At 42.7% G+C, this 232,929-nt stretch overlaps 2 protein-coding genes across 2 annotated transcripts; both read right to left on the bottom strand.

Moving 5' to 3' along the window:
- Positions 1 to 29,876: 29,876 nt before the first annotated feature.
- Positions 29,877 to 141,456, bottom strand: SNX1 (sorting nexin 1). The gene is made up of 15 exons (XM_073618966.1): positions 141,271 to 141,456; positions 100,385 to 100,487; positions 100,189 to 100,310; positions 98,644 to 98,710; positions 97,824 to 97,867; positions 96,993 to 97,134; positions 86,185 to 86,263; positions 85,984 to 86,059; positions 85,766 to 85,879; positions 75,380 to 75,473; positions 68,407 to 68,612; positions 68,157 to 68,300; positions 57,257 to 57,337; positions 52,416 to 52,487; positions 29,877 to 30,571 (listed from the first exon to the last, which is right to left on the bottom strand). Exons 1-15 carry the CDS (start codon positions 141,379 to 141,381, stop codon positions 30,521 to 30,523), a joined length of 1,506 nt encoding a protein of 501 aa, XP_073475067.1. The 5' UTR covers positions 141,382 to 141,456; the 3' UTR covers positions 29,877 to 30,520.
- A 6,057-nt stretch (positions 141,457 to 147,513) lies between these two features.
- On the bottom strand, positions 147,514 to 229,213 carry LOC141131560 (uncharacterized). Its single transcript, XM_073618965.1, has 23 exons — positions 229,140 to 229,213; positions 228,448 to 228,599; positions 212,522 to 212,599; positions 212,179 to 212,307; positions 211,706 to 211,792; positions 208,858 to 208,970; positions 200,071 to 200,088; positions 194,573 to 194,658; positions 189,170 to 189,270; positions 187,287 to 187,430; positions 186,521 to 186,625; positions 177,157 to 178,339; positions 175,077 to 175,135; positions 174,615 to 174,759; positions 174,400 to 174,498; positions 172,569 to 172,683; positions 166,247 to 166,301; positions 163,443 to 163,589; positions 163,196 to 163,375; positions 159,212 to 159,354; positions 156,009 to 156,090; positions 150,935 to 151,080; positions 147,514 to 150,089 (listed from the first exon to the last, which is right to left on the bottom strand). The coding sequence occupies exons 2-23, from the start codon at positions 228,586 to 228,588 to the stop codon at positions 149,987 to 149,989; spliced, it is 3,459 nt and encodes a 1,152-aa protein (XP_073475066.1). The 5' UTR covers positions 228,589 to 228,599; positions 229,140 to 229,213; the 3' UTR covers positions 147,514 to 149,986.
- Between the last annotated feature and the right edge of the window lie 3,716 nt (positions 229,214 to 232,929).

The following is a 232,929-nucleotide window of genomic DNA, read 5'->3' as shown; positions in this document are numbered from 1 at the left end:
CCTTGTGGACAGCCTTCCCAGAAGAGTTAAAGCTGTTATAGCTGCAAAGGGTGGGCCAACTCAATATTGAACCCTATGGACTAAGACTGGGATGCCATTAAAGGTCATGTGTGTGTGAAGGCAGGCGTCCCAATACTTTTGGTAATATAATGTACACGTAAAAACAGATCTAGGTAAAGCACTTTTCTGCCAGGGGTTCTTCCTAAATCTAATTCCCTGAAATGAATGGATGGACTGGGGTGATATATCTGTTTTAATATTAGACGGATGTGCATGTGAGGACAAAGTGTAAAGATCCTCCTAGGACACCAGTTTGATATTAACCTAGGAAATGGGTTCAACTTGTACCATAATATTATCATACCAGACTGCAGGAATTTTGTGTGGGAGTATATTAATCAGAAAGGACATTCTGATCAGTGTTTCACTGAATTTCATTCTTTGTGCTGCTCCATATACGAAGGTTAGACAGTATCTATCTGTCTAAAAGAATTTTTGGTCTGCTGAGCAGTAGCTGCATTTACAAGACACATACAGGGTGTATGACAGAATGTCACAATGATGTTTACCTTCCAAATATAACTAATAAATGAGTATGTGAACACTGGCATGACACAATGATTGCTGATTCTTGCTAAATGAAGATCAACAAGTTTTATTTACTTCAATCATAAATTAAGTCTATTCTGTTTATTTCGTTTTTTTTTAGACATCAGTTACGAATGATATACAATGAATTTCTGTTGTGTATCTTAAGCATCTACTGTATATATGCTCTTTTGTCTTTGTTTAAGCTAATGTAAAAAAAAAAATTAAACTGAGATAGTTTTTTTTTTTTTTTAACCAAATTGCAGCCCAGTTTCACTGTATATATACAGTACATCTATTTATGCAGTGTTGGGTGATCTTACCTCCACTGCCCAGTCCAACATGGGACGTGATTATTATTTTTATTTTTAATTGGACAAGACATGCCAGCTCACCAATGCCCTGTGATGCCAATACTATGACACAAGTTCATCTGCTATGTTTATCCCCATTGGCTATTTTGGGATTGTTGCATAATTTCTGTGAAATAAATTGTGTCATGAAAAAACATCATTCATTGTATAGCTTCCTTCAACACTAGGATTTTCAGTTGATGACCCTGTGTAATCTTTAACAGTTTATTCCAGGAAGAGGGGAGCACAATTGTTATTTATTTATTTATACACAGAGTAAATACATGTATGGGAGCCTCTGTTTTCAGATCCATGCACCCATTTCTGCCCATATGTTAAACCTTTGACATGTGATTGTGTCTGTGCAGCTGCTGCATGTGCATCCACTTCTATGGGCTGCCTGAACGCAGCTCCAAGGCGAATGCACACGCATCTGACAGCAGCCCTGCACAGAGAATGGGCTTAATCGCCCATCTGAATGAGCCCTTCATGTCAAGGGTTAAGGTTGAACTGGATGGACTTGTGTCTTTTTTCAACCTAACTATGTAACTATGTATATGTCAACCACAGACAGTATGCTGCACCTGAGCTGCCTGGACAGAGGAAATACACCAATCAACAAAGGGCATACTTACAGGGGTCACAATTGCAACCCGGCCCCACATGGCCCCCCTGTACACCTAGATAGGAGGATTGACCAGGGGGCAGGCTGCATATAGAGGAACCAATCTCTCCATTTTCCTCCTGCAGCCACTGAATGCCCTTCGGGAGGAAGAGCAGAAGCAGGCTTTTTGCTGCTCCTCCTATCCAGCTTCTTTCTGCTGCCCCCCATGTGCTCTCCAGCCCCCCTGTGCTCTTTCCCGGCCCCCATGCCCTCTCCTGGCTCCTCCCTCATCCCCCGCAGCTCTGCGGGTTCCCCCCTCCACTCTCCCGCCAGCTGCGGGGGATATGTCAGGATAGAAAGCGAGGAAGGGGCCGGTAAATGTGTCATTTACCGGCCCCTTCCTTTTCTGAACCAGGAGTCACTGACTGTGTCCATTCATAACTGGACCATAGTAAACTGTGTTTACTATGCTTCAGTTTATGAATGAATGTAAAACTATTTACAGAGCTATTCCTGTTCATCCATTCAGTGCAGCTGAGGCTGCAGAGAAGGAGACTGAAGGCTGTGTCTTCAATCCCCTTTCTCTGTCTCAAAAGTGAAACATCAGAGATCTATTTATACCCCTGACATCTCACCTAAGGCTCTTAAATTAAAAATAAATAAATAAATATCGTAAAAAAAAAAAAAAAACAATATTAAAAGAATATATAAATAAATAAATAAATAAATAAATAAAAATGAAAAACGATTGACACCAGTGACAGAACTACCAGGGTCACACTTGCGACTGGGTCCTAGTGTTCTACCACTGGGCTCAGAGGAAAGGGCCCTGGCTGGGGGCCAGGGAAGCCCTTCATGGTTTCTTGCGCTGGGGCCCTGAAGGTTCTAGTTATACCACTGCAATCAACCATAGTTTTATGATCACTCACCTAATATTGAGTAGGTCCCCCTTTTGCTGCCAAAGCAGCCCTGATCTGTTGGATGCCACTAGACCTCTGAAGGTATGCTGTGATATCTGGCACCAAGCCTTAAAGCTCTGTAAGTTGCAAGGTGGGGCCTCCATGGATTAGACTTGTTTTTCCAGTACATCCCACAGATGATCCATTCGATTGAGATTTGGAGGCCAAGTCAACATCTCAAACTTGTATTCCTCAAACCATTCTTGAACCATTTTTGCAGTGTGGCAGGGCACATTATCCTGCTGTAAGGGGCCACTGCCATCAGGGAATACCGTTTCCATGAAGGGGTGTAGTTGGTTAGCAACAATGTTTCGGTAGGTGGTATGTGTCAAGTAATATGCACATGAATGGCAGGACCAAAGGTTTTCCAGCAGGGCATTGTCCAAAGCATCACACTGCTTCCACCGGCTTGTCTTCTTCCCACAGTGCGTCCTGGTACCATCTTTTCCCCAGGTAAGAGACACACACGCTCCCGGCCATCCACATGATTAAAGAAAGCGTGATTCATCAGACCAGGTCACCTTCTTCCATTGGTCCATGATCAAGTTCTGATGCTCACGTGCCCAATGTAAGTGCTTTTGGCTGTGAACATGGGTCAGCATGGGCACCCTGGCCGGTCTGCAGCTACACAACACCATACACAACAAACTGTGATGCCAATTTTTTTCTCTTTTCAACACAGCAACTTCAGGGACAACATGTTTACTTGCTGCCCAATATATCCCACTGACTTTCAGACGCCATTGTAAGAGATAACAAATGTTATTCACCTAAACCGTCAGTGGTCATAATCTTATGGCTGATCGGTGTACACCAGCAGGTATGCTGAACAGGCTCAGCCAGCCCATAAGCAAGAGCCCTAAGGCTACATTCACACAAGCAGCCAGAGGCACATAGTTTGCTGCATTCAGAGGCAGCAAAATGCCACTTCTAGACACAGCAAAACTCTGTGCTATTACTACCTCCAAACTGACCAATCAGCTGCAGCCAGTTTGTGTGCAGCTAGAACTCTGCAGAAACGCTGACTCTGGATGCAGCAGAGGAGTGGTTACATGCAGACAGCAGCGGCGGCGTTGGACCTTATATGTACAGAGTGCTGCTGTTCACACACAGTATGTGTAGGCAGCGTTTACAACCACTGCCAAGAATCTACTGATTCTTGCTGGTGGCTGCACCTGTGCGGCCATGTGAATATAGCCTAATACTATTATTATCAAAGTGATATATATATATATATATATATATATACCATGAAGCCACCAATATTGAAAGTTAAAGTGGCTGTAAACCTCAGACATGAAATATAAACAAAGCATATCCTTGTATAGTGTGTACTTATCTGAATTAAGAGCACTAAGTGTAATTTCTGCTGCTTCAGCTGATTGACAGACTCAGCTTGGCATCCCTTCCCTCCAATCAGCTATCAGAGCTCCCCTCACTGAGCTCTGCAGAGTGTAATTTCAGCTCTCCACCCCCTTTTTTGTGACATCTCAGACAAGCTTTATAAATGCTGGACTGTGAACGGATGTACAGAAGAGAAGACTGCAGATAAGCAGGTACAACTTATATAGGAGCATTTGTTTAATGTCTGTGTATCACCTGAGGCCAGTCACTTCAATGGGTATATGTAGAGGTTTACAACCATTTAAAACATAGATACAACATATGATTTGATCTTTTCATAAATATGTACCACAGCCAATGTAATGATGAAGGGAAATTCACAAGATTTAGAGCTGTGAACTTGTAGGGGGTTTCCTGAAAAGTATACAAGTTGTTGCTCTCTGTTGTACTTGTAATTGGGAGGGTACCTCCTGCCCATACACCCCCTCCCCACCTGAAATGTTTTCTATGGGTGGTTTGCCTAAGCTAGTTTTTGCATCTAACATAGGTGGAAACAGGAAGGAGGAGAGCTGCATATAGCTAATAAACCTACATTCACGTTCTTAGAAATTACATTGAAGAAGCTAGGCATACTGTGCATCCATGAACAGCTACATACATGGCTTTCTAACCTTGCCAAATAAAAATTCAGTATTGTATGGAAGAACTATATGCATTATAAGACAGTAGTAAAGCAGGCAGTTTTCTAAGATGCCCATCCATGTCTGTGCCAGAGCTGGTAATTGGGGGTGAGCCACACATACACTATCCTCTCTGTGTGTGAGCTGAGTGTAACGCCAAGGAATAAGGCGCTTACTGTTTACTTATGTCCGGCAGTAGAGTGGGTCAGGAAGGGAATTGCTGTTACTGGCAAAGAAACACTGGACACTTGTCTGCAGGTGTGTGTCCATGTGCACAACTGAATGCTGTCTAGCACATTTCATAGGTCCAGATTTCTAGTGCAGATTTCTGTATAGAGAAAGAAAACTATATTTTCCACAATCTGTGAAAAATAGGAAAACCAGCATTAGCTAGTAGTTTTCTTTAACGGTTTTTAACATATGTCAACAAATTAGGAAATTAAAGTAGGAGAAATGGAGAAGTGGACGTGTTTCATACTGTTCGTGTATAATAAAGTTCTTGTACTTTAGCTCTCTGTATACTTTATTAGCACAGGGGTCAGGTGTATGGTTACTGCTGGCATATCCAGAGATTTTCAGGCAAATTTTAAATAGCATTTGATCGCAAAAACATCTGATTGATCATGGATTTATGCAACCCAACAATAATTGTTTAGATTCTTTCAGTAGAAACATCAGTGGAAGGTTGCCTTAAAGAAGAATCACCAGAAGTTGAAAACCTCTGTTGAATCCCCCAGGGGACCCAGGACACATAGCACTTGGTCTTGTTCTGAACTTTGTACCAGACCTTCCCACCAGTTGCCTGCTGGTTTAGAGGAGAGAGACTACAGTAGTAACTACTTGTGGTGTTGTGAATGAGCATACTGGAGAGGAGTGCCATCATTCTCAAAAACACAAACACACAACATATGCCAGCTTAATATACATTAGTCTCTCTGGGACAACTGAGCCCATACCTACTCGCCTGCTATTCTGGGGAGAGGGTCTAGTGTAGTTAGCTTATGTTTGTCATTTTGGAAGGGTATTTTTGTGAATGACGGCGCTGCTCTCTACAAGATTATTTATAATAACACAAGCCAACAGTTTCTACATTAGTCTCCCTCCTCTGAAAAGCTGGCTCTGCGCTCAGTCTTTTATATCAATATATGGAAGTCTTTTAGTCTCTTATATCAATAAAATCATTTTTTTTCTGTACAAGGAATATGGCAGATGAGGCCAAGGGCTGCATGTTTAGATGGGAGCCACAGAATGAATAGAAGGAGATGGCTTCAGTGCTGGCTGTATCTCTCCTATTGGAACATCCATCATTTAGATTTCAGCCTGGTGGTGGCGCTCCAGCCAGCACAGACCTTTTAAAATCCCTTCTCGTCCCTCCCACAGACTTCGGCAGATCTCAGCTGGGTTTAGTATGTGAATTGATTAGCTCCTAGACATGTGATCCATCTATAGCGTTCTCAGTAAAGTGACTGAAATTTGGTCAGTTCAGCAGGGACCGACTAGGTGTTGAATAGTGTGTGTTTTTTCCTGTTCGTCAGAAGTCGATCGTTAGATTATTGGCACTTCCTATGCTGAGCTCCAACAAAAATCTTTATGTAGAGCAGAGCTGGATAAGCTAATAAGGATTAGTAATACAGTGAGGGGAAAAAAGTATTTGATCCCCTGCTGATTTTGTACGTTTGCCCACTGGCAAAGAAATGATCAGTCTATAAGTTAGGTTTATTTTAACAGTGAGAGACAGAACAACAACAAAGATATCCAGAAAAACGCATTTCAAAAAAGTTATAAATTGATTCGCATTTTAATGAGTAAAATAAGTATTTAATCTCCTATCAATCAGCAAGATTTCTGGCTCCCAGGTATCTTCTATACAGGTAACAAGCTGAGATTAGGAGCACTCCCTTTGTCCACAGAAGCAATTAATCAGATTCCAATCTCTCCACCATGGTCAAGAAGACCAAACTCGTGGAGTTTCAATGATCATGAGAACAGTGAGGAATCAGCCCAGAACTACACGGGAGGATCTTGTCAATGATCTCAAGGCAGCTGGGACCATAGTCACCAAGAAAACAATTGGTAACACACTACACCGTGAAGCACTGAAATCCTGCAGCACCCGCAAGGTCCCTTTGCTCAAGAAAACACATATATAGGCCAGTATGAAGTTTGCTAATGAACATCTAAATGATTCAAAGGAGAACCGTGTGAAAGTGTTGTGGTCAGATGAGACCACAATCAAGCTCTTTGGCATCAACTCAACTTGCCGTGTTGAGGAGGAGAAGGAGGAATGCTGCCTATGACCCCAAGAACACCACCCCCCACCGTCAAACATGGAGAACACCATCCCCCACCATCAAACATGGAGGTGGAAACATTATGCTTTGGGGGTGTCTTTCTGCTAAGGGGACAGGACAACTTCACTGCATCAAATGGACAATGGACGGGGCCATATACCATCAAATCTTGGGTGAGAACCTCCTTCCCTCAGCCAGGGCATTGAAAATGGGTCACAGATGGGTATTCCAGCATGACAATGACCTAAGGCCAAGGCAACAAGAGTGGCTCAAGAAGAAGCGCATTAAGGTCCTGGAGTGGCCTAGTCAGTCTCCAGACCCTAATCCCATAGAAAATTTGTGGAGGGAGCTGAAGGTTCGAGTGGCCAAACGTCAGCCTCGAAACCTTAATGACAAAGAGGAGTGGGACAAAATCCCTCCTGAGATATGTGCAAACCCGGGGGCCAAGTTCCCTCAGCCAAGGCATTGAAAATGGGTCGTGGATGGGTATTTCAGTATAACAATGACCCAAAACACATGGCCAAGGCAACAAATGAGTGGCTCAAAAAAAAAGCACATTAAGGTCCTGGAGTGGCCTAGCCAGTCTCCAGACCTTAATCCCATAGAAAATATGTGGAGGGAGCTGAAGGTTCGAGTAACTAAAAGTGAGCCTCGAAAACCTTAATGACTTGGAGATGATCTGCAAAGAGGAGTGGGACAAAATCTCTCCTGAGATGTGTGCAAACCTGGTGACCAACTACAAGAAACGTCTGACCTCTGTGATTGCCAACCAGGGTTTTGTCAGCAAGTACTAAGTCATGTTTTGTGAAGGGATCAAATACTTATTTCACTCATTAAAATGCAAATCAATTCATAACTTTTTTGAAAAGCGTTTTTCTGGATTTTTTGGTTATTCTCTCACTGTTAAAATAAACCTACCATTAACATTATAGACTGATCATTTCTTTGTCAGTGGACAAACATACAAAATCAGCAGGGGCTCAAATACTTTTTTTTCCCTCAATGTAGGCCATTATTATTTATGATTTTTGATGCAGAAATGCATGACCAGATCCAGACCCCCACCCCATGAAGAAAAAAGGGCCATATAACAGTTGCGATTTTGTACCAGTGATTATTCGCAACTACTGCAAATTGCTAATGCCAGTGATTACACGCAATTTGTAGCTTGCTATCCAATTGCTATAGTTGCTGGTGATCAATCACTGCTACATGTAGAATTGTTTCCCCTATATAAATGACTTCTACACATGCATATAACTCTTAGTGTAAGTTTTTTTTTCTTTTTTTTGTAGATGAATTAGGTTAACTAATTATCTGTATAGCAATATGCAGACACGTACCTTCTTGTTTGTAGGTGCATATATGTGTGTCTAGTCTGACTTGCACAACTGGCCAGTGAAATGTCCAGCAAATGCCTATGACTCAGATTTCTGTGCAGTCACAGGGTTGGTTGCTTCAGAGCTCCTGACTCAGCAAGACACAATCACCATAAGCTCTTTTTGCTGCATCAGCACATATTCATAGTAAAAAACATCACAGGGTGACAGCGCCAGACCAGTTCTAAGTGGTGTCATTTAAAGGGTCAAATCTTGGGGCCAATCAGTGAGGCATTAAGGAATGTGTAAAGTGCAGTAATCCACAGCAACTAATCCACATCTATCTTTTTTACTGACTGTTCTAAACCGATGAATCCTAAATCTGTTTGACTCTTTGCTACTGCACTTTATTCATCATCACTGCTGGTTGCATTGCCTCCTCAAACAAGCATACTTTTTTTTATCTTTGGTGTGGTGTCTATACACATACTTTAATTTTTACAACCTTATGCAAAAAATATATATACATTTCAAAATTCTTTGTAAAAATTGTTGAGTACTTACTGGTTCTTTATTGTATTTTCAATTCAAAACCACAGATACGTACAATGTAACTGTTGTGAACTGCAAAAACCAGCTTGCTTTTGTGAAGATCAACTGTTATTTATTCTAAAGAAAAACAGTGTGAATGAGGAAAATACAGCATTATGGCTGTTAGAGCTGAGGAGCATACTTATTTCCAATGATCCTCAGTGCCATCTAGTGGCCATAATGCAGTATTTTCTCATTTCACACTGATTTTTTTTCCCACTGAATGACATTCAATCGGCAAAGAATATAGCCCAAGAACATTAGATTCTGCAGAATGAATTTACACGCAATTTCAATCAACCAACATCTATGCAAATTTTCTTAAAATACACCCAAATATTTTATCACATACATCTTCCCTTTCCCCAGCAGTCATTATGTTCTGGCTGTGCATAAGTAATACTAATAAATACTGCTCTACGGTAAGGGTTTGTAACCCATGTAAGCTTTGTTGTGTGGGCAGCCATACAAGCATGCTGAAAAAAATTGTTTGCCGAGTTATGTTTACGTAATTGTTTGACAGCTTAGTAATGTCAATATAGGGCTCTTATTGATTGAGGATCCAGGAACACTACATGAGAGATTGTCAGGCCAGCTCAGCACTGAGTAAAGTGTACAGTGTATGATATATTCAAAAACCTGTAAAATTAATCCATTGCACAGATTTTCTTTTGCCACCTTTATAGAACGACACAAAAATGAGACCTTCCAAGAGGAAATGCTCTATTCTCTAAGAGGGAACAGAAAGTAGCTGTTTCCTGTCATTGCCTCCTTCTCCTCCTCTTCACATTAGTCCCCTCAGATGTAATAAAAATATATGTGCTGACCATGGATAAATCTAATTATAGGAGGAAAAATATGAATCATAAAAACATAAATCTATATAAGAGAGTGAGAAAGAGAGGTTCAAAATATAGTCAATTCATAACTAATGTTGCAAATGACTATTTATAATTTATTACTTGCATCTGACTGCAAAGCCCGGTTTCAGTAAACTATTCTCCAGCATCCTGATGGTAAAATCTCTTAAGTCTGAACTCCAGGCAAAACAGTTAAACACACAGCTATAACACATGTAGCACTAGGATCATTGATTCGAATCCCAACCATGACACTACCTGCATAGAGTTTACATGTTCTCCTTGTGCTTGCGTAGGTACCCTCTGGGTTACCCAGTTCCCTCCCATACTCTAAAGACAGGCTGGTAGCAGTGGCGGCTGTTTTTTTTTTTTGGGGGGGGGGGGGTCGGTCCGGCACTTACCCCATCGTGGCAGGTGGCAGGCAGCGCAGCGGCTCGGAATCCTCTCCTCCATGGTTGCTTCCAGCTCCTCCCCTCCTCCTCCTCCTAGGCGTCCAATAGGATTGCCTGTCCTTTTAGCCAATTGGGTGACTGGTGTCAAAACCCGCTTCCTGATTGGCCAGGAGGAGGATCAGTGTTACAACAGCAAATATACATTTACTGTTGTAACACACCGGGGTGGACAGAGTGCATTCTCTGCGACCTGAGCCCACCCTATATTGAAGCCCTGTTAGAGCCTCTGGCATGGACTGATGTGAATGTACAATACATATGCAAAGTGCTTTGAAAATTGACGGCGCTATAGAAGTATCTGAAACAAATAGATAAAAATAAATACAGTGGCTTGCGAAAGTATTCGGCCCCCTTGAACTTTTCAACCTTTTGCCACATTTCAGGCTTCAAACATAAAGATATAAAATTTTTATTTTTTGTGAAGAATCACCAACAAGTGGGACACAATTGTGAAGTGGAACGAAATATTTTGGATTTTTGAAACTTTAACTAATAAAAAAATAAAAAGTGGGGTGTGCAAAATTATTCGGCCCCCTTGCGTTAATACTTTGTAGAGCCACCTTTTGCTGCGATTACAGCTGCAAGTCGCTTGGGGTATGTCTCTATCAGTTTTGCACATCGAGAGACTGAAATTCTTGCCCATTCTTCCTTGCAAAACAGCTCGAGCTCAGTGAGGTTGGATGGAGAGTGTTTGTGAACAGCAGTTTTCAGCTCTTTCCACAGATTCTCGATTGGATTCAGGTCTGGACTTTGACTTGGCCATTCTAACACCTGGATACGTTTATTTGTGAACCATTCCTTTGTAGATTTTGCTGTATGTTTGGGATCATTGTCTTGCTGGAAGATAAATCTCCGTCCCAGTTTCAGGTCTTTTGCAGACTCCAACAGGTTTTCATCCAGAATGGTCCTGTATTTGGCTGCATCCATCTTCCCCTCAATTTTAACCATCTTCCCTGTCCCTGCTGAAGAAAAGCAGGCCCAAACCATGATGCTGCCACCACCATGTTTGACAGTGGGGATGGTGTGTTGAGTGTGATGATGAGCTGTGTTGCTTTTACGCCAAACATATCGTTTTGCATTGTGGCCAAAAAGTTCGATTTTGGTTTCATCGGACCAGAGCACCTTCTTCCACATGTTTGGTGTGTCTCCCAGGTGGCTTGTGGCAAACTTTAGACGAGACTTCTTATGGATATCTTTGAGAAATGGCTTTCTTCTTGCCACTCTTCCATAAAGGCCAGATTTGTGCAGTGTACGACTGATTGTTGTCCTATGGACAGACTCTCCCACCTCAGCTGTAGTTCTCTGCAGTTCATCCAGAGTGATCATGGGCCTCTTGGCTGCATCTCTGATCAGTCTTCTCCTTGTCTGAGCAGAAAGTTTAGAGGGACAGCCAGGTCTTTGTAGATTTGCAGTGGTCTGATACTCCTTCCATTTCAAAATGATCGCTTGCACAGTGCTCCTTGGGATGTTTAAAGCTTGGGAAATCTTTTTGTATCCAAATCCGACTTTAAACTTCTCCACAACAGTATTACGGGCCTGTCTGGTGTGTTCCTTGGTCTTCATGATGCTCTCTGCGCTTTCAACAGAACCCTGAGACTATCACAGAGCAGGTGCATTTATACAGAGACTTGATTACACACAGGTGGATTCTATTTATCACCATCAGTCATTTAGGACAACATTGGATCATTCAGAGATCCTCGCTGAACTTTTGGAGTGAGTTTTCGGCACTGAAAGTAAAGGGGCCGAATAATTTTGCACGCACCACTTTTCAGTTTTTTATTTGCTAAAAAAGTTTAAAATATCCAATAGATTTCGTTCCACTTCACAATTGTGCCCCACTTGTTGGTGATTCTTCACAAAAAATTAAAATTTTATATCTTTATGTTTGAAGCCTGAAATGTGGCAAAAGGTTGAAAAGTTCAAGGGGGCCAAATACTTTTGCAAGGCACTGTATAAGTGTCCGGAACATATCACAAAAATTTACTGATTACAAGATCCCCAATGACCCAAAATTTTTTCTGCTTCATGCCTCTAAAATCCCTGCTAAAGTGTATAAGAAATCTATCTCCACCTTCTCAACGCCGCTAAATCCTGCATCCCCCTTAACAGGAAACAAACAGCCTCCGACGAGTGGGTTGTGGCATAGGAAGGTGGAGGAGTTAAACAAGATGGAGGATTTGGTGTTGACGGCGTAGCAAAAATGAGATGTACATAAAAAAACATGGTCTAAATGGAATATGTTTATATAAAAATTTTTAATATATAGATGAGTGCGCTGATAATTAACTTCCTATTAAGACGATGATGGATCCGTGAAGGTGTAAATTATTAATAATCCTAATTAATACCAAAATTAAAACATATATATGTGCAAACAATGAAGACAATAGATTGGATATCGTCATACATCCAAAATCTCTAAAAATACAGGTATACAGATATGTACCAGCGACTGCAACTCAGTCCTTAAACAAAAATAGAAATGTTCACTTTATATTCAGCTAGATTGGAACCAATTTTCTTCAATTCATCAGCAGTACACATCCAGCCTGCAGCTCTGAGGCTGATTGGTGGTTGAATAAAAGTCCTCCCAGTCCGTAATTTATATTGCAGACATAGATAAAAAAAGGAAATATATAATTGCGCAATGTAAGATAACTTCATGGGATAATCTGCATCGATAATAAAATTCACTCACATTGTGTAGGAAAAAAACACACAGACAGCGCTTGAGAAGCAATCAGAAAGCAGTGGCGTGTTATCTTCCTCTCACCGCTAACACTGTGTGTCAGGTGACTTCACTGGCTCCTCCCGACGCGATGCGTCACATGTCACGTGGCTTTATCAACCCTTGATACCCGCACAATTGCACAATTTCATACCCGCATGTCAGCCCGTCTTCGAGGGCGATTTCAGAGATATCTGTGCGGGTTCCTGCACAGATGTCTATTGAAATTGCCACCCGAAGTCGCCAAAAGTAGTACAAAAACTACTTTTGGGAATCGGTGAGGCGCCACAAAGTCAGCGTCGCACCAATTCGGACAGTGCTATTGCAGGCAATAGCTGCTGATTTGGCATGCAATTTTACATGTAAAATCGCAAGCCAAATCACACCAATGTGAACCTGGGCTTCAAGGAAGAACTGTGGACAAAAAGCCATAACTCAGACAAGGACTGAAGGCTAAGCGAATGAACTATGCACAAAAACATAGGTGCAAAAAAGTGGGAGCAGATGCTCTGGACTGATAAGCCAACATTTGAAATATTTGGCTGCAGCAAGAGGCATTTTATTTGTCGAAGAGCTGGAGAGTTGTACAATAACGAGTGTCTGCAGGCAACAATGAAGCACGGTGGAGGTTATTTGCAAGTTTGGGTCTACATTTCTACACATGGAACTGGAGATTTGATCAGGATCAATGGTGTCCTCAATGCTGAGAAATACAGGCAGATACTGATCCATCGTACCATCCGAGAAGAGCGTGATTGGCCCCAAAATTATTCTGCAGCAGGACAACAACGCCAAACATACAGCCAATGTAATTGCATACTATTATCAGTGTAAAGAAGAACAAGGACTCCTGGAAGTGATGGTTTAGCCCCCACAGAGCCCTGATCACAACATCATCCAATCTGTCTGGGATTACATGAAGAGACAGAAGTATTTGAGGCAGCCAACATCCACAGAAGATCTGCAGTTAGTTCTCCAAGATGTTTGGAACAACCTACTTGCCGAGTTCCTTGAAAAAGTGTAACTAGAAGAGTTGATGCTGTTTTGAAAGTAAAAGGATGGTCACACCAAATATGGATTTGATTTGGATTTTTCTTCAGTTCATTTACTTTCCATTTTGTTAATTAATGAAAAATGAAACTATTAACACTTTTATGTTAAAATAATATTTTTTTTTTTACGGCAATTTTTTCACAAACTTGCACAGTAGTGTACAATTTTAAAATTATGTGCAGGGACCTTTTTCTTATGGAATTTACTTATGCTAAGTACAGAAAAATAACTGTTGATATGGCAGAAATATAGTGTGAAATTTCCTTCCTCTTTGACATGACAACATAATATAATTTGCTCTGAATTCCAAAGCATGTGGTGTCCAGTCCTTCCTATTTCATGGCTGATCCATTAGAAAGAGTACAGACCCCTCCTCTTATCCATAACCTCCCATTGTGCGCATTCAGTATAACAGGAAGTTATAGGCTCACAATATTTTTCTCAGGATCAACAGATTTTTTTTTTGTTTTTTTTTTAAATATTGTTTTTATTAAACTTCCAAAAGGGGGCAAAACCCAATCATTACAGCAATGACAGAGAGGTCATTGAAAATGCAATCAAAGGACATAGCCTGTGTGTAACATTTATATAAAGGACATATATACAGTAAACGTAAGTAAATATCGGCCAATAAGATTGCATAGTGACATACTTATGACAATTGGTACAGTAGTGACTAATGTATAATCACTGAAATATAGAGAAGAAAAGATATGGCTGCCCGGTCTCAATTTCCATTTTCCTTAAGTATTAGCAGAGAGGAAAAGAGATAGAAGATAGAATAGAGAAAGCAGAATAGAAGGGGGGAGGTGGGGGGAACCGGGGAGTTACAGGGTAAGGTGACGATGTCTCAGGGTAAGAGGTAGATAGCTACTCACTACTGTCTTTGAGATATTTATGTTCCAAAGAGGGCTCTCCCCTCACCAGATAAAACAAATAGATTTCAAAGACCCCCAAGTTTTAGTATATTTCTCGCGTTTGTGTTGCGCCGTAAGGATTATGTCTTCCATTCTTCTATTTATATCCCCCACTTTCCGCAGCTAATTTGCGGTAGTCGGTGTGTGATAAGTTGATTTTCAGGTTCGAAAGTGTCCCATATAGGTCAAATTCTCAAAAGAGGTTTCGTAGCGATATCTCATGATTCGGTAAGGAGAAGAATAGGTTGTCTGCTTAGGCTGATATCTTATGTTGGACACCACCAACCATCAACCCCTGAATGTCCGGATTCAATCGGATCGTACAGAGAAACGGCTCTAATGAGAGAGAAAAGAGGAGAGGGGGTGAATGGCATCCTTGCCGTGTGCCATTGCGTATGGGAAAGGGATCAGAAAGGATTCCATTGGCCTTCACCTGGGCCGTGGGATTAGAGTAAATCTTGGCTATCCAGTTGAGCATTGTCTCACCCAGGCTGATATGACGGCGCACCGAGAACAAGTTCCAGTTCACTCAGTCAAATGTCTTCTTGGCATCGTTGCTTAAGAAGACACATGGGGTGCGGGTTTAGTTCGTAACATGAAGAAGGTTAATAACTGGAAATGTCAGCTGGGTAGCCAAGATTTTGGTAAAGTTTAATTTTTTTTTTTTTCGAATCATGATGTGATTCGAGCGAGGACTAGAATGAACTGGAAAGGTGAATTAAGTACCCCAAAAGAACTGAAGTAGCAAAAAAAAAAAAGATTTTGGTAAAGAGTTAAAGGTCAAAGTTTAAGAGAGAGATGGGCCTGTAGCTACCACAAGATGTGGGGTCTTTACCTTCTTTATGGATTACAGAAACATGGGCCTTCAGGGTGTCCCTAGGAAAGATTGTATCCGACCCTACTGCATTGAAAAGTTTTACCATGTAAGGACGGAGGATCGGGAGGAGGGTCTTATAGTATTGTAGTGTATAGCCGTCTGGGCCAGGGGCCTTACCCGGTTTCATAGTGCCTACTGCTAGTTGGAGTTCTTCTAAAGTAATAGGAGAAATAAATTCTTCTCGAGTCTCGTGGGGAGGGAAGGGAGTTGAGTGGACACTATATAGTCCTCCATAGTGGCTTGAGGGGGTGCGTTGCCTGGCAATTTATAAAGAGAGGAATAGAAGTCTCTAAATTCCTGTGTAATTTGTTTGGAGAGAGTAGCTTTACGGCCTGTAGTTGTTATGATTTGGGGTATACATGTGGATAGCCCATGTTCCCTAACCATCTTAGCCAATAGTTTCCCACATTTGTTGCCCAATTCGTAGGTAGTTTTAGGGCAGAATTGTAAAGCCGCTTTGGCCTTGTGATGTAGCAAATCAATAATTTGTTTACGTAGCAGCCCAAGTTCTATATCCAAATCCAGGAAGGATACATGCTTGTGTCGGGATTCAGCAGTATATAATTTGTCAAGGAGCAATTGGAGTTGTTTACCACATTCCCGTTTAATTTGTGAACCATGCTTTATAAGTATACCTCTGAGGACCATTTTGTGAGCCTCCCACAGAATTCCCGGATCACAGTCAGATTGGTCATTTGTTTGAAAATAGAGATTCGGCTCCTTGGTCACGTCTGCTAAGACTTCAGGATCCTGTAGGAGGCTTTCATTCAAGCGCCAGTAGCGAGGTCTGAGGGAAGACGCATCAGAGAGTGCATTCACCAGGGAGATGGGGGCGTGATCAGACCACGTTATGTTACCAATCCTGAAATCACACACCGCATGGAGTTGACCATGAGGGACTAAAAAAGTCAATTCTGGTATACACTTTATGCGGGGAGGAGTAAAATGTATAGTCCCATTCCCCTGGATGCTGCAATCTCCAAATTTCAACCAGTTGAGACTATGTGTAGCTTGTGCTATACGCTTTCGGGAGCCAGGAGAAACAGATCAGTGTTCAGTCGAGGTGTCTATCAAGGGAAGCGGGGGGGCATTGAAATGTCCGCCTAGAATCAATTGGCCTTTGGTAAATTCCATAAGTGTTTCTAGTGTATAGCGAATAAAAACATCTTGATGATCATTGGGAGCGTAAATAGTCACCATAGTCTCTTGAACTTTACCTAACAGCCCCTTGGTATAGATAGCGGCCGTCCGGGTGTCTAACTGTGGCTTGGTAGTTACACACAGTTATACAGCTACACAGTAGGTGAGGTTGAAAAAAAGACACAAGTCCAACCCATGTGTGAGATTGTATGCCAGTATTACCTTGTATATCTCTGTATGTTGTGGTCGTTCAGGTGCTTATCTAAAAGATTTTTGAAACTATCGATGCCCCCCACTGAGACCACCGCCTGTGGAAGGGAATTCCACATCCTTGCCGCTCTTACAGTAAAGAGCCCTCTACGTAGTAATGAGTGGCCACGAGTCTTGTTAAACTCCCTTCCTCAACGTTTTATCCCTATTGTGGGGTCACCAGTTCCAGGGAACTTTACTGGAAAACAATATAGAAACACCTTTGGATATGGCTGCAGGGTTAGTGGAGTGATACAGTCAGGTCCATAAATATTGGGACATTGACACAATTTTATTTTTTTGGGCTCTATACACCACCACAATGGATTTGAAATGAAACAAACAAGATGTGCTTTAACTGCAGACTTCCAGCTTTAATTTGAGGGTATTTACATCCAAATCAGGTGAACGGTGTAGGAATTACAACAGTTTGTATATGTGCCTCCCACTTTTTAAGGGACCAAAAGTAATGGGACAGAATAACAATCATCCATCAAACTTTCACTTTTCAATACTTGGTTGCAAATCCTTTGCAGTCAGTTACAGCCTGAAGTCTGGAACTCATAGACATCACCAGACTCTGGGTTTCAACACTGGTGATGCTCTGCCAGGCCTCTACTGCAACTGTCATCAGTTCCTGCTTGTTCTTGGGGCATTTTCCCTTCAGTTTTGTCTTCAGCAAGTGAAATGCATGCTCAATCGTATTCAGGTCAGGTGATTGACTTGGCCATTGCATAACATTCCACTTCTTTCCCTTAAAAAAACTCTTTGGTTGCTTTCGCAGTGTGCTTCGGGTCATTGTCCATCTGCACTGTGAAGCACCATCCAATGAGTTCTGAAACATTTTGCTGAATATGAGCAGATAATATTGCCTGAAACACTTCAGAATTCATCCTGCTGCTTTTGTCAGCAGTCACATCATCAATAAATACAAGAGACCCAGTTCCCATTGGTAGCCATACATGCCATAGCCATAGCCATACGCCATGACACTACCACCACCATGCTTCACTGATGAGGTGGTATGCTTTAGATCATGAGCAGTTTCTTTCCTTCTCCATACTCTTCTCTTCCCATCACTCTGGTACAAGTTGATCTTGGTCTCATCTGTCCATAGGATGTTGTTCCAGAACTGTGAAGGCTTTTTTAGATGTTGTTTGGCAAACTCTAATCTGGCCTTCCTGTTTTTGAGGCTCACATCTTGTGGTGAACCCTCTGTATTCACTCTGGTGAAGTCTTCTCCTGATTGTTGACTTTGGCACACATACACCTACCTCCTGGAGAGTGTTCTTGATCTGGCCAACTGTTGTGAACAGTGTTTTCTTCACCAAGGAAAGAATTCTTCGGTCTTCCACCGTGGTCTTCCGGGTCTTTTGGTGTTGCTGAGCTCACCAGTGCGTTCTTTCTTTTTAAGGATGTTCCAAACAGTTGATTTGGCCACACCTAATGTTTTTGCTATCTCTCTGATGGGTTTGTTTTGTTTTTTAGGCCTAATGATGGCTTGCTTCACTGATAGTGACAGCTCTTTGGATCTCATATTGAGAGTTGACAGCAACAGATTCCAAATGCAAATAGCACACTTGAAATGAACTCTGGACCTTTTATCTGCTCCTTGTAAATGGGATAATGAGGGACTAACACACACCTGGCCATGGAACAGCTGAGCAGCCAATTGTCCCACTACTTTTGGTCCCTTAAAAAGTGAGAGGCACATATACAAACTGTTGTAATTCCCACACCATTCACCTGATTTGAATGTAAATACCCTCAAATTAAAGCTGAAAGTCTGCAGTTAAAGCACATCTTGTTTGTTTCATTTCAAATCCATTTTGGTGGTGTATAGAGCCAAAAAGATTAGAATTGAGTTGATGTCCCAATATTTATGGACCTGACTGTATGTCAGGGGAAAAAAACTATTTTTGAGAATTGGAAGTTTGTGGTTTCTAAAATGGGTTGCTTGAATAAAGGCCAAATCGGCATGAGAGTGTTTTAAGTCATTCAAAAGCATATGTCTCTTCTCTGGTAGATTAGTCCCTTCGCATTTAACTAAATCACCTTAATGTTGTCCATCATCACATCAGAGCAGGGGGGGAGGGGTTTGTAATAGGAAGAGAAGGGAGAGGGGGAGAGGGGAGAAAAGTTAGAGGGGGCAGAAAAAAAGGTGAAAAATATGTAACCCAGATAAGGGTATAAAACCCTATTCTATCTAAATTAGTAACTAATAACACTTTGTAATATAGCACACATCTCCCGAACTGTAGGGGACGTGTGCTAGCCTACGCAGGAGAGAGGTTGGTCAAGGCCCAATAAAACAGGACCCAGCCCTTCCCATCCACCCCAGCAATTATAAAATACATGTAACAGTATCAACAAGAAACGAAAAATGTACCTAGTAACACGAGTCATATATCTTCACCCATAAACGTACAGTGTTCCGCAGGGACTACCGCCCTCCATCGTAAAGCAACATTCCTGTCAGGGGAGAGGATCAAGGGCATCAACAGTGGCGCCTTGACACTGAGAAGCAGGTCACTCGGGACCCACAACACTCCAGGAGGTCACACGCCAGTACACACCAACCTGCCACCTCACCGGGTGCACTAGGTCAGAAATACCCACCACCCACAGTGAACAGCTCCTATAAGAGGGGATATTAATTCAGTAGCATAATAAGATATCTATGGTCTGGTGCAATTCCCCACTATGTACCCATATATGGCGTTCCTGCCTACACTGAGCCACTATGCCCACGTCAATGGAGGGTTGCCAGATGGATGGTTCAGTGGCGGCTCAGGGAAGCTATACTGTCACCCATGTCTCCATTTGGGGGGGGGGGGGGGACGACATCCCACAGAAAGGCTGCGATCACCTTAGACCTAAATGTGTCCCCACCTCCCACAAAACCCGGGGGAGGGAGAGGGCAGGGGATACCCCTGCCTGCTATCTAATTACACGTCAATCCCAACAGATATCATGAGCAATGCATGCAGATTGATCACACTATAAGGCAGACAGCATATAAAGGCATGCATCAAGACATTGATCCAAAAAAAATAAAATGACTATGGTAATGGCGTTATATATCATGGCGCTTAGCAGGACACTTGGGAGCCATCAGCAAAACATTAAGGCACAAGGACCTTAGGTCCGTTTAGTTAGGCAGGAGATGGGAAGTGTTCAATCACAAAGTGAATCAATTGATATCAGTTCCTCCAAAAAGTAATTCAGACCAGAGTCACTTAGGCAGGCTGTCCAGCAGGGGTAGGTACATTCTGGATGAGCCAGTGTATCAGAGTCACAACGGAGCTAAGTATGGTATGTAGCAGAAAAAATATGCCAAGAGAAATGTAAGGACTCAGGTAATGTTCAGGGATGGTAGCCCCGATTATGACTCACGTGTTCCCTTAGGGGATGACACCTGGGAACGTCATCGGGTTCTCTGTGGTCTGGGTTGGTAGCCTCTTCCGGATGCCGGGGGAACCATGCAGCTAGATGGCCTTTGATGAAGGATAGCCAATTGGGGTCCGTTATCGGGTCAGATTCCAGGAAGGCAAAGAGAACTGGAAGTGCCTCCGGCGAGCGGAGGGTAAAGTACTGTTGGCTCTTGCGGAACGTGACCGAGAAGGGGAAACCCCATCTGTAGGTGACATCCAGCCTCTTGGCCAGGTCCAGGAGCGGGCGGAGCATGGCTCTATGCTGCAGCGTTGCTCGGGATAGGTTCGGGAGATCTTAATGTGGGCGCCATCGAAGTCCAGGTCACCCGCTTTCCAAGCCCTCCGGAGGGTGGCTTCCTTATGGATGTAATGGTGGATCCGGCAGATCACGTCCGAAGGTCTGGGGGGATCATTCGACCGAGGGCCCAGGGCCCTGTGGATCCGGTCCAGTTCGATCTGCTCCGGGAGATCGCCCGCCCGCTATGGTACGGAAGATAGCAGTTGCTGTGTCAGACAGATCCGCTGCACCTGTGGCCTCCAGACGCAGATTGTTACGGCGGCTCTGGTCCTCTATATCCTCTAGATGCAGTTGTAGGGTTACTGCAGCGTCTGTGTGGGAACTTTGGAGGGATTCCAAGGCAGTCACCCTTTGGTCTAACGCGGCCACGAGGATTCCTCCGCAGTGAGTCTGGGGGAACAGATATTTTTTACACTTGGGCTGGCTATACACAAAATTTTCTTGTTCAGTCTGCAGGAACAATGTGGATGGCGGAATCTACATTGGTAGCTATTGTATTCAGACCGCTGCAGCACCCTTGGCCACCTGAATACCCAGTGACTGCATCTGACTGGATGCAAAGATAAAACATAGCACAGGGAAGGACTCCACATGTAGTATTAAAAATAGTAGGATTTACTAAATAAGAACACTCAAAGTTGATGCACTCACAAGTATGGTCTTGCACTGTTGTATGTAACAGTGTAGCTGGATCAAGCTGTGGAGCTTATACAAGTTCACATTTGTGAGTGCACTAGCTTTGAGTGTTCTTAATAAATCCTGCTGATTTTAATACTACACTTGGAGTCCTTCCAGTGCTGTTTTATCTTTACATGTACCTGGAGTTCCCTGCTCTGCACTCCATGCTGCAAAGGACTGTTTATAGTAGCCATGCATCTAGTGTCTGTTTAGTATTACTTTAGTGGGGCATTAAGCCCAAACACACACAGACACACACACACACACACACACTTTAACCACTTCATTCCCGGAAGGATTTTACCCCCTTCCTAACCAGAGCATTTTTTGCAATACGGCACTGTGTCGCTGTGTGACGTTGTACCCAAACAAAATTGACGTCCTTTTTTTCCCCCACAAATAGACATTTCTTTTGGTGGTATTTGAACATCTCTGCAGTTTTATTTTTTGCTCTATAAACAAAAAAGACTGACAATTTTGAGAAAAAGGCAATTTTTTTTTACTTTTTGCTATAATAAATATCCCCCAAAATATATATAAAAAAAACAAATTTCTTCCACAGTTTAGGCCGATATGTATTCTTCTAAATATTTTTGGTTAAAAAAAAAATAAAAAAAATCGCAATAAGTGTATATTGATTGGTTTGCGCAAAAGAGTTATAGCATCTACAAAATAAATTGGCATTTTTATTATTTTTTTTTTTTTTTTCACTAGTAATGGCGGCGATCTGTGATTTTTATCGGGACTGCAACATTATGGCGGATAGATCGGACACTTTTGACACTATTTTGGGACTACTGACATTTATACAGCGACCAGAGATACAAATAGCCACTGATTACTGTATAAATGACACTGGCAGGGAAGGGGTTAAACACTAGGGGCGATCAAGGGATTAAGTGTGTTCCCTGGATGTGTTCTAACTGTATTAGGGATGGGCTCAATACAACATGACGGGGAGCAGTATATCCCTGTCATGTTGCTAGGCAAAACAGGGAAATGCCTTGTTTACATAGGCATCTCCCCGTTTTGCTTCTCCTCGCCGCAATCGCGGGCCACCGGCGAACATCAAGTTCGTGGGACCTGCAGGCACACTCCCACGGCGCACCCGCTAGGTGGAAAATTTAAAGGGATGAACAAGTACGGCCTTTTGCCTGCCTGTGCCATTCTGTCGGCGTGTGGCGGTCAGCAAGTGGTTAACTGCTTCAGCTTAACCCCCTTCACGACCAGGCCATTTTTTGGGATATGGCACTGCGTTACTTTAACGGACAATTGCGCAGTCGTGTGACACTGTACACAAATAAAATTGATGTCCTTTTTCCCACAAATAGACCTTTTTTTTGTGGTATTTGACCACCTCTGCGTTTTTTTTTTTTGTTGCACTATAAACAAAAAAGGACCGACAATTTTGAAAAAAAAAAATCTATATTTTTTACTTTCTGCTATAAAGCACATCCAATAAAAAAAAAAAAAAAGTAAAAAAAAAAATCAAATTTCTTCATCAATTTAGGTAAATATTTATTCTGCTACATATTTTTGGGGAAAAAAATTCCAATAAGTGTGTATTGATTGGTTTATGCAAAAGTTATAGCGTCTACAAAAAAGGGATATTTTTATGGAATTTGTATTTATTTATTTTTTTTTACTAGTAATGGCGGCGATCAGCAATTTATAGTGGGACTGTGACATTGCGGCATACAAATCGGACACTAAGTGACACTTTTTTGGGGACCAGTGACACCAATATAGTGATCAGTGCTAAAAAAAAATACGCATGGTCACTGTACTGACACTGGCAGGGAAGGGGTTAACATCAGGGGCGATCAAAAGGGCATGTGTTCCTAGGCAGTGCTTTACTACTGTGTGGGAGGTGCTTGTACTGTGGGAAGACAGAGATCCGTGTTCCTGCTTAGCAGAATCACAGAATCTCGGTCTTTCCTACTAACAGAACGGCGATCTGCCTTGTTTACATAGACCGCAGTTCTGTCTCTGTCGGGAATGATCGGTGGGTCCTTCGGACCCACTGATTAACTCCCGCTGTGTCCATCACATTTAAAGCAGGTTGCCGGCAGTGTGCATGCGAAGTACAAAATCACGTACCCTAATTTTGCGCAGGGGAGCCGCTGCTGCCGCCGCCCCGCAGTGCATGGGGCAGTTGGCAAGAGGTTAATTTACATTGTCTCTTCTATTTCTGTATGTGGATGATGGCACAGCAATTTAATAAAAGAAACATCTAAGTGCCTTTTTCCTAATCGATATACAGCTGTCACATGACCCACATCTTTCCCAGCCTGTCAGTAGGGAAACATAAGCAGGAGGAGTTTAGTCCTCTGCTGCTTGTTACATGTTCAAAATAAAAAAAACAGCCTTTGGAATACAGAGTAAATATAAATAATATCAATAAACTTTTTAAAATATATATTTGAAATCTAATCTTTATTTTTTGGCAATAACATGGCTGTGTCACACCCCTCCAGTCTGTCTTTTGGAATAAGAGGGAGATCAAGCCTCCATTAATCTACATGTAATATCCCACCCTCATTTTTAGCTGGTTAGTGGGCATGGAGGGAGGGAGTGGGCTGCCATTGTGTATACACCCACATATGGGACTCTATAGTCACATGCACTGCTCAGATGTGATAGGGAGAAAATGCTCAGCATAGACACTCACTGAAAACTGAGCATGTGCAGAGATGCCACTACAGCAGCAAAATCCCTAGCTGAATTGGGGACATGGACAGAAAGGGGATAGAGAACAGCAGGAACAACCATGTTTTTTTTTTTTTGCAGAATACAGGTAACGAATCTCAGTGACAGAGTATGAACAGCATGTAATACACCATTTATTGATAGTTTTTTATGATGTGGGTTTAGTGACACTTTAATTTCCATCGATTCATGTTTGTAATTGACAGGATCAATCTCTGTTCAATTGTTTTTTTTCACTGCTGAGTGGTCACTGACAGTTTCTAGATCTATAGGTGGTATTTTGAATACATGGTATTTATTCACGTGTGATAACTGTTTATTACCGGTTTATAGTGGAGCGCACGTGTTTTGGTGTATTTTTATCACATTGGATGCAGCCACTGTTCGTCTGCCGATTTTCCAATCTACTCCTTCGATTTTGAAAGTTTTGTTGAGCCAGGTGGTGCCAATAGGGCCACCTAAAGCTAAAATTTTTAGCCAATTCAGCACTTCAAAAACACTTGAATGCTATGTTTTGCAGACCTAAAGGGGTCGTATAGTAGAAGTTCCTTGTTAGGGGTTTCAGTACACTGAATCCCTATTTTCAGCTTCAGTATGTTGAGTGACAAATAATTATGCAGATTAGTAGATTTCACTTCACTTGTTGCAATTTTGATCTAGGTAGTGACTAAGAATTTATTGCAGTGACAGCCAGTATTGCATTTTTAAAAGTAGGTAAGCGCCAGATGATCTGCTGATCCCAGTGCATGGGGCTCCGTATTAAGCTGTAAGTGAAGGCCACAGGTCCAGCCCAGCTGCCGGCCACCCGCTTGTGAAGGTTGAGAGGTTGACAGCAGCTGTGGCTGGGCTGGACTGTGTCCTTAGCAGTACAAATGTTTAGGGCAGTCTGCACCCAGGGATGAATGACTGTAACCTATACATTGCAGAAATTGTCAGCCTCTCATAAGTGTTTAATAGGCTGCCAGTAACAGGGCTGGATGGGGCACCTGTGCCCTCCACCTGCAACTAAATGCCAGAGACCCATGGACTATGGCTAAATGCCCAGTGTGCATGGGGCCCTGAAATTTACTGTTAACTGTTGATTTTCATTTACTACAGATGTTTCATCGTTGGAGCATCACACAATTCAGGAAAGTACAACCTAAATCCTCTGAAGACTGGACAAACTTGCATGTATGTATCCAGGTAAATCTTTGCATGTCCAATTTGGTAATTTCCAGATCAGCTAATCAGTGCTTTACAACCTATATTTATATGTTATAGTAACCAATCAGCCTCCAGGTTTTATTGTCAAAGGTTTATTGTCACCCAAGATTTACACACCTTTCACTAAAGACTTATCCACTTTTCTAATGGAATCTGGTGAGATTTGTATGATTCGTACAAATAATAATGGAACCGAAGAGCTCCTTTACACCACAATCCCCAAAATCCTTGTGCAATTACCAATGCCCTTCTGTATGAATTTGTAATGCATTTTGGGTGCGTCAGCAGTGCTTTTTAGGTCTTATTTTTTCCAAGTTGCACTTACATCATGCATAGTTACATAGTTGGTAAGTTGAATAAAGACAACAGTCCATCCAGTTCAACGTGTGTGTGTAAAAAATCATTTCCCATATCCCCGTATCTTGTTTTTGCTAAGATGCATGTCCAAGAGTCTTTTAAAACTATCAGTACTTCCTGCTGACACCACCCTGACAGTGAAAATCTCCCTACGCAACTTATGGTTAAACCGCTTCTCTTCCAGTCCCATCGTGTGGCCCCCTGTCCTCTTACACTCCCTGGGACTGAAAAGTTTTACTTACGCTGGGATCACTATTTTGATATTGCTATATCTCCTCTCAAGTGAGAATTTAGCGCTGTTCCTCATAATTGAGGTCCGCCAGTCCCCATATTAATTTAGTGCATTCTGGTACATTTACGTGTGGGGGAAAATGCAGTATGCTGTAGTTTCTCTTTTTAAATGCATATGAACATACTGCAATGGTGTAAACTATGATCATTGAAATACATTCATTTTTATTACATATGCGTTTGTACATTTGAAAAACAGTCTACTACATCTGATGTAAATGAGCCCTAAGTTTTAGTTCCACACTCTTTGTGATGCAATACCCAAAAAGGGAAGATTTGTACCAATAAAAGGTTTCATTTCAGAAAGTTAAATTTTTTAAGTAATTATCTAACAATCATTCTACTGAAGCATGAGTATAGTCTTGGAAGGTTAATCCATAATTCTTTATCTTTGACTCTATATAGCTATATCATACCTATTGTGAATATGGTCATTTAACCATTTTTCTTCTGTTTTTCTTTCTTCTCTGAATTTTCTTGCAATTTTACAAATTTTATATTTCATTCTGTACTAATCTACAAATGGAATTTACTAAAAACACTCAACATAAAAAGTGAAGGCTGCCTTGTTTTTCCTGACCAATAATAGTGCACTACAAAACATTCCCTGTTCACAGACACAGCTGTATGCAGCATGAGATCTTCTAAGACATATCCCACCCTCGTCTGGCTCTGATGACTGCTATTCTCATGAGACTTGGAGTGAAATTTGACGATCTCACTACTGTTCAGCTTTTGGTTTTTCTGAGGGTCTGAAAAAGGAGGAAGCTATACCTGAGTGATGTCACAATGTCCACCTTGTCCAATCCGAGAACACTTTTCATTTATTGAGAACAGTGCAAGGCATTCTCTGAATGTCAGCTGTGCAGAGCAAATGACCCCTGGAAGCTACTATACAGAAGGGCAGCTGCTCAGCACGTTAAGTGGAAAACTGCTGCTATCAATGTAAGTATGCAAAATATATCCCTGGAGTTCAGCTTTAACAAAATAACACAAGTACAGAAAAGCAAGCTTGTAAAAAAATGTGAAAGGCACATCAAAGAGGTCATTTTGACCTACCGGTAAACTCCATATCTTGAAGCAGCGTGTCCCTTGCAAGGTCCAAAAAAGAGGACAAAGAGGGAATGTGTCCATTTGATTGTAGCAGTAGCCTTGAGGTATACTCTAACGCAGGCATCCTCAAACTATGGCCCTCCAGCTGTTGCAGAACTACACATCCCATGAGGCATTGTAAAACTCTGACATTCACAGACATGACTAGGCATGATGGGAATTGTAGCTCCTGAACAACTGGAGGGCCGTAGTTTGAAGACCCATGGTCTAATGGCTCTAAATACATCCAGGCAACGTAGAGAGATTTTGACAATGTCCTCATTCAGGTGGAATGCAATTTTGGGAAGAAAGGATGGCCTTGGATGTAAGACAAACTTGTCAATATGAAGAATGAAGAAAGATTTTTACAGGAATGGGCTACCAATTCAGGAAAACATCTGACAGATGTCACAGTGACCATAAAGGCTACTTTGCTTAAGAGAACAGGGCCAGTTTGGTGCAATTAGACTTTACCTCTCTTACTCTATTTCTTGAGCAGACGAGGTAGAATTTGTACTGGAGGGAAAGCGTAAATTAGCTTAAATTGAGACCAGGGATTATCAAACAAATAATATTAAGGATTATCAAACAATAACTTTCGCGACCGGAAGTCTCCTTTGTTTATTCGTTTCTTCAATTGTAAGTTGATATTATTATTAAAATTATTTGCTAAATACTACACCATGGAGTCCTCCTCTTGCCTTTGCATGTTATTGAGCACTGCCAATCTGAGAGCCTGACTGTTCCTGATCGACTGGGGAATCAGAAATCGATCGGCCAGTGTGGAATACCCAAGCTTGATTTATTTCTATGAGGTGAGAGGCTGGGGGAAACGGCATCACTCACATCGGATGGAGTACCCTAACTAGAGTGTGGCACATGCACTTTATATTTATAAATGGATGCACTGTATATCGGATGAACTGTCCTGTTGATTGGGATCCAGCAATGTTTTTGGACTTACTACACTTATAAAGACTTCGATGTCACAAATTAATATTATTTGCATAAGAATTTAGTTGCACTTTTTGGAAGTTTTTTACTGTCACTTTGCAATTTTGATATTATTGCACATTCACTGCATTACTGGTATTTGATATTTATACCAGCTTGTTCATTTTTTGCACTTTAATATTTAGCTGCTATTGTTGCACTATTTTGCACAGATTTATATTTGAATGTTTTTATTTTTAGTGATCACTTAGTTACTGTCATTGATTTAGGATTTGCTTTAGTAAGCGCCACATTTCTTTACGTTTCAATTCTATTTAGTGTGTGAACACTGTTTCTTGTTGGCAGCTACTATTTTAATTACATTTAATTTATTTTTGATTAATTTATTCGCCTTGTGTGGTTTGCGCATTAGTACATTTTCTACACAACTAAAGGAATAACCCACTTCCTTTGTGAACTCTTCTTCCATTGGATAGAGTTCAGTAAAGATTTTGGAGAGGTATGAAAATTCTTTCAGGGGTGACCCAGTTGTCATAGACTGCACATTCTATCTAGTCATGAACAGGGAGTTTTGCAGGGTTTTGTAGGTCTCTTTATACCCAAAGGGATATGGTGAGACGGAGAAGAGTCAATTTGCATAATTTCAAGGCTTTTGCGGACAGTGGCAATGAGCTTTTTTTAATGCTGGCAAGTATCTTGCTGAAGCTCCCTCTTCAATAAAGTAACAATTTGGGAGAGAAGGGAAAATCTTCCATAGCTTTCTCAATATCCTTTTCATTTCCTTCTGTGTCTGCATCCTCTAGGACTGGCATATCAGGTTCCGGCTCAGAAACGGGAGTAGGAGAAGAGGCATGGCGTTTTTGAGCCCTGGACGAAAATGGCTGTAATCAAAGGAAATATGACAGATGCACAGAATTCTGATTTAGTAAAATAGACTGCTTGTTGTGTTATTGAAATAGAGGTAGAATCAGATGCCGAGACTGCTCTGGTGCAAGACATACATCTTAATAGAGTATCTTGCAGCAGAGCAAATGCTTGCCTGCGATTTTGTATTAGCTCCCTTTCCCCAGGTCTCTGGCATAGCTACAAGTGAGGGTATTCCCCTGTGGGGTACTCATGGAATAGGGTGCGGGGTATAGGGAAAGTGTGTCCGAAAGGAGTACATGGTATCCCAGGTTTAGACCATCCTGTAACAAATCCTTGTGGTGAAAAGGCAGGAGTACCTTATAAAGGCATCTAGGTGGATCTGGCAGTGACTAGTCTATTGATAATAAATGGCTTCAGCCAAACACTATCCATGAGTGAAAGAAATGTTTTTGTGTTATTCATATTCTCTGAAAAACGGCCAAGAAATCTCTAAATTTTGCCAGGGTATGTAAACTTATGAGCATAACTGTACATGTATACTAGACAGCCCCGGTGCCAAACAGTACAATTTGTAAGCTATTCCATCACTGCAAGACACCATGTAATGTGGGTACTCAATAAAGTGTCATGAATTCCATTGTCCGATGTGCCGGACCACAAAAATACATAGTCAAACCAGAAGTCAGTGACAATATGGTTAACTGAATGTCATGGTAGAGACAGAGCTTTGGGGATTGGAGGATGCTTATTAAGACAGACAGCACAGGAAACCAACAGGATGATCAAGTCCTGACCCACACCTCTCTTACTCGTTGGAGTTGCTCTCTCAACATACCAGCAAATAGTGAAGAGAGCAACCAATGCATCTATCCTATTGCAGTGTCAACTTTGTTCTACTTCCTAGGAACAGGAAGGAGTGTCTGCATAATCCATACACACAAAAAAGTAAACATACACCACAAACATATTAAATACATCAGAGGGCTTTTCAAAGTTTTATTGAATAACTGTGTACTTCTTGCAGAATAGAAAGGCTCCATTCTCTGTGTCTGTGTCACAGCCAAAAAATATACATTATATATTTATATTAATAAACCCACCCCAAGAAACTCCCATCCATTTCATTTGTTGTAGTTTTCTCGCAGAAAGCCCCAAAAGCCCTAATTATCACTTTATAGAGTTAATAAGAAAATATATGTGGAAGTTAAATGAAAAATATACACAAGAAATGTTAACAGAAAAAGATGTGTCTAAGTGCTGGGACAGAACTGTCCTTTTTTTTTTTTAAAGTTAACTCTTGCCTGTCAAACCAGTCTGCCATTGTAGTAAAATGTTTGTAGGCTGATCTGGCAGTGAGAGAGGAAATGTGGAAGGGGGTCCAGAAACAGGAAACCGTCAATAATCCTGATTAATCAGCTCTGAGATAAAGATCCAAAAAATGCGCTGCACAGCAATGCGCAACAGACTTCATTCAGCACTGAAGGAGTAAAAAGAGTCGGACAACATCAGGCAGATGTAGAAGCAGAAGAGTGTGACTCTATAGTCTCTAAAAGGCAAGAGGTATAATATTCATATATTTAAAAAAAAAAAAAAAAAAAAAACAACTGTAACTGTGCCCCTTGGCAGTTAGGATATAACTTTTGCTTCTGGTAAAAATGCTTCCCAATACTTAGCCAGCTGAAACAATAAAAAAAAATTAAAGTCAGTATCTGAAAGAAAAGGTTAACAGTTTATTAGTTAATACTTCTACACAACTTATATGTGCTAATGTCCGCCAAATAAAAAGCGTGTATTTACAGCCAAAGCTTTTTGTTTCGTTTTGGACAGAGCACAGAATGGTTAGATTTCCTGTAAGGAAGGTTTTTAATTTACCTGTGCCCAGATAATGAACATTAACGTATTTATAGATTCCTGACAAGCAGTAAAAGAACTTTAAAAAAGCCACCCAGACTTCTATAACTGCTTGTAATTTTAAGTAATTCATTCTCAAACGTTCACAACAAAAGACAGTAAATTTGGGTTTTTAGTTTGACAGCTTAGAAACATTTGCTGTGTAGTTACATATAAAGGGCTGGCAGGTTGCCATAATAGATAAGATTTCAGTGCCTCTGTTTTTTTTGAACTTTTGAAGACAAATTTCTCACAATGCCTACACATACACTATAGTGTCAAAAGTATTGGGACACCTGCCTTTACACACAAACTTTAATGGCATTCCAGTCTTAGTCCATCCTTTGCAGCTATAGCCGCTTCAACTCTTCTGGGAAGGCGGTCCACAAGGTTTAGGAGTGTGTCTATGGGAATGCCATTTTTCCAGAAGCGCATTTGTGAGGTCAGGCACTGATGTTGGACGAGAAGGCCTGGCTCGCAGTCTCCGCTCTAATTCATCCCCAAGGTGTTCTATATAGTGTCGAGGTCAGGACTCCTCCACCCCAAACTCGCTCATCCATGTCTTTATGGACCTGGCTTTGTGCACTGGTGCGCAGTCACGTTGGAACCGGAATGGGCCATCCCCAAACTGTTCCCACAAAGTTGGGAGTATGAAAATTGTCCAAAATGTTTTGGTGGTGTCTTGGTATGCTGATGCCTTAAGAGTTCCCTTCACTAGAACTAAGGGGCCAAGCCCAACCCCTTAAAAACAACCCCACAGCAGAATCCCCCCTCCACCAAATGATTTGGATGAGTGCACAAAGCAAGGTCCATAAAGACATAGATGAGCGAGTTTGGGGTGGAGGAACTTGAGTGGCCTGCACAGAGTCCTGACCTCAACCCGATAGAACACCTTTGGGATGAATTAGGGCGGAGACTGTGAGCCAGGCCTTCTAGTCCAACATCAGTGCCTGACCTCACAAATGCTCTTCTGGAATAATGGTCAAACATTCCCATAGACACACTCCTAAACCTTGTGGACAGCCTTCTCAGAAGAGATGAAGCTGTTATAGCTGCAAAGGGTGGGCCAACTCGATATTGAACCCTACAGACTAAGACGCCAATTAAAGTTCATGTGTGTAAAGGCAGGCATACCAATGCTTTTGACAATATAGTTTATTTATATGTAGAAGTGAATGAAGACTTGTTTTAACGTGTCTATTCAAAATATGTGAATATGTACATAGTCTGAACACATGTTCACTTTAAAAGTACAGCCATCAGAAAAGAATATGCCTGCCACTGCCAACCTCCTCCTGAAAATGACCGCTGCCTAGCTGTGCCTGAATTCCATACTTATGAGTCACAGACCTGGAATAAAAATCAGAATTCTGCATTACACTATATATCAGAGGTAGGCAACCTTAGCCCTCCAGCTGTGGTGAAAGTCCCATGACAATCACAGGCATGAATCCTAGAGGCAGAGGCATGATGGGATTTGTAGTTTCACCACAGCTGGAGGGCCGAGGTACCCTACCCCTGCTATACATGTTACTGGCCAGTGACTCAACACATTAAAGCAAAATATCAGCACAAGAGCTAGAAGTTCTAGAGGATGAGTGAGGCCAGCAATACCCGTCCATATAATTCTCTCATTAAATATTTATTTTAGAAATATGGGCTTATTTCATCACCTTTGGTAGGATAAAAATACAGTTAAAAGTTTTTTGTTTTATATGTTTGATTCTGCCAAAAATACAGTGAGCTCTTCACTACAAATGCTGCCCTAAATCTCAAGCAGCATTATCAACCCTGTATAATTCACTTCTGTGGACTACAGAACACCTCCTGCTTTCCTCTTCTCCATAAGAGTGGTGTTCTGTAGTGCACACAAATTGGGCAAGGCTGGTAACACACCAACATTTTTTCTGCAGCAGAGAAAGTGTCAGAAGCAAACAGATGCTCCTTCATAGCTATTGTACAGTAATCATACGTTGTTACCTTAGAAGGGAAGTATGTTACAGGTAGCAATTAAAAAAAAAAAAAAAACACACACACACACACACACACACATACAAAAAAAACAAAATGCAGCCACCTTGTCTATGGACTAGTAAGCTGCAATAATAGGATTTTTGACTTATTATAAAAGGATTTATATAGCGCCAAATGTTTGCGAAGCGCTTAACAAAATGAAGGAAGACATTACAGTTACATTACAATTTGGTACAAGAGGAATCAGAGGGCCAGTTGATACAAAAGGTAATAGCTGTGGGGGATGAGCTGATGGAGAAAGTAAAACAGTATTAGTTAGAAACAGGATAAGCTTCTTTAAAGAGAAGGGTTTTCAGGGCTTGTCTAAAGATGGATAGATTAGGGGACAGTCGGACCGATTGGGGTAGGGAGTTCCAAAGGATGGGAGAAGCTCTGGAGAAATCCTGGAGGCAAGCATGGGAGGAGGTGACAAGGGAGCTAGAGAGCAGGAGGTCTTGGGAGGACCGAAGAGAGCGGCTTGGTTGGTATTTTGAGACTAGGTTAGTGATAGGGCTGTCCCAATACCGATACTAGTATCGGTTTCGGCACCGATACCGAGCATTTGCCCAAGTACTTGTACTTGGGCAAATGCTCCCGATGCTTCCCCCGATACCTAGAGGACAGCTGTGATCGGCGCGTGGGGGAGTTACAAGATTCTCCCCCAGCGGCTTTCAGCAGCTTTAGTGACATACAGCGGTGATCGGTTACCGCTGTATGTCACTGCATCCTTCTCCATGCCCCCTCCGTTCCTCTGTCCCCCTCTGTTTCTCTCTCCTTCCCTGTGCCTCTCCGCTGTCCCCTCCGTTCCTCTCTCCTTCCCTGTGCCTCTCCGCTGTCCCCTCCGTTCCCCTCTCCTTCTCTGTCCCCTCAGTTCTGCTGTCTCTCTCCGCTGTGTGAATGGACAGAGTCAGCTGACTCTGTCCATTCACATAACTGAAACATTGTAATCGCTTGTGATTACGATGTGTCAGTTTATGAATGGAGAGGAGCCGCTGTCTTCTCTCCATTCATTCTCAGTGCAGCTGAGGCTGCAGAGAAAGGTACTGGGGAATCTCTATCCTCTGTCTCTTTCTCTGTCTAAAGGGGGAGATATCAGAGGTCTGTTAAGACCCCTGATATCTCACCAAAGCCCCCCCAACAGGGCTGATTAAAAAAAAAAAAAAAAAAAAAAAAAAACACCATATAAAGAATAAAAAAAATATTATTGTAAAAAATAAAAATTGTAAAAAAAACCAAAAAAAAAAAAAACAACAACAACACACATACACCGTTCCCCCCCCCAAAAAAAAATAAAGAAAACACTGTTAAAAAAAACAAAAAAAAACAAAAAAACACTGTCACGTGACATTAAAAAAAAAAGTGTCGGTAATCGGTATCGGCGAGTACTTGAAAAAAAGTATCGGTAATTGTACTCGGTCCTAAAAAAGTGGTATCGGGACAACCCTAGTTAGTGATGTAGCTGGGGGCAGAGTTGTGGATGGCTTTGTAAATTATTGTTAGTACTTTAAATTTTAATCGTTGGGTGAGTGGAAGCCAGTGCAGGGATTGGCAGAGAGGGGTGGAGGACACTGAACGGTTTGTAAGGTGGATGAGTCTTGTAGCATCATTCATTATGGACTGAAGGGGGGATAGTGTATGGAAAGGTAGCCCAATGAGGAGTGAGTTGCAGTAGTCAAGGCGAGAGATGACCAGGGAGTGAATTAGAAGCTTGGTGGTGTCATTGGTTAAAAAGGAGCGTATTCTAGAGATGTTGCGGAGGCTAAAGCGGCATGACTTGGACAGGGATAGGATATGGGCCTGAAAGGACAGTTGAGTGTAGGGTTACCCCTAGCACCCTGGCATATGGGGACAGACTGATAGTTGTGCCATTGATCTTGACAGAGAAGTCAGGGGAAGGGGCACATGGGGGATTAAATATTATGATCTCGGTTTTAGATAGATTCAGTTTAAGGAACTGGTGTGACATCCAGGCTGATATGTCTGTTAGCAAATCAGTGATGTGTGAGGAGACTGATGGGGTGAGCTGAGGGGTAGAGAGATAGATTTGGGTGTCATTGACATATAAATGGTAGTGGAAGCCATGGGAGGCTATCAGCTGACCCAGCAAGGATGTGTAGATTGAGAATCGAGTGAGGTCCAAGGACAGAACCTTGGGGGACCTCAACGGTAAGAGGTGTTGGAGAGGAGGAAGTAGAGTTGTAAGTGACACTGAAGGCGCGATGAGATAGGTAAGATTCGAACCAACGGAGAGCACATCCATGGATACTAAGCAAATTGAGTTTGAAGAGGAGGGGGTGATCGCCTATACCAAAGGCAGTGGAGAGATCCAAGAGTAAGAGTACTGAATAATGACCGTTGGTTTTAGCTGTTAGTAAGTCATTTGTGAGTTTTAGGAGAGCAGTTTCTGTGGAGTGCTGTGGACGAAATCCAGACTGAAGGAGATTCAAGAAGGTTATTCTCAATGAGATGGTTCCTCAGTCGGTTGAAGACTAAACATTCAAGGAGTTTGGAGGCAAAAGGGAGTAAAGAGATGGGTCTTAGGTTGTTAAGATTGGTGGGGTCCAGTGAGGCCTTTTTTGGTATGGGAGTGACTAGTGCATGTTTCAGAGGGTTGGGGAAGATGCCAGTAGAGAGGGAGAGGTTTAAGATGCGAGTTAAAGAGTGTAGGACAGAGACAGAGGGTGACCGTAGTATTTGAGAAGGACCGGGGTCCAGCAGGCAGGTTAGGTGGGCATTAGAAAAAAAAGTTGAACTTCCTCTGTAGTAGTTGGGTTAACCACTTGTCGAGCACCACACATACATATCCTTTTAACAGAATCGCACAGGCAGGCAAAATTTCAAAATTGTCACTCTTTTTTTGTTTATAGCGCAAAAAAACAGCAGAGGTGATCAAACACCACCAAAAGAAAGCTCTATTTGTGGGGGGGACGTAAGTTTGTTTGGGTACAACGTCGCACGACCGAGTAATTGTCAGCTAAAGCGACGCAGTGCAGAATCGCAAAAAATGCTCTGGTCAGGAAGGGGGTAAATCCTTCTGGGGCTGAAGTGGTTAAACAAGAGTTTTGATTGTACAGGAGGACAGAGTGAACAGTGAGTGAGATCTGTAGAGTGGAGGAGATCGAGACAAATTGTCTCAATCTTATTTTTGAAGTGATTAGCAATCTCCTGGGCATTGAGTTAGTGAGTGAAGGTAATGGCGGACGAAGTTAATGGTAGAAAAGATAATATTCCTGAAAGACCGCGCTTAGGACAAGTCTATATGGCAAAGAAAAAACACAGGTTGCTGCCTCCCTTATACAAAGACACTCACTAGGAGTGTCCTGCCATGCATATATATTATAAAAATTTAGGGATAGAACGGCACTACCTGAAAAACCTGTTGGCTAAGCCTATACAGGAAACATTAGCATAACGTTTTTTTTATCTCATATATACAAGATTCTAAACCCTCAAAGATGTATGAGAGGGAATATTTAATATTAAAAATGGGTAGGAGACATATGTATAAATCATACCATTGTTGCATGCAGCCTACATTAACCCTTTCATGACTAAGCCTATTTTTGAAATTTGGTGTTTACAAGTTAAAATCCGTATTTTTTGCTAGAAAATTACTTAGAACCCCCAAACATTATATATATTTTTTTAGAAGAGAGTCTAAAGAATAAAATGGCGATTGTTGCAATATTTTTTATCACACGGTATTTGTGCAGCGGTGTTTTAAACGCAAATTTTTGGAAAAGTGACACTTTCATGAATTTTAAAAAATCCAAACAGTAAAGTTACCCCAATTTTTTTGTATAATGTGAAAGATGATGTTACGCCGAGTAAATAGATACCAAACATGTCACCCTTCATAATTGCACGCACTCGTGGAATGGCGACGAACTACGGTACCTATGAATTTCCATAGGCGACGCTTTAAAAATTTTTTACGGTTACCAGGTTTGAGCTACAGAGGAGGTCTAGGGCTAGAATTATTGCTCTCGCTCTGACGATCGCGGCGATACCTCACATGTGTGGTTTGAACACCGTTTACATATGCGGGCGCGACTTCCGTATGCGTTTTCTTCGCTGCGCGAGCTCGCGGAGACGGGGTCGCTTTAAAAAATTTTTTTTTTTTTTATTTATTTATTTTATTTATTTTTGTACTTTTATAAATTGTGTTTAAACATTTTTTTTTTTTTTTTTACTTTTATTGCTGTCACAAGCAATGTAAACATCCCTTGTGACAGTAATATGTGGTGACAGGTACTCTTTATGGAGGGATCGGGGGTCTAAAAGACCCCCGATCCCTCCTTTACACTTCAAAGTATTCAGATCGCCGAAAACGGCGATTCTGAATACTGTGTACTTTTTTAAATTCGGCGCCATTGGCAGCCGAGTAAACGGGAAGTGACGTCATGACGTCGCTTCCGCGTTTACAATCAGAAGGCTGGAACGAAGCCGCTCACAGCTTTGTTCCAGCCCGCCCCCAGCCGCCGGAGATTCCCGAATGGACACCAGGCCTCCCGATCGCACGGGAGGCCCGGTAACAGCGGCAGGAGGCGGCGGGAGGGGGGGGGTGTCCCCTCCCGCTCCTCCGGTATAACAGCCGAGCGGCTTTTAGCCGCATCGGTTGTTATATTCGGGTAGCCGATCGCCCGCTGAAAACAACGGTACCGGGATGATGCCTGCAGCTGCGGGCATCATCCCGGTATAACCCCGGAAAGCCGAGGACGCATATGTGCGTTCGGTCGACGGGAAGGGGTTAAGAATGGTGTGTAAAACATATAAGAAAAAAAAAACACCTTATATAAACCCTATATGTTACTGATAAATCAATAGCCAATCTTTAAATCAGTAACCATATCCAGCACTGTTGCGAAACTGGAAACATACTATGTGTAGCAAGAGGCATATAATAGTGAAGTTATACTAATTCCTGTGAAGAACGGTTGCATCCACCATATGCGTATATATAACAGTGTTTACACAGTTCATGTTATGACGATTGGAGCACTGTATATTAGTCCCATGCACTTTACACGACAGCAAGGCAAGATATTTCCCAGGGTGACTTTCATGTGAACAGGGTTGACTGGTGACTTCTGTGCTCCCCCCTCAAATTGCCCACTCACCAACTGTCGGAACCCCTGCAGGGGTATCAGGCCTGTAGTGCTTTAAATGGGCTTTGCTGCTCACTGCTGCTGGTCCTTAGATGTCTCCAGTGATATCCAGGTGGGTCATAATGCGGCAATAACCTCATGCATCAGAAAAATATAAAGAAGGGCTTCCATAGTGTGATAAAGTACCAAAAAATGTTTTTATTTAAAAAACCACACTTAAAACCAAAAGTGCAGGGCAAAGGTAAATTAAAATTAAAATTAAAAAATCCAAGAGGTAAATTAGGTCCACCCGCTCAGTGACCACTGGGGTGGGATGGCACTCAGATGCCGGCTTGGATGACAGGCAGAGTCACTGTACCCAATGCAGGTATCGAGATGGGGGAAGTGACGATCAGATGGATATGCCTGTGTTCCACCCACTCGTCTGCCGGGAAGTGACGTAATGAGCGTAGTTCCGTCGACGTCACTTCCCGGCAGACGAGTGGGTGGAACACAGGCATATCCATCTGATCGTCACTTCCCCCATCTCGATACCTGCATTGGGTACAGTGACTCTGCCTGTCATCCAAGCCGGCATCTGAGTGCCATCCCACCCCAGTGGTCACTGGGCGGGTGGACCTAATTTACCTCTTGGATTTTGTAATTTTAATTTACCTTTACCTTGCGCTTTTGGTTTTAAGTGTGGTTTTTTAAATAAAAACATTTTTTGGTACTTTATCACACTATGGAAGCCCTTCTTTATATTTTTCTGATGTATGAGGTTATTGCCGCATTATGACCCACCTGGATATCACTGGAGACATCTAAGGACCAGCAGCAGTGAGCAGCAAAGCCCATTTAAAGCACTACAGGCCTGATACCCCTGCAGGGGTTCCGACAGTTGGTGAGTGGGCAATTTGAGGGGGGAGCACAGAAGTCACCAGTCAACCCTGTTCACATGAAAGTCACCCTGGGAAATATCTTGCCTTGCTGTCGTGTAAAGTGCATGGGACTAATATACAGTGCTCCAATTGTCATAACATATGAACTGTGTAAACACTTATATATACGCATATGGTGGATGCAACCTTTCTTCACAGGAATTAGCATAATTTCACTATTATATGCCTCTTGCTACACATAGTATGTTTCCAGTTGTTTCGCAACAGTGCTGGATATGGTTACTGATTTAAAGATTGGCTATTGATTTATCAGTAACATATAGGGTTTATATAAGGTTTTTTTTCTTATATGTTTTACACACCATTCTTAACGTAGGCTGCATGCAACAATGGTATGATTTATACATATGTCTCCTACCCATTTTTAATATTATTAAATATTCCCTCTCATACATCTTTGAGGGTTTAGAATCTTGTATATATGAGATAAAAAAAACGTTATGCTAATGTTTCCTGTATAGGCTTAGCCAACAGGTTTTTCAGGTAGCGCCATTCTATCCCTAAATTTTTATAATATACAGGTAAAAGCCAGTAAATTAGAATATTTTGAAAAACTTGATTTATTTCAGTAATTGCATTCAAAAGGTGTAACTTGTACATTATATTTATTCATTGCACACAGACTGATGCATTCAAATGTTTATTTCATTTAATTTTGATGATTTGAAGTGGCAACAAATGAAAATCCAAAATTCCGTGTGTCACAAAATTCGAATATTGTGTAAGGGTTAAATTTTGAAGACACCTGGTGCCACAAACTAATCAGCTGATTAACTCAAAACACCTGCAAAGGGCTTTAAATGGTCTCTCAGTCCAGTTCTGAAGCCTACACAAACATGGGGAAGACTTCAGATTTGACAGCTGTCCAAAAGGCGACCATCGACACATTGCACAAGGAGGGAAAGACACAAAAGGTTATTGCTGAAGAGGCTGGCTGTTCTCAGAGCTCTGTGTCCAAACACATTAATAGAGAGGCAAAGGGAAGGAAAAACTGTGGTCAGAAAAAGTGTACAAGCGATAGGGATCACCGCGCCCTAGTCAAGATTGTGAAAAAAAACCCATTCAAAAATGTGGGGGAGATTCACAAGGAGTGGACAGCTGCTGGAGTCAGTGCTTCAAGATCCACCACCAAGAGACGCTTGAAAGACATGGGTTTCAACTGCCGCATACCTCGTGTCAAGCCACTGTTGACCAAGAAACAGCGCGAAAAGCGTCTCACCTGGGCTAAGGAAAAAAAGAGTTGGACTGCTGCTGAGTGGTCCAAAGTCATGTTTTCTGACGAAAGCAAATTTTGCATTTCCTTTGGAAATCGAGGTCCCAGAGTCTGGAGGAAGACAGGAGAGGCACAGGATCCACGTTGCCTGAAGTCTAGTGTAAAGTTTCCACCATCAGTGATGGTTTGGGGTGCCATGTCATCTGCTGGTGTCGGTCCACTCTGTTTCCTGAGATCCAGGGTCAACGCAGCCGTCTACCAGCAAGTTTTAGAGCACTTCATGCTTCCTGCTGCTGACCTGCTCTATGGAGATGGAGATTTGAGGTTCCAACAGGACTTGGCGCCTGCACACAGCGCAAAATCTACCCGTGCCTGGTTTACGGACCATGGTATTTCTGTTCTAAATTGGCCAGCCAACTCCCCTGACCTTAGCCCCATAGAAAATCTGTGGGGTATTGTGAAAAGGAAGATGCAGAATGCCAGACCCAACAACGCAGAAGAGTTGAAGGCCACTATCAGAGCAACCTGGGCTCTCATAACACCTGAGCAGTGCCAGAAACTCATCGACTCCATGCCACGCCGCATTAATGCAGTAATTGAGGCAAAAGGAGCTCCAACCAAGTATTGAGTATTGTACATGCTCATATTTTTCATTTTCATACTTTTCAGTTGGCCAACATTTCTAAAAAATCCCTTTTTTGTATTAGCCTTAAGTAATATTCGAATTTTGTGACACACGGAATTTTGGATTTTCATTTGTTGCCACTTCAAATCATCAAAATTAAATGAAATAAACATTTGAATGCATCAGTCTGTGTGCAATGAATAAATATAATGTACAAGTTACACCTTTTGAATGCAATTACTGAAATAAATCAAGTTTTTCAAAATATTCTAATTTACTGGCTTTTACCTGTATATGAATGGTAGAAAAGAGTTGACAGGGACTTACCAATAAACTCTTTTTTCTGGAATACAGTACAGGACACAGGCTTCTTTAAATCATTATGACTATAGGCTACTTAAAAGTGACTGAATACTGGCAAAAAAAGAAATCTGCAGGGACATCAATCCTTTTATATAACTCCTCCTGCTCCCAGCTAGCCTTGGAGGGGAGGATCCTATGTCCTGTAATGTACTCCAGGAAATGAAAAATATATTTTCTTGATCGTACAGTACAAGACACAGGATTCTTTAAATCATCACGAATGGGATGTCCAAAAGTAGCCCAACTAAGGTACCGGCAACACAGCAAACAATGCCAGCAAGCCACTATAACCGACAGGTCAAGAAGGACTCAACAGACTCCGATAGCAGCTTCACCTGTTACAACTTAAACATGTGAACAGAAGCTAGACAGCTGCATTGGAAGTCTGATAAACAGAAGCCTGATGGGGAAGGGAGGAACCATATCCTTCAGACTATAGGCTCTAATTATAACTCGTTTGATCCATCTAGCAAAGGTGGCACGAGAGGCAGGAAGACCCTTACCAGAACCTTTAGGGAGCAACAGGTAATCAGATTTCCTTAGAGCAGAAATAGCTGAAATGTAAAAACTCTCACAGTACACACCATGTCCAGATAGTAGAGAAACTTCCCTAGGGTTTTTTTGAGGCAACCATAAGGAAGGACAGACATCCTTATTAAAGTAGAAGACCAAAGTGAGACCCGAAGGAGACACCAGGTAACGAACAGGAGGAGAAATCCGAGCGAAGGCCAAAGGTCTCAAACAAAACGGCCAAGGCTGAGATTTGTCTAGGGTGAATGTTCCACGATTCGCACCAAGTAAATTTGACCTTCTCGGTGCGATGGTAGACTTTGCAAGAAGTAAACTTCCTAGCCTTCAAAAGATTAGAGAGGTGATGGAATCTGAAAGTGCCCTGTCCCTTAGGACAGTGGCTTAAACAACCATGCCATTAAAGCCAGTGACTGAAGAGCAGGAAGGAGGTTGTAAACCTCAGACATGAAATATGAACAAGCATATCCCTCTATAGTGTGTACTTGTCTCAATTAAAGCGGAGGTCAACCGACCGGTCGTTCCTGTTTTTTTTTTTTTTTCAACCATGCACACAAATAATCGCAATGTTACACGCACTGTTCTGGTGATTTATCTCCCCCGATGTCCAGTTTCCATTAAAAAACGAAGTTATAAAAAAAGGGTACGGCCGGTTTCATCTTGCTTGTGGGCATGTGAAGCCCACAAGCATTAACTTCTTGGTTCCAGTGAATGCTGAGCTACCAGCATTTACTGCTCGTTCCCGCGCATGCTCAGTTGTAACGGAGCGGGGCGCCGTAAACTGAGCAGTTTGCCAACACAATGGGCGGCGTTGGCGGAACTTCCCGCCCCGTTGAGATGGCAACCAAAAATATACACGACAAAACACAGATGAAGCAAAGGTCAGTACGGGGGGAGAGAGCAGACGATCTTGCGAGATTTCGCCGGGGAAAAGGAATGGACACGCCTACTCCCACGGGAGTAACAGACAGGAAATGCCACAATAAAGACAAATTAAAAAGGTAAATACAGCACTTAAATTTTTTTTTTTGTCATTTGCACATCTATGCAATGCACGGAAGGGGATAGCATTAAGTCAGTAATTTGTGTGGACCTCCGCTTTAAGAGCACCAGGTGTAAATTCTGTCTCCTGCTTAGTTCCTGTGCTATCAACATTAATCACTTCTGAAAAGTTTTCCTGACACCACGAGAAAAAAAAAAAAAAAAAAAAAGGAGACCGGGGAGGCACCCCCAGCAAATTGAGAGCCTCAGCTCCGTTCCTGTGTGCAGGGGGTGTGTCCCTTCCCTTCAATCAGCTCACAGAGCTCCCCTCACTGAGCTCTGCAGTGTATAATTGCAGCTCCCCACCATCTTTTTTCTGAACTCTCAGAAAAGCTTTGTAAATTCAGCACTTTGAGCAGATGTAGCGACGAGAAGACTGCAGATAGACACAGATAAGTTGTACCTATGTAGGAGGATTTGTTTTACCTCTGTATCACCTGAGGCCAGTCACTTCACTAGATAAATGTAAGGGTTTACAATCACTTTAAAGATAGGAGGTCCGGACAATCCGGAGGAACCCACAGTGTGTCTTCCAGGAACTATCGGTATGTCTTGAGTACCATGCCCTCCTGGGCCAATCTGGCACGATGAGAATCACTGGAAAGTCCTCCTTTTGGATCTTGCAAGGTAGGGGAAGGAGAATGCGGAGGGGCGGAAAGGCGCAAATCAAGTTGAACTGATCCCATGGCGTCAGAGCATCTACTCTAAGGATGCCAAGGATCCCTGGACAAGGCAACATACAAAACAGTCTAGTTTTTTCATTGAATCTGGACACCAGCAGGTCCACATCTGGTGTCCTGCACTTGTGGCAAAAAGCTCTAAATGGAGAGCCAATTCCCACGGATTCAGAAACCCTGCCAATTTTCCACGCCTGGAATGTGGACTGTGGAACATGAAGGTCTGCCTAAGAGAGGATGAAGTCTGCTTCCCTTATTGCACTGTGTCTTCGGATGCCTTACTGATAATTGATGTAGGTTATGAAGTAGTCCGACTAGATTCTAGTTTTGTGAATGACAAATATAAATTTTCACAAGGTCTGCTGCTTCAGTGTTTTAAAATCTTTTTGTCAGATATTATGATATACTGAAGTATAATTACAAGCATTTTATAAGTGTCAAAAGCTTTTATTGACAATCACATTAAGTTTAGCAGAGTCAATATTTGCAGTGTTGATCCTTCTTTTTCAAGGCTTCGGCAATTTGCCCTGGCATGCTGTCAATCAACTTCTGGGCCACATCCTGACTGATGGCTGTCCATTCTTGCATATTCAATGTTTAAGTTTGTCAGAATTTGTGGGTTTTTGTTTTTTTTTTGTTCTTCCGCCTCTTGAGGATTGATCACAAGTTCCCAATGGGAATAAGGTCTGGGGAGTTTCCTGGCCATGAACCCAAAATTTTGAGGTTTTGTTCCCCAAGTCACTTAGTTATCACTTTTTTTATCACTTTACCTGGCAAGGTGCTCCATCATGCTGGAAAAGGCATTGTTCATTACCAAACTGTTCTTGGATAGTTGGGAGAAGTTGCTCTCTGAGGATGTTTTTGTACCATTCTTTATTCATGTTAGGCACAATTGTGAGAGTGAGCCCACTCCCTTGGCTGAGAAGCAACCCCACACACATGAATGGTCTCAGGATGCTTTACTGTTGGCATGACACAGGACTGATGATAGTTGCTCACCATTTCTTCTCCAGACAAGGTTTTTTCCGCATGCCCCAAACAATCGCAAAGGGGATTTCACCGGAGAAAATGACTTTACCCCAGTCCTCAGCAGTCCATCCCTGTACCTTATGCAGAATATCAGTCTGTCCCTGATGTTTTTCCTGGAGAAGTGGCTTCTTTGCTGCCCTTCTTGACACCAGGCCATCTTCCAAAAGTCTTTGCCTCACTGTGCGTGCAGATGCACTCACACCTGACTGCTGCATTTCCTGAGCAAGCTCTGCATTGGAGGTGCCCCGATCCCGCAGCTGAATCAACTGTATGGAGATGGTCCTGGCGCTTGCTGGACTTTCTTGGATGCCCTGATGCTTTCTTCACAACAATTGAACCTCTCTCCTTGAAGTTCTTGATGATCCGATAAATGGTTGATTTAGGTGCAATCTTAGTAGCAGCAATAGCCTTCCTTTTTTGTGCAAAGCAATGATGACTGTACGTGTTTCCTTGCAGGTAACCATGAAAGAACAATGATTTCAGGCACCACCCTCCTTTTAACCACTAGCCGACCTGCTTACATAGATAATCTGCGGCAGGTTGGCTCTCCTGCGCAAATCGCCGTACCTGTACGGTGGCTTTGGCGGGTGGACTGTAAGTCCGCCGGCAGCCCGCAATTGCCTATTACTGAGGCAGAACGGAGAACTGCCTTTTTAAACAAGGCAATTCCCCGTTCTGACAAGGGACATGTCAGAGATCCATTGTTCACAGTGATCGGAAACAGTGATCCCTTTCATGTCCCTGGCAGCCTACCCCCCTACAGTTAGAACACACCTAGGGAACACAGTTAACCCCTTGATCGCTCCCTAGTGTTAACCCCTTCCCTGCCAGTAACATTTATACAGTTAATCAGTGGCTATTAGCTCTGATCACTGTATAAATGTCACGGATCCCAAAAAAAGAAAAAAAATTCAAAAGTGCCGCTCTGTCCGCCGCAGTCCTGCTAAAAATAGCAGATCGCTGCCATTACTAGTAAAAAAAAGAAAAATAATAAAAATGCCATAAATCCATCCCTTATTTTGTAGACGCTAAAACTTTTGCACAAACCAATCAATATAAGCCTATTGCGATTTTTTTTTTTTTTTTTTACTAAAAATATGTAGAAGATTATACATCGGCCTAAGCTGATGAATAAATGTGTTTTTTTAATATATATTTTTTGGATATGTATTATAGCAACAAGTAAAAAAATGGGTTCTTTTTTTCAAAATTGTGGCTCTGTTTATAGAGCAAAAAATAAAACTGCAGAGGTGATCAAATACCACCAAAAGAAAGCTTTATTTGTGGGGAAAAAAAGGACATCAATTTTGTTTGCATACAACGTCGTACGACCGCGCAATCGTCATTTAAAGCGATGCAGTGCTATATCGCAAAAAATGGCCTGGTCATTAAGGGGCAAATCCTTCCAGGGCTGAAGTGGTTAAAGCTTCCAGTGTGTTATTCCAACTCAATCAGCATTAGAGTGATTTCCAGCCTTGTCCTAATCAACACTGATACCTGTGTTAATGAGAGAATCACTGACATGTCGTCAGCTGGTCCTTTTGTGGCAGGGCTGAAATGCAGTGGAAATTTTTTTTTGGGGGGGGGGGGATTAAGTTAATTTTCATGGCAAATTGGAACTTTGCAATAAATTGCTTTATACTCTTCATAACATTCTGGAGTATATGCAAATTGCCATAATTAAAACTGAGGCAGCAGACTGTGAAAATTAATGTGAGTCATTCTCAAAACTTTTTGCCAGAGTTGCATACCACTGAAGGGACAACCGAGGTGCCCCTGTTAATGGAAAGGTGAACTTCCCTTGGCAGCCAAGTCCCCTGGTACAGGGATGTGCACGACTGCTCTCCAGAGCAATAGGCTGACATCTGGCATGAGAATCTTCCAATACTGTAGATGAAAGGGCTTCCCTAACTCCAGTGTGGTCCAAGGGCCAAGTCTTTTTTGTACCATGAGGCCAAAATGTTGCGTTGCAGTGATCTAGAGTGAAACTGGGCGTACAGGACAACAAGTTTTTCCTGTGCCAGAATGACCCTGGATAGAACATGCCCAGTGTTGGACACCCATATACTCCAATCTTTGAGGTCCAGCGATGACTTCTCATAGTTGACGATCCAACTGAAGCTCTACAGAGCCTGTACATTCTATTGAGCAAGGAGCAGAGCCAAAACCAGAGGAAGCACCTTGGTGAAAATCTGGGGGACCATAGACAGGGCAAAAAATGAAGGGTGGTCAATTAGTAAATGGAGGAAAATTTCAAGGAAACCAGGAGCCAGCAGCTTTTTATTAGGACTACATTTAGGCTTTAAGCCAGAGAATCCTGCTCATGTGTACAAAGAGACAGGCACATCCTGGAAATTTGGTGAAGTGCATCTGTCAAGCTACTCAAGCAGTAGTACAAAGCTGTGGACAAACGGTCCAACTGACAATGGACAGAGGGATCCATAACAATAAAGCTGGCATTCTGAGCAATGCATTTAGTCCAGACAGCCATGGTCTGACAGACAGCCATGGTCTGACAGACAGCCATGGTCTGACAGACAGCCATGGTCTGACAGACAGCCATGGTCTGACAGACAGCCATGGTCTGACAGACAGCCATGGTCTGACAGACAGCCATGGTCTGACAGACAGCCATGGTCTGACAGACAGCCATGGTCTGACAGACAGCCATGGTCTGACAGACAGCCATGGCCATAGAAACAACTGCAGGTTACATGACATGGGTCGCAAAGATGCCATTAAGGAGGGCCCCTAACTTATCTACTGGGTCCTCGACTACAGGACTATCCTCCATGGAGGCTTAGAGATCTTGTTAAAGTAAGAAATGGGTGGATCCACCACAGGAAGCACCCATTTCCTAAGGAAATTCTCCTCAAATAGGATTGGGCAAAATGTTAAGGAAGAGAAAGTCTTCTCTGGCTGAGGCTAGACTCCATACAGGAGAGGCTCAACTAGCACATGAATCAAGAAGGCCTTAGCTGGTTTGGGGAATTTTAGAGACACCATACTGGATACCTTTGGGTGAGCAGACTCTAGCTGCCATAATACTAAACAATAGTATACAGCTTCAATAAGTGTGGCAATAATCTGCTTTAGCCTAATGTCTCCTCGGCTGACCTCTAGTACCCAGACCAATTCAGGAGGGGTAGTCGAAGGGGCATGGCTGTGACCCCTGCTGTCTATGGCCTCAATAAGGACAGAAACTCTACCCATGAATGCTTAATATTGTGGCAGAAAATTTGTCCCTAAAAAAAGGAAGGAGGCTGGCATGGCCAATGGCCCGGTTGAATGACCAGAAAAAAAAAAACAAAAAAAAAAAAACGGGCCACTCACAGGAAGCGCACACAGGCTATTTAGCACCCCACCAGGGGCGTTCCACAATCAAAAATGGTGCCAAGTTCAAATTTTTTAAACCTGGCCTTTCCTGGTTCCTATCTCACAACCAGAAATCAACAAGACCGGCCAGCCCTAGGTCTTGCAACAGGATCTTGCTAAGGAGTTAGCTGATGCAGAAGCTGCCAGAAGTTGGTTGGCAGCCTGGTTCGTGGTTCATCCGACAGAATATTATTATTATTATACAGGATTTATATAGCGCCGACAGTTTATGCAGCACTTTAAAACATTAGGGCAGACAGTACAATTACAATACAATTCAATACAGGGGGGAATCAGAGGGTCCTGCTCTTTAGAGCTTACAATCTAGGAGGGAGGGTCAAGTTATACAAAAGGATAAAAGCTGTGGGGGATGGAGAAAATAGTGCAGTTGTTAGATGGAGGCAGGATAGGCTTTCTCTGAAGAGGAAAGTTTTCAGGGATCGCCTAAAAGTGGTTAAATTTGGAGACAGTCTGACAGATTGGGCTAGCGAATTTCAGAGGATGGGCGAGGCTCGGGAGAAGGGAGGAGGTGATGGAGCTAGAGAGCAGAAGGTCTTGGGAAGAACGAAGAGGGCGATTAGGTTGGTATTTTGAGACTAGGCTAGTGATGTAGCTGGGGGCAGAGTTGTGGATGGCTTTGTAACTTAATGTTAGTATTTTGAATTTAATTCGTTGGTCAAGTGGCAGCCAATAGAGGGATTGGCAGAGAGGGGTAGCAGACACTGTGCAGTTTGTAAGAAGGTAAGAATATAAGAGAGACAGGGAGAGACCTCCATAGGAGAAGGTAGGCTTCTATCGGTGGGAAGAAGAGACCAACAACCAAAGGCCAACAGCAAAAAAAGGAAGTTAGCAAGGAGTGGGAGGGGTTGGATGTCCCTGCAGCCTCTTTTTTCTCATACCTACACAGTCCCCTGTACAGCATAGGTACAGATGGCAATTAACGCCTTGTTTTCCAGGGGGGCATTTGTTTTAGGTTTCATAAATACTGACCATCATTTTAAACATTTGCCTCCCAAACCTATTCTGACACTTTTCTCATACACATGTAAAAATCTGCTTCTTTTTTTTTTTTTTAACTAGATAATTACTTAGAACCCCCCAAACATTATATAGCCCTGCCTGGGGGGAAAAAAAAAAAAAAAAGTTGGTTGTTGCAATTTTTTTTTAATGTCACACGTCATTTGTACAGAGGTTTTTCAAACACAATTTTTTTGGAAAACTCTTTAATTTTAGTGCACATAAACCAAATTGAATTCCCTATTGTTTTGTAAAATAGAAGAGAGTATATTTCTCCAAATAGACACTCAACATGTCACGCTTTAAAATTGTGTGCAGCCTTGGAATTGCGACAAACCACAGAACTTAAAAATCTCCATAGGCAACGCTCTAAAAGCCTTTAAAGGTTACCAGTTCAGAGTTACACAGGAGGTCCCATGCTAGAATTATTGCTCTTATTCTGATGTTCATGGTGATACCTCACATATGTGGTGTGATCCCAGTTTACATGTGTGCAGGACATACGCATTTGTGTGAAAGCATGGAGGGGTGGGGCGCTTTATTTTTTATAATCATCCCTTGTGATAGCAATATGCATGACAGGTACTGTTTTTGGGCGATCTATTAGAGGTCTGTTAGGCCTCAAACCGAGATTGGTTTAATCAGATGCCAAACATCAAACTGAAAGTGACACAATTCTCGCGGCTTATGGTTTCATAGACAATAGAGATGATCGGGGTACTGTTCCTCCCTCATCTCTATGGTAAGCTGGCGGAAACGCAGACTTCAGTCCCGGGCTCCCTGGTGGAACAGGAGAGCCCAAGAAAGGGGGGTACCTTTACATTTAAAAGCGATCCAGCTGCTATTTAGCTGTTCCGATCACTTTTACAATATTCAGCATTGCCTGAGGACTGCAGCCATGACCCTGGTAGAACACTTTAACCCTTTCGCCGCCAGGTCCGTACATCGTACGGACTTAACAGCGGGGGATTATACACACAATCCGGTGGCTGCCGCCATCGGGGTTGTGTGTGAAATTGACAGGCAGACTCCTAAAAACATCACATAGGGGTAATTTTAGAGCTGCACAATTAATTGTTAAAAAAACGTGATCTCGATTCAACCCCCTGAAGATCTCTATTGCAGAGTTTGCCAATTCTTTCATATAACAAGTGGAAAGACTTATCTGCTCACTCAGATGTCAAAAGAAAACATCTGGGCAGTCTGTCAAGTTTTTAACATGAAACATTGTAACTCTTCCTTCTTAGATCACAGGGATAAATTTGTGTGTAAGGCTCGGTTCACACTGGGGCGACTTGGGATCCGACTTGTACGCCCCCAAGTCGCCCCAAGTCGCTTTGCATTTAGATTACAATTGTAGTGAATTGAACCGTCTTAACTGACACTACTGAAGTCGCTCCGACTTCAAAAAAGGTTCCTGTACTACTTCTATCCGACTTGTAGGCGACTTGTACCCATTCAACTCAATGTAAGTCGCCTGCAAGTCGGATCTCTCAAGCGACTTTTCAGAGAAAACCCCTCCCTCCCCCCTCCCTCCCAGAGAGGTGATTGGCCACAGGCGAAGTCGCCTGTCATGGAGGCGACTTCAAGTCGCCTCGTAATTTGCCGAAGTCGCGCTGAAGTCGCGCTGAAGTCGCGCTGAAGCCGCGTTGAAGTCGTGTTGCCCATGTGTGAACCGACCCTAAAGAAACAATCCAGGCAGTCTGCCAAGTTTTTAACAACCTGTAAATGCAGGAAGTTTTAACCACTTAAAGTCTAAATTTTTTTCTGACACCTGTTTAAGTTAAAATCAATATTTTTTGCTAGAAAGTTACTTGGAACCCCCAAACATTATATATATTTTAGCAGAGACCCTAGGGAATAAAATGTCAATCGCTGCAATATTTTATGTCGTACTGTATTTGCCCAGCGGTCTTTCAAACGCAATTTTTTGGGAAAAAATACACTTCAATGAATCTAATAAGCAAAAAAATTGTGATTCTCATTTTAGCCAGAATCGTGCAGCTCTAGGTCATTTTGTCCTCCATGTGACGAAAAAATTAAAAAAAAGTTAAGAAAAAAAATTTTTTTTTCTTTTGCAAAAAAATAAAGTTACACCAAAGCACATAAAATCCCCCCCCCCCCAAAAAAACACAAATTTTAAGGCCCCCCCATGAACATAAACGCATGCGTCGGGGTAAGCGTGATACACATGTTACAGATAGTCATGCACGCTGGAGTGAGAGCATTAATTCTAACACAAAACTTCCTCCGTAACACTAAACAAATACCTATAGGGGGCTTTTAAAGCAACGCCTATAGAAAATTCAGGGTACTAAAGTTTGACGCCATTTTATGGGCGCACAAAAATGTAAGGTTTGGCATGTTGGGTATTCATTTACTCGGTGCAACCTCGTCTTTTATATTTAATCAAAAATGTGGGTAATTGATTGCGTTTATTTGCCCTAAAATTCACATTAGTGTGTTTTTACTGAAATTTTGCGTTTCCTAGACCTTTAATATCGTGTGACACAAAAAACTGGAACTACCACTATTTTATTCTCTTGGGTGTCTGCTTTCAGAAAATTTATATTTGTGGGTTTTGTGTAAATTTCAGTCCTAAAATGATTTTTTATACGTGTGCAAAAAACGCAAACATGGCTCTGGCGAAAGAGTTAAACCAGATGACGTACGGGTACATCCATATGGGGCAAGTGTTTAAAACATAACTACCACTAACAGATGCAATAAAGTGTAACATTTAAAAAGGTAGAGCTCCACACAAACAGCTTAAGAAATAACTGAAGTACATATTTATTTACCGATTTACCTGCATTCAGCCAGTCTTGATTTACACAGCTTTACCATACTGCAAAGCCAGGAAGACCACTGTTCCTTTCTGCCTCAGCTCTAGTGCCTTTTGAGTTTGCTTCCCTGATTGAACAGAGCCGATTATGCTGATTTACTATTCAAGGAGCAGGCTAGTGAAGGAGAGCTAAGAAGCAGAACCAGGGAACAGGGGTGGGACTTGCAGGTAAATCACAAGACTGGCTGAGCAAAATGACAAATCAGTTATAATGGTAAACATGAATGTATTTCGACTATGCATTTAGCCATTTCATTGGAGCACCACTTTAAAATATTCAGTACTATGGTCACTTGATATTACACAGACCCCCAATAAATTATTCTGAATATAATTAAAGTATGTGAATGAAATGAAGACATTTTCATTTTGTTCTTACCACCACAACTATGAATCATTCACAGGTTCCTTTTCCCTGGAGACTCAATTGAAAAAAAAAAAAAAAAATCTTAACCTTGCCACCACAATGCACCATTACAATGCCAAGCAAGGGAGTCCCAATACCTCTTGATGCATTCTCAATCCAATGAGAAATGCAAGACCCCTTACACTAGCGAGAGTTTGTAGGCAGAGCTCAGGAATTGCTGACAGATAAAGAAGCCAGTGAGTCCTTCATTTGTTAGCATCCAACCAAATTGAAATAGGAGTTTTAAAGTAACGGAGTTGAAGAATATCCCAAAATGGCATTATACTACACATTCACAGGTTGGATTTCGTTATCTTCACCAGCTGCAGAATTACAATGACACACAAGATGGAGTTTTTGTGGTGCTCTTCAACTTTTCCAGTGCACACTTAACTACTTTCAAGTATAGTTAATAACTACGAGACTACAGGTCACAAGTCAGGGTCTTACTTTGTGCTGTGAATTCAAGAGTGTTTCTAGGTATTTCACAATATGACTTTTAAAGTCCTTCGATTTTTCTTTCTGTAAGATGAATATAAAAAAAACGGTAAGTCCGTTAGTAAAAATACCACCTCCTAATATCCTAATTAAACAGTTCTTAAATCTAAACATTTTACACAATAAAAGAAAGACCTCAGGTAAGCAAGTGTTTAAAAGAGCTGTTTATGTTTCCCCCATAGTAGCCATTTTCCAACCAATACTGTAACAATGAAAGGAAGATATTAGGCAGCACAGACATAAGGTCCATTAGTCATTAGAACTAATTATTCTAAATCAGTCACAAATTGGAAAGTACCAACTAAGAGCAATCAACTGCACTGACATGCTAGCATGGTTTACAGCGTGCCCACTACCGATGTTTAACCACCTTTTGCAAAAAAGTGTCAAAAAGCCAATCCGCCAGCACAAATGTGCCGAGAGTGTGGGCGGTGTACAGAGATCTCGGAGAGTGAAGGAAACAGTCATGGAACAGATAGTACTCAAGTGAGCTCAGCCCCACCTGCCAGCTATACTGGCGAGAGAAGCTTGTGTTGTGAATTATACTGCTCATCCCTATCTTATGCATTTTGTGCCCAGAAGGGATTCAAAAAGGATTTTCAAGTTCTGGTGATACGTCCTTAAGTATGCTACTGAAGCCCATCTAAAGCAGCTTCCTGGGATTGTGGCAATAATGCTGCACTACTCCTGAATTCAGAGCAGAGTTGCCACTCTCAAGTAAGCTTTGCTTGCTTGAAGTACAGTGGCTATCAGCATCGTCACTGCTAATTCACAAGCACGCAGCTTATCAATCAGCAACTGGTCACATCTAGTCCTGCCCACTGCTTTCTGGATTGGCAGCACTGCCTCTGTTGCTGAAATCACTGTGAGCTGCCTTTATTACAGGCTTGTTCCTCGCAGTAACTGGATTTTGTGCTTGTTTAAACGGTCAAACATAGTTGTATTTTAAGCATTACAAAAAAAATTTTCATTCAAGTTGTTTTAACATGCTAAAAGAGCAAACAATGAAAATCACTGATATTGCTCGTCTTGGTGAAGGTATGGACTCCACATCTCATTAAGTGAAAACAGCTAAGAGCAAAAAGAGTCCAGGATGGCCGTACACCGATACAACACCTTTAACATATACACATACTGCAGCCCCCTCAAAGGACCTTCCACCTGAGGCATTCGTATGTATGGAATAATCAAATTATCATAACAAAACAGATTATATGCGTAGATAAAATCATGGACCAATTTCATGTCACATTGCATTAAGTAAAATCCAACTATTAATTAGATACATTTCAAAAGTAGTTAATATGCAAGTCTTGAACTGGTTAATGTATAAATCATGAACCGTAAATAGAAAGAAAAATCATGATTTAAAATAATTGTTTTGGAAAAATGTATTTATTCCAATACCACATCCATATTAAATGTAACAGTCACTATATCTGTGTAAGCATACACTATGTTAAACATATAAATACATACATATATATATCCCTGCATTAAATGCAGGGGACTAAAAAGTAAAAGAAAGAAAAGTGACTACCGATCAGTTAATGTATGGAAGTGAGGCGGACCTTTACTAGATGTCGGAAGATACAAGAACAAGAGAAACATTAATCTAAGAACAGTGAAAACAGCATGAGGGGTAAAAATACATATCATGTATAGAGACTACTCCATCAATGTATTAATAAAGATATAAAATTAAAAAATTAAAAGTGAAAACAGCTAACATTTTTCAGTAGCAAATAGGTACATGATTAACATAAGCTAAACATTCACAAACTGGGTATGACAAATGCCTAAGGCTGGCCAAACACCAAGGGTTGCAGGAAAGAAAGCTGCACGATTCCCCAATCAACACAGTGTTGACAGGGGAATCAGCAATTGTCTTCTCCCGGCAGGGAGATGGAGGTGGGCGAGCGAATCTGGGAGAAGACACTGATTATTGCAAGCGGCTACAGCAGCCACTAGCAATGATCGTAAGAGAATCTGGCAGGCTGGTTGTACCCAAGATGATCGATCAACACAATTGCTACAACTTTTAATGATGCATAGAACACTTTAAAATGTTGCTAAATTTAGCTGTAGATATTTTATCATGCTTTGAAGTGTTTGCTACCAATTCAGAATAGAAGTTACATACATCATACAGAAAATAGCACAGGTACATCTCTTCTGGGATAGACATGTTGACGTGGTTGACTGCAATCATTCAGAAGCTGCACTTTTCAACATGCATGCAAACATGCAGATATTTTTACAATACTAGCAGCAATTCAACCATGATAAAAGCAGCTTAAATTGTTATGCAGTTCCCAGAAGTGGTTTAAACACAGTTATTACTGACTGTCCCTTAGGAAATGACTAGGTTTATCTTGATTACTGCTCGGGATTCAGCTTGTTCCACCAATTCATTTAGAAATGCCGAGCTCTATATAGAATAAAACATCCTATATGATCACATTGGTTTTATTGTCCTTAGAGAGGATTAAACATCTTTCCAAAAAAATATGGAGCAGCTTTTAAGCTGTGCAGCCAGTTTGTGTCTGAGAACATAGTACTTAAAAGAGCAGATTTGGTAGGTGCCCAATAAGAACTCTTCAACTTATAAAAGGTCATAAAGTGTATGTGTCAAGCCAAAACCTTTTTTTTCTAGTTTTGACAGTGTGGGGAAGGACTGCTGTTTTTCTTCGTTGTTTTTTTCTGCAATCCAGAAGAGATTTACCTTCTCTTACTGTCCTGAAGACAATGATATCACCAGGTAGAAGCGAGTGAACATTTGCAACTGGGACACAGACAGAAATAAAAAGCTCACAGGGGTTCTAGCCTTCCTCTACTCTACTAAAGAAAGCAATTTCATTTCCATCTGTGCTGCTGTTCCCCTCAGTTCCTCTTTGGTAAAATGTCAGCTAAGCAAGAAGTGTGAATAAAAATCTTGGGGTACCAAAAAAAAAATGAACAGAATTCTAATCCTTTTACACATTGTACAAAGCTAAGAAAAAAAGTTTTGGCAGCACCCACACTCCAACATGACAGTTGAGCATACAGTGCATCCGGAAAGTATTCACAGCGCTTCACTTTTTTCCACATTTTGTTATGTTACAGCCTTATTCCAAAATGGATTAAATTCATTATTTTCCTGTAAATTCTACAAAAAATACCCCATAATGACAATGTGAAAGAAGTTTGTTTGAAATCTTTGCAATTTTATTTAAAATAAAAAAACGAAAAAAAAAAAATCACATGTACATAAGTATTCACAGCCTTTTTTTTTTTAAGCACCTTTGGCACCAATTACAGCCTCAAGTGTTTTTGAGTATGATGCTACAAGCTTGGCACACCTATTTTTGGACAGTTTCTCCGATTCTCCTTCGCAGGACCTCTCAATCTCCATCAGGTTGGATGGGGAGCATCAGCGCACAGCCATTTTCATATCTCTCCAGAAATGTTCAATCGGGTTCAAGTCTGGACCCTGGCTGGGCCACTCAAGGACATTCACAGAGTTGTCCCGTAACCACTCCTTTGTTATCTTGGCTGTGTGCTTAGGGTCGTTGTCCTGTTGGAAGATGAAACTTCTTCCCGGTCTGAGGTCTAGAGCACTCTGGATCAGGTTTTCATCAAGGATGTCTGTACATTACTACATTCATTTTTCCCATCGATCCCGACTAGTCTTCCAGTTCTACTGAAAAACATCCCCACAGCATGATGCTGCCAACACCATGCTTCACTGTAGGGATGGTATTGGCCAGGTGACGAGCGGTGCCTGGCTTCCTCCAGACATGACGCTTGTCATTCAGGCCAAAGAGTTCAATTTTTGTTTCATCAGACCAGAGAATTTTGTTTTTCAAGGACAGAGTCCTTCAGGTACCTTTTGCCAAACGCCAGGCGGGCGGTTATGTGCTTTTTACTGAGGAGTGGCTTCTGTCTGGCCACTCTACTATACAGGTCTGATTGGTGGAGTGCTGTAGAGATGGTTCTCCTCTCTCCACAGGGAAACGCTGGAGCTCTGTCAGAGTGATCATTGGGTTCTTGGTCACCTCCCTGACTAAAGCGCTTCTCCCCTGATTGCTCTGTTTGGCCGGGCAGCCCACTCTAGGAAGAGTCCTGGTGACTCCAAACGTCTTCCAATCACGGATGATCAAGGCCATTGTGCTCACTGGGACCTTCAATGCTGCAGAAATTTTTCTGTACCCTTTCCCAGATCTGTGGCTCAATACAATCCAGTGTCTCGGACGTCTACAGACAATTCCTTGGACTTCATGGTTTGGTTTGTGCTCTGACATGCACTGTTAACGGTGGGACCTTATATAGACAGGTGTGTGCCTTTCCAAATCATGTCCAATCAACTATTACCACAGGTGGACTCCAAATTGTAGAAATATCTCAAGGATGATCAGTGGAAACATGATGAACCTGAGCTCAATTGTGTCATGGCAAAGGCTGTGAATATTTATGTACAAGGGATTTTTTTCATTTTTTAATTTTTAATAAATTTGCAAAGATTTTTCAAAGAAACTTCTTTCACGTTGTCATTATGGGGTATTGTTTGTAGAATTTTGAGGAAAATAATTAAATTTAATCCATTTGGGAAAAAGGCAGTAACATAAAATGTGGAAAAAGTGCAGCACTGAATACTTTCCAGATGAACTGTATTTAGATATAGCATATCATGCAAATCGTAAAAAGAGCAGGTTATTCACTTTACGCTGAATTCTTATGGCAAACTGTAAAATGTAGGCAATTGTGGTTATTCATGATCAATATCAAAATGTTCAGCAATAAAGTGACCTTACCTCAAACCTTGTGACCTCTTTACGAACAGTAATAGAAATTCTTTCAAAATCCCTCTCATACTGGGTGACTCTGGACTCCCACTAACAAAACACATGACCAAGGTTTAGAATGTAAATCTAATGTAAGCAGCAACATAGAGCTAAATTACACAGTTTCGGAGTTTACTTATGAAAAGTTTGCCCAATTAAAAAAAAAAAAAAAAATTTGTATTTTTCCATGGCAGTCGGAATCCTTGTTTTATTTTCAATTGCACATCATACAATGAAGGTTGGAAGATGCATGGTTGCTATGGGCAACAAGAATTGTTTTGCTTGACTGTAAACTACACACATATGGTGAGTGGCTTGTAGATCAAAACACTGGAGGATTATACGGATGTCTATTTGAGCAATGTTAGACAGATAAGCAGACTATGGGGTTGATTTACTAAAGGCAAATTCACTGTGCACTACAAGTGCACTTGGAAGTGCAGTAGCTGTAGATTTGAGGGGTAGATCTGAAGTGAGGGAAAGCTCTGCTGATCTCTATTATCCAATCATGCGCAAGCAAAAACGCAGTTTTTTTGGTCCTTGCATGTCCCCTTCAGATCTACAGCGACTGAACTTCCAAGTGCACGGTGGATTTGCCTTCTGTAAATAACCCCCTACGCATGTAGGTGGCAAATGCATTACCTTCTTTTTGGTGGGGCTGTGCCTGCTACTTGCCAAGTGTTGGTCACCATATTCATAAATCTATATTCTGATCATAGCCTGTAGCATACAATGGCTAGGGCACATAAACTAAACTAAATAGTTTCCAAACAGGCAGAACATTCACACAGCAACCAGTTTGTGTACACTTGGTTGCTATCTGGATGCACTTCAGTAGTATCCCATTCTATGTTAAAATCAGTTTAAAACACATCTAAACCAAAACCAAAAATATATTTGCAGCTTACAAGGCCTTACATATGGTGGCTGCATCATTTTTCCCCTTCATTTTTACCAGGTGATTCTGACACACTTCCTGTCGTAGGGAGATGATGCTTACTCACTGTACAGTGTCCATGAAGCAGCAGCATTTTCAACCCCCCCCCCCCCCCCCCCCCCCATTATCTCTAAAATTGGAGGAAGGCGTTCCATAGTTCAAGCAGCAACTCCCTGAATGGCCACTTGATCAGGGAGCTACGTCTCGCTCTGGCCAAACTAACCCCACCATAGCCCAGCATCGCTGCACCTGCCCGCAACTCCGGAGAGCCTAGGGACTTTTACTATGCCCGTAGGGAAAGTGAGAAGGGACCTTTCCCGGCAATTGGAGCACGCATATCCGACTATCCAGGCCTCCAAGATGGCGGCCGCAACACAGCATGACGAGGCAGCTGAGGGAGAGGACGACATTGGGGACGTGGATTCCGCAACCTCTGGACAGGTCAGTCCCATCTAGCCCTCTTATGGGCACCTTTGCCCCTGCCTTCCTCTCACCAGCTTCCACCGAATCCTTGCTGGAGAGAACTTTCATGTTATACGTCTTTAGAATTGGTTATGAGAAAAGCCGCTCTCTGAGGGCTTTTATGTAATAGCGGGTTCAAGGCCAGAGCGGTTTACATGCTCCTCCGTCCACCTCTGCAAGACACACAGCTCCTCTTGCCGGGGCGGACTATTGTCCCCAGTATTGGCAGACATTCTTTTGGATTGTATGGTAGAGAGGAATGGGCTGGTTCCTTCCCCTCTATCTGGGTTTGGGGGTTTACCAATGTTGTGGTGTTTATCTATATTGACCTTTTCCCATCTTCATTTCCCCTGGTCTTCCTTCCCACTCCTCCTTTTCCTTCTCTCTCCCTGCAGTCACCCCAACGGTCGCATCTGGCAGAAGATCCCAGTTTCCAGCTCCTGTTCTACTCCAAGTCGGACATGGCTGAAGCAAGTTCCCTTATTCTCCAGCGTTCACCTCACCCTCTGGTCTATGTCTCCAATCCAGATTCCTTCCCGCTACGGATAGCCTCCCACAATGTTCAAGGTCTGAACTCTCCGGTTAAGTGACACAGGTTATTTAAACTTTATCACTCCCAAAAAATTGATGCGAGTCTTCAAGAAACACACTTCCTTGCACGACATAGTCCTTCCTTTATCCACCACAAATACCCACAATTCTATCTAGCAAATGCAGACGACAAAACAAGAGTGGTAGCCATCTTTTTCTCCAAACGTTTGAATTTCTCCCCATCCGCAAAGTTAGGGACCCTAATGGGAGATACTGCTAACTGGTTTGATAGACAGCAAAATGTACACTTTTCTCTCCTACTATGCCCCCTAATCACGGACAGGCAGCCTTCTTCTCCTCCCTAGTCATCTTGTCGCACGCGGAAGGTATAGTGGTCCTTGGAGTTGACCACTATAGCCCTAGACCACTGCCTCGACAAATTTGGGGGGGGGGGGGGGGGATCCCAGCTGAAACAGCCCGCAAAATTAAGTCTGCAGATTGCTAAGCCTAGTAGGTATTTGGAGTGAACTCAACCCTAAATCCAAAGACTATACTCATTACTCAACTCCCCATCAAACCTACGCTGGGACAGATCACATTTATGTCGCTGCATCAGTCATCCCACTCTCCGCTAAATCCCTCATCAGAGACACGGCCCTTTCGGATCACGCTATAGTCCTCCTTATGCTCACACGGCCACTGGGCGTCAAATACTCCTTCCAGGGGCAATTCCATACTTAGCGACCCTGTCCAATGCACAGAGAGGGAACTTAAGGAATATTTTCACTCAAATGACTCTAGAGAAATTTCTCTAGCAACCCTGTGGGTTGCCCACAAGGCTGTGATCAGGGATAAAATTATCCAGATTTCTTCTAAACTCGAGAGGGAGAGGTGGTCTGAAATAGACAAACTGGAGAAGGATTTCCCAATACTGAGCAAATCACATAAGCAAATCCCCACAAATACCTCCCTGGCCCAATAAGACGCGGCGCGTCTTGCTCTAATCTGGCCCTGACCGCGGAAGCTGAAAAAGTCTCAGGTGGTCTGGCGCCCGATTCTACTCCTAAAAAGACAGAATTGGTCCCAAATTAGCTTCCAAACTGAGCCCCAGACAACGCTCCTTCGCCTTCCCTAAAATTTGCACCACCTCAGGAGTCCTATCTCAGAATCCCAGAATATCATGCAATCTTTCCAGGACTACTACTCAAAACTTTATAAAGGCAGACAGCTCTGCCGCTTCTGATCGCCCAAAGAACTTTCTCCCGGACCTCTTCTGAAATTGACTTCTCAATATTGCTCTAACCTAGAGAAACCAATTTCGGAGCTAGAAGTATTGAAGGTGATCAAATTTCTTAAAAGGGGTTCCGTCCCAAACCCCGATGGATTTTTAGTCAGTTATTATAAATCCTTTGTCTCAACCCCAGCCCCATATCTGACCAGATGCTTTAACTCTCTCCGTGATGGCCACCCTAACAATATAGCCTTGAGTCTAGCCTACATGACAGTCATCCCTAAACCAGGGAAAGACTTCAGTGATGTTAGCAATTATAGGCCGATCTCGCTGATTAATAACAATTTAAAAATTTTAAAACTAAAATTCTTTCCAACAGACTTTTGGCCTTTATAGATAAATATGTTCAAGGATCAAGTAAGCTTCATCCCGGGGAGACAGTGCCCTGACCAGATACGGAGAGCAATTGATGTCATTTCTTTACTCCACTCACAATGGGATGAAAGACCTCCGCAAGAAGGCTTCCTGTTATTAATTGATCTACAGAAAGCGTTTGATACGGTGGCATGGCCATACCTCTTTGAAGTCCTGGAGAGATGGGGCTTCCGCCCGCGCTTTCTAGGAACACTCCAAGCTCTGTACTCTAATCCTAGTGCACAAGTGCGCCTCCTAGGACACTACTCCAATCTCTTTAACATAGCGAAAGGCACACATCAAGGTTGCCCCTCTCACCGCTCATCTTTGCTATAGCAATCAATCAAGATACTGGCATCCAGGGAGTATTTTGCGGCCCTACAGAACATAAATGCGCACTATTCGCTGATGACCTTCGCCTGTGTCTCCTCATCCCTTATCTCAGTCCCCAACATTTTTAAACTGCTTAAGGACTTCGGTTCAGCCTCCGTACTCCAAATAAATAAATATGTCTAAGTCCAGAGCACTGAACATTTCGTAAGAACCCTCTATAGGTCGACCAAATACGGACTCATTTCACTGACTCCATCCTATACTTGGTGTACACCTGACCCTCAACATCGATCAGTTGTATAGGGTAAATTATCCTCCCCTCTACAATAAAACACGGAGAGGACCTCGATTCCTGGACCAGACACGATTTATCCTGGATAGGTAGGATTAATTATATTAAAAATGACCCTCCTCCCTCGTCTCCTCTACTTATTCAGCCAACTACCCATTCAAATGAAAAGATAGCATCTAAAGAGCTTCCAGGCTAAAATTATACGATTCGTTTGGGGGAAGAATAGTTTCTGGTGCCATACTTCCAGGCAGCTCAACTAGCGCAAATTTCTATGGTCTACTCACGGGGTACTAAACCAGATTGGATTTATATGGAACAGCAGGCAGTCCCCCACCATACGCTGGATTATAGTACTTGGTGCCCTCCCAAGCTTAGGCCCCCAATTCTTGTGCCCACGCTGTCGCATTTGCTCGCCTTATGTGACCAGGTACATAAATCCCCCACAATAGCCTCGGGAACTCTGGCAGTTAGCACACATATTCCACAACCCACAACTATTTCGTACAGGACACTTCTTCAATTCCATGGGGCCATTGTCCGTGAGCTACTGCATCAGTAAACTCGAAATGCCCAGTACTGAAAAATTCAGGCACTCACAAATTTCGCCCTTTTTACACTCCATCTGGAATAATAAACCTGACCCTCCCAGGATAACCTCTTATGAGCGTTGGTGTTCTGAAATATGGGACCAGAGGGGAGGTATTTCCATCTACTCCTCACCAGTCGACGTTGGGGATAAACCTGCATATACCTGGAGCTGGGAACTGGATCTAGAGGAAGAGTGGGAATTGGACACCTGGCACCAGTGCTTCCAACGCTCTTTCAAGGGAGTCATTAACGTCTCCTTGATTGAGGCTATGTGAAAATTATCTCACACTGGTACTTTGTGCCCACGTCTTTCTAAAATGTTTCCAGACACCTCCCTCCTTTGTTTCCGAGGTTGCGGCCACTTAGGTACCATTTTTCATACCTGGTGGTCATGTCCTTCGTATCCGAGGTTTCTGGAACAAGAAGTCTTTAAAATGTCTCATTCCCGAAACAGCCGAGAACACACTCCTTAACACATTTAATCCACTTCTTTCTATATTCTTCTAGGAGCTAAAATTACGATAGCCTGGGCTTGGAAACAGCCCTGAGTTTTCTTTAGGACAGCCAAACGGAAGATCTCTTGGATCATGGTGCAGGAAAAACTAGTTCGTATTCTCCAAGACAAGGTTGGGAAATTTGAACTTATCTGGGAACCCTGGCAGACTACATCCATATCCCCTTTTTGAATACCACATATAACGCCATACCGCGATCTTCCCTGACTGTACATCCCCCCCTTTTCTCTTTCCCCCCCCTTCCTCTCCACACAACCTTCTCTTCTTCCTTTTTTTTTTTTTTTTTTTTTTAATTTTCCCCCTTTTATTTTGGTTGGTTTCAATATAGTTAGGCTCGGACATGAACTACTCAAAGCGAGATCCCTTCCACTAACTCCATACAAGCGGGAAAGAAAACCTAATAGGACCTCTCCAATCAGGTCCTACCTTTTTCTAGGAATCTTAGGACTATTGCGGTACCAGAGGGATATAGACCAATTTATATAAAAACTTTCAGTTTATTAAAGAATAAGACATTAAAATAATCCGTACAAGGATACAATGGTAAATAAACACAAACAAAAAATGTTTACAGCAATGTTGACTCAGACTTAATAATAGTGCCTATACAGGTGAATAAAGGCGAGCTGTTTAGTACTTTCTGGACATGACCTCTACAGTTTCGCGGTCAAGCCGCTTCTTCGGGAGGCGTCTAGTACATTTTCTATAAGATAACAAAGGGTCGATCAACACCAATATAATGAGTAGACTATATAGTCTACTCATTATATTGGTGTTGATCGACCCTTTGTTATCTTATAGAAAATGTACTAGACGCCTCCCGAAGAAGCGGCTTGACCGCGAAACTGTAGAGGTCACGTCCAGAAAGTACTAAACAACTCGCCTTTATTCACCTGTATAGGCACTATTATTAAGTCTGAGTCAACATTGCTGTAAACATTTTTTGTTTGTGTTTATTTACCATTGTATCCTTGTACGGATTATTTTAATGTCTTATTCTTTAATAAACTGAAAGTTTTTATATAAATTGGTCTATATCCCTCTGGTACCGCAATAGTCCTAAGATTCCTAGAAAAAGGTAGGACCTGATTGGAGAGGTCCTATTAGGTTTTCTTTCCCCTTTTTCAACCACATTGTTCTATATTAATTAAGGATGATGGTACCTATTAATTATTGATTATTTTGACAATCTTATAGGGTGGCATACTCTAGATAATTATATCCATACAAGCGGGCCCAGGAGGGTTCTGTGAACTCTTATCTCAGCCCCTCTTGTCCTTGCTGGAAACTAGATCACATCAATGTCTCATGCTATAACTCGATCCCCGTGCGCCTTAGAATAGCAACTTAAAATACCTAGGGGTGCCCTGGCACACCCTCATCCTGGGATCTATAGTTTCCTGCTGGGGAGGACACCTGAGAACTGTATGTTTCACAACCATTGCCGGGTCCACGGCTCTCAGGATTTCTCACCCTACACATCACGTTTCCCAGGAGGTGAATAAGGGCACTGGGATCTACCGTCATTTATTTCTTACAGTGATTATTTTCTCCATCCCATGTTCCTCTGAAGTTCTGAATATATTCTTCTCACATCGCTGTACTTCATGCCAATTCATGCTTACTGTTTATAATGTTAATTACACTTTTGAGAATATAAAAAAAAAAAAATGATTGAAAATATATATAGTATATACACACACACGGCACTGTGCTAAAGTTTTAAACAGGTGTGAAAAAATGCTTTCATAAATAGAAGTTTTAATAGATTATTTTAACCACTGGACTTCCGGAAGATTTACACCCCTTCATGACCAGGCAATTTTTTTTCGTGATACGGCACTGCGTTACTTTAACTGGCCCACGTAGATATACTGCTGCAGAATGGCTCTCCTGGGCGAAACCCTATACAGGTACGGCTTTCCCTTTAAGAGATGCCAGAGGGCGCCCACTGCACGGCGGGGGACCCGATGTGCTTGGCCGATTGCCGCCAACCATGCGGGATCGCGTGCATAAGAGCTAGCATGGGGATTTGTGTATGTAAACGCACAAATCCCTGTTCTGTCAGGGGAGAGGAGACATATAGTTTGTTCCAGCTTAGTAGGAACAATGATATGTCTCCTCCCCCAGTCAGTCCTATCCCCATACAGTTAGAACACATCTAGGGAACACACATTTAACCCCTTGATCGCCCCCTAGTGTTAACCCCTTCCCTTCCAGTGTCATTTACACAGTAATCAGTGCATATTTATAGCACTGATCGCTGTTTAAATGTCAATGTCCCAAAAATGTGTCCAATCTGTCTGTCGCAATACCGCTAAAAATCGCAGATGACCGCCATCACTAAAAAAAAAAAAAAAAAAAAAAAAGCCATAAAAATTCCATAAAAAACTTTCCTATAGTTTGTAGACGCTATAACTTTTGCGCAAACCAATCAATAAATGCTTAATGCTAATTTTTTTACCAATAATATGTAGAAGAATATATATTGGCCTAAACTGATGAAGAAATTTGTTTAAAAATTTTTTGGGGATATTCTAGCAAAAAGTAAAAACACTGTTTTTTTTTCAAAATTTTCGGTCTTTTAAAAAATAAAAAAATCGCAGAGGTTATCAAATACCAAAAAAAAGCTCTAATTATGGAAAAAAAAGGAGGCAAATTTTGTTTGGGTACAGCATTGCATGACTGCGCAGTTGTCAGTTAAAGCGACGCAGTGCCAAATTGTAAAAAGTGCTCTGGTCAGGAAGAGGGTAAAATCTTCCGGGGCTGACAATTGCATGGTCATGCGACACTGTACCCAAATACAATTTTACCCCACAAACAGAGCATTCTTTTGGTGGTATCTGATCACCGCTGTGGTTTTTATTTTTTTGTGCTATAAACAAAATATATATATACACTTTACTTACTGCTATAAAACATATCCAATAAAAAAATAAATAAATAAATAAAAAAACAAAAAACAAAAATGACATTTCTTCTTCAGTGTACGCCAAAATGTATTCTGCTACATATTTTTGGTGATGGTAATGGCTACAATCAGAGACTTATAGCAGGACTGCGATATTGCGGCGGACAGTCGGGACACTGACACTTTTTGGGGACCAGTGATCAGTACTAAATAATATGCACCGTCAATGTACTGACACGGGCAGGGATGGGGTTGACAGGGGCAAAGGGTTAAATGTGTGCCTGACCAGTGCTTTATTGTGTGGGAGGTGCTTGTACTAGGAGAAGGCATGGATCAGTGCCCCTGCTTAGCAGAGACACAGGATCCATGTATTCTGTACTGACAGGCAGATCATTGTTCTGCCTGGGTACCGAAGCATCGGCAGGTGCTGGTGGAAGTGCTGGATCACATACTAGGTACGTGATCCAGTGCAAGAGAACATTCTTGCCGTTGAATATTTACAGTATACAGTCGGCAAGTGGTTAATGTACAACTCAGTGTCTTGACTAAGGTTTGGGGTCACCCCACACAAACGACGCACTTTATACTGTTTGTGAAGCTTTTTGGAATATGCCTTTTCTATCCTTATTTTACAATTTTTGGATTAATACGTATTTTGCATAGTGGGGGATCGGCATCTATTGTCATAACCTTTGTATTCTTTTGTGAAATTCTTCAATAAAAACATTGAAACCAAAGAAAATCTAATTTCATCATAAATTTAGGCCAAAATGTTTTCTGCTACATATTTTTGTTAACAAAAATCCCAATAATATCGATTGTAGAGGCTAAAACTTTTGCGCAAACCAAACCATGGGAATTTTTTTTTTCTTACTAGTAATGGCGGCGATCAGCGACTTACAGCGGGACTGTGATATTGAGGTGGATAGTCTGACACTTTTTGGGAACCAGTGACACCAAGAAAAGTATGCACTGTCACTGTACTAATGACACTGGCTTGGAAGGGGTTAACATCAGGGGAGATCAAAGGGTTAACTGTGTGCCTAGCCAGTTTTTTACTATACTGTGTGAGGTGCTTTTACTAGGGAAAGAGAAACTACTGATGGGCTTCCGCTGTGTTTAATGGCAGTGGAAACAAGCCGCCGGCGTAGCAGTAAAATGCAATAGGGCAAATGGGAAGTGGTTAACCAATTAACAAAATAGAAAGTAAATAAGCAGGAGAGACATCAAAATCAAATCAATTTTTGGTGTGACCTCCTTTTGCCTTCAAAGCAGCATCAACTCTTCTATGTACACTTTCACAGTGTTTTTGAAGGAACTTGGAAGGTAGGTTGTTCCAAAAATCTTGGAGAACTAACCAAAGATTTTCTGTGGATGCAAGCTGCCTCAAATCCTTCTCTCTTCATGTAATGCAGACAGACTGGATGATGTTGAGATTAGGGCTCTGTGGGAGTCAAACCATCACATCCAGGGCTCCTTGTTCTTTACGCTGAAGATAGTTCTTAATGACATTGGCTGAATGTTTGGGATCATTTTCCTGCTGAAGAATACATTTTGGGCCCAATCACACGCTTCCCTGATAATATGGCATGATGGATAAGTATCTGCCTGTATTTCTCAGCACTGATATGGACCAAATCTCCAACTCCATTTGCAGAAATGCAGCCCCAAACTTGCAAGGAACCTCCACCATGCTTCACTGTAGCCTGCAGACACTCTCTGTACCGCTCTCCAGCCCTTCAATGAATAAACTGCCTCCTCCTACAGCGAAATATTTTGCCCAACATTTTGCCTCATCAGTCCAGAGCACCTGCTGCCATTTTTCTGCACCCCAGTTCCTAGGTTTTCGTTAATTGCTTAGCCTTGTTTCCACATCAGAGGTATGGCTTTTTGGCTGCTATTCTTCCAAGACCACCACTTCTGGCCAGACATATCTAGACAGTAGCTGGGTGTTCCTGGACAACTGGTTTCCACCAGTTGTGCTGATGGCACTGCTGGACATCTCCTGATGACGAAGGCAAGCATAATGCATCTTTCATCTGCTGCATTAAATTTCCTTGGCCAACCACTGCTTCTATGGTCCACAACGTTGCCCGATCAATGGTGCTCCTCAATGTCATTAGGAACCATTATCGGCATAAAGAAAAGCAAGGAGTCTTAGAAGTGATGGTTTGGCCCCACAGAACCCTGATCTCAACATCGAGTCTGATTACATGGAGAGGCAGAAGGATTTGAGGCAGCCTAAATCCGCATAAGATTATGTATAGTTCTCTGAGACGTTTGGAACAACCTACCTGCCGAGTTCCTTCAAAAACTGTGTGCAAGTGTACCTAGAAGAATTGATGCTGGTTTGAGACCAAAGGGTAGTCACACCAAATATCGATTTGATTCAGATTTTTCTTCTGTTCGCTCGCTTTGCTTTTTGTAAGTTGATCAAAATAAACAATTAAAATATAATTTTTGAAAGCATTCTTATTTTACAGGATTTCTTCACACCTGCCTAAAAACGTTTGCACAGTACTGTATACCTCAAATTACAGTTTGTTAGCTTGTTTATGATTAAAGACAGATTGTTGGAAAAGGTTCTTCTTCAAATAAGTAAAGCTCACTTTTGTAAAACAGTCTTTTGTATGCACCATTCTTTTTCATTTCTTACCTCAGAGATTTCATCCTTGGCTTGCTGTAATTTATCTGGTTTGTTGGCCCACAACAGCCTGGCCTCATTCTCCCTTTTTTTTTGTAATGTTGACTGGGCATCCTGCCAGCGCTGCCAGGCCTTCATTCGCTGGTCAAAAGCACCCTTCAGTACGTAAAATACAGCAGTTAATCACTACATTAAAAGTTGAAATCGCAAGCTATATGAAAACTAGGAAGGTCAGAAAGAAGAGTAAAGCCAAGCCACTCACCCGCACTGCCGACAGTAAGCGGATGTAATCTGCTAGAAGCTCAGCTAGCAGGTAGAAGTCACTATTGGCTTGTTCCTGATGTAGCTGCTCGATCTTCTCTTCCACCTCTGCTAACTGGGATAGAGCTCTGGAGAGAGCCGTATTATCCTCTGAGCTCCCCAGCATGGCCAAGCTTTTGGCAAACTGAGCAGTATTTACAGCCAGCTCTGTAATAAGAAACAGTACATTTAAGGTGTAGCTCAAGTGCATATTTCTTTTACAGTTGGATAAAGTTGTGATGGGTTAGAACCTGTAGAGCTTTTTTGCCCCCCACTCCACCCACAGCCAACCGAAAGACTCCTCCTCCCATCTGATGAAGAACTATAGGCAAAACCTTTTCTTTTCATTTTGGATAGAGTAAGGGAGGGTTATAACCCATCAGATTTTTTTTTTTTTCGCCATCTGTGTATTGTTGGAGATTTCCCTTCACTTCCTTTCCCATAGCCAAACAAGAAGAGAGCGTAAACCCCTGTAAAATTAAGGGAATTCCTTGGGGACCACCCAGGTCACCAGAACTAGTGTGCCCATTGGAATATACCCCCCCCCCGCTCCCCAATGACTTTTCCAGGGACAACACAAAATTTTGGAATTTTTTACTTTCACTTACAGTAATAATGATAAACAGGACGAATAGAGACGGTAAATCTCCCTAAAAGGGGCACAAACAGCGACAAAAACTGACAGGCATTCTAACCCACTCCACCCAAAACTAAAAAAGTTTGGCCTTTAGTTATACTTTAAAATCCCCACTGTCACCTCCTCTGGTTTTCCTTTTCCTGTCAGGATAGAAAGTGAGATTATTATCGTTGTCCATGATTTTTAATTCTATTTCTGGGCTCCTTGGGGAGTCACAGGGTTTTTGTTTGAAAGATTTTAGAGCTTACCTAGCCAGCAAGCTCTTCCGATGAAGACAAACCTTACAGTCTTCACTCAGGGCTATTACCAAGTATAAGCTTGGCTGTTGGGGCCCCTGAAAAGTATCCTTCTGTCTGATCTCAAAACGAAGAAAGGATGAGGTAGGTATCAGAAAACGCTCAGACACGTTCAGACACACACACACACACACACACACACACACACACACTAGTGAAAATAAGTCTTCCACTTTTGATGCTAATTTTAGCAGGAATAAAATTCACAAGCTTTTAACATGGTCAGGCTTACAGAATCTGAGTTTCAACAGCCTTACCACCTGTCAAAGCCAGCAACCAAGGAGCAGGGTGAAAGATCAGTCCTTAAGAGAACCAATCTGGCCAATCTGACAGAGACCATGGAATGTCAACAGATGAACGTGGTCAAGTACCAAAACTCTTCAAACCCAGTCCAGAATTATGAGAATGACTGCAATGCTCTCTTGATCCTTCAAAGACTACAAGATAAAAGTTCCAGTGAGAGAACAGTTCAGGGCATACCCTGCATTCACTGTCGGATCTCATGTTCTGGAGACAAATCAGTTTCCATCTTCTAAATGAACCAAGAATCTAGAAAATCAACAATTGTTCCGCAATGTAGACATGATTTGGAACACCCCAGACAAGACCCAGAGAACATTCCCCTAGGTCCAGATGTCTGTTAAAATAAAAATCTGCCTGTCAGTTCTACACCATGTGAATGTGCACCACAGCTATCGCAAGAACAACCTCCATTTCCGCTGTAACACTCCTGGTGTCCCCATGATGACTAATGTAGGCCACAGCTGTGGCAATTCTGATTGACCCAGATGGCTTGTAAGGGAAGGGTTCCAACAGACTGCTTGTAACTCCAGGACGAGTTGGAAAAAAAAAAAAAAAAAAAAAGATTCTTCCGGAAACTAGCAACCCTGAGCAGACAGGATCTAGAACTTTACCCCAAGAACAATGGTGCCCATCATGACAATCTTCCAATGTAAGGGGAGAAAAAAAATCCAGCCTCTGATAAATGCCTGGGAGAGAAGCCACTATGGCAGACACATTTGATTTGAGGGTGTAAAGTATCATATTGTCAAGAGAAAGAATGTATTCGTGCCACAGTGGAAAAATTCTGTAGTGGAATTGAGCAAATGGGACTGCTTCAAAGGTGGATACCAGCAATCACATGCAGCTTCACAAGAAAGATCAATGTCTTGAAGTAGCACTTGACAACATCTCCCTAGGTAAGAAGGCCTTGAACCGAAAAGGAATCCTGGAGAGGGCTCAAGCACTCCAAGTGAAGTGACAGAATCAAAGTTGACTATTTGATGTTCTGATGCTACGTAAGCTTTCCAAATCTCTGCAAAAGTCAGACACACTACCTTAGATGGAGTTGAGACCTTTCTATAGAGGCGGATTTATCCACAAGTTCTGATCCTTTGATTTGCCAAAAATGTTTAGAAACTCCACCCCCCCCCCCCCCCCCCCCCCCCCAAGCCAGAGGGGATAGAAGAGAACTGAAACCTAACGTCAAAGAACAAAATAAATGTTTTGATGCAGGATAGGATTGATCCTTATTTTTGCATGCCTGGGATAACAGAGTACTGTTAAACTTAATTTTTTTTTTTTTTTTTTTTTTTACGATTTCCTCCAGCGAAGAGCCGAAAAGAAGCCCGACTCCCAAGAAGGATAGTTGTAACAAAGCCTTACTACACCACAAAAATATATATATATACACACACACACACACACACACACACACAGTGGGTAAAATAAGTATTGAACATGCCTCTATTTTTCTAGGTAAATAGATTTCTAAAGGTGCTATTGACATGAAATTTTCACTACATGTTGGTAACAACCCATGCGATCCATACAAAGAAACCAAAACAAAGGAGTTCAGAAATTAAGTTATGTGTAACAAAATGGAATGACACAGGGAAAAATTATTGAACACGCTACCTGAAATTTATTTAGTACTCTCTACAAAATCCTTTGTTGGTAATGACAGCTTCAAGATGCCTCCTGTATGGAAAAACTAGTCACATGCATTGTTCAGGTGCGATTTTGGCCCATTCTTCCAGTGTCTTCAAATCTTGAAGGTTTTGTGAGCCTCTATTAACTCTGATCTTTAGTTCCTTCCATAGATTTTCTATTTGATTCAAGTCAGGTGATTGGCTGGGCCATTCTAGCAGCTTAATTTTCTTTGAAACCAACTGACAGTTTTCCTGGCTTTGTGTTTGGAATCATTATCTTGCTGAAATGTCGACCCTTGTTTTGAACATTCAGAAGTTCAGAAATCCTTCTGTAACCAATGCCATCAGTATGTTTTGCAACATTAAGGTTGCAAATGTCTTGCTTTTACCCATCAGGAGAGGTTTCTTGTGTGACACCTTGGAAAATGAGACCTTTTTTACATGCCATCAGACTGAACCAGCTGATATTAATTTGCACCGACAAGGGGCAGGATTGCTTTCTAATTACTAATAGATTTCAGCTGGTGTCTTGGCTTTCCATGCCTTTTTGCACCTCCCTTTCTTCATGTGAATTTCAAAACCAATTTTTGAAATGTGTAGAAAAAAACATTAATAAATATGTTCACACTGATAATGAATCTGTGCATAAAAAAAAAAAAAAAGAAAAAAAACATGGAGTTCTCAAATAGAGGGAACCCAATGGGAAATTTTGATTTGAGAACTCCATGTTTTTCTTGTTTTTTATGCACAGATTCATTATCAATGTGAATATATTTTTTAATGGTTTTTCTACTTATTTCAAAAATTGGTTTTGAAATTCACATGAACACTTATGGTCTCAGTTTATTCAGAGATGTGTTTTTAGAGCTGCACTTTTATTCACTTTACATTTTATTACACATAATTTCATTTCTGAACTTATTTGTTTTGGTTTCTTTGTATGTATGGATTGCATGAGTTGTTACCGACATGTGGTGAAAATTTTATGTCAATAGCACCTTTTAGAAATATATTTACCTAGAAAAATGGGGACGTGTTCAGTACTTATTTTGATCGATAGATAGGAGCAGGCAGAATCTTTATTGCCAAAGAGACAGTTGCCTTTTGGTGAATCAACTGCTGGCTGAAATTCAGCTGGTGGGGTCTCTAAGGAAGGGAGAGACTCAACATCTGGAGTTCTCTGGACAATCCTTAACAGGAATAGAAATGTTAGGGATCACTATGTCAGATTCCACTGAAGAAGGTGGTGGAGAGAATTTAAAGCCCTTGTGGTTAGAGGAAGCAACACATTGTACTGAGTCATAACAAAAGAAGATACTTCCACTGAGGCAGGAAGCAGAATAAGCATCAGGTGATGAAAGAGGAAACTTGAAAATGGTCACTGATGCAGGTAAATCCAGTTTGGTCTGTAGGAGGCACAGAAAACCAAAAACTTTTCCTGTACCCGAGTACAAATTAGGTCCTGTTAGGTAGATCACCAGCAGCTGCAGAGCAGCCATCCTTACCCCAAGTACAAGACATGCCAAAATAGAAGTAGCTGCAGTACCAGAAATAAAAAGATTCCAACTCCTCAAGCGTGTTCATGGACCAAACTGAGCGAGAGTCCGGAGAGGTACACAGATGAGTATGGCTTTTCAGTTTGCATTTCTTCCTCTATGAATGGATTTGGGGCCCCTCCTATACCGCAGTAGACTAGACAGAATAATCCTATTAAAATAATATTGCCCCATAAAGGCTTAGTACATCAATCACAGCAGATATCTGTTCTCAGGAGAGGGTACTTTTTCAGGTTCCCATGAGGCATCTGCATAGTCAGACCCTGGAGCTAAAGGTGGGGAATTTGGGAGATTATATATCTTACAGAAGTTAGGCTTTAATTTAGAAATGCTTCCACCGTACCACATTATAGCCTTAAAGTGGTATTAAACCCAAAAGCAAACATTTATTATGTTGCAGCATACCAATTCTTTCTTCTATTTCAACCTGGTGATCCAGCCAGTAAGTCCGTCGTTATTAAAAAGAAATTGCTCTCCAGCAGAATATATCAGTTACAGAGATGAGACAAACCATTTACCACTAACAGGAGTCCTTACAAAGATCTGCTTCTATTTATGTAAAACCTTTATCCCAAAAGGGAACAAAAACAGTTTGCGGTAACAGCTTATAGTGTGAGCTAGAGTCAGGGGCTGACAATGCTGCTTTCCAAAGGTGCTCTCTGTGCTCATTCATTCAGAACGGGGCACTGTAATACATGAGGTGTGTTACTAACCAGATCACCAGGTGAAAACAAGAGGGAAAAAGCCAAAGAGAAAAAAAAAAACTCACGCAGCCACCACATCTAATGACTGGTAAGCTGCAATATATTACATTTTTGGTTTTGGGTTTAAAACAGTTTCAACATCCCTATGTTCAGCTAATTTGAGCATCGTCAGGGTAGCAAAACTTTTCTGCTGTTTATCCCCAGAAAGTATTCAGTTTACCTTAAGTTGCTGTCATCTTGCTGCATGTTATACGGGTAAAGTCAGGTTGCCAATGATAGCCTACACACTTTAGGCACCTTTTGTCCTTCAGTTCATAGTCATTTTGCTGCTCTATTTACTGGATGTCAGCAGCCAGCGAAACGGCAATAAGGACTTAAGGAATAAGTAAGGATAAGGATTTGGGTTTGTATAGCTGTTACAAGGCTTTTCAGTCTGTTTGTGCAGCTTGATTGGCAAATAATGTTGTTATTTCAGGTGATGTCCAATTAAAGAAAGAATTTGAATGGTTAAAACTTAAGATAAATTGGTTATATTTTCATTTTCACAGTCTCCCCCCGGCCGACTCCCACTGTGTTTGGACACAGCGGGATTTTGTCAACAGGTTTCAGTTAATGATTCATGGCTGACACCTGTTGATTGACAAAAACACACAGGGCTCTGTACAGAGGAAACTATACGTTTGTTTCTTCTCCCTGCAAGGCAGAGAGAAGGAACAAACAGATATTTAGGAAAAAGCAGCACATAATACACACATTAACACTTGTTAGGCACAATACCTCCCCAGCCAGTGTCATTAGTACAGTGACAGTGTATGGTATTATCACTGATCACTGTATTAGTGTCACTGGTGATGTCAGTGTAAGTTAATCTGTCTCCCAGCCAGCGTCAGTTAGTGTTAAATTTTCCGCCGCACTATCACAGTCCCAATAAATAGCTAAATAAACAAACTAGCAAAAAATGCTCTGGTCATGAAAGAGGTAAAACCTTCTGGTGGTCAAGTGGTTAAAAATGTTCATGATGGCATTTTTTAGTAAACATATCAGCTAAAGAAATTATAATCCCTCTGTATAAACCACATATTAAGATTCTGGAGGACATGGTAAAATTTAAATTTCTGCCATCTTGTTAAACCTGGTGGCTTCAAAATGTCATAAGATTGAGAAATATAAAATCCTTTTTACTTTGGTCAGAACCCTGCTAGTGTGCTGCAGGAAAAAGTTCACATCCTATTTGTTCAAGCGGGAGTCCCGCGAAAATTTTTTTTTTTTAAAGTCAGCATCTGCAAATACTGCAGCTGCTGACTTTTAAATTAAGGACACTCACCTGTCCCAGGGTCCAGCGAGGTCGGCACCCGAGACCGAACCGTCCCTCGGGTGCTGCCGCTGCCATTCTCAGTGAGGGAATCAGGAAGTGAAGCGTTGCAGCTTCACTTCCCGGTTCCCTACTGTGCATGCACGAGTCGTGCTGCGCGTTAATGGTCCCCGCTATCTCCTGGGACCTGTGTGTTTTCCAGGAGACAGCTGTGGAGTGCGGGAGGGGCGTGACTCCCGTGGGAGCCTATTCCCGGAAGTGGGTGCAGATACCTGTATTATACAGGTATCTTCACCCCCCTCCCCCCTGAAAGGTGCCAACTGTGGCACCGGAAGGGGGGGGGGGGAATCCGATGAGCGGGTGGAACCCCGCTTTCAGTTTGAATTTCCTTAGAGATCAAAGACTTCAAAAACTCCTTTATAAATCAACAACATTCCCCTTTCTAATGCTTGTTTGTTGAATGTTCAATGGAAAACACTACTTTTAAATATAAAATTACCTTTTCTGTGATTTACCAGAGTCTCCACCACTGCATGTAGTTTCCGCAGATGCTGCTCCTCACATTCTACCTCTTGCAATTTGTCCTCAAACCACTAAAGAAAAAAACATTAATTTTTTAGTAAATGTTTTAAAGAATAGTCAGAAGTAAAAAAAACTCACTACTATGAACATATTATACAGCATCCTGGGTGTTACAAACCCGAGCCTCTACAAGATCTCCATGTTTAGCACCTGGGAAATGGAATAGGTACCGTAAATACACAAATTAGTATTTATATCCACAGTAAGTGCGTCACAGTGCCTTAACCACTTCAATACTGAGCACTTTCACCCCTTGCTGCGCTTTCAGCGCTGTCACACTTTGCCAATTGCGCGGTCATGCAACACTTTACCCAAATTAATTTTTTATAATTTTCTTCACACAAATAGAGCTTTCTTTTGGTGGTATTTATTCACTGCTGGTTTTTTTTTTTTTTTAAAAAAGACAAGATTCTGGGGAAAAAAAGAAAAGAAAAAAAAAGTTTTAGTTTCTGCGGGTAAATTTTGTAAATAAGTAATTTTTCTCCTTCATGGATGTGTGCTGATGAGGCTGCACTGACTGGTATCACTGGGGGGGCATTACTGTAATAAGGGCGCTGATGATCAGTGCCCTAATTACCTGTCCGGGTGTCCCCTGCGAGGAGATGCAGCTGATCGGCTTTCCTTGCCACACTCTGTCAGTGTGAGGCGATGAGAGACGATTACCTTCACTTCCGCATTTACATGTGACCAGCTGTGACTTGACACAGCCAAGCACCTATGGGTGTGCGCGAGAGCGGCCGTTCTGGGGTGACGTCATATGACAAGTGGTTAACGTATATGTAAAGGCAAAACTACTTTATTTTTATTAATTTTTTTAAGCCCTCAGATTATTTATAGATACATTTTGAAATTGATGGCAGCAACACACCTCAAAAAAGTTGGAGCAGGGTCATGTTTAGTATCCCCTCTTCTTTTAACACTATGTAAAGGTTTTTTTATCTTAATGCTATCTTTTCAGCACCCCCCAATATTTAACTGAGCACCATCTCTGTCCACGAGAGTCTCAGCCATCTGAGACTCTCTCCCCCGATTGGCTAAGACACAGAAGCGGCTCCCGCTGCTGTCAAAGTCAGTCAGCCAATAAGGAGAGGTGGCGGGGCCGGAGCTGTGTGTCTGAATGGACACAGGGAGCTGTGACTCGGTGCCCCAATAGCAAGCTGCTTGCTGTGGGGGCACTCGACAGGGAGGGGGGGCAAGGAGCACAGAAGAGGGACCTGAGAAGAGGAGGATCCGGGCTGCTCTGTGCAAATCCACTGCATAGAGGAGGTAAGTATAACGTTTTTTTTTTTCCAATAAAAGTAAACAACAAACACGAGACTTTACTGGATTCTATCCAGATGGCTTCTTTGCGCGATAGAGCTTTTTGGAAGTATTCCTGAGCCCATGCAGTGATGTCCATCACAAAATCATGCCCGTTTTTAATGCAGTGCTGTTTGAGGGCCTAAAAATCACAAGCATCTAATACTGTATTTCAACTTTATTACCTTGTGCGCAAATTTCTTCAGGTTCTCTGAATCTTTTGATATTATGTACTGTAGATGATGATATACTTACAGTCTTTGCAATCTTACATAGAGGAACATTATTCAGAACAATGTTCTTTCACCTCTTCCTTGTTAGTACCACTTACTTTGCCAGCTTTTTGTTCCCCATGTCCCAACTTGTTTGAGACGTATTGCTGCCATCAATTTCAAAATTACCCTCAGTTTATACATTTTTTATGTTTTCTATTTTCCATTGTGAATAAAATATGGGTTTAGGAGATTTACAAATCATAGTATTCTGTTTTTAATTAGATTTTACACACCATCCCAATTTTTTTGGAATTAGGGTTGTAGGTGAGGCGATAGAGAGCTGAAAGATTGAAAGGGGCATGTATTCCAAGATAGGTAGTGAAAACATTTTTAATCCTAAAAAAGGGGAATATATTCAAGATCTATAACTTGCAGGGATTAATCTTAAAGGGGTTGTAAAGGTTCACGTTTTTTTCCACCTTAATGCATCCTATGCATTAAGGTGAAAAAACATCCAACAATACCGCCCCCCCCCCCCCCGTTTTACTTACCTGAGCCCATTCACCTGCTGCACTCGCCCCCGATGTCCTCTTCGCCGCTCAGCCTGGCCGTTGATTGGCTAGAGTTGATGGATTGAAAGCAGTGCAGCCATTGGCTCGTGCTGCTGTCAATCACATCCAATGACAGTGCAGAAACAGGAGGAGGTTTTTTAGCAAAAAGAGCCAACTTATGGGGCTCTTCGCTGACCTGGATACCTTTAATGGGAGTTATTGCTCTAAGGGCTACTGCCAGGTGTTCCACGACATGAACATATAACAGAGGGGAAAGAGGGCAGCCCTGATGGGTTCCATTCTGAATATTTAGTGTGGGTTTCGATAAAACACAATTCAATTGAATTCCGGCTGACGGACTGTGATATTGGGCCATAATCCTCTGGACCCGAGTATTTCCCAAACTAATTTGACACAGGGATTCATCCCTTTGTTTGTCCTGGTGACAACTGTGACCAAGGCAGAAAGTGAAGTGAAGGCCAACAGCACAGTTTTTAAGTTCTCACCAGAGCAAGAAGGTTAAAGCTTCAAAATGATGAAAAAAATTCTGGTGACAACTGTCTAAGTTGGAACTCACTTAGGGAAAAATCTCCTAATTACCTGCTGTGCATCAAAAACAGGAAGAGTAGAAAAAAATGGCCTGAAAGGTTTTAACCCTTCCCCTTTCTATTCAAAATAATAAATAAAACACTTTTTGGCTACATCTTAATATATGCCTCAAAAACAAAACCATTCTCTACTAATCCACTCAGTGACTAAATATAAAACGTTCTATCAGTCACTGAGCATATATTCCCTCTGGCAGTTATCAATGTTTTTATGGCACACAACCATCAAAGGCAGCATGCCACTATGACCAAGTTACATTCACAGTAAACATTGTGCCAAGGACCCCTAATCATTTATATCTGCCCCCCAGGGTCTCCATGTTGCCACACTGCAAAAATCCACTCAATCGCAATAGAAACCTGTGTCCTCTACCTCTATCCTGCAAATGAAAAGTGCATTTTTACTTTTAAGGATATTCAGAAAATGTATTTTGTTTGATGTGACTGAACATATATGCAATTATATGCATCATTCATCGTATTAGTCAATGTTGCAAATATGGCATTCATTACTGCTGCAATATGCAGACCTCATTTAAAATGCTCATACTCTCCTTAACCAAACTAAGAGCCATAATGCCAAGGCATAATTTCCTACAATACCCTTTTAAAACAACACATGATGGAAAAAAATAAAATAAAAAGCAGCAGTAAAATGTTATAGAAAACCATATATCAAAATCATCAGTACATCCAGCGATATAGGAGATGGAATTTTATGCAAAGTCAAAATTGTCACCATCCCATGTCTTTTATAATTGCTCCTTAATATAACGAGTGGCCACCCTGGGTGGACAGCAAGAAGACCTAGGGCAAATGGCTAAGTTTTACATCCATGGGAGCCCCATGGGCACCGTCTCCTACGCATGCTTACATTTAGGCATGTGGGAGGAAACAGTTGCCTATAAAACTATCATCCTTTGCCAAGTCAGTTGCCTTCTGGGTACGTTATATTGATGACATTCTGGTGATCTGGAGGGGCCAGGAAGAGGAATTGCACAAATTTATGGAGGAATTGAATTTGAATGACCAAAATATTAGACTAACGTATAGTTTTGATCGAGTTGCAATTCCCTTCTTGGACCTCCAGATCACTAAAAAAAAAAACCAAAAAAAAAAACAGTGTAGTGACCTCAACGTACCGAAAGCCAACGACCGCAAACAAGTTATTGCGGGCAGACAGCTTCCACCCAATGGCCCTAATTGAGGGGATTCCAATGGGTCAATTTTTTCCGATTCAAAGAAATTGCACTAAACAAATGGATTTAAAAAAAAAAAAAAAAAAAAAAAAGGAGGCTGTGGAAATGTATGTTAGATTTAAGGAAAGAGGTTACCCCCACAAGATCTTAAAAAAGGGCAAAAGGAAAGCCTTAAGAAGAGACACAGTGTCCCTGCTGGGTGATGAGCCTTCATGTTCGACTACTCAGGATAAACATGAACCAATACGATTTATTACACAGTATGGTGCTCAATGGTGTAAATTAAGGGAGATCTTGAATCAACATTAGGGAGGTTTCCCTGTGGTTATTGTCAAATATGTACACGTCGAACTCACGGGGACGTTCACTAATGCAGATGGCTCAACTGTCTACTCCATCAAAAGTTTGATTAATTGTACCACTACACGTGTGATCTATAGCATAGAGTGCCCATGTGATAAAATTTACACAGGCAAGACGAAACCAACAGTTATGCATCCGCATTGGTGAACACCTCAGGGATATTAAGAAGGAACCAGAGAGCCCCCTGGCACAGCATTTTCTTCAATATCATCAAGTGCCAGGGGCCTTAAAGTGAAAGGCATCTATGCCCTCAAATTTAGCAATAGACGTGGGGACTTTGATTAGATCCTCCTTAAGGAGGAAAAGTTTTGGGTCTATAAATTAAATACTCTTGTGCCCTTGGGCTTAAATAAAGAGCTTAAAGTGGAACTTCGTTCATTTTTTCATCTTTACATCTATTAAATCCTCTACCCTTGTTGTTTTAACTTTGGATAGTAAAACATTTTTTTTCTGTCAGTAAATACCTTATACAGCCCACTTCCCGTTTCTTGTCTGGTAAAAAGCCTAGGCTTATGACATTATGCACAGCCCTCTCTCTCTCCTCTGAAAGTTTGCCAGGAAGGGAGGTGGAGGATGAGTCATAAGAGGGCTAATGAGAGCTGCAGAGCTGGAGGTGTGTGTTTGTGTAAATCCAGGAAGTGAACAGGCAGCAGCTTCAGCTGCCCACAGTTATAATAGATGCAGCCAGACACCGTGGAGGGATATATCTGCAGCATATTTGGCAAGTACAGAATCACAGTATATATAAAATAATATGCAAAGTGGTTGGAGGGAAGCTTCAGAATGGCAAAGATGTTTTTATTACAAATTATGTGAGTAGACTGCAGTTCCTCTTTATCTACAAGTCTTTCTTGAATAAATGATGCTTATGGGTCTAAGATGTTGATCTACTTGTAAGCCCACAATCTGCATTTTCTTCTTCTTTCTTTGTGTGCCCTTCTCTGTATTCGTTCTGTTTAGCTTTTATGTTATTTTGCAGTCATTACTCTAATTAGGTCAGGGTACGCGATTTTTCTTTATATTTAATCTCTATTTAATTAGTATGCGTTAATGGTGCTTATGTACTTTAAAAGAGTTAAGAGTTACCCCTTAAGTTTGTTTAGGGGCTGGGCTAGGTGTATTTTAGTACGTCCCAGATAAGGGGCGCTACGTCCTGAAGAAGCTGGGGTTTCCAGTGAAACGCGTTGAGGTCATGCAGATTACACTGTATGATGAACTTATCTGGCCATTGCACCTTGTATCTTGCAACATTGAGCGTAGAGGCGGGACTTAGTCCGTGCATGGACAGGCTGCCACGTGAGCCATTCACCCAGCTGATTTCCTCCGCTCTTAGTGCTACTGGTGCAGCTTGTGCTGCATTCTACACTGCATTTACTGCTCATCTTTTGCTGCTTTTGTCCTGCTTGTTATACAGCTCCATGTGCTCATCGCCCGATATTCATTTACTGACCTACGATCCCATTGTCATGTACAGTCCAGTCCATCACACTGGAGTTACTGCTCTGTTCCTTGGAGTTAAGCGCTGATATATTGGCTCATTGGACTATTATTTACCCAGCAGCACAGTTTGTTAACCTAGTTCTGTACAGTTAGGTGATTTTTCACCTCAGTGATTTAGGCAATCACCAGGCTTTTTTTCTGCACCCGGATACTCATGACATGGGCGTAGCGGTAGCCATAAATGATTTGTTGACCCTATAGTGACCTGTCATTGTGTCCTTGATTTTCTTATTTTCCATTTTGCTGCTCCATCATGTCACGGAGTAATTTTTCCAGGGGGCCCACTTATTACATAGTTCCCCCAAGTTCATTGCCATTTGTATAGCTCTATTGGGTATGAGCTGTGTATATGTGAATGTGGCGTCAGGCGCATCATTTTTGTTTATATTAGACAATGTTGTTTTTTTACTGGTGATGGTGGGTGGTTTCCATTTAATAATTTTTATTTTTTTTGTTATATATTGAAAATTGTATCAAATTTTATTGTATTTGTGGAATCTCTGACTGTGTAACCAGACTCCAGTGGCTCATAGTTATGGCCCTTAGGCAACTGTTTGCCTTTTCTTTATATGCAAATGGCTACGTTTTACGGTTACTGGAAAAGTCAACGTTTGCAAATAAATACATGAATCTATAACTAAACATTAATTTATTATCAGAGAAGGTAATTTCTGCATTTGCATTTCTTCAGCATATGCTCAGTTTGTGTAGGTTTGTGGTGGGTTAATATTAAGGCAAAACTTCCACCCAAAGCTATCACTTTTGAACATACATAAATAATTTCAACTACTTAGGAAAATTGTGCAGATCATTTTTTTGTTTGATTGGCGGAGGACGAGGCGATCATTGTGCTGGTTCCCAAGCCTAGCAAGGACCCTCAGGAGGGTGCCTCCTACAGGCCTATCTCAACCATAAAACATAGATGCAAAGGTTCTTGCTAAGATCCTGGTCAATCGTCTGTCCTCCATTATATCTGACCAAATTCAAGTAGATCAAACTGGTTTCATGCTGTGTGAGGGCACGGACATAAATAATAGATGCCTCCTTCTGAATCTTTCTCTAATGCATGACAATACTGGATCCTGTGTGATCGCTTCCCTAGATTCCGAGAAGGCTTTTGATTCTGTAGAATGGATTTATTAAAAGGGAGGTCTTGCATTTATTTGGCCTTCATTTCCTGCGTTGAATTCAGATGCTTTATCAAGTGCCTAGGACGAGGGTCTGCACAAATTACTGGATTTATGACCCTTTCTCACTATATAGAGGCACCTGTCAGGGTTGTCCCTCGTCTCCTGGTCTCTTTGCCCTGGCTCCCTTGGCAATTTTAGTCAGGGAATCTCCGCAGATCAGGGGGTTGCGAATTGGGAGGCTCGAAGAAAAATTGGCGCTATATGCCGACAATGCCCTGCAATATATCTGAACGATACGGGACCCTCGTTCCAGGCTGCCCTCAAATTATTTAAGACTTTTGGTGACTTCCCAGCAATTTGCATCAATTGGCTCTAAATCAGTTCTCTTCCCCTTAGATGATCAAGCACCTGCCTTTGCTAGTCCATCACCTTTGCGGTGGGTGACAGAGTTTTGCTATTTGGGGATACAGGTGACTAGGGATGTGTCCCAATATTACTCACATAATCACTTCCCCTGCTCTTCCTCCTTAAGGACAAGAGGGCAGCGTGGTCTAGACTCCCGTTAAATCTTTTAGGGCGTATAAAATGATGCTCCTACCCAAGTTCAATACCTCTTTCAAAATAGCCCGTTGTGGATTCCGATCGCTTTTTTCCCGTAATGTGGACCGTAGTTCTTGGGTTCTTTTATATGAAATGGTGCCCTTCCTCGACTAGTTTAATCAACATTGCACCTCCCTGTGCAACTCGGGGGGACTGGCCCTACCCAATTTCCAAGTGTACTACTGGGCTGCGGTGTACTGGTGGTTTGAGGGCTCGCACTCTAATGCTGTGGTTTTTGTTGAGGGTGCCTATATGGGCTCCTTATCAGACCTACAAAACCTAATATATAGAGAAGCAAGGGTATACAATAATGTGCCAGGCATGACTAGGACAACAATGCGAGGTTGGGAGGCTGCTCGGCATAGATTCCTGTGTGAGGAACGATGGTCACCTGTACAACCTCTATGAGGTAACCCTAGGCTAGAGCACTTCTGATCAGTTCCAGACCCTCAAGTCTGGGCAATATAAGAACACTACAGGACATTATGGCGAAGGACAAGCTACTGACTTATAGTAGGAGCTGCACAATTCTGGCCAAAATGAGAATCATGATTTTTTTGCTTAGAATAAAGATCATGATTCTCTCACGATTCTCGCGGTGTAACATCTTTCACATTTATACAAAAAAAAAAAAAATCAACTTTACTGTTTTTAGTTTTTTTTTTTTTTTTTAATTCATTAAAAAGTGTATTTTTTTCCAAAAAAATTGCATTTGAAAGACTGTTGCGCAAATACAGTGTGACATAAAATATTGCAACAACCGCCATCTTATTCTCTAGGGTCTCTGCTATAAAAAAAATATATATAATGTTTGGGGTTCTAAGTAATTTTTCAAATTTTTTGATCTAAAGGACAAAATCGTTACAATGTTTATACTTAGTTCCCAGGCTGAAGAATGTTGTGGTACTTGGCAGACTGCCCAGTTTCTATTTTTTTTATTTATTTTTTTGACGGCTGTCGGCTTCAGCAGAGCAGAGAACTCTCTGCATAGAAAGAAATCTGGAAAATACTTTGTCAAGATTGCAAGGGGGAAAAAAAAAAAAAGAAATCGCAATAACGCTTCTTAATGATTAATCATGCAGCTCTAACTTATACCCAGCTGGCTCGGGTATTCCCCCTTCCAGGTTGGATGTTTTTTCATTCTGCCCAGTTTAGACATGCTGCCAGGGCCCAATTGCCCGCTCAGTCTCTCCTACAGTTTGAATCGGTCGAAGAGCTCTTATTCCTGAGGGATTTAGAGAAGCCGCCCTCTGCATTATAGGGGACCTTACTTGTTACCAATTCTCATAAAATGGAGAGACTATGCGATAAAATGGAAACAGGATATCCCTAGCTTAGACAGGCAAGACTGGGATTGTCTTGAAAATGGTCCTAGGTTGGTGATATCCTCTAGAGATAAACTGATCCAAACAAAATTTGCACCTGTATATTTTACTCCAGTACGATTACAAAGGCTACACCAGGATAAGGACCCCCTCTGTCCCCGCTGTCGGACACAGCTGGGTACTTTCTTCCATATGTTCTGTGAGTGCCCTAAGATCACCATTATTATTATACAGGATTTATATAGCGCCAACAGTTTACGCAGCGCTTTAAAACATTAGGGAGGACAGTACAAGTACAATACAATTTAATACAGGAGGAATCGGAGGGCCCTGCTCGTTAGAGCTTACAATCTAGTTCTTTGGTCTGATATTTTTGAGCTTTTTAATAATCGACTCCAGGTAGAGATCCCTGTGTCCCCAGAACAGGCACTGCTGGGCATTACTGATGATACTCAAAGATCTCACCACAGCAAACTGTTGACCTCCTACTTATTTTTCTATGCCAAAAAACTGATCCTTTGTAACTGGACCACTCACACATTGTAGTCATGGGAAGCCATGATTGATGCTGCGCTCCCTTTTTACAAACTAACGTACATTAGTCGTGGCTGTCCTTGGAAGTATGACAAGATGTGGCTGCCATGGACCGCCAAATGAGTGCACCCTGACGGGTGGTTGGTTGTGTCCAACTGACTGTCTTTAGCTACCCCCTTTCCCTCCTGCCCTCCCCCCCATCCCTCTACAATGTCCTTCTTTCCCCCTCTAGAGTGTAGCGATATTACTTTACTCTGAGGGCACTGCGCAGTAGGATTTTCCTGTTTCTATGTTGTTTACACCTCTTTGGAATGCAACTAGATGTTGATGTTTTATGATATAGCTTAATGTATATATCTCCCTAATGCTAGGATACCATGTCACCTGGTTATTGTTTGTTCTGATCATTGTAATTGGTTTTCTTTTTGTATTTTGATACTCTGACTACAATAAAGCAATCCTGATTGTGAAAATAAATAAAGTACAGCCTAAGGCCCCTTTCACACGATCAATTGGATCCGAGTGGGCCACCCATCGACTCCTATGGGCAGACGGATGTCAGCTGAGAAGTGTACGCTGACACCTGTCTGCCATCCGATAAAAACACACTTATGGCGATACGTTCAGCCATCCGTCTGGCGGATCGGATGAAAAACAGGCATGCTGTCCATTTTCATCCGATCTCCCCATACAAAATCAGCTGGGCTCCAACAGGTCCCGCCCTGCTCAGTGAGCAGAGACGGACCTGTCATCCGCCTGCTCAGCAAAGATCAACAAAGCGATCTCCTGCTGATCTGGCGGACTCAGCTGAGCGGATCTGCCACCTGTGAAAGGGGCCTTATAGCAAGAGTGAAGGTAAGACATGGTAGGGAGAACTGTGCTTAGCTTTTGTTTCAACTTCCACAAAGGATAAACCTCTTTTAGACTTTACTGCTAAGCGGTCAGGAAAAATGTCTAAAGGGACCAATTTGGTACTTACAATGTCAGATTCATTCATCTTGATGGTCATTTTGTTGACAGCATCAGTAGCTCTATTGAACATCTTGAGGAGTCCAGCTCCACTCAGAGCCTGAGTGCTGACAGCACGAGGAAGCTAAAAAGAAAGAGAAAACCGGCACTTGTTTTTACCTCTTGCAAAATATTCTTCACTCTAAGAACTCCTAACCTAATAAAAACAAAAAAACAAAAAAAAATTACCTCATCCTTTTCTAAAAATTCACGAACATCCGGGTCTTGTAATAGTGTTGGGTGGCTGACAATCCTCTGCAGGTACCTGTGGGAGAACATGTGAGGGTTTATATATAATCCATCAATGTGACAACCTCGAATATAAAGTTGTCTTCTTCAGTGACAAAGAAATAGATGTCACTATACTATTATTATTATTAGGTTCCTTACCTCTCCAGAGCAGCTCGTCTTCGCTCCAAAAAATCAATAGAAGAGGAATCCTCTTTCCCAACTTTCACTTTAGTCATACCTGAATAAAGCATAATACACTATAATGGAGGAGGTTCAGGTATGTGAATCAGACAAATTGATAAATCTCTGTATACCGTGTATAGCACATGTCAAACACAATGCCGTGGGCCAAATCCAGCTTGCCAGGCCATTTCATGTGGCCAGGATAAATAGATAGATGGAGCCGGCAACACTAATCCGTGTAGCATGTTTATTGAATACATAAAAGTGACAATTAAACAAAAAACTGATGCGTTTCGGCGCTAGCCTTAGTAGATTTAAAACTGTAAAAGGTAAAAAAAAAAACACTTATATCCGTACAAACTCCACCCAAGAACAAATTAGCACAATAAATTGGTACATTTATCTAATAAGGTGGTTAGTACAATGATACCAAAAGCAGGCACTTGAGTGTATTCTACATATACTCTAGTTCAGTTGTTCTTACCCAGTGGGCCATGGATTCAACAAACAACTCCCTACAACACAGCACTGCTTCCCTGCACATAAGAGTGCCTGACCAACTGTGAGTGACTTAGATAGATGTCTTGCGAGCTACCAGAGTGTCCAAAGAATGTTTTAAAGTAAATGTAAGAGAACCAATCCACAGCCGCTAAGCATATTCATACTCCCATAATCTGTGTATAAAATATTAAAAATACTTCCCCCTGAGAAAGACACTAGATCGTCCTGTGTCGTCACGTCAGGCGAGGGGTCAGGAAGGTGGAGGAGAGTTACTTGTTCTCTGAGCTAGCTGCCGATTCACACAAGCCTGCAAACCATTTGGGGAGGATTTTAACATTGTATGTCTTCTATAGCCTGGTGCGCTGCAAGCACACAAAGTGTGAGTACCCTGATGGTACTCAAAAAGGCAACAGCCCTGTGTGCGCAGCGCTAGTGTGAGATACATGACAGGTCAGAGCAGAGAGGGCTGCCTGTCAGAGGTGCCAGAACTGCGTTCCGCCAAGTTGCAGCAGAAAAAAAGCCCTGCATATTTCATATTACACTATGGGCAACATTCTTTTTTATATCTTTGAGTGATAAAGATCCAGCTGATTAGGATATCCGTTCAGGTTTCTGGGAGACCCAATTCCCTGGGCTTGGTGAGACCGCCATTGCGGTCATCCCTGTGGGTAAGGAGACTACATGCTCACTTTGGGTGGACAACCTATTTGGATGAAGGCTCTCCACTATCCTTTTCACGATGATCAGCTGTTTTCACTTTCATGAACATTCTTCAACATTTTCTGTTTTCTCTTTGGGACTTTATTTATTGTAACTTTTGTTTATTATTACTCTTGGAGGTTTTTTTTTGCATATTTTATGATTACTCTTCTTCTTTTGGAATTCCTTTTGATGTTTTGTCATTTTACAATCTGCATCAATGTGCCTTTAAAGTTGCGACTCACATCATTGTCATTTACAGGATTTTTAATTCCTATATTTTTTATTTTTTTGTCTATTACTTTTTATCACCACTGCATGATCATTCAATTGATTGCTTGTGTTAATGTTTCTCAATCTTTTTTCTATTTTGATTTATAGGGACACTGCTTTAGTTTTCCACTTTTCACTCTTCACCACTACTGAATGTTAATTCATTTAGTTCTTATAACTAAATTTTTTGATCTATACTTTTGATGTGTAGGGACATTTTTTAGTTTTCCACTTACACTTTTCACCACTACTGAATGTTAATTTGGTTTTTATATAAATTTTTTCTGATCAACATTTTTAGCGCTGCACCCACCCCACATTTTACACTGAGTTTAGTTTTTGTATTGAAGACTTTTTGGTGCTGGCAGCTTTATTTATAATCTAAATTGTTTCATACAATTTTTTATATAATTTTTTATATAATTTTTTTACTTTCAAGGGCAGCGTTAACCTTCTGTTTTTTTTACCCTGATGTTTACCTACAATAAATTTCAAAATTTAAACGATAATGCACTCTGCATCTGGCCTCTTTTGTATTTTAAATTGAGAGTACCATCTTTGGATTATACCTGGGGGAGCCTGTAAATCCTGATATTTCTTTCACTGTTCACTTGCTTGACAACAAGTATTTCATTTATATATTTTTTTACCATTTATAGTCTTTGCTTGGGAATTCAAGTTGTTCCAACATTCACTCGCACATTGCCCACAACAATTATATTATAATATATATATATTTTTTTCCAACTGTGACTACTTCATACAGCACACATCCTACCCATCTCATTCACTCACCTTCCAACCAATAGCATTCAGCCATGAAACCTCTCCAGGGGTAGTGTGTGAAGACGGTAATCATGTCTAGAAGGCAGAGAGTGAGCTGTGTAGGTAAGCACAAGTGCAACTAGAAGTGGGACTGGTTTTCTGCTCCTTTTAGTCCCATCATATACTATGCAATACCAGCTTCTTAGAAAAAGAATACTGTAAAACATAAAATACATTATGTGAACTGTGTCAGAGCACCCTTTAAAGCCTAGGTTTAGGAAGGAAAGCAGGAAGGAAAGAAGGAAAGAAAGAAAGAAAGCACAAGAGACAGTACTTGCCCAGGCCAGGGGGGTCTGGGACACAAAAAAAAAAAAAAAAAAAAAAAAAACAAAAAAAAAAGGAGGGCATATGATGAAGAGCAGAGGGCAGCCAGTGCATCAGTGGGAGGAAGCTGGGCCTTTACGACTGGACAAGAAGAGAAGAGACCCAGAGTGAGACAGGAGGAAGAGCGTGCGTTGTGTGTGTGGTCCGTATGATCACATGACTCTAAATGCACCACCACTCACACTGCTGTTTACTGCACTCACTGCTCACTCAGTACATGTTAAACATTTTACTTCCACAATGCTTAAAGGATAAGTTCACCTTTTGTAACATGTTACATCCATATTCAGGGTGCAACATGTATCAATCCACCAGCACCCACACCTTCCTGATGTCACAGGTTGTGGGGGATTTTCTCCGCCCACCCACCAGCGTCACTCATTCACAGAGTTCTGTGAATTGAAAACTACAAGATCCAGCAGCCTTTGCGGCTGTCGGCTTGTAGTTCTCAATGAATTACCTTGGTGCTGTTGAGTGCTGTGGTAGTTCATTGATGCTTCCTGTAAGAGCCCTGCATAGCACCCACGATCTGCTGATCATGGGTGCAATGCTTTCCAGGCTCCCAATAAAACATAAATAATAAATGCAAATTTTTTTTTTTCTGTAAAAAGCTGAGCATTTATTTTTTTTTTTTGAAAAGGTAAACTTATCCTTCAAAAAAAGGGTAGACTATATTGTTCACATAGTAATTGTGTCATTTCTAAACCTTTGATAACCTCCATTTTACATATAAATAATCATTTACATTAACTAGTACCGGACCGCCCATGTACTGCGGCAGGGCAGCATGGCTGCGCGAACCAACGTACCTGTAAGTCGCCCACGGGTAGGGGGCGCACGCCCTCGCGGCAATCAGATTCGCTACAGAATGGATCTATCAACAGGTCCAGGCCAAGGATTTCTGGCCTGGACCTGCTGATCGGTTCTGCGGAATGAAAAGCCTCCTCTACCAGTGTTTGCATTACAGTGATGTCATCTCCCCTTGTGGAGCCCTTTTCGGTTCCACCGAGAGAGGAGAAGACATCCACAGCGGAGTATACCAAGCACTACACTGACACCAGGACACACAAGCACACTTTTAACCCCCCGATCACCCCCCCAGTTAACCTTTTCACTGTCAGTGTCAGAAAGTGCAGTTTTCAGATTTTTCACTGATCACTGCATTGGTGTCACACACTAAACAGCGTAAGGGTAGTTACTGACAGTTAGTGGTATGCCCAGGTAGGTTTAGGGTACCTCCCATATATTTCCCAATAAAGGCTTAACCCCCTGATCACCCCCCAGTTAACCCTTTCAACCCATCACAGGGTCTAGTATAGTGTACAGATCTCTTTTCTGATCACTGTATTAGTGTCACGGGTGACGCTAGTTAGCCTTGTATAGTGTTAAGGTAAGGGAATTCCACATCCTTGCCGCTCTTACAGTAAAGAACCCTCTACGTAGTTTAAGGTTAAACCTCTTCTTTTCTTCTAATTTTATTGAGCGGCCACATGTCTTGTTAAACTCCCTTGCGCGAAAAAGTTTTATCCCTATTGTGGGGTCAGCAGTACGGTATTTGTAAATTTAAATCATATCCCCTCTCAAGCGTCTCTTCTCCAGAGAGAATAAGTTCAGTGCTTGCAACCTTTCCTCATAACCAACATCCTCCAGACCCTTTATTAGCTTTGTGTACAGATCTCTTTTCTGATCACTGTATTAGTGTCACGGGTGACATCAGTTGGGTGTTAGTGTCAGTTAGTGGTAGCATCAATCCCAGAAAGCGCCAGATTTTAACCCTTTAATTGCCAGTAGCACTAACACACAAGCACACACCTCCATTACTAGTATAGTGTCTGAAGGGATCAATAGCTTTGATCTGATCAGATCTATACTAGCGTACCCAGTAGTATAGAGTTCCCTAAAATGCAGCGTTAGCAGGATCAGCCCAGACACCTGCAAGCACCTGCGTTTAGCCGCCCAGCCCTGTCCACCCAAAGTGCAGGATCAATAGATCACGGTCACTCACACCACACAAAACTGCAGTGTTAGAATAACGCCTGATCCCTGCTAGCACCAACGGTTAATTTTTTTTGTAGCGATTCAAGCAATCCGACAACCAGGTGCTTTTTTACCTGCGAGTCACACTAGCTGTACCTGTAAATTTAGTGGCCAAAATGTCAAACGAAAGGTACACTAGTGAAGAGGCCTACAGGATACGGAGCAAGACAGATGAGCGTGCAGGGGAAGCCTCACTGTCAGAATCACAATCGGATTCAGGCTCACTATACGATATGTATATATATATATCTGTAGAGAGTAGCGGCACCCTGACAGATAGCACTGATGACGGAGTAGAGGTCACTGCTAAGGTCAGGCGTACCCGACCCCGTTCTTCTGTTGCTGTGGTGCAACGTATGCAGCAGAGAGCAAGTACTAGTGCCGCTCAACCCTCTGGTGAACTGGCAAGCATCAGTGACCTAGTACATCCTGGTCATAGACAAACCAGCTCTGCAGTAACACTTGGTGACATGGAGAGTCCCATAAGTGCAGTTCAAGCTGGAGCAGTGGCTAGCACAAGTAGTGTCCTGCAGCCACCAAGAATTCAAAAGACAGGCCAGTAGAGCCCATAGTGCCCTTTTCTGGCAGCCCACCACTTCTGCAGCGCCGTACTTCCCCCCATTCACTGGCCAACCCAATTCAGGTGGACACAACCGATTTACTTCCCTTGAATTTTATTCGCTGTTTTTCACAGAAGATCTGTACAGATCTATTGTGGACAAAAGCAATTTATACACTAGTCAATTTCTCACCGCAAATCCAAATTTGATCCTTGCCAGAGAATTTGGCTGGAAACCTATAACGGTTCCAGAATTTAAGCCCTTTCTGGCCTATCCCGCCTCATGGGCATTACTAAAAAGGAGTAAGTTACGGTCATATTAGTCCACTGACCCAATTCACCATATGCCCGTGTTCTCTGCTGCCATGGCCAGGACTGGATGCGAGCAAATCTTGTGGTTCATGCATTTCAAATGATAATGAACTCTGTTGTCCTCGGGGTGACTCTGAATATAATAGGCCCACCAAAATTCGGCCTCTCATAAACCACTTCAACCAACAATTTGCAACCTTGTTTATTCCTGATCAAGATGTCTGCATTGACAAGTCCTCGATTAAATATTCTGGCCGCCTTGTGTTCAAACAGTTTCTCCCAGCAAGCGTGCCAGATATGGGGTCAAGATGTATAAGCTCTGTGACAGGGCAACAGGCTATATAGTTTTCTGGTTTATGAGAGAAAAGATAGGAGCGTGGAGCACCCCAACTGCCCAAAAAAGGGCTGTAAGGCCAGACGCGAGTATAAAAAAGCGTCTGTATACTTATTCCAATTGGCTCTGTTATGTACTATACAAAGCGTCTGGACCCTTTCTAAAATTCCTGGAAGAGATGACAGTCCTTCTGTGGCCCAAATTCCCAATCCAAATGCAGTGAGCCAGCTGCACGAGAGGCATTTTAAGGATGTCCTCCCTGGTACCCCTACCAAAAGAGCACCCCAAAGAAGATGTCGTGTCTGTAGAAAACACGAACATAGGCATGACACCCGCTATTATTGTCCCCTCCTGTCCTGACCAACCGGGTCTTTGCATCGGGGACGCTTTTCGTCGCTACCATACACTAGTGGGGTATTAGCATAGGGTACAGCAAGGCACAGTCCTAGGGCACACTGTCACACAGGGTCTCGAAAGATGAGATGGCCATCACATTTTGAGAGACCCTAAGCAAGAACATTCAAAGTTATAATAAAAGTGAAAAAATAAATAAATAAAAAGCCAAAAATAGTGGTGTTATTATTGCGCTCTTTTGTTCTGCTCCGTGTTACTGTATTTTTTGCTCTACTATAAAGTTTGTTACCGTCTTTTATCGGGTTTGCTTTGCAGGCATGTCATTCTACTGTTTTACTGTACTGTTAACCATTGTTTGCTTTGCAGGTACGCCATTCAGCTGCAGCAGGGATTTATTTATTTTGACAGCAACAGGGTTTGCTCTCACGATACATAAATCCGTGACTCCAGTGCTGGAGGAGGCGATTTCCCCACCACAGATAAAAAAAAAAAAAAAAGAGCATATATGCCGAAGCAGAAGGGTAGGGGTGGACATAGGGGCGGATCGCCCCTATGCTTCGGCATAAATTTTTATATTTATTGCATGCCCATCATTAGAAGTGGGTGGATGTAGGGCGATATTTTAATAGTGGGCATACCACCGATCTATATCAATTGATAAATATATAGATTTGTCATTTTCCCAAAACTTGTGGCAAAATATATAATATTGCATGGACTCAACATGCCTCTCAGCAAATAGCTTGGGGTGTCTACTTTCCAAAATGGGGTCATTTGGGGGGGGTGCTATCTTGGCATTTCATGGCCTCTGAAACTGAGATAGGTAGTGAGGCATGAAATCAAAAATTTACGCCCTTAGAAATCCTGAAGGTGGTGATTGGTTTTCGGTGTCCTGTAGGCGGCTAGGTTCCCAAAGTCTCACACATGTGGTATCCTCGTTTTTTATTTTTTTTGTCAATTTTCAATCACTTGTGACAAAAAAAATAAAATATTCAATGGGCTCAACATGCCTCTAAGCAAATTCCTTGGGGTGTCTACTTTTCAAAAAGGGGTAATTTGGGGGTGTTTTTTACTGCCCTGCCATTTTAGCACCTCAAGAAATGAGATGGACAGTCAAACTAAAAGCTGCGTAAATTCCAGAAAATTTACCATAGTTTGTAGGCACTAACTTTTGCACAAACCAATAAATATACACTTGACATTTTTTTAGCCAAGACATGTGGCTGAATACATTTTGACATGTAAATAAAGTCCAAGTAAATGTGCTGAATGTTCTGATCCACAATGGGAAAAAACTTTTGAAGTACAATGGACCACAGACGCTCCAGGACTTTTCAGGTGCAGAAACGCCACCCCCACATGTGTCCCCACTCACCAAATGGCGATGACCCCCAGCTTTGCAGTCTGGGGGTCACTTCAGGCTTATGTGATGATATCCAGAGAAGCTCAGGAGTGGTGTTGTGCACATCAGATCAAAGGATCTCTTGTTGGAATTTCTCAGCAGAATCACCAGGCACCGAAAAAGGAAAAAAATGGAACTAATAGTGGAAAGTACCGTTTGAAAAGGGATTTATTCCATATACAAATGGGTACTTACAAAATAGTTGATAAAAACAGGCATGTAAAGGGATTAGAGATGGATCCGGACGCTGCTCATGGTGTGCGTTCCAGAAACCAGGAAGTGGGTTCCAAGGAGCAGGGAATGACGTCAGTGCCACCGGAAATACGTCGACATGTTTCGCCAACCTACAGGGCAATATCAAAGACAGGTCAGGTCTTTGATAACGCCCTGTAGGTTGGCGAATCACATAAGCCTGAAGTGACCCCCACACTGCAAAGATGGGGGTCATCGCCATTTGGTGAGTGGGGACACATGTGGGGGTGGCATCTCTGCACCTGAAAAGTCCTGGAGCGTCTGTGGTCCATTGCACTTCAAAAGTTTTTTCCCATTGCGGATCAGAACATGCAGTACATTTATTTGGACTTTATTTACATGTTTTTTGCTTTGTATATTCACATCTGCACTCATCTACACTTGGTCACACATGTCTAACAATATTTGCGAGCGCCAAATTTCCATAATTTTACATTTCTAGTGAGTAGCACTTTGTGTGTGGAAGCTGCTTTAGTTTTCTTTTTCACTGTTTTTTCACCATTCAGCGCGAGTTTAAATTTTATATTATTCACTGAATACATTTTGGCCTAAATGTATGACTAAAATTGAGTTTATTAATTTTTTCTATAACAAAAAGTAGAATTACACGGCCTTTTTTCGTTTATATCGCAAAAAATTAAAATTCCAGAGGTGATCAAATACCACCAAAAGAAAGCTCTATTTGTGGGGAAAAAAGATTTGTTTGTGTACTGCCTCGCGCAATTACCAGTTAAAGTAGCGCAGTGTCACATTACAAAAAGTGCTCTGGTCATGAAGGGGGTAAAACCTTCCAGGGCTGAAGTGGTTATTACATCTCTCTATACACACACACACCTCATGTAATAAACACACAGATTTCATAGCACGTCTACTCACTGCTTCTTACTACACATGATACAAGATCACGTTGCTTATACTATACATGTAACACAGAAACTGCTTTAATAAACAGGTACACACTGCAACATACTACATGAGCAGTACATTCATTATTCATGTAATAAATCTATGCACCAGAAAATATGAAGGGGGGGATGGGGGGAGGGCAGAAAGGGCAGCTGTGAGTGATGTTTTCACTTATTTTAACATGATTTAAATTTTCTTGTCTTGAAAAGACACATAAATCGGGGAGAGGGGAGCAACTTCACCCAGGGCACTGGATGACCTTGTTTCTGCCATGTCATGTATCTACAGTGGAAGATCTTAGGCAGTGCTGCCTCTTCCTACTAGTCTAATGAGCCTTAGGTTAGATTTAGTGATGTCTACTCTGATGCTCACTGTTCTATCATGAAGAAACAAAGTCCTGCCTCTACCATGGTAGCCGCCTCCATATAGACAGGCAAAACAAGTGATTGGCAAATCAATAATGAGGAAAGATCAGTTTTGAGACCTTAAGCAATACTGGCGACAGGCCCTTTGCTTGGCTTTTACCGGTACTGTTTAAAGAGGGACTGCAGTCTCTCTTTAAACTGCTAGAGAGAAATTATCCTCACTGGGAGGTATGTCACATTCTAGCTTTACATATACTTGCAAATTTTTTCCCTTGACTGGCAAACAGAATTGAAAATTCCATTTTTCTCTGCTAGTTATAAATTCAGTGGGTGGTTGCTACTTTATGATTTTACCTTAGTCACACATTTCTCACTGAAGACAATTTCTAGTGTGAAGCTTCACTAAGGAAGATTCCCACAAAATATCAGGAGGTAAGTGTAAAATGTTAAAATACACTTACCTTTGTGTCGTCCATTTTCTAAAAACTCAGACTGGAGCACAAACAGTACCTGTTACTCAATGTTTCTGTTCACTGTCACCATTTCCTGTCCCTGCTAATTCTATCAATATAATAAGTATCCCTACAAACAATGGTCCCATAGGCTTACAACACAGGAACTACATAAAACAGAAGGAACAGGAAATGAAAAGTGCGCTATTCCAGTTTCAGAGAACTATACCAGATAAAAGGAAAGCATTGACGCAAGTGTAAAAAAAAAGGTAAAAGCAGTTAAAGCTTATCTCTTTATATAAAATCCACAAATTAATGCTACTCTGGCGTCATTATGTACAAAGAAGGACCAGCAGTCCTGTATTGTACAGGAGGGCAGCAAGGGTCTGACCACAATTTGAAGAGGTCGGACAGTAATGGAGAGTACAACCTGCTGGAGGAGTGAGGAATAAGACAAATATTTTTATTTAATCTTTCCCCTACCTAGCCAGATGAGCTCCAAGTACAAAGCCAATCAGTTGTACTGCAGTGCAAGGAGCATAATAATAGGAAGAGAGAACAGAATGATTAGATTATCGATTTGTTTCCTTTCAATGTCCAATCAAAGGCTGGGGTGCAAAGGGGACCAAAAGTGTTACTGAACATCTTCACAGAAAAATCAGGACTCCTGCCTGACCAGACAGAGCTGTACTGTGTGGCAGAGCTGTGTAGATCACAGGTCTAAATAAACAAAAATGAAAATCCCTAAGTGGGTAAAGCAGCTCCCTTATGTGTGTTCTATTTGTGTAGTCAAAGGATGATTTTTACTAACAGAAAGGGAATCGACACAAGGGACACATCCGACTGACTGTATGTCCCTTGTTCTGATATTTCTGTTTGTGATTTTGGGTGTACTTAAGCTTTAAAACTATAGCATGGCCTTTGCTGAACTAGAACACGTACCCAGAGATAGTCGGGCTTTGTCTGGCCATGCAGAAAATGACTTTCTCCTTTTGGAGGCAGATGTCTGCACACATTTCACTGCACTCTTTGAAGTCTCTCTACTAGTACTTTGTATTCTAGAGCTACTGACTACAAAAACACTACTATGACAGATTGGGATCATTACATTGCAAACAAAATTTTTATGTATTTTTTTATCTAAAAAATATTATTGGAAACACAATGTTCTCCAGTGTCCACTACCCACCTATGAGGCTTTTCTCAGGAGGTGGAGCGACAATAAACCCACTCTGGGAATGCTTCTCTGACAGCTTCTCATACAGGCCCAGGAAGTCACTGAACCTTCTCTTCACAGTGAAATTTTTGCTCCGGAACATTGGTAAATTGGTCTGGTACAGTAAAAAAAAAAAACAACAAAAAAAAAAAAAAAACATAATTAAGCGGAAAGCCAAATACACATCTGTGATTAATAATGTTACAAACTGCTCAACTGTCCATTTTACAATTGAAGTTTCAGGCTGCTTTCACATTGATCAGTTTTTCTTCCGTTTGTGTTTATATAAAAAAAAAAAAAAAAATCGGAAGAAAAATGCATGGCCATTAAATCCTATGGCGCTGTTCACACTGGTCAGTTGCGGGTCTGTTGCGTTATTCAAAGCCCTGCTTGCTGCATTTTTGGTGCAGGTTTTGAGTCACGTTCTTTTTCACAGGTGCAAAATGCACTGGAAATAGGGTACAAACATGGCAAAATTGCATATGTGTTTTTACAATGGAGCAGTGTAAAAGTAGCCTTACAGTAACTGAGGATCACAGCCTACCAGTGCGAGAAAACAGTAAAAGTGCAAGGTATGTTCACATAGTATGAAAAGGTACAAAATTATACATTATTAAAATAATTTGAACAAATGGTGATTAAATTTAAAAAAAATAAATAAAAAAAATAAAAGTGGGTAAAAAAAAAAAAAATAGAGCATAGGTCATATGCTCAATTTGAGAAAAACCATAAAGAATTGTGTTATTTAAAATAAAATTACACTTTTGCACAGAGAAGATTGAACCAGATCTTTCTGCTGCTTACCCGGGTTGAAACTTGATAAGCTACATATGCATTCATTCCATCACCTGAGGATAAAATTTGCAGTCATTACTCTAGCACAGTAATCTTTTCAAGTATCGAAAATTGATTAAAATAAAATATCACTAGAGCTGTTTATTAGCTGTGCCTTGTTGACCATTATGCTGTAAAATATTGTATTCTCAAATTATATGTCTTTATTTATATTTTTCAGAACAATTACATGCAGAACGATTGAAGCAAAATAAAATGTAATGCCGCGTACACACGAAGGGACTTTACGGCAGACTTTGCCCCGCGGACTGGATTTCGTCAGACAATTCGATCGTGTGTAGGCCCCAGCGGACTTTGTTTTCTCAAAAGTTGGACGGACTTAGATTTGAAACATGTTTTAAATTAATCCATCGAAATCGTGTCCGGTCGAAAAGTCCGATCGTCTGTATGCTAGTTCGGCGGACAAAAAGCCACACTAGGGCAGCTACTGGCTATGAACTTCCTTGTTTTAGTCCGGTCGTACGTCATCACGTACGAATTCGACAGACTTTGGTGGATTGTGTGTAGGCAAGTCCGTTCATTCAGAAAGTCCGTCGTAAAGTACGTAGAAAAGTCCTCCGAGCAAAGTCTGCCGTAAAGTCCGCTCGTGTGTACGCGATATTAGGCTGCAGACACAAAATGTCAACACATTGAAAGACAGAGGCTGAACAGTTCTGTTTACCAAGTGCTGCTGGATGAGTCAAATTAGGTTGCCTGACATCTCAGGAGGATACAAGAGATAACCACATGTTACACAGAACATAATTAGTCATTCTGAAAGAACGCTCACCAATCTTCTCAGGGTCTGTGATATTGATGTTAAGCTCAAACTGGTCCTCTTGTTCTTCCTCTTCTAACTGAGAACAACCACAAACAAATCAATTATTTAATTTACATGCACTTACGATCAACTTACAGAGACACTGTCATAAATTTTTTTTAAAAAAAGAATATAAAATTGTGGACACCTAGAAGTATTGAATATATCTTCATCAGCATCTAATAACCTACTTTTATGGCCTAATACTGGGCTTTTCTGACAGGCAAATTGTCAGCCTACCTCCTTCTCCCACACATTGATTATGATGGACTGGCCTCAGTGGGCAAAATGACTGTGCAGGAAACAGAAAGGGGCAAGTAAGCTTTGGTTCTATTGGAAGTGTTGCAGCTTTGCCTGTCATTATGGCCTGGTGTTCATTTATGTAAAAGCATATTCGAGAAACCTCTAGGTGCCTGCACTTTATACCTGCAGGTTTTCTTTTAACCACTTGCTGACCGCCTCATAGCACTTTCACTGCTACAGGGCAGCAGCTGTGTGCCGAGTCACGTATATAGGCACGCAATAACACACTCCCACCTGCAGGGGGCGCGCAGCTTCTGCAGTGATTATTCACAGGAGAAGCCGATCTGCGGGTGCCAGGCACTCGATGTCCATCGGAACCCGTCGATCGCAAAGCCAGCATATAGTATACAAACTATATATCCCATAGTTTGGTTTATGCAAACTTTATAGCGTCTACATAAACCAATCAAGAAACACATGTAGCAGAATAGATATTTGCCTAAATTAACAAAGAAATTAGATTTTTTTCAATTCTTTTATTGGATATGTTTTATAGCAGAAAGTAAAACATTTTTTTAAATGGTTGGTCTTTTCTTGTTTATAGTGCAAACAAATAAATTTAAAAAAAACAAAAAACGCAGAGGTGATCAAATACTGGATCAAATACCACCAAAGGAAAGCTCTATCTGTGTGAAAAAAAAAAATATTTGGGTACAGCGTTGCACAACCGTCAGTTAAAGTAATGCAGTGCTGTATTGCAAAAGGTGACCTGGTCATGGGGGGGGGGGGGGGGGGTAAATCTTTTGGAGGTCAAGTGGTTAATGACAGATTGACAGAAAGAAAAAACTGCCTAAAGGACCATGTCCGTGAGCCTCCCGGAGACTCACAGACATGGTCCTTTAGGCAGTTTTTTCTTTCTGCCATTTTCTCCATATGCAATTCTTTTTTGACCATAGAGCCCCATTTTATTTAGTGAGTGGGTGGGTAACCAGAGGTTTCTCCTTTTTGATACCTCTTAATTTGGAGGTTCCCCATTCTTTTGTTTAATTACGGATTCTCTTGCACGAGGACATTAGTTATAGTCCCAAGATTAGTTACAGATTTTCCAGCATGTTTGATTATTGGTTCATTTTCATAGAAACAAACAACACAGTGTTCCTTGATGGCTTGAAAGAGGGTGGAACGAACACAGTTATCCTCTTTCAGAATCCTTTTTCAGTTATAAAAGTTTTATAAAAATGACAGGTTTTGTTGTTTCTCCACCTAAATTACCTCTTCAAATGACTCCTGCTTTGGGGGTGCAGAGGCCGCTGCAATGAGCATAGGGGTTGTGAGTTGAGGCTCCTCCATCTGAGTACTGTGAGAACTGTCCACTGACAGCTTGACGGAAGAGTCTGCAGGATAGGAAAGACTGTTAACACGGTGACCACAAAATGCAGAAGAGATGCAATAAAACACAACGGTGTACCTGCAAAAATATCCTGGTCATCATCATCCAGGAAGAGGCCATTTTCTCTTGAGGTTTCTTGTGGAGTCTCTTTCTTGGGCTCTGGAGCGATTACTTGTTTACTCTGAAATAGAAGTGAGCAGGGAGTAGTGAGATTAGGAGCTTAAGCCAAATGAGGACAGGGGTCATGGATACAAGTAGAAGTCTGATGATAAAGTTACAGACAGGATCTCAGTAGCAGTTTTCCACTAATCAACCTGGAAGCAAGCCAGCATGAGATGTCCATTACACTGAGCCACATGTTACATCTACCTATAGGTGCAGTTATTTTATCTGCTCTAGAAGATATAAACTTTACAAGCATTTCGGGCATCACTCTCAAATTGTGGCTGAGCAAAGAATATATTGTGTTCCACAGCGACCAAAAATTCTTCCACTTTATATTTTCACAGGATTGGCAATGAATGACAGGTTTGGTTAAAATAGAAAATAAAAAAATAAAAAAAAAGGCCTTCCTTCTAAAGGCTGCTAAACACAAAGGAGGAAATTACCAAGAATGGAGCAGATGTGCATGCCAACCAATCAGCTTCTAGCTTTTATTTTTAAAGCTTAGGTAAAGCTAGAAGCCAATTAGTCACTATGCACAACCGCTCCAGTTTTGGTAAATTCCCTCCAATATCTTGTACACCACAAATCAATAGCGCTTTCGACTGCCATCATGTTTCTATCATAGACTGTCACTTGAGTGCTACATAGTCTATGAAGACAGTGATATTTCTGGGAACCTAAAGGTCAGTTAGCCAGAAAACGAAAGTGGAACTTTAGTCGGAAAATGAAGTCCTGCTAGATCACTTTAGGCTGACCCCTTTGCAGCTATATCTATGTAAAACATTAAATATAAATATCTATACTGTTTAAAATCCAGTAATACACTGTCTCACCCTGCTCTGCAGATGTTCAGTTGCTCTTCATTATTAGACAGTGCCAAATTTGTAGACGCTGTTCTGCTGACAGTCCTAAAGTGGAATTATACCCTTCTATTCTTTACAGCCCAGGAAGCTGCAATGTGGGCGGCAATTTACAGAACACACTAATTTTGGTAGCATTATTAAATTGGAATATATGTTTCTTGCTACAGAACATTAATTTTTTATCAAGTTGTTATAGGTAAAGTTCCGCTTTACACACTGGCACCTAAAATATGCAAATTCAGGGCACCCCAACTGACGGCGGAGTATAGCAGACGTAGTGCTGTTTCCTCCAAGAAACAGCAGAGTATAACAGATGTAGTGTTAGGCCCCTTTCACACTAGGGCGGTTTGCAGGCGCTATTGTGCTAATAATAGCCCCTGCAAACCGATCCGAAACAGCCGCTGCGGTCTCTCTAGTGTGAAAGCCCCGAGGGCTTTCACACTGGAGCGGTGCGCTAGCAAGAGGAGAAAAAAAGTCCTGCTAGCAGCATCTTCGGAGCGGTGAATACACCGCTCCTGCCCATTGAAATCAATGGGACAGCGCGACTATACCGCCGGCAAAGCGACTCTGCAGGCGTGCTTTGTGGTGGTTTTTAACCCTTTCTCGGCTGCTAGCATGGGGTAAAACCGCCCCGCTAGCGGCCAAATACCGACGGTAAAGCGCCGCTAAAAATAGCGGTGCTTTACCGCCAACGCCGCCCCCGCCCCAGTGTGAAAGGGGCCTAAGTTATAATGGCTTCAAATCTATTCTGACAGTTTTAGAACTGACAAACAAAAACTGCTGCTAACCGGAATTAAGGGGTTGGTTGGCCTGTTCAGCTTACCTGGCATAGAAGACCTGTCAAGCACACATAAACAAAGTTTCCTAACAGTGTGAGTAGAACCAGGTATGCTTAGGGAGTGATAAGTAAACAAATTCTTTTGTTAGTGAGAACATGTTAAATCTCAGACATCAGGTAGTGATCGTGCTTACTCATTTATTGGTAAAACATACAAATCTTTCTATAAATCCCTACAGTTTTCGTAGAAGAGGATCTATGTGTATGGTATGCATACATATGGAAGAAAAAACATGCCACTTTTTTTTTTTAATTGGCATAGATAACAGTAAGTGACTCACTTCTTCCTCCAAAGTTACAGCGCTGGTGCTTGGCAGATTAGGCACCCAGTTCTATACAATGAGTAGGGGAGGTCCTAGTCATGATTTGCAGCTTACACGTGGTATCCTTTCCTTACTTCAAGCAAACATGGAGACAGGGGAGTGAAAGGAAGGTACGTTTGTACAATTGGAGATGATGATGGCAGTAAAGTGAGCTTGTGGCTTTACCCCACATGGACAAAGCGCAGTAGGTTCACACTGCTGCAATACGATTTTGATCCAGCTTTTAGTGCAATTATATAGTGCTACTTGTATGCAACTTTGTTTTTGCAGTCTCCACTCTAATTCCTCCCAAAGGTGTTTTATCAGGTTGAGGTCAGAACTCTGCAGGTCAGTCAAGTTCCTCCACCGCAAACTCGCTCATCCATGTCTTTATGGACCTTGCTTTGTGCACTGGTGCGCAGTCACGTTGGAACCGGAATGGGCCATCCCCAAACTGTTCAGACAAAGTTGTGAGCATGAAATTGCCCAAAATGTCTTGGTATGCTGACACCTTAAGAGTTCCCTTCAATGGAACTAAGGGGAAAAAGCACAACCCCTGAACAAACCAACCTCACACCATAAACGCCCTTCCACCAAATGATTTGAACCAGTGCACAAAGCAAGGTCCATAAAGACATGGATGAGCAAGTTTGGGGGTGGAGGAACTTGACTGGCCTGCACAGAGTCCTGACCTCAACCCGATAGAACACTTTTGGGATGAATTAGAGAGGAGACTGTAAGCCAGGCCTTCTCGTCCACATCAGTGCCTGACCTCACAAATGCACTTCTGGAAGAATGGTCAAACATTCCCATAGACACACTCCTAAACCTTGTGGACAGCCTTCCCAGAAGAGTTGAAGCTGTTATAGCTGCAAAGGGTGGGCCAACACGATATTAAACCCTACGGACTAAGACTGGTATGCCATTAAAGTGCATATGTGTGTAAAGGCATGCGTCGCAATACTTTTGACAATATAGTGTATATATAATGGTATGTTACAGCTCACACAGAAGTAGAGAAGAATTAGGATTTCGGTCTTGTTTTTACTGCTATCCGAGGCTCAGTTAAGCTGGCTAAAAATGATTAATTTTCATTTATCCAGTGGGCTGAACACAAACAAAAAAAAAACCAAAAAACAACACACACACACCAGATTCCTACATCCACACAACTGAGGTGAATGGAGAAGTCCCCTCAGACAGGACATTGTATTCAGACAGTGGTCAGAATACATTGGTCAGCAGCTACTGATCAACAAAAATTTGCCAGCATTCCAGACTGACTTCTGTCAAAATGGAAATGGACCCAGCCAAATTGTGATCCATCTATGGCCATCTTTGGAGACATTTCTCCTTACTTCCTGTTCTGCTCACAATAGTTTTACTAGAAAGGAAGTCAGGGAAAATCTGTAACAGGAAGAAGAAAGGGGAAAGTCCCAAACATACAAAGAAAATTCACACAAAACAATACACATTACCCATTTTACAAATGAGAGTATAGGTCAGGTGTTTGTGGGATAGTTCTCTAATTAATCACCTTCACCACTGTCTTAGGTTTCTAGAAATCTATAAACAGCGAAAGTCAACCAATGTGTACCCAGTACAGTTTTATCAATCTCCTAACTGTGGTGTAATGAGCGTACCATTTTTGTATCACTGTTGAGTTTTTGGTCAGGCAGCGCACTGACACCTTTGCAGCCATTGTGCTATATGCTGGGTATTCAGTGTGCTCCTGTACCTTTAAGAAGTGGTGGCTCCCCTTCAGTCCACCTGCTCTCACCTATCCATTGGAAAACATGTGCCTCCACTGTGGGGACACTTATAAATTAGTGTTAGGTACCACAGATACCAGGGTGCCTTGATGAGGCTCTGTGGCCTACGCATGCATTTGCAAATGTGTGCAGACTAAAACCCTGCTTTTAACGCATACTGTTGGTAGAGCTGGGAGATTTTCTAAAGAAAAAAAAAAAAAAAAAACTAGATTCACCATTCGAATCAAGTTTTTTTTTTTTTTCTGGACACCGCGCCGGTCCTGAGGAGCTGCGGGCAGGAGTTTTTAGGTGAGGCCTAGTCTGCGGCGTCCGGTCTCGGGGACTAGGCCGAAGCCGCGACCTCGCCTAAAAACTCCTGCCCGCAGCTCCTCAGGACCTGCGCGGTGTCAGCACCAGTCCTGGTGAAAAAAAAATCTTTGACCTCTCAACTCGATTCAAGACGATTTTTTCCCCAGCCCTAACTGTTAGAGAGGTTTACTTGGGTGTCTGCGGGCTGGTCGGTAAGTTAAGCTTGGTTTTTTCCTTGGATTTATTCTTGGCCTTGTTTATAAGTGTAATGAGTCATCACCTGTACAAAAGGGATTCTATTCTGGACGACAACTTTAAGAAAAATAAACAGAGGTGATCTCACAGTCGTCACGCTATATGTATTACAGCAGGCTGCCACCTGCATGCTTAAGCGAGTCTGTGCTGCTGACAATGAATTTTCTCTAACACAACCTGGAGGCACTGTCTTGTAGAAGACGTGTAAGGAAAGATAAACTTTACCCAGAGCAGAAATTCAACTATTTACAAGTCTACTGTATCCTGCATGCAGCTCTGGATTTTTCTAGCAAGGTCAACTATTCATCCAGCATACCACACTCTACAATTCAATCACCAACACATTGATTCTTATACCCTACAATGCCCTTTAAATGTGATGAGATGATGAAATTACACTTTTCATGCATTAGGTTGTGTTGCCAGCCCAAAGCTGCAGTTTAGGTATGGTAATTTTTGCACTGGTCCAGCTTGGCCCATACCTGTGGAAGTTGGAAATCACACCGCTACCACAGTGATGGTGCTGGCTTTCGCTATCTTTGCCAATGACTGCTCCTGGGCGGGTTCGTGCAGGGGGGGCCAAAGTGCCAGGGCACCGTCAGTCCCAAGTGTGCTGCCTCGAGCCCAGTCAGTACTGTGCCTGCAGCAGCTACCCCTGGTTGTAATCAGGGCCGTTCACCGGCCGAGAGTGCACGTCAGTCGAAGGCGCCGTGGCCTCACTCAGTGCCCCCACCTCCACCCGCTGCAGTGTGCACATTCCCCGCTGGCGCGCCTGCTGCAGTGTGTAAATCGCCTTGTCTGCTGCCCATCCCCCCACCCACTGTATAGCCTCTACGAGGAGGGGGTAGGCTAGGTCTGTCCCACCTCCTCCCCATGTCCCCCTTGTGTCTGCCCACAACACCTTTTGTGCAGCCAATCTGTGCCTGGGAAGCAGGTGTGGGTGGGAGATTTCAAATCAGCCAGTGATCCTGTCCCGATGTCGCTGCCTGTGCCTCTGAAGACAATGCAGCCCTGGATGAGTGATCTCTCCCCCTTACTCTCTTTTCTAAATGTGCCATAGTCTTCCAGCTTTCCATGTACCATAGTGATCCTTCCTGCCTTCCATATGCCATAGTGGCAAAATGAGGTTTCGCCTAGGGTGTCAAAAATCCTTGCACCAGCCCTGTTGTAAGGTCAGGTGGGTGGCGGCGGGAGCGTGGGTGGTGTGGCAGCATCTCCACATGGCGAGTGGGCAGCCCCGCAGAAGGAAGCTGCGTCTGCATGGGAGGTGAACACCGAGGGCAGCTGAGAGCCCAGGAGAGAGAAGAGCTTCACAGCCTCCCGAAGTGGCGAGCAAAAGCATCCCAGAGTACCAAAGCCTGGACAACGTCTCTTTCAACCTCCTCTCCATGCCAGCATCAGCAGTGAGGCCTGGAGAACAAGGATGAGCAGGGGGCACAAGCAGCAGAGCACCTCCCAGGTCAAGAAGGTACTGGGCATTAGACACCGACACAGACCTACCTGCAGACACAGACTGGGATAGGGGGGCAGAGGAGAGACTGTGGATAGAGACAGGGCTAGGAGGTCTCTCTCATCTCTCCACCTTCCTCTTTCTCAGTCCCATCTCTCTATCCCCCTCCTCTCTTAACCCCCACCTCTCTGAGCCTGCTCTGTCAGCCCCCCCCCCTCTCTCTCTCAGCCCCCCACTCTCTCTAGTAGAGATGGAGTGCTCTGCAATGTGTAATCAGTGTAGGGGTATCTGGGGTTGTAATCAGGGTAGGGGTATTCTGGGGAGGTGTGATCAGGGTGGGGGGGGGGGTATAATTAGGGTGGGGGAATCTGGGGAGGTGTGATCAAAGTGGGAGTATTTGGGGGGGGGGGTGATCTGGGAGTTTGCTTAAGGGGGGAACCCAGCCATTGGAAGTTTTAGTTGGCCTCAACTGCCTGTGGCCAGTGAGGGGAGGCAAGGAATGCGTAGCCCCACCCCCTCAGACAGGGAGTAGCAAGAGGATGGTGCGGATGGGTTGGGGGGGTGGCAAAATTGTACCTTCGCCTATGTAGTAAAAAATCCTTGCACCCAGCCCTGAGTGCCCGAGTGCTCCCCTCCCTCCTCCTTTCCTTGTGCATGACAAACATGGCTCCTGTGATAGACAGAACATTCATCCAATTCCGTGAAATTGAATCAGTGTGACTTGTACCATAGGAGCCGCGAGCCGGTCTAGGAGGCGGGACTTTGTTACAGTGGCCGCTCGGGTGATTCAAATCCAAGCTCCTCGACAGCAGATCGCCGCTCTGTGTGATCCATGGGCACCGATAGGCTACAATTGTTGGGCACATCTAAGGCTGCAAATGGTGGGCACCAAAATGACAAACAGTCTGGCACCAGAAAAATGGCACATATGTTGCACTGGGAACTTTGTGAATGTCCAGCAAGAGCCCAAAAAGCAGCTGTGTGGGTGAGCACACCAGGAGGGGTGTGAATACAAGTAAAAACATTCAGGGGAAACCACACTTGGAAGCACTGATCGGGACAGTTTTGAAAGGACAAACAATCAAAAAGCTCAATGAGATAAAATAATGTGCCGATTTAATAATGATATATACTTCGATGAACAGTTATCTAAAAATCTCCTTGCATAGATGGAGCTACTGCACAACATGCTCCTCACTGCGACAGTACCTTGAGCAACAGTCAGTGGTGGACTGGCTTGGTGAAGCAATGCTGCGATGGCAAAACCTTCATGTATTCCTGGATGTCACTAGGAGGAGGGAGGCCAGCGTGTGCAAAGACAGATGGACAATGAGGCCTCGATCGAACCCCCCAATGATATGTGGCAGGATGGTGGAACAACCACGGAACAAGGAAGGACCGAGAGGCCGCCAGAACAACCACCGACCGGAGCTTGTGGATGGAAACACCCGAGCGTGACATCTTACAATCGAGAAAAAGGATAGTTGTCGTCTTGACAACGCATATCTGGCGTGGCCCTTCTTCAGGTCATGTGACAGACAGCCAATGGTGTTTAAAGCGGGGGTCCACCCATCTATCGTTTTTTTTTTTTGGAGTTCATTCACAAACTTTTCTTCTCATGATTATCTACTCACATGTTCTGTGTAATAAGTCCGCCTGTGTCCGATTTCGTTGTAAAGAATAACTTATAAAATTCACTGAAGGCGGTTTCCATCTTCATTGTGAGCATTTGAAGCCCACAAGCATGTATTTCCTGGATGCGGTGAATGCTGTGCTCCCAGCATTCACCGAGATGTTGTGATGACGCTGTTGCACAATGCATGCTGGGAAGCCTGAGACTAGCTCCCAGGGGACTGTGGGAGGTCTGGGAGAGGCTAGAAACACACCTAATCCCATGGGAGGAAAACCAGGAAGTGCTAAGAAGATTAGAAAAAAAAAATTAATTACGGCGATTTAAATTTTTTTTACACAGCAAGGAAGAGAATGCATAGAGATAATGTTCAAAATTTGGGTGGAACCCCGCTTTAAATAGGGGTGGACTGCAGGAAGGATCACAAATTTAAAGGAACCATGATTGGTTTCTCCACCGCAGCACACCTGATGACAATTTATTATTTTAATATTTTCTTTTTCAGAATTTAATACTTCTTTTGGGAATTATAAAACAGGTAGTGCAGCTCTAAGTAAGTCCAAAATGAAAAACAAAAAAATGTAATGAATGTAATGAAAAGACAATCCGTGCAGTCTTCTGTGATGAACTACAAGTAATAGCATGCAGGTGACTTTGTGGGAATATCAAAACCTCCAGAGTAGAAGATGGCCACTTACCTCACTGAGTGGACCTTTGGTTATAGAGGGTGTTATACGCCTTCCCACTTGGGGTATCAAATGATGAAATCAGCACACATTTCCTAGACAATCCCCTCTTGGATGGATGTATTAATCAGCACTGTCCACTCCAGAGTCACATATATCAAGGAAATAAAAGGCAGTGCATAGTGCTCTCTCCTCTGCCGCCAAATCCTGCAGTGTCTTCTCTCTACTTGAAGTGCACCTACATGCTATTACTTGTAGTTCATCATGGAAGACTGCACGGATTGTCTTTTCATTACATTTTTTTTTTCATTTTGGACTTACTAAGCACTGCACTACCCGTTTTATGATTTTACCTCAGGGATTTGAAATTTTGACCCTTTGTGTTCAGCAGCTTTCAGTTTGTGACATTTTTTGTGCTGATTAGTTTTCTCTTTTGGGTGTTTCTTTTGGGAATTATTTTTATTCATTATTTTTACTTGTAATTTATATTTATTATTTTTTATTTTGTTTTACTTTTATTTTACTTTACTACATTTTTTTTCTCAATTGTGACATTGTTTAATTTATTTTTTTCCTTCTTCATATTCTAACCATTTTTCTTGTCCATTACTTTTAATGTTCCCCTTGTCTTTGAGTAGTTGCAGTGTATGCAGATTCGATTATTGTCATCAGGTTGCTTCAACAATGGAGGTATGCTGCGGTGGAGAGGCCAATCATGGTTCCTTTAAATATGTGAACCTTCCCTCGGTCCACCCCCATTTAAACCCCATTGGCTGTCTGTCACATGACCTGAAGAAGGGCCACGCCAGATATGCGTTGTCAAGACGACAGCCATCCTCTTTCCATTCTCCTCGGCTTGCACTCCACCCTTTGTGCTTCAAGCCTCGTTTTGGACTTGTGTTCCCCGATCGTAAGACGTCACGCTCAGGGGTTTCCATCCACCAGCTCCAGTCGGTGGTTGCTCCAGCGGCCTCTCGGTCCCTTCCTTGTTCCATGGTTGTTCCACCATCCTGCCACATATCACTGGGGATTCAATTGAGGCCTCATATTGTCCATCTGGCTTTGCACACACTGGCTTCCCTCCTCCTAGTGACATCCAGGAATACATGAAGGTTTTGCCATCGCAGCATTGCTTCACCAAGCCAGTCTACCACTGACTGTTGCTCAAGGTACTGTCACAGTGAGGAGCATGTTGTGCAGTCGCTCCATCTATGCAAGGAGATTTTTTAGATAACCGTTCATCTAAGTATATGTCATTATTAAATTGGCACATGATTTTATCTCATTGAGCTTTTTGATTGTTTGTCCTTTCAAGACTGTCCAGATTAGCGCTTCCAATTGTGGTTGCCCCTGAATGTTTTTATTTGATGGCCACTGATGAGGCTGAATTTGGTGGGCACTAGTAGGCTGCATTGATCTCTGCATTGTATCACATCTGCAGTCTCTGACCATCTCCTGTATCACGTCTGCTGTACGCCTGGGGGCTCTTTCTTACAAACTCTCTAACAGAGGCCCTCTGTGTCCATTAGAGACCCCCCCTCCAGGTCCCATTAGAGTACTCTGCTTCTCTTCCTGTATTTTGTTTACGTTTAAGAGATTGTGGGAGGATCACAGGGTAACAAAGACTCCTTAGGAGAGCATCTCTGTGTTTGAGTCGTTGCCATAGAAACCTTTATAAAAGGGGAGGGGATAGTAAGATGACCACGCCTATGTGGGGCGCCAGAAATACTTCTGCACCCAGGCGCCTGTGACCCTAGGATTGTAATGTGCCTCTTCACACAGGCGCGCAAACAAGCGCTATGTATTCTTCAGTAAAAAAAAAAAAGCTAGAAAAATCAGCATTTTTGGTCAGTAATTTACGGCTCATGCTCAATCGTGCACATTTGTGCGCAAGTGTCCATTAACATATTGTGAACATGAGAATAAGTTTGCGCGCGAAAATGCGCAAATGCATATGCGTGAAAATACATACAAAAAAAATAAAATTAAAACACCACGACTGAAAAAAAATAGATGCTCAAAATAGGAGTATCGTGTGCAAGAGGTCTAATGGTACCAACTTTCTAAATATAAACAAAATATAGGATAAGAAAAAAAAGCAAGGGACGTTTAGGCCTGGCTCACACCTATGCATTTTTTAGTACGTTGTCAGTTTTGCAGAAACACACTACAGTCCATTTAACATGGTTTCCTATGGTTCACTTTCACATCTGTGCATTTTATGGAAAGGGCAAGGGACTTTTTCTGTTTTTTGGTTTCAAAGACTTCAATGGATCAAAATCGTGTACTGAAAAAACGCAAAATGCACTTGGAATATGCAAACTGCAGCCTGCATAGGTGTGAATCAGGCCTCAATGCACCAGAAAGAGTCATAGTGCATCCAATCCAGCAAGGCTTAACAAATTTGCTTTGAATCTAGGAGCCAGCTGACATTATGGGCCAGTTTTTTTTTTTTTAAACAAATCTTACGGGTGAAACATGTAACATGTTCCTGAAGGTGAACTTATCCTTTAAGCAGCCAAAGCCATTTTTTATTTTTTTGCACACATTTAACCACTTAAGGACCGAGCTTCTTTTTGAGATGTGCTGTTTACAAGTTAAAAACATTTTCTTTTTTTGACAGAAAATTACTTAGAACCCCCAAACATTATACATTTTTTTTCCTAACACCCTAGAGAATAAAAACGGCGGTCGTTGCAATACTTTGTCACACCGTATTTGCGCAGCGGTCTTACAAGCGCACTTTTTTTGGAAAAAATACACTTTTTTAAATTAAAAAATAAAACAGTAAAGTTAGCCCATCTTTTTATATATTGTGAAAGATAATATTACGCCAAGTAAATTGATACCCAACATGTCACACTTCAAAATTGCCCCCGCTCGTGGAATGGCGACAAACTTTTACCCTTAAAAATCTCCATTGGCAACATTTGAAAAATTCTACAGGTTGCATGTTTTAAGTTACAGAGGAGGTCTGGGGCTAGAATTATTGCTCTCACTATCGATCGGGGCGATACCTTACATGTGTGGTTTGAACACCGTTTTCACATGCGGGCGCTACTCACGTATGTTTTCTTATTCTTTTTACCTTTTATCTGTACACTGTTTTTTTTAAAAAATAAAATTGTTTCACTTTTATTCCTATTACAAGGAATGTAAACATCCCTTGTAATAGAAAAAAGCATGACAGGACCTCCTAAATATGAGCTCTGGGGTCAAAAAGACCTCAGATCTCATTTACAAAAAAAAAAAATTGACATTCAATTTTTTTTTTTTTTTAAATGGCCCTTTAAGAGCTATGGGTGTAAGTGACATTATGAAGTCACTTCACCCATGCATTGTTATGGAGATGGGCGGGGGCCATCTTCCACTCACTCGTCTCCATGCCCAGCAAGGGTGAAGATTCAATCGCCTCCACCACTGCCGACGGCTCTGGTTAGTGGAGGGAGCCCCTCTCCCACCGTCGATAAAAGTGATCTTGCGGCGAAAAACACATTAAAAGTTCATTTTAGGAGGTACAAAAACACAATTACCCAATTTTTGGTAAAATATCCAGTTAGGTCCATATATATTTGGACATAGGCACAATTTTCATACTTTTGGCTCTGTATGCCACAGGAATAAAATTAAAACAAAACAATCCAAATTAATTTGAAATGCAGAAATTCAGCTTTAATTCAAGGGGTTGAACATAAATTTCAAGTACAAATTTTAGGAACTGCAACCATTTTTATTACACAGTCCTCCCATTTTCAGGGGCTCAAATGTAATTGGACAAATAAATAGAATCATAAATAAAATGTTCATTTTTAATATTTTGTTGAGAATCCTTTACTGGCAATGACTGCCAGAAGTCTGGAACCCATGGACATTACCAAAGACTGGGTTTCCGCCTGATGCTTTGCTCTAACTGCAGCTGTCTTCAGTTGTTTTGTTTGTGGGTCCCTCTGCATTTAGCTTTGCCTTCCGCAAGTGAAATGCATGTTCAATTGGGTTGAGATCAGGTGATTGACTCGGCCATTGCAGAATATTCCACTTTTTTCTTTCAAAAGCTCCTGGGTTGCTTTTGGATCATTGTCCATCTGTACTATGAAGCGCCGTCCAATCAACTTCACATCATCAATAAACACCAATGACACAGTGCCACTGGAAGCCATGCATGCCCATGCCATCACACTGCCTCCACCATGTTTTACAGATGACGTGTGCTTTGGATCGTGAGCTATTCCAAGCATTTTCCACACTTTCTATCAGTCATTCTGGTACAGATTACTGTATTTTTCCGTGTATAAGACGCCCCCCACTTTTTCAACCCAAAATTAAGAAATCAATATTTTAAACATAGGTAAAACAGAACACATTACAGTTCATGTTTAAATACCAGCATATTTATGCAGGGGTTGTTCTTCCTGTTTTCTTCACTGTCTGATTATACACTCAGTGGAGGGAACTACAAACTGTTTATCTGCAGCTCTATTCATATGCTCTTTTGCATAGCTGGCTACATTTGGTTTGACTTTTGCAGAGTAAGACAATCACTTACTTTTGTATTATTTTCTGACATCTTGCTCAGAACACTCCAGTCCCTGTTGCATCTGTGCACTCTCCACTTCCCCCCTCACCTCCAGCTGATGTCAGTAACATACGGCTCGTGATTGGAGGAAGCCGTTTGACCATCTATGGGCAGCAACGCACCTGCGCGGCTGTCTCCCAGGCTGACTGACCGTGTATAAGATGCCGCTCGATTTTCAGGCTATTATTTTAGGAAAAAATAGCGTCTTATACACGGAAAAATACGGGTAATCTTTGTTTCATCTGTCCAAAAAATGCTTTTCCAGAACTGGTCTGGCTTTTTTAGATGTTTTTTGGCAAAATCTAATCTGGCATTTGTATTCTTCAGGATTATGAATGGTTTGCACCTAGTTGTGAACCCTCTGTGTCTGCTCTCGTGAAGTCTTCTTTCGATTGTAGAATTTGACAATGATACGCCAACCTCCTGGAGAGTGTCCTTCACTTGTCTGGATGTTGTGAATGGGTTTTTCTTTACCATAGAAACAATTCTGCAATCATCCACCACTGTTGTCTTCTGTAGATGTCCAGGCCTTTTTTATGTTGCTGAGCTCAGCAGTGCTTTTTTCATTCCTCAGAATGTGCCAAACTGTTGATTTGGTCACTCCTAATGTTGCTGTCATCTCTCTGACGGATTTGTTTAGTTTTTGAAGCCTTACAATGGCCTGTTTCACTTGCATGGACAGCTCCTTTGAACACAAAATGTAGGTTTACAGCAATAGAGTCCAAATGCAAATACCACACTTGGAATCAACTCCAGACCTTTCACTTGCTTAATTGGTAAAGAAATAATGAGGAAGTAGCCCACACCTGGCCATGAAACAGCTTTTGATTCAATTGTCCGATTACTTTTGGTCCCTAAAAAAAGAGGGGATGCCTATTCTTAAAAGCTGTAATTCCTAAACCCTTCCTTGGAATTGGATGTACATACCCTCAAATTAAACCTAAGAGAGTGCACTTTCAGCCCATATCCATTGTATAACTATAGATGGAATATGTTTGGTAAATACCTGAAAAAACTAAAATTGTGCCTGTGTCCAAATTTATATGAACCTAACTGTAAAAGCAGAGGTTGCACCAAGAAAAAGATACCCGACCTGTCAAACCTTAAATCTGCGAGTGCCTGTGAAATGGCAACAAACTTCAGTATCCTATATTTTTCATAGGCAACGTTGTAAGAGACCCCCATAGGTCATCAGTTATGCGTTACAAAGGAGGTCTGGTGCTAGAATTATTGCGCTCATTTGAGCGTGCACGGGGATATGTAACACGTGTGTCGCAATAGAAAGGTGTAGGCACCCCACTGCGTGCCATTACATTTGTATCTGTGTATATGTGGGGGAAGGCCTCAAAATGTGCTTGGGCGAAACTTTAATTTAAAAAAAAAAAAAAAAAATTTTTTTTTTAATTGTAAAGTGGAGTACCACCCAAAAAAAATATATGTCATTAATGTGCATGAAATAATACAGAGAAAAACATTTGGAGAAAATTTTTTGTTTTACTTACCTTTTTATGCCTGTTGCTATGTGGTCCCTTGAAATCTTCCTTCATCACCTAGGCTCCTTACATCACTTCCCTCGGAGCCTCTGCTCACTACTGCTCCTGGGAGATATGTGTCATCATTTCCCAGGAGTCAGTGGGCAGCGCCGAGTGCTAGGTTGCCATAACAACGGGGCGTGCACTTCTGACGCCCATTGTTATGGGAACCTGTATACTTTACAGTGCCACTATGGCACATTACTGCACATTCGCGAGAATGGGGCGGTGCATGCTGGTCGCTCAGCTGCACCGTATCCCGGAAATAAATGCTTGTGGGCCTCACATGCCCACAAGTAAAATGACAATGGCCAGCAATGATTATTATAAGTTTCTTTCGGGTATTAAACGTGACATCGGGGGGCGAATTGCGGTAAAAACGCAAGTATTATATGGCAATGTATTAACTTAAGAATTTTTTTTTTTTTTTTTAAATTGTTAAATGTTTTTGGAACTCTGCTTTAACCTTTTTTTCCCATCTTGATGACAGTTTCTCTTTAATGAGACATCCAGGGTCTAAAAGACACTGGATGTCTTCTCTATGCTCCACTGAATGTAATGCAAATTACACTTCATTACATTACGGCCATGATCATTATGACCATGAAGGTCAACGGGGACCCGGAAGTGACGTCACAACAAGAAGGGGAGGAAAGCAGACATGTGTCCTCTTCTCCTCCCTCCCCTCTACCTGGGCCTGCAGATGGGCAAGCAGAGTATGGGGTGTGTGGAGCATTTGGACGGCAGAACAGGAACCAGGATGAAATTTGAGCCCTGGCACACAGTATAATAAAAAATATATGTTTTTATTTAAACAATCATAAAATAGTACACACTCAAGCCTGATATAACAAGACATACATAGTAAAATACAACACCACTATGCTCATATTCCCCATACTGCCTGTCTATTATTCTCAATTCGAACACTCTTCTAAAGATCCATTTATAGCATAATCACAAAAATAGAGAAACTAAGTGTTTGCTGATTTCCAATTTCTTCAGGAGTTAGAACCCCTTTTACACTGGGGCGGTTTTCAGGCACTTTAGCGCTGGAAATAGCCTCTGCTAAGCGCCTGAAAACCGCCTCCCATTCATTCCAGTGTGACTTTTCACACTCGGACAGGACGTTCCAAAAAGTCCTGTAAACAGCATCTTTGGGGCGGGTTGGGAGCGCTGTATTTAGCGCTCCCAAAATGCCCTGCCCATTGGAATGAATGGGCAGCGCTTTCAAAGCAGCCCAAAAAAATTGCTCATCTCTCTCCAATAACGTTTAAATTATGCTATAAATGGACTTCTAGAGGAAAAAAAAAAACAAACTATCATTATACTATATGCACTTTTTGACTTTTCATTATTCTAAAATTCCCTTTTTTTCTCTCCTATACAGTAAAACTTTGGTTTGAGAGTAACTTGGTTTAAAAGTGTTTTGCAAGACAAGCAACATTTTTTAATAAATTTCGACTTGATATACAAGTAGGGTCATGTCACAACTGAGTATAAAAGAGAAGAGAGGCACCTCTAGGTGTAGCAATATGGTTACATTTAATGAAGGTACAACATTTAGCAACTCACATGGTTGATGATTAAGGCTGCATTCACACCTGAGCATAGCTTTTCAGGCAGAAAATCGCGCTATTTTACCACGATTTTGCGGCGGTTTTTACCGCGATTTCGCTGCATTTTTTACCGCGATTTGGTGCAGGGCAAAAGGTCACCAATGTAAAAAGCAGAAAAGCGCCCAAATCTGCCTATAAAAAAAAAGGTTCCAGAACTTGTTGGCGCTTCAGGCGTTTTGTAGCGGAGATGTGAACCATATTCATAGAGAATAATTGATTTTTTCCCCTCCAGCGTTTTGTAGCTTGAGGCTTCAAGCTACAAAACGCTCAGGTGTGAATGGGGCCTTAACCACTTAAGGACCAGCCTTGTTTTGGATTTTAGGTGTTTACATGTTTAAAACAGGTTTTTCTGCTAGAAAATTACTTAGAACCCCCAAACATTATATATGGTTTTTCTTCTAACACCCTAGAGAATACAATGGCGGTCATTGCAATACTTTTTTTGCACCGTATTTGCGCAGCGGTCTTATAAGCGCACTTTTTTTGGAAAAAATTCACTTTTTTGAATAAAAAAATAAAACAACAGTAAAGTTATCCCAATTTTTTTTTAGATTGTGAAATATAATGTTACGCCAAGTAAATTGATACCCAACATGTCATGCTTGAAAATTGCGCCCGCTCGTGGAATGGCGTCAAACTTTTACCCTCAAAAATCTCCATAGGCGACGTTTAAAAAATTCTACAGGTTGCATATTTTGCGCTACAGAGGAGGTCTAGGGCTAGAATTATTGCTCTCGCTCTACCGGTCGCTGTGATACCTCACATGTGTGGTTTGACCACCGTTTTCATATGCGGGCGCTACTCGCGTATGCGTTCGCTTCTGCGCGCGAGCTCGTCGGGACAGGGGGGTTTTAAAAATGTTTTTTTTTTTTTATTATTTATTTTACAATATTTTATTTATTTTTACACGGTTTAAAAAAAAAAAAAAAAATTGTGTCACTTTTATTCCTATTACAAGGAATGTAAACATCCCTTGTAATAGAAAAAAGCATGGCAGGACCTCTTAAATATGAGATCTGGGGTCAAAAAGACCTCAGATCTCATATTTACACTAAAATGGAATAAAAAAAAAAAAAAAAGTCATTTAGAAAAATGACATTTGAAAAAATATGCCTTTAAGAGGCGTGGACGGAAGTGACGTTTTGACGTCGCTTCCGCCCAACAGTGTCATGGAGACGAGTGAGCGCCATCTTGGCCTCACTCGTCTCCAGACACACCACAGAGGAGGACGCGATCGCCTCCGCCGCTACCGACGGCTCCGGTAAGCGGCGGAGGGCACCGGATCGCGGCGGGAGGGGGGGGGGCCCCTCTCCCGCCACCGATAAAAGTGATCTCGCGGCGAATCCGCCGCAGGGACCACTTTTATCTGAAAGCCGGCCGCCGCACGAAAACGGGGATACCGGGGTTGTGGCAGCTAGCTGCTGCCATAACAACGATATCCCCGTTCAAACTTAGGACATACATCGTCGTGCGGCGGTCGGGAAGTGGTTAAAGAGGCATATCTAAGTATGCAGGCATCTGGGGTAAAGCTGTCCACATAGACCGTCCTCTGCACCGCCGGCTCTTACCGCTGTTAGTCTGCAATCATGACCGGGAAGACTACCCTGCAGTAGAGTGATCTGAAAGCGAGGCTTGAACCGCTTGTGGAGCTAAGCGTGGAAGGGATAACGTCAATGGTGGTGTGAAGGATGGTCTATGTGGACAGCTTTACCCCGGATGCCTGCATACTTAGATATGCCTCTTTTAATCATCAACCATGTGAGTTGCTAAATGTTGTACCTTCATTAAATGTAACCATATTGCTACACATAGAGGTGCCTCTCTTCTCTTTTATACTCAGTTGTGACATGACCCTACTTGTATATCAAGACAACGCTAGTATATCAAGTCGAAATTTCTTAAAAAAAATGTTGCTTGTCTTGCAAAACACTTTTAAACCAAGTTACTCTCAAGTTTTTTTTTTTTTCCTCTAGAAGTCCATTTATAGCATAATTTAAACATTATTGGAGAGAGATGAGCAATTTTTTTGGGCTGCTTTAAAAGCGCTGCCCATTCATTCCAATGGGCAGGGCGTTTTGGGAGCGCTAAATACAAGGTAGCAACTCACATGGTTGATTAAAAGAGGCATATCGAAGTATGCAGGCATCCGGGGTAAAGCTGTCCACATAGACCATCCTCCACACCACCATTGACGTTATCCCTTCCACGCTTAGCTCCACAAGCGGTTCAAGCCTCTACTGCAGGGTAGTCTTCCCGGTCATGATTGCAGACTGACAGCGGTAAAAGCCGGCGGTGCAGACGACGGTCTATGTGGACAGCTTTAGCCCAGATGCTTGCATACTTAGATATGCCTCTTTAAGGCTACAAAACGCTGGAGGGGAAAAAAAAAAATCAATTATTCTCTATGAATATGGTTCACATCTCCACTACAAAACGCCTGAAGCCAGAAGCTACAAAACGCCTGCAGCTCAAACAAGTTCTGGAATCTTTTTTTTTTTTTTTTTTTTTTTTAAGGCAGATTTGGGCGTTTTTTCTGCTTTTTACATTGGTGACCTTTTGCCCTGCACAAAATCGCAGCAAATAGCGGTAAAAAACGCAGCAAAAACAGCCGCAAAATCGTGGTAAAACAGCGCGATTTTCTGCCTGAAAAGCTACGCTCAGGTGTGAATGCAGCCTTAATCATCAACCATGCGAGTTGCTAAATGTTGTACCTTCATTAAATGTAACCATATTGCTACACTTAGAGGCGCCTCTCTTCTCTCTTATACTCTGGAGCTCCTGCTGGATTTTGCTTCCAATTCCCTTGTGGAAGCTTCCATTTGTGCATGGACATTGCTATAATATTTTTATATGGACTATAAACGGAAGGATTTATGAATAAATGGTTGTGGAAGGAATCATTTGGGTTTCCATTATTTCTTATGGGGAAATTTGCTTTGATATACAAGTGCTTCCGAAACAAATTATGCTCGCAATCCAAGGTTTTACTGTATATTGTAAAAACTGCCATACAGTAACTGAACTTCAGCTTTAAGTAAAATTGCAATAGGAACCTCTGTATTGTGCCAACACAGGTCTTAACCATGGAACATACCCCCTCTAGTGAATCTCTCCAGAGTATGAAATCTCAGTGCAGAGACTATAATACTCTATGACCTTCACGCCTCACATCACAACACACTTGCTCTGCCCCGATGCACCTACATGACTCGTGTTATTTCACGTCTTGCCATGAAATGTACAGAAAATGACAGTTACATATAAAGTTACATAGTAGGTGAGGTCGAAAAAAGACAAGTCCAACCTATGTGTGTGATAATATGTCAGTATTACCAAAAAAAGATGATCTGACATATAGGCTTAACCACTTGCCGACCGCCTCACGCATATATACGTGAGCAGAGCGGCACGGGCAGGCAAAATCACGTACCTGGTACGTGATTGCCTTCCCGCGGGCGGGGGGTCCGATCGGACCCCCCCCCGGTGCCATCGGCGGTCGGCGTTTGGCTGGGAGAGTTGAGAGACGAGGGGGAGACCATCCGATCGTGGCACTCCCCTCGCGATCGCTCCCAGCCAATGAGAAACATCCCCTGCCTCTGTATAGTACACAGAGGCAGAGGATGTGATGTCATCTCTCCTCGGCTGGCCAGTTTCCGTTCCAGCACCGAGGAGAGAAGACATGTAAGTGCACCAACACACACACACACACAGTAGAACATGCCAGGCACACTAAACACCCCCGATCCCCCCCCCGATCGCCCCCCGATCCCCCCCCAATCACCCCCCCCCCCTGTCACAAACTGACACCAAGCAGGTTTTTTTGTTTTGTTTTGTTTTTTTCCTGATTACTGCATAGTGTCAGTTTGTGACAGTTAGCAGTGGTAGGACAGTTAGTATTAGCCCCCTGTAGGTCTAGGGTACCCCCCTAACCCCCCCTAATAAAGTTTTAACCCCTTGATCACCCCCTGTCACCAGTGTCGCTAAGCGATCATTTTTCTGATCGCTGTATTAGTGTCGCTGGTGACGCTAGTTAGGAACGTAAATATTTAGGTTCGCTGTCAGCGTTTTATAGCGACAGGGACCCCCATATACTACCGAATAAATGTTTTAACCCCTTGATTGCCCCCTAGTTAACCCTTTCACCACTGATCACCGTATAACTGTTACGGGTGACGCTGGTTAGTTCGTTTATTTTTTTTAGTGTCAGGGCACCCGCCGTTTATTACCGAATAAAGGTTTAGCCCCCTGATCGCCCGGCGGTGATATGCGTCGCCCCAGGCAGCGTCAGATTAGCGCCAGTACCGCGAACACCCACGCACGCACCGTACACGCACCGTACACCTCCCTTAGTGGTATAGTATCTGAACACATCAATATCTGATCCGATCAGATCTATACTAGCGTCCCCAGCAGTTTAGGGTTCCCAAAAACGCAGTGTTAGCGGGATCAGCCCAGATACCTGCTAGCACCTGCGTTTTGCCCCTCCGCCCAGCCCACCCAAGTGCAGTATCGATCGATCACTGTCACTTACAAAACACTAAACGCATAACTGCAGCGTTCGCAGAGTCAGGCCTGATCCCTGCGATCGCTAACAGTTTTTTTGGTAGCATTTTGGTGAACTGGCAAGCACCAGCCCCAAGCAGCGTCAGATTAGCGCCAGTACCACTAACACCCACGCACGCACCGTACACCTCCCTTAGTGGTATAGTATCTGATCGGATCAATATCTGATCCGATCAGATCTATACTAGCGTCCCCAGCAGTTTAGGGTTCCCAAAAACGCAGTGTTAGTGGGATAAGCCCAGATACCTGCTAGCACCTGTGTTTTGCCCCTCCGCCCGGCCCAGCCCACCCAAGTGCAGTATCGATCGATCACTGTCACTTTTTTTTGTAGCGTTTTGGTGAACTGGCAAGCGCCAGCGGCCTAGTACACCCCGGTCGTAGTCATACCAGCACTGCAGTAACACTTGGTGACGTGGCGAGTCCCATAAGTGCAGTTCAAGCTGGTGAGGTGGCAAGCACAAGTAGTGTCCCGCTGCCACCAAAAAGACAAACACAGGCCCGTCGTGCCCATAGTGCCCTTCCTGCTGCATTCGCCAATCCTAATTGGGAACCCACCACTTCTGCAGCGCCCGTACTTCCCCCATTCACATCCCCAACCAAATGCAGTCGGCTGCATGAGAGGCATTTATATGTCCTCCCGAGTACCCCTACCCAACGAACCCCCCCAAAAAAGATGTGTCTGCAGCAAGCGCGTATATAGACGTGACACCCGTTATTATTGTCCCTCCTGTCCTGATAATCCTGGTCTTTGCATTGGTGAATGTTTTGAACGCTACCATTCACTAGTTGAGTATTAGCGTAGGGTACAGCATTGCACAGACTAGGCACACTTTCACAGGGTCTCCCAAGATGCCATCACATTTTGAGAGACCCGAACCTGGAACCGGTTACAGTTATAAAAGTTACAGTTACAAAAAAAAAGTGTAAAAAAAAAAAAAAACACACAAACAAAAATAAAAAAAAATAGTTGTCGTTTTATTGTTCTCTCTCTCTCTATTCTCTCTCTGGTGTTCTGCTCTTTTTTACTGTATTCTATTCTGCAATGTTTTATTGTTATTATGTTTTATCATGTTTGCTTTTCAGGTATGCAATTTTTTATACTTTACCGTTTACTGTGCTTTATTGTTAACCATTTTTTTGTCTTCAGGTACGCCATTCACGACTTTGAGTGGTTATACCAGAATGATGCCTGCAGGTTTAGGTATCATCTTGGTATCATTCTTTTCAGCCAGCGGTCGGCTTTCATGTAAAAGCAATCCTAGTGGCTAATTAGCCTCTAGACTGCTTTTACAAGCAGTGGGAGGGAATGCCCCCCCCCCCACCGTCTTCCGTGTTTTTCTCTGGCTCTCCTGTCTCAACAGGGAACCTGAGAATGCAGCCGGTGATTCAGCCAGCTGACCATAGAGCTGATCAGAGACCAGAGTGGCTCCAAACATCTCTATGGCCTAAGAAACCGGAAGCTACGAGCATTTTAGGACTTAGATTTCGCCGGATGTAAACAGCGCCATTGGGAAATTGGGAAAGCATTTTATCACGCCGATCTTGGTGTGGTCAGATGCTTTGAGGGCAGAGGAGAAATCTAGGGTCTAATAGACCCCAATTTTTTCAAAAAAGAGTACCTGTCACTACCTATTGCTATCATAGGGGATATTTACATTCCCTGAGATAACAATAAAAATGATTTAAAAAAAAATATGAAAGGAACAGTTTAAAAATAAGATAAAAAAGCAAAAAAATAATAAAGAAAAAAAAAAAAAAAAAAAAAAAAAAAAAAGCACCCCTGTCCCCCCTGCTCTCGCGCTAAGGCGAACGCAAGCGTCGGTCTGGCGTCAAATGTAAACAGCAATTGCACCATGCATGTGAGGTATCACCGCGAAGGTCAGATCGAGGGCAGTAATTTTAGCAGTAGACCTCCTCTGTAAATCTAAAGTGGTAACCTTTAAAGGCTTTTAAAAATGTATTAATTTTGTTGCCACTGCACGTTTGTGCGCAATTGTAAAGCATGTCATGTTTGGTATCCATGTACTCGGCCTAAGATCATCTTTTTTATTTCATCAAACATTTGGGCAATATAGTGTGTTTTAGTGCATTAAAATTTAAAAAAGTGTGTTTTTTCCACAAAAAATGCGTTTGAAAAATCGCTGCGCAATTACTGTGTGAAAAAAAAAAATGAAACACCCACCATTTTAATCTGTAGGGCATTTGCTTTAAAATAATATATAATGTTTGGGGGTTCAAAGTAATTTTCTTGCAAAAAAAAATAATTTTTTCATGTAATCAAAAAGTGTCAGAAAGGGCTTTGTCTTCAAGTGGTTAGAAGAGTGGGTGATGTGTGACATAAGCTTCTAAATGTTGTGCATAAAATGCCAGGACAGTTCAAACCCCCCCAAATGACCCCATTTTGGAAAGTAGACACCCCAAGCTATTTGCTGAGAGGCATGTCGAGTCCATGGAATATTTTATATTGTGACACAAGTTGCGGGAAAGAGACAAATTTTTTTTTTTTTTTTTTTTTTTTTGCACAAAGTTGTCACTAAATGTTATATTGCTCAAACATGCCATGGGGATTTGTGAAATTACACCCCAAAATAAATTCTGTTGCTTCTCCTGAGTACGGGGATACCACATGTGTGGGACTTTTTGGGAGCCTAGCCGCGTACGGGACCCCGAAAACCAAGAACCGCCTTCAGGCTTTCTAAGGCCGTAAATTTTTGATTTCACTCTTCACTGCCTATCACAGTTTCGGAGGCCATGGAAAGCCCAGGTGGCACAAAACCCCCCCAAATGACCCAATTTTGGAAAGTAGACACCCCAAGCTATTTGCTGAGAGGTATAGTGAGTATTTTGCAGACCTCACTTTTTGTCACAAGGTTTTGAAAATTGAAAAAAAAAAATTTTTTTTTCTGGTCTTTCTTCATTTTCAAAAACAAATGAGAGCTGCAAAATACTCACCATGCCTCTCAGCAAATAGCTTGGGGTGTCTACTTTCCAAAATGGGGTCATTTGGGGGGGGGTTGTGCCATCTTGGCATTTTATGGCCTTCAAAACTGTGATAGGTAGTGAGGAGTGAAATCAAAAATGTATGCCCTTAGAAATCCTGAAGGTGGTGCTGGGTTTTCGGGGCCCCGTACGCGGCTAGGCTCCCAAAAAGTGCCACACATGTGGTATCCCCGTACTCAGGAGAAGCAGCTGAATGTATTTTGGGGTGCAATTCCACATATGCCCATGGCCTATGTGAGCAATATATCATTTAGTGACAACTTTTTGTAAATTTTTTTTTTTTTTTTTTTTTTTTTGTCATTATTCAATCACTTGGGACAAAAAAAATAAATATTCAATGGGCTCAACATGCCTCTCAGCAATTTCCTTGGGGTGTCTACTTTCCAAAATGGGGTCATTTGGGGGGGGTTTGTACTGCCCTGCCATTTTAGCACCTCAAGAAATGACATAGGCAGTCATAAACTAAAAGCTGTGTAAATTCCAGAAAATGTACCCTAGTTTGTAGACGCTATAACTTTTGCGCAAACCAATAAATATACGCTTATTGACATTTTTTTTACCAAAGACATGTGGCCGAATACATTTTGGCCTAAATGTATGACTAAAATTTAGTTTATTGGATTTTTTTTATAACAAAAAGTAGAAAATATCATTTTTTTTCAAAATTTTCAGTCTTTTTCCGTTTATAGCGCAAAAAATAAAAACGGCAGAGGTGATCAAATACCATCAAAAGAAAGCTCTATTTGTGGGAAGAAAAGGACGCAAATTTCGTTTGGGTAGAGCATTGCATGACCGCGCAATTAGCAGTTAAAGCGACGCAGTGCCGAATTGTAAAAAGTGCTCTGGTCAGGAAGGGGGTAAATCCTTCCGGGGCTGAAGTGGTTAAGGCTCAGTTCACACTGCCACGACCTGAAAGTCAGACGACTTGCACTGCGACTTTGCCAGGTGACTTCCTGGTGACTTGAGTAATACTTTGATAGAAGTACAGAATAGAATAGAAGTCATCTTGAAGTAGTACAGGAACCTTTTCTGAAGTTGGAGCAACTTCAGTAATTCTAATTAACACAGCTCTCATAGACTAACATGGGATTTATTTTCACACATCACGTGACTTGGGGTCTCTCAAGTCGGATCTCAAGTCATGGCAGTGTGAACCGAGCCTAAGGGCTTAGTCATACCCAAAAATGCACTCCAGATCCGTTTCTGCATGCACGTTTTGGATGCGTTTCCGGATGCATTGCAGGTGTGTTTTTTTCACTGTACTGGGGTCCAGTGCATTTTTGATACGCTTTACCACGTTCCAGTGCAGGAAAAATGCAGCATGTTCTACTTTTTTTTTCTGTAACTGACCACACTGGTGTGAACTATGCTACTGGAAACCATATAACCTACTTTCCATGCTTTTTTGATGCAGAAAAAAAAAAAAAAAAACGCACTGGACTGCATGTGGTGTGAACTGGCCCTAAATGTAAATTGGTGAACATTAAACTCACAGAAAACAAACCCCCTAATGTTGATATTCCATCTTAGGCATAGGCAATAACAACATTGTTGAGCATTTCTCCAAAGCAATGACCTTTCTCGGCTCTTTACACAGTTTTATCTGCTACTGAAGCTCAGTCTAATATCCCTACACATCTTCTGGCATATGGCAAGTTTAGGTATAATCCTATTACTCCAAAATGCCTGAAGTTACTTGAAAATATTTGAGCCCATGTGGAAATACTACTCGAAACAAAAAAAATAGGCATGCTCTTAATCCATGCATCTAGCCCACTTAAAAGCGATATTAACCCTTTCATGACTAAGCCTATTTTTGAAATTTGGTGTTTACAAGTTAAAATCCGTATTTTTTGCTAGAAAATGACTTAGAACCCCCAAACATTATATATATATATTTTTTAGCAGAGAATCTAGAGAATAAAATGGCGATTGTTGCAATATTTTTTATCACACGGTATTTGTGCAGCGGTGTTTTAAACGCAAATTTTTGGAAAAGTGACACTTTCATGAATTTTAAAAAATCCAAACAGTAAAGTTACCCCAATTTTTTTGTATAATGTGAAAGATGATGTTACGCCGAGTAAATAGATACCAAACATGTCACCCTTTATAATTGCACGCACTCGTGGAATGGCGACGAACTACGGTACATTTGAATTTCCATAGGCGACGATTTAAAAATTTTTTACGGTTACCAGGTTTGAGCTACAGAGGAGGTCTAGGGCTAGAATTATTGCTCTCGCTCTGACGATCGCGGCGATACCTCACATGTGTGGTTTGAACACCGTTTACATATGCGGGCGTGACTTCCGTATGCGTTTTCTTCGCTGCGCGAGCTCGCGGGGACAGGGGCACTTTAAAAATTTTTTTTTTTTTTAATTTAATTTATTTATTTTTGTACTTTATAAATTGTGTTTAAATTTTTTTTTTTTTTTTTTTTTTACTTTTATTGCTGTCACAAGCAATGTAAACATCCCTTGTGACAGTAATATGTGGTGACAGGTACTCTTTATGCTTTATGCTTTACACTTCAAAGTATTCAGATCGCCGAAAACGGCGATTCTGAATACTGTGTACTTTTTTAAATTCGGCGCCATTGGCAGCTGAGTAAACGGGAAGTGACGTCATGACGTCGCTTCCGCATTTACAAGAAGGCTGGAACGAAGCCGCTCGCAGCTTCGTTCCAGTCTGTCCCCAGCCGCCGAAGGCAGCCGAACGGACACCGGGCCTCCCGATCGCACGGGAGGCCCGGTAACAGCGGCGGGAGGCGGCGGGAGGGGGGGGGGGTGTCCCCTCCCGCTCCTCCGGTATAACAACCGAGCGGCTTTTAGCCGCATCGGTTGTTATACTCGGGTAGCCGATCGCCCGCTGAAAACAACGGTACCGGGATGATGCCTGCAGCTGCGGGCATCATCCCGGTATAACCCCGGAAAGCCGAGTACGCATATATGCGTTCGGTCGGCGGGAAGGGGTTAAAGCCTTATTTATTTTCTAAAATAACAAATGTTATACTTACCTGCTCCATGTAATGGTTTTGCACAGAGCAGTCCAGATCCTCTTCTTGGGTCCCACGGTGGCGCTCCTGGCCCCTCTCTCCTGCTGGGTGCCCCCACATCAAGCAGCGTGCTCCCGAGCCGCAGCTGTGTCTCCATTCACACATGGAGCTGCGTCCCGCCCCCTCTGTCTCCCGACTGGCTCACTGGCTGTGACTGAAAGCAGCAGGAGCCAATTGACCAAAAGCCAATTAGGAGTGCAAGTCCCTGGAGAGCCAAGGCTCTCATGAACATCGCTGGTTCACATCGCTGGATCGAGAGGGGGCACAGGTAAGTATTAGGGGGGCTGCTGCACACAGAAGGTTTTTTACCTTCATGCATAGAATGCATGGAGTTAAAAAACCTTGTGCCTTTACAACCACTTTAAAGCGTTTGTATACCCCACTTGGTGATTTTTATCTACAGTTAAGTCTATAATAAGGCTTACCTGTAGGTAAAATTAATATCTCCTAAACCTGCACATGTGCTCTGAAGGTCTGGCGTATCGTGCCTGAACTTCATAGCTCTATTCCGAAACACGGTTTCAGTCACTCACAGCACCGGATCCCGCAAACCAGGAAAAGAAACACCAGGGGAACATGTCAGCCCTCTCAGCAGTGACCGGGTACCACTGCGGGGGCTTAGTTCTCAGGTAAGTATTCCATAATGTGCTAGTTTGCGATGCATACTAGCACATTATGCCATTGTCTTGCAGGTTTGTTTTTGTTTTTTTGTTTTTCAGCGGTTTACTACCGCTTTAAGGCTAAAACAGAACTTTTATTTTAATTCAATAAAACCACATATGTACTTGATTTTGGGTACTTGTCTGTCTAATAACACTGAATCTTGAAGCGTTATTATGAATGCACATAAACTGCATATGTATGACAGTACTGATAGCATTTGTTGTTTATTTTTCCATTTTAAGTGGGACTCCATTTTCGCCTTTTAGGTTTTAATCTGTAGCCCAGTAAGTTTTAAAAGAAAATCAGAAAAAAGACAGGTATTTGCACCCACTTCCGGCATAGACTCCCATGGGAGTCTATGCCTCTTCCCGTCCCGACCGCGCTGTCTGCTGGGAACACACAGCTCCCAGGAGAGAGCGGGGACCACTAGGGACGCGCAGCGCGACTCGCGCATGCGCAGTAGGGAACCGGGAAGTGAAGCCGCAACGCTTCACTTCCGGATTCCCTCACCTAGGATGGCGGCGGCAGCTGCCGAGAACCGAGGGGGTTCTCGGCGTCCCCTGCCGACATCGCTGGACCCTGGGACAGGTAAGTGGCCATGTATTAAAAGTCAGCAGCTGCAGTATTTGTAGCTGCTGGCTTTTAATATTTTTTTTTTTTTGGCGGTGTGGGTGAACCCCCGCTTTAATAATGCTTTAATTAGTATTAAATCAGGCAAGCACTTATACTACATAGTTGATGGTAGAGCTAAAGAAGATTGTACAGTCAGACTGTATAGTGTATGGTCAGTCTAAAGCTCAACACACATTACAATGCTTTGTATTGCAAATGCCTGCCTCATTGATTACAAACTGATTGGACCGATTAGGTAGGTCCTCAGACTCCCCATATTATCGTTTTCGTAAATCTAAAGTTGATTTAACAAAGCTTGCATGGTGAGACTGTAATGTGTTTGATGACCATTAAAGTGGTTGTAAACCTCAGATATGAAATATGAACAAAGCATATACCTCTATAGTGTGTACTTGTTTCGATCTAGAGCACCAAGTATCATTTCTGTCTGTTGCTCTCCGCTATAAGCATGAGTCACTTATGACAAGTTTTACTGATACCAACAAAAAAATGGTGACAGGGGAGGGAGCTCCAGCTGATTGACAGCCTCAGCTCTGTTCCTGTGTAGGGAGGGGCTTGTCCCTTTCCTCCAATCAGCTCTCAGAGTTCTCCTCACTGATGTAAATTCAGGTCTCTGCCCCCTGCTTTTCAGAGCCAAGAGATCTTGTGCACTTTGAATAAATGTAGGGGAAAGACAACTGCATATAAACAGGTGCAACTTATGCAGGAGGATTTGTTTATTCTGTGTATCCCCCAAGGCCAGTCACTTCACTGGGTATATGTATGGGTTTTCAACCACTTTAAAGAACTAGTAGAAAAAGAGCCGCTCTGCTCAGCAGGGGATCCATGTTGAATGAGAGCTGAACGGATGTCAGTTTTTTGACATACGTACTGATTCAGGCCAGGTTCACACATGTGCGGCCGCTAGTTCGTGCCTAGGCTCCAGTGCGTTCCTTTACACTGGTTCAGGTGTGATGCAGGTCCAAATTTTAGCCGGAATTCACACCTCAACGAGACCCTTTTTCAATTCGGACAGCAGTCGCCCTGGACTTGTGTGAACTGGCTCCATTGAGAGCCGGTCACACTTGCCTGTCATGCGAATTGGATGCTGGGAAACCTGCATCCAATTTTGCATATGTGTGAACCCAGCCTAAGTGAATGCCCACATTTACACAGTAAATCCGTGATGGCTCAATGGGCAAGACTTTTGTCCTTTCAAATCGGGCTACACCTGACCTGTCATGGTTCGGTCTGGAAATGGAAAAGAACACAGGCCATTTCTGGAACTGGATGGACTCGGAGCTAGGCATATGTAAATGAACACAAGACTGTTTACAACCACCTGTCTATAGGGATGCATGAAGCTTCCATCAGATCCGCCTAATAAACTGACAAGCAGACCTGATCAGACTGCGCATGTGAAAGGGCCAACTTTACCCTTTTCAGGGATATTAAAAATCACACAAGTGTTAATTTTGGCAGCAAATTTAGATTTTGTTTTATTCATAATCTTGACTAAAATGCAGTTTTAGACACATTTTAGTCATCTGCAATCGTTTTAGTAGTATTTAATCTACTAAAGTCTTCAGTACATTTTAGTCGTCTAAAATCTAATGGGTTTAGGTAAATTGTAATGCATTATTTAAACATTTCTCTACAATTTCCAAACCCAAATACTCCTGGAGTAAAAAATAATCAAATATGTTATTATTTATGGTATTATTGAACAAACTCACAGCCACGGATTTAGCTGCTCTGGAAGGTTTGACAAGCCTATAATGCACAGTGCTCTGGACGGTGGTCTGAGGAGGCCTGTAATGCACACAGTGCTCTGGAAGGTGGTCTGAGGGGAGGCCTGTAATGCACGCAGTGCTCTGGAAGGTGGTCTGAGGGGAGGCATGTAATGCACGCAGTGCTCTGGAAGGTGGTCTGAGGGGAGGCCTGTAATGCACGCAGTGCTCTGGAAGGTGGCCCGAGGAGGCCTGTAATGCACGCAGCGCTCTGGAAGGTGGTCCGAGGAGGCCTGTAATGCACACAGTGCTCTGGAAGGTGGTCCGAGGAGGCCTGTAATGCACACAGTGCTCTGGAAGGTGGTCCGAGGAGGCCTGAAATGCACACAGTGCTCTGGAAGGTGGTCCGAGGAGGCCTGAAATGCACACAGTGCTCTGGAAGGTGGTCCGAGGGGAGGCCTGTAATGCAGTGCTCTGGATGATGGTACGAGAGGCCTGTAATGCTGCACAGTGCTCTGGGATGTTGGTCTGAGAGGCCTGTAAAGCTGCACGGCGCAAGATGGTGGTCTCAGGTCTGAGAGGAGGCCTGTAATGCACACAGTGCTCTGAACAGTAGTCTGAGGGGAGGCCTGCAATGTATAAACTCACAGTGCTCTGCTGTGGACAGTCATGAGTCGGGAGTGGGACTCTTGTCGGGAGTCCTGTAATGCGCAGTGCTGTTCTGGACGGTCGTCTGAGGAGGCCTGTAATACTGTAGTGCTAACTGCTAAGTAGTAAGCACACTACAGACTCACTTGCTGGCACCGGAAGCACTCACGCGCTCTACACAGGTGGAGCGCTTTAGAAACAGGAAGTTAACAAGGGTAAATGTCCCTCCCTCACATTTTCGTTTAGTTTCCTAACGAAATGCAATTGATTTTCATCATAGTTTTTATCAGTGGACGAAAATGGTGAACTTTTCATTTAGCACTTGTCACTGTAAAAAGGGCACTGACGAAAATGTTTTAGTTAACACCAATTAACACCTGCGCTTCAAAGCCGATTATCCGTGTGATTTCATGTACGGCTTGCTGACATCTGTGACTTAATTTAACCAGTTCCCAACCACGCTATAGCCAAATGACAGCTACAGCGCGGTCGCACATCGCCGGCAGGGCATCATCATATGACGCCTGATCACACTCCCCTCCCCCCCATGCACAGCACACTCGGATCACTGTGTTCTTAGGACAAAGCTAATGACAGAGGCTCTTTGCCATGTGATCAGCTGGGTCTAACCACAGCTGATCACGATGTAAACACAAGCCAGTTATCGGCATCCCTGTGTGAGGAGAGAAGAGCCGTTAACTGGCTTGTGTGAAAGGGACATCTACACTGATTATCAGTGTTCTGATTACCAGTGCAGTCCCATCAGTTCTTCCCCATCAGCGCCCACCAGTGAAGGAGAAAAATCAAGTTAGACTTACCGGTAACTTGTTTTCCAGGAGTCTTTCAGGACAGCACCTTGAGAGCGTGGCTCCACCCACTTGACAGGAAACACACCTCCACCAAACTTTAAAAGGAGGCTCCTTCCCACTTATCAGTAGTAGTAGAGAACCTCCGTCCCAAGCTGGAACACATAATCAGAATATGGTTAGTCACAGCATAGTAATTTAATACAATAAGGGCGGGTTGCTGCTGTCCTGAAAGACTCCTGGAAAACAAGTTACCGGTAAGTCTAACTTGATTTTTCCCTTAACGTCTTTCAGGACAGCACCTTGAGAGGATAATAGAGACTTACCCACTTAGGGAGGGACCACAGCCTGTAAGACCTTTCTGCCAAAAGTTTGTTCACTTGCTGACAGAAGATCCAGCCTGTAATGACGGACAAACGTAAGGTAACTTGACCACGTAGCCACCTTACAAATCTGATCTGGGGTGGCACCAGCTATTTCTGCCCATGTAGTGGCTTTAGCCCTGGTAGAATGTGCTTTAACTCCCAGCGGGGAAGATAGCCCCGATTGAGAGTAGGCTGCTAGAATAGCCGATTTAAGCCATCTAGCTATTAACCCCTTAGAAGCTTGTTGGCCCTTCTTACCAGAAAAAAGTATAAACAGAGAGTCAGAGGACGGAAAGTTACTTGTTACCTCCAGATACTGTAATAAAGTCCTTCTTACATCCAAATTGTGAAATTTGCCTTCTTTTTCCCCCGAGGGGTTAGAGCAAAAGGTTGGCAGGATGATCTCCTGCGACCTATTGTGGGCTGACGCCACCTTTGGCAAAAAACCCAGATCGGTTTTAAGTATAATCCTATCTGTGTAGATAGGTAAAAAGGGTCTTTTAACAGATAGGGCGTGCAGCTCACCAATTCTCCTTGCTGACGTTATTGCAACTAAGAACAAGGTCTTAAGAGTAAGATTCCTTAAAGAGATCTCTTGTAGTGGTTCAAAAGGTTCCTTTGTGAGGGCTTGCAGGACCACTGATAGATCCCAATTGGGAAAGTGCTTAGCCGGAGCTGGTCGGGACCTGGAAAGCGCCTTGAAAAATCTTATAACCAAGGGCTCGGAAGAGATTGGTCTTTCTAGAAATACTCCCAAAAGCAGCTATTTGTACCTTAAGGGTGCTGACTGACAAGCCTTTGTCTGCCCCCTCTTGAAGGAATTCCAAAACGGACACTAAATTTCTTACTTTTCTTTTAGTCGAAAGACAGAAAGAGTTGAAGACTTTCCAATATTTAGCATAGATTTTTCTGGTCACTATTTTCCTACTGGAAAGTAAGGTAGTTACCAAGGGTTGTGACAAACCCTTGTTTCTTAACAACTGCTCCTCAGAAACCAGGCCGTGAGGCTTAGACTGGCCACTCCCGGATGCTGTATTGGACCCTGTAGGAGCAGGTCTTGCCGGAGAGGCAGCCACCAAAATGGTTTGACTGCCATCTGTAGAATGGTGGAAAACCATGCCCCTTTTTGGCCAAAATTGAGTAATTAGGATTACTGCCACTCTCTCCCTCTGTATCTTCCTTAAAACCAACGGGATAAGTTGGAAAGGAGGAAATGCGTAACCCAGATGGAAGTTCCAGGGCTGAATTAACGCATCTGTCCCCTGGGCCCTGTCGTTTCTGTGAATCGAGAAAAATACTGGGAGTTGTGTATTTTCTTCTGACGCAAATAGGTCTATTTGTGGTTGACCCCAGGCCCTGGTAATCATTGCAAAGATTTCCGGATTCAAGCTCCATTCTGACTCCTGAATCCGCCTTCTGCTTAGATAATCTGCCACTACATTTAAGGTGCCTTTGAGGTGGACTGCTGATAAGGAGCGTACATGATTTTCTGCCCCAATCAGGATCTTTGAAGCTAGCAACTGAAGTGTTTTGCTTCTTGTGCCCCCCTGTTTGTTTAGTTAGGCTATGGTAGTGGCGTTGTTTGAGAGGACCCGGACATGGAATCCTTGAAGGATAGGAGAGAAGGCATCTAATGCTAAGGCGACTGCCCTTAGTTCCCTCCAATTTGAGGACCTCTTTGCTTCTGTCCGAGACCACATTCTTTGCATGAAGTCTTGATCTAAGTGAGCTCCCCAACCCCATACACTGGCATCTGTTACCACCTTTTCTATTGGAAATGACCAGAGCAGGCCCTTTGACAGATTCTCCTGTCTTCTACACCACCAAAGTGATCTTTTGATTTTGGTGGGTATTTTCACCTTTGCTTCCAGAGATTCTGTCCTGTGATTCCATATTCTCAGGAGATAAGTCTGGAGAGGCCTGAAATGTAACCTTGCCCATTGAATGGCTGGTATGGTTGCGGTTAGGGTTCCGAGGGATGACATCACTTGTCAGACTGATAATTCCTGGCTTGCCTGTAAGGACGCTACCACCTTCTGGACTTTCACCTTTTTCTCTTCTGGGAGAAAAATCTTCTGTTCCCTTGAACAGATCTGATACCCCAGGAATAGTATTTTCTGGGCCGGATTGAAATTTGACTTCTGCATATTTATGATCCAACCCAAGGTTTCTAGATGACTTCGGGTTTTTCCGAGGTCGTCTAGCAATCTTTCCCTGGAGGGGGCAAAAAGGAGTAGGTCGTCCAAGTACGGAATTACCGCAATCCCCTGCATGCGAAGAGGTGCAAGCGCTTCTGCCATTATTTTTGTAAATATTTGTGGGGCAGAAGAAAGGCCAAAAGGGGAGGGCCCTGAATTGCAAGTGCAGAACCTCTTTCCCCAAATTCATCGCCAATCTTAGGAATCTTTGGGACTGCAGGGCTATGGGGATATGCAGATAGGCATCTCGAAGGTCTATTGATGCCATAAAGCATTCCTATGTCAATAGGTTTCTGACCGTGAAGATGGAGTCCATACAAAATCTTTTGTATCGGACTGATCTGTTCAGTGGTTTCAGGTTTAGGATTAAATGAAAATTTCCAGATGGCTTTTTTATCAGGAATATACGGGAATAAAATCCCTGATAAAGCTCCCCCTGTGGGACGTAAGTCATAACCCCCCTGATCTATCAGATCCTTTAATAGGCTCTTCATTGCTAGGGATTTTGTTACATCTCTTGGAAGATTTGTCACCAAGCACCTTTCTAGGGGGAGATCTGAAAATTCTATACTGTAACCCTGGGCTAGCATATTCAGAATGTACTGGTTTTCCGTTATGCTTGCCCAATAGGGGAGAAAGCCCTGCAGTCTTCCCCCCACCTGTAACCGGCTGTCATTGCGTCTTGCTGGTTGACGGAGGAGGATGGAAAAGGACATTTCCTTTGCCTTTTCCCCTCTGCCCTGACCAATTTTTCTTTTTCTCTTGAGGCTTGTTTTGTTCCTGAGCCCTTTGAGGACGAAAAAAACATTTGACTGGTTGTTTCTTCTTTTTGACAGGAAAAGATTTCTTTTTATCTGCAGTCCTTTCCAGAACTGAATCCAAATCAGGGCCAAACAATAAGTCCCCTAGAAAAGGGACTCCGCATAATTTATTTTTAGATGCTGCGTCCCCCTGCCAAGTCTTTAGCCATAAAGCCCGTCTAACAGAACTAGCAAGGGCCGCAGCCTTAGCTGTCATCCTGATAGACTCTGCTGATGCATCAGAGACATAGGCTACGGCTGCTGAGAGAGTAGAAAAGGAGTCAAGGATTTGTTGCTTAGGGGAATCTGCTATTATATGAGCTCTAAGCTGATTTACCCAATACTCCAAGTTCCTGGAGACGCAAGTAGTTGCCATTGCTGGCTTAAGGTTGCCCATAATGGATTACCAAATCCGCTTGAGCTGTTGATCCATTTTTTTATCCATGGGGTCTTTTAAGATCCCCATGTCCTCAAATGCCAGATCAGTAGATCTTGACACCTGAGAAAAGGCTGCATCAAGTTTTGGAACCCTTTTCCAGAGAGCCGCTGGGTCTTCATCAAAAAGGGAACCTTCTCTTATGAGCCCTAGAGAAGAATGTTTTCCTATCAGGGTCAGCCCATTCCTTTCTGATTGTTTCAGAAATCACTGCGTGGACTGGAAAGGTACGGGACTTGCATCCATTTTGTCGTGTAGAGACATTTCCTTATGCTCTTCCTCTAGGCCTAGAGTAGCATAAATAGCCTTTAAAAGGCCGTCCACCTGATCCAAAGATAATTTATATTTGGAAGACATATTCTCCAGCTCATCACCATCCTCATCTGATTCATTAGAATGAGATGGGGAAAGCCCTTCCTGGTTCAGAGGACCCATTTCTGCCTCCACTGCCAGGACTAACAGTGAGCCTTGAGAGGACTGTGAGGTAATGGGCTGACTTGCAGATGGATTAGGGAGTGAGGATCTGAAGGATTGAATGGTAGCATCCAATTCCTTTTTAGCAGATGCGATTAGATCACTGCATGCGGAAGTGGTTTCTTCCCTCACCAAGGAGTCAATGCGTTTGACATAAAGTCTTTTTCCAGCCTTCATTTAACTTAATTTTGCATGAAGGACATTTCTTTCTAATCCCAGGGTCAGAGCTCTTGGCCTGCCATGATAAGGGAAAAAGAGAGAGAGAAAAAGACAAACCATCTTTTAGAGTTAGCTTGATTACTCAAGATGCTCACCACAGGTGAACAGTGAGAAAAGCCACCAGACTCATGTGCCCTGACAGGCCCCTCCGCCACCAGGGGGAAAAAACACCCTCAAGCTTCACTAACATTTAGAGAGAAGAGGGCTAGAGAGAGACCCCACAGTAAAGCTGAGCAGAAACAACAGTCTGCTCCTTACCTGGGCCTTGTTGGTGCCTTTGCCTGTTCCACTAGCTGCGGTTCCTGAATCCATGCTGAGGCAGCAGCGTGATGCTTGTGGCGAAAACGCCGGTTCCGGACTCCAATAGCACCTGTGCGCCGGACCGGAACCGGAAATAAATAGGCACCAGACCTATTCCTCCCTCCTCCCCTGCGCTTCCGGCAGAAATGACGCCTGGCGCCTGCTCCTCAGATGCCGCCCCACTTCCGGATACCTCACATCCGGCGGATGCAGTCCTCTGACTGCCCTTCCCAAGATGGCGGCGGCGTCAGGAAAAAAAACAACATGTGCTGGCCAAAAAACAAGTGCCTGTCATGCCTGACGCCCCCGCCCGGGAGCAGCGATACCTGGAGCAGTCCTGGCTCTCCCCGAGCACTGACGAGGGAGAAGGAGCCCATCCACCCGGCACCCGTAAGCCTGTGGAAAATGGGAGGAACTGGCTCTCCTGAGGTAAGGAAAAAATAGTGGAGTAGGAAGCCTGTTCTCTCAGGACAGAACCTTGAGAGCTCCAAACTCCCACATGTGTTCCCGCCGGAGGAAACACATAAACTGATAAGTGGGAAGGAGCCTCCTTTTAAAGTTTGGTGGAGGTGTGTTTCCTGTCAAGTGGGTGGAGCCACACTTTCAAGGTGCTGTCCTGAAAGACGTTAAGGGAAAAATTAGTTATCCGTTTGCAAAATTTTATAACAAACTATGAAAAACTTAATTTTTTTTCTAAATTTTTGGTCTATTTTCATTTATTTAGCAACAAATAAAAAACCCAGTGACAATTAAATACCACCAAAAGAAAGCTCTATTTGTGTGAAAAAAAAAAAACAATAAAAATGTCATATGGTTACAGGGTTACGCGACCGCGCAATTGTCATTAAAAGTGTGACAGTGCAAAAAGCTGGAAATTGGCTTGGGCAGAAAGGGGGTAAAAGTGCACAGTAGACAGGTGGTTAACAGATGTCAAGGCAAGTCACACAGAAATAGTGCAGGAACCTTCTGAGTCGCAGCAATTTAAGCGGTTCCTTTGCCACAAACGGGGTGCGACCTGTCAAGCGACTTTCATCTGTCAAGACGCATGACAAGTCGCACTGGTGTGCACCAGGACTTAGTTTTGCTTTGGGGAAAAAAATAGAAAACATTTAATAAAAATATTTTGGACATATTTTAACCTGCAATGAGCTGAGGTTTCAGCAGTCAAACAAGCAACAAACGATAAAATGTACTTTTTGATGTTGCTCCTTCTGATGAAGCATGTGAAGGCCAAATGTGGCTGGTGACCTCAGATGTAGGGCTCTGGATAAGAAATGGAGGTCATATTTGCAGACGCTGCCAGTGAGGATATATTAATCTCTAACAGTACACATTTGAAACATTAGAAGACAACCATATCTTGGCACGTATACATTTCCTAGAAATATCTTTTCAGCAACTGTACCATGTTTAATAATGTGTAGCTTAGTCACAAATATGATATACATAGCTCCTCAGGTTTGGTCCTACAACACGTCTGCAGAAGTCACCGGAGGTGAATTGGATTTTTTCAGAGTTCCAGCACACACCATCATATATGGGATGTTTTAGTCATGTGCTTCAGATGCTGGGTGGGGGAGGTGGTCTGTGAGGTCAGAAAAAGCTGACTATTGTTTTCCAATGAAGAATGTCTGACTTGTTTGATAATTCCTGCATCCCACTAAATGACTCGCATCAGCAAATGCTTTGTAGTATTGCGAAAGTTCAGCTTATGAAGAAATTCTTTAACTATGTAACTTGTCAGTAATATAAACAGCTGTACAGATGGAGAGAATAAAAAATTGGATTGGCTTCAGGCAGTCCCTAGTTATCACTTCAAACAATGGAATTACTAATTTCATATCCCCAACAGTAATTACATCTATAGATGCAGACAAGCAAAGAAAGTGTTTCCACCGCTCAGGCTGACACTGACCCAGGTGTAAGTAAAAGTTTCAAAGCAGAAGAGTTCCAGGTGCTGGCTGAATGCTAGGCAAGGCAGGCTTGAATGGAGGAGAGAATTTGGATGCCGCACACCGGATGTAGTCAAAAAACTTCACTTTATTGAAAAAATGGGATCATCAAAATAACAAGACTGTCATGCAGAAAGTACAGGTAAGCTGACGCGTTTCGCACTCAGGACTGAGTGCTTACTCACAGCTATGAGTAAGCACTCAGTCCTGAGTGCGAAACACGTCAGCTTACCTGTACTTTCTGCATGACAGTCTTGTTATTTTGATGATCCCATTTTTTCAATAAAGTGAAGTTTTTTGACTACATCCGGTGTGCGGCATCCAAATCCTCTCCTCCATTCAAGTAATTACATCTACACAAATCACAGAGATGCACATTTACTTAAAGGGCCAATTCACCCAAACCGGTTTTAGTTGTAGGTCAAGTGACATGGAAATGTCACCCTACTGCTCTCAAGGACAACAGTGCAAGATTTCCCTCTCCAAAAATTCTCAGATGGAAGTTTACATCCACTTTTGGCTTTTTCCTTTCTCCTCTGGAATAATCCAGGAAACAGACTGAAAAAAAGCACGACAGCTGAACCCTTGTCAAGGCCAGACCTGGCAAGTCAAAGGACAACTCTGCAAATTACATAAAAAATACCCTTGCAGTGGACTCCTTCCTTCACTTCAAAAGGTTAAATGCTTGTTAACCATTCGAGCTCCAGAAAATTTTACCCCCTTCATGACCAAGCCATTTTTTGCTATTCAGCACTGTGCTACTTTAACTGGTAATTGCGTGGTCATGCAATACTGTACCCCCCCAAAAAAATGCTTTCTTTTGGTGGTATTTGATCACCACTGGGTTTGTTTTTTGTGCTATAAATGAAAACGTTTTGGAAATACAATTTTTACTTTCTGCTATAAAAACATTAAAAAAAACATAAAAAAAACCCCAAAAAAATAAAATCAAATTTCTTGATAAATTTTTTGGATTCTGCTACATGTCTTTTGTAAAAAAAAAAAAAAAAAAAAAAAAAAAAAAAAAAAAAATTCCAGTAAGTGTACAATGATTGGATTGCATCAAAGTTATAGCGCCTATAAACTAAATATAATATAATATAAATATATATTTATATATACACACACACACATACACACAGGAAATTTTTTTTATACTACTAATGGCGATGATCAACAAGTTATAATAGGATTGCAATAGTGCGGCGAACAATCTGACACAAACTGATGCTGGGGGGGGGGGGGAACTGTCTGTGACATTAATACAGTGATAAGACTATATACTGTCACTGTACTAATGACACTGGCTGGGAAGGGGTTAAAAGTGTGCCTACCTAGATGTAATGTGTGTACTGCTTTTATTAAGAGGTTTCTCATCCCTGCTTTGCCTTTAGCTCTGTACAGAGCTCCGTGTTCATCAACTGACTGCACAGAGCTGATTATCAGGTCCTGGCCGTGAATCATTGGCGGGGACTTGTTGACAGGCTCCTGTGGTGTACAATCACAGTGGGTGCCTGGCGGGCGGGGGGGGAGGGGTTGGTTGCCCTAAACCCAGACACAGGCAGCGAGGTACATCGCTTTGCCTACACCAGCTGCTTGCCATAATAAATTGCGGGTAGCAAGTGGTTAAAGCTGGCCATGCTAGTTTTGGTAAATCTAAAGGAAATTTTCTAGTGTAAGCTCTAGGAGCAGGGCCCTCTGCTTCCTACTGTATTAAAGTGTATTGTATAAATCCTGTATAATAATAATAATAATAATAATAATAATAATAATAATAGTGTGTATTCAGCTTAAGGATGGATGATCAGACACCTTGCCATGTCTCTGCCCCTCCCCCACCCCACACTGCATGGATGGTCACCATAGACATGTCATAAACACACACATGAAGCGTCACCCCGGGATACAACTCCCATGATGCACTGGCTGCCTCTGTCAATGTGTCAGTGACCTCAATAAAGTTGCACGGAAAGGTTGCCATATGGATGCTGCCTGCACCACGTTGCTGGAGGCAGCCGGAAGCGGTACGGGCTCAGGGGTGAAAGAAGCCGCCACTGAATGTCTTGTTGGTTGTGGCAAAAAGGGAGGGCAGGTCACGGCTGGTCGGAGTGCCCGGTAACGGTTTCCATGCTGTGGTAGGAGGAATGTTGGGAAACCGAGGGGGCGGGGACTGGACTAGGGGTTTTTATACATCATGCGCCTGTCTCACCCCCGGGTCTCTGTCTGCTGCAACTTACCACAAATGTGACTGAAGTAGGCTAAACATAACTAAGAGACATCAAGAAACCAGGACTTGTCATTAGGTTTAAAAAATAAAAAAGGTCTGCTCAGTCTAAAATGCCGGGGCCTAGATTTTGTCCAGTCTGTACTCCATGTACACACTGCAGTGAAAGGACCCAATGGGCTCACATACTTTGATCTCTGAAGAGCGATTCCTGTTCGGATCAGTCTTCAAAGAGCATTTGACTGGCAATGAAGAGACATTGCATCATAACCCCTTGAACCCCACTTTAGCACGTGTACATTGCCCACTGTTGTGGGGTGCTTGCAGAGCAGCCACAGTCACTTGAAAAGGTTGCACTGGACAGGCAAAGGTGACAGAGGACATAATCCCTGCTGGAGCAGCAAAGCATCAGAATCACGCCATGTGTACACCACGAGCCACTGCAGTCAACGGGGAGCAGTAAAAACGTGGCTCACCACATGTTTTTACCACTCCTTGTGTGAAGTGACCTCAAATGCAGATACCATCAAGCCGGCCTAACATGTGTTCCCCACAACCAGCATCTGATGCATTGTGGGTGTGGTTGTCACATCTGTACAATCATAGTACGGGGACACTGACATTGTCCTTTATTTACACGGCTCAGCCTGCACACCTTCTATAGTCAGAACACAGCACTCATCAATACTGCAGCAGCTGTGCATGGCAACCAATCAGCTTCTAGCTTTCATTTGAAAAGCCTTACTGAACAAGCTGAAGCTAGAAGCTGATTGGTCGCCATGCACAGCTGTTCTAGTTCTGATAACCCCTCCCCCAGTAAATAGAATTGTACACTATAGTGAGGTCAGAGGGCTGTTCTGTATGACTCCCATATGTCAGTCCTGTACACAGAGCCCAGCCCTGTCATAGGACCCTCACATTCCCTGTCACCTGCTCTACTCACAGCGCCGGTGAAGATATCCTCCCCCTCGGTGTCGCTGTCAGTGCCCGCAGACTCCTCATCCTCATCTAGTTCCGGGGGATCCCGCTGCGCGGCTCCACTTTCATCCGCCATCACTCGAGCAGCCGGAAGCGGGAAGATTACACAGGAACTCCGGAGAGTAGCGGACAGGGGGCGGCGCCGGACTGACGTCACCGAGAAGGAAAGAAAAACCCCAAAACAAATGGACGACAGCGGCCACGTGTGGTCGGTATGGGGAATAGCATGTACCCGGGGCTTTCACAGACCTCCGCCCAACTTCCATTCTTCACATGGCATCCCCCAGTTCAGAGATCAGTCAGATCAGCTCATAGACGTTTATTTACTAAAGCTGGGGAGTGCAAAATTAGGCTCACTTCTGTATAGAAACCAATCAGCTTCCAGGTTTAATTGCCAAAGCTTAATTGAACAAGCCGAGGTTGGAAACTGATTGGTTTCTGTGCAGAAGTGAGCCTGATTTTGCACTGTCCAGCTTTAGTAAATAAACCCCATTGTGGCAGAATAATTATGTAATATTAACCGCTTAAGGACCGAGCCTCTTTCTGAGATTTGGTGTTTACAAGTTAACCGCTACAGCCCCAGAAGATTTTACCCCCTTCCTGACCAGAGCACTTTTTGCGATTCGGTGCTGCGTCGCTTTAACTGACAATTCCGCGATCGTGCGACATTGTACCCAAACAAAATTGATGTACTGTTTTTTTCCCACAAATAGAGCTTTCTTTTGGTGGTATTTGATCACCTCTGTGGTTTTTATTTTTTGCGCTATAAACAAAAAAGAGCGACAATTTTGAAAAAAACACAATATTCTTTACTTTTTGCTATAATAAATATCCCCCAAAAATATATAAAAAAGCTATTTTTTTCCTCAGTTTAGGCCGATATGTTTTTTTACATACTTTTGGTAAAAAAAAATCGGAATAGGCGTATATTGATTGGGTTGCGCAAAAGTTATAGCGTCTACAAAATAGGGCATAGTTTTATGGCATTTTTGACATCATGGCGGACACATCGGACACTTTTGACACTATTTTGGGATCATTGACATTTATACAGTGATCAGTGCTAAAAAATGCACTGATTACCGTGTAAATGTCACTGGAAGGGAAGGGGTTAACCACTAGGGGGGCGATGAAGGGGTTAAGTGTGTCCCAGGGAGTGATTCTAACTGGGGGGGGGTACATTACAACTCACATGACAGCGATCACTGCTCCCGATGACAGGGAGCACTGATCTCTGTCCTGACACAAGGCAGAATGGGAAAATGCCTTGTTTATATAGGCACTTCCCCGTTCTGCAGCTCCATGACATGATCACCGGGAGACCGGCGGACATCGAGGGCTGCGGGCACGGTCACGCTGTGCGCGGCACGCCAACCCCGCCAATTAAAGGGGACGTACAGGTACGCCCATTTGCCCACCTCTGCTATTGTGCTGACGTATATTGGCGTGCAGCAGTCGGCAAGTGGTTAAAAACATTTTTTTGGCTACTGAGAGAATAAAATGGAGGTTGTTGCAATACTTTCTGTCACACCATATTTGCGCAGCAGTCTTACAAGCGCACTTTTTTTGGAAAAAATACACTTTTTTGAATTAAGAAATAAGACAACAGTAAAGTTAGCCCAATTTTTTTTATATTGTGAAAGATGATGTTACACCGAGTAAATTGATACCCAACATGTCACGCTCCAAAATTGCACCCGCTCCTGGAATGGCGACAAACTTTTACCCTTAAAAATCTCCATAGGCGATGTTTAAAAAATTCTACAGGTTGCATGTTTTGAGTTACAGAGGAGGTCTAGGGCTAGAATTATTGCTCTCGCTTAATTTTTTTTTTTTTACCTTTTATTTTTTATTTGGAGTGTGTGTGGGAGTGACGGTGCTTTATTATTATTATTTAATTATATACAGTGGGTATAGAACATAAATACCCCCCTTTAAAATAATCACATTTGTTGCTTTGCAGCCTGAATTGAAGACAGGCACAGTTTCTGTTTTATCTAGCTGAATTTACTCAGAGCAACTTATAACATCCAAATGAAAGATGTAACACCAACATTTGGCATTGGAAAAAGGATTACCCCCCTCCTAAAAATAACTTGTAAACGTAGTCAGGTGTAGCTAATCACCTTCTCAATGGCACACAAAGCCATTTCACTTTCAACTGTGTGCAGCTGTGGTCATTTTGATTAGCTCAGCATGAAAAGAACTTTCCTGGAACATTTCAGTCTCTGGTAGTACAACCGAAGCAACTATGGCTGGCAAGACAATGTCAAAAGATCACCAGGATAAAGTTGTGGACGCACACAAGTCAGGAGATGGTTACAAAACAATTTCAAAGGCTTTATCAATGCCTATTATTAAGAAGTCGAAGGTATTTGGTACAATACAGACCCTCCATGGATCAGGATGTCACTCCAAAACTGGATGAAAAAGCCAGGAGGAAACTGGTCAAAGAGTCTACAAAGAGGCCTACAGCAACTCTGAAGCAGTTGCAAGAATTTATGACAATGAGTGGTCATTGTGTGGATGTGGCAACAACGTAGCTCCCAACTGTCCCTGATTTCAAGGGACTGTCCCTGATTTGGAAGAAAGTCCCTCTGCCCCTCTTTTCTCCTCATTTGTCCCTCATTTTGGTCTGATCTATATAGTTGTATATAAAATGCACTTTTTATCTTTTCAAAAGTGTTTCCCAGTGCTAAACCTTTCTAAACAATTTCTAAATTGCTGCATTTGTAAATTGCAAAAGCCAATATAAAGGAAAAAAAAGCACTTGTGAGTTTAACTAATCATTTTTTGTATAATTCTTCTTTAAAGGGGGTTGGCAGGGGTGTGTCCTATGCCTACATACTTTTGCTAGTAGGTGTCCCTCGTTCCCATCTCAAAAAATTTGGAGGTATGCAACAATATGACAAATTCTCTACAAATGTGGCTTGTATGGCAGAGTTGCAAGAAATAAGCCACTCCTCAAGAAAGGCCATATGCAATCACAATTGAGGTTTGACAAAACATACCTTGAGGATTCTAAGACCACAAGGAAAAAGGTGTTATGGTCAGATGAGACTAAAATTGAATTATTTGGCCTCACACCAAACGATATGTCTGGCGGAAATCCAATACAGCTCACCATCCAAATAACACCATTCCTACAGTAAAGCATGGAGGGGGTAATATCCTGTTATGGGGTTGTTTCTCTGCAGCAGGGACTGGAGCACTTATCAGGATAGAAGAAAGAATGGGTGGGGCAATATACCGTCAAATTCTTGAGCACATGTGCCCCCATAACAAGTGGCTTATGGGGGCGCATGGAAAAAAAGAGGAGCCAAGAGCGCCAGCAGGGGATCCCAGAAGAGGAGATGCAAGCGGCTTGCTGTGGGGACACCCAAGCCGAGCCGCTGTTCTGTGTGTCTATTCAGGCACAGAGTCGTAGCCCAGCCAGGCCCCGCCCCCTCTCTCTCCTGATTGGCTCACTCGGTTTGACAGTAGAGGGAGCTAATGGCACCTGCTGTGTGTCTCAGCCAAATCAGGAGGGAGAGTCCTGGACAGTCGAGCCTCATGTACAACATTGCTGGATCGAGATGGGCTCAGGTAAGCCTTAGGGAGGGTTTAGGAGGGCTGCAGTACACAGAAGTTAGTTATTAAGATAAAAACCTTCTGCCTTTACAACCACTTTAAGTAAATATTAAATGAAAACATCCACTATAAATCATGTGCATAAAAACATGAAAGGGAAAAATCACACAAATAAAATGCATAATTGCTTAATTTGCTGTTGCTATATTAAGGTACTTCACCTTTATTACTGTTGCATTTAGGTTTTTTGTATGCTTACCTATTTCCAGCAGCCTTCTAGTTATTATTATTATTTTAGCGTTGACTTATTACATTTATCTTTTGATTTGTAGATTAATGATACAGAGTAGATACAAAAGTAACAATGTTACCTTGTATCTGTTGATCTCACCTCTGAGGGCTCATGCACACAGGACGTTTTTACAGCTGCTGTTAGGGGCATTTGACATTTTTTTTTTAACTGCTTCTAAAAGCCCCTCCATGTTAGCCTATGTGTCCATGCACACATAAACTGTCAGAGGCGTTTGGAGGCATAAGCGTTTAGTGGCAGTAAAAAAAAAAACAGCCAGCCTGTGCTTCCAGGAGCAGTAAAAACGAGCTGTAAAAACGAAGAAATGCCAAAAAACATGACACCCCCAGATCATTTCACAGATCGCAATGTGAACTGTGAACTCGCACAGGAATTGGATCACATGGGTGAGAACACCCATGTGATCCGATTCCAGTGTGGGAAAAAATAGTCCCTGCACTATTTTCCTGCAAATCCAATGCGAGTTCAGCCATACAACTGTATGGCTGAACTCGCATTGCACAGACATTGCATGCGATCATCACCGCAGTGCAGGTGCGAATCACATGCAATGGCCGTGTTCTCACAAGTATAAACGTGGGCCTATGTGACACTCTGGGTTATTACACTTTGTCCCTCTCCTGGCTGCTACAAAAATGTTATGTAGGGAGGTGAGGAGTGGAGGAGCTGGGCCAATCGCAGGAGAGGAGAGGCATATGACATACAAGGAGAGGGGGCTTTGCTAGAAGATTGACTCTTTTTGAAGAAGTCAAATTTTCTAGGATATTCAAAAGCACATTGCAAGTGAAAAAAAAGAATGATGGAAAGGAAAAACTCAGCTAAGGAAGCATTTAAAATATTTGATTTTCCTGTGATATGCTTTTACTAGCATTTTTTTAAGCTGCTGACAGTCTCTTTAATTAACCACTTGCTTACAGGGCACTTAAACCCCCCTCCTATCCAGACCAATTTTCAGCTTTCAGCGCTGACGCACTTTGAATGACAATTGCGCGGTCATACAACACTGTACCCAAATGAAATTTTTATCATTTTTTCACCACAAATAGAGCTTTCTTTTGGTGGTATTTGATCACCTCTGCGGTTTTTACTTTTTGTTAAAAAAATTTAAAAATCTGAATTTAAAAAAAAAAAATTTGTATTTTTTTATATTTTGTTATAAAAAATTTAAAACGGGTAATTTTTCTCCTTCATTGATGTACGCTGATGAGGCAGCAGTGATGGGCACTGATAGGCGGCAGTGATGGGCACTGATGGGTGGCAGTGATGGGCAGCACTGGCAGGTGGCACTGATTGGCACTACAGGTGGGCATTGGTAGGTGGCACTTGTGGGCATTGATAGGTGGCACTTGTTGGGATTGATAGGTAGCACTTGTGGGCACTGTTAGGTGGCACTGTGGGCACTGTTAGGTGGCACTGTGGGCACTGTTAGGTGGCACTTCTAGGTGGCACTGATGAGGCAGATGTTGTGCTTCAACTTCGGGACCGATGTCTCTGACACCTGAGCCGGTGATCGGCTTTTTTCTCTACTTGCGCTGTCAGCGCGAGTAAAAAAAAAAGCCGATTACCGATCTTTTGTTTACATCATGTGATCAGCTGTCATTGGCTGACAGCTGATCACATGGTAAGGGGCCGGGTCTCAGTGACTCGGTGATCACAGCGCGCCCGGCGCGCACCCTGCAGGGCGCGCCCAGGGAGCGTGCACAGGGGAGGCCGTCATATGACGGCCTCCCGGGAATGCAGGTCCGTGCTGTGGCCGTCATTCGGCCATAGCGCGGATGTCTAGTGGTTAATAACAATAAAACCTTTATCTTTTAGCTCAAGAATTTTAGAGGGTTGTCAGACCCAGAGGTAAATAAAAAAACAAAACCCTTAAAAATAGGGTGGATATGGCAAAATTATACATACTGTATGTTTGTTTATAAGGACTATATGTAGGTAGCTAAACAGAACAGCAGGGATTATTACAAAAAAAATCTGAATATTCTGTTATTACACATTTCAGTTTTTCAGTTAATTTACCATGCAGCTTTTTATTTCATTTTTATGTAAAACTGCTAGTACATTTGGTAAAGATGCATATGCATTAACATTTTAATAGTGGGGTCACATTTTATCTTAGTTTAGTGAATGAGGTAAAGCTAAGTGAAAAATGACTTTGCAAAGAATGCACAATCATGTGCAGAGAAAACACAAAAAAAATGATCTTTGCTTGCATATGATTGGTAAATTGAAGTCAGCGCATCTATACATCACTTTCCTTTGCAATAGAGAACCCTGCCCTGTTCATGTTACACAAATCTTAGGTGTACATACTGTTAACAAGGTGAGTACAGTATATTTGAATCAGAATTTATTAACATTTTACAAAAAAAAGTCATAAAATGAAATGCAGATGCAGCCTGCTTACAGAAAACACATCACATACCCCACATGAACGTTATCATCATAAAAACAACACATACAGTATATCACAAAAAAAAAAAAATACTACATATTTACCGTAATTTACCCTAAAAATCCTCTAGCATTCAAAAAAATGTACAGACTGCCGAAAGAAGCTGTTTTGCAGCTTGGTGGTATGGGAAGTAATACACCCTCATCTGAGAAAGTGAAATCTGAAATAGAACCATGTTTTGTGAAATGTTTTGCATGTGTTGTGAGAGGAGGGTTTATGGTCTTTCATACTTTTCTTTTCCTCAAATGTATTTAGCCACATAGCAACTAAGAGGGGTGTGGGATCCCACCATCTTAGCTTTGGCTGTGTTGTGAAGGTACTGCAGGATGGATCTGTGGAAGTTAAGTAAGAGAAAAAAGAAGGGTCCTCTGCGATAGGGAAATCTGTTGGTTCTTTAAATATCCCTGTGATAATATTTCAAACGTCCTGAAGTTTCATGCAAGACCAGAACAGATGAAGAATGAACACCCTTTTCTGTGTTGAATCAGCAACATTGGTCTGGAACATTAGGATACATTTTTATAAACAGAAGATTATGTTCTGGTCTCTCTGTATTTGATACAGTTTGAAGATTTTAACCCAACATGTAGTATCTTCTGGCATTGTTCCGGACTTCCTGTGCTAAGGATAACTGTAGTGTCTTTAGAATTGATGGCGTTTTGATTCCTTTAGTCCCTTTCTTTCCACAACTTATATGGATATATTGTCTCATTGGGTCCCAAACCCTACTCCATAGATGCCATGGTTCCCATATACTACACTGATGACGGGCTAAAGCCTGAAACAACTGTATGCAGTTTGGTATAAATTGCTATTGTACATTAGGCTTTATTTGTACTATACACTAATGGTTCCAAATGTGCTTTTGGCCGTTTATAACTTGAAAGGATGTTGTGTCGACTCGATATCACTGTATGCCTTAACCGTTCTTGATAACTTCAGTGATGTAAAAATGTTCACTAAAGTGTATTACTGTCTTATGTAAAACTAATAAAAACGATTTAAACGCAAGGGAATGCTGTGGATGGCTCTGCCCACTCTTCTGAAATGAAGAATAATCTTTGCACTTTTAAGATATGTGTTAGAATGAGACATGTGAATTCCTTCTGTTTTAAGAAGGCTTTAATGTGCTATGCACTGATTAGCATTAGTGGCTTTTTATAAAATGTTGTCCCTACTTACTGTTACTTCAATGGTAGCAATCACTAAATGATCGTGGTCTGGACCTGGGCTGAGTGACAGTTCTATCTGAACAGTGATGATTTTCTGGTACATAAATTCCATTCACAGTGTGTGGCAGCTAAGGCACATGCCCTCTCTCTGCCTGGCTGTCCTGTATTCTCCAGCACAGTAAGTTTCCTCTCCTGGGTCTTCTGCCCTCACTGATTCAGTCATCCTCTGGTTGCTAGGACCACCCTGCATCCTAGCAACTAATTCATTCATTTATGTAAAACCTGTATCCCAAAAGAAAAAAACTTTTGCTATACCTACTTAAAAAGTGCTAGCAGGAGTTTGGCTTTAATTTGTTATTCAAGTCCATCTAAACATGCTAGTGCATTTCACACTATCCTGTCCTCAGACTGTCAAAGCTGCTGTCCAAAGGTGTCTCCGTTACTCCTCCTTCCAGAATGGAGACACTCTAATGCCCCGTACACACGGTCGGATTTTCTGACGGAAAATGTGTGATAGGACCTTGTTGTCGGAAATTCCGACCGTGTGTAGGCTCCATCACACATTTTCCATCGGATTTTCCGACACATAAAGGTTGAGAGTAGGATATAAAATTTTCCAACAACAAAATCCATTGTCGGAAATTCCGATCGTGTGTACACAAATCCGATGGACAAAGTGCCACGCATGCTCAGAATAAATAAAGAGATGAAAGCTATTGGCCACTGCCCCGTTTATAGTCCCGACGTACGTGTTTTACGTCACCGCGTTTAGAACGATCAGATTTTCCAACAACTTTGTGTGACCGTGTGTATGCAAGACAAGTTTGATCCAACATCCGTCGGAAAAAATCCTAGGATTTTGTTGTCGGAATGTCCGAACAAAGTCAGACCGTGTGTACGGGGCATAAGACAGGAAGTCTGTTACTGGCTGAATCAACAGGTAAAAAATAAAGAAAAAAGCCTTAAAGAGAAAATCAATGCAGCCACCACATTTAAGGACGTATGCAATGTATTCTATTTTTGTTTTTGGGTTTAATACCACTTTAAGTAATTTTCCCATAATAAACAGATCATTGATTGTTGCTATACCCTTTTGTGTGGATTCGTTATACAGATATTGACATTAAAAATCTGAAGAAAAAAAAAAACACACACACACTTGAATGTCCACAAGTCACATTGCTGGTAATGAAGAGGTCTGCTTAATGCTGACAAGTTTTTGAAGTGGGAGGGTTCTGAGGAGTAATCCAGCCGGAGAGCTGCGTATCTGGGACACACTGCAAAATACAAATATGTGTTATTCCAGAAGCAAACAGCAATGTCATAAGCATTCAGCTGTTCTGTGTAAACCAAAAGGATCTGTTCATAAAATCTGGAGAAAAAGGTGCGCCACAAAATTGAAGAACATTTTACTTATACTGACCAATCAGATTTCTTGCCCCATTTTGGCAGAGAACAAAAAATTTAATTCATTGGTCACTACAAGCAAGTACTTCATGTTTACAGAAATCCAGGAGACCCCAGACTGTAAAAAACATAGAAAAGAAATCAGGACATATAAAGCAATAATAGGCCAAGGTCTCCATTCCATTTATAGTTTTGTTACAAGGTTATGTTGCAACATTAACCTCCTAATAATCACTAAGACCCCTTTCACACTGGGGCGGTTTGCAGGCGGTATTGCGCTAAAAATACCGCCTGCAAACCGCCCCTTAAACAGCCTCCGCTGTTTGTTCATTGTGAAAGCCCGAGGGCTTTCACACTGAAGCGGTGCGCAGGCAGGGCGGTGAAAAAAGTCCTGCAAACTGCTTTTTTGGAGCGGTGAAGGAGCGGTGTATTCACCGGTATTCAGCCGAATACCGCTGCAAGAACGACGGTACAGCAGCGTTAAATATAGCGCTGTTGTACCGCCGACGCCCCCCCCACCCCAGTGTGAAAGGGGCCTAACAGATCTACAATGTAAAAAGCAAGGCCTTTACCCATTAGGCTGTAGACTTACATTTGCAAATAACTATAGTCCCATGCACAGTTCCATGCGTTTTCATATCCAAGTGGACTGAAACTTTGCTCTGCTATTTAAATGACATATTATTACATTAGGGTTTTGACCTTGACCACTCACCTGCATTCCTTGCACAAATACCTGCGCACATCCATCTCCAGCAGTTTGGGGGTGATGACTACTGGTTGTATTTCTGTATCAGTGTTTGTGGTTTTCCACTCCTTGGGCATGGATGGTGGGGCTTTCCCACAGCACAAAATACCATCCTGGTAATGAAGAACAAACTTGTACTCACACATGACAATCAAAAAGGCAAATATTACTATTACATAACAAAATAATTAGAATAGCTGTGCGCTGTCACCTAGTAGTGCAAACTAAATAAATGAAATAAAACAAAAATTGAAAATAGCTGCTGCTGTCACCTATGTGTTCCCACAAAAAAACAGAATCAGATATATAAATCTAACAGCGCTGCTAATGAATTAAGTGAAGAATATAACAATCATATTTAAACAGTGCATACAATTGAATAAAAGTCCAAATGTGACATAAAAGTAATGAATCTTCTTATTAAAGTGAAAAAATTGTGGGTAATAAATTTACGATTGTGCTTCACTGTGATGCCACACCACTTGTTAAGGTGCTCCCACCACCACGCTCACCTCCTTATAAGACCCTGCAAGAGGGTCTTATTTTAAATATGATTGTTATATTCTTCACTTATTAATTAATTAGCAGCGCTGTTACATTTATATATCTGTTACTATTATATACACCTTCTTAACTACACTAAACACAGTAGCAGGTATACCATGGTATCTAACAATGATAAAAATATTAACTTTTGGGGAGCATGACCTGCACATCTCTTTAATTCCTGAGCAAATAGATCACATGATTCACTCCTCCCATTGCGCATCTATTAGCAACAAATACCAGGAAATTCATTACAAACTACTGACAAGGTGGTACGGAACACCTGTGTTCCTGTCAGGGATCTCTCCTGGTACATAGGATAAGTGCAGGAGATGCACATTTTTTTGGGGCTGTCCCAAAATCCAGCATTTCTGATCGCAGGTGACCACCCATTTTCACAAGCTCACCGACATCATACCTATCCAGAAGTTCAATAAAAATATTAAGATCACTCCTTAGCCACATCCATAAACTGAAATTTGAACCAAAAAGAGAAAACCACTAAGTCAGACTTTAGAGGCAGACTGGACCATAGTATTTTTGTAAAAAAAATATATTTTATTTATACATAGAAAAAGAAGTTTACATATGCAAAGTAGCCAAAATTTCATTTAAAAACATGTAGACACATATATGTACAATCGACCAGCAACGGCTAGATACTTCCAAACTATAATTCATGTTACATGATCTCGGGTGAGTGAGCCCCTGTGCCTCAATGTGTTTCGCTGGTCTGCTTCCTCAGGACACACATAGGGGTAAGTAAAAAAAACAACAGGCCTCACTTGCCTGAATGTGAGTTCGCATGCATACAAAGTCTCCCTGGGCGGGCACCAGAGTGACAAGAATGGCCAAGCAATATATACTCCAAGTCATCTGATATAATCAGAGAATTGATATTGAAAAAAAGAGGCATTTACAAGGCACACATAAGTTGTATTGAACACAAAAACCTGCATAGAAGAAAGTATATGGGCATCAGCAAATACTGGCTGTGAGAGAAGCAGCAGCCAGATCATGATATCTTGATGTCAGTTGGAAAGCTTCAAGTGAAGGATCATTGCATATGAAATTGATTTATCGAGGATACACCGCACATGTCCCCAGACCTGCCAAGGCCATTCAGTGCAGCCGTATAACAACCTAGGGAGCTACCATTTCTTCTATGCAGTTTTTTTACTTCAATACAACTTATGTGTGCCTTGTAAATGCCTCTTTTTTCAATATCAATTCTCTGATTATCTTATGCGTGCCTTGTAAATGCCTCTTTTTTCAATATCAATTCTCTGATTATATCAGATGACTTTTTTTTTTTTTGAAAATCTTTTTATTGAGTATAAGACATACAAACAATTAACAACAATTAAACCTGCCACAGCATTGGGACTAGACCCACGCAGGAGTCAGTGCCAGCCGGCCATTGGGCTGCATCCAGCATTAATATCATACATCTGTAGCATGTCCGAAAGAAAAAAAAACAATAACAAACAAACCTAGTGCGGTATTGGCTCCTGCTCAATTAAGTATATCAGATGACTTTAAATATATATTGCTTGCCCATTCCTGTTACTTTGGTGCTCGCCCAGGGAGACTTTGTATGAATGCATACTCATATTCAGGCAAGTGAGGCATGTTGTTTTTTATACTTACCCCTATGTGTGTCCTGAGGAAGCAGACCAGCGAAACGTGTTGTCGCACAGGGGCTCACTCACCTGAGATCATGTAACGTGAATTAGAGTTTGGAAGTATCTAGCCGTTGCTGGCTGGCTAAATAATATATTATTTTTTTACAAATCTGCCTCTAAAGCCTATCCAGAAGTTCAGATGCAAAAAATCTCTCTGATCCTTTGAGAAAGTCCGGAGGGACGCAACACATCAGATGGGGCGGAGCAGTGACGTCATCACGCACAGTGGACCTGACCACCATCTTGGATTATGTTTTTATAGCCAGTATGAATGTTAGCCGATGTATGTATTTTATATGATATTTGTAAGTGCATTTTTAATATTTAATAGAAAATAATTAAATTGGTTCACATTATGGTGGCTTATTTTCATCCCTAGGGGCTCGTTACACCATACATGCATGAAAACTGATGGGGAAACTGCACAGATTTCACTTGCAGAGACATAAGTTGTGAGAGACTCACCTGGGAGAGAGGCTTCTGGAGGGGACTGAAGGCTAGCCTCTTGCCTATTGACTATAGGCCCTGGCATTTAAGGGAGTTACAAGCGTTTAGGAAGATGTTCTGTTACATAATGCAAAATGAAATTATTACATTTAGCAATTAAGGAAGCCATGATGGTCTCTGCCAACCTGAAATTCAGTAAACAGATGTATGTGAAAAGAAAGCTGATTAATGAGATCTGGAAAGCTCTGAGTCTTCTGTTGCCTACTGGTCTGAGAAGGGGAAGATCACTGTTTGTACTGTTAATTGTGCTAATGAACTCACTTATTGTCTGTCTGCTAGCAAACTATTGTGTGATGTGTAATGTACTTTGTTGTGACCTTGGGGCCGAGAAGTCTGGCCTAAGATGGGGATATCTGATCATGCATAACATTGTCCAGGTGGCTAGTTGTTTAATTAACTTCATGTTTATAGTATATGTTGGTTGTTGTTTAGCTATGGTCATTATATTCCTCTGTACAGTTTGTATTTTTAGAGAAATCTAATCAGGAGGGGAATGTCCTCCTGTAGGGTATAAAGTATCTGTCTGAGTTTCAATAAAAGTCATTCCTTTGATTTTTACCTCACATCTTGTCTGTGTACAATGTTTGGGGTAAAAAGGGCTGGTATTAGCTCTCGATCTGCTCAGAATTTAGAGGACAGGAGGCGCTGTGTGGCGTACAAAAGCACCTAGTCGGGGGGGCACAAGCGGTTCCGTCACATGAGTTTACATCAGTTTCCCTCAACGTTGACATCAGTTTCCATGCCTGTCAGTTATGTGCCCTGTTCACATCAATGTTGATGCCATGTCAGTTTTTTTCCTTTGCAGAAAACTGCATAGACATTGGAGATTTCTGAGCAGAAAAAAATCTGCACGTTGTAATGTGAGCAGGGCACCTAGAGAACCACTGTTTTTTTTTTGAGCCCTTGCAGAACGTGTGCAGAAAAAGTGATGTCTCTGCACCATGGTGTGAACCATGCCTAAATGTCGGAACACAGAGATCACTTGGAGAAATTATGAATGCAAGGAGCCTAAAAAGGAAATCTGGAGAGCTTCCCTTTTTAAACCCAAGAGCTGTTTGACCTTCTGTTGTATGATAAGTGGGGTCCACCATTTAAGATGAGGGCACACCTGTTGTGCATGGTGGTGGTCGTGATCTGCACTTTGCATGAAATGATTATTACAAGACACTATGAAGACTGCTATTTTATGAACACAAAGGACTTCATATATTACATTGTATAGATTAAAGCGGGGGTCCACCTATCTATCGTTTTTTTTTTTTTTTGAGTTCATTCACAAACTTTTCTTCTCAGCATTACATACTCACATATTGTGTGTAATATGTCCGCCTGTGTCAGATTTCATCAGAAAGAATAACTTATATTAATCACAGCAGGCGGTTTCCATCTTCATTGTGGGCATTTGAAGCCCACAAGCATTTATTTCCTGGATGTGGTGAATGCTGTGCTCCCAGCATTCACCGCTCGTTCCCGCACATGCTCAGTGGCATCCTGGGAAGCCTGAGACTAGCTCCCAGGAGTCTGGGAGAGGCTAGAAACACGCCTACTCCCACGGGAGGAGAACCAGGAAGTGCAAAGAAGAATAGAAAAATAAAAGGTAATTACAGCGATTTAAATTTTTTTAAACGGCATTTCAGCATCTAGGCAAGGAAGAGAATACATACAGATATTGTTCAAAATTTGGGTGGAACCCCGCTTTAATTACACATATTTCTAAATAATTTTTGGATACTTTATTATTTGCAATACACTATTGTATATTTTATGATTTCAGATATTGTTGAGTGGGCAGAAACACAGTGTATGCTTACGCATGTGTTTTTTACATGCGTTATGGTGGTGGTGCATCTTTTTTTTTTATATTTTGATTGTTGCACTATATTGTGGATAGTAACACATTATGTATTAACACATGTATTTTATATGCATTGTGGTATACGGGCACTTTTTGATTTCTAATCTGAGAGCTGCACTATATTGTTTGGTATTTTCTGTTTTGTGATGCAATAACGCATTTTAGTGATAGCAACTCATATCACCTTATCACATTTTGAGTGGATTATTATTTAGTAGTGTAGGGTGCATACAGTCATCTTCTCAAAAAATCTTTATTGATTTACAGTACCTTCCTAATGCAACCTGCATCCAATGTTTCTGGAAACAATCCACACATCCCTTGCTCACACATTGGTTTACAAGGGTAAATGATGAATAACATATGAAAGATTATATGTTGCAAGACCATGTCTTGTATAATTTAATTAAGAATTTAAATAAAAAAAGATAAACTTTGTTGTTGTTACCTGGTCAAGGGGTGGGAACCTACTCCTCTGAAAAGGTCTATAATGTGGCAGAATTTGCGAATGACCCTTCTGCATCGATGATCTATAAATAAAAATATAAACTGTTTGATGGATCATTAAAATCAGGTAATTCATTTAAAATTCACATAGAGTGCAGATCCAGTAATTAGAGATGGGTCAGACTTATGCCGCGCACACACAAGCGGACTTTCCGGCATACTTGGTCCGGCAGGCCAGAGTCCGCCGGACAATCAGACTCTGTGTAGGCTCTGGCGGACTTTTCCGGCTGACTTTTTTCCAAAAGTCCGCCGCACCTAGATTTGAAACATGTTTTAAATCTTTCCGTCGGACTCAGTTTCTGACGGAAAGTCCGCTCGTCTGTGTGCTGGTCCGACGGAAAGCCCGCTCGTCTGTATGCTGGTCCAACGGACCAGATACGACGCAAGGCCAGGGTATTGCATATTGCGGCGAGAATGGGGCATACCAGGCCCTTAGGTCTGGTATGGATTTTAAAGGGAACCCCCTACGCCGAAAAAACGTCCTGGGGTCCCCCCTAAAATCCATACCAGACCCCAATCCGAGCACGCAGCCCGGCCGGTCAGGAAAGGGGGTGGGGACGAGCGAGCGCCCCCCCCCCTGAACCATACCAGACCGCATGCCCTCAACATGGGGGGTGGGTGCTTTGGGGGGAGGGGGGCCCCCCTCCCCCAAAGCACCTTGTCCCCATGTTGATGAGGACAAGGGCCTCTTCCCGACAACCCTGGCCATTGGTTGTCAGGGTCTGCGGGCGGGGTGCTTATCGGAATCCGGGAGCCCCCTATAATAAGAGGGCCCCCAGATCCCGGCCCCCCACCCTATGTGAATGAGTATGGGGTACATGGTACCCCTACCCATTCACCTAAGGAAAAAGTGTCAATAATAAAACACACTACACAGGTTTTTAAAATAATTTATTAAACAGCTCCGGGGGGTCTTCCTCCGGCTTCGGGGATCTTCCTCCTACTTTGGGGGTCTTCTTCCGGCTTCGGGGGTCCCTCCGGTTCCTCTTCTCCCGGCGTCCGGTTGGTTCTCCGCTCTCTCTGGCCTCTTCTCCCGGTGTTCCAGTTCTTCTGCCGGCTCCTCCGCTGTCTTCATGCCGCTCTTTTGCCAGCGGAGGTCCGGACTTCTGGGCTTCTTGTCTTCTTCCCTCTTCTCTTCCCCAGATGTTGACACGACGCTCCCTTGGGCTGGACTGCTCTCTGAGCGCTCCGTTGTGACTTATATAGGCGGAGACCCCGACCCCTTATGCCGTCACAGTCCCTGGGCATGCTGGGACTGTGACGTTTTAGGGGGCATGGTCAGCATCACCCGGTGACCACGCCCCCTAAAACGTCACAGTCCCAGCATGCCCAGGGACTGTGACGTCATAAGGGGGTGGGGTCTCCGCCTATATAAGTCACAGCAGAGCGCTCAGAGAGCAGTCCAGCCGGACAGACCGTTGTGTCAACATCTGGAGAAGAGAAGAGGGAAGAAGACAAGAAGCCCAGAAGTCTGGACCTCCGCTGGCAAAAGAGCGGCATGAAGACAGCGGAGGAGTCGGCAGAAGAACTGGAACACCGGGAGAAGAGGCCAGAGAGAGCGGAGAAGAACCAACCGGACGCCGGGAGAAGAGGAACCGGAGGGACCCCGGAAGCCGGAGGAAGACCCCCGAAGCCGGAGGAAGACCCCCCTGGAGCTGTTTAATAAATTATATTAAAAACCTGTGTAGTGTGTTTTATTATTGACACTTTTTCCCTAGGTAAATAGTAGGGGTACCATGTACCCCATACTCATTCACATAGGGTGGGGGGCCGGGATCTGGGGGCCCTCTTATTATAGGGGGCTCCCGGATTCCGATAAGCCCCCCGCCCGCAGACCCCGACAACCAACGGCCAGGGTTGTCGGGAAGAGGCCCTTGTCCTCATCAACATGGGGACAAGGTGCTTTGGGGGGGGCCCTGCGGGGCCCCCCTCCCCCAAACACCCACCCCCCATGTTGAGGGCATGCGGCCTGGTACGATTCAGGAGGGGGGGGGCGCTCGCTCGTCCCCACCCCCTTTCCTGACCGGCCGGGCTGCGTGCTCGGATCGGGGTCTGGTATGGATTTTAGGGGGGGACCCCACGCCGTTTTTTCGGCGTAGGGGCTTCCCTTTATAATCCATACCAGACCTAAGGGCCTGGTATGACCCGCGACGGGGCTCGCAAGGTGTCAATCTCGCCGATAAAAGCGGCAAGATTGACTTCCTTTTCTAGTCCCGTCGTACCTGAGTCACGTTCAAAACGAACGGACTTGTCCGTGTGTGGGCAAGTCCGTTCATTCTGAAAGTCCGCCGTAGCTCCGGCGAAAGTCCGTCGGAAAGACGGGCGGACTTAGCCCGCCGGAAAGTCCGGTCGTGTGTGGGCAAGTCCGTCCGTTTTTAAGTCCGGCGCACCTGGCGGACAAAGTCCGTCGGAAAGTCTGCCGGACCAAGTATGCCAGAAAGTCCAATCGTGTGTACTTGGCATTGCATTCACTTCAGTACAGGAATTCCAGACATTTAAACGCTATTGAATAAAACTTTGAGGCTTTTTTAATAAACATTGAAAGAATGATGGTTATTCTTGTATTCCTGATCATTGATAATAATATTTATTAATAAAACTATAATGGTTTCAATACAGTATAAAAAAGTCCCCCTTCCCTGAATGTTTCATTACTTTTTGCAACACTCCATACCACACAGAACATTTTTAAATAATTAATTATGAACATGTTATAAATTGTTGTAATCAGGGGCGGACTGACCATTCGGGTACTCGGGCACTGCCCGAGGGCCCCATGCCACTAAGGGGCCCCATCAGGGTTGTCAGCCTCAATAAAACCAGGGACAGTATGTAAAAATCTGTGTTTTTTTTTAAATCCCAAGATTATAGCTGCCCCGCCTCTTCAGTACCTTTTCAGTGTGTGTATGTGTATTCTGTGTGTGTATACTGTGTGTGTATATTGTGTGTCTGTGTGTATATACTGTATGTGTGTGTGTGTGTGTGTGTGTATACTGTGTGGCCCCATAATCTCCTATTGCCCGGGGGCCCCATAAACTTCTCCTATTGCCCGGGGGCCCCATAATCTCCTATTGCCAGGGGGCCCCATGAGTTGTCAGTCCACCCCTGGTTGTAATCTAATATTTCAGCATAACTTTCTTTTACCTTCCAGACCATGACAGAACAGGTTTTATCAGAAAAATCCCACTGTCCTCCTGAACTCCTTGTAAGATCTGGTGGAGGGATATAGACAGATTCAGCTTCTCCTCTTGACTCTGCTCTCTCTTTTTTTTCCAGCGGAGGAAAACCTACAACATGTATACCAAACATATATCACAGATCTGGAGCGCAGTGGCCACCAAACAGAAAAGCACAGAATTGGAGCACAGTGGTCATCAAACAGCAAAGCACAGAATTGGAACACAATGGTCACCAAACAGTTAGCACAGAATTGGAGCAAAATTGTCACCAAACAGTATAGCACAGAACTGGAGCAAAATGGTCACCAAACAGTATAGCACAGAATTGGAGCACAGTGGTCTTCAAACAGCAAATCACAGAACTGGAGCACAGAGGCCAGAAAACAGTAAAAGCACAAAATTGGAGCAAAATGGTCATCAAAAGTACAGCAGAGTATTACCACACAGATGGTCATCACCACAAAGTTCTGATTTTAGCAGGTTTGTAATATATTTCCTTAGTCCAGAAAGGGGCACAAAATGTCAAATGTGGGCATGAGCAAAATAAAGGTGATCATTGAGCTGATCTGGGGTGATGGCTAGACAACAATACCAGTTCTAAATAATGAGTGTAATCATCGAGCAATGATAAGTGCTAATCTCAGAACTATGTATCAGCCTGACAGTTCTGTTTTTGAGGTTGACTAAGTTAAAGGTTCAGGGAAGGTCTCAGGCGGCTTCACACTGATCTACTGCACTTTAGCCGCAGCGCAGTATACCCATGTTTTTTTGTGCGGATTAGCTGTGCTTTCCTATTACATCCCATGGTTTGGGTGCATTTTCTGCATGCAAGGTTTTTGGTGTGCATTCAGAAAGTGCACCAGAGCCACAGAACATAAGAGAAGACAATGGAACAGTGAAACAAACACACACATGAACTGTGGGTAGGTACGTTACATTTTGGCCAAAGCGCAGTGGATCAGTGTGAAACTCCCCTAAGAGATAAAATTGGGGTGGTATAGGATTAATAGTTTAAGTTGGAAATCATTTTCAGAATTAAGAGATTTATGGTTAAGAGTTCATATTCAAAGTTAGGTTAGGGGTTAGTGTGTTAACGGGTGTGTACTGTATCCTAACAATGAGCTTTCCTATTTGGTTCCTTTTAGTTTGTTAAAATACCATTGATCCCACCAGAAATGTTTTCAACAAACTTTCTATGCGCGCTGCCTGTGCTATAACCTTAGCAGCTAAATTGTCCCCATCTATTTCTGTAGAATACAGAATCCCGTCGCTTTATAAAGAAAAGGAAAGGCAGAGGTTTACATAGCCCTATCCTAAAGTGACAATGCTACTTCTCCATAGATACAGTGCACTGAGTACATTTTGTCATTATAGGACAGGAAGTATGTCGCTGGCGGAATCATATGGTGAAAATAAAGGGAAAAAAGCCTGAAAAATAATTAAACAACTGCTGCCACTCCATGATATGGTAAGCTACAATATATTACATTTTCGGTTTTGAGTTTAGATATACTTTAAGTGATAGGTTAAAACATTGCTCCAGGATATTAGCAACTCCCCTTTCCAACCCCTCCCTGCCTCTAACTAACTGCTGGTATGAAAAAAAATTAGGCGGCAGGGGCCAGGTGAACCCATGGAGGTGGTGAGGGGACCTGTGTCCAAAAAAGATAAAAACCAAGGTCCCCAGGGTAGAAATTAGCTTGGCTTATACAGGAAACTTTGACTTTAATCCATTAGACTGCCGGATGGTTTAGAAATAGATGTCTGGAGTCAAGACGGAGATGTAAAGTAATTTATGCACAATGCACTTTTTAAATTACATTTTTTCCTATAGTTGGGCTTTAAGGAATAATTTTCTAAGATAGGTTAAGTGTTAAAGTTAGAGGGTGCTATGGTAACAATAAATCCAAGATGTAAATGGGGCATGGGCACTTAGTGTTGAAACTTCCAAATGTCCTAAACCAGATTCCCAGCACCAAAAATATAACATAGTCTTGTTATGGGTGCCATTAACAACATAATGCAGATATAACAGTTGAAATATTTACTTTATAACTCAATTCCAGCCTAAACATTTTTTGTAGTTTTTGATAAAGGTCAAAACATCTATAAAGCTGTTTGTATCATTACCTTTTGTCCAGATCAGCGGTTGCCAACCAGTGGTCCGAGAATATTTTGGTGGTCCGCAGGGGCTCTGCCACAAATCAACACTGTGGTGGATGTTGTTCTCAATGCAAGCTGACACTTAATGCTGTCAGCACGCATTGATACCCGATGCCTCCCCTGTAGTTACGGCTCCTGTGAACTCAGAGGGAGGTGCCGGGAGTAGTGCAGAGAGCAGGAGGTGAGGAAGAAGGGGACTTCCAATGGCAGCACTGATCATACACTGTGGGAGGGAGCACAGAGCTTGAGCACGTGGCTGGATTAAGAGGTGAGATCCAATTATGAGTCTGTGTAAGGCAGCAGTGTAATACAGAATGCAGGGGCAGGGGGCAGAGAGCCAGAGTAATGTATGTATAAGGCAGCAGTGTGATTCGGGGGGAGGGGGCAGAGAGCCAGATCATTGTGTGTATAAGGCAGGTAAAATTCATGTTAGTGGTCTGCGGGATTCAAAATTGTAAGTTTAGTGGTCCGTGAGGTCCGAAAGGTTGGCGACCACTTGTCCAGATGATACCAGGACAAGACATGAGAGAGTATGGGTGTCACAGGGACAGTTAGACACATTAAGCAAAACAATTAAAAATTTGCTGATATATAAGAAGTCATGAAAGTTTGGTGAGCCTTTTATTTATATATAGTGTTGAGATTCTAGGAAGGCGCTATGTCTATTGCTATGTGAGTGTAATATTACTTGAGTTAGATATTTTGGATCTTATACATACTACACTATGAAGATATTTGTTTTTTAATGCCAGTCCGAGCTGAGGGGTATTCAAGATAATCTGGGACTGCATTTGAAGTAAGAGAGGAGAGGAGTGGGAAAAAAATGTGTAACCCTACTTATACTGGACCAATAGGCCCTGACTGAGAGGGAAAGTTCTGATGTCCTGCTAAATACATTCATTTGTGAAAAGCGTTTTATGACTCACTTATGCCATGTACACACGACCGGACTTTTCGGCATCAAAGGTCCGACGGAACAAATCCGTCGGACATTCCGATCGTGTGTGGGCTTCATCAGACCTTTTCTGTCGAAAAATCTGACGGACCTTAGAAATAGAACATTTCAAATCTTTCCGACGGACTCGATTCCTATTGAAAAAAACGTTCGTCTGTATGCTAGTCCGACGGACCAAAAACGACGCAAGGGCAGCTATTGGCTACTGGCTATTGAACTTCCTTCTCTAGTCCGATTGTACGTCATCACGTTCGAAACGATCAGACTTTGGTGGGATCGTTTGTAGGCAAGTCCGTTTCATCGGAACTCCATCGGAACTCCGTCGAAAAGTCCTTCGGATTTCAGTCCGACGAGAAGTCCGCTCGTGTGTACGCGGCATAAGTTATAAGGGGTCATGGGAATCCAGCCAGCCTTTCATTTATTTATACTACACAGAGCACAAAGGTGGAAATATAGTTGTGAAGTTGAACTCAGACTTAAAAGACTTTTAATCACCAATGATATTTCTGTGTATTGTTTTTATGGGAATTAATATTGTACTTTACACATTTTTGGCACTGTATTCACGATGTTTATATTTGATATAGAGCTGGTATATACAGTATACAATTTTGTTTTTACTTCTATTGATGCCTCTGTCCCTGTCAGTAATATGCCATTACTTCCTGTCCTTGTGACACCTGGACAACCCGAAAGTGATAATAAATCTCCCCAGTGGGAGCACAGATAGCAATAAAAATATGATAGCGTGCCAAAAAGTATAAAATAAAAGAAAAAAAAAGTTAGTTGAAGTTGAACTTTAATATCTGAGAGCAAGCTAAGCAATCCTACCTGGTGTTTCAGTACTTTTATCTTGGACAAGGCAGGTATGATGTGTGGTCTCATAAGACACTGTCTTTGTAAGTGGTTCTCAGCTGTGTTCCAGGAAATATATTGCACATATCCTGAAGCTAGGGAACGCAGCCGCTCCTGGCGCAGTCTACGGTACTCTGACATTGCTCTAATGGCCTCCTGTAAAAAATAGAGTTGAGCACAATGGATTTCATACATTATGCATGCCACACCTTGACAAACTCACCTGGTATACATGAAGTGGTATCTTGCCCTGGTCACTTGACCGCTGCAATACTCGTCTGTTGTGCTCTTCATCAAGATGGGTAAATATTGAAGCTTGAAGTGTACTGGCTGAGTTGCACTGGCGTTGTACCGGTGGTGGAATTCTGCTCTATGCACAAAAATGAAAAGATTTAGTAAATTAATACATTTGTGTAGCATCTAAAGCTAGAAAATAGAGCCATGCTTCTCAAAAACAGATTTTAGCATTGCTATTTTATTTATCATGCTTTTTAATGTATTATATTATTCTAATACTAAATCAAGGAACCATGCAAAGATACTTAAACACCAACATTTCTTTCTAGTAGGCTTTGCCACTGGAAGTCTGAAAGTCTGAGTTTCTGTCTTATGTTCTTACACATACATAATACTGTGAATTCTGAAACTCCAGTTGTCTACTGATTGATCTAAATCTATATGGACAGCACTAGCCACCACAGAGATCATATCAGTTTTGGTTATACACAGAACTTCAGCTACACAAAATTATAGTATACAACATCATTGCCTACCAGCATCGCAAGTATGCTTTTCAGCCATAAAGGTCTAAATTTAGGGAATTATGAGACTTGTATGAGCATCTTAGAGTCACCCTTTCAACCAGGGTTCCTTGAGGTTTCTTCAGGGGGTGCCTTGGCAAAATGCCTAAAAATGTATCAAAAATTGTATACGAGCCAGCAGGTGGTTCAAGCCTGCCTTTTAGTTACACAAAGCCACAGGTTTTCATTATGCACCATTACGACTTTCTAGACACTGGCATCCTAACAACCAATTACATCATCAGTTAATAAGGATGCTTTCTGTTCCTCCACAGCATCTTTGTTTGACCCACCTGTGCCCCTCTCCCTCAGCACTGGGGTAACATTAGCTGACTGATGGGGAAAAATTGAGGGAGAAGAGAAACAGTGGAATACTAGTCAGTACCAGTGTGCAAAAGTGTATTTTTTTTGCAAGAATAAATCTCCTCTAACATTGGTGTCCTACGTGTGGATGTTGCTGCATTGTGTAAAGCTATTAGAATAGTTTTTTACATTTTAGAATGGGGTGCCTTGAGACTGTCCATCATTTTAAAGGGTGCCTTGAGACTGTCTATAATTTTAAAGGGTGCCTCGACTGAAAAATGGTTGAGAAACACTGCTTTAGGCAAATTGATAAATACAGAGTTTTAATGCATAAATATTTACAGTTTTATTGGCAAATTATTTGTAATTTTGCACAGCAAGTTTTGCGATTAATGCACTTCTGCCACACTGCACAGTCAGACAGGTGACACATCTGGTTCAGCACTGCAGCTTCTAATGTCACAGATACACCTTCAGTTTGTTCACTGGACAAGGAATCAATATACTTTTCTCTGCCTAATCAGCAGGAAGAAGATCATAAACACTCTAATGCCCCGTACACACGGTCGGATTTTCCGATGGAAAATGTCAGATCGGAGCGTGTTGTCGGAAATTCCGACCGTGTGTGGGCTCCATCGGACATTTTCCATCGGATGTTCCGACACACAAAGTTGGAGAGCAGGAGATAAAATTTTCCGACAACAAAATCCGTTGTCGGAAATTCCGATCGTGTGTACACAAATCCGACGGACAAAGTGCCACGCATGCTCAGAATAAATAAAGAGATGAAAGCTATTGGCCACTGCCCCGTTTATAGTCCCGACGTACATGTTTTACGTCACCGCGTTTAGAACGATCGGATTTTCCGACAACTTTGTGTGACCGTGTGTATGCAAGACAAGTTTGAGCCAACATCCGTCGGAAAAAAATCCTAGGATTTTGTTGTCGGAATGTCCGAACAAAGTCCGACCGTGTGTACGCCCTATAAGGCTGAACCGGTAATAGTACTGCTGAACCAGGCGGAAGTAGGGTGAGCTTCCTGTCTATGCAATATGCCAGAAGTCTGAAAACCACTCTGGGCTCTTTTCATGTTTCTCCGGTGTTGCCGTGGATGACTTTCTAAGCGTACTGTAGGAGAAGTCTGCAGACAGGGGGCTCAAATGACTGAAGAGGTCAGCATCCAAAAGAGTGACTATACTGAGAGCATCCAAGAGCATCCAAAATGAGATCCAAAAGAGTGACTATACTGAATGTAGATTCCAATGATTTCTCATGAAGACTAATATTTGTCTCTGATCTCACATCAGTGCTGCTTGATTTAAAATACCTACCTGTCTCCTTTGTATGAAAGATGTGCCTAAGAGGGTACAAATATAAGCCACGGGGTAAACCGCGGAAAGTGCATTACAGAGGAGGATCACAATCTTAGCTATAACATTTTGGTATTGTATCCATTTTTAAGACTATTTGTTGCATCAATATATGAGAAACCAAGGAGGTAAATCATTTTCACTTGCTGCCTATATTTAGTATGGATTGTGACTCTTATAACACCAAAAGTAAGCCAAGATGTATGTAGTGCAGTGTATACTATAATTTTTTCTATATCTTTATGTAAGAGTTTGCTATACACTTTTAAGGCTCACTCTCGTGGGCAATAGGGTCTACCACCCATATGAAAAGTGATCTGCTATGGCCACCATGTTAATTTGGAGGTGCGCACTGCGCAGTGAGGGGATGGTTAAAATGTAGATTAAGTGTATGAGCTAAATCATACATATGCTGTTAATGTTTTTCTCAGCACTGAAATTTTCCAGTGTAAATCACAAGATTGGCTTATGCTAAAAAAAAAGCTTTTGGCTTTTATATTTATCTACAATGCATCACTGACAATTTGCAAGCAATTTCTAATTTGCTTACTTACTGGATTACCTATGGAGTGTTGGTCACCAGCTTCTGTGTTTCTTACCAGCAAACGGCTAAAAGTTTTGGAAGAGAATAACAGACTCTTTTACATATACATGAGTGCATAAAAAAATAAAATAAATGTACCGTATATATTTGAGTATAAGCCGAGATTTTCAGCCCTTTTTTTGGGGCTGAAAGTGCCCCCCTCGGCTTATACTCGAGTCATCGCCGTCTGTCTGCATGATCAGCGTGTCATGCAGACAGACGGCGGCCATTCCACTGTTCAAAAGCCGCGCCTCCTCGTCTATGATAGCCAGAACACTCCATTTCCCAGCATTCAGCGTTCAGCCTATCATGGACACCCTCTTATCCTCGTCCATGGTATGAGGATGAGAGGAAGTCCGTGATAGGCTGACCGCTGAATGCTGGGAAATGGAGTGTTCTGCTTATTATAGACGAGTAGCAGACAAGGCTTTTGAACAGTGGATTGGCTGCCGAATGTTATCACACGCTGATTGGTGGATGCAGAGCGGCACACGGAGGATGCAGATCGCCACAGGGACACATGCACAGGACACAGGTAGGTGACACATGCACAGGACACAGGTAGGTGACACATGCACAGGACACATGCACAGGACACAGGTAGGTGACACATGCACAGGACACATGCACAGGACACAGGTAGGTGACACATGCACTGAACACAGGTAGGTGACACATCCATAGGACACAGGTAGGTGACACATGCACAGGACACAGGTAGGCTGCACAGGACACATGCACAGGGCACAGGGACACATGCACAGGACACAGGGAGGCATGCAGCTGCAGATGGGCATTGTTGAGGCTTTTTTTCCACTTACAGTAGGTGCTGCATTTCTCACCCTCGGCTTATACTCGGGTCAATACGTTTTTCCCATTTTTTGGTAAATTAGGGGCTTTGGCTTATATTCGGATCGACCTATACTCGAGTATATACGGTATTTGCTATTCTATTATTTTATGTGGAAGTTTAGTCAGAAATCAAGTCCTGCTAGATTACTTCTGGCTGGCCCCTGTTGAAGGTATATCCATGTAAAACATTAAAAATAAATGCCTATACTGTTTAAAACCCAGTAATACACTGTCTCACCTGCTCTGCACATGCTCATTTGCTCTCCACATGCTCATCTGCTCTCCATTTTTAGGCAGTGCCATATTTGTAGAGGCTGATCTGCTGACAGCCTTAAAGTGGTTGTACACCCTGTACAACCACTTTTACCTACAGGTAAGCCTATATTAAGGCTTACCTGTAGGTGCGTGAAATATCTCCTAAACCTCCACAGTTTAGGAGATATTTACTAAAAAGACGATCGCCGATGTTATCGGCGCATGCGCCCTTTAGAAAGAGCACATCATGCCAATTCCATTAGGGGTCATGCCGTGACTGGCAGCTCCCGCGCGCATGCGACAGTTTGTCAGGTAAGTGATGCATAGTAGCCCATTATGCTTTATCTTTGCAGGGAAATAAAGAGGAAGTAAAACCCACCAGGGTTTACTTCCTCTTTAAAGCAGAATTAAACCCATCTATCCTTTACAGTCAAAGAAGCTGCTTCTGTTTGGTCTTCAACTGCTATAGTGCTGCACATGTGATCAGTTATGACACCAGTCATTTGATGGTTTGACAGCAAATGTGACAGTTCAAATAAAAAAGTGAATATCTGCACTGTGAAAAAGAAATCAAAAATATATGAGACTGCTAGCACAATCAGGTAGTATAACCAACCAGTATATATATATATATATATATATATATATATGCAAATAAAGTGTAGCGCCAACAACAGGTACAATAAAATCATTCAATAAAGTCCTTGAAATAAAAATAAAAAGTCCAGAAACGGCTGTGGTAATTACTAAGACAGTGAAACTGATCAAATCACCTGTGCAAAATAATGGAAGGCCTGAAAACATGACCTTTTGGGGGTACTTGAGGACTGGAGTTGAGAAACATTGGTATATAGGACACCCCTCGGGTGTAAATGCAGCGGCCCGTATCAAGTAGCTCCTTCTGACACACTCCAGCTAGGGCAAACAAAGCTCACCACGAGCCAAGAAAGATCTCCTATAGTGTAGTATTTTATTAATGTCTAAATAAAAACATCATGGTGCATGTAAAGTGAGATAAATTTGCATAGGAAGCCGCTTCTAACCTGGGATCGAGCAGCAGCCTGATCTCTGCACCAGAAACTCCACTCTGACACCTTTCATCCAATAGGATGTTATCAAGGGGTCCTCTAGTGGTGACGTCAGCCATCTTTAAGTAGCCTTGCCCAGCCCTCCCAATCACAGGTGTGGATTGGTACTACTATAATGCCGAAACCGGAAGTTCTAAAATGGCATATTTGCTTAGCCCCCGAAGTAGCTGTTCAGCTATTTTTGAGTAGGTCTAAACATAGTAAATCAGTCATATACATTATAGGTAAGTAAAAAGGTCATATGAAGGATAATAAATAGCAAAATTACTAAAAATGTAATGCAAATTACCTATCCATCACAATATAACTGATGATCTTCTAAAACTGTTTTAGAATAACCCTGTGAATGGGTATCCACAGACAAGTATAACAATCAATTTATCATCATAAAACAATGATACATAAACATAGCTATTAAAATATCAACAGTAAAAATACTGTGACACCTGAAAATGAATAGCTAGAAAATGACATACTGGTGAGTGAATAACACTTAATTAAATCTGAAATTACATCTTAAAGTGGAGTTCCACCCACTTTTACAACTCTTCAGCATCCCTCACTAAACTGTGCACTGTAAACAAATTGGATATTTTTTAAATTTTTTTTCTCAGCACCTACTGTATATCTGCTGTATTCATTTTTCACTTCCTCCTCCCTGGCCGCGGCCCATCGCATCATTTCCTGTTTCCAATGTCTTCTGGGAAGGGGCGGCAACTTCCTCTGAAACTGCCGTTGCTATGGAAACCTAACCTGAAACCTATTACACTGCTTGTGCTGCACTGAGCATGTGCGAGATCTGCAAGGGTGAGATCCAGGAAGAAACACAGTCTGGCTTCAGATGCCCACACTTAAGATGGCCACGGCCTGCTGTAAGTTTATAAAATAACAAACTACTGCTATAAACTAACAAAACAGACCTCAGTTTACAGACTAACTTTACTAGAATACATTGAGCTTGTGTATTATAGGGGTATTTTTATTTAAAAAGCATGATTTCAGCCGGAACACCACTTTAAAGGGGGACTCCAAGATACATTCTAAACATGTAATAAATATAATAAGTCCAATATGACTAAGGATCTAGTCTAAAAGTCCCCCCAAACACTCAACTGACAAATCCAACTGACAAATCACTCACATCCGGTTCCAGGATTATAGTAGTACCAATCCACACCTGTGACTGGGATAAACGGGCAAGGCTACTTAAAGATGGCTGACGTCGCCACTAGAGGACACCTTAATAATGTCCTGTTGGATGAAATGCGTCAGAGTTTCTGGTGCTGACATCCCGCCACTGCATGATCCAGGGTCGGCATTGGCATCCTATGTGAGTTTATCACATTTTACATGTATCATGATGTTTTTCTTTGGACGTCATAAAATACTACTCTATTGGAGATCTTTCTTGGCTCCTGGTGAGGTTTGTTTGCCCTAGTTGGAGTGTGTCAGAAGCAGCTACTTGATATGGGCTGCTGCATTTACTCCCGAGGGGTGTCCTATATACCACAGGTGTTAATGCTGCTGTAATGGTAGCCATGTTTTCTGGTGAGTGTTGAGTTCACTTAATGTTGGTGATTGGTCATCTAAGCACCCTGAGAAGAACCAGCACATGTGTTAAGGCAATGGTTGATTTCACCCCTCACTGACTAGGATCACAGTGGGACTTTTTCAGTTTCCTGGACTTTTCCTTTTTATTTAAAGCGGAGTTCCACCCTATTTTACAACTTGATCTTAAAGGAATGGCCACCCCTCCACCACTCAATTTTGGATAATTTTTTTCTCTTACTTACCTTATGTGAAGTACTGAGTGTACTTCCTTCCTGCCGGCCCACAGCGTTATTTCCCCCTTCACCCCGCTGCCTTCTGGGACCTGTGTGCATCTAAGTTACAATGGCAGCGTCTGCACCCGAGCCGATGGACGGATCGGCCTCGGGGGGCCGACATTGCAGGCTCACTGGACAGGTAAGTGTCCTTATTAAAAGTCAGCAGCTACAGTGTTTGTAGCTGCTGACTTTTTTTTTTTAAATGTTTGCGGCTGAAACACCGCTTTAAGGATTTTTGTATTTTACTGTTGGTACTATGCTTTATTTGCATAAATGTGGCAGTTCGCAATCCCGCCATTCTAGAAATGTACAATGCCTTGCAAAAGTATTCACCCCCTTACATACATTACAGCCTTTGGTTCAATGTTTTTTTTAATCTGAATTATATGTGATGGATCAGAACACAACAGTCTAAGTTGGTGAAGTAAAATTAGAAAAAAATATACATAAAACAATTTTTCGGAAATAAAAAAATGATAATTGGCATGTGCGTATGTATTCACCCCCTTTGTTTTGAAGCCCATAAAAAGCTCTGGTGCAACCGATTACCTTCAGAAGTCACATAATTTGTGAAATGATGTCCACCTGTGTGCAATCTAAGTGTCTCATGATCTGTCATTACATATATACACCTTTTTGAAAGGCCCCAGAGGCTGCAACACCTAAGCAAGAGGCACCACTAACCAAACACTGCCATGAAGACCAAGGAACTCTTCAAACAAGTAAGGGACAATGTTGTTGAGAAGTACAAGTCAGGGTTAGGTTATAAAAAAAATATCCAAATCTTTGATGATCCCTAGGAGCACCATCAAATCTATCATAACCAAATGGAAGAACATGGCACAACAGCAAACATGCCAAGAGACGGCCGCACACCAAAACTCATGGACCGGGCAAGGAGGACATTAATCAGAGAGGCAACACAGAGACCTAAGGTAACCCTGGAGGAGCTGCAGAGTTCCACAGCAGAGACTACAGTGTCTGTGCATAGGACGACAATAAGCCGTACTCTCCATAGAGTTGGGCTTTATGGCAGAGTGGCCAGAAGAAAGCCATTACTTTCAGCAAAAAACAAAATGGAACGTTTTGAGTTTGAGAAAAAGCATGTGCGAGACTCCCAAAATGTATGGAGGAAGGTGCTCTGGTCTGATGAGACTAAAACTGAATTTTTTGGCCATCAAAGAAAAAGCTATGTCTGGCGCAAACCCAACACATCACATCACCCAAAGAACACCATTCCCACAGTGAAACATGGTGGTGGCAGCATCATATTGTGGGGATGTTTTTCAGCATTCGGGACTAGGAAAGTTGAGGGAAAAGATGGATGGTGCTAAATACAGGGATATTCTTGAGCAAAACCTGTACCAATCTGTGTGTGATTTGAGGCTAGGACGGAGGTTCACCTTCCAGCAGGACAATGACCCCAAACACACTTCTAAAGCAACACTTGAGTGGTTTAAGGGGAAACATGTAAATGTGTTGGAATGGCCTAGCCAAAGCCCAGACCTCAATCCAATAGAAAATCTGTGGTCAGACTTAAAGATTGCTGTTCACAAGCGCAAACCATCCAACTTGAAGGATCTGGAGCAGTTTTGCTAGGAGGAATGGGCAAAAATCCCAGTGGTAAGATGTGGCAAGCTCATAGAGACTTATCCAAAGCGACTTGGAGCTGTGATAGCCGCAAAAGGTGGCTCTACAAAGTATTGACTTTAGGGGGGGTGAATAATTATGCACATTGACTTTTTCTGTTATTTTGTCCTATTTGTTGTTTGCTTCACAATAAAAAAAAAACATCTTCAAAGTTGTGGGCATGTTCTGTAGATTAAATTATGCAAATCCTCAAACAATCCATGTTAATTCCAGGTTGTGAGACAACAAAACACGAAAAATGCCAAGGGGGATAAATACTTTTGCAAAGCAAGGTAACTGTTTTATGAAACTGTTAAATCGATGGGTTTAGGTCTGCTTTACGATTTACTGCTGTTCAGGGGCTCTGGGGTTCAGTAAAATGGCAGCTTCCAGCAAGAAGAAACAGGAGCAATACCGGAGGCAATTTGCAGCACACACTCATTTTGGTAGCATAGTTATTAATGTGGAATGTATGTTCCTTGCTAAAGAACATCATTTTTTATCAAGTTGCTATGGGTAAATTTCAGCTTTTATGTTTCTGTCCACAAAGAGTAAATACCAGTAAATAGTTTAGACAAAAATACACTATTAATGTAAAGGTTTTCAAAATTGAACATTACACAGTATTTTACAAAATGCAAACCTGTCAGTCTGAGTTTCCATGCTTCTATGTGTTATATCATCAACTTGTGCAGGTTCATCAGCTGCCTGCTTGTGTTTATCACTTTCTGAGGCAGATTGTAGTAAACTGTGCAGCACTAGGGAACAAAATGATTCACACATCATGTATAGTGTAACACACAGTCAAGTGACACTATAGGGTTGTGCAAAAGAATGTGCACTTTGCAAGCGCAATTGCACTCTGCAAGTGCAGTTGCTCCAGAGCTTAATAAATTAGGTAAAGCTTCACTTTAGAAAGAATACCCAATCACAGAGAAAAAAAAACAAAACAGTATTTTTGCTTACAAATGATTGGATAATGGAAGTCAGTGGGGTTCCCACCTTCACTTACTAGGCTCTGGAGCAACTGCACTTGCTGTTAGTAAATCAATCCCAATATGAAGGGTCTGCACAACTGACTGGCCAGATGTACAATGCATGTGTAATCATAATAAATCAAATACTATAAGTGCTAAAATTGTTTGCAGATCTCTCATACTCATACACCAGTAATTTACCCTGAGTTTCAGCTGGCAATAAAATGTTCAAATTATATCTAAAACTAGACTAAATGAAAGTCTTCATGTGCAACAGTAATCTAAAACTTTTCAAAGTCCTTATTTGCATCACATAATGCCCAGGCATGCTATTACGTTGTTCAGGCATCGGGCATTGCATTGTGGGATGGTGGTAGAGGTTGCCCCTAATCCTCATTATAACATAGAAATAGAGAAACTGATGGGGAACTGAGGGTCTGGGCAGGGCTGCCAATAGGGGGGTACCACCGGGTCTCCTGTAGTGGGCACGGACAGCAGGGTGGTCCGTGCGGCAGGATGGGAGTACAGTTGCAGAACGATGCACTGTATCTGTGTTTCTCCCTCCATCAGCTGAAAGGCGGTTTCTCCCTCTTTCGCAGGCTTTCAGTTGCTGGAGGAAGAGACACAGTGCACAGTTCCTGTAACTGTCTTCCCATTCCACCCCTGTGTGCCCGGCCCCCCCCCCCCTTTCGCCCCCCAGCAGAGCTGCCAACTTCCCACTACAGCCAGCTGTTGTGGGTACACAGGCGGATAGAGAGTGGAGGAAGAATCTGTGTCCTCAATTCCTTTCTGTGTCTCAAAGGTGAGATGTCAGGGGAGACCTAATATTTCATCCAAGCCCCCGCCCCCCCCCCCCCCCCCCAACAGCATTGTAAAATTATTTTTTTGTAAAAAATAATTTTACAAAAATGTAAAAAAATATTTTTAAAATAGCAAAAAAAAGTTTTAAAAGTTGGAAAAATTATTTTTTAAAATGTTAATTTTTGTAATTGGAGGGGGGTCTGTTAGGTAGGATGAATTTAGACCCGTGATTTATAACAGCAGCCCTGACTCTGGGTGGTGATTAAGGCACACATTCTGAAGCTAAAGGTATGTTAGGTAGTTAATATTATTAATATACCCATAGGCTTGCTTTATACGTTTAGTCTCCATGCAATACTTGTAGGTCAGTGAAACAAGTGCATTGGTTACACTATATCACAATTGCGTAAGAAGATATTTGAATGTCTCATTTATCCAGTCAATCACCACCATTGTACTTGATTGGCATCACATCAGATAGATGATAGATAAAAAAACTGCATTGTCTATAGCAGGAGATGGCAGAGCTTTAACACAGGGATTACATTCTTTTCTTGCTTTAAGGACTCTTTGGCAGTGTGACATCACCTCTTTATAGATAACCCACATATGGGCTCCACACAAGTGTCTTCAGACCAAGTTTATTTTGTTGTTTGACCACAAAACTTGTTTTGCATGCACATGTAAAAGATTTACCTGCTGGCAAGTGCTTAAGCTGTGTAAGATTACTGGATATTTCATCTCCATTACAGTCTTTTATGTCTGCAGTTAAACCATCAACTAAAGAGGAAAAGCCTATTGAAGCAGATAAAACAGAAGTGAAAACAAGTAAACTTGGGAATAAACATGAATATGATAAAGATGGTATAAAATGCATATTGCTCTAGATTACATTTTCACAATTTACCCACCGTTATTCATAAGCAGGTCTCTTATTTCTTGCACACATGTGTGCAATCCTTGTAAAATATCCCACATTTCCGCAGAGCTATCCTCACTGCTCAGACTTTTCTCATTTGGTACATTTCCCTGTTCTGTATGTGGTGTCTTTGTTGCCTGCAACAATACCAAAAGACCCCCTTAAAATAGTTCCCTTATATTTTAGTTTTTTTTATCTGTCATGTGAATGGATCAGTATCTGTAGTTTTTAAAAAACATTTGTGTCCTTGTATCTAAAGAAAATGGTACCCACATCTATACAGTTATGAGTGTAGGACATTGTTTATTACATCCAAATTATGTTAGTAAAATTCTGAATACAAACATAGAGACCAGAAGTATATAAAAAGCTTCCCCTTTAATACCCTTTAATTTAATCATTGGTAGCCTGATACACCCAACTCAGAAACATAAAGTAGCATAGAAACAAATACCTTTTTCATTTCTATTTCCTCAATTTCTCCATACAGAACGGAGGATCCAGTTGGGTCAACTACAATGAGGAGGATAGATAAATCTTCATTTGCTCTTGATGTAATGTATATTACAATTATCTCTGGGGTTTTTATAATTTATGTGGAAATATTACAATGTTTGATCTAAAATTGTGCACCAAAATCATTACACTCTGACACTAGTGGTTGTAAACCCTCTCATTTACCCAGTGAAGTGAATTGTGATAAAATCCTCCTGCAGGAGCAGAGAGAAGGGGGTGGAGAGCTGCAGTTACAGCTCTTATTCACTGTGTGAGAGCTGATTGGAGGAGAGGGACACCCCCCCCCCATGTGTCGGGAAAACTTCTCAGAAGTGACTCATGCTGATAACAGGGGAACGAAGCACCAGAGAGAAACAGCATTTAGAGCTTTGTGGAGAGACAAATAAACACTACAGATATATGTGCTTTTTTCAAATTTCATGACTGGGGTTTACAACCACTTTAAATATCTAGCACTATATATTTGTTGAATATGTTATTATGCTCCCCTATCGTGGCACCAGCAGAGTGTTGTACTGTGTTAGCCATTAGGAAAAGTAGGATTGGGTGAAACCATTTATTGGCTTAGCTGAAAAGATTGTAGTGTATTCTTTCTTGGCGCACTGGCATAATCTGCCCTGCAAAAGAGCCTAGCATGCCTCGAAAGTTTGAAATAAAATCTTTTTAGTTAGGCAATAAGTGGTATCACCCTTAAAGGAGTTGTAAAGGTTTGGGTTTTTTCACCGTAGCCTCCCTGGCGGTATTCCCGAGTGTGGCTCGGGGTTAAAATTCAGGACCATTAGCGGTAACCCCGAGCCACACTCGGGATTACATCGCAGGATCCTGGTGTGGCTTTACTTACCTTGTCCCCGGGATCCTGCGATGTCCCCCGCTGTGTCCGTGGGCTCTGTCTCCTCCGAAGCCTCTCCGTGCCAGGCTCCGTTCCCTGCGAGCAGCGCGACGCACGGGGGTGGAGCCTGGCGGCAAATTCAAAAAAATTGTAGAAACATAACACATACAGTACTGTAATCTTACAGATTACAGTACTGTATGAAATTATTTCACATCTCTTTTGTCCCCAGTGCTTTGTCCTATGCCCTGCATGCAGTTTTATATGATATATACTGTTCTTTCTGCCTGGAAACTGGAGATTGTCCATAGCACCCTAAAAAGTGTCCCTTTATGTCAAAAGTGGCTTTAGATCAGCTAGAAAACAGCGATAGTAAATTAGAACACTTGCAGAATTGAGCGATAGTGAATCGTGGGGAAATTTATTTTATTATTATTATTATTTTTTTTTTTTAATTATTTATTTTTATTTATTATATTATAATTTATGTTTTTGTGTTTCAAACTTTATCATACCCGGGATATCTACTAGACTCTTGTTTGGACAGATTTAAGTGTGTTATTGTTAAGAATTACAGACCTACAATATAAAATGCCAAATTTCCATGCAAAATAATTGTACAGCTTTCAGCACCTAAAATCCGAAATAATCATACCGCCAGGGAGGTTAATGTATCCTATGCATTAAGGTGAAAAAACACCTGTCAGTGACCGGCCCCCCAGCCCCCGTTTTATTTACCTGACCCCTCAAACTTGATCCACAGGGATGTGCTGCCTCTCTGCGTGGGGTTCTCGGCTGTTGATTGGATAGACTGATAGCAGTGCAGCCATTAGCTCCCGCTGCTGTCAATCAAATCCAATGATGCGAGCACCAGGGGGGCGGGGCCGAGTCCTGCATTCGTCCTCTATGGACGCCGAATGCTGGACCCGGGAGTGCGCCCCTAAGGTAACCCCCCGGGAGGCAGCTTCTCCCAGTGGGTTATCTGCTGTGGGGAGGAGCCGTGAGAGCCGCAGAGGGACCCCAGAAGTCGAGGATCGGGGCCACTCTGTGCAAAACAAGCTACACAGTGGAGGTAAGTATGACATGTTTTTTTTTTTGTTTTTTTAAAAACAACCTTTAGTGTCACTTTAATCTAAACTTTAACTTCTATTAATATACTCTTGATATGTAATAGAAAAAAAAAACATACTTATATCTCCCACAGGGTCGTTGACTGTATAATGGATTGTCTCAGCAGGTGATTCAATATGTACATTGTCTTCTGTTTTGGTATCCACACTGTGTAAAGCTGGAGATGTTACTGGAAATAAGCTATCGGTTTGATGAGCATGTGAGTCAGCAAGGTTACTTTGTACAGAAAAAAATTTAAGCGGTGCAGTATTGTTAGATTCTGGTACTGATGTTCTATGATGCGCCTCTTGACTGGGGGATGATATAGAAAAATTATTATTCAGATTTAAAGAAGAAGAATGTGATTCAGTGGTATTGGATGCAGAGGGTATTAATTGCACACCCTCTTCCACTTTGGTAGAGAGTTCAAAATGTGTATTTTCAGCATTTTCAGGTGATAATATTAATAAAAAGGAATCCTTGTTGGGTTTAGGAATTAAAGTTAAAAAGTCTGTATCCTCAGTGGGCATCACTGATGAACCAGGACTTGTACTTTTCTCAGTCCCCAGATGTACAGTGACCTGATTGTTGCTGCTGCTGGATGGGGAAGGCAGTTGTCGCTCCACAATAGGACTAAAATGTTCTTCCTCGAGAGCTACTGACAATATATGATGGTTACTTTCACACGGCTCCTGACAGAGTTCATCAACATGAGATTCATTACTAGGCATGGACAATAATGGCATAACATGTGTTATCTGCTCAACTGTCTGTGATATTGTAGACTCATCCATGCTTTCTGTCACATGAGGTGCATTAAGATGATCAGAATTTTCTTCATTGGATGTCTCGTTCTCTTCAGATTGATAAGATATGGAGTTTGTCTCTGTACCTGCCTGAGAGACATCACAGGGTTTCTCAGACTCTGCTACAGATATATTACTGTCCTTGCTGTCAATAGTTATATATATAATGCTTGGTTCTAGAGGTAACATGTTACCATCATGTATTGGTGCTGATGTTTCACTAGGTTGGCTGATCTCAGATGAAGTATTAAAATCATCATCCTCTTTTACATTAACTGACACAGTAACAGAATTGTGCTCCTTGACCACAGCTGATAATGTCATGTTCGAAGTGCTCTCATCAAATACTTGTAGACAGGAGACAGGTTTGTCATTTTCTGTGGCACTCTTGTCAGTATACCTGACCTGGAGCTCCATTTCTGATGACCACACTTTATTGTGTTCACTGGTCAAGTCCTTCAAAATGTAAGAAAAACAGAGGTATGGGCAATGAAAGATTACTTTTTTGGGGGAAAAAATAAGAGAAGAAAACACAAAGTAGCAGACCGTAGTAGGATTGAAAGTTGTGCACAATGGCTTTAAATCATTGGTACACCTTTCAACAAGATCAATACTAGCATATCACATTAAGTCATTCAAAACTTCTTTCACGGTCATAATAGATGAAAGTGTATCTAAACCTTCCATCATGCTTCAGGTGAAAAACCCCCGTTAGACTTACCAGTAACGGTATTTCTATGAATCTTCCAGGACAGCTACTTGGGAGATGACTGGCTCCACCCTCTACAGGAAACACACATCAATTTAAAAGGCCCCTCCCTCTCCTCTGACCCTCAGTTGTTTGAAGATCACGTAAACCTCCACCAAAAGTGTACCAGGCAGAGGAAATAACAGAATCTCACTAAACACCACCACTAGGTAAAATAAGGAGACCAGTGAATAAAGAATAGGGTGGGAATATAGACGCTGTCCTGGAAGATTCATGGAAATACCATTACCAGTAAGTCTAATGGGGGTTTTCCCCCCTCATCTTCCAGGACAGCTACTTGAAAGGATAAGCAAGATTCTATACCTTAGGGAGGGACGACAGCCTGAAGTACTTTCCTTCCAAAGGAGAGGTCCTGGCTGAAGAGCATCTGGACTCTATAATGCTTGATAAATGCATGAGAGAAGGACCAGACAGCAGCTTTAGATATTTCTTCCCATGATGCTCCTGCTCTTTCTGCCCATGATGCGGCCAAAGATCTAGTCGTATGAGATCTAACTCTGGTAGGAGGGGTGTGACCAGACACTCTGTAAGCTTCACAAATTGCTTCCCTAATCCATCTGGAGATGGAACCGTTGGATGCTTTGGTCCCCTTCTTGGGACCACTAAACAACACTAAGAGCTGGGAGGACCTTCTAAACTCACTAGACCTTTCTAGATAATGTAGAAGAAATCTTTTTTATGTCCACAAAAACTAAACCTTTCCTCTTCCGCATTTCTGGGGAGGAATAAAAACTAGGAAGAACTACCTCCTGGGACCTGTGAAAGCTGGAAGAGACTTTGGGTAAGTACAAGAGATTGGGCCTAATTACTAGTCTGTCCTCTAAAACCCATAGGAAAGGGTCCTTACAGGAAAGGGACTCTAAATCAGAAATTCTACCTGATGTTATGGCCAACAGAAAGGTAATCTTTAAAGTAATCAATTTCAGAGAGGCTTTATGTAATGGCTTAAAGGAAGCTTTGGTCAGAGCATTCAGAACTAATGAAAGATCCCTGGGAGGAAGCTGTTTAAAAACCCTGGGTGTACGTCTAGTGTACGTCTAGCTCTGGCTGAAAGAAACCTCTTGACCAAAGGGTCCTCAGCTAGTCTTCTCTCTGTAAACAGAGACAGGGCAGCCACTTGAACTCTAATGCCCTGTACACACACGGACTTTCCAACTGAATATTTGCGATCGGAGCTTGTTGTCGGAAATTCCGACTATGTGTGGGCTCCATCGGACTTTTTCCATCGGAATTTCTGACACACAAAGTTTGAGAGCAGGCTATAAAATTTTCCGACAACAAAATCCATTTGCGTAAATTCCGACTGTGTGTGGACAATTCTGATGCACAAAGTGCCACGCATGCTCAGAATAAATTAAGAGACGAAAGCTATTGGCTACTGCCCCATTTATAGTCCTGACGTACGTGTTTTACGTCACCGCGTTCAGAACGATCGGACAACTTTGTGCGACCGTGTGTATGCAAAACAAGTTTGAGCCAACATCCGTCGGAAAAAATCAGTGGATTTTGTTGTTGGAATGTCCGATCAATGTCCGATCGTGTGTACAGGGCATTAGGGTTCTGACAGAAAGTGCTTTCTCCACTCCCTTCTGTAAAAAATCTAGTTTATAGGGAGTAGAAAAAGAATCAACTCCTGTTTTCTTCTGCCAGGAAACAAAAGTCTTCCAAACTTTCCCATAGATCTTCATGTGACCAACTTACGAGGGTTTGGATAGAGTACTGGCCCTTGATGGTGAAGATCCCTCCGCTCCGGCAGGGGCCAGGGGGGCTCTATTGAAAGTGCTTTCAGAGAGGAGAACGAACTCCTCCTGGGCCAACAAGGGGCAATCAGGATAACTTCTGCTTGATCCTGAACAATCTTCCGAACCACCAGTGGCAAGAGAGGAAACGGAGGAAGGCATAGGCTAGAGTGAAGTTCCACAGGAAATAGAGTGCATCTGTCCTTAAAGTGGGGTTCCACCCAAAAAAACAAAAATACCTGAAAAATTGTAAAAAAAAAAAAAAAAAACAAAAAAACATTTGAATATTTTTTTTTTTTTTACTTACCTCTAAATGCCTGTTGCTAGGTGGTCCCTCGTAGTCTGCCTCTTCCTTTGCCTGGGCTGGTGACATCACTTCCCCCCAGGCACAGGAAGGGCTCGGCTCTGCTCCCTCCTTCCTGTCAATCATCTGGGACCCAGTACAGGTCCCAGGTGATTGAGCGGCCAATCACGGCGCGCGGCGCCGCTCGCGCATGCGCAGTGGGTGCCAGGCTGTGAAGCCACAGCCCGGTGCCCACAGTTGAAATGCTGGCGCCGACGAGCGGAGGGGGGGGGACGAGCGGGGCTTCGATCCCCCACATCGCTGGACCCAGGGACAGGTAAGTGTCCAATTAAAAGTCAGCAGCTGCAGTATTTGTAGCTGCTGACTTTTATTTATTTTTTTTTTTTTTTAATGAAGCTCCTGGGTGGAACTCCTCTTTAAGGTCTCCGTCTCCCTTTCCAGAGAGAAGAAAGACGGTAGTTTCTTGTTGAGCCTGGATGCAAAAAGATCCACTCTGGGAACACCCCACCTTAACATGATCTCCTGGAATGTGCCTTGGTTCAATTCCCAATTGCTGCAACTGATGTTTACTCTGCTCAGATAGTCTGCCAGAACATTTGCCGCCCCAGTGAAGTGTACCGCCCTGACCAAAGAGACATTGTTCTCTGCCCAGGCTAAAATCTGCTGGCTCATTAATAGAAGAGTGCCCGAGCGAGTGCCCTCCTGCTTGTTTAGGTATGAAATGGTCGTGGCATACCTAAAAAATCAACAGGTCTTTTGAGTAGACACTCTCCTCCAGAGCAACTAAAGCCTTCCCCACTGCTAACAGTTCTCTGAAATTTGATGACTGGCATGCCTCTTCTGGCAACCAGGCTCCCTGAGCCTGCCAGTCCCCTGAGTGAGCTCCTCAGCCCCACAGACTGGCATCTGTAGTAATTTTCATTGGGGCATACTGCGTCCAGTCCTTCCATCCTTGCAGATGTTCCCGTTGCTCCCACCAGGACAGATTGAGAAAATCTTCTCTTGGAAGCTGCACGAGCTGATTCAAAGAACTTTTTCTGCAATTCCAATGACATAGAAGAAATGCCTGAAGGGGCCTGGAATTCAATTGGGCCCATGGCACTCCTGGAATGGCTGCAGTCATTAAGCCCAATAACTGCATAATCTGATGAAGGGAGGCCTGCGGGAGCAACCTGAAGTTCTGCACGGAGAAGAATCTTCAAAATCTTTTCCCCCCGGAAGAAAAATCTTTTGGGCAACTGTGTCTATTAGGTAACCCAAAAAAGGGAATGCTCTGGGAGGGAATCAGGCAAGACTTCTGCTGATTGACCTTCCACCCCATTTTCTAAAAGGTCTGTAAGATCAACTGCAGATCCTGAACCAGACTCTCTTTCTCTTGGGCAAAGACTAAAACCAGACTAAAAATTGTCCAGGTATGGAACGATTGAGATCTTTTGCATATGAAAATAGGTCATGACTTCAGCCATGATCTTTGTGAAAATCCGCGGTGCTGCCGCAAGACCATGAGGACTACAAATCTGAGAAATCTCTGATGGTTCTGGCAGATTGGTACATGAAGGTAAGCATCCTGAAGAACCAGGGTTACCATGAACATTCCTGGTAACAACAGATTCAACAGGTCATGACTTCGGCCATGATCTTTGTGAAAATACTCAGTGCTGCTGCAAGACCAAAAAGATGGGCTCTGAACTGCCAATGTTTTGGACCGTTCTCCATGAGGACTACAAATCTGAGAATTCTCTGATGGTTATGGCAGATAAGTACATGAAGGTAAGCGTCCTGAAGATCCAGGGTTACCATGAACACTCCTGGTAACAACAGATTCCTGACAGAATAATTGTTTTCTATCCTTAATCATCTGTAGACTATGAATCTGTTCAGGACGCTTAAATTGATGACCATTCGAAATCCGCCGGAAGCCTTTTTTCACAAGAAACACATGAGAACGAAATCCTCAAAATTTTTGAACTTCCAGAACCGGGGAGATAACCCCCTCCATTTTCCATATCGAAATCAGATCTAGCGTGGCCTGCCGTCTCGCTTGGTCCCCCGGCAGATGGGTAAGAAAAAACCTCTGGGGTGGGGGGGCTTTTGAACTCCAAACTGTATCCTTCTTCTATAAATTGGAGAATAACATGATTGCTGGTAATTTCTGCCCATTCTTTGGTGAAATGGGACAACCTTCCTCCTACCCCCGCTCTGGCGTCACTGGGAATTTTTGGTAGGGGCTGAAGGAGCAAAGAGTGCCCCCCCTTTAGCCTTGTCTTTGTTAAATGACCACTTTTTCTTTGCCTGTCGCCTATTGGCCTTAAAATGTACTTTGTTCTGCAAGCCACGAAAAGGCCTTTTATTCTGTGGCTTAAAGAGAAAGAGAAAGAATCAGCCTTCCTATCCATCTGATCCTTAAGGACTCCAGAATCCTTAAAAGAGAGATCTGACCATTTAGATACTTGTGACATAGAAGCGTCTAACCTAGGACATTTGAAAAACACCTCCTCAAAATCGGACTGAAAGGGAAATATTATCTTATGTCCTCTAGACTGGAACAACCTTCGTTCCGGTTCTTTCCATTCAGAAAGGATCATGTCCTTGAGTGAGTGATGTACCGGAAAAGACCTAGGTTTATATTCCTGTAGGGCTCTGTACATCTTATCCTGAACAGACTGGGCTTTGCTGAGGCATCTTGATCTGTTCAGAAGTATATATTGACTTTAATAGTTCATCAATATCTTTAACCAGAAAAAGATACCTAGTTGAGCTACCAGTATCTTCAACCTCTGGCGCAGTTGCCTCGTCAGATGCAGATACTGCATTCTCATCCTCTTCCAGGTCAGAAACTTCTCGTGAACTAATGGTCTCTGATATTAAGAGAGGTAGAGATCTAGCAGAGACTGAAGGTTCCAGAGTCACAGTAACAGACTTTGAAGTGGAAGGACCTAGCCCTGCAAATCTGTCATTAAAGAACTGAAAAGAGGCAATTACCTCTTTCATAGAAGCCATCAATTCCTTAACCGAGGCAACAGATCCAGAACCTGCTCCTGAAGGAATACAATCCTCACAAAAAAGTTTTTTACAACCATCAGGAAGCCTAACTCTACAGTTCCCACATTTTTTTCTTTACAGGTTTATCAACCTAGAAAAAAAAAACTGCGTAAAAAACAGTATATTAGTAACTCCTTTAAAAAGGGAAACAAATATATACAGACCCCCAACTGTAGTAGCTCTAACAACAGGTTATGCAGAGGCACTTACCTTGGGGGCGGCATTTGACCCGGATGCAGCCGTTGGTTCAGCTTGAGCTGGTGCTCCATACACAGGTGTGTCTTCTGACTCCATAGAGATGACATTAAACAGGGTGGTGAGATAGTCTGCAGGCCGCTGCTGTGCTGCCAAACTAGTCTGCCCTGTGTTTGGCAGACTTTTTCCCATAGCAGCGAACCCCCCGCATTGCATCCACGCTGAGCCGATTAAGACATCAGCGTCCGGAAATGTGACGTGTCACTTATGGTTCTGATGGAAGTGCGTCACCAGAACCATGTCACCGGAGTGTGTCGGATGCCATCTTGGTACGCTCATTGCAGGGAAAACATGAGGATGCTCACTCGGACATCTCCACATATCCAGGCAAACGCCGGATATGTGCAACGGAAGTTGTCGCTGCTAAGACAACACAAGGCAAGTAATCCATATCAACACAGGGGTCCTTTTTAGTCTACTGAAGTAAAGAAATTCCACAGACATGGTCACACTCACAACCCATCTGGCTATCACAAAAAAGGGGTGCCAACTACAGTCACCAGACCTACAAAAAATAGCAAACATTGTGTGTGTACTCCTGGAGGGTCTGGAAACACAAAACAACTGAGGGTCAGAGGAGAGGGAGGGGCCTTTTAAATTGTGTCTGATTTGTGTTTCCTGCAGAGGGTGGAGCCAATCATCTCTCAAGTAGCTGTCCTGGAAGATGAGGGTGGAAATAACCATATTAGACCCCTTTCACACTGGGACACTTTTCAGACGCTACAGCGCTAAAAATTGCGCCTGCAAAGCGCCCTGAAAGAGCCGCTGCTGTGTCTCCAATGTGAAAACCCTGAGTCCTGCTAGCAGCATCTTTGGAGCGGTGAAGGAGCGGTGTATACACCACTCCTGCCCATTGAAATCGATGGGGCAGCGCGGCTATACCGCCGGCATAGCAGCGCTTTGCGGTGGTTTTAACCCTTTCACAGCTGCTAGCAGGGGGGTAAAACCGCCCCGCTAGCGGTTGAATACCGCTGCTACAACGACAGTAAAGTGGCGCTAAAAATAGCGCCGTTTTACCACCGCCCCTGCCCCAGTGTGAAAGGGGCCTTAGTGCATTTGCAACAGAAACAATTGAGTACAATCAAATATACTTTTTTATTTGCACTAACACCCTGAAAAACTGGACGTTTGTGCAAATAAAAAATGTATCACAGACAGTACTCAATCGTTTCTGTATCTAAATCCAAGCTTTCCTTTTTAGTTTTTAATAGAAGAATGAGGGTTGTTATGTTTTTATTGCTTCCTGCATCCATATTAGGGAGATTCTGACACTCCATTTCTCCTGGTGACCACTGTAACTGGGACTGAAAGAATGGAAAAATCCAGAACTTTGAGCTGTCACTAGTACAGGAATAATAGTAAAATATTTCAATAGGGACAATTGTGTCGGTTACAACTGTCTGAGATGTATTCTTCTCACTTCCTATTGTGTCTACAGGAAGTTAAGGGAACTTGCCCCAATGTGACACAGATGGCTAAAAAACATGATAAGGACTTTATCCATCCTCTATTCTAATAATAATTTAGCTTTAGGCACACTTTAACACTACATTTTATTATACATTAATAATGGACCCTTTCTTAGGTCAGTTACAATTTTAAATAGATATTCATTTCAAGGGGTTACTTGAAAGAAGTAAAAACAGTGGTTGCAAGTGTTATTTTCCTATTTGTTTTTTTCTTTAATTCTAACACCATAAAGTACTCCACACATTGGTTGATTTACTAAAACTGGAGAGTTTAAAATCTGGTTCAGCTGTTCATGGTAGCCAATCAGCTTCTAAATTCAGCTTGCTCAATTAAGCTTTGACAATAAAACCTGGAAGCTGATTGGTTTCTATGCAGAGCTGCACCAGATTTTGCACTCTTCAGTTTTAGTAAATCAACCCCATTCCCACTGAAATGACAAAATGATATGTATCAATGGGGTTGATTTACTAAAACTGAAGAGTTTAAAATCTGGTGCAGCTATGCATGGTAGCCAATCAGCTTCTAACTTCAGTTTGTTCAATTAAGCTTTGACAATAAAACCTGGAAGCTGATTGGTTTCTATGCAGAGCTGCACCAGATTTTGCACTCTTCAGTTTTAGTAAATCAACCCCAATGTGTTCTTACTTAGAACTGGACTTAATGCCACACAGACGCCAGTCAGACGGATACTTTTAGGACAGGATTTAAACTGATTGGTAGCTAAGGGGAAACAGGTCAAGCTCTTGATATATCAGACCTTTATTTTTTATTTATTACAGGTACTTATATAGCGCTAACAATTTACTCAGTGCTTTACATATATATTGTACATTCAGATCAGTCCCTGCCCTCAAGCTTACAATCTAAGGTCTCTAACTCACATTCATACATACACATACTATGGCCAATTAAGACAGGAGCCAAATAACCTGCCAGAATGCCTTTAGAGGGTAATTATCTAACATCAAGTAGAACTTTTTTCTGGGCCTTGTTTCTGGCCTTTCCCCAACACAATGGTTAAGATTTGTTTGAATCCCTGAGTGACTTGTTTTACTTACCGTAAGGACAGTTTGCGTAGCTTTCTCCATAAAGTCCTTTACATTCTCCTCTTCTGTGATGGCTGGGACAATTTCATCTTCACTCACGGAATTTAAGATTTCCCACTTAATGAAAATGGTTAACATATCAGTGTAAGAAATACATGTTGTATCTAAGGAATAATAATAATAATAATAAAAAAACAATAAAGGCTATGACTAGTAGATTAGATAGGGAAAGAAAAGTACTATTAGTAGAACCCCTGTCAGGTTTTTTTGCTGACTTTGGCTCTGTTAGGCTCGGTTCACACTGGGGCGACTTGTCAGGCGACCTAGTCGCCTGACAAGTCGCCTCCCGTTCTGTGCTATGGAACCGTTCTAATCGGAGCGACGCAAGTCGCTCCGACTTAGAAAAAGGTTCCTGTATTACTTTGGGGGCGACTTGGGGCGACTTGCATAGACTTCTATGCAGAAGTCGTCTCGCAAGTCGCCCCGGCAGTCGTTTGCAGGTCGCCTCGCTGAGGCGACCTGCAAGTCGTGCCGCCCATGTGTGAACCGAGCCTAAAGGAGGATTTCCCACAATTCCTATGATGGTGACCGTGTTGACAGTGTTGATAGTTCAACTTAGCAACTGGCCATAAGTCTGCTGAGCACTGTCTTTTTTTGTACCTGGGGATACCCTCATCCTGAATCATGTTAGAATACTCCAAAGCAGTCAAGAGAGGCAAAACAAAACTGTATGGGGTTATATGAGTTTAATAAATCCTTTATCATTAGTATTAGATACCTGAGTACTGGCATCGGTCAGCTGTTCATATTTTGCAGTTTTCTGATCTTCAAGATTCTTTAATTGTCCTTCTCGTCTCCTTAGCTCAGTCTCAAGAAGGCTTCGCTGCATTACTGTCTCATCCTGCAGGGTTTGCATGCATTTCTAGTGAAAATAAATCAAAGCCTGAGATTAACAATATATACATGAGTATATAACCTCTGCTGGGTGTTTGGTGTGCTCACATTTATCCATCAGAATGCATGTGCCTCCACTGTGGGGACACTCATATTTTAGTGTTAGGACCACAGATATCAGGGTGCCGTGACGAGGCTCTGTGGCTTATGCATGCATTTGCAAATGCGTGCGGACAAAACCCCTGTTTTTAACGCATACTGTTAGACAGGTCAATTTGGTTGTCTGCGAGCTGGTGGTAAGTAGGCTTGGAATTTTACCTGGGCATTCCCCAGGCTTTGTTTTTATCTGTTTGTAGCCCTCCAATGCCGCTTACTGCGATAGCCAGCTATAAATGAGGGTGGTGGCAAGTTTTTTGAGATCACGTTGGTGTGTGTATTGGTCCAGCAACGCACCAGCACCTTTGCAGCCATAGTGCAATCTGCTGGGTGTTTGGTGCGCTCCTGTACCTTTAAGAAGGGATGGGCTGCCCTTCAGTCCACCTGCCCGCATTTATCCATCAGAATGCATGTGCCTCCACTGTGGGGACACTCATATTTTAGTGTTAGGACCACAGATATCAGGGTGCCGTGACGAGGTGCTGTGGCTCACGCATGCGTTTGCAAATGCGAGCGGACTAAACCCCTGTTTTTAATGCATACTGTTAGACAGGTCAATTTGGTTGTCTGCGAGCTGGTGGTAAGTAGGCTTGGAATTTTTTCCTGGGCATTCCCCAGGCTTAGTTTGTATGTGAGTATAATCTAGCAGCTTTTATAAGCCAAAAATACAGATGTACATTTCAGATTTACTTAAAGTGGAACTTTATGAAAAAAAAAAAAAACATGGGCGAACAGGCAGGAATTTTGATGCAGAAAAGGCATGCTATATCTCTCTGCATTAAAGTTACTTATCTGTCTGTCCGCCTCTGTACAGCCATTGTACAAGTTCAGCAATGCCAAGTTGACTGAACACCCGTGAATACATTGGTATAACATCACCTCAGTCAGGCCAATGATAGTGGCTGGCAATCGACACCCAGAAGCCGGCTGCCCGAAGATGTCAGTGGCCTGTGGGGTGCTCCGGTACTCCACATTGCTGGAGTCAAGGTGAGCATAGTTCCGCTTTCAGAACCAACCAAAAAAAAAAAATAAAAATTTCTGTCATTCTCTAATTCTATTTGGTGCACATATTTTGTTGTTGTTGTTGTTGTTGTATTAAAGCTTAGTTCCACCCAAAAATGGAACTTCCACTTTAAGTGCTGGTGACCCCCTGACATGCCACATTTGGCATGTCATTTTTTTTTGGGGGGGGGGGGCCAGTTTTTACAGGCAACCAGCTCCCACTTCCTCCCCTGGCGCCACGGCGCCAGAAGGAAGATCACCTCTCCCCCCTCCCTGCAATCTTCTGGGACACGTCACAGGTCCCCGAAGATTGCCCGGCCATTCACAGCCCACAGTGCGCACACTTTTTGTAGCTGCTGACTTTTAAATGGGTGGAACTCCACTTTAAGCACCTTAAGACAGACAGTTAAACTTATGGGCTTTGTTGTATTATCACGCGTGGCACAATTCCACCACAGTATTTATTTTTCTGTAAACTTTAGCTTTTCTTAAAATAAGTTTCTAAATCTGTATAAAATGGTTTATGTTATAGACTGCTATTCAGCTCTATGTCCTTTCTAAGACAAGGGTTTTAAGAATGGCAATGTGTTCTTAGTTACCGTTACCTACCTTTGTGACTTCCAACTGACTTTTGACATGTTGGATCTCGAGAAATCGTCTTTCATTCTGTGTCATCAATTCTTTCAACTGTTGGTCTTTTAAGGTTAAATCTGTGATTAGGGAAAATTATGAAATAAATCTTAAGCCAAGTAGATTTCTCCACATTTTCTGCCAGGAAAGCAGACTATCCATTACAATAAAAAAATGCATGGCTATGATAAAGACCATACGGCTACGGAAGTAATCCTCAGGAAAGACTGAGTCACTGCCTGTGTGTGTTATTTAGAGAAGTGACATGTATGTGCAGGGGAGTAATGCTAGTGCAGATCAGAAATAAAAAGTGTGCTGCTGCAGGGTTTCTCTCATGGGGACGTGCTGTAGGACACAAATACTAACATATGTCCATCAAACAATTTTGTAACATCCAGTGCCAAAGTATAGGTTGGCTTTAAAGCTGAAGTGTAACTAAAAAATATTTTTCTGGAGCTGTGGGAGTAACCAGCTTCAGGTCTCTGGGCTCAGCTGCACCAAAGATAATGGAATGAGGGCATGCCCCTTCCTGCCCTCTCCTCCATTGAGAAATGTTCTTTCACTGATTACACTGCATGTAACACAGGTGAATGGGGGAGAGTCTGGTCAGACACAGGATTCTCTTCTCCATTCACAGATTGTTTTACAGGCAGTGTATTCAGAGAAAGAATTTTTCTCAATGGAGGAGAGGGCAGGAGGGGGTGTGTTTCTGTTAGATCATCCAAATGCAGCTTAGCCCAGAGAATCAAAGCTGTTAACCCCCCACAGCTCTGGACTTTCAGCAGCAAGAAGAGGACAGGGCAACGCTGCAGTGAAGATTTCTACAGAACTCTACAGCCTGCACATCATGGGACTTACTTCATTATAGGTAAGTATGTAGCTAAAGCTGTAAAGAGTGGCACGAATTAGCCCTCACTGCATCTAAATCCTATTTAATGCTTCCATTATTGAAGCCAACTATAAAATACTCCTAAGATGGTACATGGCCATGACTAAAATAGCTTCTTATGTCTCAGGTCCCTCCCCTAACGGTTTTAGAGGGTGTGGACAGGAGTGAAAAGAATATCACATTTGATGGCCATGCCCCAAAGATTAGAGGTTTTGAATCTGCATATATAATTGTATCTATTCCTTAACCCAGACAAACCTCAAAAAATCTCCAGGACAAGCCCTACTAGGTCATCCACATGAAGAGGTACTGAGACATACAAGAAAATTGATATAGTTTGTATTCCTGGCAGTTAAAACAGCAATTTCCAGATCTTGGAGCTCTTCATGGTCCACACAAAATTATCATGGATAATAGTAAATGAAAAATGATCAGCTATTTTGATTGACAAACTGCATTTATCTGAAAAATTATGGGATCCATAGGTACGCTACATTTCAGGAGAACATTAACTGGCGTTGATAGCAGGGCACGTAAGATGGCTAAAGGGATGTTATTCACCTCTTCCCATTTCTCTTTCTACCTCTCTCATTCTTTTCCTCCCTTTCTCTCCCATTGTATTCAACTATCCATACATTCAGTCTCTCATTTAGGTTGCACAAAATGTAGGTTTCATCATTGTTGAGGTAATATTGTTCTATAAAACAGTTGATTCATCAGAGAGCACAGCTGTTACCCTAGAAGGGGACATATGATCACAGTAAACCATATGTCTTTGATAAGATTATTATTACTACAGGTACTTATATTGCACAATCAATTCATTCAGCACTTTAAATTTAGTGCATTAACATCAGTCCTTGCCCTTACAATCTAAGGTCCCTAACTCACACTCATACATACACATACTAGGGCCAATTTAGACAGGAGCCAATTACCTATTATGTCTTTGGAGTGTGGGAGGAAACTGGAGTATCCTGAGGAAACCCATGCAGGCACAGGGAGAACATGCAAGCTACGTACAGGCAGTGCTGTGGTTGGGATTCAAACCAACGACCCCAGTGCTGCTAGACGGAAGTGCTAACCACTTAAGCGCATAACTATGAATTCTGTAACTTGTTTGTTTACTTTTGCATATAAAAATTATTGGATTTTTTTTTTTTTTTAATAATCTGCAGTGTTAAAGATTGGTAATCAACAAACATCTGTTACTGTAGTTAACACTTTGTATGATGTTAAAATTACACATCAAAGCATGAGAGTATATAGTTCAAACATGATTATTTAATGAATACTATACAATACAACTCTGCAGGTTCAAATAAAAAAAAACATCAAATATCCAACTTGGCAATGATTTCACTTGGCACTGAACGTGCTAAATGAAAAGGGACAAATACATATAGCCTTTTTTTTGTAAAAAGGTCTTTATTCTTAGGTGCAGAACCAATTAGAATGCACTTTTCTGATGTCAGACCAGTAAAAAAAAGCATTCTGATTAGTTGATATGGGTTAATAAGAATTCTTTATTTAACCACTTGACCACTGGGCACTTAAACCCCCTTCCTAACCAGACCAATTTTCAGCTTTCGGTGCTCTCACACTTTGAATGACAATTACTCAGTCATACAACACTTTACCCATATGAAATTTTTGTCCTTTTTTTCACACAAATAGAGCTTTTTTTTGGTGGTATTTAGTCACCGTTGGGTTTTTTATTTTTTGCGCTATAAAAGAAAAAAGACTGAAAATTTGGTAAAAAAATGAATTTTTCTTTGTTTCTGTTATAAAATTTAGCAAATTAGTAATTTTTCTTTGGAAATTTTGGCCAAAATTTATACTGCTACATATCTTTGGTAAAAATAAGTACAACTTGGTGTATATTATTTGGTCTTTGTGAATGTTAGAGAGTCCAAAAGCTATGGTGCGAATGTCTGAAAATTGATCACACCTGAAGTACTGACGGCCTATCAAATTTCTTGAGACCCTAACATGCCAGAAAAGTACAAATACCCCCCAAATGACCCCTATTTGGAAATAAGACATTCCAAGGTATTTGAAAAGATGCATGGTGAGTTTTTTGAAATTGTCATCTTTTCCCACAATTCTTTGCAAAATAAAGATTTTTTTTTTTCTTTTTTTTTTTTCACAAAATTGTCATATTAGAAGGTTATTTCTCACACACAGCATATGCATACAACAAATGACACCCCAAAACACATTCTGCTATTACTCCCGAGTATGGCGATACCACATGTGTGAGACTTTTACACAGCGTGGCCACATACAGAGGCCCAACATGCAGGGGAGCACCTTCAGGCGTTCTGGAGCACCCAGGCCAATTCTGACATTTCTCTCCTACATGTAAAAATCATAATTTATTTGCTAGAAAATTACATAGAACCCCAAAACATTATATATATTTTTTTAGCAAAGACCCTAGAGAATACAATGGCGGTTGTTGCAACTTTTTATCTCACACGGTATTTGCGCAGCAATTTTTCGAACGCGTTTTTTGGGGAAAAAAAACAGTTTTGTGCTTTAAAAAAAAACAAAACAGTAAAGTTAGCCCAATGTTTTTGCATAATGTGAAAGATGAAGTTACTCCGAGTAAATAGATACCTAACATGTCACCCTTCAAAATTGCACACGCTCGTGGAATGGTGCCAAACGTCGCTACTTAAAAATCTCCATAGGTGACGCTTTAAAATTTTTTACTGGTTACATGTTTTGAGTTACAGAGGAGGTCTAGGGCCAAAATTATTGCTCTCGCTCCAACGTTCGCAGTGATACCTCATATGTGTGGTTTGAACACTGTTTTCATATGTGGGCGGGACTTACGTAAGTGTTCGCTTCTGCATGTGAGCACACGGACAGGGGCACTTTAAATTTTTTTTTTTTTTTTTATTGTTTATTTTACTTTATTTATTTTAGTTTGACACTTTTTTCCCCCCAAAAAATTTTTTGATCACTTTTATTTCTATTACAAGGAATGTAAACATCCTTGTAATAGGAATATGGCATGACAGGTCCTCTTTACAGTGAGATATGGGGTCAATAAGACCCCACATCTCACCTCTAGGCTGGGAAGCCTGAAAAAAAAACAAAAAAAAAAACGATCTTGGCTTCGATCTAGCGGTGAGTCGGTAGAAGCACCGGAGGGTGGCGGGAAGGGGGGGGGCGTCCCCTCTCGCCTCCCATAAGAACGATCAAGCAGTGGAACAGCTGCTATGATCATTCTTATGGTGTAGGGAATCGCCGGCTGAAAAAGCTGATATCTGAATGATGCCTGTAGCTGCAACCATCATTCAGATATCCCCGCTCAAAGTCAAGGACGTCATATGACTGTGGGCGGGAACTGGTTAAAAATTGCAGAGTATTGCAGAGTATTGCAGGGTATATTGCAGGGTAGTGCCGGGTATATTGCAGAGTAGTGCGGGGTATTATGCAGAGTATTGCAGGGTATTATGCAGAGTATTGCAGGGTATTATGCAGGCTATTATGCAGAGTATTGCAGGCTATTATGCAGAGTATTGCAGGCTATTATGCAGAGTATTGCAGGGTATTATGCAGAGTATTATGCAGAGTATTATGCAGAGTATTATGCAGAGTATTGCAGGGTATTATGCAGAGTATTGCAGGGTATTATGCAGAGTATTATGCAGAGTATTATGCAGAGTATTGCAGGGTATTATGCAGAGTATTGCAGGGTATTATGCAGAGTATTGCAGGGTATTATGCAGAGTATTATGCAGAGTATTGCAGGGTATTATGCAGAGTATTATGCAGAGTATTATGCAAAGTATTATGCAGAGTATTATGCAGAGTATTGCAGAGTATTATGCAGAGTATTATGCAGAGTATTGCAGGTTATTATGCAGAGTATTGCAGGGTATTATGCAGAGTATTATGCAGAGTATTGCAGGCTATTATGCAGAGTATTGCAGGGTATTATGCAGAGTATTGCAGGGTATTATGCAGAGTATTATGCAGAGTATTGCAGGGATGGCTGAGCATGGAGGGATGGATGGATGTGACAGCAATTGTCACTGAGCACCGCTGTGGGCACTACACATGCAGCCCACAGCGGTGCTGCCATCCGATCCCTCCCCCTCTCCTCTCACACTGTACCGATCGGTACACAGAGGGGAGGGATGAACCGGCGTCATGACATGACGCCGGTCTGTTGACATGTGATCGCTCCGTCATTTGACGGAGCGATCACATGGTAAACGGCCGCGATTAGCGGCCGTTTACCGTGATCCGTAATGCGCCGGGTCCTATGGACCCGGCGGTCACGGAAGTTCTTGGGTGCGCGCCCCAGGGGGCGCGCGAGAGCAGTATTCTGGGAGGACGTCCATGGACGTCCACCCAGAACTAGCCGACCGCGCTGCAGACGTCTTTCGACTATGGCCCGGTCGGCAAGTGGTTAATAGGGTCAATAGTCTGTTATGTAAATAGAATATAGGTAAAACCAAAGAGGAGCACCTCACCTTTTTCAGCCTGCAGTAGTTGATCAGTTAGCTGTCCAATGTCTTGCCTTGCTTGGTCCAGCACCTTCTCTAGCTTTTTCCTTCCCCTACAATAAAATTATTTTTAATTTACATTGCAACATTTTTTTTCCAAGATTCTTTTTTATTACTGTATCTGAAATGCCAAACCTTGGCTGATAGATATATTTTAGGTGTGCTCATTCAGAGACAGTTGGGACACTGTTGCCTTATGAGTTTATGTGAAATCTCCATTAATAGTTGTAAAACATTGTAATTATGAATATATTTCATTTAGCTTTTTATCAAAGTGGGAGTGTTAGATAGCGTCACAGAAGTATCTGTTGTACAGATGAGTCTGTGCCTAAGCTTGTGTATCTAAACAATCTAAACAATCTTTTGTACAATCTGTATCTGTTCCTAAGCTTGTGTATCTAAACAATGGGACCCAAACCTCTTTGTTCTACAAATTTTCACTTCAAAGGATCCCTTGTTTAGATATGCAATGAGGGCCATGGCCAGCCCGTCATGAATACTTAACTCAGATCTGCTTTGCCAGGAGTACGTCCATTGACGTCCTCCCCTTTGCAGGCTCGCCACACCCCCCTGAAGGGGGCGTGCGGTGTGCGCTGTGATCACCAAAGTCAATGAGACTCGGGTGATCACAGATCCGAGTAAGGGGCCGATCCTGGCCCCTTACCACGTGATCAGCTGTCAGCCAATGACAGCTGATCACGTGATGTAAAAAGAGGATTGGTAATCCTTTTTTTTTCTTCTCACGCTGACAGCGTGAAGAGAAAAAAAAGCCGATCACCAGCTTCGGTTTGCAGAGACGTTGGTCCCGAAGAGGAAGAGCCTCATGTGCCCACCAGTACTGCCTGCCAGTGCCACCTGCCAATGCCACGAATCACTGCCCACAGTGCCCACCAATCAGTGCCCACAGTACGTAAGTGCCAGAAATCAGTGCCACCTATTAATGCCCACAAGTGCCACCTATCAATGCCCACCAGTGGTGCCAATCAGTGCCTCATCAGTGCCACCTAGCAGTGCTACCTATCAGTGTCACCTACCAGTGCCGATCAGTGCCCATCACTGCCACCCATCAGTGCCCATCAATGCCAGCTATCAGTGCCAGCTATCAGTGCCACCTATTATTGCCCTTCAGTGACACCTATCAATGCCCTTCAGTGCCGCCCATCAGTGCCACCTCTCAGTGCCCACCAATGCCACCTACCAGTGCCCACCAGTGCCGCCTATTAGTGCCCATCAGTGTTGCCTTATCAGTGCCCATCAGTGCAGTCTATCGGTGCCCATCAGTGCAGTCTATCGGTGCCCATCAGTGCAGCCTATCAGTGCCCATCAGTGCAGCCTCATGAGCGTACATCAATGTAGAAGAAAAACTACCTGTTTGCAAAATTTATTAACAAAATATAAAATGGTTTTGTATTTTTTTTTTTGATTTGGTCTTTTTTAATTTTTTTAACAAAAAATAAAAAGCCCAGAGGTGGTCAAATACCACCAAAGAAAGCTCTATTTGTGGGGAAAAATTGATAAAAATTTCATTTGGGTACAGTGTTGTATGACCGCGCAATTATCATTCAAAGAGTGATAGCGCTAAAAGCTGAAAATCAGTCTGGGCAGGAGGGGGTTTAGGTGCCCAATAAGCAAGTGGTTAATTTCCCTGAAAATGTCTACTTACAAGGTTAAATCTCACACTCAAAAAGTCTGTCCCAAAGACTTGCATTAAAGGGGGCTGACTTATGCAAAGTATAGGACTTGGAGATGTAGCCAATCCTTAACCAGGAAAAGGGAGGCCCACCAATGAGGCATCAGTCTGTAATGATATACACAGAATAGATGGGAGGGGAGAACACACACTCTATGGTAGAGCAGCCACCAGCATGGAACCTTGGTGGGAATGGTAACTATGGGAAATGTCTGCCTTGTACTTGTAACTAAATATGTTTGTCTTATGTCTTTTCTGTCCTACTGTTTGTAGATTAATGTTTTAAGGAATATACTCTGTATTCCTTCATGTAATCCATGATTTTTACTCTTTTTCTGTACAAATAGATAGATTGCTGTGTATTACTTTAGACTTTCTACTACTCACCAATACATTTCGTTATTGTGTTAAAGCTTTCACTCGTGGACAAAGAACTCTCATTTAACCCACATCATATCTGAGAGATATTAAATCTCAAATATAATAAACGGGTACCAACACAATCAAGTACAAGTGTTATATTATAAGAAACACAATAAACCTGCCATGTACCAGAACAGCAGCTATACATTACTTTATGAATCTACAACTGACAACACACATAAACAGGAAACTATAATGTTTTTGGCTCAATTTTATTTATATATTTTTTTATTTTTAAACTGGTTTTTATTTATCTTTCACCTTTTCCAAGAGAACTATGAGATTTCTAATAATGAAGCATATCAGTAGCTATTTGCCTGTCTGTCTCTAATTTAAACTTGGAGTGGAGCCAACTTAAAGTGGTTGCAAAGACAGAAGGTTTTTTATCTTAATCCATTTTCTTCTCATTAAGGTAAAAAAGAAACTTCTGCATGCATCCCCCCTCCCCCCTCCCCACTTATACTTACCTGAGCCTGATATTGATCCAGTGATGTGCATGAGAGCAGAGGCTTTCTTGTCTCTCTCCCTCCTCACTGGCTTAGAGACAACAGCAGTAGCCATTGGCTCCTTCAGCTGTCAATCACAGCCAGTGAGGGGGGGGGGTCATTGACTCGCAGAGCGGGGCTCGGGAGCAAGCGTGCATGAGTGCTCCATATCAAGCAGCTTGCTATGGAGACACTCTGTGGGGGTGAGGCGCTGGCCAAGCAGAGGAGGATCTGGACTGCTCTGGGCTGCAAAACCATTACATAGAGCATGCAAGCATGACATGTTTGTTATTTTAATTTTAAAAAAGTTGGAGCATTTAGAATCACTTTAAAACAGCAGAAAGAAGGGGGTGCGGGTGATGTGTTACTGCTCTAACTGCTTCACTTCTGTGTGTCAATTTCTTTTCAGACTTCAAGCTCAGTAAAAAAGAAGCTTCTTTCCACAAAGCTGACAAGGTTAGGCAAGTTATCATGTGAAAAGGATTCTAGAGCTCCACCATCTGGCTGGATATGAAAATAAAAATTATTCACATACGAGGGGTCTTCAAAAATTTTCTGTTTTTTTATATTTAAAAAAGTGCAGAAACTTTTTAAAGAACCCTTGTGTGTGTGTATGTGTGTATGTGTGTATATATATATATATATATATATATATATATATATATATATATATATATATATATATATATTTACTACTTAATATGTAGCGGATTAAAAACATATTAGCTTTAAAAAAGTAACTATAGAGTAAATCATAAAGTTGTATTGCACATTAAATGTGCTTTTATGCAGGTTTTACGTGTTTTCTTTAGCATTTTGGGCAGTTCAATGTTCCCACCCCAAATTACCTGACTTTTCAAAGACATCGGGCTTCATGTATCATAGTATCATAGTATGTGAGGTTGAAAAAAGACACAAGTCCATCAAGTCCATCCTATGTGTGTGATTATATGTCAGTATTACATTGTATATCCCTGTATGTTGTGGTCATTCAAGTGCTTATCTAATAGTTTCTTGAAACTATCGATGCCCCCCTCTGAGACCACCGCCTGTGGAAGGGAATTCCACATCCTTGTTGCTCTTACATAGTTTAAGGTTAAACCTCTTTTCTTCTAATTTTAATGAGTGGCCACGAGTCTTGTTAAACTCTCTTCTGCGAAAAAGTTTTATCCCTATTGTGGGGTCACCGGTACGGTATTTGTATATTGAAATCATATCCCCTCTCAAGCGTCTCTTCTCCAGAGAGAATAAGTTCAGTGCTCGCAACCTTTCCTCATAACTAATATCCTCCAGACCCTTTATTAGCTTTGTTGCCCTTCTTTGTACTTGCTCCAATTCCAGTACATCCTTCCTGAGGACTGGTGCCCAGAACTGGACAGCATACTCCAGGTGCGGCCGGACCAGAGTCTTGTAGAGTGGGAGTATTATCGCTTTATCCCTGGAGTTAATCCCTTTTTTAATGCATGCCAATATTGTGTTTGCTTTGTTAGCAGCAGCTTGGCATTGCATGCCATTGCTGAGCCTATCATCTACTAGGACCCCCAGGTCCTTTTCCATCCTAGATTCCCCCAGAGGTTCTCCCCCCAGTGTATAGATTGCATTCATATTTTCACCCAAATGCATTATTTTACATTTTTCTACATTGAACCTCATTTGCCATGTAGTTGCCCACCCCATTAATTTGTTCAGATCTTTTTGCAAGGTTTCCACATCCTGTGGAGAAGTTATTGTCCTGCTTAGCTTAGTATCATCTGCAAATACTGAGATTGAACCGTTTACCCCATACTCCAGGTCGTTTATGTCATTTACGAACAAATTAAACAGGATTGGTCCCAGCACAGAACTCTGGGGGACCCCACTACCCACCCCTGACCATTCCGAGTGCTCCCCATTTATCACCACCCTCTGAACTCGCCCTTGTAGCCAGTTTTCAATCCATGTACTCACCCTATGGTCCATGCCAACGGACCTTATTTTGTACAGTAAACGTTTATGGGGAACTGTGTGAAATGCTTTTGTAAAATCCAAATACACCAAGTCTACAGGCCTTCCTTTATCTAGCTGGCAACTCATCTCCTCATAGAAGGTTAGTAGATTGGTTTGGCAAGAACGATTCTTCATGAATCCATGCTGATTACTGCTAATGATACCGTTCTCATTAGAGAACGGTGCTTTATGTGCTTTATGCTTGTCCACGGAGCAAGACTGAGTGTGGATCCTCTGTGTGAAACCAACATCACTAGTTTGTGACCTTGACCTTACTCCCTTCACAGGAGTCTCTGCAGCAGCTCCCAGCTTTTAGCTATTACTAAGTGATATTGACGCTGTATTTGCTACAGCCCCACACTTAGTACACAGAATGCATGCCCAAATGTCACAGGGGGTATCACCAAAGCAAAGCATCTTTTCTTGACATTACCTGACTGGCAGCAAGAGCATTATGTTGAGTTCAAGTTGGTAATTTTATTCTTTGAGACTAAAGGCAGGAGAAAGAAAAAATCTAATTTTGTAATCAAGTCTTCCACACGTGTGACATTCGGAGCATTATGACGGTGATGACATCATTTTAGAAATGATGCGGTGGTGGGGGAGGGGTGCTAGGGCCATCTTCAGGGATTGTCTTCTGGTGTTGGCGCAGACTGTCAGAAGTGGCTCATGCCTCATGCGAATAGCAGGGGAATGAGAGAGCAGACAGAAAACATACTAGGTGCTTTGGATAGAGGCAAGTATGCACTATAGGGTATACTTATGTACATCCACTTTAAGTCCGTTTGCAACATGCACATTTTGCTGGTTTAAACATTTATTTATAGATTTCCTATTTTCTTACCTGTATCCTTCCTCCCTCCTTTAACCATTTAACATACCTGTCATCTGAAGGCTTCCTGTGAAAGATTATGACAAAACAGATATAGGGTAGTTGAAGGAAAAATATTCTCAAATATAAACATTTTAGATCCACAGCAGTAATGTAAATTCTACACAGTTAATACTAAAAAAATCACACAATAAATTTCTATAATAACATGTACAATAACCATAAATTTACCTTTTAATATGTATTTTAGACATATATTGTTGAATACAAGTATTCACAAATTCTTAACATGCAGTAAATGAGCTTCAAAATAAGCTTCAGATGACCTTTGTAACTGCAGGGACTGTGGAGTAATTCATCCTCAAAGTTTCCAGAAGAAGCACTGAAGTCTTTTAAAGTGATTGCAAAGGGTACATTTTTTTTTAGGAATAATAAACATGTTATACGTACTTGCTTTGTGCAATGCTTTTGCATAGAGCAGCCCCGGTCCTCCTCTTCTAGGTCCCCCACTGGTACTCCTGGCTTATCCTCTTCTAGGTGTGTCTCCATAGGAAGCCACTTCCTATGGTGGCACACCTGTTGGCTTGACCCCAAGCCACGTTGCCCATATCCATAAACACAGACAGCATGGCTTGGCCCAGCCCCCCACTCCCCTGTCACAGTATTTGATTGCCAACAGCAGGAGCCAATGGCTCCCGTTGCTATCAATTTGCCCTGTGAGGGAAAGGAGGGTGGACAGAGCTGCTTCTGAGATTGGGCTCAGGTAAGTATAAGGGAGGCTGGCAGAGGGAGCTGCATGCAGAATGTTATTTATCTTAATGCAGATAATGCATTAAGGTTCTGCCTTTAGAACCACTTTATAGTAGTAATAAACACTCAGCGTTTTTTAGTTTAACACATTTAGCACAATAAAATAAATACTCGCCAGTAAACTATTTGTTATTGTTATTCCCCAACACTTTCATTGCTGCTGGCAGTGGCGGCCCGTGCATTGTGGTCGCACGGGCGCCACCCCCCCATCCATGCGCCCAGCCCCTTTCAGGACTCTTATGGCGAGGATGGGAGGGATGTTTTTTTTTAAGCACCTGATTAGAACCAGAGGCTCTAATAGGCTTCAAAATAGGGTGGGCTCAGGACGTAGAGAATGCACCTCAATCCCACCCAATTGTGTGATGATAGCGTATACATATTCGCTATTTTCACACTAACGTTCCTCGCCGAGAATCAGGAGGCAGAGCTTCAGATCTGGGGGGGGATGATGCTGTCATCAGAGCTAGAGCCACGAGCGGGGGGTGTTGTAGCGGGATTGCTGTCACCAGAGCCGCGAGCAGGGGGTGCTGTCATCAGAGCCTCGCGAGGGGGGGGGTTGGGGGTGCTGTCTGAGCTGTATACCCTGATTTGTATACCCTGAGGCTGAGCTGTATACCCTGAGGCTGAGTTGTATACCCTAATCTGTATACCCTGATCTGTGAGGTTAAGCTGTATACCCTGAGCTGTATAACCTGATATGTGAGGCTAAGTTGTATACCCTGAGCTGAATACCCTGATCTGTGAGGCTAAGCTGTATGCACTGATCTGTATACCTTGAGGCTGAGCTGTATACCCTTATCTGTATACCCTGAGGCTGAGCTGTATACCCTGATCTGTGAAGCTAAGCTATATAACGTGAGCTGTATACCCTGATCTGTGAGGCTAAGCTGTATACCCTGAGCTGTATACCCTGATCTGTGAGGCTAAGCTGTATACCCTGAGCTGTATACCCTGATCTGTGAACCCTGATCTGTGAGGCTAAAGTGTATACCCTGAGCTGTATACCCTGGTCTGTGAGGCTAAGCTGTATACCCTGAGCTGTATACCCTGATCTGTGAAGCTAAGCTGTATACCCTGAGCTGTATACCCTGATCTATGAGGCTAAGCTGTATACACTGATCTGTATACCCTGAGGCTGAGCTGTATACCCTTATCTGTATACCCTGAGGCTGAGCTGTATACCCTGATCTGTGAGGCTAAGCTGTATACCGTGAGCTGTATCTCTGATCTGTATACCCTGACCTGTGAGGCTAAGCTGTATACCCTGAGCTGTATACCCTGATCTGTAGGCTAAGCTGTATACCCTGAGCTGTATACCCTGATCTGTGAACCCTGATCTGTGAGGTTAAAGTGTATACCCTGAACTGTATACCCTGATCTGTGAGGCTAAGTTGTATACCCTGAGCTGTATACACTGATCTGTGAGGCTAAGCTGTATACCCTGAAGTGTAAACCCTGATCTGTGAGGCTAAGCTGTATACCCTAAGCAGTATACCCTGATCTATGAGGCTAAGCTGTATACCCTGAGCTGTATACCCTGATCTGTGAGGCTAAGCTGTGTACCCAATCTGTATACCCTGATCTGTATACCCTGAGCTGTATACCGTGAGCTGTGATGCTGAGCTGTATACCCTGAGCTGTATACCGAAATCTGTGAGGCTAAACTTTATACCCTGAGTTGTATACCCTGATTTGTATACCCTGAGCTGTATACCGAGATGTGTGAGGCTAAGCTGTATATTCTGAGCTGTATACCCTGATCTGTGAGACTAAGCTGTATACCCTGATCTGTGAGGCTAAGCTGTATACCCTGATCTGTATACCCCGATCTGTGAGGCTAAGCTGTATACCCAATCTGTATACCCTGATCTGTATATCATGAGCTGTATACCCTGATATGTGATGCTGAGCTGTATACCTTGATCTGTGAGGCTAAGCTGTATACCCTAAGCTGTATACCCTGATCTGTGAGGCTAAGCTGTATACCCTGAGCTGTATACCCTGATCTGTATACCCTGATCTGTGAGGCTAAGCTGTGTACCCAATCTGTATACCCTGATCTGTATACCCTGAGCTGTATACCGTGAGCTGTGATGCTGAGCTGTATACCCAGATCTGTGATGCTGAGCTGTATACCGAAATCTGTGAGGCTGAGCTTTATACCCTGATTTGTATACCCTGAGCTGTATACCGAGATCTGTGAGGCTAAGCTGTATACCCTGATCTGTATACCCCAATCTGTAAGGCTAAGCTGTATACCCAATCTGTATACCCTGATCTGTATATCCTGAGCTGTATACCCTGATCTGTGATGCTGAGCTGTATACCCTGATCTGTGAGGCTAAGCTGTATACCCTGATCTGTATACCCTGATCTGTGAGGCTAAGCTGTGTACCCAATCTGTATACCCTGATCTGTATACCCTGAGCTGTATACCGTGAGCTGTGATGCTGAGCTGTATACCCTGATCTGTGATGCTGAGCTGTATACCCTGAGCTGTTTACCGAAATCTGTGAGGCTGAGCTTTATACCCTGAGTTGTATACCCTGATTTGTATACCCTGAGCTGTATACCGAGATCTGTGAGGCTAAGCTGTATATCCTGAGCTGTATACCCTGATCTGTGAGACTAAGCTGTATGCCCTGATCTGTGAGGCTAAGTTGTATACCTTGATCTGTATACCCCGATCTGTGAGGCTAAGCTGTATACCCAATCTGTATACCCTGATCTGTATATCCTGAGTTGTATACCCTGATCTGTGATGCTGAGCTGTATACCCTGATCTGTGATGCTGAGCTGTATACCCTGAGCTGTATACCCTGATCTGTGAGGCTAAGCTGTATACCCTGATCTGTATACCCTGATCTGTGAGGCTAAACTGTGTACCCAATCTGTATACCCTGATCTGTATACCCTGAGCTGTATACCGTGAGCTGTGATGCTGAGCTGTATACCCTGATCTGTGATGCTGAGCTGTATACCCTGAGCTGTTTACTGAAATCTGTGAAGCTGAGCTTTATACCCTGAGTTGTATACCCTGAGCTGTATACCCTGATCTGTGATGCTGAACTGTATACCCTGAGCTATATACCCTGATCTGTATACCCTGATCTGTGAGGCTAAGCTGTATACCCTGAGTTGTATACCCTGATCTGTGAGGCTGAGCTGTATACCCTGAGCAGTATACCCTGATCTGTATACCTTGATCTGTGATGCTGAGATGTATACCCTGATCTGTGAGGCTGAGCTGTATACCCTGAGCTGTATACCCTGATCTGTGAGGCTGAGCTGTATACCCTGATCTGTGAGGCTGAGCTGTATACCCTGATCTGTGAAGCTGAGCTATATATTCTGTCCTGTGATGCTGGGGCTGTATACTCTGTCCTGTGATGTTGAGCTGTATACTGCTAACACTATGGATGGAAGCAAGTAGAATACAGGGGCCTGAGTGGGTGGATTCTATAAGGGGTGGGGCTTATGAGAAGTGGGAGGGGATCAAAAAGGAAGGGCGGGGTCTGGCACCTCCCCATCCTAAAACTTCACCAGCCGCCACTGGCTGCTGGCTTTTGTTCTCCCTTAGTGCTGTTTCCCTGAACTTCCAGTCTCTTATAGGAAAGAGTTGACAGTGGACAGTGCAGTCTTCAGTCAGTCTGCTAGTTTAGAGAATCAAGAGAGAGGAGGGAGGAATATAGAAGTCATCCTAGGCTATGGGGCTGTGTGTGCACACTATGCAGTGAGACACAACCTTAATCCTGGCATGCAAGAGTGGCTCTATAGAATGCTTAAATAGAAATGTGGCAGCCTGAAACAAGAAACCTTGGGCAGAGGTCATGGCACCAAGATAAAGAATCTCTATACTCAGTAAGTGGTTAAATCAGCTACTGAAAGCAGGGGCGTAACTAGAAATAGCAGGGCCCCATAGCAAAATGTTGTATGGGGCCCCCCTGCAAACAGCCCCCCCCCCCACAGCTGCCCTAGTGTCAATGCAGCGTGACCTGTGCCACATACAGCGTGACCTGTGCCCAATGCAGCGTGACCTGTGCCCAATACAGCGTGACCTGTGCCCCACACAGCGTGACCTGTGCCCCATACAGAGTGACCTGTGCCCCATACAGCCTGGTCTGCCTGTGCCCCATACAGCCCCACCTATGCAGAGGAAGAGGCAAGCCACCCGGATCAGCAGAGAGCGGGATTGCCCGCTGTAATAGCTTTCATTTGAATTTCCTGTCTTCCCGGGGCTCGTCGTCACATAGCCCCACCTCATGGCCCAACGCCTTTGATGACGTCACATGTCCCGCATTGGATCGGCATTCTGTCTATCAAAGGCACCGGGCCAAAAGGTGGAGCTATATGACGTGAGCCCCGGGAACACTGGAAGTTCTAATGAAAGCTCTTACATCGGGCAATTCAGCTCTCTGCTGATGCGGACAGCCCGCCTCTTCCTTTCCTCTCTCTTCCCCTGGCTGGGAGACTGTGCCGGCAGTGCTCTTATCCTCACTGGGCCCCACCCGGCTGCGGGCCCCATAGGACTATGGTGGTAGATACGCTCCTGACTGAAAGGGCTTTATGTAAGTGTTTATAATCACTTTAGGCATTTCTCTCAGCAGCTCAGCTCATTTTCCCCCCTCCCAGAGCACCCACTCTGTGCTTAGATTAGAGATGAGAAGGTTTAAAAGCTACAAAGTCATTGTTTGGAGGGGATCAGGGTGAGCTGAATTGCTAAATTAATGACTTTATTGTTTATGCTGTGAACTTTGAGAATGAATTGCTTCACAGTACCCGAGGCCACAGAGATCAGTTACATTATGTTGTAAAGGTTATTTGCTGCTTGTAAATAATATGCAAAAATGTTATTGTGTCTAGCTTGGTTCGCTTTAAAGGAAAATCTCTTAAAAACACATTTAAATGTATTTTTACATAATCTAGCATTATGTACTGTAATCCATCTTGATATCAGCCACCTGTGATTTACTACATAATAACACTCACTCTGGTGGAAAGGAGCATCACTCCAAAACAATCTCTGCTTTTCAGAGTGCTGTCAATCTCCCTTCTTGAAAATGTTTACAAGTAGGAAAAGGACGGGGCTGACTTTACTGTTTTTTGCTGCAGTAGGCTGGGACGGTCTGGTGACCATGCAGTGTTGCTTAAAGCGACACTGTCACATTATCTATGCAGTTGGCAAGGACATCCCTGACCTCCATATAGTAACCCTACCTACAGTCTTTCACAACTCCTTGTTGCTGTGCACCTGACACTTAGATTGGCTGTGCAGTAGACATGGGGGAGTGAAAACATCATTCCTTGGTCATGTGACAGTTTCAGGGACTAGTGATGGTCTGTTATGCCCAGGCATCATCACAGGACAGAAGGCCACGTTCTCCTCCATGCAGTCTGCAAGGGAGCAAGAAGCTGCGATGGAGAGCAGATAAGCTAAATGGTGTAGGGTGGATGCCCTTTTCAGAGACACTGTGGGGTCGATTTACTAAAACTAGAGAGTGCAAAATCTGGTGCAGCTCTGCATAAAAAAACAATCAGCTGCCAGGTTTTATTGTCATGGCTTAGCCCATGTTCACATTGGGCTGATTTGACATGCGAATTGACATGTCAAATCGCATGCCAAATCAGAGCCTATTGCCTGTACCGTCTGAATTGGTGCGATGCCAACTTTGTGCCATCGCACCGATTGCCAAAAGTAGTTCCTGCACTACTTTTGGCGGGCAATTTCAATAGACATCTGTGCATGAACCCGCACAGGTGTCTGTCAAATCGCCCCCGAACTCTCAATGAAATACAGGTTTGAAATCGTGCGAGTTCAGCTGAACTTGCATGATTTCAAAGCCGCCCACATGTGAACATGGGCTTAACTGAACAAGCTGAAATTAGAAGCTGATTGGTTACCACGCACAGCTGCACCAGATTTTGCACTCTTAAGTTTTAGGCTGGGTTCACACTGGTCCGACAAACGCTCCGACATTGGGAGCTCATGTCGCATGACGTGTGAAATTCAATGTTTCCCTATGGGAGCCGTCCTAACTGGTCCCACACAAGTCGTTCTGACTTTAGAAAGGCTCCCTGTACTACTTTGGTCCGACTTTGATCCTACTTCAGCCCATTGACTATCATTGAAGTCGGATCAAAGTCGGATCGCCGTCTCGCATGATCCGACTTCAGCATGCGACTTGTGCTCAGATGATCTTGAGGGGGAACGCCGCGTCAAATTTTAAATAAAAAAACGGCATGGGTTCCCCCCTCCAGGAGCATACCAGGCCCTTTTGTCCGGTATGGACCTTAAGGGAAACCCCCTACGCCGAAAAAACGGCGTGGGGGTCCCCCCCAAGTCCATACCAGACCCTTATCCGAGCATGCAGCCTGGCCGGTCAGGAATGGGGGTGGGGACGAGCGAGCGCCCCCCCCCTCCTGAACCGTACCAGGCCGCATGCCCTCAACATGGGGGGTGGATGCTTTGGGGCAGGGGGGCACCCTGCCGGCTCCTCCGCTATCTTCTGCAGCTCTATTGCTAGCGGTGGCCCGGACTTCTGCCTTCTTCTTTTCTTCCAATGTTGACACGACCCTCTCTCCGGCTGGAATGCTCTCTGAGCGCTCTGCAATGGAATTATATAGGCGGTGACCCCACCCCCTTATGAGGTCACTGTCCCGGGGCATGCTGGGACTGTGCTGTCATTAGGGGGCGTGGTCAACATCACCCGGTGACCACGCCCCCTAAAACGTCACAGTCCCAGCATGCCCAGGGACAGTGACCTCATAAGGGGGCGAGGTCACCGCCTATATAAATCCATTGCGGAGCACTCAGAGAGCATTCCAGCCGGAGAGAGCCTCGTGACAACATTGGAAGAAAAGAAGAAGGCTGAAGGCAGAAGGCAGAAGTCCGGGCCACCGCTAGCAATAGAGCTGCAGAAGATAGCGGAGGAGCCGGCAGAAGATCAGGACACCCGGAGGAGACACCGGAGAGACCCCCGAGGTCGGAAGAAGACTCCGGAGCTGTCTAATAAATTACTTTAAAAACCTGTGTAGAGTGTTTTTTTATTGACACTTTTTTCCCTAGGTGAATGGGTAGGGGTACGATGTACCCCATACTCATTCACAAAGGGTGGGGGCCGGGATCTGGGGGCCCCCTTATTAAAGGGGGCTCCCGGATTCTGATAAGCCCTCCGCCCGCAGACCCCGACAACCAACAGCCAGGGTTGTCGGGAAGAGGCCCTTGTCCTCATCAACAATGGGGACAAGGTGCCTTGGGGTGGGGGGGCGCAGGGCGCCCCACTGCCCCAAAGCACCCACCCCCCCATGTTGAGGGCATGCGGCCTGGTACAGTTCAGGAGGGGGGGCGCTCGCTCATCCCCACCCCCATTCCTGACCGGCTGGGCTGCGTGCTCGGATAAGGGTCTGGTATGGATTTTGGGGGGACCCCCACGCCCGTTTTTGCAGCGTAGGGGGTTCCCCTTAAGGTCCATACCAGACCCAAGGGCCTGGTATGCTCTTGGAGGGGGAACCCATGCCGGTTTTTTATTTAAAATTTGGCGTGGAGTTCCCCCTAAAGATTCATACCAAACACAGTGCCGGGCATTGGCGGGGATCCAAGTCGGATCCCCGTTCATTGAAAGTCGGACACATGCCAGCTTCATGTCGCAGGGCAAAGTCGGATCCAAAGTAGGATGGCTGTCGTGTCGCACCAGTGTGAACCCAGCCTTAGTAAATCAACCCCTGTCACTTGGCCCTGCATGGAGTACTGAGGTCACCTGTCTAGCTATACTGTCTGGACAGCCTGGATCAGTGTTTAAATACAACAACCAACATTTTGGTAAGAACATACATATAAATATATACAATAATACTATAATAAAATATAGGTTCAACAGAGTATTTAGGTCTTTGTACTTCTGTACTACATACTGTACAACATTATCTTCTTTCTTTGCAACGTTTCTTTTACTGGTGTTACCATAATTTTTACTACTATTCTATAGCAAAGCATTGATCACTAAACCCAAGTATCCCATGATCTAACCGTTTATCCTGGGTCCTTGCAGACATTGTTTGGTTCACACAGCTCATAATCCCTGCATGAATGTCAGCAAGACGAGACATGGCAGCTTCTGAGGACCTCACTGCTTGTGTCACCTGTAAAAACAAAATAAGCAAAAATAATTTCAAAATAAATGATATATGCACACAGAAAAACCTTGAATCCACAAAGAGGTGAGGAACAATGCTCAGGTATGCCGTTGCATTACAATGAAGCTTATTTGGTATAAAGGGTGTGGTAAGACCATCATTACCTCACCCTCATGATCACCACCCTAAACTACTAACAAAAGATAGGATATATACATTGTAGTGAAAGTGAACGTAAATAATGCTGATAGTGGATTGCTGCGCTCAGTACAATATTGCACTTGGGGACTGCATTTAATATACAATATTCCTTTTGCATATATGGAACGCTTTGTATTAAAGGAGATCTGGTGAGTGAGTAGAGATAGTGGTGAAGGATTCACTCACGGTGGTGTGGAACAGAATCTTTTTTTGGCACTAAATTTGAAGAAACGTTTACAGACTTATTGATTTTCACTATTTATGGTTGCATCGGGGACTGTTTTTAATATACAATGTTCCTTTTGCATATATATATATATATATATATATATATATATATATATATATATATATAGTTGTATTTGTATTTATAGTTGTATTTATATTGTTGTTTATACATGTATTGAGTGCAGCTATCCACTATCAGCAGGATATTTACATTGACTTACTTGTGTTCACATCAAATTCTGTCCCCATCATCTGCATTTTGTGGCAGAAATCAATTTGATATATCAGAGAAGGCAATAATGTTCAAACCTTCAGATGTCTAGTTTTGGTGATTCTATGCCCACTATAACCTCATTTTACTGTTCTTAGTTGATAGAAGTGGAATGCATTGTGTTCACTGGACAATCGGCAGTAATAAACCTGCTTTACAGTCCAATGAGGAAAGGGAGCTCCAGTAAACACACACCTCAGTTCAACAGGCAGCCAAGGTAATGGATACAGCTTTGCAAAGAAATGTCTCTTAGGGCCCATTCACACTGCCCGCACACTTAACCAAAGTAGTTTAGTGTGCGGCAGCTGTTAGTTTCAGCTGCAGTGAGCCACGGCATGTCTGCATTTTATTGCAGATTACTGCACCACTCCTCCGTGCTGCACTGGGGTGCGAACAGAGCACATGGAAAACATTGTGGCTCTGTTCCAACTTGGTTTTTCTTCCTAATAAGTCAATCAGTTGCATATTGCTATTGTGTGTGAATTAAAGCGGAACTAAACTCTCTTAATCAACATTGACTATGTTTAATCCTAATGCTGCTAGTCTTTGTAAATACAGGAAGGTATATTATATTCACTTGTTTTAAATGTTTTTTTTTTTACAGCTTTAGATTTGCTTCCTGGTTGTTGGCCTAGGCAAAAACGATGTCATACATCCCAGACCTCTTCATGGGCATTTTGTTTTCTTTCATCTTGAGGAGAGGAGCTGAGGCTTTCTCAGCTAAGCACATCCTTCTGCCTACATGCTTGGACTAAAGGCAGATGGATTCCAAGAAATAAATGTTACATGAATCATCTGCCCTTACTCAAGATGGCCATGGCTGTAAGTACTAGGGGGTGTTTTTCAAAGTGATTTCTCAACAAATTAAAGCTTGGAGACATGGATGAATGGATGAGTTTGCTTAGAATCCTAAAAATGAATTAAATAGCGTTTTCAGTTTGTGGTGGTCAGATATAGTTAAATTGTTTTACTATTTACTATTGCTTCTTGCTCAATCTCAATTGCTCAATTAAAACTTTATGCTTAATTTTAGCCATAAAGCCCTGCTTAGTTGGCAGCCTAGTGATTCATAAGTTCTGATGTCCCAACTCAACTTTGAATCACCAAAGGCCAAGACTGGAGCAATGTGTAAAGTGTAGCAGTCCATGGGTTTTCACACTGATATATAGAGGGTGATTTACTAAAGGCAAGTAGGCCATTCACGTTGCAAGGGAATTTGCCCCAGAGCTTAGTGAATGAAGTGAAGATCTGCCAACTGCCATGATCCAATCATGTGTAAGCAAAAATGCTGTTTTTATAATTTTCTATGGACATGATTGTGTATTCTTTGAAAAGTGAAACTTCATCACATTCACTAAGCTTTGGGTCAAATTTCCTTTGCAAAGTGAATATTGCAAGTCTATTTGCTTTTAGTATATTAACCACATAGTCACTAATGTATGATACCATACTTGTTCTGAGTATTTGGTATGTCTGTGTCAAAATGAACCTAGTAAGGAATGTGACTTATTGTGACTGAGCATGATTTTTTTTTTCATTTCGTTGGCAGTAGAATTACCTTAAGGCTGGGTTCACACTGATGCTGAATGGGACTCGCCGCACAGGTCTGGTGCATCCCTGTTCTCCATTTCAGGGACAGAATCAGGGACCAATTTTTGCTTGAATTCGGGCCTGAAACTGAGCCAAAGACACACAGGGCTCCTGCGCAAGCCGCTCCGCAGCCGCCACGGAGATGTGTGAACTAGCTCCATGGACAGCCAGTCGCAATCTCCTGTCATGCGATTTGGATGTGGAAAATTCCACATCCAATTTGCTCTAGGGTGAACCTAGCCTCAAGTAGAGAATAAAGAGTTTTTTAGTGGACAGGAATCTTGGTGAGGACAGACGGTATAGCTGGATGCAGCGTTACTCTGGCATTTTCAAGCGGAACTCCCAAGAATCAGGAGTTAGAATATTGACTCTCCATATTTATAAGCTTTAAAACATTATCCTTATAACTGTTACTAATAGAAAAGCATTCTCAAAATAATCACACTCTTACCTGTTGAGCTATTCCATCCAAATCTATGGTAGACTGGACTAGCTTCTGTTCTCCTTCTTCATTTGGGTTGGAGTATATACTAAAAAACTTGAGGAATACATTTTATAAAGTACAGTTCTATGAATTGTATAATGATGGTTTTGTGTATCAAGACACGAAATTATATCTTGTGGCAGAACTTGATAAATACCAATAACATACATATAGTTTCTCTCTTTCTATGCAATTGCTTTATGTTTATTAGAACCAAAAATAATAATTTTCTATATGCTATCTGTTTGCATTGACTGCTATAACTAGCCACAGATACTACAATTAGACTTTCTCATTAAATTTACCAGCTACTATGTAGTGGCAGGGCTTGCCTAAACAATTTACTTGATTTTCATTAAAGCAGGTATGTCCCCACACTAGTTATTGGTAAATTTAAAGGAGAATTTTGAACCAGATTGTGTGGCCACTTTAGGACAAACCTCTTGTAACTGTGTTAGGAGATGTCTCCTCTGTCCACAGGTCTCCTCATATCCCACAATAAAGACGGTGAGCTTCTGCTGGTATCTTTTCCTTTGAGCAAGGTCATGTAGGACATTTTCCAGATCCTCCTGTATGAAGATGAATAATGACCTTCTCAGTATTATGGGTTCCACCATTGTCTGGCTTCATAATAATTAATTAATTCAGTAATAGGCACATACCAATTAATATGGAACAAAAATGAATGTATATGCAGTTCAGGCATCTCTAATAATTAGCAATCTGCATTGTTAGTTTAATAATCTACAACAGCCAAATCCTCAGTTCATTCATACTGCTCACCACATCTTCCACTATTTCCATATCAGGGCTTTGCCCATGGCTTAGAATTCCCTGTGTCCGCTCAAAAGTCTGGATCATCTGAAATAAAAAATACATATTTAGGCCTCATGCACACTAGAGAGCTAAAAACTGCTAATGTTTTAGCGTTTTTTTGCTGGCGTTTAGCAGTGTTAGCCTAGTGTGTAAGCTACGTTTAGTAGATGCAGCATTATGGAGCGGGGCCGCTAATGGCTCCCGCTGCTATCAATCTATTCAATGAGGGCTCAAGATAGCGGCTGGAGCTGCTGGGTTCGTGATCGTCGCTGGAACAAATGGGTTCAGGTAAGAAAAAGGGGGGCTCTGGGGGGCTGCAGCACAGAAGGTTTTTCACCTTAATGCATAGAATGCATTAAGGTGAAAAACCCTGAGACTTTACAACTCCTTTAACAACCAGTAAATACCCGGTTGTTAAGGAGCGGGCCAGGAAGTCAGCCGCTGCATCCTTAAAGCGGGATTTCCGGCCAGCGAATTTTTTTTTTTTAAGTCAGCAGTTACAAACGCTGTAGCTGCTGACTTTAAATAAGTAGACTTACCTGTCCTGGGTGCCCGCGATGTTGACTGCCCGAGGCCGACCCATCCCTCAGCTCTCGGGTCCCGGCACCGCCATCCTAAGTAAGGGAAACAGGCAGTGGAGCCTTGCGGCTTCACTGCCAGCTTCCTACTGCGCACGTGCAAGCGGCGTGGCGCTCTGTGAATGGCCCCGTGGTTTTCTGGGAACACACACAGTTCCCAGAAGGCAACGGGGCCGCTCACCGGGGAGCATTACACACCACAGAATAGGAAGAGGAAGATTAGGAAGACTGCCTAGCAACAAGGGTTTCAGGTAAGTAAAATGTTTTTTTTTCACATGTTTTTTTAAAATTTTTTTAAGATTTTTGGTGCAATTTTTTTTTTTGCGTGGCCCTCCACTTTAACAACAGATGAGTCATCAGCTGTCAGCCGGATTGAGGGCATGTGGCCTGGTATGGTTCGAGGGGCGCTTGCTTATTACTACCTTTTCTGCATGCTTGGATAATACCGCGTACACACGAGCGGACTTTCCGGCATACTTGGTCCGGCGGACCAGAGTGTGCCGGACAATCCGCCCGTGTGTGGGCGGCGGCGGACTTTTCCGGCGGACTTCTTCCCAAAAGCCCGCCGGACCTAGATTTTAAACATGTTTGAAATCTTTCCGTCGGACTCAGTTTCGGGCGGAAAGTCCGCTCGTGTGTGTGCTGGTCCGACGGAAAGCCCGCTCGTGTGTAGGCTGGTCCGACAGACCAAATACGACACGAGGGGATGGTATTGCATCTCGCGCTCGCTGCAATAGGAAAAACAAATCTTCCTATTGCGGCGAGCGCGGGGCATACCAGGCCCTTAGGTCTGGTATGGATTATAAAGGGGAACCCCGCTACGCCGAAAAAACGGCGTGGGGTCCCCCTAAAATCCATACCAGACCCCGATCCGAGCACGCAGCCTGGCCGGTCAGGAAAGGGGGTGGGGACGAGCGAGCGCCCCCCCCCCTCCTGAACCGTACCAGGCCGCATGCCCTCAACATGGGGGGTGGGTGCTTTGGGGGAGGGGGGCGCCCTGCGCCCCCCCCCCCAAAGCACCTTGTCCCCATGTTGATGAGGACAAGGGCCTCTTCCCGACAACCCTGGCCGTTGGTTGTCGGGGTCTGCGGGCGGGGGCTTATCGGAATCTGGGAGCCCCCTTTAATAAGGGGGCCCCCAGATCCCGGCCCCCCACCCTATGTAAATGAGTATGGGGTACATGGTACCCCTACCCATTTACCTAGGAAAAAAGTGTAAGTAATAAAACACACTACACAGGTTTTTAAAATATTTTATTAAACAGCTCCGGGGGGGGGATCTTCCTCCGGCTTCGGGGGTCTTCTTCCGGCTTCGGGGGTCCCTCCGCTTCATCTTCTCCCGGCGTCCGGTTGGTTCTTCTCCGCTCTCCGGCCTCTTCTCCCGGTGTCGCAGGTCTTCGGCCGGCCCCTCCGCTCTCTTCATGTAGCTCTATTGCGAGCGGAGGTCCGGACTTCTGGGCTTCTTGGCTTCTTGGCTTCTCTTCTCTTCTCTTCTCTTCCCCCAGATGTTGACACGACGCTCTCTCCGGCTGGACTGGTCTCTGAGGGCTGCGTTGTGACTTATATAGGCGGAGACCCCGCCCCCATATGATGTCACAGTCCCTGGGCATGCTGGGACTGTGACGTTTTAGGGGGCGTGGTCGACCACGCCCCCTAAAACGTCACAGTCCCAGCATGCCCAGGGACTGTGACATCATATGGGGGCGGGGTCTCCGCCTATATAAGTCACAACGCAGCCCTCAGAGACCAGTCCAGCCGGAGAGAGCGTCGTGTCAACATCTGGGGGAAGAGAAGAGAAGAGAAGAGAAGCCAAGAAGCCAAGAAGCCAAGAAGCCCAGAAGTCCGGACCTCCGCTCGCAATAGAGCTACATGAAGAGAGCGGAGGGGCCGGCCGAAGACCTGCGACACCGGGAGAAGAGGCCGGAGAGCGGAGAAGAACCAACCGGACGCCGGGAGAAGATGAAGCGGAGGGACCCCCGAAGCCGGAAGAAGACCCCCGAAGCCGGAGGAAGATCCCCCCCCCGGAGCTGTTTGATAAAATATTTTAAAAACCTGTGTAGTGTGTTTTATTACTTACACTTTTTTCCTAGGTAAATGGGTAGGGGTACCATGTACCCCATACTCATTTACATAGGGTGGGGGGCCGGGATCTGGGGGCCCCCTTATTAAAGGGGGCTCCCAGATTCCGATAAGCCCCCGCCCGCAGACCCCGACAACCAACGGCCAGGGTTGTCGGGAAGAGGCCCTTGTCCTCATCAACATGGGGACAAGGTGCTTTGGGGGGGGGGCGCAGGGCGCCCCCCTCCCCCAAAGCACCCACCCCCCACGTTGAGGGCATGCGGCCTGGTACGGTTCAGGAGGGGGGGGGCGCTCGCTCGTCCCCACCCCCTTTCCTGACCGGCCAGGCTGCGTGCTCGGATCGGGGTCTGGTATGGATTTTAGGGGGACCCCACGCCGTTTTTTCGGCGTAGCGGGGTTCCCCTTTATAATCCATACCAGACCTAAGGGCCTGGTATGCCCCGCGACGGGGCTAGCAAGGTGTCAATCTCGCCGATAAAAGCGGCAAGATTGACATCCTTTTCTAGTCCCGTCGCACCTGAGTCACGTTCAAAATGAACGGACTTGTCCGTGTGTGGGCAAGTCCGTTCATTCTGAAAGTCCGCCGGAACTCCGGCGAAAGTCCGTCGGAAAGACGGGCGGACTTAGCCCGCCGGAAAGTCCCGGCGTGTGTGGGCAAGTCCGTCCGTTTTAAAGTCCGGCGCACCTGGCGGACAAAGTCCGTCGGAAAGTGTGCCGGACCAAGTAGGATAGAAAGTCCGCTCGTGTGTACGCGGCATAAGGGTCTGGTATGGATTTTGAGGGGGCTCCACGCCATTTTTTAAAAGAATTTTGGATTAAAAATCCATACCAAACGCAAAGGGCCTGGTATGGTTAAGGGGGGGGGGGGGGGGGACACTGTTTTTTTTTCCACATTTTTGTATTGCTGGCAATGTTTTTTTTTTACATTCAGATTCCCCGCTGACAGCTGATGACTCATCCATTGTTAAGGACGTGGGGGCCAGCTTCCCAGCCCTCTTACCAACCAGCTAATCACTGGTTGTTAAGGACGCCAGCCGCCTCTGCTTAAAAAAAAAAAAAAAAAAAAAACTCTGCTAAACCCTGGTGTTTAGCAGAGTTTGGGAGAGTTTAATAGCGTTTAGGAGCTGTCAGTGTTTTGTCTGCCAAAATGCTGCTGCTCCAGAACTCGCTGGCCCTGGGTTTTTTTTACAGTTTCTAAGCGCCTATGTGTGCATGGACACATAGAAAAACATGGAGAGGCGTTTTGAAAAAAAGCCTGACGCTGCTAAAAGCAGCAGTAAAGTCGCACTGTGTGCATGAGGAAGAAGCTCAGGTCAGCATCCATGAACAGTTAAGCTTTCTACATATATGTAGATATTTATGCCAAAACACACAAATGAACTTTTTAACACTTAATAACTATTGAAAAATAGGCAATTCATCAAAGAGAACTGAGCGTGACTAGAGGTTGCCAGGTACCAAGCTACCAATTGTTCTACAGCAGAAGGAAAACTGGAACTACTTGGCAACTGGAGCCAAACTAATTAACAGGAAATGCAGTTACTAGCTAGGAGCTTGGCCAGACACCACAAATCTCTTTATTAAAGCAGCTATACATAGCAAGATTAAAGTAGACCTGTCACAAATCAGGGCACTTCAGAATGAGCATATGTTAAAAAGATCATAAGCAAAAGCGCTTGATGAATTGATTCATAGACATAGGTAAGTGAAGTTATATACAAATATTAATTTTTTCTGTAAAAAAAATCAGTGCTTGCCCATTCGGCATCATAAACATCCTGACTGGTCAGTGAAGACATTCAACTCATAAAAGGTCCAATAGAGAAGGCTGGGGCAAAGTCAAGATCACTTTTCACAGGAAAAAAAATTCTAGGTCTGCATAAATTGAAGTGCCTATAACCCTAGATCTAATGATTGCTTTGGAACAGTAACTTCAACTTTATGTATTTGTTTGTTACAAGCTATTTTGTAATCACTCAAGTTTGTGGCATTACAGTGGTTGTGAAATCTTACATATACTAACTGAAGTGACTAATCTCAGGTGATACACAGAGATGAAAGAAATCCTACATACTGTGTAGGTTGTAACTGTTTGGAACCTCTACAGCCGTTCAAAGTCCAGAATTTACACAGCATTTCTCAGCTCCAGGAGGCAGGGGTTGGGGATCTGATGTGATACACTGCATGGCATTGAGCAGGGAGCTGAGTTTAATCTGAGACCTCAATGGAGGGAATGGATACCCCCCACCTGCACAGTCTCATAGGAAACAATGCACAGGTTAGGCTGTTAATCACCCGCTGTGTTCTGGGGATGCGGAGGAGCAACTTCTAGGATTGTCTGGTGTCAGCTTGACTCATGCAGATAGCAGAGGAATGAGAGAGCAGACAGAAATCACGCTAGATGCTTTGGATAAAAGCAAGTACACACTGTAGAAGGAAATGCTTTGTTCATGTTTTCATTTTAGAGGTTTCCAACCACTTTAACCACTTGCCACCCACCATATAGCAAAATGATGTCGGCAAAGTGGTTGTGTTATCCTGACCGGACGTCATATAACGTCTTTCAGCATAACAAGCCGCTGCACGCCCCCGGGGGCACGCATCACTGCGATCGTTGTTGCGGTGTGTCAGTCTGTGTCAGTCACAATCAGTGCCCACAATGGATGCCAATCAGTGCCCACAATGGATGCCAATCAGTGTCCACAACGGATGCCAATCAGTGCCAAACAATAATGCCTGCCAATCAGTGATGCCCATCAGTACCATCCATTAGTGTACATCAGTGCCACCTATCAGTGCCCACCCATGCTGCCTATCAGTGCCCATCCATGCCACCTATCAGTGCCCATCAGTGCCGCCTTTCAGTGCCACCTATGTCTACCCATCAGTGCTGCATATCAGTGCCACCTATCAGTGCCCATCAGTGCCGCATATTAGTGCCCATCATCAGTGCCACCTTATTGGTGCCACCTCATCGGTGCCAATCAGTGACGCCTTATCAGTGCCTGTCAGTGCAGCCCTATCAGTGCCCATCAGTGAAGGAGAAAACGTACTTATTTATAAAGTTTTGTAACAGAAACAAAAAAAATGTTTTTTTCAAAATTTCCGGTCTTTTTTTTATTTGTTTAGCAGAAAATAAAAATCCCAGAGGTGATCAAATTCCACCAAAAGAAAGCTCCAATTCTGGCATATTTAATGATTGCAAACCAATAATCCAGTAAAAAGAATGTAAATGTCAGTACTGCGGAACAAAATTTGCTAAATGACAAAAAAGTTTGTGCGACAGTTAGATACTGGATTTCCCAAGGCATTAGAACCTACTTAAAATGGCTGTAAACCTTAGACATGAAATATGAACAAAGCATATCCTTCTACAGTGTGTACTTGTCTCAATAAAAAACACTAATGCCGCATACACACGACCGTTTCAGCGGAATTCCGTCGGAACTCCGTCGGAAAAACCTTCAGAGTTTATTCCGACGGAGTTCCGACAGAATTCCACTGAAACTGTCTTGCGTACACACGATCACACCAAAGTCCGACCGTCAAGAACGCAGTGACGTACAACATGTACGTCGGGACTAGAAAAAGGAAGTTCAATAGCCAATAGCTTCCGTCTCTTACTTGCTTCAGAGCATGCGTCGTTTTTGGTCCGTCGGAACAGCATACAGACGAGCGGTTTTCCCGATAGGAATTGGTTCCATCGGAAATATTTAGAACATGTTCTATTTCTAGGTCCGTCAGAATTTTCGAAAACAAAAGTCAGATGAGGCCTACACACGATCAGAATATACGATGAAAAGCTTCCGTCGGACTTTTTCTGTTGGATATTCCGCTCGTGTGTACGCAGCATAAGTGTCATTTCTGTCTGCTGCTTCATTCCTCTGCTATCTGCATGAGTCACTTCTGACAGGTTTTCCTGTCACCAAGAGAACAGGGGAGGGAGCTCCTACTGGTTGACGGCCTCAGCTCTGTTCCTGTGTGCTGTGTGGAGGGTGTGTGTCCCTTCCCTCCAATCAGTTCTCCTCACTTAGCTTTGCAAAGTGTAACTTCTGCTCTACTCCCCTTTTTTTCTCTCAGACAAGCTTTATAATTCTGGACTTTTGATGTAGAGATAGGAATACTGCAGATAGACAGGTACAACCTATGTAGGAGGATTTGTTTAATCTCTGTGAATCTCCTGAGGCCAGTCACTTCACTGGGTATATGTAAGGGTTTACAACCACTTTAAAGGTAGGATCAATCAAGAGCTTTTCCTATCAGTTTTTGGCCAAAAACATAAGATAGTCACCAGATAAATCTATTTTGTGTGTGACCATTTTATGTTTACAGTGGTAGGCAGATGCTGGCTATATGATAGCTCTTGGGGGGGGCGCTGGACATAACACCTGTCATAACTGCCATCAGATAAATAGCTTGGAGGTGTCTACCAATGCTACTTACCTCTTCCCTTCTGCCTTGGCATAAACCTGCTACATTACCCAGGCTGACTTTGCTAATGTTTGGAGAAATCTGCTATGTTTTGATGATCTGCTGTCATGAGTGTAGTTGGTTCATGCCTGCATGTTCAACCTCCCCTCAAAAGTCATTGGGCAACCTTACACATCAGATCAGTTTGGGATTTTTTTTTGGTGATTTTTTATTGATCAATGACAATAAAACCCATAATGTCAGATCACCCTAACTCCACCTTCAGACATCAAAAGGCGTCTGACCATAATGTTCAATTTGCCCATTAACATTGTTCTACAAGCACATTGTGCATTAGAGGAGCTTCAATATGTTACTTATGGAAGAGGGAGGGGAAAGCACATTGATATTGGCTTACCAAAATGGGGAAAAAAACTACAGTCAAATAAAATTCAACACAACACTAATTGCTTCCTAACAACGAGAAGGAGGTTGGGTCAGGGATGCCATACACACATAAGATATATATAATATTGTCATTTTCATCAATGGACCTTGAACTTGTTTAGTTCCCTATAGCTAGCTGATATATATCTATTCTTCTTTCATTGTGTTTCCCTTGTTTTTTTTTTTGTATTGAAGGTCTGTTACTATGTATCTTATGAGCTTTTGTCTATTGAGTATTTATTTTGAGTAAACAGTTCAAAAAGGTAGTTTGTATTGGTTGGTGCATTTGCAGTGTTTGCACTGCTGTCATCTGTAAGACGGTTTAATACTGAGTCAATATAATATTCTACATGGCAGCCAGTACAGTCAAAACGCTACAAAACTGCTGCATAGTATAAAAAGAAAGCGTTTTGAAGCAAGGTCATCCACTAGAAAACAAATAGATCATAATTTGAAGAACATCCATGAAGTCCAGAGGGAACTTAAAGTGGACCTTCAGTCATTTTTTCAACTTTCCATCTATTTAATTTTCTGCCCTTGTTGTTTTAACTTTGGATAGTAAAACATTTTTTTTAGCCAGTAAAAACCTTAAACCAAGCATGTCCAAAGTCCGTCCCGCGGGCCACAATTTCCGGTTTTATACGGCCCCCCTGGTAATTTAGATATATATATATCTTTTATGGGCCCCAGAGGCACAAAAGATATATATCGTATTTATTTATCGATGCTGCCACGGAGGGGACAGGGAGGGGGCAGGACGAGTGCCCTCAGATTAAATACAGGAGAATCTCCTGTTTACACAGAGGCATCTGTAATAGGAAGTCCTGTCTCCTGGGCTGGCATTGGACGACTGTTCTGTCTATCATAGGAGGCGGGACTTTGTATTAAAGAGGCCTCAGAGAAAACAGGAGATTTTCCTGTATGTACTCTGTCGGCGCTCGTCCCGCCCCCCTCCCTGTCCCCTTCGAGGCTGCAGATGGGCATGGATCGGGCTGCACTGGCAATGGTAAGGCTGCATTCATAGTAGTGGTAAGGCTGCATTAATGGCACTTGTGAGGCTGCAGATGGAAACTGATTAGGCTGCATTGATGGGCACTGACCTTTATTTTGCTTCACAGTTGTTTATTTAAAATTTAAGTTTTTTCCTGAAACTTCTCTATTAACCTCCCTGGCGGTATTCCCGAGTCTGGCTCGGGGTGGATTTTCAATACCAAAAGCGGTATCCCCGAGCCAGACTCGGGATCGCATCGCAGGATCCATGTAGAGGATACTTACCTTGTCCCCTGGATCCTGCGATGTCTCCCCGCTGTGATTGGTGAGCCGCCGTGTCTCGCTCGATTCATCGTGCCGAGCTCCGTCCCCTGCGAGCGTTGCGAGGCACGGGGACGGAGTTCGGCTCCAAATTCAAAAAGTGAAACACACAGTACAGATACAGTATACTGTAATCTTACAGATTACAGTGCTGTATAAAATAATTACACATCCCCTTTGTCCCTAGTGGTTTCTCCAGTGCCCTGCATGCAGTTTTATATTATATATACTGTTCTTTCTGCCAGGAAACTGGAGATTGTCCATAGCAACCAAAACCGTCCCTTTACATCAAAAGTGGCTTTAGACCAGCTAGAAAACAGCGATAATAAATTAGAATCACTCGCAGAATTGAGTGATAGTGATTTGTGGGGAAATCCGTCACCAAACACTAAAAGTAACGAAAGCGACAATTCTGCAACTGAGCAAATTTCAGTGTTTTTGATTTGATTACATTATTGAATAATTATTATTATTATTATATTATTATTTGGTATAATTATTTATAGTTATTTATTAGATTATAATTTTTTATTTAGTTTTTCAAACTTTATCATACCCGGGATGTCTACTAGACTCTGGTTTGGACAGATTAAAGTGAATTATTCCTAAGAATTATAGGCTTACAATATAAAACGCCAAATTTCTGTGCAAAATAATTGTACCGCTTTCAGCACCTAAAATCTGAAATAATCATACCGCCAGGGAGGTTAAAGTGAAGGTACGTGTTATACGCCTGTGTGTGTTATGCGCCAATAAATACGATATATCCAAATAACACACCCGGGCTCATCCTTAGTCCTGAGCGGTGCTCGAGGGTTCGTTGGGGGCCACAAAAGATATATATATATCCAAATAACATGCCCAAGCTAATCTGTTCAACACACACAAAGGCAAGATAATTCTTGTTGGGCAGTGTATTAGTCCTGTAAATAAGCTGCGCTAAAAGTTAAATAATAGTCCATACAGATAACATCAAAAAAGGAATTTTTGAATCCTTCCAGAGTAAAAACACCACCACCGTGCACCTATAAGCAATAGTGTCAATCCACCGTAGTAGTTGATCCTGCTTACCAGATGGCAAGCATAAAAGGGAAAGTGGCTTTAGCCCAGCCAAGGCCTTTTAGCTTGCTGGCGCTCCTGGTGTTCCGATGGGGGGGTAAATCTCCAGGCTCACATATGATGTCCACGTATCCCCATTTTGCAAAGGAAAACCCGGATAACTCAGAGGAAAGAAAGACTTGCCATAGTGTAAAATCCTCCAGATATTTTATTTAAAAAACAAGTAGTCACTTACATTTAAATTTGCAAAGTTGCGTTTACGAAAAGCCGTCCGGCATACAAACAAAACGGAGCCCGTTCTCTCACTCCGAAAGCGTGGTGACGTCAGTGCGTACCCTCCCAGACGTGTTTCGTCATCATCTGACGTTGTCAGTGTATTAGTGCTCGGACAAACACACTTAGACTGAATTTTAATGGTTCAAAGGATGTCAGGCAAAATGGTCAGCCCTCACACATTTGTTCACTCTGTCAAATCTGGCCCTCTTTGAAAAATTTTTGGATACCCCTGCCTTAAACAGCCCACTTCCTGTTTCTTGTCTGGTCATTAGCCTAGGCTTATGACATCATGCACAGCTCTCTCTCTCACACTCATGAGAGTTTGCAGGAAGGGAGGGGGATGAGTCATAAGAGGGCCAATGAGAGCAGCAGGGCTGCAAAGCAGGAGGTGTGCCTCTGTGTGTATGTGTAAATCCAGGAAGTGAACAGGCAGCAGCTTCAGCTGTCCACAGTTAAAATGGATGCAGCCAGACTCAGTGGAAGGAGATTTCTGCAGCATATTTGGCAAGTACAGAATCACAGAATATATAAAATAATATGCAAAGTGGTTGGAGGGAAGATTCAGAATGGCAAAGATGTTTTTATTACAAATTATGTGAGCAGACTGCAGTTCCTCTTTAAAGTGTCACTAAACCCACATCATAAAAAACTATCAATAATGCTGTAGTACATGCTGTTCATACTCACTCAATCACTACGAGATTCATTTTCTGTATACTGCAAAAAACTTGGTTTATCCTGCTGCTCTCTATCTCCCCTTTCTGTTCATTTCCCCAATTCAGCTAGGGATTTTGCAGCTATGGTGGTAACTCTGCACATGCTCAGTTTTCAGTGAGTTTCTATGCTGAGCATTTCTTCCCTATCACATCTGAGCAGCCCAGGTGACTATAGAGTCACACATGTGGGCTTATACACAGTAGTAAATGGCAGCCCACTCCTTCCCCCCTCATCCATGCCCACTAACCAGCTAAACAAAATGAAGGCGGGATATTAGATGTAGATTAATGATGGCTTCACCTCCTTCTTATTCCAAAACACAGGCAGGAGGGGCATGACAGAAATCCGCCCACATCATGTTAGTTCATGTGTGTACCCAGCTCCCACTTCCTCTCCTGGCACCGCAGCACTGAGCAGAGGTTCACCTCTCCCCCCTCCCTCCCTGCAATCTTCTGAGACACGTCATAGGTCCCAGAAGATTGCCTGGCCATTCAAGACAGTGCAGTGCGACTCGCACATGTGCAGTGCACACCCGGCTGTGAAGCCGCAAGGTGACACAGCCGGGCGCTCACACTTACAATGCCGGCGCCGTGGAGAGGAGGGGGAGAGGAGCGAGGCTTTGGGTGGCCGCATCGCTGGACCGTGGGACAGGTGAGTGTCTGTTTATTAAAAGTCAGCAGCTACACTTTTTGTAGCTGCTGATTTTTAAATGGGTGGAAATCTCGCTTTAAGTTTGTCTTCACTGTCTTCATATTCCAAATGTTTACTTATCCTTTTCAAGCATGTCTTGTTTTGCAGTAGACAACTGTTGTTATGCTTCTTCCTGCACGGATCTGGGACACAGCAGGAAACCTATGTGCTGCTCCGGTGTCCCCTCCTCCTCCTCCTCCTCTTCTTTCCGAGCGCCGGGAAATGCTTGAGACTGATGCCCCGTGGTGGGGATCCGGGGAGAGAGCGATGTGCCGGCTCACACTTTATTGATATTTATTTTTACTTTGTATTCCGAAGGCTGTTTTTTTTATTTTAAACATGTGACCAGCAGCAGAGGACTAGAAGCTCCTCCTGCTTATGGTTCCCTGCAGACAGACTGGGAAAGATCTGGGTCATATGACAGCTGTATATTGATTAGGAAAAAGGTACTTAGATGCTTTTTTTAATCTAAATAATTCCAGTGCCATTATCCACACACAGAAATAGAAGGGACAATGTAAATGAAATAGTGTGTGTTTAGTATCACTTTAAAGAAGCATGTAGCAGTGAATAGCAAATCCAGCCAGAGTTTAACCTTGGTGGAGCTTGTATGTTCTACCAGTGTTTTCTTGGTCAATATTGTAAAAAATGTGTTTCAATAGTTTTTTAAAAGGACTGTGAGAAATATAGGAGGCACCAAAGAAAACTTGTAAGTTATTGATCTGAAGCTTGGACCTTTGTAAACATGCTAGCAATAACAGCTCCCGTGTATCTTTAATACAACTAATATCATATATATCAAATGCATACATATCTGCTCACTATTTATGCAGGCTGTACTTACTGTGTACCAATTCTGCATAATATTGGTACTTTACTGCTCTTCTCTGTCAATGCCATGCCAAGTCTATAGGGTTTATTTATAATTTACAAAAAAAAATTGCATAGCAATTCACCCAGCGAGAATGCATGTATTAGGTTATTTCCTGTGCTGGTCAGATTCTTTCATTGATTTAAGATGTAAAACACTACATTCTGCCACTCGATGGGGCTAGGTACCTACTTAGTGCCATTTAGTGACTAAATGTGGTGTCTTCGATTTTAAATCAATGAAAACCATTCAATAGCCTAATAACACATTCACTGGGAGAATTGCCATGCATTTTTTATAAATACAGCCTATAGACTTTAGTTAGACAAGTTGCATTTATGAAATACACCCCCTAGTATGAACAAAACACTCTAGACCGCTAAAATGGCTTTCTGTTATTCACTCGGCAAAGTTATTATGTGCACCTATATAAAACTATGAGTTTATATTTGAAAAAACCCTGAAAATATTTTACAGAAAATGAAAAAAAAAGTCAAAAATAACTTTCATGGAAATTCGCCCTAACTTAAAATACAGTACAGTTCCCTTAAAGTGATTGTAAACCCTTATGCCCTGTACACACGACCGGTTTTGCCATCGGAATAAACTCTGAAGGTTTCTCCGACGGAACTCCAACGGAATTCCATTCAAGCGGTCTTGCCTACACACGGTCAAACCAAAGTCCAACCAAAGTCCAACCGTCAAGAACGCGGTGACGTACAGCACGTACGACAGGACTAGAAAAAGGAAGTTCAATAGCCAATAGCTTCTGTCTTGTACTTGCTTCAGAGCATGCGTCGTTTTTGGTACGTCGGAACAGCATACAGACGATCGGTTTTCCCGATAGGAATTGGTTATATTTAGAACATGTTCCATTTCTAGGTCCGTCAGAATTTTCGAGAAAAAAAGTCAGATGAGGCATACACACGATCGGAATAGACGATGAAAAGCTTCTGGCAGACTTTTTCTGTCGGACATTCTGCTCGTATGTACGCGGCATTACTTATACCAACTGAAGTGACAAGCCTCAAGTGATACACATAGATAAAGAAAAAGAATTCCAAAGAAGTTAAACCTGTGGTCGAACTTTAAAGGCACAACAAACAGTAGAAATATACAAAAATATTAGCATTTATTTAAATATATATACCGTATATACTCTAGTATAAGCCGAGTTTTTCAGCACTTTTTTTGTGCTGAAAATGCCCCCTTGGCTTATACTCGAGTCAAGCACTTTTCTGCAGCAGAGAATGACATTTTCTGAACCGAATTTGGGGCTCCGTATCTCGGAGCCACTTGGTGCTAGGAACCCCAAATTTGGTGTACAAACCCAGTGGAACTAGCACTACAACGTACCCAAGTTGGGGTTCCTAGCACCAAGTGGCCCCGAGATACAAGGCCCCAAAGTCGGTTCGAAAAATGTCATTCTCTGCTGCAGAAAAGTGCTTGAAATTTTCCAAACCAAATTTGGGGCCGTATCTCAGGGCCACTTGGTGCTAGGAACCCTAGCTTTGGATATGTTGTAGTGCTAGTTCACTGGGTTTGCACATCAAGTTTGGGGTTCCTAGCACCAAGTGGCCCTGAGATAGGGGGCCCCGAAGTTGGTCAACTGCGTCCATCTGCAGCAATGTCATTTCGGGAACCTTTGGGTCCAGAGACCCCAAATTTTGGCTGCAGCTAGGGGGCATCTAGGAACCCTTAACTACTGAGTTTGAAGTTTGGGGGACCTATGGCTGCAAATGGGCACAGTGAGGCATGCAAATGGGCACAGTGAGGCTGCAAATGGGCATTGTTGACCCTCTTTTGCACTTACAGTAGCTGCGCATTTCTCACCCTGGGCTTATACTCGAGTCAATAAGTTTCCCAGTTTTTTTGTGGTAAAATTAGGTGTCTTGGCTTATATTCGGGTCAGCTTATACTCGAGTATATACGGTAATACAAACAACAGGAACATGAAAGAAACATCAATAAAAATCATAAAAAAACAATCTATAAAAAACAATCTATATATGATATGAGCCCTAATGCGTCTACGTGTTTCATTGTACACTTCTTCAGGACACATTTGGAGTTCAGTAGTTGCAAAGAAGAGAAAGGGGTCTCACTATCTTGCAAAAGGAATCACATATTAATCAATCAGTGATCGCAAAGTAATTTCCAACAAAGGGAAAAAGCAAGTTGGCACAATGAGGTCAGAGCGAATCACCAGGCAAACAACACCCAGCAACCACCTGTGAATCAATGATCACGAGTGTCTAGGTATGATACTTTCAAACAGGGGATGCCGTATCAAAGTGAATATTCATAGAAGACCGGATATAATCATAGATTGTTCATATCAGAGAATATAGGAATCCCCCAGTCAGAGGTAGCCACAGACTAAGAAATTTGGCCATATATCAAAAGTAATGAATCCAGATCTGGGCTGTTATCATCCAAGATAGATAAAGATACGGCAATGTAACGAAAATCCGGACACTCTTCAAAGACTCCGAAGTCTGAAGACTCATGATCATTGATTCACAGGTGGTTCCTGAGTGTTGTTTGCCTGGTGATTCGCTCTGACCTCATTGCACCACCTTGCTTTTTCCCTTTGTTGGAAATTACTTTGTCGATCACTGATTAATTAATATGTGATTCCTTTTGCAAGATTCTCTTCTTTGCAACTACTGAACACCAAATGTGTCCTGAAGAAGTGTACAACGAAACGCGTAGATGCATTAGGGCTCATATCATATATAGATTGTTTTTTGTATATATGATTTTTATCGATGTTTCTTTCATGTTCCTGTTGTTTGTATTATATAAATATATTTCAATAAATGCTAATATTTTTGTATATTTCTACTGTTTGTTGTGCCTTTAAAGTCCGACCACAGGTTTTCCTTTTTTGGAATTCTTTTTCTTTATTTCTTCACAGATTTACGGATGAGGCATTTTGAGTACTGTTTCTGTTTTGTATTGATACACATAGATAAAACAAATCCTCCTACATAAGTTGTACCTGTTTATCGGCAGCCCTCTGTTCACTATAACCTCCTAAAGCACATGTTTTACACAGCATTTCAGAGCTTCAGAAGACAGAGGGTGGCAACCTGACATCACACACTGAGCAGGGAGCTGAGTGTAATCTGAGGGTAGGGAAAAGACACATTCCTCTCTACACAGTCTCATAGGGAAACATGCACAGCTGCGGTTGTCAATCAATCACCTTATATGTAATGGGGGTGGGGGGGGGGGTGGGGGTACTATCCCACGGGATTCTGTAGTGTTGGCATTAGCTGTCAGAAATCACTCAAATACTCAATATGCAAATACCAGAGGGAAGAGAGAGCAGATAGAAGCCACACTAGGTGCTTTAGACTGAGGCTAGTACATACTCTAAATGTTTGATCATTTTTCACTTAAAAGGTTTATAACCAATTTAAAGAGAGAATATAACTGTTTAAAGCTCACCTTGTCTACTCTCTGCCTTATCTTAGTCACCTCCTCTGTGATATGATTTGCTCTTCTTGCCATCCTGGATAAGTGATTACATGCTAGAACTACCATTGCAGGCTGGTCAATGTCCTCAACCCAGTCAGGTCTGGAATCCATTTCAAAGTGACCTGTAAGAAAAAAATAACCATATGCTTTGGGACAGTGCCTTGTATTTTTTTACACTCAGCATAACCCCCATGTATTACACAATACATAATTTTATAGTTACGTGTCAACTATTGTGGATTTAATAAAAGAAAAAAGAAAAAAAAAGGATTGTATAAAGGAAACCTGCAGAGAGCAAATTCAAAGGGTGCCATTTCTTTCCTTCTTTTGAACAATCTGGTTGTCCTGCTGTCTTTACAAAACTCTCCAAGTTACTGACCTAGAAAAAGTATGCAGCAAGTGAAGTCTGAATACCTGTTCAGCATATCTGTACCAGGTCAGGTCGACAACTAGCATTTTGAGAGGGAGATTTGCAACGATAGCTTACATATTTCAGTACAGGTTCTCTTTAAGTAGATTGCTCTAGGTGACTTTGCACTGGGGGAAATTGCACTGGCTCTTTTTGGAGAAAGGATCTTCACTGACACCTCACTGAGTGCACAGCACATCTGATTGTCTTCTGCTGGAGCTGAAAAGCACAGAAAGATCATCCCATCACTTACCTGAGGATGTAGAAGTGTGAAGAGTGTGGTGCTGCTCCCTGCTTGTTACTATAAACAGGTCTGACTCAACCGTCTGCTTTGTATATTACATCCAACACACACCCTGCTATCCATGACTGAAAACAGCAAACACCACCAGTGCTGGCACTTCTCTCCCAAAACAATGATAGGATAGAACGTACAAGAAAACATTTCAAAAAAGATCTCTCGATTTAATTTGTGTTACAGTTCTGTCTCTTCTGGGACAAGTACAGTACATGTAATAATTTGTCCCATGTTGCTAAGTTTTTTCTAACAATAGTTAGGTGAGGTCCAACCTGCTTCGCTCCCCTCCTGCCATAGCTGATCCAACAACAGCTTTGAAGGAGACGGCTGATTCATAAGTGCAGCCTGTTGTCTTGGCTCGGAGAACTTGCAGCCGCAAGAGGAATTCAGAGGAAGAAGGGGCACGTCATGCTCTGCATTCCTCTTGCCATTGCTTGTCTGTGGAAACTGTTCCCAGCAGAGACAAGTTTCACTTATAAATCAGCTGTCTCCTTCAAAGCTGTTGTCAGATCAGCTGAAGCAGGAGGCGAGGAGGGCAGGTCGAACCCCAAACCTATGCTTTGAAAGCACTTAGCAACATGGGAAAAAGTGCTACATGTACGTTGTCCCATAGGGGACAGAACTGTAACAAAAAATATGATAGCTCTTCTTTAAATGCAATTTTTATTTGCATAATGTCAGGGATAGGTAAAACAAAAGAAGCTACCACTATATTTACTGAAGATGCCCAGGTACACCTGGACTCACACATCACTTCCTTCATTACCCAGGAAAAAAAAGCAGGTGGAAACTAGTATTAAAAAATTAGCTGGGGGGGGGGGGGTTATATTTAGTCTATAAGTTTATAAGACGTTACACTTTGTCACTAGTACCATACTGTGAAAAATGTGGGTGGGTGGGCAGTGCAAGGATCATCATACTACCAAGATTGGGAAATCGGTCAAGTGCACAAATTTGTTCTGGTTGTCATGAATGCCAGTCTAGCGCTATTAATATGTAAGAAAGATCATAGGAATAATAAAGCAATTAGACCTACAGGCCAGATCCAATTGCCCACATGACTGCACAAAAAATACATAGGTGTGTATTTATAAAATATGCGCAGAGCTATTCATCCTGCAAAACCTAATATACATTTTCTCTCCAAGTTGGTTGTTCCTCATTTATAAGAAGTGCGTAAATCTGGAAAATACTGCATATGGACACTAGATGGAGCTGAGGATCAAAATAAATAAATATGTTTTTTAGCTCAATCAAGTGGCCATAATGGGGTAATTTCCAGATTCACATTATTCTAACGAATGAAGAACATCTGACCTGCAGAGAAAATAGCCTAGTAACATTTGATTTTGCAGAAGGAATGCACATGCAATTTTGCAAGATGAATAACTCTGCACGTTTTTGTAAATACACCAAAATAGTTTTCCAGAAATATAATAAGTCAGCTTTCCTTAAGCAGCAGGTCAGTGTGAATAGGGCACGTGCGCTTACCTGGCTGACTATGAGTGAACAGCAAGATCATGGGTATCCATAGGTGTGATATTGTCAATCAACCTGCCTCAAATCAATGCTGTCAATACATATTTATGGGTAGTCTAAGAATATGAAGAATAGGAAACTTGAGACTGAAAAGAAAATTGGGCTTTTGTATACCTGACTCTGTGGGGGGGAAGCAAATGTGACAGCACTGTAGAGGGTGAACATCAGCCCTTGCTAGTAATCGGATGGCCCACTGGCTATCAGTTCCAACTTTAAACCTTTTAGAAAGCTTTTCTTTGGGGTTTCCCGGGTATACTGCCCTATAAATATACTAGGTCTAGTTCTAAAAAAAAAAAAAATCACTGTGCTAATGTCTCACATTTCCAGTTGCACAGCAGTGATGAACAATCTCTATATTTTGTCTAACATATTTATGATCGTTGGCTCCATCTAGTGGCCATAATTTAGTATTTCACTGCTTTTTTTTTCACTTTGTATGAGCACTCCTTATACAGTGCCTTGAAAAAGTATTTGTACCTCTTGAAAGTTTCCACATTTTGTCATGTTACAACCTCTTCGTAAATGTATTTTATTGTGATTTTATGTGATAGACCAACACAAAGTGGCACATAATTGTGAAGTGGAAAGAAAATGATAAATGGTTTTCCAAATGTTTTCCAAATAAATATCTGACAAGTGAGGCGTGCATTTGTATTCACCCCCTTTTATTGATACACCTAACTAAAATCTAGTGGAACCAATTGCCTTCAGAAGTCACCTAATTAGTAAATAGGGTCCACCTGTGTGTAATTTAATCTCAGTATAAATACAGCTGTTCTTTGAAGCCCTCGGAGTTTTGTTAGAGAACCTTAGTGAACAAACAGCATCATGAAGGCCAAGAAACACAACAGACAGGTCAGGGATAATGTTGTGGAGAAGTTTAAAGCAGTATAAAAGTATAAAAAAAATACCCCAAGCTTTGAACAACTCATATAGCACTGTTCAATCCATCATCCGAAAATGGAAAGAGTATAGCACAACTGTAAACCTATCAAGACATGGCTGTCCAGCTAAACCAGGGCTAGGCAACCTTAAAGCAGTGGAGATCTACCTGAACAACATGGGAGAAGTCAAAGATCATGAGGCACAGAGTCACCTCCTTACACCAGATTTAAACCTCTACAATGTCGCAATCAAGTGCATTGCATGGCAATCATGGGTTTAAATAAGGTGTTGGAGGCGGCAACATATTGCCTCCTCACCACCTGTCAAACACACTCCGATCGCTTTTCAGAGGAGCAGCAGTGACTGCTGCACTTGTGAACGAGCCCTTAGTTGCATTTGGCAGCATAACTCTTAGGGCTTGTTCACACGTAAAGTTGGGGGGTGCTAAAACCCTCCTGTTGAGTCACGGTTTTACGACCCCCAATCCCTACCCTAGGTAGCAGACAAAGGTGTACACATGCAGCAGCAGGAATTAAGTCCCCTGTTGCTTTTGGTGGCTGCTACCGCCTGCCAATTGTGACCCATTTAAGTAAATGGGAAACTCTGCAAGTTCCCAGCAACTGCATGCTTCTGCGGGGTCCAATGTGGTAAAGCAGGTGGAGAGAAAGCAATACAACGGTGCCTGCTTTAACCCCTTGCTTGCTGTACTGCACAAGGTTTCAGGGCACTTGCAGAGTTGCCTCATTCACTTGAATGGGTCATGCTTGGCAGTGCTACATCCACCAACCATGACAGGGCGTATAACTACTGCTGCGGCTGTAACATATGTGCACCTCTGGTTACTGCAGCTAAAGGGATTGCAGTTGGTAAAGGAGTGATAAAAACACAACTATAGGGTTTTACCACCCTGCAAATGTAAATTTACTGTTCTAAGCCCCCTAATAAGGCTGCTTTCACACTAATGTGCTGCGGTTTACCTGCATCATTCCTGGGTTAGCTGTACTTTGCCATAGACCTCTATTAGTTCCTGCAGGTGTGGTGCACTTTCTGAAAGCGCACAAAAACTCCTGCATTTAGAATATGCACCAAACCTGCAGGATATGATAGAAGTCTATGGCCAAACACAGCAAACCCGCACCCACCATGTGGATAAACCGCAGCGCATCAGTGAGAAAGAAGCATTACTATTATGCCCAGTGTATTGCTTCACACTGACCTGAATATCTCTTCTTTCCTGCTGCTGACAGCACTCTGGAGACCACAAGCCGGGATAAGAGGTGGAGTACAATTGGTATCACTCGGCATGGGACAGGAGCCAGCA

The sequence above is a fragment of the Aquarana catesbeiana genome, linkage group LG03 (genome assembly GCF_042186555.1).
Source record: "Aquarana catesbeiana isolate 2022-GZ linkage group LG03, ASM4218655v1, whole genome shotgun sequence".
NCBI classification, from domain to species: Eukaryota; Metazoa; Chordata; class Amphibia; order Anura; family Ranidae; genus Aquarana; species Aquarana catesbeiana.
This window is presented reverse-complemented; position numbering and strand designations above follow the sequence as displayed.

What these genes read in the sequence shown, in the direction of transcription:
- LOC141131560 (XM_073618965.1), bottom strand. Translation starts at nt 228,588, where the DNA reads ATGGATTCCAGACCTGACTGGGTTGAGGACATTGACCAGCCTGCAATG. An exon ending in TGGAAATAGTGGAAGATGTG is followed by an intron (nt 212,308 to 212,521) that starts GTGAGCAGTATG and finishes ATCTTCATACAG; the next exon opens with GAGGATCTGGAAAATGTCCT. An exon ending in GTTCTGTCATGGTCTGGAAG is followed by an intron (nt 156,091 to 159,211) that starts GTAAAAGAAAGT and finishes TTTTATTTATAG; the next exon opens with ATCATCGATGCAGAAGGGTC.
- SNX1 (XM_073618966.1), bottom strand. Translation starts at nt 141,381, where the DNA reads ATGGCGGATGAAAGTGGAGCCGCGCAGCGGGATCCCCCGGAACTAGAT. An exon ending in AGGATATCTTCACCGGCGCT is followed by an intron (nt 100,488 to 141,270) that starts GTGAGTAGAGCA and finishes CTTCTATTTCAG; the next exon opens with AGTAAACAAGTAATCGCTCC. An exon ending in CTTATCAAGTTTCAACCCGG is followed by an intron (nt 97,135 to 97,823) that starts GTAAGCAGCAGA and finishes TTACTGTACCAG; the next exon opens with ACCAATTTACCAATGTTCCG.